At 36.6% G+C, this 243,793-nt stretch overlaps 12 protein-coding genes across 17 annotated transcripts; 6 read left to right on the top strand and 6 right to left on the bottom strand.

Moving 5' to 3' along the window:
* Window positions 1–22,486: 22,486 nt before the first annotated feature.
* On the bottom strand, window positions 22,487–60,810 carry LOC306883648 (polycomb group RING finger protein 3-like). Its single transcript, XM_079439010.1, has 10 exons — window positions 60,714–60,810; window positions 48,541–48,644; window positions 43,981–44,098; window positions 41,804–41,900; window positions 34,580–34,635; window positions 34,277–34,387; window positions 30,881–30,969; window positions 26,135–26,272; window positions 23,853–23,933; window positions 22,487–23,421 (listed from the first exon to the last, which is right to left on the bottom strand). The coding sequence occupies exons 2-10, from the start codon at window positions 48,553–48,555 to the stop codon at window positions 23,374–23,376; spliced, it is 753 nt and encodes a 250-aa protein (XP_079295136.1). The 5' UTR covers window positions 48,556–48,644; window positions 60,714–60,810; the 3' UTR covers window positions 22,487–23,373.
* Window positions 60,811–61,717: 907 nt separating this feature from the next.
* Window positions 61,718–73,145, top strand: LOC306883062 (solute carrier family 49 member A3-like). Its single transcript, XM_079438134.1, has 10 exons — window positions 61,718–62,129; window positions 66,280–66,438; window positions 67,348–67,564; window positions 69,261–69,337; window positions 69,421–69,558; window positions 69,717–69,833; window positions 70,145–70,297; window positions 70,370–70,527; window positions 71,318–71,421; window positions 71,809–73,145. The coding sequence occupies exons 1-10, from the start codon at window positions 61,998–62,000 to the stop codon at window positions 71,973–71,975; spliced, it is 1,422 nt and encodes a 473-aa protein (XP_079294260.1). The 5' UTR covers window positions 61,718–61,997; the 3' UTR covers window positions 71,976–73,145.
* LOC306883061 (nuclear cap-binding protein subunit 1) lies at window positions 72,156–91,494 on the bottom strand. Of its 3 annotated transcripts, XR_013785334.1 has the most exons (24): window positions 91,251–91,494; window positions 90,638–90,729; window positions 90,453–90,553; window positions 90,197–90,353; window positions 89,998–90,105; window positions 89,801–89,922; window positions 88,821–88,890; window positions 88,072–88,287; window positions 86,516–86,613; window positions 86,341–86,404; window positions 85,546–85,656; window positions 85,333–85,397; window positions 84,718–84,780; window positions 84,538–84,612; window positions 84,350–84,453; window positions 84,128–84,250; window positions 82,164–82,266; window positions 81,885–81,978; window positions 81,680–81,783; window positions 81,482–81,599; window positions 77,886–77,938; window positions 74,380–74,523; window positions 73,977–74,090; window positions 72,525–73,880 (listed from the first exon to the last, which is right to left on the bottom strand). XR_013785334.1 is itself a non-coding variant. In XM_079438132.1 (23 exons), exons 1-23 carry the CDS (start codon window positions 91,282–91,284, stop codon window positions 73,767–73,769), a joined length of 2,394 nt encoding a protein of 797 aa, XP_079294258.1. In that variant the 5' UTR covers window positions 91,285–91,467; the 3' UTR covers window positions 72,156–73,766. The 3 variants fall into 3 exon arrangements, 2 of the variants coding, with proteins under 2 accessions (XP_079294258.1, XP_079294259.1); XM_079438132.1 differs by lacking the exon at window positions 77,886–77,938 and having other exon boundaries at window positions 72,156–73,880; window positions 91,251–91,467; XM_079438133.1 differs by lacking the exon at window positions 77,886–77,938 and having other exon boundaries at window positions 72,526–73,880; window positions 91,247–91,356.
* A 411-nt stretch (window positions 91,495–91,905) lies between these two features.
* On the top strand, window positions 91,906–95,256 carry tstd2 (thiosulfate sulfurtransferase like domain containing 2). Its single transcript, XM_079438361.1, has 9 exons — window positions 91,906–92,280; window positions 92,364–92,644; window positions 92,730–92,838; window positions 92,925–93,047; window positions 93,364–93,469; window positions 94,220–94,335; window positions 94,407–94,565; window positions 94,636–94,774; window positions 94,849–95,256. Exons 1-9 carry the CDS (start codon window positions 92,167–92,169, stop codon window positions 95,079–95,081), a joined length of 1,380 nt encoding a protein of 459 aa, XP_079294487.1. The 5' UTR covers window positions 91,906–92,166; the 3' UTR covers window positions 95,082–95,256.
* Window positions 95,224–97,155, bottom strand: LOC306883238 (V-type proton ATPase subunit e 1-like). Its single transcript, XM_079438362.1, has 4 exons — window positions 96,936–97,155; window positions 96,457–96,504; window positions 95,912–96,031; window positions 95,224–95,527 (listed from the first exon to the last, which is right to left on the bottom strand). The coding sequence occupies exons 1-3, from the start codon at window positions 97,037–97,039 to the stop codon at window positions 95,938–95,940; spliced, it is 246 nt and encodes an 81-aa protein (XP_079294488.1). The 5' UTR covers window positions 97,040–97,155; the 3' UTR covers window positions 95,224–95,527; window positions 95,912–95,937.
* Window positions 97,156–98,168: 1,013 nt separating this feature from the next.
* Window positions 98,169–101,437, bottom strand: LOC306883531 (large ribosomal subunit protein uL24). Its single transcript, XM_079438845.1, has 4 exons — window positions 101,387–101,437; window positions 100,571–100,743; window positions 100,313–100,453; window positions 98,169–98,338 (listed from the first exon to the last, which is right to left on the bottom strand). Exons 2-4 carry the CDS (start codon window positions 100,736–100,738, stop codon window positions 98,210–98,212), a joined length of 438 nt encoding a protein of 145 aa, XP_079294971.1. The 5' UTR covers window positions 100,739–100,743; window positions 101,387–101,437; the 3' UTR covers window positions 98,169–98,209.
* Window positions 101,438–105,307: 3,870 nt separating this feature from the next.
* On the top strand, window positions 105,308–106,706 carry LOC306883274 (interleukin-17B-like). Its single transcript, XM_079438417.1, has 3 exons — window positions 105,308–105,438; window positions 105,529–105,848; window positions 106,252–106,706. Exons 1-3 carry the CDS (start codon window positions 105,415–105,417, stop codon window positions 106,502–106,504), a joined length of 597 nt encoding a protein of 198 aa, XP_079294543.1. The 5' UTR covers window positions 105,308–105,414; the 3' UTR covers window positions 106,505–106,706.
* Window positions 106,707–110,813: 4,107 nt separating this feature from the next.
* Window positions 110,814–168,875, top strand: LOC306883647 (serine/threonine-protein phosphatase 2A 55 kDa regulatory subunit B beta isoform-like). Of its 2 annotated transcripts, none has more exons than XM_079439008.1 (9): window positions 110,814–111,184; window positions 155,869–155,966; window positions 159,130–159,295; window positions 159,783–159,895; window positions 163,455–163,632; window positions 163,753–163,917; window positions 166,367–166,536; window positions 167,023–167,114; window positions 167,221–168,875. In XM_079439008.1, the coding sequence occupies exons 1-9, from the start codon at window positions 111,106–111,108 to the stop codon at window positions 167,498–167,500; spliced, it is 1,341 nt and encodes a 446-aa protein (XP_079295134.1). In that variant the 5' UTR covers window positions 110,814–111,105; the 3' UTR covers window positions 167,501–168,875. The 2 variants fall into 2 exon arrangements, with proteins under 2 accessions (XP_079295134.1, XP_079295135.1); XM_079439009.1 differs by lacking the exon at window positions 110,814–111,184 and adding an exon at window positions 138,869–139,359.
* Window positions 168,876–170,428: 1,553 nt separating this feature from the next.
* Window positions 170,429–171,712, top strand: LOC306883649 (G-protein coupled receptor 151-like; the record flags this gene model as incomplete). The annotated part of the gene is made up of 1 exon (XM_079439011.1): window positions 170,429–171,712. The coding sequence occupies one exon, from the start codon at window positions 170,429–170,431 to the stop codon at window positions 171,710–171,712; it is 1,284 nt and encodes a 427-aa protein (XP_079295137.1).
* Window positions 171,713–172,105: 393 nt separating this feature from the next.
* LOC306883650 (transcription elongation regulator 1-like) lies at window positions 172,106–190,545 on the bottom strand. Of its 2 annotated transcripts, XM_079439012.1 has the most exons (21): window positions 190,478–190,537; window positions 189,880–190,081; window positions 189,592–189,753; window positions 188,901–189,174; window positions 188,018–188,254; window positions 187,423–187,485; window positions 186,616–186,813; window positions 186,214–186,323; window positions 186,049–186,137; window positions 185,718–185,878; window positions 182,141–182,219; window positions 181,624–181,759; window positions 177,848–177,937; window positions 177,616–177,734; window positions 176,569–176,719; window positions 174,659–174,823; window positions 174,280–174,462; window positions 173,978–174,157; window positions 173,805–173,888; window positions 173,571–173,671; window positions 172,106–173,407 (listed from the first exon to the last, which is right to left on the bottom strand). In XM_079439012.1, exons 1-21 carry the CDS (start codon window positions 190,522–190,524, stop codon window positions 173,206–173,208), a joined length of 3,033 nt encoding a protein of 1,010 aa, XP_079295138.1. In that variant the 5' UTR covers window positions 190,525–190,537; the 3' UTR covers window positions 172,106–173,205. The 2 variants fall into 2 exon arrangements, with proteins under 2 accessions (XP_079295138.1, XP_079295139.1); XM_079439013.1 differs by lacking the exon at window positions 187,423–187,485 and having other exon boundaries at window positions 190,478–190,545.
* A 508-nt stretch (window positions 190,546–191,053) lies between these two features.
* LOC306883724 (exosome complex component RRP40-like) lies at window positions 191,054–193,629 on the top strand. Its single transcript, XM_079439145.1, has 4 exons — window positions 191,054–191,322; window positions 191,660–191,809; window positions 191,915–192,066; window positions 192,675–193,629. The coding sequence occupies exons 1-4, from the start codon at window positions 191,095–191,097 to the stop codon at window positions 192,880–192,882; spliced, it is 738 nt and encodes a 245-aa protein (XP_079295271.1). The 5' UTR covers window positions 191,054–191,094; the 3' UTR covers window positions 192,883–193,629.
* A 5,709-nt stretch (window positions 193,630–199,338) lies between these two features.
* LOC306883520 (beta-1,4-galactosyltransferase 1-like) lies at window positions 199,339–242,708 on the bottom strand. Of its 2 annotated transcripts, XM_079438823.1 has the most exons (6): window positions 241,672–242,708; window positions 239,831–240,066; window positions 235,637–235,824; window positions 226,663–226,785; window positions 202,506–202,610; window positions 199,339–202,235 (listed from the first exon to the last, which is right to left on the bottom strand). In XM_079438823.1, the coding sequence occupies exons 1-6, from the start codon at window positions 241,949–241,951 to the stop codon at window positions 202,106–202,108; spliced, it is 1,062 nt and encodes a 353-aa protein (XP_079294949.1). In that variant the 5' UTR covers window positions 241,952–242,708; the 3' UTR covers window positions 199,339–202,105. The 2 variants fall into 2 exon arrangements, with proteins under 2 accessions (XP_079294949.1, XP_079294950.1); XM_079438824.1 differs by lacking the exons at window positions 199,339–202,235; window positions 202,506–202,610 and adding an exon at window positions 208,375–208,494 and having other exon boundaries at window positions 241,672–242,577.
* Between the last annotated feature and the right edge of the window lie 1,085 nt (window positions 242,709–243,793).

Here is a 243,793-nt window from a genome sequence, read left to right on the forward strand (position 1 = left end):
TTGAAGAATACTGACAAACATCTTGACATCTTGTTCTGTTTACCTGGGTGTTCATTTCAAACAGGTTTCATGTTTTATTTCAGGAAGCCGATACGGTGTGCATGGTTGCAATCTGACAGCGTGATTGCAAGAAATACATAATGTCATAAATAATGTTAGAAGATTGAGTTACGAATAAATAGTGTTGTTTACAAACATCACAAATACTATTACTTAAAGGAATAGTTCTCTCAGATTAAAAATATCTTCATTTGTGTTCCAAAAATGAACGGAAGTCTTATAGGTTTGGAAGGACATTAAGGTGACTAAATGAAGACAGAATTTCATTTTTGGGTGGACTGTCCCTTTAAAGTTACAGTTTAAACTTACCACCAAGCTACCACTCAAAAGGCTGCATAGGAATATGCTTAAAAAGCACCAAGGATGCAGCAGCAACTGCATAGCAACATGTATTAAAAGCACCCAGAACATGTTACTACTGGTTAACTCTTTGAAAACCGTTTTTATGATATTCAGACAAATTTGAGGATTGTAAGACTCATACGCACAGCTTAAACATGAATGACAATGAAACAATTTCATAAAAATATATAGGAGTCGGATTGTGAAAAGCTTCAGAAAAACCTGCGCTATGGTGGAAATTCACCTTCAAAGCGGTTTAAAATGATCCTTTGGTTGAAGGGAAAAAATAAAAATAAATAGTTCTCCAAGTACACTTGGAGATTGACACCAACACAGCTTAGGGGGAGACAGAAGAGAAAGCAATAAGAAAGAAATCAAATAAAAAGAAAAACCTAATATTGCCTTGTACTTGCTTGGCTGACATAAATGCCCCTTATTTCCCTGTGTGAAATCAAAACGTTACCTTTAAATAACATGCAATAGTGATTCAGAGGTTGTGCTTTAAAAAAAATGATCAGCAGAATTAAAATGTTGCCTTAAACCAAACAGTTGAACTTGCTAAGCTTTGCCACAGCACAAAAAAATGCATTTCATAAAAAAATTCATTCGTTTTTCCCACATTTATAAGTAATAACTCTCTCCCAATCTCTTAGGATTTTGTGTTTGTGCTGCGAGAAGAGCGAAGAAAAAGAGAGGTGGGAAGCAAAGGCAGATTGAGCTAAAGGTGTGTGGGTGGTTTCTGGAGGTGGAGTAATTCTGGGCCGTGGGATCCAAACATCCCACATGAAAAGAAAGTTTAATTACAAAGCTTCAATACCAAATCAATTGGACAGAGATGCCAATAATTGGGCATGTGTTTCTCTGTTCTCCGAGCTTAGATGCATGTAGGTGTACAACTGGGAACTAGGCTTCCCAAATACCAGGCTAGACACCACAGGTATTTAGCTAGACTCATACACAATTTAAGTTGGCCAAAGTTAAAGCCTAAAGTTGCAAGTATTTCATTATAGTATAGCCATCTATATAATATACTTGCACAGATAAACTGTAAACTATTTTCTATAGTATGTGAACATTGAGGAAGGTCCTATGTGACCGAAACGTCTGCCGATTTTAATTTGCACTGAGCACTTTTTTGTACTTTATAAGAATAAAAGAAGATACATAGCAAACAAATTTCAAGAATTTTGATTTTTTTTTGCTCTTTGATGGATTCTATTATTGAATTGAAATCATATATGAATGGACCCAAGCGCAAGATCCTCCTCTTTTCATTACAGATAAAATGTAAGCATTAAATATTTTTGAATTGCCTGCAGCCTTGGATGTCATAATTTGCTGTCTGAAGACGAACAAAGGTCTTACAGGTTTGGAACGACATGAGGGTGAGTAATTAATGGCATAATTTTCATTTTTGGGTGAACTATCGCTTATGTACTACCATTCAAAGGGATCCGGGGGGTTTTTTGTTGTTGTTTTTTTTTTTTTTTTTAAATAATATTTTTATTTAACAAGAACGCATTAAATTGATGAAAAGTGACAGCATTAGCATTTATAATGTTACAAATTGATATTGCTGTTATTTTGAACTTTCTCTTCATAAAAGAATCCTGAGAAAAACTATCACTGCTTCCACAAAACATTAAGCAGTACAACTGTTTACAACATTGATATAAATAAATAAAAAATGTTTACATGCTTCCTGAGCACCAAATCAGCATATATGATTTCTGAGACACCTGATGAAAAGTCAGGAATAAATTAAATTTAAAAACATTAAAAAAGAAAACAGCTGTTATAAATTGTAATAATATTTCACAATATTGCTGTTTTTGTTGTATTTTTGATCAAATAAATGCAGCCTCGGTGAGCGACTTTTAAAATAAAAAATATTTTGAATGGTAATATATTATGCAAGAAACTTTAAAAAGGTTGTCAAAAAACAATTGAAAAGAGAAAATCTGAAAAATATACAGTAGTCTAGTGAACAGACTGATCAACTTTGTCAAACCCTCTGTAGACTGCTGGACACTGACCAAGAGATGTAGCAATTTCCGTTCCAACAAAGAGCTTTTCTGAATTATATCTCCTCACGTCACATAACTCACGGCCCCCTGAGAGAGATTCAGGCAATACGGCCTATTGCTGCTAGTTTTAGTACCTATTTTCAGTGTCATTTATATCCACATGGTGCCACTTCTGAATGAGAGGCTTCTCTACCAGATCTTGTCTTTGAATGGGCATCCAGCCAGAGCCATCAAATTTAATACAAAAAGCTATCTATAGCTTCAGCAGACGTATATGTATATAGCACATACACATTTGAAACAGAAATTCATTTTCCACAAATTAAATGCATGGCATCCATCATCAAAGAATTATTTTAAAAATTCTATTGTATATGCTGAAACTCTCCTGTCTCTAAAAGCCATGAAATCTCCAGAATATTACCCTGTACTTTCATGCCATAAGGTTTGAGTTGTTTGTTCGGAGGTCATAACAAAATGGGAAATGTTCTGAGCTGTTGATCATGGGAATGCTGGCAGAATGCTGTATTTCAAAAGCATACGCCTTTCTTTCTCAGGTTAGTCCAAGAGATCAAAGGCGTTCAGCATCAGCATGACGCTAAAATCCCACAGCCTGTATACATTACGACCTCAAAGAACAGGTGAACGAGTCAGTGGGAAACTGAGATGCAGAGAAAGGGGAAGTGCGACATGGCAGGAGCCCTTGTAAATGGATAGAGAAAATTTCATAATGCACTGATTCTCTGCCCACCCAAGGTGAAACTGCACACACATTAAAACTACCAGAGCAAACCGCTAAGAAAGAGTCCAGAAAAATAAACAGACCTTACATCTGAGTAATAATACAGCTTGCTATGGAAAATCCTTCATCAGCCAGTGCTGTGAATGACGCAATCACACTGTTATAGCAACCCTACACTTATTACCATTTCCCCCGATGCATGATGTAAGAAGAGCCCTATATAGAAAGCCAAGTACTTCCACCATCAGCAAGATTGGCTGTTGCAATCAACAGCCAGTCACCTCTGACAGGCCAGGCATGCTAGATGCCATGCATTGCATATGTTCTGAGAGATTTTGATTTTCTTCACAGATGTTTTACAAAAGAGTGATACTGTATTTTCCGGAAAACAAGTTATACCGGATCAAAATTGCATTTTTGAGAGAAAAAAACAAAACACATTTTGCATCAATGCACAAGTCACATTTGAATAAAAAAGAAAATACTGGCAAATAAAACAAAAACATATGGAACAAACATTATAAACGCATATTTTAGTTTCCAACACTCACTCCAACAAAACAGCAGAATGTGATTTTATATGGAAATTGTGTTAAAAATAAAAAGTTAATTTGCATAATATTTAAAGGGATAGCTCACCCAATAATGAAAAGTCTGTAATCACTAACTCACCCTCACCCATGTGAGTGATACCCTTTTGTGGAACACAATTTCGAATTGCACTGGTTGTACTCATAAAAAGCTTTATAATGATGGTAATTATGACTCGTTATGTTCCAAACATTCTGAATTCAAAAGAACAGTTTGTTAATAAATCAGACACCTCTATTCATCTTGTAAAACACACAACAGAGGATTGGGCTGAGCACAAAAATCTCTCAAAAAGCCTCTTCCTCATACAAATCGTGATTTATGATACTTTTATAATACTTTTTTTTATCATTTTGGTGTTAACTACACTCTTAAGTGCTGAGCTTTGTGTACAGACAAAATCAACCTTTCTACACATCATCTCAGGAACAATATAAGCAGGAAGAAACTGACCATTTGTGGAAAATGAATAGGAGGAATCACAGTGTTCAATATGGCAATTATAGTAATGGAAAACTCAACATTCAGTTGAAATGGCCAATTACCTTATTGACAAAGGCACTGTATGTGCATTAGCTCGACTGACCAGTAAAATACATCTTGATTTGAGCTGAGATGAGGAAAATCTGTAATCATTTTGTCAGATTTTATTAGTGATTTGGCATTTTTGGACATTTTGGTGCTTCCACATTCAAGAAATTACCATGATGGCCGCCAAGGGAACTGACTTGCTTCATTTTGTCTGAGCGTGGAAGTAGTTCATCTTTGTGGATTAATCAAAAAGTCCATGAGGTCTTTCCTAGAAAATAACCTGATGGTAAATCAAGACCCAGCTGCAGCCTGCCTCGATTTATTTTGCTGTAAAGCCTCTGTGCCTCAGCGTATGGCTTTAATAAACATGAACTCATGAAAAAGAACTGAGCACTCGGGCTCTTAATGAAATGTGTGCAAGTAACACATCAAACGGAGGAGGAAAGCCCTTCCAACTCGAGGCGAGGGAGCAAACAACAGCCGCTGTCGGTTATTTTACTATGCTTCAGTAATGTGCAGGCACAATGGAAAGCATTCAATGAAGACAAAGACATTTATCAAATTCAGACCGCTGGACGGTCAGTATGTGGTGCAGTTGATGTCTGCTGTGTTTGCAGCTTCCTCCTGTTCTATTATTGAGACGGTGACATTTTGCTCATTGATAATTCACAAAGTGGATTTTCAAAACACTAATCCTATAATGAGGTAAAACACCATTTTAATCCATTTTAAACCCTTTTGGTTTTAATTACTGGATTTGAGCAAACTCTTAACCTTGAGCATTAAACTTTGGTGCACAACTTGTCATGCATCGTTTGTTCTATTGACATGAATTATACCTCAAATCATGCAGATTTTTTCAGCTGTACTGTTCTTTTTCTAAGCAATCTGACTGACGAGTTATGTGAGACAGATGATTAAACAAGCCACAAAAGACTTAGATTTACATTGACGGATGGATCTCAGGAACAGAATATCAGATTTCACATTGGACTGCCTGAATGAACCACCTGTATGGAGTAAAGTGTACACCAATTACATACTGCATATAAACATGATTAAAAATGAAGGGCTTACTGTTGTTTCGTATAAATAAACTATAATAATCTTACACTAATTGCGATCTTGAATCAATTCATTTGCAGAAGTTATTACTTCAGTGATATATTATTGAAACAATGTGGTTCAAACAACAGAGGTGCAATCACGTTACGGTTTTAGGAAACAGTCGCAACTAGCTTAATTTCAACAAAGCATTGTACTATGGTAGTTGAGCTGTGTGCTATGTCATTGTAAGGGAAACGTCTTAGCAACCACATAGCATCAGTCTGGCATCCACACAGAACACCCCAGGGCTTTGAGAAATGGAGGCCAGATTCTCTGGATTCTAAAACTATTTAAACAGTTGAAATTTGGAAGATGCACTACAAAGATCAATCTGCTGTTCTGTGAGTGTAAAGAGCACTGTGTGTCCTCCATCTGTCAGTGATGCTGCACTCAGCATTTTATCAGACCACTCGAGTTTGGAAATAGAAATGAGTGCAGTAAACAATGAAATGTGCATATGCCACTTAGTATGTCTGGATGACAAATTTCTCAAAATATGCAGTATTCAGAAATAGCTAAACAGCTGGGCTAACATTATCCACAGTGCGATCCATATGCATGCATACTTCAGGTTCTGCATTTTAATCGTAGTTGATATCTAGAAATTTGTTAGACTAAGGCAGGGGACAATAAACGTGACTTTGAAATTGACCAAATAGCATCATGTATCTTTGTATATTAAGTAGTATCCACTATACTAATAGTTGGCAATTCAGAATGCTAATTCTGCAAGTGTTTGTCTAATAAGCTTCGTTAAGCAGTGTCAAAGTGATTTATAATCTCTTTAAAACATCTGATATCATAATTACAGTGCCATGTTCCAGCCAGTTGAGTATGACTTATGTAAATTGGGAGCCTCACATCTGGACCAGGAGCAACTGCGCAACCTAATTATTCTAAGAAAGAGATGTTTCTGAAAGATCTCTCATGAGCACCACTGACTCAGGGGTGTATCACGGAAAACAGGATTTTCCTTTCCTAAAATACATCAATACTCTTTTTCAGCGAAGATGCATTAAATTGATCATAAAAGACAGCAAAGACATTTAGAATATTAACGTTCTATTCATCACAGAATCCTGGGAAAATGTATCACTGTTTGCTCCAAAAAATAAATAATAATAAAAATAAATAAGCAGTTGTCAAATAACAACTGTCTATCAACTATCAACTTTGATAATAAGAAATTTTACTTGAGCAGCAAATCAGCATATTAGAATGATTTCTAAAAGATTGTGTGACATTTAAAACTGGTATAATGCTGAAAATTTAGCTTTACCATCATAAGAATACATTTTTTTTAAAAATGATGTAATCCAAATTTCAAGTGTATTAATGTATTAAATAAGGTTTTACATTTCAGTATTTTTTCAAAATATTGTTTTTACATTTTGATCAAATAAATGCAACTTTGGTGAGCATAAGAGACTATTAGAGTTCGTACTTGACTAACCGGGACCCAGGTCAGGAAGCAGACAGACTGGCTAAACCGACCGTCTGCTAGCCGCCTCACGTCACAGAAGTCAGTTAATTCTCAGCACGTAGAGACTCTTTCACCTAGATATCACACTATAGAGACTGTGTCTGTTACCCGAACTAGAAAATACAGAAAACATCCAAATCAAAGTAAGAGTAACAATTTAATTGATGTTCAACAAATAAAAAAACAGATATAATACAGATAAACAAATGATAAAGCTTGGCTTATTGAATATTAGATCCCTTTCTACAAAAACACTTTTTGTAAATTATATGATCACTGACCATAAACTAGATGTGCTTTGTTTGACAGAAACCTGGCTAAAACCAGATGACTACATTACTTTAAAAGAGTCTACCCCCCAAGATTAAAGTTACAAACATGAACCTTGTCCAAAAGGTAAAGGGGGAGGTGTTGCCACAATTTATAGCATAGACTGTAAAAAAAGATGGACGACACGTCTCCGCCTCCTTCCACTATAGAAAAGTGAAGCCAAAACATCTCAGTATGGCCGCTGCCATCATGAGTAAATGATGTCATTTGGAGCCCGAGTCTGCACAGTAGAGATTTGTTTGGAGCCAGAGTCTGCGCAGAGTCGTGAGGTGGAGCCACGGAATCAAACTCTCGCCCAAACTCCCGCAGACCCAATCAACCATAACGACATGCCCCGTTTTTATAGCATCAAATTGCTAGCTAAAATCAAACTTACCACAAAAACGTACAATTGAACATATATCAGCGTGATAACAACTACCTTAAATGACCAAAATCATATTTTGGAAAATTGTATTGGAAGTGTAAATAATTTTTTTGTTATGACTCAAGTCCCATTCGTTTACATGGAGAGGGCAGGGTTTATGACCTGTACTGCAGCCAGCCACCAGGGGGTGATCAAAGAGCCCGCAGCTTCACTTTCCAGTACGAGTGAGACACACCCGATTTATAGCAATATTTTCAGTATTTCTCAGAGGTCGGGTTTCAAGTTTAATTTATTCGAAGAAATGGTGCTTCATATAATGTTATCCAAAGAAACAAGTGTTAATGATATATTCCCTGCGATGTTTGTACGGGCCACAACATTCTTTTAAATAGACTAGAAAATTATGTTGGCATTAGAGGAAGTGCATTGGCATGGTTCAAATCGTACTTATCTGACCCCCATCAATTTGTGACAGTAAATAAAGAGGTATCATACCAATCACAAGTGCAGTATGGGGTACCTCAAGGCTCAGTACTTGGCCCCTTACTTTTCACGCTTTACATGTTACCCTTGGGAGATATCATTAGGAAACATGGTGTTAGCTTGCACTGTTATGCTGATGATACCTACCTCTATTTTTCTTCGCGACCTGATGAAACTTACCAATTTGCAAAACTAATGGAATGTATAGTTGATATCAAAAACTGAATGACTAGCGATTTCTTACTGCTCAATTCTGAAAAAACAGAGGTGTTAATTATTGGACCAAAAACTTTTGCATGTAACAAGCTAGATCACGGTCTAATACTTCATGGCTGCTTTGTAAATTCTTCATCAGTTAGGAACCTAGGCATACTTTTTGATAGCGAGCTTTCCTTCGAAAAACATGTTTCTAGAATTTGTAAAACTGCATTTTTCCATCTTAAAAATATATCTAAATTACGACCTATGCTCTCAATGTCAAATGCAGAAACATTAATTCATGCATTCATGACCTCGAGGCTAGATTATTGTAATGCTTTATTGGGTGGTTGCTCTGCATGTTTAATAAACAAACTCCAGCTGGTTAAAAATGCACCTAGATGAGCCCCAGAGACTGATCCCCAGTGAAGACCATGTCTCCAAGACGGCCATTGGGACAAGACCACAGGAACCAGATGAGTCCTTTGCAAAATCTGATTCTGCTTTAGCCTAGATTTAAACTGCTGATTTTGTCTGGCCAGAGGAGAATGACACTATTTCAACAAACAATTTCCCCGTTTAAATACTGTAAAGCTGATATAAAGCCATCCGGCATTATATAGCCGATGTAAAGCTGCTTTGACACAATTTGCATTGTTAAAAGCACTATACAAATAATATTGACTTGACCATTTCAAAAATATTTTTAAAAAATCTTACCAACTCCAAACTTTTAAACGGTACATATTCAGTACTCAACTCATAAAGAGGCAAAACATAGTCATCATAAGTCGTCATAAGTCTTACACGAGTAAAAACCAGCCAATTAGATAATATTTAATGTTTTTTAATGCTCCCTCCCATAGCAGGTTGTGAAACATCTATTTCAGATAAACCCATCCTTAAAAAAAAGGAACATAAAAGTCAAGAAAAATCTGGTCAGCTGTCAGATGGTTCCATCTAACCCCAACAACGATGTACTAAAAATGAAAAAGCTTTTCCTTTGCGTTTTTGAAAAGTTTTGCGTACAGACAACATTGTCAAAATGAACTCTGTCCAAATAAATCCATGAAAACAACTAAAACGCTGTATTATGCATGCCAGGCCAGACTGAATACATAACACACATGCACAACATCACCGTTTTCACAAATTCACATTTTGTAGTTTACACGTAGACGATAATGGTAAATGGTTTTCAAAAATTTACATTTTAACACCCCTCCAAAACACCGTTGTTGTGTAAACAGTGGCCAAAATGCATAAAACGTTTTCTGTTTTAGATTAAAATTGTGTTGTGTAAACACCTCGTAAGCTGCAATGTGCACCAGACTTTTTAATGAAACTTGAGGGAGGGTAGAAAATAATCATGCAAAATTAAAATCAAAACTATTTTTGGAGCAAGAAACCTAAACTAACATTATAAACAGACCTCAGGGGAAAAAAATACTACAAAAGACACTGTAAGAGTTCTACATATCCAGAAGAATATGTTCAGTAGTGGCAAAACAGATAACGGCAGACACAAAGACTTCTTCTAATCATACAGGTACAACATCTTGCATTATTATTAGAGATTCCTGTGCTCATCAAAGATAAGGGCTACCTGTCTGAAGCTCAGAATGAGAGAGAAGACGACAGACAAAGAGAGACAGAGACAAGAGAAGGGCAACTGCAGAGTCAGCATAATGCATTCATGCCCGAGCGGCCGCTTTCAACCTGTCATTATAATTCACTCTCTCCACAGAAGCGGCCCAACATCAGTGAACTGGACGAAGTGCTGGCGTCTCTCTGACATCTCCACCATCAATCAGATGATGGTGAACGTGCTGTAAATAGCAAGTCCTCTGCTGTTCCCTCCTGGAGAATGGAGGATGTCTGCTACGCTGTTCTTTCTATTTACGCCCTGGTTTCTTAGCATGTTGTGAGAAGCAGAGCTGCAGGATCAGAGCAGAGAATCAAAGAGAAAATCCCAAAGGACGGAGAGGGTTTGGAGGGTGTTGATGAGTATTGAAAAAGGAAAGTGAGTTAACCCTCCATTGCATTGTGTTGCCTCAGGGTAACAAATCTGTTTTCCCACATGATGTATATAGAATGACAACATAATGGTTAATAATACAGAGATGACTGAATAAACCATTAAAAAAAAGCTTTTTCTTGGTTACAGTACATCCTGAAAGTCATTATAAAATGTTTTTTTTTTCTCTGGAGAACTGCCCTCATAAAGAATATTTTTTATTTAGTTTTCATGCATCAAAAAATATTTTACCTGTAAGCATCAACAGTGGAATTGATATGGATGCAGCAATACCATATTGAAATTTTTAAATGAATAAACATCTGTCTAAGTTCATTCATTTCCATTGGAGCAACAATTTCTTTTCATTTGTATAGAGTTATTGTTTGGTATTAGAAATAAGCACTATTTATGCAATCAATATAACAGAGTTTCTCAAACTTAACCAATTTTGAAGGATCCAAAATTATTGCACCCCCTACAGTGTACAATACTACAGTGGCCAAGAAAGCTCGATGCTCTGCAAATAGAAAAAAACATTAGCAAATTAAGAAAAAGCCGTTTGACAACACGTGCTGCAAAGATTCACAATGCAACCATATACAGAAATGTGTTGCAAATACTCACAACAAAAGTACAGAAAAGCGCTACAAACACCCTCAACACAACCAAATAAAGAAACGCACAGAAAATACAGAACTGTGCTGCTAATACTCACAACACAACCAAATACAGAAACGTGCGGCAAATACAGAAATGTGCTGCAAATACTCACAATACAAATACAGAAACGCTCTGCAACTACAAATGTGCTGCAAATACTCACAACACAATCAAACACAGAAACACGCTGCAAATACTCACAAAACAATCAAACACAGAAACACGCTGCAAACACTCACAACACAACCAAATACAGAAACACGCTGCAAACTGGAGCTTTTTCTATTTGCGTGTGTTTTCTCTCAGCCACCGTACAATATTTTAAATTTAGTCAATTTAATTATGCAGTGTTTTGAAGGTAAGAGCACGTCCTGTGCGCGGCCCCTTATAGTTGGAAGCATGCATCTCATCTACACTGTTATTCCCAACTTGGATCATTATTTGGTCTTAATGCAAATTGTTATATTAAGTTCACCTTTGCATGTAGGTCATATTGCAGTCAACACCTGACGATATTTTATGAGAAGCTATATAAAATATATACAGGTCTAGGTAACACTTTATTTTAAGGTGTCATAATACAGATTAATTACCTAATGAAGTACTTAGTAGTAGCCGTTGTACTTACGTGAAACAAAATGTACTTAACATGTAACTAAGTTATGGAACAACCTGTAATTACAGTTTGTAATTATGTAGATGTAATAGGCAGCTACTGTTACACATATGTAACAGACCGAGTTTGTTACACAGCTACTTGTACACTTAAGTACAATCTTGATAAACTTTATCTTAAGTAGCTTATGCCTGTGTAATATTCTGTAATTTTAATGTAATTAGAAAGATATTACATGTATTTAAGCTGTGTACTGGTGGGTTAAATCAAACTAAGGTGCAGCTGGATAAGGTGTACAGTATAGATAGACATGAAGTACACTTAAGTACAATCTTGATACACTTTATTTTCAGTAGCTTATGTACAACGGCTACTACTAAGTACTTAACTAGGTAATTACTCTATTATGGACACCTTAAAATAAAGTGTTACCCAGGTCTAATCTAAAACTATATTATGCTTTTATATGTATATAATTAAAAAATAAATGTTATGCTCAAAATTATATAAAAAAAGAGCAGTTAGAAATACAAAAATCTTTCAGGCTGATGATGGCAAAACCACAAAAGTAGGAAAAGAGTGAAAAAAGGTTCAGGAAAATATATTACGATGTGCATAGAATGTGTTTTATCAAGATATTTCCTGCACCAAATTTGCTTACCAAAGGCAGATGACATGCAGCAAAGAAGTTGTTTTGCATGAATCCTTTTACTGTCGCAGCTTTAGGGTTCACACTCAAAGGCAACAGGAAAGGAACATCTAAAGGAGACATTTTTCCTGTCAAGGCTTCTTTCATAGAGAGGAGAAAGCCCTTATTTTGAATCAGCACTCTATTGACTGCCATTTTTGTAGGCACACAGTGGCAAAAAAACGACCTGAATGATCTAATCTGCAAAGGCCCTAAATTTAAAATAAGAAATGAAAGAAATCCCACATCCAGTTGCAAATATATGAATGAATGCACGATGGATAAATGCTGTCAGCACAGGCTGTGTCAGTTTCATCACAAAATCATAATACCAGATTGTGATGTTGCAAATGCTATTTGTCTTTGCTGCTGGCTCTACCCGTGATTTACTACAGAGAAAATAGGTCAGTTGCTTTTTGGAGCAATAATTTGATCAGAATCTTATATACGCCACAGGGTAAAAAATAAATAAATAGATATCCTAAATACTTTGATGCTGTGGAAAATATTGAAGGCTCAGGAAAATATCCTAAAGGAAGATCAGATGATCTGAATATATAAATTGCTATATACTTTGCACGGAGCAATTGTGAAAAATATCTTGATTTTTCATATGCATAAACACATATGATGATTTATATAAATACTAAAAAATAAATTAATCTTAAGGAAATTGCTGTATATTAGTATATTTTTACTATTATGTAAAATGTTATTGTTTTTTTATTTTTATATTATTAAATCTGTGAAATATGAAACAAATCTAAATTTTTACAGAAAAAAAACAGAAATCATCATTATGTTGGTCAGTTGTTGCTAGGGTATTCTGGATGGTTACAGACTCTATTCTAAAGAGTTCTGTCAATGTTTTTTTTCACAAAAGTTTCTCTGGGTTCCTGACATTGACATGACATGAAATAAAGGTCCTGGTTGACAGAAAAACAGCCCGAAAACAGCAGTCTTCATCATCTCCGACAGAAATGAGGAAGGCGTTTTAGCAGAGTACCACCATGGCAAATTGCTTTAAAACTAAAGGCGGGTCAACAGATGGGGTCACAAATGGAGAGATCAATAAAGAGTTGTTGAGATTCGAGAAATCAATAGCAGCAAACACAGGAACAGAATCTTAGCGCTGATGTCTTCTCTCACCGAGTTCCTTCTTAAAAGACTGGTCTGGAGAAGATTACAAACTTGAAAGTAAATGGATTGGTATACTTTAATATGAAACAGAATGAGTTTTGGGTCCCAAAAGGATTGACTCGAAAGAACAAAAGATTCAAGCTACTATTGGTCGATTGAGTAGTCAATGTTCAGTTGAGTCAATGATATAGCAGATGGGGCAGAAATAAATAGCATTGATTCTAAATCATGTCAATAAATGAAAGAGCTAATACCTAAAGCATAATCAGAGACTTTTAAACTAAGCTTCAGGCCCTTTTCGTAAGTTTTATATGGCACACATTTTCAAGAAATTCACCTGAAGGACAAGCATATGACTAATCACAAGCGGCTATGATGTGCGCTGAGGTGGAGATCGCATCGGCAATCTATCAGCAGTGAGGAACTGTTCAATGCTTGTCCGAGGCAGTCCAGAAAAAGTTTCCCGAGGGGCTTATATAGCCCGTGGCCACATGTGCTGCCGCAGAGGGAGCTTTATACAGCCAAACAATGACTGCCCACTTTTTCAGCAGCCTATGAAGTATTTTTCCCTTTTATTGTCTTCACACATTCGTAAAAAAATAAGCACAGTGCAAAAATAAATAAATAATGCATTGTGAATGACGGTGTCAAACATATATATTTCTAAAAGTATAAAATACAATAACTAGAAGTTAAAAGAATATTACAATAAAATGTATTGTTACATAAAATTACAGTATAAAATACTAATAAGAGAAATAATAATTAGAAGCAGTTTGGGAAATGAATGTGTGGAGAATAGAATAAAATAAATATATGGACAGGTGGCTTAGAAAATGGATAAATGTATAATATGTTATAATATAAAGGGTTATGGTATAATGTAATATGATATTATACAATATTATACAATTTGCGATAAGCCAATGACAACGCGGCATGGATAATTTACAGATAAAAAGGAATTTTAAAAATACTGATATAAGGTTACAGCATAGGTTATAATATAACAATTATAATATAATATCATTTAATGATAAAAAGGGTTACAGTAATAGGTTGTTTGTGATCCAAATGGAACTATTTTTTTAAACATTTTTATTAATAATAATAATAGACATATAATATTAACCTTCCTCATTCTTATTGCATGCTGATGATTGCACCTTCCGTATGCAATGGTGGCCAATCCAACCACTGGTCAACAGTGCAATGGTTTATGGGAGTTGGTGGTCAGTGTTCAGTCAGAATGATGTGTTTAATGCTTCAACTGTAATAGTAAACTAATGTAAATTTCCCCAGGATTTATATAATTAAACAATATTTAAAAAAGATTTGTTCTTCATAAAGAAAGTTAACGTCATGGAGAAAATTGTAAATTGTTAAATGACTATTTCACTAAGATCAGCAGAACTTACAGTAGGCTGGCCATACATTTCAAACAACATTTGGCACATCTGCTAAAACACATTATGATAAACTAGCACTAGCAAGTCATTTCTGATGACACAGTTGCAATCTTAAGGCCCATCAGAATGCATACATTACTAGCAGAGAAGAGAACATCTGACTGAACAAGTTGCTCATGGCAACCAGCAGAAGCAGATGCCTAAATAAACCAACTGAACGGGTGAAACAAAACACACCACATACTGCGCAAGAGATGCAACAGTCCATTGCTTTTAGTAAACATGTCTCGTTTATGCATTATATGGAATATACTGCACAATTACTCATGCAATCAACTGTTCAGCATCACGGCAAGGCTTAAAAAAAAATCACTTTAGCATCGCGGAAGGTTTTGTTCGAATAAAACAATAGGGAATGCAAGGTTATCCTATTATAATCAGTGGCTAAAGAGCCTTAAAGGTCCTTTTTTTCTACATTTAAAAATTACAAATATAGCACAATCTTTAAGTGCTTTTAAGTGCCTTTTTGCTTTCATCAAGTGGTTAGTACATAATAAAAATATACACATTTTCATTAAACATTTAAAATGTGATTATGCAAAATCCTGTCAGAATGTGAGCTTGTGAAATAAAACGCTATATTGAACAATCACAGCTACCCATATCATAATGAGTTTGTCATAGCTAAAATTCCTGTACTTACAATAAAAATGCAAAAGCGACATTTCCCTTCAAGGTACTCAAAACTCTTAGCTAATTTCACAATCAAACCCTGAAACAGAATTTAAACAAGGCAATATTTTACCCAAGCAATTTGGTTCACTTATTAGGCTATTTCTCATGCGGCCGATTACCCTTCGGCTTTGTCAATGTTTCATTTTTAATGCAATCATGAGGAACTAAAATTCTCAACAAGGGGAACCCGAAATGACTCATGCAAGCTTTAGCCATTTATTGCTTCCACAGCCAAATTTCATTTATCCTGGGCACAAAATTTCATGCCAGGAATTTTAAAACTAATTGAGACTCATTCTTATCCTAATTTGTTATTGAATATTCTGTTCAAGAATTTGAATTACTTCCAATTTCTCTGAACTCCAGCAAACAATGCACAGGCTTCAGCAGACTGAAATGTCTTCATGAATACATAATCACTCTTCAACAGGTGGCCAATGAACAAAAAAGTATATTTTATATATATATATACACTGTATGTATTTGACAGCACTAGTTTAATGCACTTCATGTTGTTAATTATAACAAATATAATATTTCTTACTCTTAAATAAGTCAAAATTAATCTAAAAGTAGTCTGTGACTTAAAATATATAATTTAATGGATTACGTTACTAATTATTGTCATGTAAATTGGAATCAGTAGCGGACTACAATTTGTACGTAATCTACCCCGTTCTGTCAACAACAATTTCAACCATTTTCTATGGACTTCCTCTGAAGATAACTGGCTTTGTTTAATTTCTTAAGCTTGCAGCCTCAAACCAGAAAGCTCAGCTCTGGCACTGTGATGACTGACTGTTTAAACTAAAGTAAACATGACAACCTTCACAACCCATTCTACTTCTGCAAACTGATGCATTTCTAAGTGAAAATAAAACAGGTTACTGACATCCAAAGAGGTTTATAATGCCTAGAGAAAGCTATAATCTTAATGAAGTTTTAGCTATTTACAAAATATATATATATACACACTATCATTCTTATTTTCTTTGGAATAATGTGGACTGACTGACTATAAGACTAGGAACATCTTACGGAGTTGTATTATGTTGCATTTCAAATACTGAAATCTATTGATCTATACAACTGACATTGATTTTAATGTTTACATATTAAGAACAGATGAATGTTCAGCAACGCTGCTGGAAAGCTCAGATGAAACCGTGGGTCACTTTGCTTTGAATACAAATAAAGCAGGAGAAATGAACAGCACCCTCCGTTCCTGATACTTCATCAGACTGCAGTTTTTCAAACGGTCAGAAGTGGAATGAGAATATTACAGGCTCATTACCTCTGTGTTTGAAACTCTGACCGCTACCTTACCAAATCCGTGGTGCTCTATTCTGTTTGTGCATCTTGAGACAGTAGGGTCGCCTCGTCTTTTCTTTAACGTTTCTTTAACAAAAAGGCCTCATTTCAATGAGCGTTCACTTGGGAATTTACAAACAAAGAGAAAGGTGAAGCCATTATATTTGGTCACACCTCTGGGATTTCTAAACCGGTAGCTTTGTTGTTTATATCCTTTGTTGCTTTCCTTCATTCATTCAGAACAGCTTTATGGCATAAAATGGCTGAATAGAACTAAAGCCAAACCCACAGGATGTTGAATTGGACTGGATTGCAATAACAGGAATAGAAATTTACTTCATTTCAAAATACTTCATCTTTAGATTTGTGCAAAAACAAATAGTTACTATACAAGTTATATAGGCTGTATAAGTGTATATTATACACTTGCAATAAAATTTAAAAATTCATAGGTAAATTGGAATTCTGCATTCTGTTCACTGCAATTCAGGAACTGAACTGAAATTTCAAAGGCATCCTCAAAAGTTAACTGAAATAAAATTAAATTAGTAAAAACTTGAAATCTTGATGAAAAAACTAAAAGCTAAAATAACAATTAATGAAAAAACAAAAGTCAAAATATTAATAACAATTAGATCTATATCTATGTGCGCACAACCCTGACATTGATAAACATAACAGGGATATTACAAGACAGTTCACTCATGTAAAAATGAATATCAGATCCAGTAACATTCTGTAATTTAAATGTAATATTAACAAAAAGGTTCATGTTGCCATTCACAGTACATAGAATGTATACTTGCCTGGGAAATTTTAACTCCTTAAAAGGGACTTTATGTGATCAAATTCTAATTTAATGTACTCCAATCGTTTCCTAATGTTGCAAGCAGAAGACAAAAAGACACACTACTTTTTAAGGCATTTATTCATGAAATACACACTTTCAAAATTTCAACAAAAGCTTCCATAAAATTGTAAGAAACTCCAGCCCAGTTTAAACAAAACTCCTTTGTGTGACTATGGAAACCATGTGCAATAAATAATCATTATGCCAGAAAAAAAGAGACAAGGAAAAGGACAATATTTTACCACTAAAAGAAACTTAATAGCTGTTACAAAAAGAAAAGAAAAAAAAAATGTGAGGAAAACGATGAGCTATGTATGGAATATTAGTGTAAATTGAGCCAAGCAGGCACCCGTAGAACCAGAGGGATGAGAACTGTATGGACTCTATCTGTGACCTGAGCACCTAACGAACAGATATAAATCGAATGAAGCTTCCAGAGCTGAAACCAATAACCATCTGAGAGACATATATTGCACATTTTTTTTCCTTGGATACATAACGATCGTTCCACACGACCCAATCTGAATGCTTTTTCCCAGTCCCACCACAACCTTAAAATTAATTTACAGCTTCTTTTATACACAAAGCGCATACATGTATAAGACTATAGGCTGAATGATAGAGAAGGAAAAGGGATATAATGCTTAAGTGACAGTATTTCATCATGTTCAAATCCTGTATATATCATTCAAAGCATGTACAGATAAAGATATCGATGAGAGACGGCAAATCTCGACACGCTTTATATTTCAGATCACTTCAGTCTTTACAGTATAAATAACATTTAATGGGGGGGGTGTGATAAATATATATGGCTCATTTGAGGGTGCCACCTTGAAGATTGGTTTCTTCAAATCAACAATAATCCAAATACAATACACAGACTGCCAATAATTGCGAAGACCAGTTGCCAAAACAAGCTCCTGCTGTCAATTAAGACAAATTTCTTACAGGATGTTGCTATGCTTTTAACTGACTGCAAACAGCAGTCAATAGCCATAGTGACATACCTGGCAACCACTAGCCAATCAGGCTCATAATCAATGGATCCCAAAAACTGACCAATCATAGTAGCTCAATCAACGCAACCTTAGAAAAGTCGCCCGCTGAAACCCTATTAGGCAGGATTGCGGTTTCTGTGTGTCGGCCTCATAGTCTGATTTTACAGACTCTCAGACCTTAACGCAGAGTGCTCTTTAAACAAACTGGTCTAGTGAGAATACAATCACGTCAGATGACTCAGAGGACAGACAATCCTGACTCGAGAGAGTGACTGGAGAGAGATGATATAGAGAATGAGAAATAAACCGAAATGGTGCCCTTTTAGGGCTGTTGCAAGCGTTTCAAAAGACAATAAATAAGAAGCGTTTTCCAGCGCAGCTGAAATCTTGCACGATGGAGAAATGGGTAGTATTTATTTTATTGAAATGTTTTCTGTTGTCACAAAGAGGTGAATCGTGAAAACATGTCTAGGTCAAATTTCACTCCGAAAAAAAAAAAAAATTATATTTTACATATAGAAAATTAACCCTATTCTTAGACCATTAAAGGCATAGTCCACCCAAAAATAAAAAATATACCATAATTTACTCACATTTTAGTTGTTCCAAACCTGTATGAGTTTCTTTCCTCTGTTGAATATAACAGAAGATATTTTGAAGAACGTTGGTAACCAAACAGTTTCTGGTAGCCATTGAATTACACTATATGGGGGAAAAAAATACTTTGAAAGTCAATGGAAGTCAATCAGCAATTGAAAAAGAAATGCGTACAAGTTGAGAAAAACATGAGTAAATGACAAAAATTTTAACATGACAATTAATCAAAACTTGCCCCCAAATTATCATTACCATAACACATCTGGCCATGCAGTTTTTCCCCCCATGATTTCCTTGTATAATAATAATACATTATATTTATAAATAATAAATAATTAAATATAATCTTTTTACATTACAGTAATGAGATATTTTTTGCATTACATTAATGACAATTGGAGGAAAATGTATTTCAAAACATCACACTGGTCATTACACAATACCAAATGTAATCATTTTTTTTGTTTTTTTCATTTGGAGTGAAATACGACAGATGCGTTACAGATAATTTCCTGAGATTCACCTATGGATCATCCTCTGATATCATCTCTACATCTCCAGATTTGTAGCTCAGTTTCGAATTTCAAAGTCAGTCACGGAGCACCATTGTCGCAGGGCCACACACTGCCAAAAAAAACCTAGCAAACGGAAATGATAAGACGACCAGCCTCCAGTCTTGGCAACTTCAATCTGGACACAGTCCACAGCTTCTAAAGCAGTAAAGCAGGTCTCTAGTAAGCTTCTTACAGCCTGCCTGTCAAGTGAAGTAGCGCTGATGTCTCAATGCAAGCCTGATAACATGGCCCGAGCATCGATCCATCCCAATACTGCGCAGTATAGCGAATCTACCTCAGAGCACTAACACACCTCTCATGCACAATGAGGCCCTAGGAGACTGGAACTGTGTGGTGATTTAAAGAATACTAAAGCAAAAAACCCTGTCTTCCGACTTGCCTTCATTGCCAAAAAATGGAACAACCGCATAGAGATTTGTGATAGAGGTTTAACAATACAGAACAGCACCAGAACAAGTTGTCATGTTCAAATCCTGGGATGATCGAGCAAAGCTGTGGAAATGATGTACGACACGTCTTTACTCTAAATGCATGCGTTCTTTATGACAACGATGGTGTTATTTTGCCATTTGAGACTTATTCCGAGTGTCCTAGGACAGCAGTAAAACAAAATCCAGGAATCCATAAACAACTTTCCTCAAAGACAGGCTGTAAAAAGAAGTTTTACAAGACCTGAGAGCACCAAACATTTCAAAAAGCTATACAGGTATTTTAAGACTCAGCCCTGGTCTGCACCATGTTTAGTTCGGTTTATTTTTAAAAGGTACAAAACATTAGCACCAGTTATTGGCTCAAATGGGGGAAACACCAGCGAACATCAGCCTTCACCATGGCTGTTTCAGAAACGCATTAAATAATAACAGTAAAATCATGCATTTGTTGCATTTTCATCACCAGGAATAAATCTGCAGTCATTTAAATGTTTGCATGAAATGGCTGATACATACAAGAACGCAATATTTAAACCACCATGACATCATTCTCTTTACAAGAGCGTATTGGTGATGCAATAAAGCCAAACAATATGCAGTGAAGTTGAAAACAGAACGCATACTGAGATAATTCACATTATAAGACAGTGAAAAAAGACTCATGGGCAAGACTCCAGTATTTGATATACAAAAAAAAAAAAAATCTGTATTTGTGGAATAACTTCAGAGAGATTTGGTCAAGCTGGTTTGGCATTTACCCGTGTAAAAGTTGACTGCTATAGTGGATTGTTTTAAAGTAAAAACAGACTTTAAGTAAATGTTTGGATATAAAAAGTCAATTAGCTCTTTAAGAAAGATTTCAAATACATTTATGTTAGAAATCTGATAAGAGCCCTTTAATGTTCGATCAACTAGAATTGTCTGCCACAATGGAAATAAAAACGACTTCAATTCATTAGGGCTCACAAAACAAAAATAAATAAATAAATCCATCGATTTCAAAAACTAGCCAATTTTCACTAACCTAACCCGAAAAATCATACTCTGGTCTCAATTTGCCATATTCCTCTATATTAAATCAGTCATGCAGCTTGCCATCCGGAATAGAGTGAAGTCAGGAAGAAGTATGAAGCCTTTGGCACTAAAGACAGTGATAAAACAAATAACTGTATAATACATATGGACGGTTACTTGTGGGTTACATTCGTACTGCGGAGGAGCAGAGAACTGACATCACGAAATTGTAAGGACTGAATGTTCTTCAATTAAATGGTAATGCATTGCATATATGACATTGAGGCTGTGGGATTATATGACAGGACGTTCGTGTATATGAGGGGTTGGCTGTTTATGAAAGTAAGTTAAAGATATTAACATACTAAGGATTCATCCTCACACATCCTTAATGATTCTAGAGCTGCAAATTAAAATTTGGGAGTATCAAATGATTAAAAGCACCTTTCTTGTTAAAAAAAAATTGATTTTAAATCACTGATGTTTAATTAGACACTTAAAAATCATCCTTAAAGAGAACCAAAATATAAGCTTTTTGCATCATAAAACGTCTGCGCCACTAAAAAGAGATGTACTGAATTTCATAACCCTTGTCAAATTGCTTGGGTCATATTTTACCCCAAAATCTAACGGGGGGCACTAAAATAATTTGTATATCTTTTGTAAAATAATTTATAAAATAATAATTATAATAATAATAATTATTATTATTATTTTATTAAATTATATTTAGATTGTAGATTGTTTTTATGACCATTAAGACTTTTTTGCATTGTGACATTATTTCTTAATAAATAACATTCTACAAAACTGCTCATTACCACAATGCAAATACAAAAAAATATGATTAATAATATAATAAAAGAATATCTTATTAAAATGTGATTTTAAAATTGTAGTTATACATCACAGATGTATACACTGTACTGACTTTAAGGTGTGCTGTAAATAATGCTAAAAATATTTTTTTTTACTGTATTACACTTTTTACTGTATTATAGAATGAAAAATCACAAAAACATATACAGATGGATTATGATAATGTCTGAATTCTGGCAGGGGATTTGAGTAATGGTCCTGAAAATAATGGTAAAAACAAATCTTAATGGTCCCAAACCAAGCTTCATTTCCTTTAGGCAAAATACAATTTCTTTTTTTTTTTTTTTCCTTTTGATTTTGGGGTGAAAATATTTAGTGAGATTCACCCAATTTGGAATCTGCCTTGAATTTAGCTAAATATTTATGTTTTCCATGTAGCCACATAAACGCAGGCCAAAATATAGCACTTTCGGAAAACCACTCTAATTGGTCTCTATTTTTCTAGCCTTTTAGTCTTTCACACACTTTCATTACATATTTCATCCCTTCTCTCCACCAACAACTTTTATATACAATATTGGTAAATAGAACATAAATACTACACATAAATTTGCCTATTCACAATTTCACTCATAGCGACGTCGAAAAGTAAAGAAAGAAACCGCTCTGAAATAATACACTCATATAAACTGCTTTATATAAGCTTAGAAAGGCTCTGCGCTCCCGAGAAGTGTTGGGTAAGACCTGAGAGAGAGCAGTCAGTTTGAAACGCCTCCTCTCTTCTGGTTAGCAGTGTAAAAGTGGACACTTCCAAGGAGGACGGCAGACACCGAGCACCATCTTTTTGCCCATAATTGAAGTGGGAACAAAGTCCAATGGTACAAAAAATGTTTAAACCTTTTCTCATGACCTTTTTTTTTTTTTTTTTGTCTTTTTTTGTTTTAATAGTGTAAACAGCGCACCAATAGGGTCTTGGTTCCACTTCTCTCATCTATACAAAAGTATAAATATATGCTTTCTCTCAATTTTTCACATATCTAGGACATATAGCGGACGAACAAACAGAGAAAAGCAGTTGTTCCCAAAAGTCGCCAGTGTTGCAGTGGCTGTGCTGGTTTTGTTGTTTGCTGGCTCGTATCTGTGTTGACGGGTGTTTGTTTGGTGTGGGCGTTGATGGTCTCTGCATATATAGCACGTAGCACAGTCCTCAGCCACTGGGCCAAAACAACCAAGCATTTTTGTCCAACTACAGCAGATCCATTTTGGGTCTGTAATGAAGGAGGAGGGGGGATTTCTGGAACGCACACAAAACACACAAGCATTCGTGTGACAAAGTCATTGATCCACTAGAATGGAAACAAAGGCACAGAAAGTCAAGTGCATCTATTGTTTTTGCAATGGCATTTCAGGGAAGCAGAATTAGATATGCAACCTTTAAAAAAAAAAAAAAAAAGATTCTCTGCATCAAAATGTCAATTTCAAAATGACTTGCTGTTGAATGAACATTACTTATGATGGTAGAGATGAATATATAATACTGGTGAAGACAACACAAGGACAATTTCATATCTTCACATACTGTGTTTGATTATGCATGCATGCAAATTATGTAAATTATCCATGAATGTATAGAACGTGACATGCACATCAGGATGGCAATCAGGAATAATAATCCCAAACTAATCTATGACAAACATGCATTGACACAAATGTATCTTTAATTACCTTAAATCTCCATCTTGTTACCACAACAAATTTCAAAGTATGGTCCTTGCCCAAGATTTCTTCATTGCATAAGATGTCCAGCTGAAAATAAGCACACAATTATAGCAAACAAGCCCCAAAAACACAGTATACGAGAAAAGACTAAACAAAACTATTCTTTCAGTAGTCTTGCAGTACCATTAAAGGTGCAGTATGTAATAATGACAGCTAGCAGTTGAAATGGGTACTGCGATCCAAATTCAAAATATCGGAGAGTGTTGTTTCTCCCACACACTCTTCCTCAGACTCTACGCTCACACAGGTTGCAAGATGCAACAAGGAACAAGTCAACGTTAGTCAACGAGCCTTACAGTTTAAGGTGATGAGTTGTTTTATCAGTTGTTTTACCCAGTTCGTTTGCTGGCTTTAATGGCTGCTACTATTGGTTACACTCACAGTGGACGGAGTCACACAGACCAAAATGAAACATTCCAACAAGCAGCACATATTTCAAAGCAGAATAACTGGCTCTAATGTTGTTTAAATGGAGAAAAAAAGTGAACTTAGCATGTTTATTAAATATCTGCAAACACGTTATGCTATTTTTATGCTTTAGTACAGTCAAAAGATTACATTCAGCACCTTTAAATAAGTCAGCTGCTCATTATTGCACAATAAACTGAATGGGACCCTTATTAGGGATGGGTCAGGATGGTCAAATAGTCTGCTGCTCGATGACCAGTTAGCCATCTTGAATGATTCCTAATGAGTTTTACATTTTTAGCAACCTCAGACTTCATGGAGAAGGTTTCAGCATTCTTACAACATTAGCACAACATTACAGCAATCAAACTGAATTCTCTGCCTCAAGTTAACATTTAGGCAATTACTGTCGGACTCAAATGGACATTTTCATGACATAAATGTTAAGTTTTTCCGATGATGTGTCAAGTTAAAACATTAAAAATGCATCTCGAGATCTTACACCCCACAGTATAGCTGAGTTTTAAAACATCTAGTTTTGCAGAGATAATCCAACATATTACACGGCCAATCACCAAATAAACAAATAATCTCTTTCTCTCTCTATACGCATTATTTATTACTTATAGGAGTGATTTTTTTAAATCAAAGCTACTACAACAAAAATATTTTATTAATAGCTACTGTATGTAGATCATAAGTAGAACATTGCTCAAATGTACAGTTTATCAGCCATTATACAAAATATGTCCAGAGAACGCTACAACTGACCAATCAGAATAAAGTTTTCCAGAGAACCGCATAATCAATTGTGTACGAATGTCTCTGGGGACAGGTGGGATTTTACGGAGCTTTACAAAAAAGTGACAGTCCTTTGTACACTCGCAACATTCAGTTCCACCTATTATTCAAGCCAAAACAAAAGACGCAAAACCTTTAATGTACAACAGCAGCCATAACCGCCCAAAGGATTGTGTGTATCACAGTATAAGGGATGCCGCTCTCTCTGGAATAGTGCGCAGTGAAACACCAGTGCCATATCTGTGTGTTTTGGCTCGCTGTGAGTGAAATAAGAGCAGCACGACCACAGCAACACCTGCTGGAGGCCATGAGCTCTCGGCACTATTCAGTGTTTAAAGTCATCTAGGATGCGAGCCAGGGATGTTCAGATACAGAAACGTCTGACAGTGAAACAATGAAACTTTTGATGCTTATTAGGATTTAGTTCTTCAAAGATTTAGCTTTTCTCCTACACTTCAAAGCAGAGCCACTACACAAACCGCTGCCATTTCGGAGTCGTATTTTTTTTTTTATCTGGCTCGGAGCAGTATTGTGCTGTTGGCAGCTATAACTCTCGATACTCGCCGAGAACAACAGGCATCTGACAGTATTATTGCGGGGGAAAGTTTTTGACGGATGTGTGCGGTGGAATAGCCCACACATTTCTAACACAAAGGAGGGAAAAAAGGGTGATGGAGCAGCAATACTTAGTCAAGTTTTGTGTTAAATTGTACTATGAGATGTTGGCAGGCTGCGAGATACATGACAGAGAGCAAATGATATTACAGGCTATTATTTGTCTCTGAAAATATGAGGCACGCTGAAAGCTTTATGGGAATCGTGACAGCGCGGAGGAGCTTTGAAATGCGCATTGTGACTCAAGCAAGGGCCATTGTCATGAAGGGAACGCCGATGCCGGCCGGCATGGTGGCAAAGGTCTCTAACGAGTTAAATTCAACCGAGGGAAAAGGAAGATAATGGGTTTCGTTTTGAACTTCACTCTTAGCATGAGGGAGCTTCAGGTCTGGCGGTTCACATACCTCATTGAAAGATGTCAGGTTTAGCTTCTTCGCGATGAACTTCTTGAGGTGGAGAACGGTCGCCTGAGCCGAACAACGAATCCACTTCCGCTTGAGTCCTCTGAGCTTACTGCTGTTACATTCCAGACAGATACTCACCTGAACAGACAAAAGCAAGAGAGACTGACTAACATAACTACATTGTGTGAACAAAAAAAATTCAACAATTACCTTTTAGGCTCAGACTAAACATCAGATACCATGTAGAGCCTCACAAAATATTTACACATGTAAAAACATGATATTTCAGGTACTAAACCCTGGTAGAAGGATCTTTCAATCTCTATTCAAGGCTCTCACAATCTTCTTGTTGCTTTGTTAGACCTGTATAAAACTTTCACCAATGATCGCTGTCACTCACATCCCCTAGAAACTCTCACTGAAAATGATTTGTTGTCATTTTATAGGTTTAAACAGACAGCAATTTGCAGTGAGAAGCAACTGGAGGTAAATAATTTTCAATACAAGTGAAAAGATTGGTATTTAAATGTATAGTATATTTATGTACACAAATATGTGTTGTCATCATATACAAGTGTTTGATGACATGGCAGGGTTTTCCAAATGAGCTAATCTTATAAAATGAACTGAATCGCTTGAACCTCGTAGGAACCCTGTACATTTGAACACAGCTTAAATTTTGCGTTATTCAAAAAAAAATATTTTATCCCTATCACTTTCCTAGCATATTTGTGAGAACACAACTTCATTGCAAGATGAGTCATTCTCAGTCTCTGATGGCGCCTGTCGCAACAACGTGAAGACATGTTTTAGTGGGTTATTGTGAGGAATCTTCTACCCATGGAATTCAAAAGAGAGAAAACTAAGCATTCGTGAAGAATGCGGCATCCCAGATAAATGATGCTGAGAGAAGAAAATGTGAGCAACAGATGTTTTTAGCAGACATTTTGTACATCTTTGATTTGAATCACTTAACAGACCATTCAAAAGTTTGGGGTTAGTGTGAGATGTGGATGCTTTTTTTCAGCAAGGAAACTGAACAAAATTGTCAGTAAAGACATTAAGGTAACAAAAAAAAAAAATCAACTTTAAATAAATGCTGTTCTTTTGAATTTTATACTCAAAGATTCTTGAGGGGAAAAAAGTATCACTTTTTTTGTTACGAAATATTAAGCAGCACAACAGTTTTTAACATTGATAACATTAAGAAATATTTCTTAATCAGCAAATCAGTATATTAGAATGATTCTGAAAGAACATGTGACCCTGAAAACTGGAGTAATAATGCTGAAAATTCAGCTTTGCCATCATAAATAGAAAATCATTACTGTACATTATTAGTATTTCACAATATTACTGTATTTCTGATCAAATAAATGCAGCCTTGTTAAGCTTAAGAAATGTCTTTCAAAAACTATACCAAATCCCAAACTTTTAAATGCTGTATATCATTACTATAATTTGATTTAAACTGTTAATTGTGTTTGCAATAGAGCTTCTAAAAAGTAACAAGTCAAAAAAATTATTAAATATGAGTTTTGTGATTTACAAGTGTTAAATTTAGGTCCTGGGTGTCAAGAAAGCACATTATACTTTTTCCTTAAGATGTATCACTCGATAAATTAACAAGCTAAATTAATGTCATCACAAACGTAAGCATAAACCCAGACAGGTCATCAAGCCAAGATTCAAAGTTAAGCAACATAATTCTAATTCAAAAAATGCATAGCCTCACACACAAATACCGACACCACCAACACAATTTCCACAACAAAGCAGGAGATGCCAGTGAGAGCTCTGCCATCTTTCAAAACTGAGCTGAGGGTTGAGTCGCCAGTCGACTGCGGTCGCCTCGGGCTGCCCGGCAGGTGCAGTGGCAGAGTGAGGGCTTCAGAGAGTCAAGACACATTAAGGATTTCATACCTCTCTCTCTCCCAGTACCTCTGTCCTTCTGTCGATAAGTGACTGAGCAGTGCAGAGTGGCACAGCGGCCCATTTGGACCAGGCCTCACCAAGAACAGACAGTAATGGAGAAGGATGAGGAGGGGCAGCTGCGCCTGGCGGCTAAATGCCGGCCCATTTCAAGGGCAAACGGTGCCGGGAGAAAACTGAGGATTTCTGAGGGCCATGTACAACCACATTCTTTACAAGAACAGTGTGCTGTAAATCGGAGATTTGCTCGGTTATAGGCAGGTGGTGGTGAGATGTAATACAAACATGGGCGTACTATTAAACACAAGGAAGGAACTTCGCCATTAGCTGCGCGCGCGTGTGTGATTACTCTGGTCATTACTGCACGGCCAGGGCTGCTATACTCACCGCAAACAGTCACACAGATGACTAATGGTGAACTCACTCAACCAATTAAACCTCCAGACATCAGAACAACCACATAAGAGGCCTTTTATTTGCCGCAGCCACCACTGAATATCCTTCCTTCCTCAAGATGCCATGAGCTATTGATTATTGTGATTTAAAATCTAATTCTACAAGGGTATTTTGGTTTGTGTAGGGAATCACCAGAGGTTGGTATCCATCACACACTCGCCATGCTATTATAAGCACGTATTCATAAGTAATTTTAAAAAGGCTGTATTCTACACTTCCAGTATTTAATTTTTCCGTCAGAACTAAATTAAAGTTTCTTGCACCAAAATCAGCCCATTTAATTTTTAAATGTCTATTCTCTACACTCTCTCTAACCCTTGGCTCTTTCTAATCTGTTTTACAGGCAACTGGTGATCTTCAATGAATGAATCATTCTTATGAGTCATATCTTTTCAGTGATTCCCGTGTTCTGAATTACACAAACTGGACTGATTTGGTCCTAGTGGTCCTTCAAAGACTCACCGAACTCGTTTGGATACGTCAGACTCACAGTGATTTCGATTAACAACATGCAACATGTGGTGACGATTATGTGAGGACCAAAAATAATCACTGAAAATCAAACTATTGATTTTGATTTTCTTTAAAACAAACAGCTTGACCCAGTTTACAGAAACAAATAGATTTCTGATAAATGTAACGCAAGATAAATATGCAAAAATAATGTAGAAAAATTAACAATACTTTAAATAAATCTTTACTGTGTATCGTTTGGTCTGAATGATTCTTTCACAGATTGGACTGAATTGGTCCCAGTGCTTCTTTAGTAAACAACTCAGAGACCCACTAAACGGACTCTTTTGGACAAGTCAGAATTAACAACATCCATCATGTGAAGATGACTGTCTGTAGACCAAGCCATAACCTCTGAACCACCATTTTATGATTGTAAAAAACAAACTGCTCAAAAGATTCAGTTTGCAGAATTCCCATTATTAAAGGCAATCCTATAATGTGCTTAAATTCAAAATGGTGGACGAAGCAAGATAAATATATGCTGGACGGGTCTGACCAACAGACACAGAAGTGTTTCACAGCCATCCGCGTATAGCTGAATGAGCACTGATGAAATTTTCATTCACCTTTTACATTATATATGAGGCCAAAGTGCCTGTCTCAGCTTTACTACAGCAGGCCATAAGAACAGACAATCCGTCCTCGCACTTTTGCAAGACAACTCATGACCACAGGACATCAGTAACTCTGAAATCTTCATCGATCTCTTCCTCCAACAAACAAGAACACACACTCATACTTAAGCCATTTACACCATACCATCTCCTTGCCTTGTTCTTCTTTGTGCTTTCTGCTCTATAAATCTCGCTCACACATGCACACACTCCACTAGGAAATCTTATATCACAGCATGAGTTATTTTATTTGAGTTGCTTTTGCTGGAAATGCAATCATTGCAAAAAAATTGTATATATTTTAATATTGCCAACCACGCAAATGTATCCAAGATGGTATATGCAGCATAACAGACAGAAAACCCTACACTCCACTTGGTATCACAATCTATATAAGGAAGATAATCTGTATTCCTAACGCAGAAGCAGTGAGTAGACAGCAGCCGCACAACCTTCTGTTATTACATTATTAAGAAGAGGAGAGCAGGAATACAAAATCTACTAATATATATACATATATATATACATATATATACACATATATACATATATATATATATAAAAAGTCTTTAATGAAACTACCAACCCTCTAAAACACTGAAATGGCTCTGCATTAGAGTTTTTTTTTATATATAAAGGTAAACGCATTATGCAAAGATAATAGTAAACAGTATTATGCGACACTTGACCTCATTATGTGCATGTTTAATTTAATAATTCAAAATTGATGTCAAAAATATAAATATTAAATAAATACAACATTATAATATTTTTTTTAAATAATTATATTTTAAAATATATTAAAGAAGACATCTTTAGCTTGTAATAATATTTCACAATATTACTGCTTTTTATGGCTTTGTCAGGCTTGGTGGACTTTCAAAAATTATTTTTTAATGAAATTTTGTGCAAAAAAAAAGTCTTAAATGAAAATAAAGTTAAAAGTTGATATAATTGGTTCATTCATTACTCTAAAAATGGAAACTGGTCATGCTCAGCACACTGCATTATGGGATTTGCTATTCTATGCTGGGTCTGGTCTTGTAGATTGGGAAATATGTGTCACCCATGCATTCCAAAGTACTGTACACTGCAGAAATAGACTAGTACAGTGGTATGATATTTCAAACATAGCCCTTACGCGTTCTAACTAACTAGGACACGCTAACAGAACGTGAGGCTCCCTTGTGGGACATTAGTGAGGTCAGATGGGTACAGGGAAACCTACCTGCTCATCACTGCGATGGTAGTCATTGTCCTCCTCTGCTTTCTCGTCTCCTGCTTCCTTATTGGCTGGATCTTCTGATTTCAGGTCACCTGGTGGGGTAAAATGTAAAAAACAAAAAACTTAGCAAGACAGTCCCCAGACAACCATAAGAACCACCTTTTTGTGCACATCCATCTCTCCACAATTCTGCTTTTAAAATACTGTGGCACATGCATTTTTCTTTCCAAACATCATCTTCGCATTATAAAACAATCAATGTTTAATCATAATTCGTATTAAGATTCCAAGAACTTGTAATTCATTGCTTCTCAGGGCTGGAATTATATTGAGCACAAGTTTGTGACTCTGGGAAGTGTTTCTTCATTACACAGTGAAGAAACATTCATCAAACACAAAAAAGCAATTATCTCAACCTGCTCCCCCACACATTTGCCAGTCTCCAAAACAAGTCTGCACTTCATCAATGGAAATAGATTAATTTGTGATTCAACCTGCCCAAAAGAACACTTCACACCTCAGACAGGCAGACAGCTGCCCACTGAACAGGTCAGAAACTAGGGCTGCATCTCATTACAGTGTTATGGAAGCCTAAAAATACTCTCCTTTATTAATATTGATGAGAGGGATCCAATGTAACCTAATCTACCACTCAAAAGTTTGGGTTAAATAAGATTTCTTTAATATTTTTTAAATAAAAATCAATACTTTTATTAAGCAAATAATAAATAAATCATATTTAAAGCAAATGCTTTTCTTTTGAACTTTCCATTCATCAAAAGAATCCTAAAATGTTTTATTAAGGTTTTCACACATGTATTACGCAGCACTAGTTTTCATCATTGATTATAATAAAAATGTTTCTTGAGCACCAAATCAGCATATCAGAATGATTTCTGAAGGATCATGTGACGAAGACCATTAATGATGCAGACAATTCAGTTTTGCATCACAGGAATAAATTACATTTTAAAATGTATTAAAACTAATTAGTTATTTTAACTTAGAATATATTTCACAATATTACTGTTTTTTTCTATAATTTTTAACAAAAAAATGCAGCCTTGTTGAGCATGAGACATTAAGGTCTTATTGACGTTTTTTTTTTCCTGCGGCTATTGACAACAGGTTGCAGATGCTGTCAACATAGTTTAAGCTACATTTAACTACGAATATCCTCCATTTAAATCCTTAAAACAAAATTTTCATTAAATATCACCAAAACTGGTCAACGCAGGAGGGAATTTGATTCAAGTGGCCAGTCCAGTTGAGTGTGGTTGACTTATTTTATTGCATTTCAAATCAACGACTGTCCACACACCCTCATGATTTTGTATGAGAGGCTGTCAAACATTACTGTGACATTGTCATTGCATCACCAGAAATCTCAACCGCAGTAATGGGAACGGGAAAGAGGTTTCGTGCATCTGGACGAAATGCAGTCTGGGTTCAGTCGTTCTTAAGCCTTGACTGCTACAGCGATGGCTTCTTTCCGGGACACTCAGAATATTCTTTCCGATAGTTAAAATGTTCCCTGACTAAGAAGTCTGAGCTAATCAGCAGCCAGCAGACTGTGAAGCAGAGAAAAAGCAGGACTTCCAGCAAAATAAGTTTCATTAGGGTGTTTAATATACGGGGTGCCTCTAGAAAGCTGTCCGTGGATGAGGTGCACAAGCTCAGGTAGCATGCTTTCCCATGCTTTCCAGAAGGGTGACTTCTTTTTCAAGCTCGGCAACAGTCTGGTTAATATCCACTGTGATGGGATTTGAGAAGCACCGTCAGGTACCCTACCACGGCAGATTCAGAGCAGCCCTCTCTAAAATCACCCTTATAAAAGCACACCTGTAACACCAGGCCAGAAAAGCATTTTTAAATGCTCATAACACTCATAAATAAAGGCTGTCATGCTTTATGCTTATTTGTGGGCAGGTAATGCAGTCAGTTACGTCATCATTTCACCACGTGCTTCTCCTTTTCACGTGCTTCTTCAGTTTGGTGTGCTTGAGGACTGAAGACTTCAAATGAAGTACTATTCAGAAACAAAAGACAGGTCTGCTAAACTGACTGAGACAATGTGGAACAAGAGACCACTTACGTCTGAGCCTTATTTACTACAATGCATGAATCCAGCCATTACAACTGCTGACTCAGCCTGCCTGAGGACCAGTATTTGCACAGACTTTATCACTGAACACGGTACTGAAAGATGAAAAGAGCAAGATACTGCCTGGGTTTAGATTACTGTTTCCTCAAACAAAAGGTAAGGGCCTGTTTACCACTGAAAAAAAACAAAATAATGTGCTTGTTTAGAGTCTAGAGGCTTTCAAACATGCTTTCCTCATTCTTCAGCTCCTTTAGACTAATATAATAAAAAAACAATACTGGGCAACATAAGAAATTATGCTTTGTAATGTGAAAATTAAAGTATGTGTGTTACAGTAAAGTTGATGTTACATCAATTTTCTTCACTGTAAAAAAACAAAACAAAAAGGTTTGGGTCAGTAAGACTTAAATATTTTTTTAAAAATCTTTTACACTTCCCAATTATTTGATATAAATATTATCATTTAAAATAACTTTTCTGTTTTAATACATTTTAAAATAATAATTTATTCCTGTGATCCAAAGTGGAATTTTCAGTATCATTACTTCAGACTTCAGTGTCACATTATTTTTCAGAAATCACTATAATATGCTGATTTTCCGCTCATTCAAAACATTTCTTTTTATAATCAATGTTAAGAAATAGTTGTACTAAAAGTTTTTGTGGAAACCATTATACATTTCTTAAAGATTTGTTGAAGAAAGTTCAAAAGAACAGCATTTATTTGAAATAGAAATCTATTTTAACATTATAAAAGTTTTTGCTGTCACTTCTGGTCAATTTAATACATCATTTAATGCATAAATAAAAGTATTCATTTGTTTTTTTTAAAAATATATATATTCTTAAAAAAAACTGACCCCCAAACTCTTGAATGGTAGTGCATTATTTATATTGCCTTGTATATTAAGGTTATAATAACTGTCTATAAATTTATTCGGGTAAAAATACTTCCTTTCAGTAATGAGAAAAACCACTGAGATTACAAAAAGTATTCAAAAGTAAATCTGTACGCATCACAGTAATGAAGAATCAAGAGAAAATATGCTTAACTACCATGAAAAAAAGTCATGCTGCAAAAATTTTAATGGCCCTTCAAAATGCTTTATTGTCTTTATGCAAAACAATAAAATAAATAAATAAATCTTTCATATATTTTGGGGAAGGAGTGGTGACATGTGACACAGACATGTTTTTGAAAGATTTAAAGACCTTTAAAGGCACACTGTACCACTGCCTCTGTGATCGTAGATGGACTGTACCACCTACAGCAGTTAAAGAGAGCTGGGACGTACCATTGTGCTGTGACTCCAGGTGGGTTTTCATGTTACACAGCTCTCCTTTGATGTCTCCAGGCACCTCCATGCCTAACTTCTGATAAAATTCTCTCTGTTTTTTCATCTCCGCTGCACACAAGAAAGCAAAGAGGAAAAATTAAAGCCTTACTGTTAAAATCTTACACATCATTAGCTGCTTCATAAAATATGCTTTACATAAGAAATATATAATCAGATAATGAGGGTATTTTCATTACCATTTCGCATGGATCGTATTTCTTAAACATCCAAAAAAAAAAACAAAAAAAAAAACAGACAAACCTTCTTGCAGTCCTGGCACTAACTTATAGACGATATCTTGCATTGTTCGGTCATGGCTGAGGGAAAAGGGAGAAATGGAAATGAATATAATTTATTCAAAGAATATGCATTATTACACCAAGAAACACAGCTGAAGGACAAGAAAGAAATGCACAAAAATGAACACCAAGAAAATTGCAATTTGCATTTGCATTCAGCAGGCACGTTCCCTCATAACTATGATTGTTAATTAGCATATAGTGTAGTTCTTCCTCGTGTCTCTAATTCTCCTGTGACTGGAGGTTCCCAGGGCTTGGAGGTAAAACCTATTAAGCGTGTGTTTACATGTTCATCTCTGTGGCGCCTCTGGTACGGCTGCCCGCCTCCGAGAACATGTTACCATGCCACAAAACCCACGAGTGCTGGTTCCAAGCAGCCAACAACCAAAACAAGCACCCACTTTGAGATTCACAGCTCTTGTTGTGTAGCTTATACTTTCTGGAACACTGTAAATGAACTCTGAAAAAATTTGAAACTTTACAGGCATTTAACTCATTTAAACCTGATGAAACATGTGAAGAAGATTTACATAAAACCTTTAAGTGATAGTTCACCCTAAAGTGAAAATTCTGTCATTAATTACTCACCCTTGTGTCGTTCCAAACCCGTAAGACCTTCTTTCATCTTAAGAACACACATTAAGATATTGTTGATGAAATCCGAGAGCTTTCTGACCCTGCAAAGGGAACTGATACATTCAAGGCCCAGAAACATAGTAAGGACATCGGTAAAATTGTCCATGTGACAGTGGTTCAACCTTAATTTTATGAAGCTACGAGAATACTTTTTGTGCACAAAAAAACAAAAATGACTTTATTCAACAATTATTCTGGGTCATTCTCTGCGTGCGTCAATGACCGACATGGAAGAAATGTATAAAGTTGTTATTTTTGTTTTCTTTGCACACAAAAAGTACTCTCGTAGCTTCATAAAATTACGGTTGAACCACTGATGTCACATGGACAATTTTAGAATCAGAATCAGAATCAGAATGAGCTTTATTGCCAGGCATGTTTACACATACGAGGAATTTGTTTTCATGACAGAAGCTACCGCAGCGCAACAAAATGACAGTGACAGAACAAAAAACAGATAATAAAAAGAAGAATTAAAAAGAACAAGTAAATAAGGAATAACAATATACAAATTGACAAATGTATGTACAGGTATATAACAGTAGACAGTTTTGTATGTACTGGTATATTGTGTGCAATTGAAATGTAGACGTATGCGTGTTAGATAAATAAGTGTATAAATAGTGTGTGTACCATAATTATTGTCAAGTGTTCATGAGATGGATTGCCTGAGGGAAGAAACTGTTTCTGTGTCTGGATGGTCTGGTGCACAGAGCTCTGTAGCGTCGACCAGACGGTAACAGTTCAAAGAGGGAGTGTGCTGGATGTGAGGGGTCCAAAGTGATTTTGCTCACTCTGGATAAGTACAGTTCTTGGAGAGTGGGGAGGGTAGTACCAATGATTCGCTCAGCAGTCCGGATTACCTTCTGTAGTCTTCTGAGGTCAGATTTGGTAGCTAAGCTGAACCAGACAGTTATTGAAGTGCAGAGGATGGATTCAATGATGGCAGAGAAGAACTGTTTCAGGAGCTCCTGTGGCAGGTTGAACTTCCTCAGCTGGCGAAGAAAATACAACCTCTGCCGGGCCTTTTTTACAATGGAGTTACATAATGCAGTCCCATGTTGACTGCATCGTCCACAGACCTGTTTGCTCTGTAGGCAAACTGAAGAGGATCCAGCAAGGGTCCAGTGATGTCCTTCAGGTGGGCCAGCACCAGTTTTTCAAATGACTTCATGACCACAGATGTTAGAGCCACAGGCCTGTAGTCATTTAGTCCTGTAATTTTGGATTTCTTTGGGATGGGGATGATGGTGGAGAGTTTGAAGCATGAAGGGACTTCGCACAGTTCCAGTGATCTGTTGAAGATCTTTGTGAAGATGGGGGCCAGCTGGTCAGCACAGGATTTCAGACAGGCTGGTGTGACACCATCTGGGCCTGGTGCTTTTTTCCCTTTTCTGTTTCCGGAAGACCTGGCGCACCTCATCTTTGCTGGTCTGAATTGCAGGTGTGGGGGAGAGGGGGGTTGCTGGAGATGTTAATGGTTGTTTGGAGAGGTGTCCAGAGCGGGTGTGGGGTGTTTTTTCAAATCTGCAATAGAACTCATTCAGATTGTCTGCCTGTTTGATTCTCCACAGTGCTGGGGGATGGTGTCTTGTAGTTGGTTATCTCTTTCAGACCTTTCCACACTGATGCTGGGTCACTGGAAGAGAATTGGATCCTTAGCTTATCGGAATAATTCCTCTTTGCTACTCTGATCTCCTTTTCCAGTGTGTATTTGGCCTGTTTATACAAGACCTGTAAGCATCTTCTTTGGCCTGAGAGAGCTGTCTGAGTTTTGCAGTGAACCATGCAGCCTCAAAAACACTCCAATCAGTGAGGTCGAGACAGGCTTGTAAAACCTGCTGTCTCGTTGGTCCATCTCTTTACGGTCTTTACCACAGGTTTAGCAGATTTCAGTTTCTGACTGTAGGTCGGTATAAAATGAACCAGGCAGTGATCAGAGAGCCCAAAGCTGCCCGTGAAACAGAGTGATATGCATTCTTTATTGTTGTGTAACAGTGATCCAATATATTACGGTCTCTGGTGGGACATGTAACATGCTGTCTGTATTTTGGCACTTCACGGGAGAGATTTGCTTTATTAAAGTCCCCAAGAATGATTAAAACAGAGTCTGGGTGTTGTTGTTCCGTGTAAAGCTGAGCTCACGTGCGCTTGCGGAGGAATGTAGACACTCACGAGAATGAACGAACAGAACTCCCGCGGCGAGTAGAACGGCTTGCAGTTAATGAAGAGCGTTTCTAGATCAGAACAACACATATTTAACACTGTTACATCTGTACACCACCTCTCACTGATGTAAAAGCCGGTGAAATATCAGGTGTTGTATACTTCCGAATGTCCAGCTGTTTGTCTCTGGTGAAACTGATTGCAGGGATATGACTAAAGACAGGACAAACTAACAAAAACAAAAACAACTGTGGACGACGCCACAAAGGCTGCCATCAGTGGTGCCATCTTGACTTATTACTGACGTCCTTAATACGTTTCTGGGCTTTGAACATTGCAGTTCTGATGCAGGATCAGAAAGCTCTCGGATTTCATCAAAAATATCTTAATTTCTGTTCCGAAGATGAACGAAGGTCTTACTGGTTTGGAACGACGAGATGAGAGTGAGTAATTAAATGACAGAATTTTCATTTTTGGGTGAACTATCCCTTTAAAGAAATTTGCCTGCAGTGTGACATTTTCATGAAAATTAAGAACATTTACTCCTGTTTTGTCAAATCCTAAATCTCAGCCGTCATTACTCCAGTCTCGAGGGTCACATGAACCTTCAGAAATCATTCTAATATGCTGATTTGATGCTCAAGAAACATTTCTTATTATTATCATCAATGTTAAAAACAATTATGCTGCTCCAACTAATATTTTTGTTTTTCAGGATTCATTGATGAGAAGCAAGTATAATTAAAACAGTAAAATTAATTAATGATGTGATGAAAATAATGTCACAACGCAACAAAAAATATGCAAAAAAAATGTCCTCAAGTTTTTTGGGTCTAGTTTAGTGAATGAGCCCTTGTGGCAGGTCGGTTCCTCTTAATAGCACATAATGACTCAGACCAGTTGGAAACTGATCTTAGATATGCCCTCGTGCCACTTTGAGAATACAGGCCACATTCTGTGTCAGAGTCCAGCTCACTGTTAGCTGATCTGCTCCCTGAGGGCACGATGAGAGAGAAAGAGAGACAGAGAGAGATCAGGATTATGAGGCAGTGGAACACCTGTGTCCCTGGTGCACAGCCAGAGCCACCACCTGTTCCTAAATCCCAGCAGCCTGGCGGGGAAGGTAGAGGTCCAATTAGCCGCCACCAAGCTTCCACAGAGGGGGCCGGAAGGGCTGGTGGTGAGGGGGTGACTGGCATTTAGCTAGCTGATCAACAAACCTCCGTTTTGTGTGTGTGTGGGTGTATGTTTGCGCAAGTGCGAGAGAGAGCTGGGGATCAATGAGCTGCCACTGTTAATACAGACAAATCCAGTTTTCATTCATGATCAAACAGTGTGGCTCGTAAACACCAGGGTGTTAAACTAAGGTCAGATTAATCATGCGGAGAGGGAGGCGAGCTGGTTTGATGGCGTACGACGTAATGTAACTGACCCCGAACTCTTATATTGTCTCTTCCTCATATCCCACATGGCTTTCATCTACCAGCAAGGCTGGGGCAACTCTTTTCCGCCCCATTCAGAAGGAAGCACTGGGACCGTGGTGAATATTTAATGTGTTTGGAAATTGTTTCTCATCAGCGAGCAACTGCAAGCTTCTATGCAGCTAAATGACAATTATGAAAGAGCTGGCATCCAGCCCAGCGCACCAGCGGATGTATCAGACACAGAGGCACCGATGCTCAGGGGGCAGATGGACGCCACACCCCGACAGTTTACACACACCTACACACTGAGCACATCTGTGCGTGTCTCTCAGCAGCAGTTTCTGCTTACGGCATAAAAAGGTGAAGGCCTTTTCCTGTTGAAACAGGCTTGTTTGGTCAACTCTTAAGGGTACACATGCATACAGATGACCTCAAAGCTTGCATGGGCTAAACAGACATGGGCTACAAGTCACATGAGACTTAAGGGATTAGTTTACTTCCAGAATAAAAATATAAATTAAATCCTGAGAATTAATTAAGATTGAGGAAAACATTCCAGGATTTTTCTCCATATAGTGGACGGGCTGAAGGTCCAAATTGCTGTTTCAATGCAGCTTCAAAGGGCTCTACATGATCCCAGCTGAGGAATAAGTATCTTATCTTGAGAAAAAACAATCTGTCCTTTTAGTAAAAAAAGAAAAATGTATAACTTTTTGGCCACAAATGCTCGTCTTGCACTACCTCGACTTTACGCATTACGTAGTCACGTTGGAAAGGTCAAGCGTGACGTAGGCGGACGTACCGACTCAGAGTTTACTAAGCAAAAATGCAAAGAAAGTAAAACGGCCTTTACAAAAAAAGGTAAATCATCAATAGCGGATGATTTTGAAGTTGGATGAGAAACTGAGATGGAGTTTTTCACCCAACCCTACTTTTTTGAACCAAAGTACACAGACGAAGAACTAACCACACGTGACCTTTCCAACGAGATAACGTAATACTAGCTAGTGCAAGTTGAGCATTTGTGATTAAACAGTATTTAAAAATGTCATTTTTTTTATTTGATTGATCGTTTCGCTAGATAAGGCGCTTAGTTCTCAGCTGGGAGCGTGTATAGCCCTTTGAAGCTGCATTGAAACTGCAGTTTGGACCTTCAACCCGTTGGGTTCTTTGAAGTCCACTATATGGAGAATAATCATGTAACGAGACTTTTGCAAAATGGGACGTGCTTGATTTATAGAAGTATATTAGCATTATTCCTGTTTTTAAAATCGTGAAAGAGAACTTGCGCTGCTCCTCAGGAAGATATATATGCTCAGAGACGGAACAGAACAAGGCCATATCATCTTTTAGCTCAAGGTGCGCGCCTAAATGGTCAAATACACGCAAAAATGCGGCGCTTAGTGATCATTCATGTAAACCTTTGTCGCTCGTGTAATAAATGAACGTAAAGAGTTGAGAATGAAAATACGCGTGTAACAATAAATTGGATCTGTGCGGCTCTTAAAGTGACAGCGGGCTATATTCCTGTGTGCTTAATATTAATCAAACAACAACAACAAAAAAAAAAAAAACACACTGCTCTCGAGTGAAGGACTTTTGTAGCTTTAATAAGAAACAAATAAAGTTTATTCTTATAGTGAAGACTATGCGGTTTTATTTTACATTTGATTGTTCATTTCTGTAGTAGGCTGTTAACTGCTTGAGACTTGCATAAAAAAACAGTTTGTTTCATTTGTATCTTTTTATTCTATTGTATTTGTCCTGTGCTTTTTATTACTGACAGTTTAATTATTTTCAATAATTGAGGACTTTTTGTTTGTTTGTTTGGTCATATGGCCCCCTCATAATCGTGTTAAATAATCGCGATTACAATATTGACCAAAATAATCATGATTATGATTTTTGCCAAAATCGAGCAGCCCTAGTTAGGGCTGAATGATATATTGCATGCAACTGTCATGCTCATCTCGCCAGTAAAGCCGGTTCTGTGATTAGTAATAAATCTCCGTCACCTGTATTCAAATGGAGCGGCATTTAATACACAGAGCCGTAGTTTACCGACAAGCTACGCAATTCACGCTCAGAATCGCAGATGAATCGCCTGCGATATTGAACGTGATATTGCGTAGCTTGTCAGTGAACTACGGCTGTGTGTATTAAATGCCGCTCCATTTGAAAACAGGTGATGGAGATTTATTACTAATCACAGAACCGGCTTTACTGACGAGATGCACATGACAATCGCATGCAATATATATCGTAAAGCCTTAGGGTCAGTGAGAGTTTTACAAGTTTTTACTGCATTTTTAGCCAAATAAATGCAGCCTTGGTGTTTTTTTTTTCAACATTAAAAAATAATGTTGTGAATGTGTCCACAAAGTGCCTTTTCTGTGATGTGCCCTCTTTAAAATTACATCACATGCTTCAATTGCTTATGCATATCGCTCCCAGAGGTCTCTTCCTTTCACAGCCACTTCATCTCAAACCAGAAGAAATGGTGCAAAATTCTGCACTGTTGTGATAAATAAACACCCTGCGGTTGTAATCATGACTTTCCATGTGACAGCTCTACCCTGATTCATGGTGTGGATTTGTAGTAAACCTGCAGCCGATGGTTTAGCACAGCTGCTGCCCTTAAAATGACATCATGCTGAGCGATTCAGTTCCAGAAGTGTGTAAAACCTTCAGGTCACATCAACAGATGTTATCTCTGGGATGTGTGTGCTGGAGAGGAACGCTTCACCCTGGACATCAATAATTTCACCCTCCGACAAAGACTGCTGGAGGTAGCCACGTCACCTTCAAATACACGTGGCTACATGACACGCAACTAACATGCACAGAAGCCAGCAGTCAAAGACTACGCTATTCACCGGTGTGCCTTGATGGACCCCTAATGGGCAGCTCTGGGGTTTACACTGATTGAGACATGTTTGTCTACTGCGGTAAACTCTTACCCGATGTACTGCAGTGGATGGCTCTGGTGAATGACAATCCGACATGTGGGACATGTGTTGTTCTCTTCTAGGTACTTCACCAAACAGCTCCTGCAGACTATATATTCACACAAACACACACAATTTATAGGCTACACCTTTAAAAAGTTGATTCATTCTGTGCGCATTACATTATATGTCACAATGATAATTCTATTGATTTCCAAAAGTCAAGAATGTCACATTGATGTGAATTTGTTAAAATGACTCCGCATAAACCCAGAGGCAAAAAAATTAAACTAATAGCCCTTCTAGTTTTATGACTCAAACTACTAAAGCATAATCTCAAAGGCTCTTGATCTGCGGCACAATGACTCCCTCTAGTGTTCAATTCAAACACTAGCTAAACATTCTATACTTAATCTGAAAATCTTTAAATCTTTTTAAATCTGAAAAAAATTAATCTAAATCTTTTTAGCTGCTTAAAACACATGACTTTTACAAAAGGAGATTCTGAGTCAGATCCTTTTAATAAATCAGTCAATCTGGTTCACAAAAACTGTCCTAATTGATAATCTTCCCATTCATAGTTCTGTTAATCACTGCAACAGCATCATCGAGCCAGTGAGTTGAACTTGAAACAGTCTGATTCAACAACGAATCATTGGGACCTGGTTTTGTAAACCAGATTATTCTCTGGAAAAGATCTGACTCCAACAAACTATTTGTTAACATCTCTACTTCTCACCTGAACACGCCACTGAGAGCCAGGTTAAAACAAGGCTTCATTAAATGTAAATTTGGGTCCGTATGTCATAAATTCATCATTTGGTTTCAAAAGACTTTTCAAAAGACCACTTTTATGATACTTTTAAGGTTTTTTGTAATTTTATGTTACTTTGTGTTCTTTATAATGACAAGAGTGGCCAGGATATTCTTTAAAATTCACCATTTATGGTCCTAAAAAATAAACCCCCGGTTTCACAGACAAGGCTTAAACCTAGTCCCAGACTAAAATGTAAGTCTGAGCTGCTTCAGCTGAAAGAAACTTGCACCTACTGATCTTAAAATACATCAATGCCAATGTTTTTTTCTAAGGCACGTTTATAAAAAAAAAATTCTTAAAATGTCCTAATTGAACGATGCAGGCTAAAGCCCGATTTGGATGGTAATTGTTTCTCAGGGGGACGTAAGTGATATTCACCATATACAGGGGGTAGATGGTGATTTAATTGCGGTCCGAATCCAGGACATCTGTGTTTTTCTCTCACCACCCCCGTGAAAATCTCCGGCCAAATTACCTACTGTTTTTTGACAAACACCAAGGTTGTGTGGTAATTTAATTGCCGTCCGAATCCACATCTCTGAGTTTACCAGAAGAAATCGATTCAAAATTCAGCGTTTAAACCCTTTTTGAGCACTCCCGAACACAGTACGGTAACTGTTGTACTTCGGTGTAATTTTAATAAATATTTATTTCTGAAATGCTGGAAAGTATTTAAAAGAACAATACTTCATAACTTCTCCACCACAGCGAGTGAGAGCAGAAAGAGAAGAAAAGCACGTAAACATTCGAAATGGGTCTTTATTATGGCAGCAGCAGGTATGCAATACAATTTTAAAATGTGTATTATAAACGGATATATATCGCGTATAATTATATACAACTATAGTGTGTATTTTCCTATTTTTAAACAGGAGATTTAAATAATAAATAGGATTATACATTATAAAATATGCTTGGAATAATAAGAATATATTTTACATAAGTATTTTTAAATACATTTTCCACAATAAGAAGAATAAATTTGTATTTTTGAATAAAATTTATTTTATTTACAGCACACAATCATGTGACTGGCCACGTGAGCAGCGTGTTCGCAGGATCACAGAACTCACTTCTCCACTGCGAATAAATCGCCATCCGAATCCATGAGTTTTATCACTGAGGTGATACGCAAATTAATTTTTACAGACGTCCATATGAGAAACAATTACCGTCCGAATAGGGCTTTAGTCTAAGCTCTGTCTGTAAAACCAGGCCAAAGAGTCTTAAAAGTAAATGAACGATGAAGTAAACATTAATTTTTGGGTAAAGCAACACTTCTGCACACAATAATATCTGTAGACAATACAGATTCAAAATGTCATTCGTAACTGAAATAAAGACTAGATACTGGTTTAGCAATGACACTTACAGGTGTGTAAGCATTCAGTGACCGTGGTGGCGTCGATCAGGTACCCCTCGCACAGACGACAGGTTATGTGGGCGTTGATGTCCCACAGTTTAATCTTCCTGGTTAACATCTCGGGGTTCTGGATGAGAAAGAAAGGGAGGAAAAAGAGGTTAAAGTATTTCACAACACACAAAACCACAATCCAAACCTTAAGCTGAAGGAACGGGGGTCAGAAGGGTGATCTCACAGGTCACTAAGGTCAACCCTATTAACTATTTGTTTAGGGACGTCCCATGTGAAGCAGCCAGACAACTGTATTGACCAGACATGTTATCCACTGAAGTACAATCCGTGTCAGGACACATGCTGCTCAAATTCAATACAGATTAAACAGATTATTCACCACTCCAGCGGCCCACTGAAAAGAAAATAATTAGATCCGTCACTTCAATATTTGTGATTCATCTTTTAAGAAAAGTTTGTGTTCAAACCAAGTGGTAATTTGCACAATAATATCATCCATTAAAATGTAATGTAGTGAATGGTCAGAGATTGTATGAAACCTCTGTTTTAATATGAATCAATTTTGATATTCTTATTAAGATGAAATGCCTAGATATTACACAAACGTCAACATTAAAGTCAGCATTCCCTATTTACCCAACATACCCCGTCTCATTGTACATTGTTTCTCAGTGTATGTTATTCCAGGTTTAAAGGATTTCTTAAAAATAATATTATTAACAAAAAAAAAAGGCATTTGATAAAATATCATATACATGTTTTTATTTAAAATTATAATTATGTCTAAGTAGCATTTTAAAAATGATGAAGACTTTTTTCTGTGGAATAAAGTGCACTTATAACAAAAACTGAATTGTATCTGCACGTTGGTGCTGATTGGAACTGAAGTAATTGCAGTAAAGCGTGTAGAAGGTGAAAGACAAGCACTGCCTGCACCACAAGCTATGTTTACATCCACCTATTATGCACATTTTGGAATATCGCAGAATATATGCGCATTAAGAAAGTCATGTGACGGGAATAACTTGACTAACCAGCAGACCAATCTCGTTGTACAGCATCTGAAATGTTGTTTTGGTTGTTCTGAAATGCCTGAGCAAAGTCCATCAAAGTATTTCTGTATAATTGTCTTACACGACTGTGTTCCCAAACAGCAGGCATCCACCTCCGAAAGCAATGACAGCATTTATTGTGTCTGCTCACTCTGAGGCACAAGTAATTCATCATATACAGTGCCCTCCAAAAGTATTGGAACAGTAAGGCCGATTCCTTTATTTTTGCTGTAGACTGAAAACATTTGGGTTTGACATCAAAAGATGAATATGAGATGAGAGATTAACATTTCAGCTTTTATTTACAGGTATTTTCATCTGGATCTGATACATAACTTAGAAGATAGCACCTTTTGTTTGAACCCACCCATTTTTCATGTTGAAATGCTGTATGAAAATATTTGTATTAAGTGGTTTCTCCTACTTTTGTTAGTGATATTTCGTGCCAGTTTATCAGGAAGTGACAATTTTGTTGTCTTTGAATCGTTGGATAGAAACAGATGCTTTATTCGCAAATGTTTTATGCGATATTCTAATTTTGTGCATAAGTTAAATTTGAATCTTTGGATGGAAACATAGATAATGAGGCTAAATGTGTTCAGTAAGGCATAACCACAGGTGTTTTATGTTATGACACTTCCTCATAAAAGATTTTCAAACATCAGTCATGAATTCATCCACCAGCCAAGTTGCAATAATCATTATAGTGCAGTGTTAAATGAGGACAGAGAACTGCTACGGGCTGCAGTGAATATTACACTCTCACATTAGAGGGCTTCAATAAAAGTTGGAGCTTCAAAGCCATTAATTTACCCATGAGCCTAAATGCATTATTCGGGGGGGTGGGAGTTCAATCCAAGTATTAAGAAAACATTACACAAGGATCATGCATATCACAATAGATGACACAATAGAATTTGTAGTTAATAACTTGCTTATTATAGACAAACTGTTACATGGTTTGACCGTTTGAAGTTTGGCAGTGAATAAAAACATATATAAAAGAATATGATCTTTGAATACACCACATAATGAATCATGTGGATTACTATTACTGGAACTTTTGAAGTAGAATAAATCACCATTTACTTTTGTTGTAAATAAAAAGAAGCTTAGACATTCTGCACAACATCTCTATTCAAGATGACATAAAATATGGGAAACAGCACAAAATAATGGAAATTTTGGGGTGAAACATTTATGATTGTTAAAGGAATATTCACTCAAAAATGACAATCTGTTGAAAATGTATCCTCTTTAGTGAATGGGTACCGTCAGAAAGAGAAAAAAAAACTAATCTACACGACTCCAGTCCATCAACTGCCATCTTGTGAAGCGGAAACCTGCATCCATTTACTAAACAAATCCCTCAAGATGTTTTTAACTTCAAACAATTGCTTCTGGCTAAAATAAAAATATATCCATAACATTACTTCTATCCATAACTTTTTCTAATGAAAGTATCAAATAAGGAGTGAAACAGATCAAGTACAGTTTAGTGCACCCCTCTCCTCTCTTCTGTGGGGTGAGGAGCCGTTCTCATGGGACCAGTGTTAATTTAGTCAACGAAGACAATGACAAAATATATTAGTCAACAAACTTTTTTTCTGTGACTAAGACGAGACGTTGACGAGCTAAAACTAATATCTGATGATAAAAACTATGACAAAATGTATGCCGCGTCTTCGTGAACAAGATGAGACAGGAATAAAATGTTATTTGAGGACTACCGGATATTCAAAATACATCCTATAGGCTAAATTAACTGTCTTTCAAAATGTGTGTCTCTGTCATTGTTTAAAGGCGTTTGCATATCTAGTCTCAGTATGGCAGCAGCAGTGGACGGATAGGCTACCAAAATGCGAACTAGTGATCTGAAACAATAGCCTCAGCACCCGAAGAGTTAGGGACTGGGAGACAAGAGTCCTGTTTCTCCCGGGAGTCACAATTTGTTGTCGATTAACTTAAAGTTAGTGAAGGCAGGATAGGTGTAATCGCGCTGATAGAAGAGCTCTCTCTCGCGCACGCTCCACTTCTTCAGTTCTCATACAGCGCGCGATCAGTTCTCAGTGCTCAAATACACACAGCAGTCCAAATGTATCGTGTAGAGTCAGACTATCTCACGTAAATACAATCGGTTATGGCTTAAAAGCGTAACAAGTGGGTGAAAACTGAATGCGTGTCAGTATTACATGCATACCTTCTGTCTTAAATGGACAGCATTCCTAATTATGTGTCATCAATGTTAACCAACAAAAGATGTTAAATAAATGTATACTTAAGTAAACCTACTGTATCTGAAATAGGAGTTTAATTTGTATCTCTACCAAAAAATGAAAATTTATTCCAGTTTTTCCAAATTCAATACTTGATTCAAATTTCTCATAACTAAGCTTAACTGATTTGGTCTAAAGAGAGAAGAATTAATGACTATTTTTGTTTGAATACTACATATAAAATAGCTACCAAAATAAATGTTGGTAACTGCAGTTTGACGAAAAGTAATGACTAAAAGTAGCCAAAAATGCAATGACTTTTCATCGACTAAAACTATGAAAGACTCAAATGACTAAAATGTGACTAAGACCATTAAGCATTTTCGTCTCAAGATAAAGACTAAGACTAAATCAAAAATAACGGCCAAAATTAACACTGCATGGGACTGTTTACTTTAGCCGCAGAACTTGCTAACTATAGCCCATTATTAGGAAAGACTATTTGTAAAGATTTATAAAAAAAATTATACTCACTTCTGTAGGTGAGGCTGGATCACAAACGATGTGGGCGAACAAACGCTTTTGAGTTAGATCGGGGCGCGTTCCCTTCAAAAACAAAGGTAATCCACTGCGTCTTCAGCCGCTCAGATGTCAAGAGTAAATGACGACTGCTATGTTCATTATTACATCCAACAACAAAACACTTAAATCGCTTAAGAGCCATTCTTGTCTACATCTGCTCCAGTGTCGAAACAATGGCAGACTGATGAAAGCTCACTCACGGCGGGTCTAAGGTAAGACGGCCTTATCAATCAACAATCGTGGGAGAGGACAGGCATCTGAGAATGACTTGATATGAGAAACTCTTTATCATTATAGAGTGGTTGTGTACACACACTGCCAACTCACATTTCAGTTCAAACAACTTGTAAAAGTGCATGTCGCATCCAATGACCCCTTTAATAATGGATGTTTATTACAAACACACAGCTTTTCACTTCACAAGACTTTAATTGATGGACTGGAGTCATGTGATGTACTTGTGGATTACTTTGATCTTTATCAGCTGTTTGAACTCTCATTCTGATGGCACCCATTCACTGCAGAGGATCCATTGATCAGCAAGTGATGTAATGGTACATTTCTTCAAATCTGCTCAATCAGTTCAACTCATCTACATTTTGGATGGCCTGAAGGTAAGTCAATTTTCAGCAAATTTTCTTTTTTAAACTATTCCTTCTAAGTCAGATTAAACATTGTGCAGCACCAAAAGGAAGTGATTCACTTACCCCTACTGCCGCCATGTGTCTACTGCTGAGGGTCTGGCAGCCGGGCTTCTTCTGCGAGACACAGGGTGGTGTTAAATCTGCATCATGTGCTCCACTTCACACAGCTGCAAGAAACACACACAGGAATTTATTTATTTACACATATTTATACACAAAATGATTGCAAGGAAATAGACTATTTTCCCCTTTGCCTTTTCAGAATGTTTTCAGTAAATAATATTTTCCTTTTTCAAGATTAAGCCAAATTGCAAATAGCATGGAGCTTTTATGATATACATAAAATATCACTGATATGAATTAGGATTTGCTGACACTTCTCTAAGATGCCCACACATAAGTTTCTTGCTGGCCTGCTTGAGTCCAGACAGAGAGACTCCCAGTCTGGGAGTTTCTGTCTGTTCGCTAGCCTGTGAAATTAGTGCACTTAAACCAAAGACATGAATGTAGGTCATCTAAAGATATGATTAAGTGTGTATTATCAGAATCACAGCAGAACCAACAGTTGAACATGTTAGAGTTTAAATAACATTGTCAATATTCAAACCATTCCCAATGCACCAAGGCTTGGCCCAAATATTTTCAATGAATATCCTGTTTCACACAGAAATACATCACATTATGGCATAAAAATGGCTGTGAATAACATTTTATATTGACTTCAGTATTTCTCTTTGTAAACTTAGTTTATGAACTAAACTTCCTGAACAAATCAACTGCAATTTAATCTACCATTGCTGAGGGCGCCACTTTACTTTGTTGTGGTACTATAGTGACAAAAGAAAACAGATCTCTTTACAATACAGGAAACGGTGCCTATGACAGCCTGCAGACTGCAGCCATGCGAATCTCATTGGGTTTTAAAATAACATGACCAATAGTTAGATCATTGCCACAGTGTCCAACATTTGCTTCCAACTTTTGAAGGATCAAACTGACATTGTTAGTTTGCGTTTGGAGCAAAACCATCATGCTAGGGGTTGTACAGGAACCGAGCCTTGACTGGAAACCATCGTATCACAGAAGTACCAATTAGAGCAAAATCAAACTGAACATACACATCTTTACAATGTGAAAACACTTTTGAGACTTTGACCAAGGATAGTAGGTTTTGTCATGCTCTTATCATTAAACCGACTTTCATCATCACTGTACACAGACAACAAAAAGATTAAAAAACAAAAAAATGTGTTATGACAAACAAGAATTCCAGATAAGAAATTTCAGTGAATTTGCAATCAAGATGCAAATATTTCACAGAAAAAAATTAGCCTATTCCCAAGCTATTCATTCAATACACTCATAACCAGAGGACTTAAAACAAACTCAGCCAAACAGCAATCTGTTCACCATCAATATGAATTTAAACCTAAATTTAGCATAAATGAAACTAAATTACTAACTTTTTTGCAGGGAATTTTACACTATTTTTATATTTTTGTGTGTAGAATTTGAAGAAAATATTGTAAATTGTGTCAAATTCCCTGTAAAATAAAATATGGTGACAATACTACAGGTAACAATAACACAACATTTGTGCAATAAACTTCAAAATAGAATATATTATGAAGCACCTTAGCTTCCATTACTGAAAACAAAAAATAAAACAATCATATTTGATGTGTTCTAGAAACATCTTTTTCTTTTCTTTTTTTAAATCATAGGCTAATTTATGTGTTAATCCATTGTTTTTTACTCACAAAATCCATACAGTAACAATAAAATTACATATGCATAATTTACAGTTATTCTTACTTGACTTACAGTTGAGCAATTAACAGCTTTTTATGGCCTTTTTGCTATTGTAAAAATTATTTAAAAGGGTAGTTCACCTAAAACGTTTTTTATTTTTTTACACTCATTGTGTTTCAAATGGATATTCTTGAATATTTTGAAAGGGCACATTTCACACTTCTCTTTTTTTCCTGTACAATGACACTAACTTTGGCCAAGGTCAGCATGTTTTGTGTTGTAATGTGTTCTTATGATGAAAAACATTACGGAGCACAAGTTGCGTTTTAGAGTAGTGTGATTTTTTTAATTTATTTTTTTATTTCCTTTTTATGCTAGACAAAACTTACTCAGGTTTACGCCAAAGAAATTTGTAATATACCTCATGAAACTAAACTTTTGATTTGATATAGATATATATATATATATATATATATATATATATATATATATATATATATATATATATAAAAAGCCAAATAAACCAGTCATTTTAAACACAGCGCAGCAGAATAAACCTATGGACAGTTTAAACCTCTCCTACTCCAGACACAGCTCTCCATTACATATGCAGTCAAAGATTATCACAAATTCAATCGCAGCTCGAGCTTTCGACAAAAGAAACCTAAATCCATGTTCGGCCAGGACACACAGTGGGGTTTACGAACAGAAACTGCCTTGACGAACGGGCAGCACTCAAGCTACTGGTCATAGGCAATGCCCTTACCTGACCCTAAAGAAAGGGCGTCTCATATGTCACAGATGAATATGGTTTTCATAACAGGGTGTGTCAAATGTTTTCATAGAAAGCGTCCAGCAGTAACACCTTTCGCCCAGTTTCTCACACATTTGCAGCTACAAAGGATCCGCTGTTATCGTCAGCGGCTATTGAAGTGCTCTGGGAGACGGCCGGGCACACAGACGCTGCCAGCTGTATGAAGCACTCTGTGAGGAGCTAATGAGGCGCCACAGTATGACAGACTTACTAAGCAGAGCAGTTTTGTCTCTGGAAAAATGGGATTGTGTGCGACCCCAACGCTTAAATGAACACGGCCCGGCAATCAGACAAAAATAGTGGTTCACGCTTGTTACAAACAGTCTTTTATGGCCTGGTGCTAAAAAAAAAAAAAAAAACCATCAATTGAGGAGTGTCGGGTCTGTTTAAGGAGCTGAGAGCGACTCTACGCCTACAGAGCCGGACTATAAGATTGCTGAACAATTGAGATTTACTGATGTCATTCAGCAACCTGATAATACCGCTTTTCAGAGTGCAAGAGCACCTGGCCTAATGAATTATTAAATGATAAATTCAATAAACCCTATATAAAAAAAAAAAAGTATAGTGGCGGTACCATGGAACAGCAATATCAGATTGTAAAAACATGGTACTTTGATATGGTGACTGATGCAATACTTAAACTTGCATGGCAGTCCAAGGTACCGCCAAGAAAACCATGGTACCATATCCAAAAAGTATAATGTACATTTGTTGGTAAAGTACAAACATTACATTATCTAGTTTAAGTGGTGTTAACTAGCACACCTAAACTGCACTTAACTCATAATAAAGTCACATTACAGACTTTGGTGCATCTTGTTTTACAAACACACACTCACACACGTTGGTTTTTGTGGTTTATGGGGACTCTCCATAGGCGTAATGGTTTTTATACTGAACAAACTGTGTGTGCTATTGCTCTACACCAACCCTACACCTAAACTTAGCCCTCACAGGAGACTTTGTGCATTTTTAGATTTTCAAAAAAACACCATTTAGTATGTTTTTTAAGCCTTTTGAATTACGGGGACATAGGCAGTGTCCTCATAAACCACCTTCATATTGTAATACCTCTGTCATACCCATGTCATTATACAAATTTGTGTCCTCATAAACCACATAAACACACACACACACACAACACTAAACAAACCCCAATTACTTTCTTAATATACTTTCCTGGTATTATTTGTGACCTGGAATGACATCAACGTACATCAAGTCACATTACAGTATAAATCAATTTCCAAAGTCTTTACAAAATTCATACCATAACAAAAGAACCAGAAAAGGACAAAAGACAATGGTCTAGGGAGTGACTGACTGACAGAAAATTACAAACAATTTTAAATATCTCTAGAATCCTACAGTATTTTTAAGCACCTCGATTAAAGTCCAGCCGAATATACTGTTAAAAAAAAAAAAGTCTGTCTTACACAAACAAACTAGACAGGAAGCAGCCCAAGCCACAATTACTAGTTTAAATACTTGATCAGAATTAAGTCAATGGTGTGGAAAGCATTTCAACACACAAGGCCATTTAGCCAAAAAAATTCTTGAAATAAGCCAATGGAGATGTTGTAACCATTTCATAAAAGCAATAATTGATGTGGCCCCATAACCACACATCAAGATGTGCATTAAATTTAAATAATTCTTTCTTAGGAGACACTTTCTTGTCAGACTTATCTGGCTGCACATCTACTAAAGAAGCGTGACCTTTGTAATACTGACCCAGATCTGAAAGCATCACCACTGAAAAATTAATACATTCATCAGACAAGGCGGCACAATTTTATTAATAAAATCCCATATCTCTTAAATTCCAGTATTTAACCTCATTAAAAACATCAAAATCACACTTAATCTGGGTTCATCGGCTTATTGCATGAAATCCTTTAACAAGGAATGCATTGTTGAGCTCTCTAAAAACCTTCTCCAGTTTTACAGGCTATAGGAGGAACTTTTACATTGAATAGAATCTTGTTTGTTCCAGAATGTGTAATCACACAGAGAGATTCTGAGTTTGAAGGTTGTCTCCTTGAGATAAAATACACACAAAGCACCCAAGTAGCATGTTGACTCTTGTGCAACTCAGAGACTGCATCCTGAAAGACTGACAACATCATACAGAGAACTTTGAGCCAATACTGAGATTCACTTCCCCTCACAGAATTTGAAAACCCAGGGGTTGTCATTTAAGGTTCATTCTTGTGCTGTGGCAGTACCACAACATTTACATACCACTTTTTTATCAGCTCTTGATTAAATAAAACACTCTGGTTAACACCCAAATCTGTTATCATTTACTATCATTTCTTTCTTTAATAAAACACAACATGTGAATATTTCAGCATATTATTTATACAACACTTGTTTTCAGGACAATTAAAGTGAACAGGGATGGGCACTGTGACATAAAAGTACCAAAAAAGTAGTCCGTATAGCTTACATTTTAGTCCGTTTCTCAAACAAAGCTAGCATGTGACTTCTGAAGATTACAGCACACTTTTATGGTGCGTTTGTCATTTTTGAAACTTGACAGCATCCATCCATGCCCACTTTCACATGTAGCCGCACAAACGTTATGTCTATGATCTCACACAGAAAAAAAAGCAAGTCATACGTTTGCAGCAATGTGAGGGTGAGTAAACAATGACAATTTTTATTTTTGAGTGGACTAAAAATTTCTCTTTTTTTTTTTTTTTTTAAATCATATAAATAAAATCTGTTAAAAGTCCAACTCTATAAGCTGTATACAGGAAACATGACAAGTTCTGACACGACCCACATTTAACGGAAGTGGGAATAAAGTTTATCAGCAGAATTCATCCACTACAACCCTGGATGCTTACGAAAGAGTAGAAGAAATTGCAGTTTACTTAGGCCAAAACAAAGAATCTTAATACAACCTGATAACTTTAACAGTTAGATGACTTTAACAGAGTTATCGTCTACAATTGCCATTAAACATAAAACCTGAAATGAACAACCCTAAAAAACTAGCGTAGGCCTCGCAAAATCGCTAGCCCGACGTCCCGGGGCTATTGTGTTTTCCAGTCGGGCTACCAAAATGTATCACTGCCCTGCCCGACGGGCTACCTTAAATACAGGGCTCCCACGCAAGCACGCGCGCACGACCGCGCTCTTCTTCCACCGCGGCCTCGCAGAAGAAATAATGTGCCTGGCGCACACAAAAATTAGTTGGGAAGCCATTTGATTAAATGCCGCCAGTAAAAAGGAAAGAGTAGCAATGCTCGGGCAAACCGCTGTAGAGCTGATATCACGACAGAGTTAGAGCCGGTGAATGCGGTTTACTGGTTTCATAGAAAGAGAACGATATGCACCAAACGAGTCGCTAGAAACTGAATACTTCAATGGTTGCGGTGCGCTCAACACGAGAAACAACGCAAACGCAAAGACATGTGAAATAAAATGTCCTCATGTATTAAAGAAGAGTGGCTTGATTAAGTGCTGGAAATAACGGAGGATGGGCAAAGAACGGTAACAAAACTCTGAAACATGTACAGTCAACACACGAGTATTGTACAAACTGTACTTCATAAAGATGTTTAGACAGCTATAGAAGAATTCATATGTTCACTTTTTTTTATATTTAAATTACAGATCTCAGCTTAAGTTTTGTTTCAGTTTGTATTCTATTCTATTCTATCAGTTAAAATAGTTTGTTTTGATAATATAGTATGTTAGGGCTATATTATAAACCTGATAAATAATTGACCTTGTTTTTGAGTCTTTGACTTTGAGTCTCTTGCTCATCAAAGCTGTATTCATTTCAAAAATACAGAAAAAACAGTGATATAGTGAAATATTATTGCAATTTCTAATATTGGTTTCCTATTTTAATACCTATACTTTAAAATAGCATTTATTCCAGTGATAAAAGCTGTATTGTCAAAATCATTATGCCAGCAGTGTCCCATGATCCTTCAGAAATCATTCTAATATTCTGATTTATTATCAGTGTTGAAACTGTTGTGCTGCTTAATATTTTTTTGGAACCTGTGTTTCTTTTTTCTTTGATTAATAAAAAGTTTAAAAGAATAGCATTTATTCAAAATAGAAATATTTTCTAACAATAGAAGTCTTTACTATCAATTGTATCCATTTAACACATCCTTGCTGAATAAAGTTTATTTGACTTTCTTTAAACTTTTTTAAAGTATCTTTAAAAAAGAAAAAAAAAAATTCTGACCCCAAACTTTTGAATAGTTTATATTGTAACAAAATCTCTATTTTGACTAAACACTGCTCTTTTTAACTTTTTATTTTAAAAATAATTTTTTTTAAATATCACAGGTCCCAAAAAATACAGTATAAAATTTTTTAAAAAAAGCAGTACAACTGTTTCCAACATTGATTAAAAATCAGCATATTAGAATGATTTCTAAAGGATCATGTGACACTGAAAATACTGCTTTGCTTCACATGAATTAATTACATTTTAAAGTATATTAAAATAGAAAACATTTATTTTAAATTGCAATAATATTTCACAATATTATTTTGTGAAATAATATTCAGTATTTTTTATCAAATAGATACAGCCTTGATGAGCATAAGAAACTTCTTTAAAAAACTTTATTAATCCAAACTTTTGAACTGCAGTGTATTGTACAGTAAAAATGTTTTCTCAGGTAACCTAAAATTAACATCATTTAGTTACATCAAATATAAATAGCACATTAAAGTTAAAAGTTACACACTTTTTTGTGTGCATGCTGTACAGGTCTGGTATAAAGAATGCTTTTGCTCAGGTGCCCGAAATGTCCGCCCAATAGAGAAAAGTTTTGCTCAGCAAGAAAAACAATTAGAGGGAACATCGCTCACACGGGTCCTTAAATTTGATACAACTAAATTGAAGAGTTTTTAAGGCCTTATGCCATTTAACTTATTTAAAACTGTCTAGGAAATAATTTTTCAAATTGCCTTAAATAGATTAAGAATTCTGCAGATACCTTGTAAATAGTCAAATAAAACTCTTTCCTTGATATTCGTTGATATTTGTGTATTGAAAATGTTTTTGATTGACATTTATGGTCTTTATTTTATTTGGGCTAGTTAAATTAATATTCGGGCTACCAAAATCTGAAGACTACCTGCCCGAAGGGCTACCAGGGATTTAGAAATTTTGCGAGCCTTGTAGTGATAATGGCAAGGCCAATTAATCGGCCAATATTTGTAAAATTTGATATTATAAGCATTGGATGACAACACTTGGCATTTTCAAAATCTTCTGCCGTTAAATATTATTCAAAATAAGTGTTCCTTTAACTTCTCATGTGCCTTTATTAAATTATTTACAGCCTTCTTATACCATAAGGCACTGGAAAAAAACAATCCTAGCGACATTTCTGCAAAATATTACATTGCCTCTTGCATGTTTTGGAACACTTTCAAAGTGTAATGTCCTATGAGTGGACCTAAAAGCATGTTTTAGCTGATACAGATGAACTTGAAATTTGCTATATTTTATTACGTTGGCTGTTATTCGCAGCAGTTCAGAAATTAAATGTCCAGTGAGTGGAGCTAAAAGGTCAACACTTATCGCGTTTACAAGTCAAAGTATACTTCATTTTTGTACGCGTATGAATACAGTCAAACACGTAGCCTTTCAAAGTATGCTCCATTTGAAGTTGTGCGCGAACGCAGGCGGTCGACACATGCGCTCTAGAAAGCTTCACCCATGTTCAGTATCTGCTCTATTTTTCCAAATTAAGTCTGTTAACTGAAAACGAATACTTTTAAACCAAAGATGAGCTGTCTCATACCCTCTCGCTCACAAGCGCTTGTCAATGTGAGAGTCTGTTGTTACAGTCTCCACTATTTTTGTTGTCGTTGTCCGTCTCTTTAGTTTCGCTTTCTACTGTGAAACAACGGCCCGGGTCAGTGTAGCCTAGCCACCATGTGGAAAAACTGATTACTGAAAAATAACTTCAGTGCGCATGTGCAATCTGAGCATACAAAGTACGTGTGGTTACAAAAATCGGCTTAATCAGCACAATCACCTACACTAAACTCCACCCTACATGTTTAATTATACCGGAGCACTCAGCATCGCAAGTGTAATGCTGTACCAGGTGAGCTACCGAGCAAGTTTACTACATCAGAAAACCCATACATATGGAGCTGGTTATTTGATGCAAACTTTAAAAAGTATTCGTTTCACAGTGTGACAATAAATCTTCATTAATCGATAATATGCCCCAATAATCACAATTTGTGTGAAAAGGAATAAAAGATCTTGGGTGTTTCCCTTTCAGATGGAAGCTGAAGGGATATGTATAGGTACATTATCCGAGTTTTGCAAAAACGCAGGTAGAGCACATTTTTTTTCAATGAGCCTATGTGGGGGGGTGGGAGTTTTGGACAAATTGATCGACGCCAATTAAAATCAATATTTTTAGCCAAAAAAAATAAAAAAAACTATACCAAATTTTTAAAAAAAAGCATTACATCAGCCTTGATACATCATATCTCTTAAAAAAATCTCTTAAGATCTCTTTAAAAGTATGAAGATGAACAGATGATTAAAGGCTGGGTATGTAATTGTTCTAAAACACTTTAGAAAACTGAGTCGGGGCCGAGTACCAAAACAAACTTGTAGCCAATCTGCAGTAAGAGGCGTGTCTACTCGTGATGTGGAGGATAGAGCGTTCAGTGAACAGCCGAGCCAAATGACAGAGATGGCGGATAAAAATCTAAGAGGAAAAGGACTGCGGAATGATAAGGCAAGAAGTAAGACCCGTGTAAATATCGGATCAGCTTTCCAGCGCTGGAGAGAACTCAAGGAGCAGAAGGCCTGCGATCGGCGTCGAGGTTGCTTTGTTTCTTCTCGATAGGTGAGTAACACCGTATCGACACCGGACGTGCCGCAACACAACAGCTAAAGTCTGCCTACACTGGACGTGTGTATTTAAGGCGAGAATGTAGTTGTTTAAAACTCAAATCTGCGGTTTATTTATAAAAACAGCGCCTATTTGAAAATGTGCTTCGCCAATTTCGGAGCCGTGAGGTCCACGCGATCAATGGGCGCTCAGTGCTCATGTATCCCGAAGAGAGGAGCATAACCTCGGCTAGTCCTTCTGACATGTGCCGCTGGTTCTGATGTCTCTGTAATGGATAAACATACAATATAATTCATTTTGGGTAAATCTAACAGGTAATCTTTGGTCTTTATTCTATTGTTCTATTAATATGTTAAAATGAAAATGAAAACAGGCAATGCTTGATATAATATTGTTTCATTGCAATGTATGTACATTCCCTGAACTACATTTCTGAGGCTATTAATATGTTTAAATGAAAACGAAAAGAGGCAGTTGTTTATATCTTTGATATAGTTCGTCTGTAAATACAGTGAGGAAGTTTGCAGCAGCCAAGGCAAGCTGACTGACGCTATCAAGTCGTTCCGTCCGCGGGAGATCACACTTCCGAGTCTAACTCGTGAAGTCCGAACTACCGAGGATGCAAGTCCGAAATTTGCGTACTTGGTATTGAGAAACGCATGCAGACCTAACGTTACGCCACCAGACTATTTGCCTAATATTTTCGGTACTTTAGACCGTGATGGAAACGCAGACAGCAGGTCTGGGGGGAAAAAAGTTCCTGTGACATATTGTTCCAGGTAATTTCGGTGGAAAAGCGGTTTATGTTTCACAGAACTAATCGTTGCCTGGGATGCGTAGGCTATATATATGTGGGGCAGATCTATCAAAATAGGGGCGCGTGTTTGTTTTGGTGATTTCAAATATCAACATTGGCTTCCAGACATCGCTTACCCTGCCTTTAAAGCAAAACTGAAGTATGACATATTTTAACAGTTTATGAAGAGCTGAATCAACCTCAGAAAAAAACCTTCAGAGAATTCACACGAGTCACATGTTACCTAGAACTGAAAGATGCTTTTTGATATAATCCACTTGATCTAATCTACATAATTGTAAATGTAAACCTACACCTCAGCAAAACCAGGGTCACGTTTCACCGGCTCAATATTAAACTCATTTAGTTTAACGTGAGATAACTTCACCTCAGCGTGAGTAACTGCCTTAATGCCAGACGGCAGGCTTGTCAGGTTTTAGAACTCGCTTTTCTGGGTATGCACTAAAAACATGGACAAACTGAAAGCCATTGTTTTCACTGAAAACCACTTAACAGTTGCTGGCACATTAGAGACGACTGCACAATGGCCATAGGCCACATGATTTAGCTAGTATTACAAAAGATATAAAAGTGTTTTAAACTTATTAACATAAGCAACACATGTCTCATGATGACATGTATAGACTTCCACAGCCTATCAAATTGTTTTAACACTCACAAGAAAGCATCAGACAACAGGCATGATATTGACTAAGCGATTAATCATGCATTAATGAAACATCATATTTGTTTGACTCACTAGTTATGTCAGTGACTATGGTTAGTGCGTCAAGAACATGTCCAAGACATACCTAAAAATATTTTAAAAAAAGTGTTTTAATAGCATTAATATTTTTTATAAAATTATGTAAACTGTCATGATAAAAAAAATCTTAAATGGTCCTCAAAATAGACTTTATAAAATTATAATTTCTTACCTTTTAATTTGTATTAAAATGCAACCTGGACTCATTCTTGAAAGCCTTTATGAAATAGCAAAAAATGCTGAATTGTAAAAGGCCTCACAGTGCAATTTTGTAAACAGTATCACATGAAGGTGGTGTCTTTAGATCAAAAACACTGTGATACATTTTATATTTACACTCTAAATCAACATACTGTACATCTGGGCATAGAACAAATCAATTTTCAGTGGTCAACGTGGTTATTAGAAACCCAGAACACAAATTTCACCGCTGATCCTCAGCAGAAACCAGATCAATGTGGACGTCAACCAAAGTCCAGACCTGACAACTCAATACGTCCATCATGTAGGGGTGTAGCATGAAATCCCATGGGACATAAGGGGGACATAACCCCCCACAACTTTGGGACAACAGAAAATCATCTATAATGCAATCAATACTGTAACAACAAAATCCTGTTCGCCGTCCCCCCAACTACAATGTAAAGCATTCACAAAAGTGAATGTGTCAAAACACATGAAGGAGGACTTGTTGGTTGTTCCTGCTCCAGGAGTCTGGGGTGCAGGTTTGCACATGCTTCCCCAATAAACCCTCTGGGCTTTAACTTTTTCTCTGGCCCAGATTTCATTTTAGCTTGCATGCAAACCTGCCAGAGCATCAAACCCCAACTTTCAACAGAGATGGGCAGCTGATGATTATGATGGTCAGGAAGCTCTTAAGAACATTCCAGGCAAGAGGAAGAGGAGGAGAACTGACCAGCACAAGAACTGTAATCAGACACAGGAGTGCATGCTTATGAAACTCCAGCTACACTAAATTACACTTTTTCCCTTCTTACAAAAGATGACCCCGGTTAGGAGCTGCAGGGCCCGGCGTCGCCGTACACACACATTTACACACGTATAAACACATACTGCACGACCGCACATTTAACAGCACGTATAGCCATGCAGAGCTGCCATCAAGCGGAAAAAAACAAGAATAAATGAAAACTCCCCGTTCGCCGTCCGAAAGAAGCTCGGGAGACGCATATGTGCAATGATCTGGGGGAAACGTTCAAGTTTAAAGGAACAAACCTGTTTATGGCCAGAGCGGTCCGCTGGATATTGGGTTGAATCCGAGTTAAATCCACTATCAGTAAAACAAAGAGGCGAAAATGTCCGGCCAGTGCCGAAACAGGCCGAAACAGCGCACTGAAGAGCCCCGCTGCGCATGCGCAGACTTTGTCGAAGGGAGGAGGGGTGGATGAGAGATTAAAGACATTGGATTACACTTCATTTAATGGGTTTCATTCATTTGATAAAAAGTTACATGGATCTTGGCGAGTTACATTTAGTGATTATGCTTAATAACGACGTATAAAATTATATTAGATATAATTACATTTATTTATGTATCTTAATAGATATTACCTATACGATTTAAAATACAATAAAAACAATCTAAGTGTATGGTAGCCTACTTTTTAAATTATTTTTACGCTTTTGAGACACAAATCTCTTTTACTAAATAATAAATATGCCTAAACACATTTAATAAAGTTAAAAGATTTTGGCCTCTCCTCGGGTCCTTGGGACTAACTGAGCTAGCATACCACACATGTCATTATTTCGACATGAACTGTCCGGTTTATATTTATTTCGTTGTAGGGAAAAACATATTTGACTTATGATGTTATTTTAATTACAAATAACATTGTTTTTTAAAAGTGTATTTACCGCAATTTTAAGAAAGTCCAAAAAGCATTTTCTTGAATTAAAATTTGGTTGCAAACTAGCTGATCATTTTGATGATAATTATGATGATGGTGATGATAATTATGACGGTGGTGATGATGATGATGATGATGCACCCTGAAATTGTTCCTAGATCAATAGTTTGACCTTTGCATTGCATGAGATGCAAAATGATATATTCACGTAATGTTGACATTTTTTGTAATTAGATTGTTTTGAAATCTAACTTCACCTGCTGCTTGCCTGACTTCAGACGGATGACGCGTGGAGTTTCCGGAAACCGGCCGGCGCTAGGACAGCGACTCACGGGTTGAAGGGAGTGGTGATCTGATTGTGGATTGGATGAGTGTTGCAAGGTTGAAGCGCCTAACAACTCCCATTCACCGGCATATATGTGAAATCAAAACCAAAATAATGGTCTTTCTAGACAAAGCAAATAACCATGCTCGTGATTTTTAATAGTTCACTGTTTGGAAACGTTTTTCTGGAAACTGGTTAAGTTATTTGTGCCTACAGACAGAATTGTTTTGGACCCAAATGGATACACCGCTGACGACGGGTTGTGTTTTCAAGAGTTTTTAAAACTTAGCCTATTTGATCTGGTTGTGGCTCTGGATTGTCATTATGGATGATGGGAGCTCGAGTGAAGATGTTCGGTCTCACCTGGACTCAAGAAACACGACAAAGTTCAAAGTTTACAAAAGGAGATGGTTCATGCTATTTGTACTCTGCCTGCTAAACTGTTCTAACGCAATGGTAGGATGTTATACTCATTCTTTTACAGAGAAATCATTACCTACGTCAATTATTATTATTTTTTATATCAAGTACAAATATGCCAGGGGATTATCTATCCGAATAGCACCGAAGGTACTTTTGAATTACTCCACCTCTACAACAACTTTTGTTTTTAATGACGTCATGAATCCCAAGCGCTCCAGCCTGTGTTATGTTTACTTTAAACATCCAGTGATTAAAATTTACGTTTTATCGACTTAAAGGGATAGTTCACCTTCAGTTCCTAACCCTGTTGACTTGCATAGCAATTTTAATTTTTCTCCATAATATGGAAGTCAATGGGGACCAGCAACTGACGGTGAACTATCCCTTTAAGAGTAGCCTATGTCTGCTTTCAACTAATTTGTCATAAATTGACACAATTATGTTTCAATAAATAGGCTAGGCGATAGACTGCGCAATTTACAGTCCTCTTCTTCCAAAACGACTAAAAACTGACTCATCTTGCATATTCATATTTTGTCCAATATAATGTTTCCACTGAAATTATAACCACTTTAGACTTTTAATAGCAAGTAGCAAATCATGTTTCACAGCTATGATGTACACCAAAGAAAATTGGCATTTTACTAAAAGAAACAAGCTTTTTTTTAGGCCTGGGACAAGCTCATGAATATGGATACATCAAAAACGATATATGCGATTAATTGTGATCAGTGCTGTCAAACTATTAATCACGTCCAAAATAAAAGTTTTTGTTTACATTATATGTGTGTATACTGTGTATATTTATTAAGTATATATATAAAGACAAACACATGCATGTATATATTTATGAAAAAATATGTTGATATGTTAAATATATTTATATATAATATAAAATATAAGAATATAAATATATACATGTAAATATTTTCAAAATATTTACTGTGTGTGTGTTTATATATACATAATAAATATACAAAGTGCACATATATTATGTAAACAAAAACTTTTATTTTGGTTGCAATTAATCACGATTAATCATTTGACACCACTAATTGTGACCGATTTATTATGTCTGTTGCTGCTCAAGTCTCCCAATTTATCCAGTGTTGAACTGATTTTAGTAAATGTGACCCTAGCTGTGAAAACCCAGCTTTTTTATTGTTGTTATTATTATTGTATGTGTGTGGTTGTGTGTGTGTGTATGTTTGTGTGTGATTTACTGTTTTCTACTTAAAATCATCCTTCATAAGGTAAAGAACATTCTGTGAAAATGTAACCTTGATATCTTTAATATTGACTGAGTAAGGCTATGTCCAAAACTTAAATCATAGTCAAATAAATGGCTGAAATCAAACTTTGATGCTTGTTATTAGATTTTGAGACTTTAGCCTGGATTTCACAGAGAGGGTCAATAATGTTCACACTTTCCATAGTGATCAGTCCAGGGGCTTCAGTCTACAGGGTCATAACAGGGTCTTCCTAATAGCCCAGCTGTAGTAGGACATGGATATGTCCCCCCGAGGCTATTATATCTGAAGAGGACGTGTGCCAGAAAGGGGCTTGTCAATCTTAATTACGTACCCGTGGCTCCCGTGGGACCTGTCATTTGCACTGACACCATTGTATATGTGATACAAGGCCAAGACGTCCAAAGCTGTTCATCTGAAATACGAGAAATCTACACTGTGCCTTGGCACACTGTATTAAAGCTTAGCAGATGGTGTAATTCAGGGTTTATTTAAAGATTACAATCTTGAGGAAATCTGATGATGGCCTAAATCTGTATATGTGATTCTGGATTGTAGTCGCAGGCATGTGTTAAGAATTTGTAAGTACTAAAATAATTTTAAAGTACAATCAGCAATGTAATCCATTTTAGGAAAGCATCTTATGTTACACAAAGTGCACAAAAGATTTCCACACTGACTGCAAAACAACATCTATGAATTTGAATTAATGTGAAACAGCATCCCAGTAAGTTGTGCAGTGGTGCATAAGATGACTGTATTGTGTTTTGGGATCAGCTGACTGCCATCTGTCACGCTGCTGCATACATATAATATTCTTGATAGCTAACAAGTAAATGCTATTGTGTACAACACTGCAAATGGCCACTGCACTGTGAATAATTCTCAGAAGGGGTATAGCTGTTCTTCATCTCTAAGTGTTTACTTTAGTACCACTAACATAAAATACTTGTATTTTTACTCAATTACATTCCCGGAGGAAAATATAATCATATATTTATTCCTTAAAATTGTATTTACAATGTGGCTTGACTTGTATAATTGTACCCATAGTTTAAATTCAAGTATAATTTCTCAGTACAAACTTGTTGCTTATACACTTGCACGTCACTCTGTGTTTGTCATATTTAGCTCATGTGAGGGGCCCTTCTGACCTGTGGTTTCTGTTTTTTGCAGCTTCAGCAGTTAAATGATGAACTGAGACTTTGTGTCAACTTCATGCACTTCATATATTTAATAAATGGCATATACAGTGCCCTCCAAAAGTATTGGAACAGTAAGGCCAATTCCTTTATTTCTGAAAACATTTGGGTTTGACATCAAAAGATGAATATGAGATGAGAGATTAACATTTCAGCTTTTATTTACAGGTATTTTCATCTGGATCTGATAGACAACTTAGAAAATAGCACCTTTTGTTTGAACTCACCCATTTTTCATGTTACCAAAAGTATTGGAACATGTGACTGACAGGTGTGTTTTGTTGCCCTGGTGTGTCCTATTAATTGATTATTCAAACAATAAATAGCACTGAATGTCTGCGCTCAGTTTCAGATCCGTGCAAACTGCATTTATAGTTAGTTAGACGTGTAACCAACATGAAAACCAGAGAGGTGTCTATGGGTGAAAAACAAGCAATTGTGAAGCTGAGAGAAGATGAAAAATCAATCAAACCATTGCACAAACACTGGCAATAGCAAGTACAACCATTTGGAATCTCCTGAGGAAGAAAGAAACCACTGGTGGACTAAGTAACACACCTCAAACGGGTAGATCAAGGAAAACATCTGCAGTTAATGACAGAAACATTGTGACAGCTGTAAAGAAAGACCCTAAAACAACTGTTAGTGACATCAGCAACAACCTCCAGAGGGCAGGAGTGAAGGAATCACAATCTACTGTTTGACTTCATGAACAAAAGTACAGAGGCTACACCAGAAGATGCAAACCACTCATTAGCAAGAAGAATAGGAGACGACACTCAAAAATTCTGGGACAAGGTTTTATGGACTGATTTTATGGACCAAAGTGATGGAAAGGCTAAAGTTTGGAGAAAGAAAGGATCTGCTCATGATCCCAAACATACAAGCTCATCTGAAACACAGTGTACACAGGTGTACATTATAGTACATATTACACAAGTAATGTAATGGCTTGGGCTTTCATCGCTTCTTCTGGGACGGGTTCATTAATCTTCATTAATGATGTAACACATGATGGCAGCAGCAAAATTAACTGACAATTTACAGAAAGATGCAACCAAACTGATTGGGAGATCCTTCATCATGCAGCAAGATAATGACCCAAAACATAGTGCCAAAACAACAAAGGAGTTCATCAGGGGCAAGAAGTAGAAGGTTTTAGACTGGCCAAGCCAATCTCCAAACTTAAACCCTGTAGAGTATGCATTTTACCTGCTAAAGAAGAGACTGAAGGGAGTAACCCCCCAAAACTGAAAGAGGCTGCGGTGAAAGTCTGGAAAAGCATCACAAAAGAAGAATGCAAAAGTTTGGTGATGTCAATGGGTCACAGGCTTGATGCAGTTATTGAAAGCAAAGGATTTGCAACTAAATATGAAGTCTTTTTCACTTTAATCTATGTTAATTCTATCTGTTCCAATACTTTTGGTAACATTAAAAATGGGTGGGTTCAAACAAAAGGTGCTATCTTCTAAGTTGTGTATCAGATCCAGATGAAAATACCTGTAAATAAAAGCTGAAATGTTAATCTCTCATCTCATATTCATCTTTTGATGTCAAACCCAAATGTTTTCAGTCTACAGCAAAAATAAAGGAATTGGCCTTACTGTTCCAATACTTTTGGAGGGCACTGTATATATATATATATATATGTATTGTATTTTTGACTAGATATCACAATGACATACACATTGAAGCTACATCTTCATTTTCATGTGTTCAATTTCTCCACAGTCATGGCTGACTTTTGCTCCTGTGGCCGACCAGTCAGCACAATATCTGCGAATCTCTCTAAATCTGGTCAATTGGCTGTCCCTTGTCTATGTAGTGGTTGCTATCTTCTTCAGTCTGATCACAACATGGGTGCTGGACACACTGGGACTGCGCTTCTCGGTATAAACAAACATACTCTAAAATCTAGTTGAATATTTACACTAACTCCACCCACCAACGTGTGATTGGGTTAGTCAAAACAAAAAAAAAACCCTCAAAATTTCAGCATCTATTTCAGTGGCGTAGATGGTAAGGCTCATGATTTTTACGCCTTTTACCAAACTTTTTTTTCTCCCTTTTCAAATTTCATATTGCATCGGAAAGGCATTTATTTTCAATAAAAATGAAGAAAATAATCAAAAAATTGAAAATAAAAGTATCGGGTAGGGTTAGGGTAGGTGTAGGGAGGGCTTTATTGTCCCAATAAGGTGGCATCCATTTAATAATTTGAATTAAAACTATAATTTACACGTAATAGGTTATTATTGCATACTGTTTTATAATGTACTACAATACTGAGGTGCAGATAAGTGGTATTTTCCTGTGCAATAATCATGCTGTCTAATCAGCATCTTGATATGCCACACCTGTGAGGTGGATGGATTATCTCGGCAAAGGAGAAGTGCTCACTAACACAGATTTAGACAGATTTGTGAACAATATTTGAGAGAAATAGGCCTTTTGTGTACATAGAAAAAGTCTTAGATCTTTGAGTTCAGCTCAAAAATGGGGGAAAAAACAAAAGTGTTGCGTTTATAATTTTGTTCAGTGTATATTATTTAATTGTGTTATTTAAAATGCTTGCTTTCAACTTTATCCTCTTCGTTTATTTACTTAACACATTTATTATTATTAAATGTATAAAATGTCACTTTCACCACAGAAAGTTATCAAACACAATACATAATTTGGGATGTATTAAAAAAAGCCACTGGTGAATATGTTCATGACATTTACGAAAAATGACAGTCCACAGGGTCAAAAGAAACACACTTACATAATTTTCTTTCTTGCTATCTTCTGAAACAGCTAATCATGGGCTCATGGCTCAACATGTTGGGCACTGTCCTGCGTGTCATTGGCATGCTGAACTGCATCCCAGAGTGGGCCATGTTCCCTGTGGTCATGGGGGGCCAGACTCTCTGCGCCTTTGCCCAGCCTTTGGTCATCTTTGCCCCCACCAAGCTGGCAGCTCTCTGGTTCCCTGATCACCAGAGGGCCACGGCTAACATGATGGCTTCCATGGGTAACCTTTTTTACAGCTCATATCTTACAGTTGTGGTCAGAATTATTGGAACCCTTGGTAAATATGATCAAAGAAGACTGTGAAAATTAACCTGCTTTGTTAATCCTTTTGATCTTTTATTTAAAAAATTCACAAAAAGCTAACCTTTCATTGGATAATAAGAATTTAAAATGGGGGGAAATATCATTATGAAATAAATGTTTTTCTCAAACACACGTTGGACACAATTATTGGCACCCCTAGAAATTCTTAAGAGTAAAATATCTCTGAAGTATACTCCCATTCATATTCACAATTTTGAGCACTCCAGAGTGATTATGAACATGAAATTATCCAGCCATGGCTTCCTGTTTCACAGAAATATAAATAGGAGGGAAAACAAAGCCCAAATTCCCGTAATCATCCATCACAATGAGAAAAAACAAAGAATATATTTCTGATGTGCAGCAAAAGATAATTGAGCTTCACAAATTAGTGAAGTGGCTTTAAGAAAAGAGCTAGAGCAGTGAAAATCCCCATTTCCACCATCAGGGCAATAATTAAGAATTTCCAATCAACAGAAAATGTAATGAAACTGCCTGGAAGAGGACGTGTGTCTATATCGTCCTAATGCACGGTGAGAAGGAGAGTTTGAGTGGCTAAAGACTCTTCAAGGATCACAGCTGGAGAATTGCAGAAAATAGTTGAGTCTCGGGGTCAGAAAACCTTAAAAAAAAATTGTCAAACAGCCCCTACATCCCCACATGTTGTTTGGGAGGATTTCAAGAAAAATTAGCTCATCCAAAAACAAACTCCAGCATATTCAGTTATCAGACAGGACTGGCACTTCAAATGGGACTGGCTTCTATGGTCAGATGAAACTAAAAAATGAGTTTTTTAGCAGCAAACACTCAAGATGGGTTTGGTGAACACAGGGATAAAAAGTACCCCATGTGTACAATGAAATATACTGCTGTATTTGTGATGTTGTGGGCCTATATTTCTGCTGGAGGTCCTGGACATCTTGTTCAGACACATGGCATCATGGATTCTATCAAATACCAACAGATAAAAAATCGATAAGTGACTGATTCTATTAGAAATCTTATAATGGGCCATGTTTGGATCTTCCAACCGTACAATAATCCAAACACAAACCTCAAAAACAACACAAAAATGGGTCACTGAGCACAAAACCAAGCTTCTGCTGGCCATTCCAGTCCTGTGACCTGAACTCTGTAGAAAATGAGTGAGGTGAACTGAAGAGAAGAAGCACCGTCATGGAGCTGTGAATCTAAAGGATCTGGAGTGATTCTGGATGAAGGAATGGTCTCTGATCTCTTGTCAGGTGTTCTCTAACCTCATCAGGCATTATAGGAAAAGATTTAGAGCTGTTAAACTGACAAATGGAGGTTTCAAAAAGTATTGAATAAAAACGTGCCAATAATTGTGTCCAACGTGTGTTTGAGAAAAACATTTATTTCATAATGATATTTCCCCCCATTTTAAATTCTTATTATCCAATGAAAGGTTAGCTTTTTGTGATTTTTTTAAATAAAAGATCAAAAGGATTAACAAAGCAGGTTAATTTTCACAGTCTTCTTTGATCATATTTACCAAGGGTTCCAATAATTCTGACCACAACTGTATATGGTATTTCAATGCCTTTAGCCTAACTTACTGTAGAATGGTAATATTCTTCTCTTTTGTTTTCCAGCAAATACTGTTGGGCTGCTCTTAGCGAATATCTTCTCTCCGATGATAATTAGTTACACCATTAGTCTTTTCATGCTGGTAAGAACTTGGTGACAAAAGAATTGTATTTCTTGTATTATGTACATGCCTATAGTCCCGTCGTCTCTCTGTCTGACTTGTAGCTCTTGATATATGCTATACCTGCCATCGTAGCCTGTTTCCTAGCAACAGTGGGGATCCGTGAACGCGTCCCCCCGACACCCCCCTCTGCCAGCATGGTGACCTCCAGCTCTGAACCTTTTCTACAGGGGGTGAAACTGGTACTACACAATTTTAAACAAACTGACATGACAACTTATTGCATGAGTAGCCTATAATGTGCAATTTATAAAATACAGCGTCTGACTACAGGTGGCTCTTATGTCATTTTGTACTGCTGTCTGAGATTCACTGCATTTTGTCGCTCTTTTATTTACAGCTACTGACAAACAAAGCATACATGGTCCTGCTGGTGTGTTTTGGTTCAGGAATAGGGGTGTTCACTTGCTTTTCCACCTTGCTGGAGCAGATACTTTGTGTTAAGGGCTACCCAAATGTAAGATCCCAAAAATAATTATTCCCACATTTACCTCGTACTGTTAAACCAACCTGTGCCATGTTAAATAACTAGAAAAAAGTTAAAACTCAACTAACTTGAAAAACAGAAATGCTGGATTGACAAAGCCTTGACAAAGTTAAAAAATTATTTAAAAACATAGCATTAAATACTGCACTACCTAAGAAATCTAGATAGCTAGATAGATAAGGTTTATATAAACATCACTTTCAATCACCTGCCAAGTCTGTACAGTTTAAGTGTTAGCATTAAGTCAAGATAACTTTGTCTCTACATGTTTAATGTGGCAGGACTTTGCAGGACTGTGCGGTGCAGTTGCTATTGTATTCGGTGTTCTAGGTGCTTTTCTCCTCGGCCTGTATGTGGATAAGACCAAGAAGTTTACAGAAGTCACTAAGATAAACATGTGTCTGACATCCCTGGGCTGCTCTGTTTTTGCTGTGGTGAGTAGAGTAATGGTTTCAGTGTTGTTAATGAGTGTTGGACCTGAGATTTTGTCATCCTGCTCTCCTCAGGTTTCTCAGTTAAGCGAGCAGAAGTTCATCATTGGTGCAGTATGTGCTTGGTTTGGATTTTTTGGGTACTCTGTATATCCCGTCGCAATGGAGCTCGGAGTTGAATGCTCGTACCCTGTGGGTGAAGCAACATCCTCTGGATTGATCTTCGTGTCTGGGTAAGTTTCGTTTCAAAAGTTGCTAAAATTCTTCTCTTAAAGGAATTGTTCACCAAAAATTTAAAATTGCTCAAAATGTACTCACCCTCAGGCCATCCTTGATCAGTTTGTTTCTTCATCAGAACACATTTGGAGAAATTTAGCATTTGAATGGATCCTCTGCAGTGAATGGGTGCCATCAGAATGAGAGTCCAAACTGCTGATAATAACATCACAACATGTAATCCACACCACTCCAGTCCATCAATTATTTGTCTTGTGAAGCAAAAAGATGTGTTTGTAAGAAACAAAATAGACCATTGAGATGTTTTTTTTTACTTAAAACCGTGGCTTCCAACTAAATTACGAGTCCTCTATCCATAACATTGCTTTCTCCTGTGAAAAAGTCATCTTGTCTGAATCAGGAGAGAAATATGTAAAAACAGATCAAAATAGTTCAAAGCAAATATGTTGGTGGATTTAAATGTGAGAGGACAACAGGAGATCGACTTTAAAATTAAAATCGTCTTAAAGATAGATTTGTTTCTTACAAACACAGCTTTTCACTTCACAAGACATTAAATTATGGACTGTAGTCATGTGGATTATTGTGATGTTTTTTATCAGCTGTTTGAACTCTCATTCTGACGGCACCCATTCACTGTAGAGGATCCATTGATAAGCAAGTGATGTAATGCTTAATTTTTCCGATTCGTTCTGATGAAGAAAAACTGAAAAAAATCATCTTGGATGGTCTGAGGGTGTGTACATTCCTAGCAAATATTCATTTTTCATGTGATGTTTAATCAAGACAAATTCAGGCCGCCATTTATCTGCTCCTGCTACAAGCTCTGGCCAAACCAATGGCAGATTCTCCATTATCTGTGTGTGCAGATGCCAATGTGAGTTGGAGAGGTGAGTGTTGCACTTATTTGTAATATTTCACATACTAGGTATTTACTGAAAGATAGTATGCAGTGCACTGTGCAGTACGCAGTAAAAAGTATGGCTTTATTCTAGTGGCGTTTAGTTTCCTCCCTTCACTGTCACGACCCCCACCATGCTTTGCAAGTTTAGTGTTGCTGGTTAGTGCACTATTTTCACATCCTCTTTCCACATAAACTGATTCCAGTGTGGGTAGTGAAAATGTTTAAAATGGGAACACGTCCAAATGAATCCAGCCTTCCGGCTTTTCCTGGTCGCTTGATGCTTTGATGAGTTAATGATAGAGTTGGGCTGAGCTCCAGGCATTCATCTGTTTCTCTCAAACTTGCTCTTTATCCTAAATGCACACACACACAGTGCCAGTGCTGGTGATGGCAGGCCTGTGTACTCTGGGCACCTGCTGCTTTGTTGGCTTTTTCCACACGGATTACCGGAGAATCCGTGCGGAAGCCACAGCCTCACCAAATACGGTGACAGACCAGTCAACAGGAGGAGACACCTGGGCAAACAGCACTGATGCATAAAGGGACAGACTTATCTATCAGCAAGAGAAACCACTGATGACAGTGTTTACGCACACTTTAAGAAGTATTTTACCTCATTAACATTGGAAATATGTGCCTTAAATGCTCAGAAGTGGTACCAGCTTAACCACAATTAATCTTACAAAGCCAAACCAAGACCAAATGTTTCATGCAATTGTAATCTCAAATTTTTAATGTTTTTATTGCAATACAGGGTTACAGGGATTTTCTTACTGTTGTACTTAATGCATTAATTATTTTACAATGTAGTTATTTAATGAGGTGCATATATTTAAAGTTGGAAACTAAGGCTGTTATAGTTATATTATGAAAGTAGAGATATATTTGAGTGCAATAAAATGTCCATAGGACAAACTTTCTACCTTGAGTAGGTGCATAAATAAAGAGTTGCTGGGTTAGAATAACTGCCGTGGTAAAAACGAAAGAAAGAAAGAAGGTAATTGCAACTTTTTCTTGCAAATCTTTTTTTTTTGAAGATCTTAAAATTGCTAGTTATAAACAATTCTGAGAAAAAGAATTGAGAGGTATAAAGTCAGAACCGTTTTATTTCTAACGGAGTAAAACAAATTCAAGTAATTACACATTTTTCTCACAATTGACTTTCTTGCAATTACAAGATTACATCTCACAATTGACAATTTTCTTCTCAGAATTGCAAGTTTATATGTATTTTTTTCAGAGAATTGTGAGAAAGAAAAATGACCAATTACCATTTGTTTTATCATTGTGGGAAAAAGCTTCCATACTGTACATAGCTATACTAGGATTTAAACTGTGGTATCGATGCAAAATATTGCACAGCTTTATGCAATACTCCATTCTGATCTGTCATTGTGTGGTCAAAATGTTTTGAATGACCGCTAAACTGTACATTTGACCCTTAACTCCTTCGCTGCTACTTTTATCTCTCAGAACTCTTATGGTCTCTTTCCTTTCACTTAAGTATTTTCAGTTCTGATCAGTATTTCATTTCCAATTATTTATTTAGCAAAGTAGCCAAGCAATAAGCCTGACAGGGTACAGTAAGATGGGCATTTACACTAACCCCAGAGAAGTGCTCAGGAACCATTTAAATCATTACCTATTACCAACTCCTGCTAACTTGACCAAAACATTTGTTTGCATGTTAATAAAATTAATTTTACAATCAAAAACACTGTTTTTGGAAAGTCATTTTTTCTCTCATCTGCACATCTCATACATTTTCTCTTAATTGTATGAACAGTTCACAAAACAGACTTAAATTGTCAGTTATACCCAAAAATGATCATATGTCAGTCCACATCCTCTTAAATGCATGCAAGAACAAGACATAAGCAGGGTTATTGTGTTTTTGATTTTGTATTTTTAACAAAACAAAAAAAGAGAGGAAGACATCTTATCCAAAACATGGCATTACAGTGGCAAAAAAGCTCAGTCTGCTTTACAGAGGCACGCCATTGATAATGCAGAATTACTTGTCGACTAAATCGCTTTTCAATCAAAATGACAACGCATAAAAACGGTTTCATATCATGGTTGCTTGAGTAAAACAAAGCTCTTTATCATGGTTTGCTAAACACCAAGCATTTTAAAAGACCTACACTTACCACAGAGCTGATGACAAAGGGTTAAAAACAAATGAAAAGAAAAACAAACACCACAAACATATCAAGGGCCCAAAATGGTTACAAAACAACCATCTCCAATGATCCTGATGGATGTCACTTAACCTTGAAATGCCACATAAACAGGCAGGTGTGACAGTCTGAAGTGATGCATTGTGGGATTTCAGAGCTGAAGGGCACAGAACTTCTGGTAAACAGCCAGGATATGATGGTCGAGCTCCGCAGTAAACAGCAGGTTCTCAAGGGTGCCCATATACTGCTGGATGATCACATGATGCTGTGGACAACAATGAAGATTGAAGGTAATAAATAAGAGATGTTAAATGACCAACAATACACAGTATAGCCCAGCAAACATGTGGATCAGGACTACCATGAGGAAGATCTGCTGTAGCCTCTCGATGCAGTTCTTGTACCAGGTGGTATTGATGTCTATGCCGCTAGTTTCACAGCGAACCAGGTGCTCTGTCAGTAACATAATGAAGCGCTGAAAGAAAAAGAGAGATAACAGTTGTTTTGGCATCTCTTAGCTTCAGGCACTGTCTTCAAATATCATAATGAAACAAAAGACACAGAGAGAGAACAAGACATGAAAAGAATGTTTATTCTTTCCTGACAAATAGGAACAAGGTGTAAAAGGAGTTGTGACATTAACAGGGACACATCTTTTGCAGCTTTTTTTAATGTAGTTATGAAGCCTGTATAAAAAACAAAATCTATTAACAAAAAAGCTTTTTGCATCAGGATAAAATGGATCTGCATTGTCATAGACGCACCTGGAATATAACAAGGAAAAGGTTCTTCTGTTCGCTCTGGGCCGACTCTACTTTCTCCTGCAGCCTCTCGATCTGTTCCTCCAACTGACCCTCCTCATCCTCACTGTTCTTCTCCATGTCCTCTTCATCGCCGCTGTCCCGCTCCTACAGGAAGAGAGAAACATTAGTTGTTTAAAGCAAAGTTTTTAAAAGAACGCACACATACTCAGTACAGAGTCATCACAACCAAATATTCTTAAACCAAAATATTTTAGCAGTTATTGGCGCAAAATGATTTTGTAATCATTTTCCTTAAAGCTACACTATATTGTTTTTCAATTATTAAAGTCGGCATGAAATCAAAATGGAAAATTCTTATTTTCTTAATGGAATACTGTAGTGTTTATTATAAATACCTTATTCGTGCACTGCAATATATATATTTTTTTCATGTGCCTTTGTAATCTTTAATCAAAAATGTTAACCTCCCCTCCCCCTCAAAACGACTCCTCTACTCTTCCGGTCACGAGCTATGGCGCAAGGGCGGAGCTAGTGATGTAAGGGGTAAACGACAAGCTGCTGCTGATGCTTCACTTTATAGAAATAATGCATTGACCAGTGCTGACGTGAGCCATAGGGGAGGACACTACCCTTAAAAATTGAAAGGATATTACCACAACATTACTCTTAGGATGTCGCAAACTATATATTTATTTAATTTTTTTTATAATAAGACTTATTCAGGCAGTCTCTCTCTCTCTGTTAGGCATGTTTTGTGCCGTTGATCGCTGTCATCCTCAAATAAAAAAAATTCTTCATGCTAGGGTGTCGGCGGTGAATCCAGTGGAGAGAAATCCCCCCACAACTAACTGCAAACTGGCATTCAGATCTGCCTCCATTTTGTTAGCAACGCCCCAACTTCCAATCAATTCTCGAAGGACGAAGTCAAGTCCCGCCCTCTCATTTCAGATGCCGTTTCACTCGGATAGACGTCACAGTAGAGAAAAAAAGACAATCGCTACTTCTGTTTCATGTCGACTTTAAAAATGATCATTAAATTATTTTAATCATTTCATTAAATTTGAGTGTAGTGCCCAAAGGCTTAGGCCGTTTCTCTATACGCGTTCTTCAGCAATCTTGCTTTCATGTGTTCTAATGCCGCGCCTGTAAGCTTTAACTTGAAACTTCCTGCTGCAAGCTCAAAATACTTGACAGCTTGTGAAAGTAAATATTTGGCATTTTATTTTGAATCATATAAAAAAACCTGATGAAGACCTGGAGAAAGCCAGTGTTTTCATTGGAACATTAAAATAATTTTAATATTGACAAAGCATAAGTAACATTAAATATACATAATTTTTACAAATATAAATGGTAAAATAAAAGGTATAGAATATGAAAGTAATGTCGAAAATATCAAACAAATGTTTAATAGGTTATGTTGTTTGTAATGTTGTAACTAGTGGTGTCAAAATTAGCGTGTTAACGCAGGCAATTAATTTTTCCAGTTAAACGTATTAATTTTACGCAATTAACGCAGGGGCTGAGCTAGGGTTAGCCATCCCACGCACAACTGCTGCTTCGGTCTCTTTTTTCTTGACAAGAATTGAGTTAATTTAGACACAGCGGCCACACCAAAATAGGAGACTTTTCAGACATGCATTCTACTTCATCTCAGCGCCAGGCAAATGAGTGCAGAAAAGGTACCGGTGATGAGGGAGCTTCAGTAGAACAACAGTGAACTGCGGTCAGATGAGATGTCAGTAAAAATTAATCTTCCATCCTGTCAGCAGTTATACTGTGCTGGAAGCACGTGTTCTTCAATTGCACACAAAAATAGCATTGTGGCCTGAAACATTTCATATTAAAATGTGAATGAAACGACAAGCATGTGTGTCAGATCCGCAGCACGTTCAACAGCGGCAGGAAGTCAATAACTTTTGTAGCTTTAGGATTCATCTATATTTAAATGATAACTTTATTCAATTTCTGTATATTTTCTACTTGCTGCAGGGCACAGGAAAATATGACATTTATTATAGTGGATTTATGTGAAGATTGTTTTAAGTTCACAAATTAGAAGTTATTTTTAATGCCTAATAAAAGTTCACATTGATAGCTCTCAATTATACTGTAATGTTAGTGTAGTCAACATTACATATAGTCATTGGTAAAATATTAGGAAAAAATTATTTCCTAGAGACATCACTAGTAGGTATCAGTGATACTCGCCTTCACTTATAAAAAAGATGCCATTAAACATATTACAATTATACTGTCTTTATGGTGTTACTACATTAATTTGAAGACTGAATGTGAAATTGCAATATAAAAATTATATTTAAAAACTTTAATATTAGGTGGAATTAATCCTGATTAATTTCAGATTTTTTTTTATTAATTTAATTAATTAATTTAATTAATTTAATGAAATGAAATAGATGATAGTAATAATAAACAAAAAAAATAAAAGAATATATTTAAGATACATATATTTTGTAAATTGAATTTTTTTATATAACAAAAGATAAGTTTAAGAAAAATTATAATAAATCTAAAATAATGGGTGGGGGGGGGGGGCTTTCCTCACGCTGACAATGCAAAACTAACTTGGATGTTTTTTTATTAATCTGAAACACAATAAATAAAAATAAATTAAGATTACAAGCACCATAATGTGCGGTTTGCAATACAATTACTATGTATAAAAAAAAAAATCTGTTTTTGTCTGAATGAGAGCAGTTTTTCTAGTGTCTGAGACTCTAGGATGGATGTAAAAAAAAAACAATAAAAAAAAAAAAAATGCAGTTATCCCTCCTCAACAGCATATGTTGTCTCAGGCCCCAATTCAATGCTGTGGCTAGACATTATGACCAACCAGAAGCCAAATTTCCAGTTGTCCGTCTGGTCCATCCTCACTAGTTGCTAGATGAGAAAGTTTGTTGGCTTAGGGCCGACACCAACATTATTACTACAGCAACCAATGTTGACATTCCAGATTCTAACTGTCTGCATTGCACAAACAAATGATGCAATGTAAGCCCTTACTAAAGTAACAGTGAAGAACAGGCAATCCCAAAGATCAGAATAGAAATAAATGAGAAAAAAACTAATCAGAGTGCTGTGTGTAGGGATGGGCACCGAGAACCGGTATTTTTTTGTATCCGGTACGTAATTGGGTCAATACCAGACTAGATAAACTTCAGGACAAACGATACGGTTATCGATACTTGGGTTGTTTTATCTCCATATACCTCAATGTTAATGACGAATTAGCAGTTGCTGCTTGTCGTTTTCCTTCACTGAATGATGTGGCCAATGTTTGCTCGGTGCGTGTGATATCCACTGTGTGTTTGAGTAATATCAGCCATCGCTGAAAGAGTGAAACGTTCTAAAGTGTGGGCTCACGTTACAAAACTAAACGACACGTGTCAGATGCAATATATGCAGTAGTGTAATAGTGAACAAAGGAGGCAACACTAGTAGCTATTATAATGAAACATTTACTAACAAAACACAACATCTACCTCAAGCAATGCGCTGTATTTATTATATCTCCAGGCTCCAGCTCCAACTGTAACTTGCGAGACACATTCACACCAAATGTTGATTCAGCAGAAGAGTTACACTCACGAGACACTGCACTTATTCGCAATCACAAAAGTACATTATTTGCATGTGCTTTAAAGCCTTGCCGGTTAAACATTTCATTCGCTTGTTCAGAGCGCGTACACCTGAAGCGTGCTTACACTAAAAACGCAGGTTAAACAGCACCTGATTACTTAGTTATCATCTGATTGTGCTAATACTGTCAAAAACACACAAGGTTTACATATAAACAGTTAGTTATGTCTAAAGTTAAAGTGAACAGTTGAGAGAGAAGAGGATGCGTGCATTACCCAAAAATGAAAATTGTGTTAATGACCCTGATGTCATTCCAAACCCGTAAGACCTCCGTTCATCGACGGAAGAAAAATTCCCAAGTATTGAAAAAGGTCAATATTTTTTGTCACTCATTGCAGAAAGTGAAACCCATATATTATATAGATACATTACACACAGAGTGAAATATTTCAAGCCTTTATTTCTTGAAATTGATGATTGTAGCTTACAGATAACGAAAACCCAAAATTCAGTGTCTCAGAAAATTTGAATATTACATAGGGGTGGGAATCTTTAGTCACCTTACGATCCTATTCCGATTCTGGGAGTCACGATCCGATTCCAGAACAATTCTTGATTACTTTATTTTACAGAAGGTTCGAGTGGTGTATGTGTGTGAGGAATTGGAAGCAAGCAGAATACGGGTGTTTCTAATGCAAACTCTGCGTCATCGCACATCTGGTTAAAAACTAAGCCCAGAATCGATCTAGAATCGTTGGAGAGAGAATCGCGATGCATCGATGGATACATTTTTTCTCCCACCCCTAATATTGCATAAGATCAATTAAAAAAAAAAAAAGGATATTTTAAACAGAAATGTCAGGCTTCTGAAAAGTATGTTCATTTCTATGCACTCAATACTTGGTTGGGCCTCCTTTTGCATGAATTACTGCATCAATGCGGCGTGGCATGGAGGCAATCAGTCTGTGGCACTGCTCAGGTGTAATGGAAGCCCAGGTTGCTTTGATAGCAGCCTTCAGGTCATCTGCATTGTTGGGTCTGGTGTCTCTCATCTTCCTCTTGACAATACCCCATAGATTCTCTATGAGGTTCAGGTCAGGCGAATTTGCTGGCCAATCAAGCACAGTAACACCATGGTCATTGAACCAGCTTTTGGTACCTTTGGCAGTGTGGGCAGGTGCCAAGTCCTGCTGGAAAATGAAATCAGCATCTCCATAAAGCTTGTCAGCAGAAGGAAGCATGAAGTGCTCTAATATTTCCTGGTAGATGGCTGCGTTGACTGTGGACTTCAGAAACACCACAGTGGACCAACACCAGCAGATGACATGGCAGCCCAAATCATCACTGACTGTGGAAACTTCACACTGGACTTCAAGCAACATGGATTCTGTGCCTCTCCACTCTTCCTCCAGACTCCAGACATTGATTTCCAAATGAAATACAAGATTTACTTTCTTCTGAAAAGAGGATTTTGGACCACTGAGAAACAGTCCAGTTCCTTTCTCCACAGCCAAGGTAAGACGCTTCTGATGTTGTTTCTGGTTCAGAAGTGGCTTGGTAGCCCTTTTCCTGAAGACGTCTGAGCGTGGTGACTCTTGATGCTCTGACTCAAGCTTCAGTCCACTCCTTGTCAAGCTCTCACAAGTTTTTGAATCAGCTTTGCTTAATAGTATTCTCAAGCTTGCGGTCATCCCTGTAGCTTGTGCACCTTTTCTTACCCAAATTCTTCCTTCCAGTCAACTTTGCATTTAATATGCTTTGATACAGCACTCTGTAAACAGCCACGCCTTTCAGTAATGACCCTCTGTGACTTATCCTCTTTGTGGAGGGCGTCAATGTTCGTCTTCTGGATCATTGCCATATTGTGGTTTCAAAGAACAAGAGATACCCGGAATTTATACTGTAGAGATGGTCATTAATTGAAACTCAAATGTAAATATTCTAATATTTTGAGATACTGATTTTTGATTTTCATTAGCTGTAAGCTCCAATCTAAATAATAAAAAAACTTGAAACGTTTTACTTTACATGTAATGAATCTAAAATATATGAAAGTTTCACTTTTTGAAATAAGTTACAAGAAATAATAAACTTTTTCATGATATTCATTTTTTTTTAGATGTACCTGTACATGACACAAGCGCTGATCCAGATCCAGTGATCCAGAGCGATACATGTGTTCAACGTCATCACACTGGATCTGGATCAGTGCTTGCGCCACCACGCGCTTGCATCATGTACTGTCTTGAACGCACATCCACAAGAGAAACAGCAGAGACGAAAATGTGGAATAAAATCGTTGTTTTTGTTTTCTTTGCACAAAAAGTATTCTCGTGGCTTCGTAAAATTACGGTTGAACCCCTGATGTTACATGGATTATTTTACCAATCTCCTTGCTACGTTTCTGGACATGGGAACATTTCAGTTGTATTATGGAGCGATTTTTGTGCCAATATTTATCAAACAAATCCGGTGTTTTGCAAATAAACACAATCTGCTTTGCAAAGAAAAACTGTTGAACAATTGTATCAATATATATGTATATTCTATATCCCGCGATCCAACAGAGGATAAGAGGTACGGAGAATGGATCAGATTTTATAGGGAAAGACAGCCTAGTTAAATGTTTAGCCAGGTCACCTCTGACTTTACAGCACTTCTTGTGAATTTCACTGACACTGTAGTAGGGTCACTTTGTGAAAACATCTAAATGGTTAATTATAGATCTAGTTAGACAGAAACTCACCTGTTCCTCACTCATATTGGTCTGAAAAGGTAAAGAGGCGTTTCAGGTCTCGGGAGACTAGCGTAAATTGGCCAACAGCGTCATCTGCTGTTTTGGAAAAGAAAGTTGCTCAATTGCACGTGTGAGAAAATCTGCCCGCACTCGTGTGAGAAAATCAAGCCAAGTTTCCTCATAAAAAGGCAAATGAGTCTCACAGTTGTAACACACAATATATTTGTCCATACCTCTGCATTTTCTCTCAAAGAGTTTTGTATTTGAAAATCACTTTGCGTTTGTTTGAAAGTCCAGTTTTTCTTTGCAAAGCAGATTGTGTTTATTTGCAAAACACTGGATTTGTTTAATAAATATTGGCACAAAAATCGCTCCATATTGTATTGCTGTCTATGGAGGGTCTGAGAGCTCTCAGATTCAAACAGAAATCTTAATTTGTGTTCCGACGTCTTACGGGTTTGGAACGACATCAGGGTGAGTAATTAATGAAAATTTTTGGTTGAACTAACCCTTTAATGAAATAAAACAGAGAAATATAACTCGCTCTTGACTGAAGAACTTCAACAGTAATAACATTTTTGCAGTAATAAAATAATTTGACATTTTCAACAAGTTAACATATCTTTTTGAACCAAATAATATCGATAACTATATCGATAAGCAGTATCGATAAAATGTAAACAATACCCATCCCTAGCAGTGTGGTTTGAACAAAAGCCCACATGTACAAGTGTCTTAGCAGTCAAAAATATTTTTCTCTACCTTTTTGTTGTGTTGCTTCTCCAGCTTTTCTTTTGCCTCATCCAACTCTTTCTGAATCTTCTGCACGTGTTTGTTCATCTTCCGGATGGTGGAATGTAGGATCTCCCACACATAAAACCTGCATAGACCCAATGAACGTAAATCAGTTACAGCTGCTGTGACCTCACCTGCACAAGTAAGTGTGTTTTGCAGGTTTACCTGGTGAAATCATGAGCCATTTCAGGTGAAAATATCCAGTTGGCCACAGCTGCACAGTCCACAATCTGGGTCCGTATCAGCTTGTCAACCAACACGGAGATCATCTAAAAGAGTACACTGACAGCATAAGCTCTCATAAATGAGAAAATCGGTTGGCATGCAATCAGACAATACAACATAAAATACGACGTCTGAATGATCCCACCTGAGGATGGTTCGTCCAGAACTCATACAAAACCCTGAGGATATGTAGTTTCCCCTCATCGCTGTCTGTAAGGGTCTTCAGAACCTCATGGAACCTGAGAGAGAAAAGGAACGCATCCACTGCCGTTTACCAGAAAAACGGCACCTGAGCATTTTTAAGCTTTGATACGTTCTCAATGATCTGTGCTTTTAGCAATTACAGGCAGCGTTTGTGAGCAGGGGAGGGAGCACGGAGCCAGCCACTGGCAGGCCTGTGTGGGCTTTGGCAGGAAATACTCACTTGGCCAGGGCACTGAAGGAATGACTGAAAGACTTCGCAGCCAAATGGAGCAGCGTCTGCAGGAACACTTCAATCTTTAGAGGGTTGAAGCCATCGCCCTCGTCTGGATAGAAAGGAGAAGTGTGGTTACATACATTCATTCACTTAGGAAATGCTTTTATCCAAAGCAATATACAAATGAAGAACATCAAGCAATCTGTAATAAGAGCCAAATATACTCATAATACACAATGCCAAGTTCAAAATATGAAATTCTTTGCTTTTGTGTGTAAAAGTAAACTGTAACTAATGGTAACATGCAACTGTTACCATAAGCCTGATTCGGACGGTAATTGTTTCTCAGGGGGGACGTAAGGGATCTTCACCATTTACAGGGGGTAGTTGGTGATTTTAATGCCATCCGAATCCTGATGTCTGTGTTTTTCTCACCACCGGCGTAAAAATCTCCGGCTGAATTACCTACTTTTTTTTTTTACAGACACCAAGGCTGTGTGCCATTCAAATCCACATCTCTGAGTTTCCAAGAAGAAATAGATTAAAAATTCATTGTTTAAACACTTTTTGAGCACTCCCGAACACACGTAAGGGAACTGTTGCATTTCCGTGTAATTTGCATGCATATTTATGAAATGCTGGAAAGTATTTAGAAGAGCAATATTTTATAAATGCTCCACCACAGCGAGTGAGAGCAGAAAGAGAAGAAAAGGACAAAAACATTCGAAATGGGTATTTATTTTGGCAGCAGCTGGTATGCAGTACAATTTTAAAGTGTGTATTATATACATAACTATATCGCGTATAATTATATACAACTATAGCGCATCTATTTTCCTATTTTTAAACAGGAGATTTAAATAATATATAGGATTATACATTATAAAGTATGCTTGGAATAATAATAATACATTTTACATATGTACAGTGGGGAAATGTACGGCTGCCCACTGACAAAGAAATTATCAATTTATAATTTTAATGGTAGGTTTTTTTTTTTTTAACAGTGAGACAGAATAACAACAAAAACGCATTTCAAAAAAGTTAGTGGGCAAACGCACAAAATCAGCAGGGAATCAAATATATTTTTTTCCCCACTGTATTTTTTAGACAATAAGAATAAATTAGTAAATAAAATTTATTTGATTTACAGCAGACGATCATGTGACTGGCCACGTGAGCAGCGCGTTCCCAGGTTCGCAGGATCACAGAATTTGTTTCTCCACTGTGAATAAATCGCCATCCAAATCCACGAGTTATTACTGAGGTGTTATGTAAATGTATTTTCACAGACGTCCATATGAGAAACAATTACCGTCCTAATAGGGCTTTAAAGAGCTACTTCTACCTGATTTAACCAACATAAATCAGTTTTGCTGGTATAAATTAGTGCATAGGTTGGTTCAGTGATGTTAAACAATTTTTTACTCGAATCCAACCAGTTAATAACCTTTTTTAAAGTTAATAAGTCTTTTAAGAAGGCCAGAATAAATAATTAAAATGAATAACATTAATACAATTAAAAATAACAAATCAATGAAAGAAATGCAAATGCTTTTGAAAAGAAAAGTTTCATGCTCATCAAGGCTGCATTTAATTGCTCAAGAGATGAAATATAAATCCAATTTAAAAGATTTTGAAAACTACAATTTGAAAGATTTTTAATCCGTCACGGCAAAACTGAATTTTCAGCAACTATTACTCCAGTCTTCAGTGTCACATGATCCTTCAGAAATGATTCTATGCCGATTTGCTCGAGAAACAGCGACGTAATATTTGTGTGTAAACTGAGATACATATTTCAGGATTATTTAATGAAATATATATACATGCATTATGAATTATGTAAATATAAATTAAATATTTTAACAATATTTCTAACAATTATATATTTAAAATCATTTAAAGATGTTGGACTATGATTGGCAAGTGACTTTAAAATGTCATATGAGACCAAAAGGCAGACCCACCATCATCATCATCCTGGTTTGGATTAGGTACATCTTTCAGAACAATAAGAATCTCCTCATTAGACGCCCGGTTTTTGATAGCGTTACCCACTGTAGTTGTCATAGCTAATCCTGGTAATGAACCTGAAACAAATTTAGACAAAAACCAGGCACATTACACATTTACACAAAAATACAAACGTACACATTGAGTCACAGATGTGTTCTTGAGCCAGAACATACTGTCAGCCTCCTCTCCATATTTATAGCTGCACACAGGGTTAGCCGGGATCAGGGCAGAGAAACTCGGAGGAACAATGTCCACTATCCGCTGATGGTACGACAACCTGCACGTTCATAATCAAGGTTCAGTGTAAATAAACATAACAGCATGCATTAACTGGGTCAATTAGCAATTATAAAAAGATCACCTCATACACTTTTCCAAAACCTCTTTAACGAACTTGGGTTTGGGATTTTCAATGTCTTGAGTCAAGCAGTCAGCCCTGAAGAGATCAAAATTCAATACTTGAATATAATAAACAACTATTTATACACAGACTATACATAGCCTATACAAATGATTCCCAGAGGAAACAGCTCATCCTCACCAGTCATCCCAGCTCCATCTGAATTGGAAGTTACTCAAATGATGCGAGAACCAGTTGATGAGCCTGAAACACAGAATAATCCACCATATTAAAGAAACATTAAAGGCACAAAAGCTTTGAAGATTCTCAAGCATCTTTGAAGTCAATGTTGCTAACATTTATTTTTTACTGTAGTAAGAAAAGTTTGAATGAGGATAAGATTCAAAGTCTGTTATCAGAATTCAACTAGGGTAACTTTACTTTCTCAGGATGAGATATATTATTTCAACCAATATAGTTAAAGGAAGAGTTCACCCATAACCTGTATAAGTTTCTTTCTTATGTTGAACACAAAAGATATTTTGAAGAGTTCTGAAGAACCAAACAGTTGTTGGTCCCCATCGACTTCTATAGTAGGGAAAATAATACTGTTGAAGTCAATGGGGACCATCCACTGTTGATTACCAGCATTCTTCAAAATATCTTCTATGTTCAACATAAGAAAAACTCATACAGGTAATACAGGAACAACATGAGGGTGAGTAAATGTCAACAATTTTCATTTTTGGGTGATCTATCCCTTTAAAAAAAAGGGAATTGCTTAGCCTACTATTCAACTCCAAATTGAAGACTCACCGGTCTATACAGGTTGTGTTCATTGTGTCCAGCCTCATATACATCATTTCTGTGGCTTGAGCAAGCTGAATAACGGAAGGTTAAAGAAAACTACAACAGTAGAGGATGCTTATGTTAACACAAGTTTAAATTTGAGACAGCTGTGGCACAATGTGTAGGAGGAATCAGTTAAAAACACAAATTCGCATGGCTTTCAGTCAGTATGAAGGATACAACTTGTGGTAAAGAGCCCGGTTGCAGTTTGCAGAGCTCAATGAGTAACGCAGTGTACATGACATCAATGTGAGGAGGACTCGGCAGCTGGAATAACTCACCAAATATCACCTACAGAGATACAGATATAGCATTACACTGAAATAACATATCTAAAGCCCTATTCGGACGGGACTAGTTTTCTAAACTACGTTTGAGTTTCGATTCTTGTCACCCGACATCTGTGATTTTCATGTTTCGATTCAGACGGGATTAACATCTCTGTGTTTATTAGAGGTGGGAGGGTCTGTTTTGTACATCTGGGCATTGCAGCGATCATACACTCTGTATGCGTAGAGTTTACATGATTTGGTCCTTGATTTTATTATTATTTTGTCAATTCTTTGCCAGGAGGCAAACATATCAAAAATGCACGCAGTAGTAAGAGCGTCTACGGTAGTTCACATTGGCCAAAACACACATTGAAACGAGTTGTGAAAAAAATATTGTCTGCATTGACAGACAGTCGCATTCGGACAGGATTAGTTTACTCAGAGGATCACTGAGTTCGCTGAAAAACAGTAGGCAATTTGCTCTGGAATTTTTACACCGGTTGTGTGAGAAAAACACAGACGTGGCAGATTCGGACGTGATTAAAACCGCAAAGTACGTCTGTTAAACACAAATTTCTCTAATGACCCCCTGTAAAACTAGTCCTGTCCAAATATGGCTCAAGTGCCCATTTACTGCACTAACAGTAGCTAATATATTTGGCCAAATTATCAAAAAAGTGACCAGCATCACATTCTTATTTACCTCCACAATATGATAGTTAAGGGGAATCTTGTTTTTTCCAGGGTAGCTGAGCAATTGGGCAGCACTGTGAAAAAAAAACAAAAAAACAACACAGTTAAAGGCCAAGAATGCAAGCTAAGTTTCAAATAACACTAAAAGCAAAAAGTAATGTTATTAGCATATGCAAAGGACTGACCAGGTCTTCCTCTCCCTCCAGTGAGACTTGATTATGCAGTGCAGGTTCTCCTCAATCACGAACCGCTCAGCTGAATGACTTCCAGGCATCACTGGCCCCTGACAACAGACAGACAAAAACACTTACATACACAAACAGCATCCACAAGAACATGGAACACAACTAGGGATGTAACGGTATAAAATTCTCTTATGATTATAGTGACCAAAATAATCACGATATTGTTAAAATGTGCTGGAGATGTTTTATATTTAAAAATCAACAAATAAAATAAAATGACTTTTTGTTTGCATGATCACTAAAACAATAACATTACCAATGATGTTCGGACTTTAAATGACAACTTGACTGACAACAGTTTAATAGCATGTTCAAATGTCTAATGTAAATGTTCAAAGGCTTTGAAAAAGTTTCATACGCATTTTATCTGCTCTATAAATATAACTTATCTGAATTGTTTAAATGTGTAGAATCCACATAAGCTTGTTTTTCAACAACCGGTCAAAATTTACAGCAGGGCATGCAAATTTGGTCCGTTTTTGGCCAGACAGAAACTGCACATAGGCTGAATATAAATATAAGTCTCTGTAAATCCACTCTCTGACACTAGGTGGCGCTTATGAAAAAGCTGAATAACAGCTGTTTCCCGTAAACTATGTGGACAAAGCAGCATTGCGATTAAGAACACTTCTTTTGGGTATTACATGGAGCGAAGATGAAAACAAAATGCCATTGAATTGTTTCTGAAGGCAGTCAGAACCTTCAGAGGTACATTCATATAATTCATTCATATATTCATTTGTATCATTCCCTTAGCACTCTTAAAACCTCCCAGCGTTTCTGCCCCATTTTCACTCAAAACGAAACTACTCTGCTGCTGTGCGCACGTGAGACTGTTACTGAAAACTGTGCTTTATGCTGGACAGTATTTATTTATCGTGAGTTGTTCAGATCACGGTAATCGAATACGGTTTTATTGATCATTAAAATATGAAACCGTAATACTAACCGTGGGGAATTTTATCATGATTTATTGTCAAACCGGTAATCGTTACATCCCTAAACGCAACAAATTATAAGTAAATTAAAAATTAATAAAACTGAATATACATTACAGTTCAAAAGTTTGGGGTCAGTGGGATTTGTTTTTTTACAGAAAGGATGGGTTAACTTGATCAAAAGAGACTGGAAAGGCATTTATAATGTTACAAAAGATTTCTATAAATGCTTTTGAGCTTTTTATTCAACAAAGAATTCTGAAAAATATGTAGCATTATTTCCACAAAAATAATAAGCAGCACAACTATTTTCAACATTGATGCTAAAGAATTTAATTAATGGCAATTAAAAGCCATGTCTAATAAATGCATTTGAACTTTCTATTCATCAGAAATTCTGAAAATTATGTAGTATTGTTTACAACTATTTACAACACTGATGCTAAAGAATTTAATTAATGGCAGTTTCATGTTTTTAAAGGATGATGCATTTTTCCTCTGATGTCCCATTATAGATGCAGTTAAAAAATTAGGACTAGATTAGAAACTTTACTGCACCTCTGGGGCATCAGTGTAGTCGAACATGCGGAAGACGACGCGGGGCATGGGGTAGACAGCGTCATCAGAGTGGGCTGGAGGTGTGAAAGGGGGCAGGTTGTGCTGCAGGGCTTCACACAGCACGCTGTCAAATGCAATATAAGGCCGCAGGATGTGACGCTCCTGCCAGCGGTCCTTCTTCAGCTTCTGCACCTGAGCCCAGAGACAGTCCAGATACTACACAGAGAGAGACACACAGAGGACATTAATTACAGTGAAATAACAGAGCAGCTCTCAACTGGTGGGTTGTAGGTCTGTTCCGATATGGTCACTGACAAGAAAAAGGGGGAAATATTTATATTTATGTATAAACACACATGCATAAAATGTGATATTGTGACACATACAAATTAAATGTGATAAAGAGAAAGCACCTTCCATATAATTTGTTAATGTTAAAAGTTGTGCATCTAATCAAACTCTACAGAAGTTGTGCAAATTCATCTGTCACTTGGTTGAAGCAGCTAGTCAAATTAGTGGGAATCCAAAATGGGCTGGTTGCAAGACAAACCCATCCTCAAAATACATTAATAAATACATGAAAAATACAAGCCAAACTGCATTAACTACAGGTTATGGGTTTCTATTTGTTGTGTTGCCACTTGTTGTCTGATATTCTAAAGCAAAACCAGTTGAGAACAACTGTGATTGATATTAGTGCTTATAGATTAAGTGAGGAGTCTGGATGAAGCCCGTTTTCTGGCTCTCACCTCTTCCTGTGGGTGGGGTTTTTCTGCGGTCCACACCTGCAGCATTGGAACATGAGTCTTCTGACGCCGCCTGTAACAAAACCCAAATCATGACATTTTACAGCAGACTCCTCTGTATTTTCTGTAATCTACTTGCATAACCACATTTGAGCTGTCAAACGTCATATCAACATGATAATGAAAATTAAGGTACAAGTTATTGTTTTAAAGACAAAACTAGCACATTTTTCTATCAGTGCACACCATTATTTTGTTGTTTTTTTATTTTTAACCCTATAAAGCCTACTGTATCAGATTCAATTCAACATACATATTTCTAAGGCTTCTAAATTATACTCAATCAAAACTTTGCTGAAAAACTGTACAAAATCCTACATTCTGTCATCTGATTGATAGTTGCTACATGCTTATACTTTTTATAAGTAAAGACCTTTTAGCATAATTCTAAACATCCAAATCAGGTTGTAGTTCACACGTCTTTTTGCTCTAAAATCTATGATGATTTTTATATACAAAAAAAATAAGAATAACTTTTATATTGTTAGTAACCATTCAAGACGAACACTTACTGAACTGGTGCAACCTAAGTTTACTTGATTATCAATATATATTTTTTTAGAAATCATGTTAAATAGAATATCAAATAAGATAGACTTATGTTTTACCATATGATCTTTAAAACTAAGCTTTAAAATATGATATTACGAAGACATTATTTGGAGAAATAGACTGACAACTGACATTTTTATATGCATTTTTTTATTTATGTAGTTTACTATTCTATTATATAGATTCGAACTGATTTACACTACAAGCCATCAAAATGACATCTTACCTTTTGGCCATATAAACATTAGAATACTTAGAACATCAGAATAAAATTGTTTTTCTTATCCTTAAGTATGAGCTTATTTTTATTTTAGATCTTTTACAAACTCAAACATATTGACAGTAATCTCACAGCTGAAAGAGGAACCTACTTTAAATATCCCTCAATTTGGTTGAGCAAGCGATCCATTTCCACATCCTTCTTCTCATACAGTTCCTTGCCAACCCAAGGCAGGCTGGACAGCACAGCATACACATACCAGTCAGACCGCACCTGTACGAACACATCTGTAAGCCTCACGATTATCTATGAAAATGATCTGCTAGGGATGCTTAGGTTCATGTTCACCTGTGGTATGTCTTCTTCCTGCGTGACACTGACAAAGTTCTCAAACATAGCAACCATGGATGGAGCCGCGATGACATGACAGTTCACCAGGTCACAGAGAAAGCGCACCTGCAGTGCACAATATGAATTAAACACCATCAAAACTTACAATAAAGTTGTGATGCATTTTTTTTTTTAACAAATGCTAAACAACACAAACCAAGTAAACGGCCTCAGAGTAAAGGTTTGATTTTAGTGTCTCCTTAAGTTGTCGGATCATGGCCTCCACAAACTCTCCTCCAAAGTTGTAGTTGCGAGCGTTGAGAAGTCCCACTAGTGTGGTGTACACCGTTAACTTCTCCGGCAAAAGCCTTGCACTGAAAATGTTATATACAACATCCGTTGCATAGTGAGATCCACTTTTGAAGCAAAAGGAAACATTGCACATTTGCTTATTTAAAGTGCAGGTCGCTTACACAGCACATAAGATGCGCAGGATTTTGTTTTTATAATTAGGAAGATCCGCCTCCAGGACACCAGCAAGACCCTCCAAATTGCTCTCTAAGGAGGACGTACTCTGGAGGAATATACATTAATCAGTTATGTCTAAAATAATAAATAAAAAACCTCTGCATGAGCAGTAAGATGTGCGAGACTATACCTTCTCTCCAACTCGACATATCAAAGACTCCAAGCGATCTTCAATCTCAATGGGTTCAGACGTCCTCCTCCGTTTGTGAGGCTGGGAGCCGGCTGGAATGAAAAAAAAGAAAATAAATCAAGAATATGAGTCTTCTAGGTGAACTTTTAACTAACTTTGAAATTGACTATGTATATTATCCTCTAACAAGGCCGCATGTAGATTTTGAAACAAATGAGAACATTTCTTTTAATCAATGTTGACAGTACAAAAACTGCCAAATAAGTAAAATGACTAAAAAACAAGCATAAAATTGGTCACTTCAAACATGTATGACAACACAATTAGCTGGATTCTGTAGTGTAAAAGACTAGCATTCTGTCCTAAATTATCATAATCAAATTCAAAGCGCTTTGTTTATCTGAAAGCTTCCTATCTATTCGAAAAGTAACATTTAATTGGTTACTTGGGGCTTTCTTAAATGCAAATGCACTTGATGCAAATAAACAGACTACATATGCCAATACCAAATATGCCAATGTATTTGCAATCATAAGAGTAAACAAACACACAATATGAAAATTACATAAACACATCTCTGTCAACGTGCATGCTAACATGCTAACTCACACACCATCACTCTCATCGCTGTGCCTTCGCCTCGACATTTCTCAAATTAAATATTCAGACCGTTGAAATAGTATGGAAAAACCGCTACGCATACACTTTTTGGATCTGTTTTATATTCACTGAATTGCGCTCAGTAAAGCTTGCAGCTTTGAATGGTAGCAGCCGTTAGCCACACTAGAAAATTAAAGCGGTTGATTTAAGGAGAGCACATCCGGGCTAACAGCTGCGTCAACGGAAATACGTGTATTGTTGCGACTCGTGGTAAGAAGTCCGATTCATCACCGAGAATCGGTTCTTTCGAGAAGTTCGTTTTCAAACAATTCAGTGGTTCTTTTACGCCACTAATGTAGGCTATCCTTTGGTATGCTGTAAAACTTGTATTCCTCAGGAACCTTTTGTTTATTTTATATTGTAGTTATTTTTTTCTTTTTACTGTATTACAAGTAGTGCTTATTTGTACGTTTAATGTTTGCATTTGAACGGAGTGTATCCTATTAATTGCTCTTGCAGCGAAAATAAAACAAACAAAAAAAAACTTTTTGTTCTAATAAGTGTGTTTAATGCTCGTCTCAGTTCAGTTTGTTGCAGCTATAATTTACCCGATAAATAGTCATTTAGAATATGATTCAATGAAAAGATCCGAGTCAAAAGAATGATTCGTTCGCGAATCGAACACTGATAGATGCGATTCATTTTATCTTTACAGCCATGAATGCACGTTTGGTTTTCTTCTATGTTCAGTTTTATTAACCTATCAGTTGTGTTAATAAACCGGCCAAGGGTTAACGACATAAATTGCATTAAAAGCGGTTACATTTCTTTATATGCGGGTTTTTAGGACGGTGTTTTGTTTTTAAAGTATTAGATTGGGAACTGTGCTAGGTATTAGTTGGTTATTGGAGATCAGTATCACAATTATAATGGCAAGTATGCTTGTTGATTTGGACGTTGAGAGTCTTGGTCCAGAGGTCCATAAATCAGACAAACCAGACTTTTCAGCAACAAGGAAACTGTACTCTCATGTCAAGAAAATGGTGAGTACAGTGATATTTTAAGTCACACTTATTGATATGATGATTGTAGTGTTTAATACCAGCACTTTCCCCATGGTGTTTAGGCATTTGCCAAATTTGTGGCATCCAAGAAAGTTCCTCCAAACTGTGAAAACAGCTCCCCAGCTCTTTGGCACTGCTGTGGACAGTCATTCAAAGAATCATCATCAATCCACAAACATATTGCCAACAGCCATGCCAGTGAGATTCACCAGCTGACCACTGAGACACTGGACGTGATGCTCCACCAGGCTCACAGCGAGGAAGAGTCCAATCATGAAGAATCAACAGATATATCATCCTGGATCCCTGATACTAGCCATATCCCAGAGGATGACCTCATCAAGTACGTAGGTGCATTGCATGTTTCTGAAATCATCTGCTCTGCTTATATGAATACTTATGGCTTTCATGGAGTTCCTCTGTTTTAGGGGTCCAGGTGAAGTTCTGCTATATTACTGCTACTGTCAGTTAAAGGATCCTCAAATCATTTGTCAGTGGCAGAAAGAGCTTTGTTTAAAACTTAAACTTACAGGCAAGGTAAATAAAAGCAACTACAAGTCATTAAAAAAATTGGTTCCAGACTTTTATTGTCATTTTACTGGATTGAGGTTGTTCTTCTCCAGGTACGATTGGCTACTGAAGGTATCAATGGAACGGTTGGTGGCACCAAAACAGCCACTAATCTTTACGTCAAGGCAATGCTGTTACATCCAACCTTCAAAATAATGCAAGTACAGGATTTCAAGGTAAAGTATCTGTGCCACTGTCCAGAATAGCACTGATAGATGCACAAAATGAATTCAAACAATGCTCATAATAACCAGAGATGTCATCTTAGTGGTGCTTAGAGATTATGAGGCTGACTGACAATTAAAGTGGCATATGTTTGTCAGGAAAGAGAAATAATAATAATACTTCATTTAACCAACTTTAAAGTTTTGGCACTTCAGGTAAAGGGAGATGTTAAAGATTTTTAGGGGGGGCTAAGATTAAAGATGGGGTCTGAATTCCCCATAAATAGTATCTAAAATCGCCTATGCTCTTCACTGACTTTTCCCTCAGAAAAGTGAAGGAGGTGCAGCATGCTTTTCTGATTTGAAGGTTGGTGTTTACAAAGAAATTGTCCCTATGGGTGTAGATCCAGATATCATCTCCTACAGATTGGCTGGTAAGAGAAACACTTAAAACTCGATTGATGCATTGCATTGTTTATTCAGTGTGCCTATTGAAATATAGTATTTAAATTTAAAAAGCTGGTGGGGGGGTAGTTGTTTTTTTGAAGAAATTAATACTCGTATTCAGTAAAGATGCATGAAATGATCAAAAGTGACCTTTAGTGATAATGTTCATTTGAACTTACTATTCATCAAAAAATCCTGAATTTTTTTTTTAAAAATCACATTTTCCACAAAAATATCAGCACAACTGTTTTAAACACTGATGATAATAAGAAATGTTTATATGAGCGCCAAATCAGCATATCGAGGGGTGAGAACCAGAAGAGCGTAAGTGACATTTTTGGTGAAATATATGCATCAAATGAAAGCTCTTTCTAGGCAAATCATCCATGAGTGTACATATTTTTATTATAAACAATTGAAATTGAAGTCAGATCAAACTATGGTAAAATTTTTGTTTTGGCTGTCCTGTAAAGTTTTACGCCCTTCTGGTTCTCACCCCTCAATATTAGAATGATTTCTGAAGGATCGTGTAACACTGAAGACTGGAGTAATAATGCTGAAAATTCAGTTTTGCCATCACAATAACAAATTATTAAAATAGAAAAGTTATTTTAAATTGTAATATTTCACAATATTACAGTTTTACAGTATTTTTGATCTAATAAATGCACTGAGCCCAAACTTTTGAATGGTTATGTAAATCTATTGTATTCATGCAAATGTCGTACTTCAAAAAGGAATACACTTGGAACCAGAGGAATTTCACAAAGAAGTGAAGGCGTTTGTGGAGAATCAGTTCTCGGGCAATGATACAATACTTCTGGACTGCAGAAACTTTTATGAGAGCAAAATTGTAAGTCGTTTGAAAATCATTGATCCCAGAACTGTATGTGCATTACAGCTGACAGTTCAGTATGTTCTCAGGGTCAGTTCAATCAGTGTTTGGCCCCCGACATCCGGAAATTCAGCTACTTCCCAGACTACGTGGATAAAAATTTGGATATCTTCCAGGACAAAAAGGTTCTGATGTACTGTACAGGAGGCATCCGCTGTGAGCGAGGCTCGGCTTATCTAAAATCAAAAGTAAGTATGAATGGGGAAAAAATGATATCTCTTTGTAATGCCATTCTCAAACATAAATAATATTCTTCAGAATGTATGCAAGGAGGTGTATCAGCTAAAAGGAGGCATTCACAAATACTTAGAGCAGTTCCCCGATGGCTTCTACCGTGGTAAACTCTTTGTGTTTGATGAACGTTATGCCATCGCATTTAATAAGGACGTCATTTCAGGTGTGTACTCAAGTTTTTCAAAAATGATTGTATGGAGCGACTTTAACTTTAACATTTACTTCTCCTTTCCCCAGAGTGCAGATACTGTAGTTGCCTGTGGGATCAATATCAGCTGTGCTCCACAGACTTCTGCTGCCAGCTGGTTCTGTCGTGCACCACCTGCAGAGAGCGCGGCCTGACGGCCTGCTGTCCTGTGTGCCAAGCCAAAGAGCAAAACCACAGTGACGTCTCCTCCGATGGGCTTTTTCACCGAGAGGAATGCGAATGCACAATGTCACGTCCCAGAATCCCCAAAGATACACTATGATAAACTCAATGAGTTGAAAATCATCTCAGATGGCCTGCAACTTTGTGTGCTTTTAAGAAGTCTGCAAAAATGGTTTTTAAAAAAACTGTTGTACCAATTCAGTCAAGATTTTAAAAACTGGACACAATGCAAATCTTCAATAAATTACAAATCATTCTCATTCTTAATTTTATTTGACATTTGAAATCATACATATATGAATGGGACTTGTTAATTTGTCCAACAATTCTCAGGTCATTCAACTCAAAACTATACACAGACAAAGGTGATGTACATATACACACACAAAGACAAAACCACAAGATTTAATTGCATATTATTTCCTGGAACATGAGATCAAATTAATAAAAACACAAACTGTCATGGTGGTCAGAGAAGAGAACAGCATGTAAAGCTTCAATTAAATAGTTTACAGACGTTTTTGGCAATTTACAAGTTTCCAGCATCTGCAAATAAGTGAAGAGAAAAACATTTAAATCACTTACAAAATTAAAGATGTTAGAGGACTTTCCTTATCCACCTTATTTTTCAACACTGAAGTAAGCCTATGGGTGAGACTTCCGGTTCAAAAAATAACGAGAAGAATAACAACATGCTGTTAAAGGTAAAACTGCACTACAAACCAGTGTGTTCATAATTAAGATAATACATTAAAATAATATGGTAAGACACTAATTTGCGAAATCAAGCAGCAAAACAACCTGTTTTGTAAGCTAAAAATAGCTGGACATGGATGAGACCGGAAGCCAGACCCATAAAATTTACAAATGGCTGCGCCTGCTCTTACGGGAATAATAAGGTGGATAATGTAAAAAGGATGATCTTCTAACCTGCTTTGTAATGAAACAATTGGACCCTACTGCCAGTGTTGGTTGAGGTACCAGATGGTATCGTTGGACAGTACTGGCCCAAACAATGGATTCAGCTGTGACAGAATAGCAATCAGCCAACTGAAAAATAACCAAAAGTACAGAGTGAAGAGCATTACAGTCAAAATTAAATCTTGCCAAGAGACTGAATTCAGGAACAAATGTGGCAGCAAAAAAATGGTCTGCACTGCCTCCTAGTGGCTGTTAGAGAACAAACACTATCATATTTCTTCAAAATAATAAATAATTCACATCAAAGTGGGACAGTTCAGACCTATTATGAGCTTATTTAACACATTTGTAAAATATTATTTGTAAGTTTATTATCTGAAACTGTAGTAAACTGCACATGGCCTAGATGTGCTGTATTTCTTTTTCTGTGTTTGACTTTCAGCTGATACAGAATAGAACAATCTCTCTATTTTACCATATTAAAAATCAGCCTTTACTATTGAGTCTCTTTACAAATGTGTAACAAAAAGATCATTTAAAGACAATGTACTTACAAAAGGTAGCAACAGACTGCAGTCAATACCAGCATCGTCACAATGACTCTAAAATGGCAACAACAACAAAAAATAACACGTATTATGAATAAAAAACACATTTTATAGATATAAATAACACGTATTATGAATAAAACATTTTAAATATGCATAAATGTGTGTTTCTTTAAATCACCCTAGTGCACAGTCACATGATCCAGACATTCATAATTCATTTTACAACTAAAATTGAACATATTTGCTTTGAATTGAATGCATTTTCTATTGTCACATAAGTCAAATCACAAACTTTATTTTATTGTGACGCTCACTTGTTGGATTTCGAACGAAAAAAACCGACAAACTGTATCGTTTAGGAACATATTTTTGTTAATTAAGTCTTTAGCTTTATAAAATTTCATTTACATCGATAACTAGAGGTTCGTACGGTTGGTTTAATACAGTAAACTTTCGTTTAAGGAAATGCTAACGTTGCTTACCCTCGATTCGGTCCTTTCGGAATAAACCAGGGAATAACTCCACCAACAAGACCCCAAAACAAAGTCATAACTGACACAGCTATCACAAATGATGTGGGCGCCATGATATTTCTTTGTAGGTCGAGGTTTAATAACTTATTTTCGATCAAATAAACTTCGTAGACTCCACAGCGCTCGCGCCCCACACTGCTGTGGACGGTGATGGTCACGTGACTCCTCGAGTCCTGAGCAGAGCAGACATGTGACTGATGTCTCACCTCTTCCTCTGCACTCACATAAAACTATACTAGTCAACATTTGAAGTGGATCAAAACCTTTCATCAAAGTTGTCCTAAACCCTAAAACCAAAATGCGTTCTTGTCTTAGGACAACTTTGATGAAAGGTTTTGATCCACTTCAAATGTTGATTACTATAAATATACAGCCTTCTTTTGATATTGTAAAACTTTTGGTTTGCTACACAAAGTGCATTTTGAAGGGTATGTGCACTGCATGTATTTAATCTAGAGTCACATGAAACCTTTTCACCAGCATGAATTATTTAAAACGTCATCTGCTGACTTCTTGCATTGTTAAAACCAATTAGTGCTGCAATGCAAAGCAGGGTTATTACAGTTTAATAAAACCATAAAACATTATCCTTGCTTGAAATAAAATAAACATCAACTGAAATAAAATGGAGAAATAAAAACTGACACTGCAGCTTTAATTTAGTTTATACGTTTAAATATTATAAAAGGTAAATATGTTCAAATGTAAATAACTAAACAGACATTTAAAAAATATGACAAACTTAAAATATATAAATAAAACTGCTTTAAAAAAAATAAAACTACCGGTATATATATATATAAATATCCACTACAAAGATATGCATGACTATTTAGTGCCTGTAAGTCACAATTTTAAAATTTCCATATATTTTCGTAACACTGCTTTTGCTTCCTATGACAAAAAGACAACTGACAACACCCATCAGTTAAACAAGTGGCCATATAGGAAGTAGTTTTTTCTTATATCTGTGAAGCATAATAACTTCCCCAGATCTCATTTTCCTGTTTAGAAACCAGCTATTGCTCAATCTGTGATTATCAGATGTTAAATAATTAAACATTGATACCAATAAAGCTGACTTTAAATCCAAATGCTCTCATTTCAAGTTCAATTTGGTAACAACACTACCATTTCAAACCAAAGCATCACTTTTATATAAAAGACAAAAGCACAAAAATGTCAGGTTTTTACAGTCTTTTATTTTTAGCAAAAGAATCATTTCACTCCTGCATTTTCTCAATGGTCTCCTCCTTGTATTTGCCCTTCTCCTTTCCGTCCTGTCTGGACTTGGCCTTGCGCTCAAGGATCTTCTTGCGATCCTTGTCAAGCTTTAGCCTGGTGATCACCACCTGAACAACAAAAAGATCAATTTCATTAACATTTCATTAACATAACATGAAATGGCACAAAAAAATGGAATTGATCAAAAGCTATAAAACAGTTAAGAGGTCTAAAGCAATTAATTGTTCATTGCATTTGCATTTCAATAATATAGTTAGACAACTTGCTGTATGAGAGAGGACTGATTTATGGATTATGCAATTATGGACAGTGATTTCTAGGTAATTTACTGATGAGATTGTTTATTTTTAAATTAGTGTTACATGACTAAAGAAAACAGATAAAGGGCTGTGGCATTCTCTTTTCGATAAAGCACTTTTGATTTTGGCAGGGATACAAATGCAGATGTTCAATATGCAGTCCTGACAAATGCGTCACAGGCAGACTTTTGCTGACAAACACACAGGGATATCTGCGTGCAGTGACGAAAGAGGCCACACTGTTCATTTACATATACTACTGACACTGTAACAGTACAAAGTTGGTTGAAGAGCCTCTACTAGAAGTAACAAATGCGATCCTGTAATTTGCAAATGGGTGACATTGGCAACTCAAGAACAACAATCAGACACTATGTTCCAAACAAAGTAATCCATGATAACTGTAAATATGCATATTTGGACATTTAAGTGTCATATAGAGCACTTGTTAATCATCAATCAGTGATGTGGAAATGAAGAAACTTATGACAGTTACCATTAAAATCAGACAAATGTCAGAAATGTGTAGTCAATCCAAGAGAGGCATGGCAATTCAGCAGCACAGAGTTTATTTTGATGCAATAAAACTAGTCCTACCCTGCGTCCCAATGTTCATACTATCCATCCTAAATAGTATGCGAGATTACAATAAGTGTGTCTGAAAGAATAGTATGTCAAAAGTCCCTGGATGGTCTACTATTTCAGGTCGATTTCTTAAGTGTGGATCCGTGCACACTCTAATGGCTAAAATTGCCCACAATCCATTGCACTTTGGCAAAGGATTCGCCCAGAACTACAAACACGAATAAAACATGTTAGAAAAACTACAAACATGGCAGATGCCTGCGATCGATGGTTCGGTAGGGGTTTACAAAAAGGGGTTTGAGTAACTAATACATTAAACCTGGTAAAAAATATTTATCGTTATCCGTGTTATATTTCATCTGCAACAGCAATGTGAACTTTAATAAACATCCATTTGGTCGTTAACTTTTAAATGCATCATTATGTAGAAAATATGAGCAGAGTAATCCGCATGAAAGACCCGCGACTGGCAGATCAACAAGCTACTTTTCACTCCAATACAGTAGGAAGTTAAATGAAATGTGGAGGATGTTAACCGTGACTAGATGATTGACAAGCCAGTTTACAGTGACAGGGTGCGTGCAACAGGTGCGACAAAGCGGTCTGTTAAAGACGCAGTTGTGCGACGTGATAGCATGTCTCAAAGCTTGCCTACTCTTCTACTATACACTCAAAAGTGTGTACTTTTTCTTCAAAAAATAGGCCCATTGGGATGCAGCACTAGACTTCATGGTCTACCTTAAAATTGGATTAACCTGAAGCTTCAGTGCTACCAATGTAAAGGTCAAGAGTTTGTTTCCAAGGCAATACAAGAATTGGTCAAATGTGTATCATATGCAGTGTATCATAAATTGCTTTGGATAAAAGCATCACTATTGGCAATGGACCATTTTTTTTACGTTCCAAACTCTGAAAATATGACATTAAAGTAATTATGCATATTTAAGTAAAATTGTATGCATTACATATTGCCCTTTAGGTCAAATCAGAATGTGTTAGACATGCATTTACTAGCTGGTGTAAAGTCTTAGCAAACAAAATCAATTAAACCGCATATCCACTAAAACCTATTAAACGGCATCAAAACTTAGATCAGCCATTCTGCTTTCTAGATGTAGGACAACCACTAGTTATTTTTTCAGTGACACTAATATCTCGTGTTTTGCATGCAAACAAACATCTGGATATAAAACATACCTTGCTGGGGTGGATGCCAACATGGACTGTGGTGCCGTTGGCCTTTTCACGCTGAACGCGCTCGATGTAAATAACATACTTCTTCCTGTAGACCTGGACAACTTTGCCGATCTGCTGGCCTTTGTAGTGTCCCCGGACAACCTGGTGATGAGAGAGAAAATAAAGCAAGGAATGTTACACGGAGTAAGGTGAACAGTATTATCCTAAACAACATTTATTTACATCAGACCAGGTAGGTAAAACTGGTAATGTCCTCACCTGGACCTCATCGTCCTTACGGATGGGCATGGATCTCACGTTGTACTTCTGGCGGAGCTCTTTGGACAGAGGGGAGGACATGATCTTCCTGCGGATGTGTGAAGGGGCATTGAAGTGCCTCTTGCGGTTCTTGCGACGGGAGGAAGTCACAAATTTATTGAGCTTCATGATGGCTGTTAAAGAAAGAGGACAATTAAAATTATTGTTTTCATTAAAAAAGAAACATATCTGCTGAATTAATAAAATGTAAATTGCAAAAAAGCCACATTCAACAAGACAAACAAGGTTTGTAGAAGAATGAACCCGTCTCAAGCTTTACTGACACCAACTTGGGTTTGTTATTACATAAAACAATAATACGCTCAAAGCTTGCCATTTATGACTGTCTAACACACGGTGTATGTTATTTGAAAAGCATATTCAACAGCTCGTGGTACTGCTGTAGCTAGTTATTTCAACATGACATGAAAATACACGCATGCACAGCTCAAGTTTTCATATTTACGGCGTTTGAAGAGCGTTTATACGCAACACGTTTAAAACAACACATAACACGCACAAACGGAAAGCATGGCCTTGTGTTTTGGGCAAATTTACAGTCATCCACACGGGAGGGAGCACAGCTCCTATAGTAGCCACTGGCTGAGCTTTGGCGACTAAATCCACCGAGATGTCGCGCCGTTAGTATAAAATAATACATCTAAATTGAAAATAGGGATATTATGTAGCGATAATGTGTGTTTTAAACTTTGAGGACATAAAATCCACGAAGATGGCAAAGGATGTTTAAGAAATGCTTTAGCAATCTTGGCTTACCCTGCCGACTCGTCGCTATGGCCGCCGGAAAAGAGACTCTAGAACTACTTCCGCCAGAATTAGTTGTAGCGCAAATCTCGCGAGATCATGGATAGAACGGGATTTCAAAGTAGCAGTCAGTTTTATGGCAGTCCAGACAAATGAACACTCAATTCACTGAATGGAGTAGTTACTGCAGTTATCATTAAGTAAATCAAATTGATCTCAAAATAAATGTTTTGAAACTTTACTTCCTATGTTACACCAAAAGCTGTGATTTCTGAACAGAGACAGAATTTTTACAGAAATATCTCTTCTCCTCCATCTAAATTTGTTTGGGGTAATGTGTTTCCTTCATTTGAGTGGGAACATTTTTGGGGTGTTCTTAGTCAGTATTGTGTTAGAAATAAAACAACAGAAGTGTCCTTTAAAATTGCTCACAGAATATATCATGTTAAAGAAACATTAGAGTGTTTTCATCAGGATATAGGTTAGATTACAACTCTTCTTTCTGTAATTGTAAAAAAAAGAGTCTATTGTGCATTTATTTTTGAATGTCCCTGTTCATCATGTCACAATTTCTAAGTGTTAAAAAGAACTGCATCCTAGTCTTAAATTTATCATTTGTTTTATATCATTGACTTTTTTTTTTCTTTCTTTCTAAAAGGAAAATATTTATTATTGATCTGATTTTGCTATTAGGAAAATTTTATATTCATCAAACTAAATGAAGTAACTTAAAACCCAATTTTGTTGATTTTCAAACAAACTTTAAAGCTCATTTAGAATCTATAAAGTCTTTAAAAAATCATAAAGCTCAAAGGACTGTGTCTTTGCTAGATGAATTTAATGCTTGTGATACCCGTTTATTCATTTATTTTTTCTATTTTTTTATTTTGTATATATTTTTTTTATTTTAATGTTTTTTTTATTTTATTAAAATTGTCTCAATTTGTATTTACAAAATGTGTAAATATAGAAATATGTGAAGTGAAGTGAAGTGACATTCAGCCAAGTATGGTGCCCCGTACTCAGAATTCGTGCTCTGCATTTAACCCATCCAACGTGCACACACACAGCAGTGAACACACACACACCGTGAACACACACACACACACACACACACACAGCAGTGATCACACACACAGCAGTGAACACACACACACAGCAGTGAACACACACACACCGTGAACACACACCCGGAGCAGTGGGCAGCCATTTATGCTGCGGCGCCCGGGTAGCAGTTGGGGGTTCGGTGCCTTGCTCAAGGGCACCTCAGTCGTGGTATTGAGGGTGGAGAGAGCACTGGAAATTCATGTGAAGAACTTGCTGTTGAATTTTGTCATTTTGAAAGTTTGATAAAAAACAAAAATCATTGAAGTAGTCTATATTAGAAAGAAATTTCATTGAATATATAAAGGTAAAAAATTATGTTGCACTTTTAATAATAAGTGGATGCGTTGATCTTTTACTCCAGGTTTTGAGTATTAATTGCCCTGAAAAAAATGTATCTTTTAAATGCAAAAATAATAATAGACTAAAATAAAACGTGAAATTGATACCTTTAAAATTGGGGGAATTACTAGCAGTTTAAGCTGCTAGTTGTGTTTTGGAAGGTGGTAGCTGGTTTATCGCTGGTCCAAGGTGATTAGCTGGTGGACCACCATGCAAAAACCATTCAAGATAGTGAAGTGACATACTGCCAAGTATGGTGACCCCTACTCGGAATTCGAATTTAACCCATCCAACGTGCACACACACAGCAGTGAACACACACACATCGTGAACACACACACACCGTGAACACACACACGGAGCAGTGGGCAGCCATTTATGCTGCGGCGCCCAGGGAGCAGTTGGGGGTTCGGTGCCTTGCTCAAGGGCACCTCAGTCGTGGTATTGAGGGTGGAGAGAGCGCTGGACATTCACTCCCCCCGCCGGCCCGAGACTCGAACCCGCAACCTTTGGATTACGAGTCCGACTCTCTAACCATTAGGCCATGACTTCCCACGGATGGTCTACCAGCTAGAAACCATGTACCATATTCCACAGCTTGAATTCGAATTTGCAGCACTTAACAATCTTAGAATTTCAGCAAGCAAAAACATAAAACATGTCAGGAATTGCCATGCACCAATAATATTGCAAATAAACATTAATATTTGCCTCCTGACATCATTTACTCTCACCCTCATATCATTTCAAACCTGTATGCATTTCATTCTTCTGTGAAACACAAAAGAATATATTGAAGAATGTTGGTTACCAAACTGTTTCGGTTCCCATTGACTTCCATTGTATTTTTTATCCATGCAATGAAATTCAGTGAGGACCAAAACTGTTTAATTACATTCCTCAAAATATCTTAGTTTTCTATGTTCCAGAGAAAAAGAAAGTCGTATGAGTTTGAAATGACATGAAGTTGAGTAGCCTAAATAATGACAGAATTTTCGTTTTTTTTTTTTGTTTGGACAATCCGTTTAACAGAGTAATAATCTTACTGGCTTTTATTCACTCCAAAACAACATAATTTCTTGTGAAGTTTCACAGGTGCTTTAGTTAAAAGAAAAATCCTAGGGACTTCCTTTGTCAAAAGATTACACAGAAGAAGACAGAAGGCACATCTGAGTCACTAATCATTTTATTACAATGATATAATTGACAATGAATTTGAAAACAGTTTTTATTCAACACAATATTATGTGTCTGTTTTTTTGGCTTTTATCCAACCAACCTTCAAAAACAGCAAAACACAGTTTGCCACAACTGTTCTCTTTGAAACTGCAGGTCTAATACACTGCCCTGACATGTCATGCGAGCAGGTGTTCATTTACACAACTCAATGGTGTCCATTGTGAAAATGAATATAGCATTGAATGAGCCAGATCAGGGGAAAACATGGATTGACCAAATCTGTAGCTGTAGACAGTGTTCTTTAGCCTGTCGTTTGGTTCACAGAATGGGTCTAAGGCGCATAAAGCTCTGTCTGGTGATTTGTTCTTTCTGGGCTTTGGGACTTAAGAATAAAAAGGTCTTTTGAGTGCATACGATTGAATAGACACAGATTAAAAACAACAAAGGAACAAAGGTTAGTGTTCTGTGAAACTGGACAAAATTCTATTGAAAACCTCTCATGCACCTGTAAATTTGTAAAAATACACTATCTTTTAAATAATGATTAACTTACTACCATTCTATCTATCTATCTATCTATCTATCTTTCTATCTATCTATCTATCTATCTATCTATCTATCTATCTATCTATCTATCTATCTATCTATCTATCTATCTATCTATCTATCTATCTATCTATCTATCTATCTATATATATATGTCTGTCTGTCAACCTGTTGATCTATCTATCTATCTATCTATCTATCTATCTATCTATCTATCTATCTATCTATCTATCTATCTATCTATCTATCTATCTATCATCTATCTGTCCGTCCGTCCATCCGTCCATCCATCCATCCATCCATCCATCCATCCATCCATCCATCCATCCATCCATCCATCTATCTATCTATCTATCTATCTATCTATCTATCTATCTATCTATCTATCTATCTATCTATCTATCTATCTATCTATCTATCTATCATCTATCTGTCCGTCCGTCCATCCATCCATCCATCCATCCATCCATCCATCCATCCAGATCTATCTATCTATCTATCTATCTATCTATCTATCTATCATCTATCTATCTATCTATCTATCTATCTATCTATCTATCTATCTATCTATCTATCTATCTATCTATCTATCTATCTATCTATCTATCTATCTATCTATCTATCTGTTTAACTGTCTGTCTGTCTATCTAATGTGTGGGAGAGGGTAACAGAATAGGATTAATTTTGTATATAGCTATATATCTTGATGTGGCCCCACCTTGAACTGTTTGGTTCAGGTGTGTCCCTGAAGGCTACTGTGTCAGTGTGAGGCGTGACACTTCAGTATGAGTAATCCCACGCGCCTTCCATTCAATACATACACAGCGAGGAGACAAATGTGACAACTTATTGCAGTCTGACTGAAAACAATGTGGAAAAATATATGGAAGAAGGTGAGTCTCAGAAAATTTTAATATTTGCTTACTTGAAAAATCACTATGAGAATATAAATTAAAAGCTGAATTTAATGCTTCATATTGCAGGTGTTCATGGTTGTGATGGTGGGGAACCTGTTTATGCCCACTGACACAAAGTACAACAATAGAGAAGGAAAGTCTCGGAGACGGAAACTGGAGTCTCATCCTCGCCAGAATGGCTCGTCTATCAGAATCTCCCCAGATCCGATGATGACAGGTCCAGAATCAGGAGTGATGCCTGGTGCTGTTGAAATTGACTTTGACAAGAGTATTGAGGACATGGTGTCTCAGGTCCGAAATAATCCCAATTTATCCATAAGCAAATGTGTGGTGGATCGCAAACTTTGGATGTCAAACAGTCGCAGCCTTTCTCCCTGGTCCTACAGGTAAGTGTATTATGGAGTTCATTGTTAGTTTCATCTTTGAAATTCAAACATTATAAATATGATTATATTTTTTAACCTCTATGTTCTATATAAAACATGCTTGATGGTAGAGTCTTCAGTGTCAGGCATGTTTTAGGATTATTTGATGAATAGAAGTTTAAAGAACAGAATTTATTTTAAACAAAAAATATTTTTAACATTAAAAATGATTTTTTTTTGTATGCATCCTTGCTAAATAAAAGTAGCCTATTAAATAGTTCAGTAGTACAGTTTTTACTTTGATCAAATAAATGAAACTTTGGTGAGCAAATGAGAAAAAAGCTAATGTTACCAAGACCAAACTTTTGAACGGTATACATAGACCTGTATTTACCCATGTCATGTATTGAATGCCTTTGGGCAGAATCAACCACGATGAGACCCGTAAACCCGTGGACATCCCGGAGGCCGTGTGTTCGTGTGTGGGCTGCATCAATCCTTTCACCATGCAGGAGGATCGCACCATGACCAGCGCCCTCATCTACGCCAAGATCCCCGTGCGCAGACTGCTGTGCCATCGGCCAACCAGGAAACCAACGAAGCAGAAGAAATGCGTTCCTCGTTACAGATCTCTGGTGGAGAGCATCGCTGTGGGGTGCACGTGCATCGTGGGGTAGCTGCGTGGGACCAACACATTTCAGCCTGTTTTACTGCAAATAAATCCGGATCCTAATTGTGAATATTATAATTTTCTTTAGGGTGAGCTCAATAAAACACAATCGTGGCTGTGCAGGCGCCTTTTCTATTTTGAAAAGGGGATTTTATTTAGGATTTTGAACATTTAATGTCGTTAAGTATTAATAACTTGCATTGTAACACAAAAAAAGAAAAAAAGAAAAAAATACATGTATAATATTAGGCTAGTTATAAGCCTAAAATGGGGTTAACGCTGTGCCTTTAAAAAGTATCAAAGTTGACAGTTCGGGCAGGTCATTTTTAGTTGCTATAGGTTATGTTATTGAATTGTAAAGTGTTTTAAAGAAAGAAACAGAATTTAATGCAGATATGTCTACAAATAGCCAATTTTCAATAATATTCTGTGGTTTGTTACAAATTCGTGGTGCTATCAGGGTTGACTGTTTAAGATCGCCCTCTACTGACCAAAATATAAGATATAGACGCATATACGTTTATGATGTCATAATGTTTTTTTTTTATATATATATATATATATTTTTATGGTTTTCTCTTATTTTAATGTGGGGACGGCAACTGGGTTAACACATAACCCGAGGACTCAACTTTAAAGTATTTTTAATAAATATTATATTTACTATTTTTCTCATTATTTTCCCAAAATATATAGCTTAGTTATTTTCAGGTTTTTAATGTAGCCTACATATTTGCAATTTGAGAACTGACAAAATCATCGTGTCTTTACCGTAAATAAAATATACAAAACATAAATAAAGAAACAAATTTACTGGATTTTTTTTTTCTCTCTCTTGTTAAAAAAAAAAAACATTTATACAATGATTTCATGATTCAGATGATTGTAAGTTCTTGACATTATAATGAGGAAAGTAGCTACATCTTGTGTTTATGTTTAAAATATTATAATATAATTAAAATATTTTCTTCATGTCTTAAAAACGACTCAAAGTGATACCTTGCTACTTGGGATGTTCTTTCAAACAATTGGCTATCACACACGCTCTACCAGAACGACAGCCTACATTCAAATGACAGTAAAACAAGACATATCAGCTTCTGGTCTCATGTGCGCCATCAGCATCGAAGAGTCGAGTCCTGCATCATCTCAATCACTGCTGATCAGCGAGGATCGGTAATAGAGAAAAATACAGGAGAAGGACGCATCATGCACGGTATGTGTTTGGCTGATGAGAGATCAGACGGATCATCTTCAGCTGAAAAACATGACTTTAAGTCTGACTATTACTGTTGTTTGATTACTTGCGAGAAGGACGCGATCCAGGTGAGCGAATCTGGTGCTTGGTGCAGGTGAAGGGTCCATCGGAGGGGACGGCAGCAGAAGGTAGGAACCGACAGACATCTGGACAGTGGTTACTTTCAACGCGCTCAGTGAGATATTTTTAATGTTACAAACTCATAATGTAACCTACTCTCAGTTAGCCTATGTGGTATTTTAAATAAGGGTTTGCGCAGTCTTTAACGCGAAGGACTACAATTTTATGACCCCTTCAAAATATTAGCAGCCATAGGCCTGTATTTTCAAAAAGAAAAAAAGGTGAGGGGGAAAAAAAATTAAATATACTATTCTGAAGTGATGTTATATTAAAAATATCCTAAATTTATATAAATGGATTTTATATTGTTATTAATAAAGACAAAACAAATGATTAAAACATTTACTTTTATTAAAAAGTGCATTTTTCTACCCATTTAAGTACAATATTGATGTATGCCTATATAGATGTATATTCACATAATTTCATAATTGCACATTTAGTTTTTATTCCTTACTGTTATAAACTTTATTACATATTTTATGCAGCCCCCCAGACTCTGTCACAATACAATATATACAGTATATATACACTTTAAGCATTTTAATATAATCACTCAATATAATTGTTCCACTTTTTGCAGTGAAATGTATGAGTAAACAGTAAATTTGAAGAATTTCCCCTGTCTTCTGACAAACAACCTGTTGTGTTCCCATAATTGTATTTTTGTCAAGAGTGTGGATGTGACAACATTATACTGAAGCAGAAATAGCCTGCTTGCCAGATATTGCCATTCTGAGAATGAAATATCGTTTTGAGCCAGAATATAAAACTGAAATTAGGCCTAATCATTCAAACAGCTACACTCATAATTTGAAGAATGTCTGTGAATTCGACAAGACTAATTGAGCGGCAAGCAGAATAATCCATTTACCTATTCACTGAAACATTGCACAGGATTGCATATTGCAGCTGGACTATATGGCATGTCCTTTTTATAGCTATGTACTATATACTAACACAAATCTGTAGGCGACCACTATTTCAGCTTTTCAGTTTCAATATCCAGGACTGTCAATCTATATTTAGAAGCTCTTGCGGCTCATAAATATTCATTGAGGTTTTAGTGCTTTCTTAAAAAAAGATGCCAGCGTGAGTTCCCAACAGTGAGTCAGGCAGCGTGTGTCAGAGAGTAGGAGGAGAGAGAGAGAGAGAGAGAGAGAGAGAGAGAGAGATGGTTGGTGAGAGTGAACTCTTTGATTTTTTTGATATGCTGATACCCGGGGGAGCAGCACAGATGGCACCTGTTCTCAGAGGCACTGGCCACTCTCGCTGACTACTCAGTGTGTGATTTCCGTCACCAAATATCATACACGAGTCTTCACATTTGCACTGGGGGGTTCGGGTGCCATTTGTCTAAATAAATAAATTAATTAACAATTAGCTAAGTGTTTGTTCAGGATCAGAATTACGACATATGCTTCTGTTTAAGGTGTTAACACGAGAATTGCATGCTCATACTTTTAGATTGAGTTTGATTAAGCAGATGGTCCCTGCGTCTAAGTGCGACCTCTGTGCATATTAAACTAAATAGAAACAAATATGATGCAATTAACTCATAAACATTGCACATACACTGCAAAGCAAAACAATGGCAATATATAATTTAAAACAAAATGTAATGCTAAACTGAAATTGTGGGCACTGGCCACTCAAATTGAATATATTTGAATATATTAATATATTTTATATTTAACAAGACAATACATGTACTTTTACAGTGAAATATTGTAAAAGCCTTTTAAGTTGTAAGTACACTCTCAGAAAAAAGGTACAAAAGCTGTCACTGGGGCAGTACCTTTTCAAAGGGTAGCCTATGTCAATTTTAGACAATAATATGTTTACTTTTAAGGTACAAATTTAGGGGTGCAAAATTGTATCTTTTGAACAGGTACTGCCCCAGTGACAACTTTTGTACTTTTTTTTTCTGAGAGTGTAAATACAAGTCACATTTTAATTTATGATGAAAAAACATATGATGTTCCCAAAACGTGACAAGTCACAACTGATTCAATATTTATAGTTCTATTTTTATTATTATTTTGTTGTCAGTACATTCTGGTATATTTGGTACAATTTTAGACTTTTTAGTTTTTTGCTATTAGCCTAAGGCCTATTAGTTTTACTCTGGTGGTGTTTTATGTTTACATGCTAGGCTATAAAACCTTAGTCAGATAAGAAGACATCCCAGCTAACAGGGGACATTCTCATAACTGTCACAAACATTTTTTTAAAGTTATGTAAATGTTAGGACAAAACGTTTGTAGCCTATAACTTTAGGCTATAGGCTATTCGATATAGCCTACATTCTCATAATGTTCAGAGAAAACGTTCAGAACATTCTCGGGATGTCCTTACGATGTTATTTGCAATTGATTACCATAATACTGAGAGGAAATGTTGTTTTTTGTAACCTTTAAATAACGTTACAAGCACGACACGATAACTAAACATGTCAACGAGTTAAAAACATTTCAGAACAATGTTCCCACAACGTTTTTGTAACCTAAATTTATGGCATAGACCTACAAAACAGCCTAAAGCGAAAACGAAGCAATCATTTTCATAACTCACACCTTTAAAAAATGTTTTATGCATTTTTTTTCCCTCTCTGAAAAATGTGCAGCTGAACAGTCGGTATGTTGTTAAAAAACAGTACAATCCATTGAACGCACTGCACTTCCATTCTTATAGACTCCTTTCATTCCTGTCAAAAAAATAAATAAAAATTATCAACATATTGAATATTAATAGAAATTATATTTATATTAGTGGCGGTATACATGAGAACCATTAGACGGCGCTACTGAACAGCTTTAAATTGAACAGCAAAAAGTTTACAGTCTTTCTCATAAACATGTGGATGATATCATGTCCTGCTTCGCGCATCTAAATAAAGCTCAGTGATCAGTCGGCTGTGCGCAGTACATTCCTGCTCAGAGGGTAAATGTCCATGTAACAACAGTGTAACTGCCCTCATCACCGCCCCTCCCAACCGAAGCTCGGGAACACAGCTCAGCCCTCCGTCCTTCTGGGAGGAAAACACGATGAACTGCGAGGATGCACAGCACGTCTTCGTGACACACGCGTGAGAAGTGTTTAGGATGCTGCTGTAACTCCGCGCGCATCCAGCGAGCAGCAGCAGCATCCCTCCTCCGGTCCGGATCTGCTGTCATCGCAGCGCGGATGGTGGGAAAAGACCCTCCCAAAGGAAAACAGACGAAAGAAAGATGAAATGTTTCTCCCGGTACCTGCCTTACCTCTTCCGACCTCCGAGCACCCTGCTCTCCTCGAGCTGTCACACGGAAGGTAAGAGCCGATCCGATCTGATCCAGACAGCTGGACATTGATTCTGCTGGGTCACGGCGTGCTGAAGGGATGCTGCGTAATCACAACTTTCTGTCTGGAAGTGCTAGGGATGTTTGCCATAAGCAAGGCTTATTTTTACAACTCTAGAGGGTAGTAGGCTATTTGATCAAGAATGAGTGGGAATTGTTTTTTTTTTTTAAATAGTTTTATTCATTGAAAATAATATATACTACTAGTAATAATTTATATATATATATGTGTGTGTGTGTGTGTGTGACCCTGAACCACAAAACCAGTCATAAGGGTCATTTTTATTGTACATTGATGTATGGTTTGTTAGGATCGGACAATATTTGGCCGAGATACAACTATTTGAAAATCTGGAATCTGAGTGTGCAAAAAAATCTAAATATTGAGAAAATCGCCTTTAAAGTTGTCCACATTAAGGCCTTAGCAATTCATATTACTAATCAAAAATTACGTTTTGATATATTTAAGGTAGGAAATTTACAAAATATCTTAATGGAACATGATCTTTACTTAATATCCTAATGATTTTTGGCATAAAAGAAAAATCCATAATTTTGACCCATATAATGTATTGTTGGCTATTGCTACAAATATACCCGTGCGACTTAAGAGTGGTTTTGTGGTCCAGGGTCACATTTATATATATAAATACACTCTCACACACACACACACACACACACACACGCACACACACACACACGCACGCACACACGCACGCACGCACACGCACGCACACACACACACACACCTGCTCCAACCTCCATGTTTAAACAGAAAATTCCCAGTTTTTCAATATAGTCTCAGACTTGCAGGTATACATTTGGATATAGAAAATAATTACAGCTGACAAACAAAATAAACATTTTTACATTTGTTATTTTATTTTGAAGTTTTTCAGTATAGTCTCCGACTCTTGGACTATAGGCTAGTAGATTTGGATATATCAAGATAATTTGAGTGATTGGGACTGTGTGTTTTTGTACTAAGAATTTGGATGTACAGTTAAGATGTAGATTAAAGATGATGCTATATAATGATCATTGTTGGATACGAGATTCACATTGTTGAATGTATAACATATATTATTTCAGAGAGCAAAGGAACACATTTTAAGATGAATACAATTACTAATTATATGAATTAATAATAAGTATGAGTATAAGTACTGTATTATTTCATAAGTCCCCAATATCTGAGCAAATGAATGACCTTATACGTTATGAATCCATGCTGTTCTTCTTCTTAAGCCTTCTTCTATGCTTTTGTTCAGTCATAAAAGCAGATGTTATATTGTCTGATTATGCAACTCTATGTCAAACTGGCAAATGTGGTAAAATAAAACAGCCTGAGTTCATTTGTATAGAGGAGGCCTTTTTATCTGGTCCAAGAAACATCCTTGTGAACACTTGTGTGTGTGTGAATTGAATGTGCTGGTCAGGGTGCCCTATATCATGTTTACAACACTGTCGAATAGCAGAGCTCATCACCCATAAAAGTCTGATTTACTTTTGCCCTCTGTTGCTTTTTACTGTTAAACAGGAAAATATGACCTTACTCTTGGCTATTCAAATACTGTATTAATCTACATGTTGTTATTGATCTGCACTGTGTAAGAATGAAAACAGGCTGCACTTTCTCAGCCTGATACTGTAAATCATTGTTAGATTATTTCTTTGGACACTGTGGTCAGATTTAGTCCAACAGAGGACAAGAAAAACAAAACTGATTCTATTATTAAAGTGATCACCTTCATTGCCCTTATCTAAAGAGAAACCTAGTTTCCTGTGAGCAAAAAGCCATGTGATGACTTCTCATCCTGATGTGAATATAAAGATTAAAACTGGTCTCTGACGTCAGAAATGTGGCATGTGGCCTGTGAGCATAAAGAGTCATTGTGTATCTTAAAATCTAGCCTGCATCATGTCAAGATCCTATTCCCCTTACTTTCCTGTTTGTTCTTCATTTTTAATACAATAAAAGGCAAAATGCCAAAATTTGGACTATAGCAAAGTACATTCATCAAAACACCTGCTGTGTCAAAGTGCACCTCTAACGTTAGCATGTTCCTTGTAGTAGATGAAGCATAAAACCAAGGGGTCAAGCTTTGGCCGGTTATTTATTTATTTTAAGCATATACTTTATATATTATATTATATTATTGATTATAATATTACTTTAAATATAATTGAGTGCTGTTCCAATCATTTTGTATATAAATAAATATATATATTGTGTTCATGAACAAGCTGAGGTTGAATGTGGGAAATTTTAGCTTGGATATTCCCACCTTTGACTTCTGGATCATGGCATTAGTCACATGACATTTACGTCTCAAGTGATTCGCTCAAAAAGCTCAGTGAGCAAAGATGGCAGATTTTAAATCCGAGGGGTCCTGTGTCAGTTTACCAAATGCTATTGAAATTAATGAATGCTAACAAAATTATAGACATCCTTACATAAAACCAGTTATTTCTACTTTTTTATTAAAGTGTGGAGCTTTAAGTATGGCACACTATCATCTCAAATACGTGATGAAATAAACAAGCCACATTAAAGTGAGTCTTTACAGGGATTGTTTAACCTCTGTTTAGAGCAATGATAGTCACAAATTTATTGGACAGTTTTAATGATACAACAGTAGATTAATTATTCATCCCTGGCTGCCTTTGTTGGCAGCCGTGCTAGCGAGCGAGTCTGTTTTAGAGAAGCCTTGAGCTCCTGGTCATTTCGAAACAATTGTAACCTGTAATCCAGCATTTCATAACAACGAATAGGGTCACGTTGACTTCCCCACCCTAGATGACAAAATAATACAGCTGACACACAGTTTGAAAGACGCTGTATGCTGACCAGCATCAAAAACTCAGCTGTAGCCACCAGCTAACGTGCAGAAAATCTGATGAGTAAATGAGTGAGAGAGCTTGCGGTTGTGTAACAGAGGTCAGTGGCGACGACTCTGAGGACATGAGCGTGAAACAGGGGTGTTATGGATCTCAAAAATGCTTCATCAGGCTAATGAAGTGCCCTTTGGCCCTTCCGAGCAAATAAATTGGGAAGGTTGCGAGCCGAACTGAGGACGGTTGGACCGGCATGGTCTGTCAATTCCCAGGGGTCTGGCTGAGCTTTCAGCGTTCAATATCCGGTCGTTCATTAGTGAAATGACCCAGAGGCCCCAAAGTGAATTTTCTCAGTGATCCATCCAGCGTCACTGCGTGAACTTGTTTTGAGGATACTTGTTTGTGTTTTTCAGGATGAATGGCTAATGCAATATCAGGGTGTTGTCCTAGAGGCCGGGCAGCAGATTGTTTATTTCAGCATGAAATGGGTATTGAACCAGAACCACTGTTATAGGACCTACCAGCAAACCTGAGTGTGTGGCGACTGATAAATTGTTTTTTCCGAACCCCTGTTGGCTTGAGGAGGAAGCATGCTTAGTCATTGCATGCTTTCCGATGGGTTATTCATGTGTGATGTCTGGACGATCGATAAAGATGGATTAACTTTTAAACACTGATGAATTCCATGTATTTTGCTTGCGTCAGGGAAAAACTAGCAGCTTGTCATATACACACATGTTTGTGCACACACACTCTTCAGTGAAGCCTCACTGTTAATGGGAATTATACAACATGAGAGCATGTGCGTGTGTGTGTGTGGCCTGAGCTATAAAGTAGATATCATGATATGAGATGAAGAGTTGTGAGAGGTTAAGTAGGGGAGGAGAGACACCAGAATGAAATAACAGACTGTAGACACATTACACAGAGAGAACCGGTCGATCTTTCAAAGTGCTCGCATAACCTCTTAAATAAACAGATTGTAAGACTGTAAGATTATAAGAGAGGCAGAGTGTGTCTAATGTTATTGCTCAGAGGATGCTTTTTCATCACTGAAGAGACTGAAGTTATGCTTCAACTTAATCTCTGGTGTTTTTCCTTAAAATTATTTAGGATAAGCATAAATGAGACGATAACTAAGATTGGAAAATGAATTAGGATAGCATGAGATATTTTGGTTTTGTAAGAATTTCATGAGTAATGTGTGAATGCATATTGAGACTTTTGGGCACTTCAGTATCTTGGCAAATCTGAGCACATTTGAGACATGAACTTTAAAGAAAAAAACTAAATTGGTAACGCTTTACACTTTACAATAAGGTTCCATTTGTTATGGCTTATTAATGCATTAATAATGTGGAATTCGTTTGTTACTGTATTTATTAATCTAAACTATTCATGGTTGGTTTATCAGCTCGGATCCATGAAATAACATTTACAACAACTTTTACTAATGTATTAGAATTGAAATTGTTGAATTTAACATGAACTAAGATTAACAAATGTTTTAAAATCTTTTCCTTGTCAGTTACATCATACATCATTAAGGAGAGGAAAGGGGGAGGTGGTGTGTTGCCAAGTAAGGTGACCCATACTCGGAATTTGTGCTCTGCATTTAACATATCCAACACACAGTAGTGAACATACACCTGGAGCAGTGGGCAGCCAATGCTGCAGCGCCCGGGGAGCAGTTGGGGGTTTGGTGCCTTGCTCAAGGGTCTCACCTCAGTCGTGGTATTGAGGGTGGAGAGAGTGTTGGTTATTCACTCCCCCACCTACAATCCCTGCCGGACCTGAGACTCGAACCCATGACCTTCAGGGTACAAGTCCAACTCTCTATCCATTAGGCCACGACTGTCCCGTAAGACATGCCATGAAGTTTTTAATGGACATTAAAAAAATGTAACATTAGTTAATGTAGTTAACTAATGTTTACAAATGGAACTTTATTATAATTTAATATACTATTATAGTATTTATTAATATTTTAAATTAGATTTTATTTTATATTTTCATTTTTCATCTTAATTTTAGTTTAAGTTTTAGTCATTTTATGTGCTTTTGACATTTTTATTAGTTTGTTTTATATTTCTACTATATTTACATAATTCTTTTATTTTTAAAGTAATTTTAGTACTTCAATTTAAATATATTTTATTCCGGTTAGATGCAAAGGCAGCATATTTCATCTAATATTTATATTTTGTTATATTTAAGATTCATTTCAATGAATGAAATTGGATTTTACCAATCTCATTGATGAACTTTCTTTTCTAAGGGTGTGTGCATGACCTTGACAGATATGAGACATGTACCAGGCGCCCCAGACAGACCCTGACTCACCCATGGCCTCATGGGAAATGTAGTAAAGTTGAGCTATGAGTCCCCTGAGAGGACAGGGTGATCTGTCCAGCAGCTGGGGTCCTGTCTGCTTTGTTCATTCTGGCTAGCTTTTGTTCTTCCAAAAAAAAAAAAAACGTTTTTTTAAATTCACGAATGCCTTGTTATATTGTTATATTGTTATATCAATATCAAAGAAAGTCACATTTATAATAAAGAAAGCTAGCACAAGCACAATATTCCTCACAAAGATTTTTAATTGGTTTTAACCCTGTAAAGTAAACTGTATATTTGATACACAAATTTACAACATGATTAAAACGTAATTACCTTCTGTCATTTGATTAATAGTTTATTTTTTAGCATATACAAGGCTTTAGTATAATTGTAAAACTGTCCACCTTCAGGTCATGTTTCACATGTCTTGCTGTGAAATCTTTACTGATTTTAAACTTAAACTTAAGAATTTTATATTGTTAGTAATATTTCAAGATGAACAGTTACTGGGCTGAAGCAACTCATATTTACTTGATTATCCATATAATTAAAAAAAATTATATTGTTAAATTTGAATATCATATATGATCCATCAGGCTTTTGAAGAAAGTTTATTTGTTCTTCTCTCAATTATCATTGTATTGCATTGTATCATACATTTTGCCGACACAATAAAAACTACAAAGCTTTGATCATAAAACTAAGCATTTAATATAATCTTACTAAGACATATTTTTAGTAGATACAGATTGACAAGTGATACTTATATGCATTTTATGTAGGTCATCTGCTATACTGTTATAAAGATCTCTTTGATTTACATTACAAGTTATCAGAATTTTATCTCTCTTTTTTTTGGCCATATAAACATAAGCAACACTGAATTGCTCCATATTTTCCTATTTTATATTATACGAGCAATAAAAGCCTAATCAAATATGATACTCAATAAAAAAAAATTTTTTTCTGGTTCAATAAAATGTTCCCTTTAAAAAAAATTAGATTAAAATGTGAAATTTTTGTAGTTTATTTTATATGTCAGGCTTTACAGGGTTAAATGATAAAACAATATGCAATTAAAAAAAAAAGACAAAACAACACTTTTTGATTGTCAAATGTTAGAGAACTCATTTTTGTGTGTTCACTAAAAATCAGACCAGTTGGTTAAAAGTAACTGGAAAATGACTAATGAAATGATATTCCGACATTTTTAAGTGTGGCCTACATGTTCAAATATGTTTGGCACCACTGTAAACGAAACTCTCTCAGAGTAGGCCGAGATTCATCAGCTCAAAGCTTCAAATTCTCAGAGCCACACACATACTCACACATACACATACACACACACTCACACACACACACACACACACACACACACACACACGCACACGCACACGCACACGCACACGCACACGCACACGCACACGCACACACACACACACACACACACACACACACACACACACTTGTTTTCGCTATCCTTGTGGGGACTTCCATAGGCGTAATGGTTTTTATACTGAACAAACTGTGTGTGCTATTGCCCTACACCAACCCTACACCTAAACTTAGCCCTCACAGGAGACTTTGTGCATTTTTAGATTTTCAAAAAACTTCATTCTGTATGATTTATAAGCTTGTTTACCCGTGGGGACCTCAATTTAGGTCCCCACCGTGACACAAGTCCCCATGAGTCTGTGTGTATTCAGGTTTAAGTCCCCACCGGAATATAAAAACAAAAACACACACACACACACACACTTTGCCTTTGTCTAAATCCTGCATCAGTTTCCTTTCTAAACCGGTGGATGCATTAGTCTTCCGTCCACTCTTTCAGCGAGAGAGACGAGAAACCACAGCAGCACAAATCCTGCTTTGTGTTCTCTAGACTGAGGGCAGGTCAGCTGATTCAGATCTGTGAAGAGACTCCAGGAAGAAAGAAAGAGACGGAGAGAGGGGAGTGAGAGAAAGAGAGACTCCTCAATGCATGTTACCTATATTTATGCTCGTTTTTGGGGCTGTAGCTTTGCAGTGTTCTCAGATAAGGAGCTCTATTGTCTTGGCTATATTCTGCACGTCCAGGAAACACTGAGCAGAAGGGAAGTGCAGCTTTAAAAACAAACCTACTGGATCAAATACCTTTTTTCCTTCTGGCACATGACTAAGCAAGGAGACACAGACATGGGCCAAATTAATCAGCACTGTTTCTATATATTTCCTCCTCACATGTTCTGCTATGTTGTGTTGTCGTGCAACTTCACACATGCACATTTTTGCCTGCTCTTGCTTTCAAAGGGAAGGCAATGGCATAGACGCCAGCATTTGTGTTAATTATTGATGAAACATACTGTAGGTGAGCGTACGTGCAAGTTGTGTTATTGCATAATGCTGTGTCTGTTCATGTGCGCATACTTGACTAAGTGGGCCAGGAAGATCCATTAGTATGCTATGCAAATAAATATACTTCCTCACTTCCCTCCCTCCCTGCTTAAAATTATTTATATCCAGGATAGCCATACCGGAGTATGCTTTTCTTCACGTTTAATGAAAGTTCTCGGAGAGATGCCAGGCCTGCTGCAGATGATGAATCACGAGCGGCGTGTAGTTCGGAGAGAACAGCGATACTAAACTCCCACACCATTGGAAGTGACAGATTTTAAGGTCATCTCGCTGTACCACCGATCAAACACAGGAAATCTGTCATACAAGCCCCTTCAAAAAGGGGCAATACTCTTGCAGATTTTGTTTTAACTGAAGTCCACTAAGAAGTATAGTCAAGCCTGTAGTTTACTTTTCTTGGAGTTTATATTTTTATAGTGATTTTCAGAATTAAACAGCCTGTTTTTGTTGCATATATATATATATATATATATATATAGATAGATAGATTCAATGGGAAGCCCTTAAAAAGTAGATGGCATATCTGAAATATATATTAATATTTTAAATATTAAATAATTTTCTGTTCACTGCCATTCAAAAATTAATGTTTAACGTTTTTTTTAAGATTATGCTCACCAAGGCTGCATTTATTTGATAAAAATGCAGTAAAACAGTAATATTGTAAAATATTATTACAATTAAAAAAATTGATTTGAATATTTATATTCATATTTAATTAGTGCTGTCAAACGTTTAATCGCGATTAATCGCATCCAATATAAAAGTTTTTGTTCACATAATATATATGTGTGTACTGTGTATATTTATTATGTATATATAAATACAAACACATGCCTGTATATATTTAAGAAAAATATGTTCTTTATATAATAAATATATTTATATATAATATAAATTATATGAATATAAATATATACATGTAAATACATGTTAAAAAAAACGTTTATTTTGGATGCGATTGATCACGATTAATCCTTTGACAGCACTATATTTAATATGAATAAAACTAATTTATTTCTGTGATGGCAAAGCTGAATTTTCAGTCTTCCAGTCTTCAGTGTTACATGATCCTTCAGAAATCATTCTAATATGCCGATTTGGTGTTCAAGAACCATTTCTTATGTTGAAATCAGTTGTGTTACGTTATTTTTTTAAACACTTTTTTCAGGATTCTTTGATGAATAGAGCGTTCAAAAGAACAGCATTCATTTGAAATAGAAATGTCTTAACTGTCACTTTTGATCAGTTTAGTGTGTTCTTGCTAATTAAAAGTATTAATATTAAAAAAAAAAAATATTATACTGACTCCAAATTTTGAACATAATATAAATGATAAATATTTACATAATTATATAAATAATTTAAAATCAAAACAGTGTCAAATCAATCATATTTCATGTTGTTTGCCCCTCGTCACCCTGTAAAGGTTTATCAATTCACTGACTGTATGTTATCTCTAACATATACCTGGCTAACAATCTTTCACACAGGGCATATGTTAATCTAAATCACAACCATGGTTATTTTTGAATTACCTGATTTTTGAAGCTTAGTTTCCAAATGTTCTGTGTGGCCTAGGGATGAGATTTACATTAGTATATCAAATGGGTTGATAAAAAAAAAATGCTTTCCATTAAAAGTCAACAGTGTCTGATCAATCAGAACTAAGGACTACATTTATAGCTCAAGCTTGTTCAAACCAGATGCAGAAAGGTGACATATGTCAGTACATGTTGCACATTTGAGGTATTGTACATTAGGAGAGCTGATCAGACACCTGCTTTTTCATGCCCAATTAATTTGACTAATTGAGAAATGCGATGCAAAAACCTCCATCGGCTCTTTTTATCTAACACGTTTTATGCTAATGACCTTTGGACTGGAGGGCTCAGATTAGATCTAACAGGGCCATGATAAGAGACCCTCCTCCTCTCTCTCTATCTGTGTGTTAGTGCTGTGTCATAGTGCTAGTCATAGCTGGGCTGTCGGGGCTAACACACACAAGGGACGCAAACACAGCCATGCAGGAGCACATGCAGACAGTCCTCAGAGGAGGTTTGCTTTCGCTTTTGGCTTTCTCTTGCTGAACAGAAAAAAAAAACACAGTAAATCAACAATTTAAACTGGACATGGCATGGATTTGTAGACATACTGTAATGTTCACAAAGTTCACCCAGAAGATTTATAGAAATTTATTTGCAAAAAGGAGTCATTTGGTAATCATCCGAGTGATTAACATACAGCCACCCATATTTACACACCAACATCTATCCATTATTCGGCAAATTGGCCCACCTTGATGAACAACAGTATGCAGATAATTTTGTGTTTATCATATACACAACCATTCAAAAGTTTTGGGCCAGTAAGATTTTTTCTTATGTTTTTCAGAAAGGACGTATTAAGTTTAAATATGTTTTCTTACTCTGCATATGACTATTTGTGTGGTTTACATGAAAGTCTTAAAGAACCACCCCCCCCCCCCCCCCACACACACACACACACAAATTGCTCAAATAAATGATCCAAGATGAATCAGATGGATCATCTGCAGTGAATGGGTGCCATTAGAATCCACCCATTCAGTGTCCAAACAGTAAAGACATTTCTAATGTTACAAATAATTTATATTTCAAATAAATGCTGTTTATCTAAATCAACCTGTGGACCAAAGTTGGCTGGTGATGACTTTGATTTGGCACACCATGCTATAACAAAAGGAGGGAAAAATGCCATTGAAGCATATCTTCATTTCTAAATTATACATATTTTTATATAACTTTTTTACATTTTATTTTTGTATTGAAATGTGAATTTGAGGTGATTTATGGTGAATATTATTTAAAAAACAAATAAAGAGACTTCTTTCAAAAACATGAAAAAAAATCATCTTCATCTACAAACTGAACAGTACTATATATTTCTAATCAGAGACAATATCAAACTGGATTGCATAAAAAATCATGTCACATCATATCATGCATTGTAGCATATCATGTATTATATAAAGTAGCACATATCATATTTTATCACAGATTATATCAAATCTTGTATCATATGTAGATCATCACGTATCATATAATAAATGAATGGCTAAAATAAGGTTATTTTGTAAGTAACAGCCATATGCGTGACCACACAACTGCTGATTTCTAACCCATTTTTTCTTTGCTCATTTCCACTGGGTCAGGAAGTGCCGTTTGTCTATTAATCGATTTCATTGCGTGTCAACACAAATATAAATGTCTGTGTACTGAGGTCAGTTCTTTCTTTCAGAGATTACATTTGCTCAGAAAAAGTCAATGTTTGTGTTTTATAGGGAAATCATGGTTTTGGGAAGTGTTTTACATGCGTCTGATAATCCCCCTTTGACTCACCACTTTGCGTGATTTCCCTTCGGCTAGTGGGATTAGGGACTTGAGGATTGTCCTTGCATGATTGAATGGAATCTCTGGGATGAGGAAGAAATGCACATCTGGGTCATGCACTTCCAGGTCAAAGAGCCTAAATTGTTTACACACATGTACAGAGATAAACAGAGACGTGATGAATCGAGGCAATGTTAGCAACGTTCTGAGTCTTATATGATATTCATCTCTGCAAACATTGCTTTGTCTCCTTCAGGGTGCTTGCCAAGTTAATATTTTGGTGCGGTTATGTTGTACAGAAGCAGAAATGCAAAAGAAAAAAGGCAAAGAAAGCCGGGTAGAGCTTTAAAAAGAGGACTAAGCTGGGACTTTTTATAAAGAAAAGGGGAAATGGGTATCAAAGTAAAAAAAGAATACATTTCTGAGTTCTCCAAAAGACTTCTTAAAATTATTTTTCAAAATGTCTCAAACAAATAAATTTGCATGAGTAATAGTTTATTAGCTTGTCCAGTCAAAATGTCATCGACTTACAAAGACACATTTATCATATGTGCACTTGTCACAATTTTACTTCCATAAGTGATGTATTTCATAATGCAGAATGAGAATTGATTTTATCAGGAATCGACTGATGCAAGAAAAGTGGGTGTTTCATATCAGAATGAATCCAGACCTGAATGCGAGTTTGCAGAGGATGAAAATGTTGTCCCAGGAATCAGGCCATGTTTATTTGAGCCTCTACCTGCTGGGAACAGAGATAGAGACCAGGACATAGAAATTTTAAGTCAAGTTTACTCTCTAGAGCAGTGATGGGCAAACTTGGCCCTTCCAGGCTACTTTCCTGCAGAGATTTGATCCAACCCTGATAAAACTCACCTGCCTGTAGCCTTCTAGTAGTCTTGAAGACAATGATTAACTGGTTCAGGTGTGTTTGATTAGGGTTGGAGCTGAACTCTGAAGGAAAGTGGCCTGGAAGGGCCGAGTTTGCCCACCCCCGCTCCAGAGCATCCTCAAGTAATAACACTTCATTTTCTAATCGATGTTTATTATTGCTGTAATTTTCATTACAGTAACCAGCATTACTGTAACGAGGTGACTGAGACAAGAGACATGCGGATCCATACGCATAGCTTTATTGAAAGTCATGGTCAAAACACAGGCAGGGTCAAACACCAGCAAACAGGTATGGCACAGATGAGACACAGGCGAGGTCCAGGCGAGGTGCAAACACAGTCCGAAACAGCAAAGCAAAGAGTAAATCCAAGACAGGCTATAAGATACAGGGCAGGCAGAGATCAGACAGGACGAGGTAAATAGGCTAGAATCAAGACACAGGTAAAACAGGACAGACTAGACTTGAACTCAGGAAACACAGAATGGCTCCATAAAGTTGCTATCGCTAGGAGAGTGATAAACACAGAAAATACTTGGCAATCCGAAAGAGGAAGTCCAAGGCTTATAAAGTGTGTCTGATTTGTTGCAGCTGTGTGTGTGTAATCAGTGCAATGGATGATGGGAACTGTAGTCTGGGTGATTCGTGACGATTACATTACTGTTAATTGATATGATTACTTGGCTCTCTTGTATGCTTGATTGGTCAGTCACAGCATTCAGTGATCAGATACTTGCAGAGATGGGTAGTAATTGATTATATGTAATCTGGGTTACATAATCAGATCCCAAAAAGTTATTTTAATTCTATTAAATTACATTTTAAAATACTTGTAATCAGAATAACGTTACTAATTTATTGAATACATGATTAGATTTGATAAACTTTATTAATTTGACCACTGGATTGCATCAACTTCTGATGCACAAATTAATTTTTATTTGAATTATCACTTTAACCATGTATTACTATGTCTTTGGAAGGATTTCAAACACATTAAAAATGCACAAATTTAGGTTATTTCTTATTTACATGTACTGAATGCATTCCTAAACGTTTTTGTCATCTGTACCTCTTTCATCTAATATATTTACTTGAAGTACCCCTGAGATTTTAAAATAAATATTTTAATAGTTAGTTAATAGTGTCACATTAGCATGTTCACGGTTCTCTGATGTTAGTTAATGGTCACATGGCATGCAGGTAAACAAATATAATACTTCATTTTGTAGTGTTTTATTTTGATTGATGTTATTGTAAAATAATTTTTTTTTATGATTCAATTAATTATTAGCTTTTCATTAAACTCATGAACTCCAGTTTGGGAAACCTTGACCAAAAGTAACCAAAAAGTAGTCTAATTATATTACCTAAAATGTGTAATGTAATTAATTACTTTTTTAACTACAATTTTTGTCATGTAATTTGGAAACAGTAATGGACTACAAGTTTGTAAGTAATCTACACAGCGCTGGATACCTGGCTATTTTGGGTAACCAAAACAGACGCTGAGTAAAAAGGACCTCAAAACCATCAAAATAATCCAGCGTTATTATGGTTTATGGACTCTTATTTTGTCCAGAAGCTGCAGTTTAAAGTTAAAATGCCTTGATGAATTAGTTTCTTATGCTTCATAAGACATTAACTGATGGACTGGAATAATTTGTGTGAATAATTTGTGCATTATAGTTTCTATTAGCTGTTTAGACTCATTCTGATGGCACCCATTCACTGCAGAGGATCAATTTGGTGATTTAATACCAAATTATTCCAAATCTGGGTGAACTATTCTTTTAAGAAAGTAACCAGTGTCAGTTTAATTTCATATTGACTTTAAGAGACGTGTTTCTCTCTGAAGTAGCACAGGTTGTCATAGAGACACCGTGATTCTGCTGGTATTGATGAAAGCAAAACAAAATGCCCTTGCCCCATTAGTGCTTATTTACACAGCTAATGAGCACTTTTCCTCTTTTAACCTCAATAACTCACCATATCTGCTCCAGTCTGGGCTTTTGTTCTCAGATTAATGCACCCGATATATCTCTTCAACAGCACGAGAGTTATGGACCACTTCTCGTGTCATGAACTCTGTGAGAGGGCTCTAATTTTAAGGTAATTACCTCTCACATTTGGTTTTGGTTCAGGCAGATAATTGGACTGAGGTATCTGAGCTCGAGTCCTGCTGTTCTGGTTTATAAAAAAAAAATCTTTTTAGATAGAGTTCTCTCTTTCAGCTCTCCATCAAAGGCTGAACATCAAAACTCTCAAGGCTGGAGGAGGTTGGTTTTGAAATATGTGTAGTTCTTTCTTGTATAGCTGATGTATGGAAAAGAGTTATTCAAACAGCAAATGTTATATGAAAAGTAAGCTTCATTAAAGTTATACTTTAAACCTTTATTCAAAGACTTTCAAGCATATCCACAAGAGGAATTAAAGAACTATGTGTAAGGGGGAAAGGGAAGTGGTGTGTGGCCAAGTATGGTGACCCATACTCGGAATTTGTGCTCTGCATTTAACCCATCCAAGTGCACGCACACATTAGTGAACACACACCCGGAGCAGTGGGCAGCCAATGCTGCGGCGCCCGGGGAGCAGTTGGGGGTTCGGTGCCTTGCTCAAGGGTCTCACCTCAGTCGTGGTATTGAGGGTGGAGAGAGCGCTGTACATTCACTCCCCCCACCTACAATCCCTGCCGGACCTGAGATTCGAACCCACAACCTTCGGGTTACAAGTCCGACTCTCTATCCATTAGGCCACGACTGCCTAAGGAACAGAAGTCCAGAATCAATACATGCAGCTTTTTAAAGAACATCACAACTACTTGATTTGTTCCCTTAAAGGAGTCACTTAAGTTCAGTGTATAACACTTACAGAGCTCAACACTTCCTCCACAGTCCAAAAAGACCATCTATTGAAAATAAGCTGCAAAAATGTCTCGCCAACTTCCTGACAATACACAGCTGAATTCATTAACACTAACACATGACCGCCCGTATTTACATGTCAATGATGCCTGTTCGCTAATGCACGGTTGAAAACATGGCAGAACAGAAAAAGCCATATTATTGCAGATTTATGCTTATAGGTGAAGCACTGATAAAATGAAGGCTGTTTCTAGAACCAGCAACAGTTAACAAAGGTGTATATGGATGGATTTGCTGGTGGAAAATCTGTTGGGTATATTTTTGTTGAAAGGAAACATAAACTAAAAGGGGAAATGTTTATATAGATGGTAATCTACCATCTATAACAAAACTAAACCTTAATATAGAACCATCTGTGTTGGACTTGCACACTGTTCCTCCACATGCCAACTGGCTTTTATCAGCAAAACAAAAGGGATTCATTGTCATCTCTTGACTTTTCTGGGTATCTCCGGTACAGACAGTTTTTGATGTAGCTCTGATGCGGTTTAGTGTGGAACAGTTGGAGCCTCAGGACTGCAAACAGTCCTACAGCAGAGCATTGATCCAGCTCTGTTTCCTCTCAAAAGCTCACGCTCCAGGCACTCATGGATACACTGGAAAGTGGGAACACAGTCTTGTCATTTAGTATAATATGACAAAAAATGACTGAATTGTAGTTCAGCATGCTATAGTGTGCATGTATATGTGAGAGTTTGTGTCTCAAAGAAAGAAAGATCATTGGTTTGTTTGGGCTTGGGTTTTTCTGGACAGTGAAACACAACATTTGCACAAGCGTGAATGAGGATAAAAATGTTGGTGGGCATGTGAGTGGAATGGGCTCTTAACATCTTAATTGTTTCACCTAGACAGACTCCATGAAAATCAAATAGAGGCTTTCTACTGAGAACAAGATCTCTCACATGTGTCCGCTTTAGTTTTGAAAGAGATCTCAATGGTGTCGTATGTGCTTGAAATTGCCAAAATACAAATATTATTCATCAAAATCTCAACTATGATATTCACATTCATTTAATAGCTCTGTATTCTTACTCTGTCAGGAACTGTCTAATCTGTATCTATTTTTATTTCTTATTAAAAATGTTATGAGGAATAATTGAGACCTCAATTAAGTGCCTTGAGATGAGAAAGAGAAAGATTTGATTAATACAATTATCCTCTGGCTTTTATATGTTTGTGTCTTATATGGCAGAGTAAATGTGTTTTGTTTTGTACTGACATGTAGGCTGGTGATTTGACCTTTGACTCAAACTTTGAGTGAGTATAACAGGTCATGGAGATGGAGTAAATATAGCAAAACTCTTTAAACTCTATTTCTGTGTGCTCTTAAAATGAAGTGACTGTGGAGTGGACTGTAGTCTATTTTTTGTGTTATAGCACTCTCTGCTGCTCCGTCTGGAGAATTACTTCATTCTTTATTTCCAGGGCAAGAGAAAGGGAGCTGCTCCACTAGAAAAGGATACTATGCTTTTGTTTTGTTTTTGTTTGTTGTTTTGCAGATGGTAACGCAATGGGTTTTTAAAATTGGTACCGTGGCAATACCATTGTTTTCTACATGGACGGTTAGTACTATAGTATTCTTTTAAGTGCCTCACCTCACTATTTAAATACCATACCATGTAACATGAATATAGTATTTAAAAAAATCAGTACCATGGTAATACAATCCACTGCCAACACTGTACCCTGGTGTCTCCACAGTATTGTTGTGTGGAGATCTAACCAGCAGATGGTGCTGTGACATTATATCATCAACCATGATACATTATCTTGCTGCAAAAATTCACAAATTAGCAAATAAAATGTCATTAAATTTTGCTAAAGCATGGATAAATGTCAAATACGAAATTTTACATATTTTGCCTCTCTCTACATATTTCTATGTAATTGCATTTATTTTTTATTTTCTTGCAGTCTTTCTTGACATCACATAAACCATTTTAATAAACCACATGACCATTTTATTATCTGCCAGGAAACAAATCAGTCATATTGCTTAAAAAAATAATAGTGCAGAGTTATAATTCACAACTGTTCACGCCAGAGCAAGTTACACACTGAAGTTTACTTAGCATGGGTTTATTGAAATGTCTATATGGTGAAAATAAAGGAGATCATACAATGGGAATTTATTTAAATGCAATATATGGTTTTGAAATAGGTTTAAATCTCTCTCACACTCAGGTCTGTCTCAGTATAAATGACAGGATTGTGTCTCTGACTGCCACATGGCCATCACCATATGTTACCGGCCCATCCTATCAGCCAGACTCACTGTAGCATGCAAAGCCTGCTTTCCCTGGAGCACCTGTATCCTCCTCATGTTCTACTGTCACAAGCAGCTCAATGTCTCTCACAACTGATAAATTACACACAGTCTGTGTGTGATCAAAACCATGCAGCATACACTGAGCAGATTACTGGGCCACTGTATTGATGTGACCTTCACAGTAATCAATAATAGCTTGGTTGAATTACTTCAAATGTGCTCAACAAAGGCATTATTATTATTATTATTATTGTTCTTGTTATCACACACATGCACATAAAATCAATTAAAATTCTATATATTAAAAAAATTAAAGCATGTGACAGCCTTCTCCTACATATGGTTAAATTTAGGTAAAATGTACACTGTAAAAAAATATATGTTTGTCAATGTTGCAAGTAAAACCCACATTGCTGGAGTAAGTTTGACAAAAAAATTAAAATAAATAATAATAATAATATATATATATATATATATATATATATATATATATGTGTGTGTGTGTGTGTGTGTGTGTGTGTATATACAGTATATATATATATATATATATATATATATATATATATATATATATATATATATATATTTATATATATTTACACACACACAAACACGCACACACAAAAACAATGTATTAAAATATATATATATAAAAAAATTAAACCTACCCAAATTATTTTATTATAATATATATTTATTTAATATTTAATATATAAAATATTTTATATATATATTATATATATTTTTTTTTCAATGTTACAATTAAAACCAATATAGTATGCCACCATTATACACACACACACTACTTCATATAGTTGATTCTTGTACGACCAAAATTTTTCTCAGCATTTTATAAATATAGACTTTTTGTCAAACCACAAGTCCACTGAGTTCCATTTCTCATGTGATTCACTTCAGTCAGTGTTCTCCGCTTATAATAGTTCTGTCATCACGCTATCAGATGCTAACCCTAGATCTGTGCCAGAGCGCAGGGAAGGTAAGCAAGCCTACAGTCCTAAAGCGCCCCTGGGCACAGAAGCATGAAAGGGGGGAAGGGGGCGTGAATACGTGTGAGTGAGAGATTTGAAAACCGAGAGAGAGGACAGAGTGATTGAAGAAGACAGGAAGAGAAAGAGTGGGAAAACAGAGCGGGTGGCCCGTATCGGTCTCTCCGTGGACAGCTTGGCATCCCCACAGGGGAAGACTGCTGCAGCCTGTCTGTGATCAGTCCTGGCAGCTGCTCGGCCAAATGGGATTGTCCTGCAGATTAAGGGTCTGTGTTGGGGCAAAGAAGAGGGGAGGGGCCCGGAAGGGAGGGGAAGGACTCTGGGCTAGGCAGGGCTGTGTAAAAACCCGCCGGTAACTCTAGTGGGGCTTGTTAGGGCTCTGGCAGAGCAGGCTTGTTGAGACAGACTCAAGAGATCTAAACCCCAGTTCTCTCCCAGTCTCTATTAAAATATTCATCACTGGAGTAGAGTTATTCCAGTCATGCCAGACAGAGAACCCTGGAGACTGACTGCCAACATGAAGAGCTATGCTTTTTATACCATAATTGGCTGACCGAAAATAGATCTTGTTGGTATTGAGCAGAGAAACGTCAGGTGATGGTGCAGCCATTGTAGATAATTACTACAGGCCACAATTAAATGATTACACATAATTACTATAATGGTGCAAATTTGCACATCATTCAGACATGTTCTGACCTATAAGCCTAGTTTAATCTCTTATCTCAGCTCAAGGCTATATTTTTATATTATTTTTTATTTCTTTTTTTTCCAGTGGCACAGATTTGTAATGTCACTGTGGACCAATTACATGACAATATAAGAGACAGCAATTTCTAGGTCTGCACAAGGATGCTTGTATCTCCCTGTAGCTTAAAAAAAACAGATTCAATTTCTGTGCATGGAAATAATCTACAGACTAATCCTTAATGTGATTAGCAAAATCATATTAAAATACCATTACTCTACATATACTGTAGTAAATCAGTTCTTCACCTAAAACAGGTAATTTCAGTGCTTATTCTTGTTTGGGCGATTAACCTTCATGTTAGGCGTGCTTGAAATGTATTAGAGCAGCTATGGTTTAAATTATGACATTTAGGATTTTTAATGATCCAATTATACAGACAGCTGTTGTGCTGCATAGCAATGTTTTGTTCCATAAGCAGTTTCCTAGCAACCGGTATGATAGTAAAGGATTGAACAGCTATGCTTTTCTTCCTTTCAATCGCAACAACTGGGAATGGCTGTGAAATGCTGTGTTTTCTGTATTCATATACTGGGATTTAAAGTAATGCATTCCCTTGGAAACGAGTGGAAATGTCTGCTTGGGTTACTGGGGCACAAACACACAATATTTGCACATGTCTTTTGAGCTCATAACACATACTTGTTAAGTTGGCTTGAGAAAGCCAACTTACTGAAATCCTAATAAACTTCTTATTATTATTCTTCTGAGACTAAATTTACAACTCTATCTCCTCCTAGAGCTTTAACTCTACAGACTCCAAACTCAGCCCAGATCTTCAGACTGATCTCGCCGGGTGTGCTATATCTTTTCTAACTGATCAGACTTATGGTTTTCATAAAAATGAAGATTAAAAATCATAAAAATCCCATAGACTTACATTGACGGAATGTTCAGATGAGCCAAGACTATTCAAACTCCAACTGTCAAAATTCAAATCTAAACTCCCAGAATCCTTTGAGGCTCAATCAGACTTCCGTTCTATGTACTATTTCTAACCTATCTATCTATCTATCTATCTATCTATCTATCTATCTATCTATCTATCTATCTATCTATCTATCTATCTATCTATCTATCTATCTATCTATCTATCTATCTATCTATCTATCTATCTATCTATCTATCATTAACTTTAAGCTTTTCAAACTATGTTAATCTTCAAACTATTTCAGACTGAAAAGCATCAAACTAAAAACTTTTAAAACTTAAACTTTTTAAACTTCTTTAACTTTTTTTAAACTTTTCAAACTCTTTTAAACTTTCTGGTCCGGCTTTCTCAAGTCAACTTAAAGTTTGTCTCGACAAACTTTTTTATCTAGTTTGTATTTGCTCTCTTCCTTCCTCTTTTACTTTCGTTCTTGTTCTTCCATGTATATTCCAAATTATATAAATGACATTAAATATAAATATTAAGTAGCACAAATATTTTCAACATTGTTAATAATAAGATATGTTTCTTGAGCAGCAAATCAGCATATTAGAATGATTTCTGAAGGATTATATTACACAAAAGACTGCATGCAAGAATTGCCATGTTTGAATGAATCAGTTGAGTAAATGAGTCACTGATTCATTCACTTGTTGCCACCTAATGGAAAGAGAAAACAAATCACTAAACAGTCTTTGTCTTATCTATTTAACCAAACATTTGTGTATACGTAAATATTGTTGAGTAGTTATTGACCTGCCTGTCTTCTAAATGCTCCATCCAGCATGCAAGTATTTTGGTCAGTGTATTACACGCAGTGATGGAGTGAGCTACTCAATCTTTTAATTGGAATGACTTCACATGTAAACTGGCCCGACAAAGGCACTTGCCTCTGGGCTGTGTTTAAAACGTTCAGCCCGAACTATGCATCCATCTGGTTGTCTCTCCCAACCCCCCTCTATTTCTCTCGCTCTGTCTCTTTCACTCTCTTTTCATTCACTTCCAATGAGGATCTTATTTTCTTTGTTTATAACATTTGTCACCTCTGCTTATGTTGATAAATGTTACAGATGGTTTATACTTATTATACTGTATGCTCATAAATACAGGGAGCACATATTAGATATAAAGGTCTTGTTTAGTCAGTTACTCTTATATGGATCTCAGTCAGTATTGGTTAGTCCTACAAGCACCTTTAACAGATGGATCCATTAAAGGGATAGTTCACCTAGAAATAAAAATTCAGTCACCCTAATTACTCACCCTCATGTCGTTCCAAACCCATAAGATCTTCATTCATCTTCGGAACATAAATTATTTCTGATGAAATCCGAGAGCTTTCTGACCCTGCATAGACAGCAACACAACTACCACGTTTAAGGCCCAGAAAGGTAGTAAGGACATCATTAAAATATGCCATGTGACATCAGAGGTTCAACCTTAATTTTATGAAGCTACGAGAATACATTTTTTGTGCAAAGAAAACTAAAAAATTACTTTATTCATCAATTTCTTCTCTTCCATGTCAGTCTTCGACACTCGTTCACAAGAGTATCACGACACATGCGTAGTACTGTCGTGAACGTGTATTGAAGACTTTTTGAATAAAGTTGTTATTTTTGTTTTCTTTGCGCACAAAAAGTAATCTCATAGATTCATAAAATTAAGGTTGAACCACTGATCTTACATGGACTATTTTATCAATGTCCTTACTATCTTTCTGACACTACTGCATCTTGTTTCATAATGAACGCCATAATTATTGAACTGAACTGAATAAACACTGAACTGACTTGAGCTGAATAATGGCATTATGGTGTTTTTAGAGCTGCTTTATAGCTCTTTTGTATCATTGATTTTGTTACTTTCCTGTTTAAAGGGGACCTATTTTACAAGATGTAAAATAAGTCTCTGATATCCCCAGAGTGTGTATGGGAAGTTTTAGCATGCTGCTTTAATGCAAATGAGCTGGTGCTCCCGGAGAAGAGGGCGGACTCGTCATTATAACAAACTCAAGCGATCGACTCACATTGCTTTCATATGCAACTTTTAACCACCACATTCCTATTCACGATCATTCATGAAGGCAGCACCATTGAAAACAGACAGAGACAATGGTAGCTTTAGCATCATTAGCCTTACAGAGTGCCAATAAGCTCTTTCAGAAGGGCGCACATGAAGCGTTGGTATTGATCCCTACACGTATTGTGGACTTTACCGATTTTTTACGGGACATTTCCTTAGACAATGAAACTTAACAACAGTGTCCTCTGCGGCTCAGATGGAGGGAGTCTATGGAGACTCCTATGTTCGTTAGTGCATCCCAAAACACAACACTTGAAATGCCTCTTTGGCGCTGACATTGTTTATCTCCTGCAGCTACAGCAAGTAATCAGTAATTGCGGAGGCGGACCACTGATTCTCACTCAGGGCTGTGTCACTATAGGGCAGCGTCACAGATGGGCGGGACTTTTCCCCTCGGTGATGTGAACAGAGGGACAATCTGAAACAGCTCATTCTGAGAGCCTGTTTATGATTTTTGCAGATTATAAAAAAATGAGTGGGTGGACATTTACCATTACAGGCTGGATGTTTTTCACACACTGCGGCCACACAACTGTGTTCAAACACCTTATAAAAGAGATTTTTGCATAATAGGTCCCCTTTAATATGGTGAAGTCACTTCAAAACCATCTGTATTGTATAAAGTGGTATAAAAATAAATGTTACTTGATGTCTGTTTCTTTTGTCTTTCTTTCTTTTTTCTTTTTTTTTTACCGAAAAAGCCATTTGATTTAGTGCTACTTATTGATTTTGATAGACTAATCAGAGCCCACAAATAATCTTAAATAATTTCTGCAGGATGCAGAATTGAGTATTAAGGATCAATAGCGATGTATTGATTAACCACTGTGCAATTACTATGACTGTTCTCCGTTACGAATTCAGTGATTGGTCTGTAGCCCTGCAGGCATTCAAGGGCCCGCATCCTCAGGCCAACACAATTACTGCACATCAGTGCGAGTAATTGGCCATGAAGATATCACAGCATTGTTATTATCTTCATGTTTTGTGTTGTAACCTTGATGCACACCATTTCATGGGCTAAGCTGCAAGAGAAAGCCCCAGGCCTTGAGTGCTTTAAATAGCTGTTCATACATCTCTGTGAGACCAAAGGTTTTCCACAAGCACAGAAAGTTCATTTCTGAGAGAACAATATTGATCTTATCATATCTGATACTACTGTTTTAACTGTGACATGCAATTCAGGAAGCAAAGACCAAAACTGACATTATTTATACATGCGGGGTGAAAGAGAGTCTCAGGTGGCCTTGAAGAGACATGCACAGACAGGCAATACTACAGCTTTTCTTAAAGGCATATTTACCCCAAGAAATGCTGATTTTGTTATCATTTATTCACTGTCATGTTATTTTGAAGCTAACCATCAATTTAACGTAAGAGCAGGCACTGCCATTTGTAACTTGAATGTCATGTTACATGACATTCCTATCTCACCGGTAGATCTTTCAGGGTGGCCTGGGGAGGGGAGGTATCCAAACCACATCAACTGGTCACTGGAGTTCCTCAGGGATCGATTCTTGGACCCTTCCTCTTCTCCACATACACTACATCGCTGGGTCCCATCATACATGCACATGGCTTCTCCTATCACTGCTACGCCGATGACACACAGCTCTATCTCTCTTTTCAACCAGATGACCCAACGGTAGCTGCACGGATCTCAGGCTGCCTGGCTGACATCTCGGCATGGATGAAAGAACATCACCTACAGCTCAACCTGGCAAAGACGGAACTTCTTGTCTTCCCTGCCACTCCAACTCTACAGCATGACTTCACGATTCAGTTAGGCTCATCAATGATTACCCCATCAACTTTGTTCAGAAATCTTGGTGTAATCTTTGATGACCAGCTGACCTTCAAAGAGCACATTGCAAAGACTGCTCGATCCTGCAGGTTTGCACTACACAACATCAGAAAGATCAGGCCCTTTCTGACAAAGCATGCTGCACAACTTCTTGTCCAGGCCCTTGTCGTTTCTAGACTGGATACTGCAATGTTCTTCTGGCTGGTCTGCCATCAAACACAATCAAACCTCTACAAATTATTCAGAATGCAGTGGCACGACTGATCTTCAACGAGCCCAAAAGAACGCATGTTAGACCTCTCTTCATCTCCTTGCATTGGCTACCAGTGGCAGCTCGCATCAAGTTCAAGACACTGATGCTTGCATACAGAACTACCACAGGCTCAGCACCCTCCTACTTCCACTCACTATTACAAACCTACATCCCCTCCAGAAGTCTGAGATCTGCTAGTGAGCGACGCCTTGTGGTACCATCACAGAGAGGCTCAAAATCACTCTCCAGAACATTCTCGTTCACCATTCCTGGCTGGTGGAATAATCTTCCCACCCCTATCCGGAATGCCGGATCCCTGTCAATCTTCAAGCAACAACTGAAAACTCATCTCTTTCTGCAGTACTTGACTACATCCTAAACTCAAAAAAAAATAAAATAAAAAAAAAACCTCACTCTTTCCCTCTATCTTTCTCTCCCTCCCTTACTAGCTTGTACTTATTTGAACAATGACTGAGACTTGGTGTTACGAGCACTTCCTCTGTCTGATTGCCTCTTCAAGATGAATCGCTTTTTGTATTCCCCAATTGTAAGTCGCTTTGGATAAAAGCGTCTGCCAAATGACTAAATGTAAATGTAACTTGAATGTGCAAGGCTTCTGATGTGTTCCGCATCCAGTTATTTTACCTGTACAAAAACAAAATGTTATGCTGCATGATATTGCAAACTTGTATTTCTTATTATATTACTTTAATGTATTGTCATAATTACAAACATACTGATACATAGAACAAATGGCTCTAGTTCTACCATAGCAACTAATGAATTGGAAGTCTCTCACATTAACTGAAAAAAGAAACTCACTTCCACATTGCAAAACACAGTGGGTATATTTTTTTTAAAGTAATTATTACACTTTTCCATACAATAACAGTTAGTGGCCACGTCTGTCAGGATCCAAAACGGATAAACATACAGTAAAATTATTTTATTGAAAAGTTACAAATACAAATGTGCATTATATTGCAAGTCTTTTGAAAAGTATGATAGTCACTTATATTATAGGTTAATATAGTTAACTAAAAGTTAAATTTAAACCATTAAAAAGTCATTACTTGAAATAAAATAAAAATGAACTGAAATATGCAATAAAATAAAATATAAACACCGTTTTTAGATTGTTTTTCATTTCAGTTGATGTAATAAAATTAATACAAACGGTCCCTGTTTATATATAAAACCAAAAACAACACAATTACTGCAACTAACTACATTTAAGATTCTTCAATTAAAACAGAAATTTTAAAATAAAAAGTGATTCAAAATGTAAATAAAAACTATAACAGTATCTCGATACTAAAACAATACTGATATATACTACATATATTTAGTATTTTGTCCTTTTTATAGCTTAACAGACATGGTCACTATATACCTTTGAATAGGAAACAGCTTTATGAAGAAGTGTAAAAATCTGCCACATAAAAAAACCATACAGGTTTGCAACAAAGAGGGTGGGTAAAAAAGAATTTTTAGCAGCACTGTTTCTTTAAGTCAGTGCTATACAGAGGACTTTAATTTAAGCACCACCATTGATCTTAAAGCAGACTACTGATGCTGTTGGCAATGTGCAGCTCTCACTCTAATTATACTGTAAAAGAGTCTGTCCCACTCGACTGTCTCCCTCTTTTTTTGTTAATGGATCTCCGCATCTCTGTCTTTCCTTTTCCTCCATATCTCTCTCCCCCTCGCTCCCTCTGACTGACAGATAGCTGCTCTCCCTGTTGATCTTTAAAAGATGCCAACTGGAATTTGTCATTGTCCTGGTCCACCCTCTCCCCTGACAGAAAATCATTGATTTTGTCACCCTGTTGGAATAATAAGGATTGTTGTCAGGGGAGAGAGGAGCGGCATGCAGGTTTTGGGCTTAGATGCTTCAGATATGTTCAGTGAGGTGGAAAGGTTTGAAAATCACATGAAAACAGGTGCAATGCAATATGCCTGATTACAGCTCGTCCAGACATGCTGCACACATGCATTCTATTGGAAACTAATGGGTCATTAAGTGGAAAATGGCATGTGATGATGGACTATATTTATGAAATTGTCTGAAATGACCAATAGACCAATTTTATCCGCAAATTGGCTTTTGGAATTAAATGCCTGATGCATTTAGGATCCTTGGCACATTTATCATGCCTATGTTTTGGTTTTGAATTTCAAAGCAGATTTGTTTTAGACTGGCATCAGGTAGATTACAGTGGAAAATATGCTTAAAGACAGAATGAGAGGAGCAGGGGAAAGTCCCTGCAGAGTTTTATATTAAAATCAGCATGTGAATCAAATCTATCCAAAATGAACGAGCCAGCGGCTAGACTCTAATCGAATTCATCATCGTCTGGACTGCACACTTAAGGAGTATGAGACCCTAAAGGTATCTGACTGGAATCCAGTGTGACAGATTTGCAAATCCTCTGTGCAAGTATCACTTATCCAAATCAAGAGGCTTGTTTTCACATTTCAAAACGAACTAGATTTGCATTTACTCAAGGAAATATCAGTGACTGAAAAATAGTGTTACAAGTAACTGTTCAAAGAAAGAAAGCAAGGCAGAGAGCGAGAATAATAGTAAAATGCATGTATGTGCTGTCAATATCTATGGATTATATTTTCTTTAACATCAAAATTTTAACTTCAAATGCAGTGTATAGGCCTGTTTTAGATTCTGTAACTGCTCACCTTTACTTTTACATTCTGTTCTGTTTTTAACATCCTTTCCCCATCACTGGCTCATTTGAATTTTTCCTGCTGTGTGACACATATTTCATTAAACTACAAATATTCCATGTAGTTTCTCGATTAAATGAGGCATTAAACTTGCATGCATAATAACTGTAAAAGAATCAGCAAAACGCTGTTTAAAACAGTTTTAGATGGAGTATAGCTTGCCACACCACAGAATATATCAAACCTGTGTGCGAATCGTTATCCAAGACTCTCAGGGGGTCGATTCGATGTTTGAGGAAATTTGTTGTTTAATAAAATGTTGTAGTCATTTTAAAGAGGGACAGAAACTGCTCTGGTTCATCTCGCATTGCGCGACGTAAAGATTTATATAGACGTTTTAAACAAACTAATTTATATATTTAAGTTGTTTTAAAAAAAAATTAATTGTGCACGTAAATCTATAATAAAATGATAAATATTGATACAACTTACGTTTGTCAATGTTCTGCCCGATAGAGTTCCAACGAAAACACTTATGTGCTTCGGTACCTTGGTGGACAGCGCGTCGATTTGCAGCGCCTTGTGCTTCGGTCGTCCCGAGTTCGAGTCCAGCTCGCAGATCTTTCCCGATCCCCCCCCCCCTCCCTCCCTCCCTCCCTCCCAATTAATTTCCTGTCAACTTTGAACTGTCCTATTATAATTTTAAAATGTTGTTTGTTAAAACGTACATGTTTTTGTGTAAAATAATATATATTAATATCCCCTACCCTTATTTAGATTTTTCCTCACCCACCCCCAAAATCCGCGCTCTGCAATCAATCAACGAATATTTCTAGGCTCGAGCTGAATTACGTGAATAAAACACACAAAGGGAACTTAACTCATGGTACATTTCCATTTCAGTGGCTGTAAAAATGCAACCATATTTGACATGACATTTGCGTAAAATAGCAGTTATGTTTACATCATTTGTTCGCTGTCATTGGTATTGGCACGTGCTGTGATTTCAGCACTGGACAGCGTCTGTGTGAATGGGAGGAGCTCAGGCAGAACTTCTAGAACCCTATGAAACTACGAAACAGATTATATGTGTCCTCAGCAGCAAACCAAGATTGAAAGAGAGAGAGAGAGAGACGTGGACGGATCTAGCGCTTGACGCATAACCCCGCCTCCTCGGCTCAGAAGGTGGAAATCCTGCCCTAGTTTACCACATTCAGCGCACTTCGTTTAACAGGGTACTAGGGTTCCTTACACCTCTACGCATTCGCTCTCCATTCAGCCTTTCAAGACAGGAGATCTTCTAAAGGGATTCGCTAGTGCACCTGTTTAAGAAGTGCTTCTCAAGTATGAATTGCTGAGGGATTTTTCTTGCCAGTCGAGCTCCAGCTGTATCACCCCGGGCGCCAGATCATCCGTCACGTTCATGAGAGAGGCGACAGACACCGCGATGGATCCGCAAACCGCCTGCTGATGTTCAGGGTCCACGATGGATTCCTGCGTGTCTACTTCAACAATCCCATATAACGGAATCATAAATGGAGGAGGAGAGTGACAGCCGCAAAATTAACAACAGCTTCCTTCGGGACCACAACTATGCAACCGAAGGTATTTGGAAAATCGAATTGAATTCGATTCTCACTTATATTAATGACGGTGGGGGGCTGCTCTTCAGGACCCCTCCTGTTTGTGAATGTGCATTGGGCGTTAGTGCTTGTTGGTGCATTGAGGATTCTCAGACTTGGTGATCTGAAGTATCACATTCATGCAGTGTGCATTGGGTCATTGGCATTATGTGAGGTGCATTGTACTTTGGATCACATGATTTTGCAAGACGCCTTGATAAAAGATGATTGTCTGTTTTATAGGCTTAGGACTATATATAGATCTTGCATTACCCTGAGCTCAGATTTTAGGTGTTACTATGGAGCAGTGGCCATTGAGGTATGACGTGTCCAATGAGTCAGGTATTACTGGCATAACAGAACCACAGACATTTTTTGAATGATTATTAAAAGGAAATTCAAAACACTACAGTTCAACAATGCCAGCATTAATATAATAATTAAAAAACATTTAATATAAGATATATTATATAAAATAATCCTAAATCATAAATAATATGCCTAAAAATTCCATACACTAGAAAATATGATCAATAAGTCATGTTAACATTGTTTTTCCATTAATTTAACTCAAAATAATGAATAACCAATAAAAAAAAAAAACCAATTTCAATCAATTTAATTTATTCAGTTATACAAGATTCAACCCAGTTTTAAAAATCAATTTCATATAATTTGTTGAAATTACTTTAATTTGATTATATTCAAGACAGTCACTGTACTGAAGGTTTTAAGCTGAAGTAGGTGATTTGTTTTTAACAGTGTATAACTAGGTTTACATTTGATGTTGCTTTTAAGCAAGTAAATATAATACTGCATTCATAATTCTAATCTTGGCGCTGTTTAGATTCTGTCAGTTCACATTTTTGAAGAAGGTACTAATCAATTATTGTTAGGTTCCCAACTAATAATGCAAACCTGTAATATATTAGCAATGATTCAGCGAGGTTATGGTTTGAAAAGTGAGGGTGTGTCTGAGAAGAGCTTTATTATATATAATATAATATGCAGTAACACTGTAAAATCAATGAAAGCAGCAACAGAGGGAGTTCAGCTAACCAACACTTAAAGAAGGCAGCTTTCACAATCACAGCACACTGAGTTTGTACATGCAATGCCTCCATTTTCCAAGCACATGTTTAAAATGCTGGTGCAGTTACCCATGATAAAGCCTGGTGCATTTTATGAAAATACACTCCAGCGCAGGTTTCAGGTGAACAATCTCCTGTCATGTTTGGAGAGTAGATCAGTGGAAAAGCACGTTCTGGGTGTGGCAGCGGTGGGCATCTTTCTGGGCGGTGATTAATGGCTGTGGGAGGATTTGCAAAACAGATCTAATGAGAAGAATCAATCTGTAGCCGTTGGACTCAAATGCCCCTGGTCTCCTTGGTTTATGACCTGTCTCGTGCCCACCCCGTCTTCTCTGTAAATCACACAGTAGCAGTGAAGCATTTGCTCTCTCTCTCACACACACACACACACACACACATACACACCATAAGCTGTAGAGCATCTTTCACTGGCAAATTTGGCCCTCGATGTCTCTCTGCTAAGCATATTTATGATGCACATATAGTGTGGCTGACTGCATTCCACTTGCATTCAGATTGGTACCTCCAATCATAAGCAGTTTAGGTTAATCAGAAGCAATTTGGCATTTGTCTCACGCAATATGTATGAATTAGGTTTTAAAATGCTGTCTCAAAGCATGCATTGCAGACATTACCAGGCATTGAGGATATGCTCTCTTTGCAGTATAGTGACGTGGCTTCAGTGTTTTCAGTCCTGTTTTCAGATGTGTTGCTGCTGTTTGAGGAAAGAGCTATTTGATGAATTTGATATCTGTTCCAATTATGCAAACTCACAGTTGTTGCTTTAGACCTGCATGACTATTGGTACGAGCCAGGATATAACCAAATATTCAAGAGTGGGAGGGGCTAAAGGTTCTTGCCATTGAAAAACTCATATAGATCAAGCATTATTCTGAGTAAACGAAAGGACTCTTCCTCCATCATATTCTGTCATATTCCTCCATATTGGTCATATTCCAATTATGTGAGTGTTATTTAAACACCTATTAATTTATATAAAATTCGGGGAGATTTAGATTCTGACACAAATGTCAAGCATATTTTTGGACTCTTAGTCATTGCATTCTTTTTGCAAATTGTTCTTGTGCTTTTCTATTAAGAACATAAATGAGAAGTTAGCTGATCAAGTTACTGACCACAATTTAAAAAATGCATGAGCGAACATCTCCAGTATTTTCAGAATAGAACGTGCATATGCTTATGACATATATAGATAAGCAGAATTTTAAATGTAAAATAAGTCCATGTAATGGCTGTTGAGATTTTTACACTTCTGGGTTAAAGTATTCCTCCTTTTATCACTGCACAGCCCTTAATATCATCTTTATATCTGTCCGTCTTTAAAACAGCATTCGTTCAAAATATATTTAGCCACACAGATAACCTATGGTTTTAAATTGCCAAAATGATGCACAAATTTAAGTGTTACAGTCTAGGTTGCTCTAGTCTAGACTGAATGAATGTGTGTCGTTCACCCCGCCCCCTCTCCGCATACCCATACTGCCTTGCTCACGTGATGCAGTAGATGATGGTGGTATTTCCCCACTGCAGACATCCTCAGAGGCGTAATTGAGGTCCAGGGTTACTTTCGCTCTGTGTTTCTCTCCCGCAGGCTGTGGAGGCTGATAGACAGAGTTTAATAACTCAGCACTATAACCCTTGTGTGTTTGGTCTATAGACACACATAGAAAATAGGCATTGGAGTTTAGAGTAGTTGGAATTCTCCATTGGGAGCAATTACACCAGAGACTAATGTGTGTTGATTCACGTTCCAGGCATGGTTTGATTTTGATTATCGAGTGCACTCTTTTCTGAAACAGCCAATGCTATCTGCCCTATAACCCGTGACCTACCAAAGGACCTCTTATTTTTCCCAGTTTGTCTAATTTACTAAAGTGCCTTGGCCGTCGTAATTGGATTTTGCAGGGGTAACTTTGTAGTCCCAGTAGTGGTTTGTTGGGTCCCAGACCTAATAAAGCCCTGACAGATAGGTGATAGAGGGGTGTTTCAGAAACACCCAATATTGGCATCCCTTTTCTTAAGCTAAAGAGAAATATCTAATTATGCCATGAGGGTTCATAAAGACCTTTTAGGTATGGAGTTAATATTTCAGAAATGCAATAAAAACGCTGTTGATTCATGCATAGCAGACCTGGATATTAGTTTTTTAATAGCTCCTTGTATATTGCGTCTTTTCAAATTATATCCAAATTATATCCACACTTGGGGAACATTCACGCAATTCTCCCGCATTTCATTTGCAAAGGGAATCCCGCCATTTCACGCCTTTCCCGAGCTGAAACACAAGTTATGCGGTGATAGACGTCTTCTCGTGGAATAAAACTCAGTGAAATAAATGAAATTTAGTTTCATTAGCATAACACAGATGCTTTCGGGTTGACAGCACTAATAGCTGGAGGATGGATGCGACCATGCTGAGAAAGAGATTCGGTTTTTGTTGCATGGGTGTAATTGACCAGAACGCTCCCCCTGCATGCTTACACATCAGTCCATTCCACCACCCACGCTACACAACACACTAATGAATGAGAAAACGCCCTGAAACACTGACAAGATCATCAATCGCTGCAAGCTAGTAAAGTAGCTGAGCTCTAAAACTCATAGGGAGAGAGAAAGATAAAATATTGCCTGGCAGAGAAAAAGCTTTGCGGTACTCCAATCTGCACTGCAGGGCCCGAAGCCAGCAGAACTTAGCCTGGATAGACAGTAATGGCCTCACGGTATTGCGCAGGCAGCTGGCCCGGGCTCAGGTACATTACTGCTTATGCAGGCACTAGTGCACTAAAAGGAGGAGATTGCAGCATCAAGATTTAAGGTTACCTCATTCTAGGCCAATCTTATCTTAGTCTAATATAGTCTAACCTCACCACAGTCTTACCTCATTCTTACCTCACCGCCAGAAGACCTTGCCGCATTTTAATACAAGATTACCCCAGTGTTCAGGGTACATCAAATAACATGTGCATTGTTCACAGCAGACACTTTGAAGTCGCACACTAATTGTTTTGAAAAATATTGTTTAAGGGATTGGATTTGTTGGAGAAGCATCGCTTTGAAGACTGTAGTGGTGATGCTTGACCAGGGGTACATGTACTTTAAAGAAATAGTTCACCCGAAAATGAAAATTCTGTCATTAATTACTCACCCTCATATCGTTCCAACCTCTTAAGACCTTTGTTCATCTTCGGAACACAAATTAAGATATTTGGGATGAAATCCGAGAGCTCTCTTCTCAGACCCTGCATAGACCGCTACAACTGAAATGTTCCCAGGTCCAGAAACGTAGCAAGGAAATTGGCAAAATAGTCTGTGAAAACATTGGTGAAATACTCTCCACAATGGTGCCGCCCCGCTGAAGACAAGATGAGGAGGAGAAGAATTGTTGAATAAAGTCATTAATTTTGTTTTCTTTGTGCACAAAAAAGTATTTTCGTAGCTTCGTAAAATTACGGTTGAACCCCTGATGTCACATGGACTATTTTACCAATGTCCTTGCTACGTTTCTGGACCTGGGAACATTTCAGTTGCATTGCTGTCTATGCAGGGTCTGAGAGCTCTAAGATTTTATCCAAAAATATCTTAATCTGTGTTTCGAAGATGAACAAAGGTCTTACAGGTTTGGAACGACATGAGGGTGAGTAATTAATGACAGAATTTTCATTTTTAGGTGAACTATCCCTTTAAGGGGTACTTGGATGAACATAAGGAAGGTTCTTTACTGGTTCCATGAAGAACCTTTAAAACATCCATGGAACCTTTCCATTGAACAAAAGGCTCTTTATAGTGGAAAAAGGTTCTTTAGATTATTAAAACTGTTCTTTATGCTAAGAAAAAAATATTCTTTTAAGAATTGATAACTGAAAGGCTCTTTATTAAACCTAAAAATGGATCCTCTATGGCATCACTGTAAAAACACTTTTGGAATATTTATTTTACAAAATTAAAATAATGACTTAATAAAGATTCAGGGCTCTCAATAAATTAAATTAATCTCAATCTCTCACGCTTCTCTCTTCACAACAAACAATGTCAGAAACAATTGCCCTCAGACCCGTCAAAGCAGGACAAACAAGCTCAATTGTCTGATTAAAGAGAGAGGATACTACTTAGTGAGACTCTTTCTCCAACAGCCCTGTTTTATTTTAGAAAGAGAGTCATTGTAATTTTGGCATTTTAATAATATTTGTAAATTAAATCCAGTATAACACATTAGAGGATAGCGCTAGCAACACCAAGGTCATGGGTTCGATTCCCAGGTAATGCACAAACCGATGAAATCCCTTTGGATAAAAGTGTTACGTGCATCAATGTAAATGTATAATACCAGTAAAGGATCACAGTTGCTGTTGAAGGAGATTTTTGAACCTTATGAGGCAGATAAGACAAAACAATGTTGAGAAACACTGTGCACTATTTATGTATTTGGTTTTACCACGCTGACAGTTTAACGGTTAGAAACACACTGTCAGCACACCAAAACCATTTCTGAAAACAGTTTCTTCAGTCTGTAACCTCTTCTGCTTTAAAGTACCACAGCTGAAAACCTAAAAAAAAAAACACACTACCATATAGTTAATGAAATTGTTGTGTGTTGAAATTGGTGGTGTGAACAGTATATATTTGCCATGCCTCAGCGAGGGAATGAAATGGTCAAAAAAAAAAAAAAAACTATAAACTTCTGCCTTGAGGGCATCTAATCCCATTTCCTTTTCTATGTGTTTTCAAATCTTTGTTTCTACATTGTACCACGTGTTATTTTTTCCACAAACGGCTCATAGACCTCTCTGCTGTTGCCTTGTAATGTACTTGTTTAAAATAGCTGTGCAGTTCATCAGTAGGGAGGACGCAGCATAGAGCAGCCCAGCGGGGGTGACCCTGCCACTCTAACCCCTACAACACAATTTACACCCCCATGCTCTCACATCAGGGATAATGACATGCACCACCCCACATGGGCCTGCTGCTATTATTCAAGAGACCGAGAGAGTGACAGACAGGCAGACAGACAGACAGACAGACAGACTGCATCAGTAGTGGTTGCCAACACAAACGGCCCCAGGCTACACTTTAAGACTTTAATCATAAAGAGAAATATGTCTCCAGCCCAAAGGGTCCCATTTATAATTCAGAGAGAAACAGTGAGGCACTAATGTTGTTCCCCGGCATCAGGCTGAGTGCATGATGAGGACAAACAGTGAGGGGCCGGTCGCATTAAACATTAAACTGCTGTCAAACTCGGATTGAGGTTTTTATTGAGGGATGTAGTCAATGAAACATGAGGAGAAATTTAAACTAATCAACTAAAGAATGACTTAGGCTTTATCTGAAGAAAGGTATCAATCAGGATCTTAACAGTAGGATCAACATTCACAGTCAAGCAAACACAATGGCTCTGTTTTAAACCTAGTTGGCTAACTTATTGTCTACTGCCTACTTAGGCAGCTGCCTTCTAACTGAAATGGAACTTCTTAAATGACTGATTTGGAACACCCTACATAGGCAGCAATTATAACACATACAAACGTGAGACTCGACTCATGTTGTATTACATTAGCAGGTTGCTAAGCTAACAGCACAATATTTGAATGTGCCTAAAATATACAGCACACACAAATATTGGGTAAAATAATCATCTTTTCCTAGAATTTATTTAGATTTAACTTCTTATCAGTACTTTTCAGTATAAAGCATATAAGCATTAATATAGTCAACATTTCTCCTGCTTTCTCCACCATTTTGACTAACTATGCTAAGTTCATTGCAAAACATTGCAAGTGATATAATGCAATTTACAGCTTGGCCAAAAAAAAAAAAAAAAAATGCAGCTTGGCCAAAATGATTAAATATCCTAAAAGCAAAATATGTTTGCTTCCTACCTTTTAGAATAGGCTTGCATCTAGGTACACTACCATTTTATATTGATCAAAAATATCAAATAATGTTACAAAAAGATTTCTATTTCAAACAAATGCAGTTTGAATTTTCTATTCATCAAAAATCCTGTAAAAACACAAAAATACTAAGCAGTAAATGCTAAATACAACTGTTTCTCTACATTAATAATAAGAAGAAATGTTTTTGAGCAGCATATCAGCATATTAGAATGATTTCTGAAGGATCATGTGGCACTGAAGACTGGAGTTATGATGCTGAAAATTCAGATTTGCCATCACAGGAATAAATTACATTTTAAAATGTATTAACATAGAAAATAGTTGTTTTAAATTTAAAAAATATTTCATAATACGAGTCTTTTTATTGTATTTTTGATCAAATAAATGCAGCCTTGGTGAGACTTCTACCTTTATATTTTACTATCCAAATGTACTTCTTTTTAGTATCCAGGCAATAGGATGCACTAAATGTAAATGAGGTACTCTAAACACACACACAGCCTGTCTCTTCTCTTATGTTCTCTGTGGTGTCCTACAGCGTCAGTTCTCCACATCTGTAGTTAAATTATGTATTTGTTAATGATGTGTGAAATTCAAACCAGTTTCCCCCGCTCGAAGTTCAGCCCCCTACATGCGGCCTTTCTCTCAGCTCTTTCTCTCAGACACATGCACAACACATATTCACCCTCCCCTCCCGTTCCCTGGAGGCCTGCACCACCTCTCTCTCCCATTTCCACAGGGCATTTTTCCAAGAAATAAGGTTAATTAGCTTTTTTTTGGTCTCAGTCTGTCTCTCTATGCTGTGGTTGGATGCAGGCAGCGCCATGACAGTGTGAATCAGAGAGTCACTGACATTGTTGTCGATCAGCAGGTGGTCAAGCTTATTATAACCAGCTCAAATCACACCCATGTCTGGTGAAATTGGTCCAGACCTGCATCATTCAGCAGCAGGCCAAAGGCAAGTCTTTATTCCACTGTCTTTAAAACCATCAGGCTTTGACTTAAAGCAAGTCGATGGAGTCATCCATCGATACAATCCAGAGATGTTAACAAAACAGCAGGCACTGTCTACCTCATGTTGTTTTGTTTGCTGTTCTGGCTGTAAAGTATAGATTCATTGATCAATATGATTCGAATTTCATGCTGAAAAATCAGAAGAAAAAGAACACCAAAAGCTGCCTGTGTTTGCTCTCTGATATTAATTTAACAGTAAACGTAAGCTATTATAACTGTGCTGTATATGATTAGTTTTCACAACAGCACCCTGTTGGAATCATTCACCATGGCTTTTGGCCAGTAGTTTTAATCTACAGTCGAAATAAGGCAGCAATGCCTTGAGAGTGAATATGGGGAATTTTCTGACACAGATCCATGAAAATTTAATTATAAAGACAGATCCGGGCACACTTGACTGGTCTCGCATGCAGTCTTTAATTTGCGGGGGAAGTTCAGTGTGTATGTTGTACAGTGTAGAAGAAATTTAAAGGAACAGTGCATCCAAATATGAAAATTCGGTCATTGCTTTCTTGCTCAACCTCACTGAAGAGCAATCTTACATGGCTTTTCTCCTTACATAAAGCAAAAAAGAAAGTGAATGATAATCTTCAGATTCAAAAATTACATAAAAGCATCATAAATAAACACCACATGTAAATAAAAAACGAGTGATTATATGAATGATCATTCACAAATTGTTTTCATAAATATTACTTGTACTATATAAAACATACTTTGCTTTTATCCACAATACCATTTAAAAGTTTGGGATATGTAAAATTTTTTATTGTTTTGAAAGAAAACAGTGAGTAGAACGCGACGGCAGCGTAAGCAAACGAATTGGCACCAAAAAAGCATGGAATACAACCATGCAAAAGTGTTTTGCATTAGACGTAAATAAATTAAAACAGCAGCCAGTAACACAGCTGCTCTTTGTGAGTCCATCATTTGTGCTGTGCAGTGGGGTATGTGAATAATGGCAGTAAAAAAAATTACCACAATTCTTAGCGAATAATAAGAGTAATGGAAATGGCATGTAAACGGGAGTAAGAGATTTGCTCTTGACATGTAAACATCATAATGCGATTAAGTCCTTACTCTGATTATTGGAAATAATTGCATTATTCTTGTGCATGTAAATGTAGTCATTGCGAAATATTATAATTCACATGAACTGGTTTTGAATATATTTTAAAATTAATAACTCCTTTTTCAGCCGTTACTACAGTCTAAAGTATCACATGATCCTTCAAAAATCCTTGGATTGTTGTCCAATACAGGAGAAATAATAATATGCTGCTCAAGAAACATTTCCTATTGTTTAATCTTGTGAACAGTTGCTTAGTATTTTTCTAGAAATTGTGATAGAATGCTTAAACAGCATTTATTTGGAAAAAAGTTTGATACATTTTTTTACTTATCAATTTAAGGAAACCTTCCTGAAAAAAGTATATTAACTGAAGAAATATGTATGTGTGTGTGCGTATATATATATATATATATATATATATATATATATATATATATATATATATATATATATACACACACATAAATTACAATTTGTGTAAGAAACCATATATTTGGCCTTTCCATCGTTGACATCAAACCTAGTGTAACCTGGTGTCTACACATGATTTTGTTTTTGAATATATGTAGTTTATTAATATGTTTTTCAGTCTCTGTTTCTCTAAAATTTGTTGTGTGTGTGAAATACATTATGGTGGTTTTTGAGTCTGATGTCAACCGTCCCCATTTTTATTTAATAAAAAAAGAACAGCATGACAATCTCATATAAAGAAAGTCATATACATGGGTGATTAAATGGGATTTTCATTTTTTGGGTGATCTAACCCTTTTATCTGTCCCATACAATGTTGTTGCACACTATTTGCTCACCAAAGCAATCTAGCATTCCGAATAGATGTAAAACATTTCTGAGAACAGATACGTTAAGGCAGCTGTAATCTTCTTTTACGGGTTGATCCTTTAAGGTGCTGAACTCAGCAAAAGGGCTCTAATCTCACAGACAGTGTAACTGTGCATTACAACACAGTGCTCTATCAGGTCCTGTGATAACTGCAGATTCCATGCAGACATGCTTCCACACAGGATTTATACACAATAATTTCATTTCGGCTTAACTTCAAAACAAGCATTGATTTTGTGTTTTGGAAATGATTGGATGTTCTTTAGCCCGAGACTGGCTCAGCAGACTCTGACTGACCTACTTTTTGCCAAAAAGCCTCTCTCTTATGTTTCAGACAGCTGCGCTACGCTGAAACCTCAATGAGATCTTGAATGTTTGTGAGGGCTACATTTTAAAACGCATTCCACTTGTTTTTCCTCCCAATCTTTGCTGACCTGCTGTCCCCTTTCACTGCATAGTGCTATTTAACGTCTTGATACGGTGTATCATCTTGATCCCATTCGCATTTTGCCTTTCTGAAGGCAAAGAAAATCAATGTGTAAATCAATATAAGCTAAGTGTGGCTATATTAGACTTTGTTCTGGTGATGTTGTTAGTATGCTCTGACAGTGGGATTTTACACACCATCTGTGTTCAGAATGGAATAGTAGCATACTGCAGAGATCTTACTTTTTTGTTGAAAATTGCATGTGAAACAAGTATGTACTGAATTATGCTAAACATTTCAATATGCTACACTGTTAAAAAAAATATATATATATAATAATTATATATATATATATATATATATATATGGAAGTTTACAAGATTTCACATTTAATTCAATTCTTTTTTGCTACTCTTTGTCAAATGTAACAATTTTTGAGTGAAAAATCTTTCCAAACCAATTTTCAACGCACATTATTGTCACATTTTTAATTCAGCAAGTGACCTGCATTTGCCATCTTTGATTATTTTTTCTTCTATAATCCAAATTTGTGTAAAAAATATATATTTAAATTTGTTGCAGTTAAATTAGTCAAAACAACATTAAAAACATTGTGGTTGACATAATTTTTTTTTACATACTGTGTACATTACACATACTGCTGAATTGGTAAGGGTAGTATGCTAATATGCCATTCCGAACATTATATTTTTGGTATTTCACATGATGCCTTTGTTATGGGGAAACCATGCTCATACATGCTCAAGAGCTGCCGGGGCTGCTGGGATTAGACAGGTTGGCACGGTAACCTACTTTATGGTGTGTGTGAGTAATGAGAGCGGCGGCAAATTACAGCACGAGAGAGATCGGTTCTTTCCCAGAAGCACTCTGGGTATAAGAGACCCTGACCTTTGACCCTGCTGTTACAGACATGGGTGCCCGCAGGATTTATTGACTGCACTCTGTAATGCATTGCCCACTTTATTTGTCATAGGCAGCTAAGCATAAAGACATTCAAAATAGATGACTAACCTGTAGGACGTCAGACATGAAATCTGATTCCCTCTGAATCTCACAAAACCAACAACATGTTTGCATCATGTTTCACCCCTAATGAAAGACATAAGAAAATATATTTTGTTTAAAGCAGTGAAGTCTGCTTTAGGAGAATTCATTTGTTTTATTTTATAAAATTAATTTCTCTTTATGAATGCATCCAGACATTTTTGTGGTTGATTCCTATTAGATTTTAAGTTGAAAAAAAAAACTAATATAAATGATTTTTTAAATTAAATCATATGAACATAAATTAATTTAAATTGAATTAACAAATTAAGTATGAATAAACAAATTAAATGCTGTAAAACCATTATTCGCTTCACAGTGATGAGAATTAGTTATGGTGTTTTTACAGAATCATGTTTTTACAGAATCATGGTATTAAGAATTTGTCATGAAAAAAAAAATCTCTATGTATTCCTACATGCTGCCCTAAAATAGGCTTATTTTTTTCCTTTTTTTTTTGGAAGTGAAATGTGATGTGAACATTTTTTTGAGAGATTCACCCACACCCCTGTTCTTCTGAGTCACTGAAGTCAGTTAAATAGGGATATCGAATTGTGAACTACCCTTTTCCTGGATATTTCTTTGTCAAACAGTAACATGCAAAGGAACACTGGACTACAGGGCCTTGAAATTGCTTTTATGAAATCACTCTCTCTGTCTGAGTCAACAGATGCTTTGATTATAGGACACCCCCCACTCTTGCTCTATGTTTTCTTCCTCTATTTCCCTTTCCTTCTCTGCTGCCCCATTTATCCTTGAGTGTAAGATGAGGAATAACATGTCTGTAATTGAGCAAACTCATTAAAACATTGTCATCAGTTTTCTCCCTGTCTCAGACTGCAGTGTGCTAATGTGTTTATAATGAGAAAAGGCCTGTGTTATTGCCAAGTAGAGGGTCTACAGTCAGGTGCACCTCAACGATTTATGAAACATTGCTGCATCCAAGAGCTGCTTCTGTATCATCGCCTTATGTGACATCCAACTCTTTTCAGGAAGCTTTCCTGAATCTTTTCAAAAGCCGTCACTGTTGAGAAACAAAGGACAGAAAGATGATCAGTTAATGAATGTGCTGTGTGGTCATGACTGTAATGACTTGAAGAAGCAGGGGGTTTCATAGTCTTGTTCTGTGCACTCAAAGATAAGAAACAGTGTCCAGATCAATGGGCTTAGACATTGAAAATCTTCTTTATTCTGGCAAGGGAATGACAGATCTTTATGCCGACTATTGGACAATGCAGCAATCATTTAGTAACATGCCTGGAAAATAACAGGACCCCCCATGTCCAAATCATCCCAATTATTGTCCTTCAGGACAACAAGATTCTCCTGTCTCATTCTTCGATGCCTCCTTTCATCATACTGAACTTTAAAGGGGTAATTCACCCAAAAATGATAACTCATTAAGTCATTAATTACTCACCCTCATGTCGTTTCTAACCCGTAAGACCTTCGTTCATCTTCGGAACACAAATTAAGATATTTTTTGTTGAAATCCAAGAGCTTTCTGACCCTGCATAGACACCAACACAACCGACACATTCAAGGCCCAGAAAGGTAGTAAGGACATCAGTCAAATAGTCCATGTGACATCAGTGGTTCAACCGTAATGTTATGAAACTACGAGAATACTTCTTCTCTCCTGTGTCAGTCTTCAATGCAAGTTCGAAGCTCTCGGATTCATCAAAAATATCTTCATTTGTGTACCGAAAATGAACGAAGGTCTTACAGGTTTGGAACAGCATGAGGGTTCATTTTTGGGTTAACTATGCCTTTAAGAGAAAACACGTTTATGCAGTTAATACAATAATAAGGCAACATTAAACTATCCAATACAGCAGAAATAAATTGAAATTTATAAAATTTTATAATAGTCTATCACAAAGAAAAGAAGTATATTTAATTGTATAGTAAATAATAATGTTGATATAATGTCTCGATATTCTTATACTGTATGTTTATAATTTATTTATAATAATATTATAAAATAATATTAAAATTTTATTTTATAATAATATATTTATAAATGTATTATGTATGTTTAAATGTACATATTGTGTATAATGTATTAAAATATTTTACAAATATATACACATTTTTTTATAATCATTACCTATAATACAATATAATTCAAATGAAATTTCAAAAATGTAATTTAATTTTAGAAATACACAGAATTAAACATTGAATTTACATTAAAATCTAAAAATTACACTAAAATTACATTCTCTCATAGTATGGGAAAACAAGCATCTCAATATACAGTAGGAAAGAATGTAAAGAATGAGTAAACTAAGGCTCCTCAGCAATTTGTGACCATATTACAGGACTGTGTATTTCAGCATTCAGTAGCCATGTTCAAAAATAGCCTACATTTTCTCTGTCTCTCCCCCACTGTGCCATTGACCGGCATCAGATGCTGTAAACCACGCGTTCAGGCTGTTTAACATAGGCAGCAAAAGTCTTCCAGTCAAATGTAGCACTAGAGTAATGGAAGGGGTCTCCATGGTAACCACTTCCTCCTGTTTTCAATTAAGCAAGCAATAAATCCATTGAGGGTGTGTGGGTTCTCAAAAAAAATGTAATAATTGAAGCAGGCTTTCCTACTTGTTACATCTCAACCCCTTCGTCTTTCATAAGCGGATTTCACAAAAGATGCAACATCTACGAAAGCAAGTCTGTAGATTTCTACTGTAAGCAGAACAATACAGAATAATCAAGCAATGTGATCTGCTGTTTTGAGCTTCAAACAAATGCATCTTTTTGAGGAATATAAAAGAAGATTTCTTAAAGGTAGGAAACCCTCCTACAGATGCAATTAGTCTAGAATCTAGAGGTTCAGAAACATTTGGATGAATAGAATCAATCACAACATTTGTGGTGGTTTGATCCCTATTGCTCATTTTGTATCGTATGCCTGGATAAGATGAAATACTGTTTTTTTTTTTGATAGATGAATTTGCATCTCTCTGTGTACCAGCGTTATAATCAGTCTTTCTAGACTGATTTATTAGATGTCTTGTGCTAATCCTGTCGTATGTAAATTGTGTGGCATGTTTCTGTCCTCAGTGGCGAATCCCGTGGATTTAGTGTTGAACGTGAAGGATGTTGTGTATTTCTGTGTCAGATGATAATGAATGGAAGGAAAATCATAGTCGGAGGAGGGGAGCGTCGGCTCTCTCTGAAGGGGCGGAGAATTCGGAGCTGTTCATGCTGAGGGAATGGCAGCTCTTGCTCTCTTTATCTGTTTTAAGTGCACTGAATATTTTTTTTTCAGCCTTCTGGTTTGATCCAGGGATGCCATGAAAAGATTTTGAGGGATTAGTTTATGTGTTTGTATGCACAAAAACTTCAGTTATTTTCCTAAGTCTCTTTTAACCTATTTTCTCACAAATGTGGGGCACTGGAACACCTTTCTTCCGATCGGTATTGACAGCTAAGAGAGGCAGATTTTAAGCATGCGCATGCTTTTAACATATGCACGCAGATGGAGGACTAATTGCTATTTTCCTGCAAATCACATGTTGTTTGACAAACAATAATTCTACTGTGATTACTAGATTAAACAAAGTTTATTGTTTATTGCATTCTGGTATTGCAGAACACAATAGCCCTGTCTGAATATTTCATAACACATTCCCAACACTATCTTGTTACAAGAATAGTCTGGAGCAGACTTGAGAATAACTGTCCTATGAGTTAATATTCTTCTGGCAATATGCATTATTCCAATGTAAAATTAAATATTTCACTGAAAAATCAATTACTCACCTTAACACCTTTCCAATCCTATATGACTTTCTTTCTTCTACGTATGAGGTTTAGCGGGATGTTCAAGCTACTGTATAGCTTTGTGAAGAAGAAAAAAAGATGTTATAGAAACTGATCATCTTTTTTTTCATTGCAACTTTCAGATGTCATTGGCATTCATGTCAAGTAAAGCCATTTTTTTTTATTCACATATGGCATATCAAAACGTGCACATAAGGTCTGATGTCAGTGATGGCAGACATTGTTTTTGAATTTTTAATGTCTTGTAACCAATTGCAACAGACCAAATGTGAACACATGCATATTATGAGAGTTGGGTAACACTAGAATAGGGTACACTTATTAACTATTAACTATGACTTTTCCCTCAATAAATTCATAATTTGCGGCTTATTAATAGTTAGTAAGGTAGTTGTTAATTTAGGTATTGGGTAGGATTAGGGATGTAGAATAAGGCAATAATATGTGCTTAATTACTACTAATAAATGGCTAATATTGTAGTAATATGCATGCTAATAAGCAACTAGTTAAGAGACTCTAAAATAAAGTGTTACCGAGTGTTGTTCTCTGAATGTAGGCACACAACATGCAATATCCTACCAGACTTAAAATTACCAGCCACTGGAGTGTGGGTTTGGTTGTATACATAAAGATATTACACCGCTGTCTTGCCTAATTCTGATTGAGCAAGCATTCTGTGGTTAAATATTTGGTTACACTATATTTTAAGGTCCAATTCTCGCTATTAACAAACCATTAACTACGACTTTTGCCTCAATACACTCCTAAATGGCTGCTTATTAAATTAGTGAAGTAGTTGTTAAATTTAGGTATTGGGTAGGATTAGAGATGTAGAATATGGAAATGCAGAATATGTGCTTTATAAGTACTAATGAACAGCCAATATATTAATAACAGGCATACTAATAAGCAACTAGTTAGTAGCGAGAATTGGTCCCACACTAAAGTGTTAGCCAATATTTTTTATGATGCTAAACAGTATAATTGACCAATTACCTACCTAGTTTAATCTTTTCTATTACTCCACAGTCTCTTTCTTGATATATAATAAAATAATTTACACTCAAATCAACATTTCATCTCTATTTATGTGTTTAGTAAGTAGCCGTGTATTAAGTGGCATAATGTACAGTCATTAACCTCCAAATAAACCTCTTCAGAGAGATACAAGATCAACATGTTGTGGTTTATTTTACGATAATGACCAGCTGGTACATTATCCTTTAAAAAGAGTGGTAAGTCTTGTATACATAAAGGCTCTCTTGTATTCTGTTACAGCTGACATCATCTCTACTGTGGAGTTCAACTCTACTGGAGAGCTCTTGGCCACAGGAGACAAGGGAGGAAGAGTTGTGGTTTTCCAAAGGGAGCAAGAGGTAAGATAAAACCATGAAAACTTTCATATGCATTCATTCCTGTAAACAAGAGTGCCACACAGCTGTCACATTTTTGAGTTCCTGTTTGTCCATATTTGGTTTAGTTCCTGTTCTAATTATTAGTTTCCATGGTTTTTGATTAATTACTCTGCACCTGTTTCAGTTCTTCATGATTACGTTCCCTGTTTATGAGTCCTGTGTTCTCCCCTGGTTCTTTGTCCGCCGTTATATGTCTATGTCTTCCCGTGTTCCTGAGTTGAATTACTAGTCATTAAAAGACTGTTTATTCTGACCTACTCTTCGTATCCTCGCTCCTACGAATAGTGACCAAACAGAAAGTGAGTGGCGACTTTTTCGATATGGTCCTCACTGCAGAACACAAGATCCAGGGGGTGTGGTTGGATCTAGATCCAACTCCTCCCACCTTACATAGACCTAAACCTACCCGTCTCCACCCCCTGATCCATAAACCCACCCATCTCCACCCCCTAGATGTGGATCCAACCCCGCCCCCTGGATCTTTGTACTGCAGTGAGGGGCTACTGACTTGTTCCCTGCGTTTTTTTTTTTCTTTCCGTATTTGAAAGTTTTTTTGTTGCCTGTTTGTTTCTCCCCGTGGCTATGGAAACCGCCGCACGGTTTTTTGCTCTGGCCCGCCGAGATCTCCCGCTTATGGAGTATGCACGGGAGTTCTGCGGGATCGCCGCGAGTACGGCGTTGGATGACGCCACTATGAACTCTTTGTTCTGGATCGGGGCCAATTACCATTGCCCCGTGGACCTCCCAGACACTACTGGACTGAGCTGGAGGGAGGGATCCTCCGGTGTTTGGAGAGTGTCCAGCCCCGATCCAGAACCAGCCCGCCATCCAGTCCGTCTGCCATTCCCCAGTCAAGCCTATCAGCCGCCGCTCACTCAAGCCCTCCAGTATTGGCTCCAGCATGCAACTCCGAGCTTATGGATATGGCGCTCCCCCCGGAGTTCTCGGCTCCTGTCCTCTCCCCAGAGTCCTCTCCAGGATGCTCTCCTGAGTCTCCTGAGTCTCCTTCGCCTCCTGTGGCCGTCAGCTCCACTCCTGCAGAGCGCCCTCCGGTGCCCGCTCCTCCAGAGTGTTCTCCTGCGCCCACTCCTCCAGAGTTCCCCCAGAATTCCTAAATCTCCCTAAGAATTTTTTTTTGGGGGGGGCCATATGCCCGTAGCCCTGGTGGCCGAGCCGGCTAAGGCCACGGAGTATCTGCCATGGCCTCCTGAGTCCCCTGATCCGCCATAGCCTCCTGAGCTGCCAGCTCTGCCATGTCTCCCCGAACTCCCTGAATCCACCATGGCTTCCCGAACTATCTGCTCAGCCTTGGCTCCCTGATCCGCCCTGGAGGCTCTCTGATGGTACTGTTACAGGAGGGGGGTGATCTGTAACATGTTTGAGTTCCTGTTTGTCCATATTTGTTTTAGTTCCTGTTCTAATTATTAGTTTCCATAGTTTTTGATTAATTACTCCGCACCTGTTTCAGTTCTTCCTGATTACGTTCCCTGTTTATAAGTCCTGTGTTCTCCCCTGGTTCCTTTATCTGCTGTTATGTCTATATGTCTTCCCGTGTTCCTGAGTTGAATTGCGTCATTAAAAGACTGTTTATTCTGACCTACTCCTCGTATCCTTGCTCCTACGAATCGTGACAACAGCAAGACAGCAGGTCAATAAAATCAGTGCTTTTCTTACTGTGTGAGCAAAAACCACAGAGCCGCACACTGTAACACAACTTCCTGTGGCCTTTAACAGGGTTTCAATAGACACACAATAGTAACACAGGTGAGGTCTCTATAAACCTCAGGTGCACATGCTCAGACGTGAAGCTTTTTTTGTCAGGTGCAAACAGGGAACAGCGAGCACAGTTTTGGGGAAGTTTAGAAGTTAGCTACACTACAAGCTAGTAACATTAAGTAACTAAAGTAAATTAAAGAGATAGTTCACCAATTTTTTTTTTACCTCAGTTAAGGTGATAGCATCTTAAACGGCAAACCTTAACAGAAAACTAAATGTTCAAGTTTAAAACTAATTACACTAACTACAACTAGATACACAATTAGACAAATATGAAATTAGACCACACCTACAGTAATAGATTTAAAAGCATACAGTACTAATAAACAACAGCATTTAAATTCATCCTAAATTAATATGGTTACTGATGTAGCTATTTGAATCACATTTAGAAAACAGTGCCAGTGACAGATGATCAGAAAGTGTCCTGTACGCACCAGAAATATTCAGCTTTAAGAGGCCTAAAATGGTATTTAGAGTCAGTAAATCCTTTTTTGAATCCATTCATTTACATACACAGCCCAAAAGGAACCAGATTCACTAAAATTAACTGGACTTTCCAACATACTATATGAGACAAAGAACCATTTAGTAAAGCTGTGAGCAATACAATGTTTTGGAGTTTGGTCACGCTACACTGCTACTCATTGGAAAAAGTAGCTTGTAATTGGAAAACTGTCACTGCTGAACTACTGTAACAATACAAATTTTAGGTAGTTACACCACTCATTCAGGATTTTTCTGTTCAATTCATTTTATTCTTCCACTAAAATAGATGCTATGCTGTCAGCCAATACAGTGACATATGACTATGCCGCCTTCTGCGCAATACCCTAAGCGCTACTACTTCACACACACGGGTAGATTCTTACAGCCCCCTCTAGAGAGGGACTCCTTCTCTGTTTACTTTAATTCAACTGCATGAGTGGTTTACACAATTATTGATTTTGATGGTTCCCAACGTGAAAACTTCCTTATTTCCAGTCTACCATTGATTGCGAATGCATTAATGTAATAGTCCAACTGTGACCAGGAAACCTACAATTAGCTGTTAACAGAATCAGCAGCACATTATGGGATATTCACAGGCAGAAAGCTCTGCAGATTTGCATTGATCTCAGTGCTCATTATTTGCCAAGTTCTACACATCCTTTATCCCTTGCGTGTTCATTTATTATATATTTTTGACTAATTTGATTATGCTTTCCATTACCAATAAGAATGTAGTTATTTTACCACAGATCTCCCCCCACATATAGTAGCTACATACAAGCAAAACACAACACATGCTAGTAATGAGCTACACAGCTCAACGTAGATGATTGCATTTCTCTCCTTTCGCCCACAGAGCAAGAACCAGCCTCACAGACGTGGGGAGTATAATGTTTACAGCACGTTTCAGAGTCACGAGCCGGAGTTTGACTACCTGAAGAGTTTAGAGATTGAGGAGAAGATCAATAAGATACGCTGGCTGCCTCAGCAGAATGCTGCCTACTTCCTGCTCTCCACCAATGGTGAGTCCACGTTTGAGATCTCTGTTGCAGTCAGTTTCCTCATCATCACATTTCTCCAAATGTGTATGACTGACTTTCTTCTGTGGAGCACAAAATAATATATTTTGAAAGCCTGTGAGGTCCAAGCAGAATCAGAATAACAGATGTGTTGGACTGCAAACTAGGATCTCATTCTTAATGTGAGCTATTATTTATATGTGATAGCTGCTGTCATTTTAACAAAAGATTGTTGGAACAGTAGGGAACAGTCAAGCCTTCCAATGACATCATACATCTCCCCGCGTTCAGATGGTATGGCTATGGTTTACATTCTCTGTTGGTGCTGGATCTTTTCCAGCCGTGTGCCAGATTGTGTCCCACAGACTGCAAAATTTCCCACTGCCCACCTTCTTATTTGCTTCTTTCTCTCAATTTTTCTTCTTATCATGCTATGCTTCCTTCCAAATGGTATTCTGAAGCTGCTCTGTGTGTAATGGTTTATTTTCAGATAAAACTGTGAAACTGTGGAAGATCAGCGAGAGGGATAAGAGACCAGAGGGATATAACCTAAAGGATGAAGATGGAAGATTCAGAGACCCAGCCACCATCACCACGTTACGGGTTAGCATGCTAGTCTTAACACCACCTGCAAATACACAAAGATGAGCAAAATGTTTAATATGGATACTCAATATTTATTATATCTGTTCACTAAATATTTCAGAACATGATTCTGACAGTGAACAAAAGAAAATAAAGACATTATATTTTGCATAAAGTGAAGCCTATATCTAAGAGCATTAATAACATTTGCTTTGTGATATTATTTTCATTATAATTAATTACCATAATTCTCATTATCATTAAATTCTCATTGGGGTAGTATAATGAGTTTTTTTTTTAAATCAGCATAAATGAAACTTTGTACAACAAAAACTACATTGATTATAAATACATTACTATTCAACTAATTTATTCATTTATTAAAGTACTTGCATTACAGTAATAAGAATGATATATGTTTTTCCATTACAGTAATGAGAAAAAAAAAAGAGAATGTCCTTAATTGTCATGAAAATTGTCACAATAGAGGAAATATGAATAGCCTTTAAAACAGGCTTCATTTTCTTTAAACAATCTAATTTCTTCTGATTTTACATGTTCTTCCAAGGTTGTGTCTACATTTTCAGTGGTTTAGCTGACAGTAATGCGTGCTGAAATATGTAGTTAGCGTTTGGAGAATCTGGTTTTTGAAGAAGCTGAAAACAGTTGAATAGTTACATTTCATCCTCCACTGAAATACATTTATTTCAATCTCGTACCTGGAAGTCAAGAGGTTTATTATAAATCTGCTGGTGCGTGTTCTCATTAATGCTCTGAGAAGTTGCTGCTGTTCGCTCACATTCTCACATGAAAATCTCATTCTCTGTGTTCAGCACCAATGCTGACAAATGATGAGCTGTCAGCCACCAAAAGGCATTCATTCATAATCAAACAGCAAGGACAAAGACAGACGATAATGTGCAGTGAAGGGGCTCACAATCATTCCTCCCTCTGCTCTCCTTCTCACTCGTTCTCCACTCATCTCTCCAAATTGAATACAGATACAAAGAGGGCACGACTCCGAGTACCCATTAATGTTTGGTGCGGTGTCTGCTTTCTGCTCCACGGCCTAATGGATTAAAGCACTCCACTCCTCCACCATTGTCTGTCCGGGCAGAAGATTAGCCTGACACCGGGGTGATGGCACGGAGCAGGCGGCAATCCCATTTGGACCGTGAAATGTATGTGTGGTGGAGATGCAGAGATGGGTTTATCGTGGAGCTCCGGTAGTGAGGGAGGAGGGAAGAGATGAGACACATGTCATGTGTTCTGGCAGTCTCTAGTGCCAGCACTGTGATCTTACTCTTGTCTCAGTGTGCAATTTTACCCCTAAGGTTTGCAATGGTCTAGTTTCTGCAGTCCGTGAGCTGACGTGATACAAGATGTGACCAGTGTGCCATTTAAAGCCAGCGGATACCTGACCTTTTATAACAATACAGCAAATCAAAATGGATTCTTGTGATATTTGACCTACTAATGCTGTCTGTGCCATAAAAACTGAAAGCAAGGTGTTGGCCAATCCCCCATCCCCCTGCTCGTCTCAGTGGTAGATAATAAATGTGTTTTCTTATCTATTCCATGGTCTTTTGCTCTCTGCTTTCCTCCTGTGTGATCTGTTGGCTCTTTGAACTAATGTGGGACTGCTGAGTTTGGCACAGGAGGTTATTTTGCCTCAAGAGACATTAGAAACAGAGGGACCTCCTTAGATTCCACAGTTATTTTATATGTAAAGAGAAGCACAGATTCCTGTAGCCGGACATCTGAGTATAAATAATAAATAATAGTGAAAATAAAGGACCTTTATTGGCACTGATGGGTCCATGAAGAATCTTTAACATTAATGGAAACGTTCCAGTGCATATTCTTTATAATGCTATATAAGGGATTGTTTATATTATTAAAAATATTTTGAGAATTGTTAACTAGAAGGTCCTTAGGGAACCCAAAAATTTTTATTTTATAGAGTCACAGTGAAAACTAACTTTATTTTTAAAAGTCTATCAACAAAGTTTCCATCTTATTCTAGCTAAAAAAAAATAACTGAAAAATAACTGACAGTTAATGCTGTTTTAAAGCAATGGTTTTCAACCAGGGGGCAAGGGTCCAGTATTTGGCCGCAGCAAACTTCAAATTATTGAAATTCTTATTATTAATATAATTCATATTATGATAAAAAATATATATAACAATCAAACTGCTGAAAAACATAACTAATACAAAAATGAATTTATTATGCTATCATGATTATGTTTTTGTTTTATTGTGTTAGCTAGCATTTTTTTTTTTTTGCACCTAATCAAAATAACCCAACTGCAGTTTGATTGAAATTAATTGGAACGCACAATGAAAAAATTAGATTTTTGAAAATTGTTAAAAATGGATTTAATTGTTTTTGCAAATGAACTCTTAGTACACAAAGTGTTATAGATTAACTTGCTACTAGATGCCTTATCTTTTAAACTGTTGATGACAACATGTCAAATCCATTGACTAGTTCTTCCTAAAAGCCATAAATTGTACCCTTGAAAATATCAGATGCTTATGAAAGCATCAGATGGTCAGTGAATAAACTGTGGGTGGTCCATGGGTGTGCCATCTTATGCCGAGACTAATAAAAGGATGACATAAATCTGTCAGCATGATAAACAAACAGCACATGAAATTCTAATGTGTGCACTTGAGCGTGCACAGCTAAACCAAAACAACCTAATATACATATTCAACTTTAAAAGCTCACTGCAGGCATCCTCATTTCAGCTCAGTATCTGAAAGCAGCTGAAACATCACAGTAGTGGTTTAAAAGCCTAAAGGGAAATTTTAGAGCTAAGGACTGATTTGAATGCCTCTCACATAAGGCAGAGGTGCTTCTGTGATGTGGTAATGAGTGACTCTCTTTTTGGAACGACATGTGCTGCCTCTAAACATCAGCGTCAGTTAAACAGGCCACATCTGCATACTGCAATTAAGACCAGCGTGTGGTGCATTGGTGCTGTTCTGGACACCAGCTCACAGCAGGAAGTGTAGTTCAGTGGACTTTTATAAAATGTGTCCCGCTGGATGGTCCCAGCCCACAAAATTCCAAACGCACATCGAGCGCCATCATAATGGTCATTAGCCCCAATTAGATGTGAGGTGCCAAATATAGAACTCTAAAAAAAAAAAAAAAGGTTAATCTTGCATTTTTAATCAGTTCTACCAATTATTAAAGACCCCATGATATGGTTTGAGGAGTTCAGTTTTCCTCCCTGCGTTAATTAATGTATGCAGTCAATTGCCTTTAGTTTGCATTACAGTCCAGAATATCATACTTGATGGCTGAAAAGTGATAATACTTTTAAAATGAATAAAAAATTTAATATAAAAATAAGCAAAACTGTCTCTCTGTTCTGACCTGCTGCTTAATTCAGCATTCTTTAAATAGAAATGTGGTTTATTATGCATGTCCCAGTTCTTTCTGATGAACGACAAGAGGGTCCCTAGTGGTGATATGACCAACAATCTTTGGATAAAGGACGACTGTGACTGTTGTAATTGTTACAGCAGATTCTGACCTTTATTTCCTCTTGTCTTCTCTCAGGTGCCAGTGCTGCAGCCCATGGACCTCATGGTTGAGGCCACATCTCGGAGAGTGTTTTCCAATGCACACACATACCACATCAATTCCATCTCTGTCAACAGCGACTTTGAGACCTTTATGTCCACCGATGACTTGAGGATCAACCTGTGGAACCTGGAGATCACAAACAGAAGCTTCAGTATCCTTTCATGTCATTAAATTTGACAAGTTGTTTTTGTAATAGAAAGTTTACCTTCAGTAGTGGGCCCATTAATTGTGCTACTACAAGTTGATGAGTTTTCCTGAGCTGCTTTTTCAGACATTGTAGACATTAAGCCAGCGAACATGGAGGAGCTGACGGAGGTGATAACGGCAGCAGAGTTTCACCCTCACCAGTGCAACACCTTCGTCTACAGTAGCAGTAAAGGGTCCATACGGCTGTGTGACATGAGGGCATCAGCGCTCTGTGACAACCACTCAAAATGTAAGTCAATGTCAACAAAGTCACACAACATACTGACTATGAGAAAATTTGCAAGTATATGTCAACTTATTCTACTAACCCTAAACCTACCCTAACAGTCTGCTCTGAGAGTTAGTAGACATGTAGTTGCAAATTAATGAGAATTAGTTGACACGTAGTTGACATGTAGTTACAAAGTTACTTATAGTTAGTAGAATATCTAAAGTGGACTATCGAAATAAAGTGTAACCAAAAAGTCATACATGAGACTACCACACACTATCATTCAAAAGTTTGGGATCATATATTTAAGAGAATCCTAAAAAAATATTTTCACAAAAATACTGAGAAGCATATCAAGTGTTTTCTAGAACACCAGATCTGCATATTAGAAAGATTTCTGAAGAAAACTGAATACTAGAGTAATGGCTGCTGAAAATGCGGCCTTGTCATCACAGGAATAAATTATCTTTTTATATTAAAAAATATATTTTATAATAGAAAAGTGTTTGTTTAAATTGTAATATTTCACAGTATTACTGTTTTTACTGTATATTTGATCTAATAAATGAAGCCTTGGTGAGACTTCTTTTAAAAACATTTGCAAAAAAATTTTACAAACCCCAAACTTTTGAAAACCAGCGTACTACTGAACATATGCATGCATGTACACTATGAATGTGAATATCTTAGAAAAGGTATCTTTTTTTTTGGTTGTTTAGTCTGACTGTGATAATCTGCTGAAATGCAGCAGAAAGAAACTTTTGAAAAGAAAAATTGCTTAGAAAAGTAATAGCACAGCATCTCCTCACCGAACTGTAGGATTTGACTTATTATTCATGTCTCTAACACAAATAGTGCAGGATGAGTTATTATGCATCAACGTTTAATATTTAGGATTAGGGATTTGAACAAAGCCTCAATAGGTAATAGTAATGCTTGCCTTATCAAGCACCACTAATAACGTTTCTATAAAATTGTTAACATATTGTAAACCTTTTTTTAAATAAGTCCTTCCTGCATTCTTCCAATCTTCATTATAACATTACAAATGCAAGGGCCAGTACAGCTCCAGAAACACTGTTGTCTCTAGAGAGCACAACCACTACAAACGCCATGACAGGGATTAGCCTCTCTTCCACCTAAGGCGAGGGCGTTGGAGGTGAGGATTATGCTAATTTTTAATATGATTGCATCTCCTTGAGTTTAACTGGCTAATTTTATTTGGGGATTGGACACAATGCAGACTGATGGACTTGTACTGGTGGTATACAGTGGTATCTCCTTTGGCTGCACATGGCTGAATTGATAACTACAAATTGACACATTTCCATTTCTTAAGGCATAGGCTCTCTGGTCTCCAGTTTATGGCGGGAGGCTTCCATGTGCATTTGATGATCAGATTGAATGCATTGACATTTAAGCTTGGCATAAAAATCAATGCTCAAGGGCAGATAGCTGTGCCTATAAGCTTTCACACCGCTGAAAGAATTTGGTCATTTCCTTCATTTTATCGACGTGCTCACTGGTCCATGTTTTCACATACTGTTGAATAGATATTTGCATACTGCTGATGAATTTTAAAAGGCCAGATTTGCTGGAGGGGGTAACAACTGTGAGGGCTTCGGTTTTAGCTGCCTTGGTTTGTATCTCCAGCACCACACTGACCTAAATTATACACACATCTGTCAATTTTTTCCTTGGTACATGATCTCACAGCAGGCGGATGTGCCAGTCTGCCTCAGGAAAGACCTCCTCAATGTCTTCTCCATTGCATAGTGTGTGCGGGTGTGTTGCTCCTTCCATCCACACTAATAAATCTTCCAGGCATCCTAGAGAATATTCTTAAAAATCAATCTGCGGTGTCAGACGGGGGAGGCTAACCAAGCCCAGCAGGGCTCCAAGCAGCAGCGGAGTGCAGACAGAGGGCCGTAGCCCCTCATATCTCTCCCCAGAGGACTCATTAGCCCCATCTGAATGACACCCAGCAAGACTGCAGTTGGACAAGCTCACAATGTGACATGGCACACTCATGACAAACACCTGCAGTCCACCAGTGCTCAAATTTCCCTGCAAGCATTGATCTGTTTCGTCCCCCTCTGCCCGTGTTTATTCATCCGCTGTGTAGACGCCTGCAGACACATCACAGGATAATCTGCAACTGAGTCAACAAAACAGTGAGAGGATAATCGATAGTAGATGATAAATATCCGTTTCTCTGCTCTGACAGGTGTATTATTTCCCTGGTGAGCCAAGCAGATTTATGACGTGTTGGGAAGCAAACAGTGAAAGTGATTCAGGAAAACTTTCTTTGGAAAGTTGCTTGTTTTTAAAGCTAACGTAAAACAGCACTCGCAATCCATTTTACTTCTGTGATAATATATGCGTGAGATGCTATATTCAATGAGGACGAGATGTTTTATTGTCATTTTAACATTTCTGTATTTGATTTCTTATTATTCTCTTCTAGTTTTCGAGGAGCCAGAAGACCCAAGCAATCGCTCCTTTTTCTCTGAAATCATCTCTTCCATCTCTGATGTAAAGTTCAGCCACAGTGGACGGTACCTGATGACACGTGACTACCTGACAGTGAAGGTCTGGGATCTCAACATGGAGAGCAAACCACTGGAAACCTATCAGGTATGACATTGGGTAATTTAATTGCAAACTATATGCATTTAACAATGTATTAAAGACTAATCCCTGGATTTTAAGGGCTTCGTTAAATTATATTTGGATCTTTTGGAAGACAAAGAAAGACTTGTAGCACACATACACATTTATAAATTCATATTTGTCTTTCAGAAATCAGACCAAAAATATTGCACTACACAAATGTAATAAAATGCTCTCTAGAATGAGAACATCCTGTCCCTTGAATCATAATCATTACCTTCCTCCAATCATGGTTCGCTGATACCTTTAGTTTCTCAAACCTCATCAGACTGTTCAATCAGGCCATCTTCCACCAATGGGCTAGAAAATGACAACACAGGAAATGTTCGTCAATTTATGTGATGGGGTATTTAAAAGTCACATCAGTCTAAAAAGAGAATTTTTTTTTTTAGATGTCGAAACCAGTGTTTACTAAATTAACATCAAAATTGTCACCATTTCATCCACCAGGTCCATGATTACCTAAGAAGTAAGCTGTGCTCGCTGTATGAGAATGATTGCATCTTCGACAAATTTGAATGTGTTTGGAATGGATCAGACAGGTCAGTGTTTTACAATTGAGAATAATAAATCAATGCACAATTATTCAAAATCAAAATAATGATTTAATAATGAATATTGCTGATTTTTGCTTTGTTCTGTTCTCAGTGTGATCATGACTGGTTCTTACAACAACTTCTTCCGAATGTTCGACCGTAATACGAAGCGTGACGTGACTCTGGAGGCGTCCCGGGAGAACAGCAAGCCTCGGGCGATCCTGAAACCACGGAAGGTGTGTGTGGGCGGAAAGCGTCGCAAAGATGAAATCAGTGTGGACAGCCTGGACTTTAGCAAGAAAATTCTCCACACTGCCTGGCATCCTTCTGAGAACATCATCGCTGTGGCAGCCACCAATAACCTTTACATATTCCAAGATAAGGTCAACTAGCACAACTGTACCACCTCCTCAAGTACCTGAAAAGAGAGAGAAAGAAGAACAAAATGCTGCAGCTCAGCAGGAGATTGCAAGGTGTCTTTTGTGATGAGAAACAGGAAGTTACCTATGATGTAGGGAGAAGTATGGACAGATGCTGGCCATGTGCAAGGATGCTGCCAGACTTTCACAAACAAGTAGCATCCTGCCCTGCACAATCATTCTTCCTCTATTAAGTATCTGCATTTCCCCTTCTGTGAACTTGTTTATTTATCGTATTTATTCATTTCTCTGCTGGAAGGAAATGCCTGACTCTTTAAATCTGGACAAATGTGCATTTTCACTGCAATGATATGAAGAATCTTTAATAAGGCAAAAAGACAGGCCTTCGCTGACATCCTGGCATCGGAAACAAAGGGGTGCCTTTACAAAAAAATAAAACTTTTGAATCTTAATGCCCTTCAACTTCCTCTGAAATGTCTGACTGATTCGTAATAGACTAAGAATGTGATCTGCGCTGATTGTAGTGTCGAAACAAACAATCTGTGGACGGAATCACAGTCCCTTGCGACCTGATTATTCCTCTTGAAAGGAGCTCTGAAGTAAAAGTCAATCCCACTGGTCATGTTTTGTCATTTCATGTTGTCCTCTTATTTTGATGTAACCATTAATTAAGCTGTGGTGCCTTCTTTTCGTACAGTATGTGGGTACTTGGGTGGCAGACGGGGTGGAGGGTGGGAGGTTTCTCGGAAGGGTGGTATTTGGGTTGTGAAGTGTGAATGTTTTTACAAGAAATGCGAAAAATAGCTTTGTGTAAGAAGGGAAAAGAATTGCAGCGACATGGATTTTCAGTACACAGAATTGAAGTACTTGAATTTTGCATTATACTCTCCACTTTATCTCAGTATGCTCATAACTTTACAGTATACCCTGATTTTTTTTTTTCTTCAGTGCCGTGCTGGGTAAAAAGTATTATTGCATGTAACATGTCATCTATAATAAGCCAATGAAGAAAATATCTGTTCTGTACCATCAAATTAACCTGTAACAATCAGACGTCATCTTTTTCCATTGTTTCCGCTGCATTTGTCTGAGACTGTTAAAACGTCATCGTTCAGTTACGTCACTTTGGCCTGAGGATGACAGAAATACCGGTATCATGATGTAGCCTATACATGAAGGTTAAATGATATCAGGGAATTTTATTATGTTATTATGTACAAATGAACCAGTAATGTTCTCTTCTGAAGAAAAAAACAAAAAACACTTCAGATGTAAACTTCTTAATGAAACAAAGTTTTATAGCTCAGAATGTATCTACATGCAATTATTTGCCATGCAGTCTTTATGCTTAATGGAATTCGTTGAAAATAAAAAGTTGAAATCAAATTGATCCGTTTCTTGCTCTACTTTCACTACATGTAAATTAAACAATGGCGCCCTCGTGTGACAATTCAAGAAACAGACATACTGTTTAAATTACACTTCATGCAAATTCAAATTAAAATGCTTTAATTTCCTCACCCACATGTTGTTCCAAACTTATGATTTTCTTTCCTCTGCACAGCACAAAAGGAGATATTTGACAGAATATTAGGAACTGACAACTTCAATCCACTTCAGTTCACTGAAATGTTCGAAATAAGGGTAAAATACCTGTAAAAAATACAAATAAAATAAGGAAAATCCTTCAAATTAATACAGTGCATTGTGAATGAATGAATGAATGAATGAGGCATTTATATAGTACTTTATTGTGTATTGTTGTACACCCAAAGCGCTTTACAATCATATAGGGGGTCTCTCTTCGACCACCACCAGTGTGCCCTATTTTTATGGATTTTTTTAAAGAGTGTAGCATAGTATTTTGGCTGGTAAATATTGAAAGAATAGTGATAAATTTCATTAATAATGACATTAACAAATATAAATTATTATATTCATAATATATTCGTCAATTTGCATATGAATAATTAAAACTGTAATTACACTTCTTTGCAAGGGATTACAGCTAGCCATAAAAGTTTCAATATAATTTAAGTCAAAAGCCTAATTACACTAATTCTTGTTTTAAATTATTAGAATTCTTTGAATTCTAATTAAAATTTCAGTATAACGAAATTTTTGTTATAGCTGTAAATTTAGAGTAAATTTAGTTCAAGAGGAAAATAGCCTAACTTACAGGCCTACATTCACATACAATCATAGTGTGACAACATGCCCCATTAATGCGACAAAAACCTGTGTTTTTCCTGGCTGGCCATGTTCATTTTTGTGGCTTGCTTAAATTCAAATGTAGCCTACAATAAACAAACCTACCATGAGGAACAACTCAATTAAAACCATCCCGTTCCTCTTATTTTGATATAAATACACGATATCGGGTTTAAATATGGCAAACATTATAAAAGGTGCAAATAACTCCATATAAAGTGTTACCATAACATTAAATGTGACAAAGTAAGCAACATAGCTACATTATTTCAGCTCAACGTCTTTGCTGAGGTAAAAATTAATTCACTTTCCTACTCCATATTTCCATTTGCAATCATCAAGCCTTTGTCTTCGGCAGGAAATAGTAGAAATCCATCATTTCCAGTGACAATAGAAGCAATAAGTTTAACTCAGTGAGTAGCAGTCACTGCTTCTTACCCGAAATCATTTTAATTGGCCTCGGTTGGATCGCTGCAGGCGAAATTAAACGCTGTCACGGCACCTGTCAATCAAAACATCCGTTATAAAGTCGCTCCGCTTTCGCGCCATCTAGTCAAAAGCGCGAAGAGAGCGCGGAGACTGATCAATTCCACAAGCGCGCGGAGACTGATCAATTCCACAAGCGCGCGGAGTTTATTCGCGTATAGACGCAGTTTTGAGAGAGAGAATTTCGTTCTCTCTGCACATACTGCCAAATTGATCTCCATTTACCAATCTCTCACAGCGAAAATGGATAAATTACCTGCTATGAACATCAGCGCCGGGAACAGTTCCGTGGATAGAAGCTCATTTCTGGAGAGAAGTGGATATCAGCACCTGGATCACGGAGATCTGAGGGTTTTGATTCCAGTGGTGCTGGGAATCATCTGCGTCCTGGGTTTCACCGGGAATGTAACGGCTATAGGTGTCCTGATCACCAATGCGCGTAAAAGCAAGCTGTCCTTGATCAACGCTCTCATCCTCAACCTCATGCTAGCTGATGGTCTGGTTCTGGCATTTGCTGTACCCTTCAAAGCCACTGCTTATTCCCGTGCCAGCTGGACCCTGGGATTGTTTGTCTGTAAGACCTGTGACTGGTTCTTGCACTCATGTATGGCTGCAAAGAGCTTTACCGTGGCCATCATGGCCAAAGCTTGCTACAGGTACGTCAATAACCCCACCAAGCAGGTAAGCATCCGTTTGAAGGCTATGCTGGTAGTCCTACTCTTTACTTGGCTCTTGGCGTGTGTGCTCCCCATTCCCCAGTGGCTTTTTTCCACCCTGCAAAGAGAAGCAAGTGGAATGATTTGTATTCAAGCAGTGCCAGCCGATGCCCACGATTTCATGTCTGTGTACGTCAAGGCGTACCCTCTTCTGGCCTACTGCATGCCTTTGAGTTTCGCCCTACTTTATTTTTGGAGGGCATATGGACGATGCCAGCACAGGTCCAGCAAGACCCAGAACCTACGGACGCAGATCCGATCCCGCAAACTCACCCTGATGCTGTTCAGCCTGATGGTGGCCATGGCCACAATGTGGCTCCCACAATGGGTGTCCTGGGTTTGGATGCGGCACGCCCTAGAGACCGATGGTGCCTTCCCTCCGGTCCTCTTCACTCTCTCCGCCCAGCTCCTCATGTTCTCCATTTCTCTAGTCAACCCTCTCATCATTCTCGCCCTCTCCGAGGAGTTCAGGGAAGGCTACATTGGCTTGTGGCGAAGGCTCACCCTCCGCAAACAACCACCGAAACAACACAAGCCAGGACCACACACCCCGACTGCCCCAAAGTCACCCACCCCAAGACCCGAAAGGTCCGCCCACCTTCCTCCACACCAACCTGTGCGAACAGAGGAGCAAAAGCCTGAGAAGCAACCGGAGCAGAGTGGAGGATTGCAGGAGAGCCCAACCAACAATGATGGAATAGTACTGCAAGATGTAGAGCAGTTCTGGCAGGAGAGGGAGATTGGCTCTCAGTTACATGAAAATGATCCTGTGCCCTGGGAACATCAGGATCCCAAAGAAGAAAAACAGTAAGAAAGCGAGAATCCCTGTTCTTTTACATTTTGTCAACACAAAAGAATGAAAAAACACACAACAGATCAGACCTCACCTGAACTTGGCTCCCTCATTGTGACCATTCATATCTTATTTGTTTTTGTGTTTAACTCTTCTGAACAAGATAAAAGTGGCTTGATATGATCTCTTGAGTATTTTGAAATGACTGTATAATTTGTATTGTATTATGTTGTTACAAAATGATGTATTATATATTAAAATGGGTAGCAATATCACTAAAGAAACCAGTGTGTGGTGATGTCTTGTGCGCACAGGTTAATTAAAAAAGACAATACAAATGCCGAAAAAGCTGTGGATAGCTCTCTCCTGCCTGTGGTATTGTTAAAAATAGATGTTGAAACCTTTCTTTTACTGATAACTGCAATTTGCCCCTTTTTATTATGAGTGTGTTTACACATTAAGATGGAAAGATGGAAATGTCTACAGAATGAGTATGCTATAAAGAAAGTATTTAGGGAATGAAATTGTGAAAAATAAATTTATATATATTACCTACTAAGGAGTTGTGTTGTTTTTGTGGTCTGCTTTGAGCTGTTCTACACATACTGCACACACACCTGCAAAATGTAAAATCCAGTAACAGAAGTAAAATAAAAAAAGGTTGCTTTTATTCAACTTCAACTGTACATAAAGCAAAAAACAAGATCTTTTTTTAAGAAACATCTGGACAATTAAATTAAACCGTACGACCAGTTGACATGGCAAACTGCCAGTCCTCATACGGTCAGCCGTAACACATTGTAAACAAACTAATGAATACATATCTATATATATTCATCATCTAGAAACATCTTACATGTTAACCCAACAGTCAGTTAAAATTTCATATACACAGAGAGGCTTTCATAATTCTTGAATATCCCTGGGGGTGACTAAAGTCACCAAAAAAATGTTCACAAAACTGGGAGGTTCTCCCAATTTCAGCAAATCACAGTTTGGAGCAAAAGATGGGATGCGTGAAACGGAATTGATATTCGCAATTTGAGATTGCAGAGGCTGGAGCGGGGAAAAAAAAGGTCGGCAGGCACCAGGTGGTCATACCTCCAGATGATGTTCAGGACAATTACCCAAACACATGACAGGCTCTCTACAATCACCAATGAGCATCTAATGTGGCTTCAACCCTTGAATGGACGGATAAAGAGTGTGTAAGAACATGAAAACACTGGCTCCTTATGGAGATGACCTAAAAAATGCATCATAAAAAAAAAACCTTCCAGTTGGTCCAAATACTTATTCTGTGTCTTATGCTTAGCTGAATTGATTGGTCAATAACCCATGATGTTCTCTGTGTCATGAGCTTAGTGGGCAAGTGGGTATGTACCGTTCACTTCGAAAGGTTTGTCAAGTAGAACCTTTGAGCTGGAGTGATTTACCATTTCTGCAAGTCTATAGTGTGTACGGTGGTAGTGTGGGCTCAAGAAGTGGAAAAAATATCTGGGAGGTGTGTGTTATTTAGTGGAGCGTCGAGCAGGTTCAAAGGCAGTGGGAGGTGGAGGTGGTCCCCTGCGGTCCAGCTCCTCCACATATGCCATGAGGAGTTTGTGCCTCTCTTCTGACATACAGTCCAGAACCAGGTACCTTTTATCCTTTTGCAAGATCTTCTCTATGTCCGACAAGTGCTGCTCTGACTCCTGCATCAACTTGCGTGATCTGGAGACACAAAAAAGGACAGAAGGAGTCAGAAGAACTATATATTAACAAGACAGCTGTTACAGTTTTTACTGTTGCTGTTTTCTATCACTAGATAATTGTTTTAATATAAGGTAGAATTAGAATCAAGAATTGTATAAATCACAGATTTGAAACTACTCACTTGTAGGTGATGAACTTGTTCTCTTTCAGAAGAGTTCGGAAGTCTGCTTTAGCTGTGATGTACTTGTCTTTGATGTAATCACCAAACTCCCTCTGTCTTTTCTACAGTGAAAAGATGAACAGCAGGAACAAAGACTTACTCTATAACTTTAACCAAGACATAGCTTTTTGACAAAAGGAGTACAACACATTCCTGTTTTTTTTTTTAAATTGGTCAAGAGGCAAAGGGCCTTACTCTGTCACTGCTGGAAAACTTGATGCATCTTGGATCTTCTTTAATGAGTTTCTTCACTTCCTTCCAAGATGTCATCAAGTTGATCTGATGTAGAGGAAGGAATTTGAGATTAACAAAAGACTTATGAGTTAAGAGACATATGACCCAGGTAATGGCATCAGGGCACTACGTACCGAGGTCGTCTCATCCAGAAGTTGGCGAAATTGCTCCTTTTTCTTCTTTGCGAGGGCCTCAATGTGCTCGTTAAAGAGCCTCTCTTTCTCATCCCTCTCCAGCAGTGAGGATGACCCCCAGCGGTGATCCTTCCTCAGGGCCCGACGTGTCTCTGACCAGTTTGCATCAGATGACTTTACCTGTCACATGTAGAAAACTATTTTTAATTACAATTGCACATTGTTATATTTACGATTAAGGTTCCAGACTGAGATATTCAATCTGGCATGACATAAAGTCATAATGAAACACTGTCCATTACCATATCAGACATGAGCGCTTTAAAATTCTGGACTGCCTCCTCCCTCTTGTGCTGTTCTCTCTCACGGTCAATCTCTTTGGTCTGCTCCGAGCGAAATCTCTGCACCATGCGCTCTCTTTCCCTTAGACTGGCCTCTATGCGGGCCTGTTTCTCTAGCTCCTTCTCTTTCTCAGAGTTTGGATTCTGGAGGAGCATTAAGATCATATAACAGAAAAAGCTAACTTGTCAATACATGATTCTCTTTACATTGGTCTCTTAGCCATTGTGTAAATGTATTTATTATTTCTCTAGCCCTATATTTACATGCATTTCTAAAATTGTATTTCTCATTTGTTGGGTTGGCCCCATGTAAAGTGTAAAGTGAAGCAGCTTCACTAACCTTGGCAAGACGCTCCACGTAGTTCTTAAATAGTTCTTCTCGAGCTGCAGAGGTTTCCACAGCCTTGTAGCGAGGGTCAGTCTCCATCTTTTCCTTCACTTTGCTCCAGCGCTGCTGACCATCAACATGATAATCTGACAGGAGCTCAAAAAAGTCTTGCTTGACCTTAAAAAAAAAAAAAAAAAAACAATAGCAACATAAATCTATAGGGTATTGGGGCTTAAGGTCCTTGCACCAAGTACAATTTTTTTCGTATTTGGCATCCTTTCCTATTAAAATGCTTGCTACAATTGCGAAAACACAGAAAATTCGAACCTGATCTGATTTTTTTTTAATACGGACGAAAGTTTCGGAGGCAGTGTGTAAATGTGATTGACACAACTTGAGGTCGTATGTGCAAAAATTTCAGACGAGAATTTCTGACTCCGTGTGTAAAGACCTTTAAAGGGATAGTTCATCCAAAAATGAAAATTCTGTCATTAATTACTCACCCTCATGTCGTTCCAAAACCGTAAGACCTTTGTTTATCTTCAGAACACAAAATATTTTTGATGAAACCCAAGAGCTTTCTGACCCTGCATAGACAGCAACGCAACAGACCCAGAAAGGTAGTAAGGACATCATTAAAATAACCCATGTGACATCAGTGGTTCAACTGTAATGTTATGAAGCTACAAGAATACTTTTTGTGCCCACAGAACACAAAAATAATGACTTTATTCAACTTTCTTCTCTTCTGTGTCAGTCACATTACGATTGAACCACTGATGTCACATGGACTATTTTGACAATGTCTTTACTACCTTTCTGGGCCTTGAACGTAGAATTTTAATTTTTGGGTGAACTATCCCTTTAATGGTTAAAGATAAAATTTCAAGAGATAAAAAGTTGGTAGGGTTGCAGTTTTAAACCCCAAAAGAGAGAATATCCATGAAGTATCACCATTTTGCTATTGTCACCAAATAATATAAAATTGCTCCAATAAAGAGCTAATTTCTTCAAAATGACTCCAAGCAAATGTCTGCAGACAAAAGTGTATTGTGGTGGAGTGATAAAGGGGTCAGAGACATGACATGTTTACAGCACATACTATTGCAGGGACAAGCTCAAATATAAACTGTATAGAACTAGGCAATTAGACAAAAGGATGGTGGTTCAAATCCCACATGAGATGACAACTCATTGCCCACCACTACTGCACCTTTGAGCAAGGCAAGTTAAATTAGTTACTTATATTGTTGGATTCAGTGACACTATTGTCTACAGTTCTTCACTATTGAACTATACATTTGCAATAACGTATCCAAATCCAATGAGTCACAACTGCCACCGGCCATTGCAACAGTTTAAAAATGTGACTAAAACAACTGATCGCTGTTAATACGTTTTGATTATCACGGAATTAGAGGGGCATCCTCTGGTGAACCCCACCTGGTGAACACTCCCTCCTAACTTATGGCCCCCCACACAGGTGACATTTCACTGGCATTAATGTTTGATTGCTGACCTTTAGCTGCCAAAGGCAATCAGCCCAGACACTCTGCACTTAACCCTAGCCACAAAGACAGCAAGTGTGTGGACCAAACACCAGGGCAGATTACAGCTCATGAACAACTAACAGACAGTCACAGTCTCTGGGTCTCAGTCTGCGAGTGTATTCGTCTTTGATTGTGAACATGCAGTGTATTTCATGACAATGAATGTGAATTGAATATGTATTTTAAAAAGTTATATCCAATGTATAATAATGTCTGGGTAGGGGGTCCTGGTTCTTCACCCATTGAGCACTTGCTTCTATTGTATTAAATGTCAGTTAAATAACAAGCACCACTTCCGAAAGTTTAATAGGATTGACATCTCAGCTTGTGGTAAAATAAGGTAACAGTTCTGTATAAACTTAATTTCCTCACCTTTTCTCCACGATTCTTTGAGTTCTCTTTCTCCTTCTTTCTGAAGGATGTCATGTATTCATTAAAAATGGCTTCTCTGTCTTTCATTTTTTCAACAGCCTTAAAGCGTGAATCCTTGGCGTGTTTGGCAGCGAACTCACTGAATGTTGTTCTGTGAAGACAGCAAAGTCCCTGTTGTTAGATTATGCATTTAACATATTTACATTCATAGCAATGCAAAAGCAGCATGGGTTTCTCTCAAGGTTTTTTTTTTCCCTCTCCACTACCTAAACATCTTATAGTTTTTTCTTGCCACAGTCGCCTTTACTCACCAAGGACTTTAGGATATGTTGCTTTGACATATCATAGCTTGTGAAAAGAACTACAGAAATAAAAATGACTTGATTTGAATGTTGTGGTAACTGAGACAGGTTACCAGGTTATAGCAAGTTGCCACTGAATTAGGGATGTCAATCAATAAAATATTTGAATACAATTAATTACACTACTGTTCAAAACTTTGGGATCAGCAAGATTTCTTTGAAAGAAATTAATACTTTTTCTATCAGCAATGGTGCATTAAATTAATCAATACTGACATCTGAAGATTTCTACATCAATAAAAAGCTGTTCCTTTGATCTTTATATTCAAAGAATCATGTAAAACAGTTTCCACTAAAATATTTTCTGCAATATTTTACAGTTATTTTGATTAATTAGTCAGACATTTCAATATCTGTTGTTGACAGAGCCCAAATGAAGTTAATTCAAAAACATTATACTGTTATGGCAGACAAAAACATCAAATAAACAAAGACACTTAGAGGTTGTTCACACAGGATGTGTTATTGCTATTTTTTAATTTGTCTATGCCAGCATGCAGATGGACAACCACTGAACTGCACATTTTTCAAAGCCCAACATTTTAAAATGGATTGTTTCATAACCTACTTGGCTTATTTCTGATAAACACCTTTAAGTACGTGAACACCAGTATTAACACTAACAGCATTGATGAATTAGGTTTATCCAGATGGTCCTTAGTGACTTAAAGGTCTAAGTGTTTACCTAACACCCAGTTTAGCTTCCTCCATCATTTTCCTGAAGTCATCTTTGACCTGCATGATTTTATTCTTCTTCTCTTTCCTCTCCTCCTCAGCACGCGTCTTCACATACTGATCGAACACCTGCAGAGTGGACAGTGGCGTGAGATAAGTGAGCACATGTACACTATATTTGGAGACTGATATCAATCTGTTTTCACTTTGTGGACATGATAGCGGCATGGTACAGTGTGTACCTGTTTTCTCTCTTTGGGATTGAGCAGCAGATAACGTGGATCAAATACAATCTTATGAAGCTCCTTCTCCCAGGTAGAAAACGCAGAGACCTGATAAAAAAAATAAGAAAGATGTTTAGAGATGGAGAAAAAAGTCAGAGCCATTTCAACCCCCCTTCCTCTTAATTAGGGCCATTATAACGAGAAGAGAGCGTTTAGTAGGTGAGCCCCTCTGAGCGTGTCCCCCTCCTGTGGCGCTAGAGTCAGGGTGTCTGAGCCCACTGCTTTTCATCCTCCATCCCACCAACCCTAATGAATGACACACACCGACAGGTGGTCCTCAGCTTCTATCTCTCTGCCTCCAACAATTTATTTTCCCACCATGCTAATTGGCGCAATAAGAGAGGTGTAATTAGATGGGGGGTGAACGGGCAGCTCGTCTACTCGAGTGATTACTGTATATGTTGCTGTACGGCATCTCTCAGACACGTGGGGGTCCGAGGATGAGGAGAGGGGGAAGGGGTCTTGCCTTGATGATGAGACCCTTTGACTGCAAATGTGCCTTTCATCTTTGGCATTGGATGGCGTGGCAAAGGGCAGATAACTCTCTACTACAGACTTGAAGGGATCTCCATCACAAGCGATATATGCGTTTATCCATATTTCAGAGTAGAAACATCAAATCTGCTGCCAAGAGGGGGGAGATGTAGAACCGTAGCTTATGATGCGTTTAACCTTTCAGACCAGAAAATAAATAAACAAACCGCACTGCAAGATCATGCCCAGCCAAATTTCTCTGCCATTTTGTTATGAAATAAATAAGCAGTGATTTTGTGTTGACTTTGTAATTACATAAGTACATTAGTCTACACTGGATTTAAAACTGGGCCCAACTAACAAGAACTCCGGAGGAATAAATATAGTGTTGCCTTGTCATCATCATTCAAATCAGATTACTCGATCTCTCACATGATTTACGGGTTACAAATGAATCCACAAAAAAAAGACATACAGTCTCTCTCAAAATTTGGGGACAATACGATCTTTTTTGTCTTTGAACAAAGTCTCTTAAGCTCACCAAAGCAGCAATTATTTGATCAAAAATACAGAAGAAATTTTTTTTTAATAAAGTGAATTATTTTCTGTTTGAATATTTTTTTAATATTTTATTCTTGTGATGGTAAATCTGAAATTTCAGCAGCCATTACTTCAGTTTTTAGTGCCACTCTTCAGAACTCCTTCATCTGATATGGAACTGAAGGAACATTTATTATCATTATTAAAAGGAGTCATGACATGAACTGAGAAATCTAAATTCCCTTGATCTTTTGACATAAATGAGGTCATAGTACTATAAAAACATCCTAAGTTTCAGAACTCAAAACTTTCTCAGTCTAAAAACAGCTTATATTGAAACCAGTCTGCCAAAACGACAGCTTGTGGAATGTAACACTCTATGATGTAATAGTGTGGCTAAACACCGCCTCCGCAGAAGATGATCAACACCGCCTTCTACATTGCTGCCTGTTTAGCCCCACCCACCGATTTACGCATGTAGTGTAAATAATGAGAAACAAACGCAGGTCTACGCAGAATAAAGATGCTCCAAAGACAACAAGATGCTGTGCAGTGCCAAGCTGTGGAAAAACACAGTCTTTGCTTTGCATTGCCTTCCTTCTGATCCCAATGTTAGGTAAGAGTAGATTATGTTAGTACCAGACCGTGTCAGTAAGAACTTGGCCCTTTATTCACTTCATTTTACCGCAGATTTGTTTACAAACAAAGCACAAAGATTGAAACGAAGACGGCGCTGTGCCAAATATATTAGATCCAACAGTAATGTCACAGTATTAATGCGTTTTTAACCTAAATCACTGCAGCGTCCAACTGTAAAGGACACAGACTGTCAAACATACACAACTGTTAGCCAAATCACAGCAGTGAGTAAATTCTGAGTCTACAATCCGCCACGCCTATTTAAATTAAGGGAAGTCGTGGCCTAATGGTTAGAGAGTCGGACTCGTAATCCAAAGGTTGCGGGTTCGAGTCTCAGTCCGGCAGGGATTGTAGGTGGGGGAAGTGAATGTCCAGCGCTCTCTCCACCCTCAATACCACGACTGAGGTGCCCTTGAGCAAGGCACCGAACCCCCAACTGCTACCCGGGCGCCGCAGCATAAATGGCTGCCCACTGCTCCGGGTGTGTGTTCACGGTGTGTGTGTGTGCACTTTGGATGGGTTAAATGCAGAGCACGACTTCCGAGTATGGGTCACCATACTTGGCCGTATGTCACTTCACTTCATTTCATGAAGTGTTCCAATGAGTGGGGGTCAAAACAGGACAGAAAATACCCTATTACTTATAAATTATGGTGTTTTTGGATATTAAAATATTGATAACATTATAAATGGACCTTAGAGAACAGTACAAAATAATAAAAAAGGCAGTTCATGACCCCTTTAATGTTGAAAACGGTTGCTTAGTATTTTTAAGGAAACGTAATACATTTTTTCAAGACTTCAGATGAATAGAATGTTCAAAAGAACAGCATTTATTTAAAGTGCCCCTATTATGGGTTATGTAAGGCTCATATTTTGGTTTTGAGAGTCCCCAACAACAGGTTGACATGCATGTAAGGTCAAAAAAAACACTTTCATTTTCTTATAATATGCATTTCTTTTTACCTTATTTGCTCAACGACTACCAAACGATTCGCTCAACTATTAATTTTTCCAAACCCCTCCTTTGCGTGAAGCTAATCTGCAGTGATTGGTCGATTTCATTTAAAGCAGTGTTTGTGAGCTTTTAACGCTCCAAAAGCGGCACCTAGTGGCAAAGAATGAATTTGCATTTTCATTCAGACCAAAGCGAAAATCAAGTTTTCCCAGGTCTGCGTGCGCAACAAGAGGGCGGGCAATATGCTAATGTTTCATGTTGATGTCAACATGAAATGACTTTGGATTCGTTTTAAAAACGACTCGTTTCAGTGATTGAGAGTCGACTTATACACGGTGCACTTTCAGCTTTAAAACTTTGCAGGATGTTTTCATTCACTTAGAGCTGTCTTACACACTGCATGAAAGGTCATTTTCAAAAATCCATAATAGGGGCACTTTAAAACAGAAATATTCTGTAACATTATAAAAATCGTTACTGTCATTTTTGATCAATTTAAGGCATCCTTGCTGAATAAGTGCTCATTAAAAAAATATCTTAGACTACAGACTCTTGCAAGGACGTTTGTGTAAGTATGCATGTATTTACACAAGCGATATATGCATTTATCCATATTTCAGAGTAGAAACATCAAATCTGCTGCCAAGAGGGGGGAGATGTAGAACCGTAGCTTAAACAAATGATGCGTTTAACCTTTCAGACCAGAAAATAAATAAACAAACCGCACTGCAAGATCATGCCCAGCCAAATTTCTCTGCCATTTTGTTATGAAATAAATAAGCAGTGATTTTGTGTTGACTTTGTAATTACATAAGTACATTAGTCTACACTGGATTTAAAACTGGGCCCAACTAACAAGAACTCCGGAGGAATAAATATAGTGTTGCCTTGTCATCATCATTCAAATCAGATTACTCGATCTCTCACATGATTTACGGGTTACAAATGAATCCACAAAAAAAAGACATACAGTCTCTCTCAAAATTTGGGGACAATACGATCTTTTTTGTCTTTGAACAAAGTCTCTTAAGCTCACCAAAGCAGCAATTATTTGATCAAAAATACAGAAGAAATTTTTTTGCATGTATTTACTTGTTAAATAAATAAAATGTATGTGTCTTACCCCTCGCTCAAGCAGCATGTCTTTAAACTGACTCATCCGAGCTTCCTGAGGTACCACGGCTCTCTCACGTGCTGCCTTCAGCTCTGCCTCCATAGCTGCCTCCTTCTCGGAGTCGGCCTCCTTCTTCTCCTCTATCCTAAAGCACAAAACACCAAATCAGTCAGAAGACATGAAAATGCACAAGATAAAACAAACTTCTTTGACTTCCTTCACAGTACATAATATCATAATAATTTGCAGTCTTATTATTTAGACCAGACACATTTTTAATGGTTCAGTTGCGGTTTACTTTTAGTATCCAATTTATTTATCCAAATTGGTCTTTTTTAGAGAATGAAGAAATTCTGGCATCTGACTAAGCGTGAACAGTTAAAAAATGCTCGTGAATATTTTATATTTTAATTTCATTTGCATTTTACTTTGTGTGAACTGCCTTCAAGTGCTGGGAGACATTAAGTATTTTTATGCAACTGACTTTTTACTTTCTTAATACAAGTTTTTGTAAAAAAAGTCTCACTTTCGTCTCTTGGCCTTGCTCGGTTCATCTTCAGGCATGTCTTCTGCTAGAGCAAACTCCTGCTCCTCTTTGGCTAGCACTGTGTCCCAGGAAACACACAACAGAAGGTTTGAACAGTTATTAACAAGCTGTTGAAAGTCTGACATGGATAGAGAATGCTTCATGCTCACAGCTGACATGCAGACAGGAGTTTTCCCCACTTTTGTCTTTGGAGGTGTAGAAAAATCTAAAAACATTACATGTCAAATTTGTTCTTATTGCAGGGCTCCAGGCTGCACCTAAAATGGCTGCATTTCTGACCTTTTAAAATTAATTTAAAAAATTACATTTTTAATGAGATCGCCAATGGTTTCAACATAAATTTACACATTGATTTTTTTTTTAAATTGCAGAGCAACTACTAAAGGCATGAAAATGGAGATGCTATAAAAAGTGAGCAGACAAACAATATACACGTGGCAGGATGACTAAAAGTACACTACCAGTCAAAAGTTTTTGAACCGTAAGATTTTTAATGTTTTTTGAAGAAGTCTCTTCTGCTCACCAAGACAGCATTTATTTGATCCAAAGTACAGCAAAAACTAGGGATGCAACGATACCATTTTTCATAACTAATCCAATCCCGAAAATTCTGAGTATCTGCCGATACCGATCCAATCCGATACCAGCGCAGTTGTTTTTTAAATAGATGAAGAATTTCTATACATCTCTGTGACCTGATAGTCACTCTTATGTGTGTTAAACACAATCTACTACATATAGACAACTTCATTTTTATGAAAAATAACAAATGACAAAATATATAATCAATCTATGATTAAAAAAAAAAAACCTATTATAAACTAGGTCAGTGGATAATTCAGCAGCAAAACACTCTAGAAAAATCATGTGTGCACAATAATTTCATAAAACCTAGTGAAATTTTATTTTATTTACAAATAAAAGTGAATTAATGTAGGACTAAATCTGGGAAAATGGTACACATTGCTCTTTGTATTGTTGTAAAATACATTCATGAAAAAACAAGTAATTTATATATAAATATACACTATAAAATTAAAAGACATTTCTTTTAAATCTATAGCACAGTAATGAAGGCAGCAACATATGATAGATAGGACAGAACAAGAAAGACTATTAATAATCTTTCATTGCGCAAAAGTATTATAAAACAAAAGTTTAGTTTAGTTAGTTTATTTATCCTTTTCTTGTAACAGCTTTGAACCTCAGTTACTGTGCGCTCTTGAAGAGAGTTTGACTGTAGCAACCGAACGTGACACGCAGTTTGAATGCTGAATGGATGACAGACAGCTGTAGCAGAGAGTAGAGTTTACATGAAGTTGAATTTAACGACTTAAATATTCATCTGTACCTCACTCAGTTTAAACTATGGAACAGCTTCAGAACACTTGAAATATAGGGCATGAAAACGTTATGGTGCTTTATACAGTGTGTGCAGAATTATTAGGCAACTTGATATTCTGGTCATATTTTTTTTTCCAAGAACATTTGACCAATTCCAAACCACATCAATCTTAATAACTACTATTATGTATTTAATCATTTATAAGTGATATATAATTGTCCATGAAGGCTGAAAGTCAAAAATTTCAGGTGTGCAGAATTATTAGGCAGGCTTTCTTTTACAGATAAAATGAGCCAAAAAAGAGATTGAACTCAAGAAAAAAAAGTAAAAATATTATAAAATGCCCATGAGTAGGATGCAATACTAATGCAATAATAGAATTAGCAAAGTTCAGGCATGCCATTGGGCAGTGAAATGCTCATTGGGTCAGCACGGTCAGAAAAAAACAGGTGGAGAAGAAAAAGACACGTTAACTGCAAAATAATTAATAATTAATGTGAAGAATTAGGTGAGAAACCATCAAGAACCATTTAGTCTCCAGCACCATCATTTTCCAGAACTGCAACCTTCCTGGAGTCTCCACAAGTGCAATGTGTCAGGTTCTCAGAGACTTTGCTTGTGTAAAAAAATTCTTTAAAATGACCCTCACTTAAGAATTACATGCTGAAGTGTTGTGAAATATATGAAGATTGATTTTTTTTATAGGCTTTATGGACAGATAAGTTGCGAGTGACTCTTGACGGCCCAGCATCACATCCATTGTGCCACTGTTTGAAGAATTTATCTTCCAGAATCTGCCAGTAAGTTTTAGGAGCTCATATTTAATCAATCCTGCAATACAGACTTTTCAGGATAGGAGATGACTAAAATGAGCCCCCAAAACATACTGCCAGATACTGGAAGATAAATTCTTCAAAAAAATTCTACTCAGCTGTTTTCAACATAATAATAATAATGTTTTTGAGCAGTAAATCAGAATATTCTAATGTCATTAACTTGCCAAATAATTCTTCATACACTAATGTTTCAATAACACAATAGTATACGCACAATATCGGATTTGGATTGGTCTCTTCTGACCGATACCCGATCCGTAGAAAATGACCGTATCAGAGCTCATCCGGAGTATCGGATCGATGCATCCTAGCAAAAACAGTACATTTAAAAAAATTTTTTTTTTAAATAAATCTTGTAAAAAAAAAATATTTTTGAATGCATTTTAAAATGTCATTTATTCCTGTGATTTCAAAGCAGAATGTTTTGCATCATTACCCCAGTCAAATGATCCTTCAGAAATCATTCTAATATTCTGATTTACTGCTCAAAAACATTTATTATTATTATTATTATTATTGTTGAAAACAGCCGAGTAGAATTTTTTTCAGGTTTCTTTGATGAATAGAAAGTTCAGAAGAACAGCACTTATCTGAAATTGAAATCTTTTGTAACATTATAAGTGTCTTTATCATCACTTTTGATCAATTTTAAGCATCCTTGCTAAATAAAGTATTAATTTCGATCATTTCTTTCCCCCAAAAAATGGTATAGTGTATAATGTTACAAAAGCTTTTTTATTTCAGATAAATTATGATCTTTGGATCTTTCTATTCATCAAAGAATCCTGAAAAAAAAGCGTTTCAAATATTGAGTAAAATAATAAAAAAAAGTTTCTTGAACAGCAAATCAGTATATGATATGATCATGCGACACTGAAGACTGGAGTAATGGTGCTGAAAATTTTGCTTTGATCACAGGAATAAATTACAATTTAAAATATATTCAAATAGAACGCATTTATTTTAAAAAATAAAAATATTTCACAATATTACTGCTTTTGCTGTATTTTGAATAAAATACAATTCTTACTGTTCAAAAATTGTGCTTAAAATTCAAGTGCAAATTAATTTCTATGCTGGCACTTCAAAAAAAAATAAAAATGTGGTGCCTGTTTTTTGTTTTGTTTTGCTTCTTTATTGATATTTTTATCTGGAGCTCTGCTTACTGGCTGTTTTATCAATTACCTGATTATGGAAAATTAGTATATTGCACATGGTTTGGATACAGCATTATTTAGATCCTTTCTAAATATTTGTGGAAAAATACATAATCTGTCATTTCTATCAAAAAGTGCAAATACTTCATGCGAGAGATATGAAGTATTAAATGTGACATTAAATGCAACAGATGCATTTCTATGGAGATGACCTTTACCCAGTTTGTTGCTGTTGTCCAGGCCTCTTTTGTGGGGAGGTTCCTGGATCGCTTTATCAACATCAGCCCGTCCCACCAGCTCCTCCGGCCGCTCCCACATGGACAGACGCGTGGTTGGGTTATAAAAGAACACTCGCTCGTCACCCGTCCACACCACACACCTGACACATATGCATAAGCATTAGGCACAAGTAAATCCAATACAGTGAGCCAACATCCAATAGCTCGAAATACTTTTTTCACTTTATTTACAAATCAAAACTTGTCAATTAAATGTAGTTGATCTGATTTGTGTAGATCTAATAAATCTGTGTAAACAGCAGCTGCCCACCATGGTGTGCCAGGAATAGGTGTGGTTGCAACAGGCTTTGCCTTTTTCGCTGCCTTCTGTTCCTCTGACATTTCTTCCTCTTTCAGCTCCTAGGAATAACACACAGATGATGCCAGAAACGCTAGTTTACACACAACAATTTAAAAAACTAGATACACTGCCCACCTCTTTCTTCTCTTTTGGTGGATCAATTTTTGGGCTTCCATCTTCCATTTCCATGATTTCAGCATCAATCATGTCAAGAGCTGCATCCTTGATCTTCTCACTCTCTTTTTCTGTTATGGAAACATGGAGATAAGCAACTGTCAAATCAGGAAATATTGAAGACAGCATATTATATATAATATATATATATAAAACCAACTGGAATATTTCCTAGCTAAGGGTGTTATGCAACATTACATCTTAAACAGCAACATTAAAAAACTACAAATAATAAACAATTTAACAAAATTAGCACAACACCAGTCACCAAATGTCATTGGTAATTAATATTTAATTAACTTTTTTTTACAAGTCACGCCAAGGGTAATTGAGCTAGTGGTAGTCTTTGTCCCAGTTTCTAACCTGTCTCTTTGAGTTCTTCAGGTTTGTCCCAGGTGGTCTCCTGTGTGTGTTTATTGTAGTAGTAGGACTTTCCCTCTGGGGTTCTAAATTCAGTCCAGTCAGATGTACTCAGAGCTCCAGGCAGTCCTGAAGGCCCAGCCATTGCCATTTGAGGAGGCATCATGGGTACCAAAGGTGGCGCCATGCCATGGAGCATACCTTGATATAACACACACAAAATCAGAATCGGTTCAAGACAGGTAGCTCCTCTCTTTCATAACAAAAATGATGGAATAATGATTTTGCATAGTTATATTAGTTACACATAGTTTTACAACATAATTTGACCAAAAAAAGTCAGAATTTCTACTAGTATAAAAAAAGATTTAGCCATTATAAAATCTTTGTTGGATGATTTAACTACAGCACAAAATATCATAAAAATCTAAACATTCAATTAAACATGGGACAAACGCATGCAAAGACAATACCACCACAATATCACATTAAAAACATGAAAGAAAAAGGGACACAGGGTAGGAACACAGTTACGACAAATCAAAACACGGTGTTATTTGAATTTCTATTGCAGTTTATTATCTAGGTTACTGCCTACAACTCGACTGTTACAAGTTTTCAGAGGGGAAAAAAACAGATCTACTCCAACTAAGCAATATGTTAAGTCAAAAACAACTGAAAAAGTGAAGTGAGTCAGCCTGTGTCTCATTTGTAAGAAACAGAGGGGCCTCTAATTGGAAATGATGACATTGAAAAAAGCATAAAGATGCACAACAGTTACTAACATGCCATAATGGGGAAGGGAATTACCGTTTTTGGTAGGAGAGATAGTCTTTACATAGGGACAGCTGACTATCTGCATCATTGCTACACCTGAAAGAGCGTATAAGCAAGCAAAGAGTGTTGGAAAAGACACAAACATACGTCAACTACTGCTTGCAAGGAGAGTAAACACTAGATCATTTATGATGAAAACACTACAGTATTCTCCTACAGTGCTAGCTGATCTATATTCAACTGAAATTAGGCAATAATGTTGCTTGACAACAAGTGCACATGAAAATGGCAGATTACTGCCATCTATAGAACACTGAATGTCACTTCTGCAACACCACAACATTAATGCAGTAGTTAACACTTATTTAATATATTACAATAGAGCTTGCTTTGCTTTCTAGAATCTTTTTCTGTCAAACAATTTCATGAAAGATGTTTGGTAACTGTATGCAGTGAACAAAAACAAGGGCATCTTTTAGAGCCTACAGGTTCCAGTCAAACTACAGACATGCACTGGATAGTGTGAAAAAGACAGATAGACAAGGAACAGAGGAGAGAAAGGCAGTCGTAAACTAGAGCAGAACAATTCTAAACAGGGTGATTCAACAAGTTCAAAGGTCAAACCTACCGGGCAGTGGAATGGGCATGCCAGGCAGGGGCACTCTGAAGGGTGGCACCATGACAGGAGGGAATCCTGGCATCGGAGCAGAGGGCTGTGGCACAGAATGGGACAATGCCACAGGCAGAGGTGGCGGTCCTGTAGTCATGGCCACTGTAACCGTTGGAGGATTGATAGCTGCTATTGGGGTTGCCATCGCACTGGGGGTTGTGGTTACAACTGACGGCATCTCCACGACATCGTGGGCTTCGGGTCAAACAATTGGGTACAGAATGATCATATATTAACTTCTGACACGCAGACAAAATAAACAAACAAATGGGTAACAAAAAATTAAACAAATCTGATTCAAAACAATTTCTGACACCCATAAAAAAAACAAATAAACGGGGAACAAAAACTTCTGCTGAATGTGTTTCTAATATATAACTTTTGACACCCAAACAAAATAAATCAAATATAGGGAACAAAATATTTTTTCCCGAATGAGTTTCTCACCCAAAACAACATCTGACACCCAGACAAAATAAACAAATAAACAAACAAGTGGATAACAAAAATTAAGCCCAAATCCTTAGACTTAGAAAAATGAAAAAATAAACAAATAAATGAATGGGGAACAACAACTTCTCCAGAATGTGTTTCTAATGTCAACTTCTGACACACAGACAAAATAAAGCAAATACGGGGAACAAAACAATTTTTTCTCAAATGAGTTTCTGACCCAACACAACTTCTGACACCAAGACAAAATGAACAAACAAACAAACAGGAGAATGAAACAAGCTTCTCCAGAATGCTGTTTCTGACCCAAAAAGCTTATAAATTATTGGTCAGAAAAAGAAATCTCATAAAAGCTGTTGCTTAGAGGTCTCATTGGAATGACATTTACCTGACACAGGTGTTGGGAGGAGAGGTGAGGCTGCGGTGATGCTGGGAGAGGAGGTGGAGCTCATGACTGTGGAGGGGCTCTGGGAGGTGTGTGTGGTTGTAGTGCTGTTGGCTGCAGCTGGGATGTTGACAGATGGACCAGGCCCACTGGATCCTCCGCTGGCTGCTGCCACCTGACTCAGCATCATTGGACCCAGCTCAGCCTGCTGGATCACCTTCACTCCTTCAGGCTTTGTCCAGGATGACTCCCTTGTACGTGCATTGTAATAATACACCTAAATAATAAGGAAAAGAAAACAGATGAGGACAGGAGATCAAGCTATTTGCACTGTAAAAAAAAAAAAAAAAAAAAAGCCAAAAAATAGTACCTATTTATGTTATCATCTAATTGTATCAAGCAAGAAGTGTAACAATGCAACAGTGCAGTGTGTACAATGCACAGTGAACTTCAAACATACACATTATGCAAGATCCGAAAGATTATGTATTTATTTCTTCGGCAAAATAGAATTTATAAGATTACAAATGTTTTCCAATTCAAATAAAAGCGATTCTTTTGAACTTTGTACTCAGAGAATTCTAAAAAAACACGAATACAAGTCTCCATGTCAAGTGACTGGAATACAACCCAAAACACCTTGCCATAGGGAACCAACAATGTCTTTGAATCCACGAAGAATTAGTAGTCATACCTTTCCTTCAGGACTCTTATTCTCCACCCAGATCTCTTCTGCAGAGGGCAGTGAAGGAGGAGCAGGAGCAGGAGGAGAGGCTGTAGGTGGTATTCCTGGAGGGAAAATCATGCCAGGTGGAGGCGGCATGGATCCTCCAGGTGGAGGCATAAACGGGGGTCTCTTAAAGTGAAAACGAAGTCATAGGTGTCAATGAAACCTTCTCAATTCCCAACCTCTTCTTTCCATTCCAATTAAAACAAAGTTGAGGAATTACATAATAAATGGCATCTGAAGTAACATTCATACCTGTAAAGGTGGGGCACCCATGGGAGGGGGCACACTGGGGTCAAAGGGAATGCGTCCGAAGGGCGGCCGGGCAGGAGGTGGAGGACCCCTCATCATAGGAAAGGGAGGCACAGGGGTGCTCAGTAAAGGCTGCCTGCGGGTGGAGGGGTTGGCGAGTGGAGGGGCAGCGGCAGGAAAACGGAGTGCTGGCTGCTGAGCCATGCTGATGGAGCGAAAACAAACTTAATAACAAACAGCATCCGTACAGACACACACTAAATAGCAAAACAACACAGAATAACTCATTCTTACGAACCATAACGCCCACTAAATCTTCCTGATGTGCCATAATAGATTGTATATGACGCAATTTTCTAAAAACACGATTTGTAACTTGAAGTGCGCTAAAAGGCAAGACATAACGATGTAAAAACATTCAGCCGTGTGCTGTTATGGTGCTTTCATTGTCCACGACCCAACAGGCCACACGAGGCTTAAAAGAGATTCAAGTTAGCCTGCTGCGCAACGTTATTAAGTGTACTGTTCATGAAGAACTGAAGCTAACTATAATTGATCGTTTGTGTTAGTCGGTGTATGAAAAATAATGCAAAATCCACACCTGTTAGCGGCCAGGCCAATGCCTTCTGCCTCCGTGTGCTCCGCCATAACGGGAATAAGATACAACAAAAGTCCCCTCGACGCATTTCCGGTGGGTGTACGGCCGTCAAATGGATTTAAAAAAATTATTTAAACGTAAAATAATACCTTTTCATTTCACATAGTTTTGAATAATCAATATTTCTGAATTGACCCTAAACATATTTTCCGCCAAACTGGTTTCATCAAGGCAATTTGCGAAGAGAAGACAAGAGAACTGCTCTCATAAAAGTTTGATTACAAAACAAAATAGTGTAAAATAGGTTAGGACTGCCTAAAAATTATAAAACGTATCATATCCGATTTGCTTCTGTTGGTTGTTGCGTTAATACTTTCTTAATATCTAAAAACCTTAATATTTTTTAGATAGCTTTTTATATGACTTTATCGTTTTGTTTTTGAAAGTATTTGTTTGTTTGTTTACACTTTTTAAATGGTTGGATCGATTACCTAATCGCTAACTGATTTAAAACAACATACTTTTAAAATTGTATTTCTAAACCTTTATTTTGAAAAAACAAGAGCTTTTCTCGGTTCCGGAAGTACACAAACACAGGGCACTCACGTTGCTCTTTAGCAATGGACACCTTACATGCTTGTTTCAAAGAGAAAATCGGTGAAGTGCTTTTACCCGGAGATGTGTTTTCATGCAGGTTGCCTGTATCTGGAGATGAAAGTATCAAACCCGAAAAGATAATATGCGGTCCAGGGCTCCGCAGAAACGCAGAGGAAGTTCAAGTGTGTAAAAGTGGAATTTTGCGCCATAAACAGCCAAATATGTACTGGATAGACTCTCAGCAGAGACGGGTGAGGAACTGGACTCACACCGTTACACCCATAGTTTATATGCACTTATTATTTTAGCTCAGCTAATGTTTGTTCTGTTGGAAATTACATGTTGTAATTTTATTTATTTATTTTTAAATGTTTAATGCTCATTATCATTCTTTTTTCTAAATAAAATGCTCTTTTTTTCCTCAATAAAATATTCAGAACATGTATATACTTATTTTTGGTACTTTTCTGAATGCAGTTTAACAATAAATATAAAAATTCAAATAAATCAAAAAAATTAATACATTTTCCCAAAGCAAGCTGTCACTGATTAAAGCTAAATAGTTCTGTTAATCCTTATTTCTTCCAGTATGTGCCAGCCAAAGGTGAAAGTGTGATCGGCATTGTGACTGCAAAGTCTGGAGATGTCTTCAAAGTGGATGTGGGAGGAAGTGAACAGGCGTCTCTGTCATACCTGGCGTTTGAGGGAGCAACCAAGAGGAACCGACCTAATGTGCAGGTACTTTCTCATATATTTTTAACACCCTCAGACCCCACTTGCATTATTATTTTTTTAAGAGCAGTTTAAATGTACGCAATGATATTGTGTGGTTTTGTTCTGCAGGTTGGAGATCTGGTGTACGGTCAGTTCACAATTGCTAACAAAGATATGGAACCCGAGTTGGTTTGTATAGACAGCTGTGGCAGGGCCAACGGGATGGGGGTGTTTGGAGCTGATGGGCTGCTCTTTAAAGTTTCATTGGGACTTGTGCGAAGGTTTGTGATTTGTCCATGTAATACAGCTTAGAAATCTATATGCTTCCTAGCTTAACTTAAAAAGCAAGACACCCCAGGTGAATAGGGCAATAATAAAATGTAGCTAACCAACTAATACATTACAATATTATCGTAGTTGATTGATTACATTAGGATCACGATTGCAATCTTTTTTGTATTACAGGTTTCTGAAATGTTTAAATATGCACTAATTTTAAATCTGAACATTGAATAAAGCTAGGTTCAAAATGCTTAATTCCTTTATATTTACATATTAGAGTCAAAGGATTTTACAGAAAAGATATCTCTTTTTAAACCTCACCAATTCAGAAAATCAACAGTCTGAAAACAAAACATTTTCACCATGTTTGTAGGAAAATAAATTTAATAATATAGAATTTTTTCTTTGTAAGTGCTACTGAAGTGAAAGTATTTTGACAAAACAACTATTGTCATTGAAATTACAGATGTAAACAGATACAATTCAATAAGAGAAGTGTTTTTTGCTCGTAAAAATCTCAAAATTGACCAGTGCATGAAATGTGTTTGCTTGGAGTGTTTTGCCTACAAAGCTAAAGTAAAGAATGTGGTGGTGTTCTTTCCATCAGACTTCTGGCTCCTCAGAGTGAAATAATAAAGGACCTGGAGAAGATTTATTCCTTTGAGCTGGTTGTTGGGATGAATGGCAGAGTGTGGGTGAAAGCAAAGACTGTTCAGCAGACGCTGATAGTGACCAATCTTCTGGAGACATGTGAGAATATGACCTCACAACAGAGACAGACACTGTTTAAGAAAGTGACAAGAGACTTCCTCTAGAGGACATCTGAAATACCACTTTTAAATACCCACAATGCACCTGGTGGCGGACATGCCAAAATTACACATCATCAGTTTTCAGATATTCATAGCCTCTGAAAAAGTTCAGAAATAACTGAGCCTACAGTGGGCATCCCTTCCTTTGTATTTCCAGTTTTGAAAACAGAATAAGGAAGAGAAGTCATCATTTCTCTTTAAAGAAATCAATATGTTTGCCTTTTTTCAAAAAATTCACTTTTGTATGAGTAAAAATGAATAAAATCCTGGTGAAACAGCAAATGCAGACTGATTATTTTTGTAGTGTGTGATTATCGTAATAACTACCTAGTGTTCGCTGTGTTGTTCGTGTCCAGAAGGGGGCACTTTTGCACCAGTTTCTTTAGCCCGTTTGTGGTTTTGGAAGTTGCTGCTATATTGGTAGTTGCAAGAAATGATTTAAGATGTTTGGATAAGAGAAATGCAAAAACCAGCGTCATTTTATATCCAGTTATTGAGAAATACTTTGTCCTTTTTTTTTGTACAGACGTGGAGCATTAATCATTGCACTTCAGCAAGCCTAAGTTGTTAATAATTCAGTAATAAATGTGTGTAGATAGTCGTAAAGTTGTTTATTGCTTCAAGACACAAATATATAAAAGTCTACAAAGCCTTGTACCCCCCCCCCCCCCCTGTTCTCTGCAACTTTTGTATAAATTAAGCCATTAAATGTTACGTAACGAATAAAACTGGAATTTTACACTACCTTTCAAAAGTTTAGGGTCAGTTATTTTATTTTTATTTTTTTAAATAAGTATCTTGTGGTCATGAAGGATGCATTTATTTGATCAAAAATATAGTTAAAAGCCATAACATTGTGAAATATTATAACTTTTCCATTTTAATAAAATGTTATTTGTTTCTGTGATGACAGCTAAATTTTCAGCAGCCATTACTCAAGTCTCAGAAATCATTCTCATATGATGATTTGGTGCTCACATTTTTTTTATCAATGTGAAAACGGTTGTGCTGCTTTTGTGGAAAATATTACAGCTATTATGTGATTGATTGAACATTCAGAATTTATCTGAAATACCAAATATATAAATAAAGGGACATGAAATATTGACATCAGATGAAATGATCAACTATCAGTAGATTAGTGGTTATTATACAAAAATATTTTACTGCTGAAAGCCATGATTGACCAATCAAATGAAGTGTGTCAATAATGTTGTTTATTTAGACTAAGCATTTATATTTGATTAGCTGATGAAGCTTCTTAGCCAGATGTAGTTTGATTCTAGCCAAGTTAATATTGAGTTCCCATGGGCTCAGACTTTCAGTTCTTGTAAATGAAAGTGGAATTTGCATGGATATGCTGATCAACATGGAAAGATGTGTCTGGGCACGTTTTCCTCATTGAATGACTGATGTATGCAGACGAGTGTCCAAGGCAGCACCAGGGGAATGGAAGATTTGAGTCACTGCAAGAACAATGTTCTACAAAATTCTACTCGAACACAAATCTGCCTCACATTAGATGTGCAAACCACAAAGCCTGTAGCTATTTTTCAATAGTAATTAAGGAGCTAAGCTATTAAAGTTGCAGAAGTATGATTTCTACATTTCCTGCAACTGCTTTGTAAAATCTGCAACTAAGTCACAACACAATAATGCATTTTCATGTCTTGATTGAAAGTATGTGAATGTCTCAGCTAATGATTTCTCCAAAGACTAACCATGGAGTCTAATGAGATGGGATTGAAGGTGTTGATCAGAGCCCTTGCCCTATAAAATGCTTACAAATGTTGAGTTTGTTATTCACAAGAAGCATGGCCTGATGTGAACCAAGCCTCAAACAAAAGAGATCTCATAACAGCTAAAAATCAAGAATTGTTGCATAAAGCTGGAAAGGATTGTAAAAGTATTTCTGAAAGCTTTCTGTTCATCAGTCCTCGATAAGATAAATATGTCTATAAATGGAGAAAGTTCAGCACAGTTTCTACTCCCTAAGTGGGCGTCCTGCATGAAGACTGAAAGAGCACGGCACGAAATGCTCAATGACGTTAGCTAAAGACAGAAATAATCTTTGAAAACACTCATACCTATCTGTTAGCTTTCCTGTAGCTCAAATAGTAGAGCATGGCTCTAGCAACGCCAAGGCCATGGGTTTGATTCCCAGGGAAAGCAAGAGCTGATAAAATGTAAAAACTTGAATGCAATGTAAGTCTGCTAAATGCATAAATGTAAATGTAATGTGTCTATGGTACATAAAGAGACAGTTCACCCTAGTTGTTCCAAACCTGTCTGAGTTTCTTTCTTCTGTTGAGCACATAAGAACATATTTTGAAGAACCAAACAGTTGACGGTAGTTATATATTCTATGCTACAGGTGTTTTGCACACAAGTTCTACGTGTTCCGTCCCATGCTGTAAAGTATAGTGTGTCTAAAAATTATCCTCTTCATTATTCAAACCTCTTTCATTTTTTCCTTTTCTGTATAAAGCAAAGGAAGGTGAATTTATTGACCAATAACCATCTACTACTCAACTGTCTTACAAATAAATACCCTTAAAATAATGTTTTGTTTCAATCAAACCATTTCAATAAAACAACAAATGTAGCAATTACATTCTAATTATTGAATGTAAGTGTAGCCATGTTTCCACAATGTTTTTTTTCTAATTGATCAAAAGAATGAAGGATTTTTAATCTTTTTTTTTTCTTGTTCAATAAAACGTATATAGTAAAAGTGTCACATGAAGACATCTCAAAACGATTAACAGAAATTAATCAAAATAACCAGCTCCAGAGTCCAGCTTTAGTATTTCTGCTAATTAAATGCAAAAAAATATATAATATTAAAACATCAATTTTACTTGAAACTCATGGAAGAGACCATTAATATAATGACAGTCTACTTAATAGCCAAATAAAAGGTGCATTAAAATCATTGCAGTGTTTTAACAATGTAAAATGTATAGGCGACAGAGTCATCATGAACATACTGTATTGTGAATACTTTGAATAGTCTTGAATTTGAATGTCGTATGTCTTTAGGTTTTGATTTTCTTCTAAATAACTTTCATAGTCCATGAAAAAGTAGCCTACAGTAGATGACAAAACTTTAATTTTTGGGTGCACTATCCCTTTAAAAATGATTCTCTGCTCTCATCTTGGATCACTGAATATCACAGAGATTATTCCAGGGTAAGAGCTAGATGTGCAGGACACATCAGTCTAGGTGAGAGACTGCAAACATTTCGCTCTTTCTCCATCTGCCACTGTCTTCTGCATCTGTATATTCCATGAATGTGTATTTAATGCTTCTCCCGGGGCCTGAGCCCATGAGCAGCACTGAATCATGGGCCGTGCATTCAGTGCCAACAAAAATAATCCCTGCCGAGAAAGGAGCATTAGCCAAACGCTCTCTCGCAAGAAGAGAAAACTCTGCTAAGTCTTAAATAACAAACACAAGCTTGACACTGACGACCCTGTTGTCTGAATGGACACTGGCTTTCGTGGCTCTCTGTGCAGAGTCAGATTCTGAATATTGACCTTTAGTACATCACAATCACAGTCCATCATCATTAGCTTGGCATGATTTAATGGCAGGAAACCTCCCTGTACCCTTAAAATTGCTTACATTCAGCGGATAGTGTTAAAATGGTCAATATATCCAATATACAGCCTACTGTAAGAGCCAGAGGAACACTATTACCTGCAGAACATCCCCCCTCTGCTCTGAAAAGCTGCCGTCATGCTTTAGCTGGACATTTGCCTGCACAAGCTGCAGCTGCACAGCCTCAGTTGTGGTCACTGGTCATATGCTTTCCAGAATCCTGTTCTTCCTCTTTCTCAAAGCGTTTTTTGTTCGTCGTCCTCTTCACCCTCCTCCTCCTCCCTTCCCTGCTTGACAGAGTCTTCTACATTCATGTGTAAAGTTACCGAAAAGCACAAACAGATGTCCCTCAACAAATTGGATACATCTCTGCTTCTCATTAGTTCTTACAAGGTTGGCTGGATCAAAGTCGGTTTGGCCTCTGCATTTACTGTGCTGCCAAATAATTCCTTATCCATCTATTCTGCTTGTAAAAAAGAAGATGATATGAAGGTTTTAGAGTAATCATTCAAATATTTAAAAGAATCAGTGATTTTTTGAATGAGTGAGTCATTTTTAATGGTTTGTTCATGAATCACACTGATCTAGTTTTCAAGTTCAACTCACTGATTCAACGATCCGGTTACATCCCGACGTGGAAAACAATCGATATGGTCCTCACTGCAGAACACAAGATCCAGGGGGTGTGGTTGGATCTAGATCCAACTCCTCCCACCTTACATATACCTGAACCTACCCGTCTCCACCCCCTGATCCCTAAACCCACCCATCACCACCCCTAAACCTACCAATCTCCACCCCATAGATGTGGATCCAACCCCGCCCCCTGGATCTTTGTTCTGCAGTGAGGGGCTACTGAAATAATCAGTGAATAATGACATAAATTTTGCAATGATCCTTACACAAACCTACATCGTACAACTGGGTGACTTAAGCACCTATCTAACCTTACAAATTCGACCCATACCTTCGTCCTCAAAGATGATATTTTTTTATTATAAAAATCCAAAGCTATTATCTGCTGAATATGTTGTTAATTTTCTTATATTAAATGCAAAATTCTTCATTCATAAGCAAAAATGGTTTAAATCTCCTTTGTCTTTCCCCCTTTTTCTCTCTGAATTTGATTTTATTGTTTCATCTTAGACCAAATTTTTTGATGCACTATGAGAACTTTTCTAGAATGATGTAATTTTATTTTCGCACTTTTCTATATAGATAATACCATAATTTGATGTACGCAAATCCAGAATATTCTTTTCTGTCCTTATTTTTATGATTGTATTTTTTTTTTTAATGAATATATTCATATCTCGTTTCCCTGTTCTTGTATGTTTCTACAAGTTTAGTAATGTGTAGTATGTTGATGCAAAAACAAACAAACAAACAAACAAAAACGTACAACTACAGAAGATGAAAAAGTTGTATGAGCCACTTTTGTGTACCATTTATGGTTCATATGCAAAACGGCTCCATTCATTGTCATCATATTTTTTTCTTGAATCAGGACTCAGCCTGCCTGGAATTCAGACAGGACATGTGGGTCTCAGAGGCCTTTGTATTTTAGGACATGACAGCCAGGTGGGTCTTTGTTTCCTGCAGCAGACGTTCAAGGTCACCTCACTTCCACACAGGAAAAATAAATACCTACTCATAGTCTGTTTATGCCAGCATTAATATAGCTGAATTCATTGTAAATTTCAGGGACACACCAACACTTTGTCAGATTTCTTGATCATCATATTTGATCCTCTGTCATGCAACCATAATTCATTTTCAGGTCGGCTGTTTGGAAAAATAAAAAAATGGAATCAATCATTAGACATTTATAATAATAATAAAAATGGACTTGTCTGATGCCAGAGTAATAGTCTTGTCTGTCATCTGGCCCAACCCATTTTTTATAGTCTTGACAAATTAAACAATTCTCACATATTTAATAAAGGCAATAATGTAAGAATGCCCAAGTTAGCGAGGCATCTGTGTTTTACTGGACACTGAGGAGAAGTGACTGCATCAAAACAGCTCTTAAGAGGAAATGATTCCCTTTGGACCTGACAAATATCCAAATTTAGTTGAAATGCCCTGGCTTATTTAAAATTATTTAAAGCACATTTGCTTATCACTTATTACAAAAGAAAATAAATTGAAATAAGTTGAAATAAATAATAAAATGTCCATTTGTGACATCTATTTGATATTGGAGCTGAATTTCCCATGGTTTTTGCATTTTATTTGACAAATATTCACAGCAATAACATCAGGCATTTAGGGTAACAAGCAAGAAACACCATAAATTATATTTTCTCTTCATACCAACATAGCTGCTTGTAAAACTCACCAGACCAGTCCAGAGTGAAAAACTTGTGCGTGTGAATGTGATTCTTGAGTGGTGTCTGTCAGGTTTTTAAGGCACCTTAACAGGATAATGATCTAAAACAAATTTGAATAGACTTAAGAGTTAAAAACAGAAATATTTAGCCATAAGTTTACACGTAGACGTGTCAACAGTGTCCTCCACACACACCTATATTTGAACTCTTGATGTATAATCATTATAAAACGACCTATTTGTTAATGTTACAAAGAAAATATTCCACCAATAGCGAGCTGTAATAGTTCCAATGTGACTGTAAAATATCATTCAAAATAATTTTTCTTGTAAATGTTTGCAATTAGATGTACTTATACTATTATGTATTATATTACAGTTATATATTACAATAATTAAGCAAATGTTCCACAAATGTTCATAATCAAAATGTGTCCTCAGCGTTATTATCATTAATGTAATACAATATATTTGAAATGAAATTAACCCAAATTTAAAGCAGTACAAAAACACACCATCATGTAAAAAGTACTTCCGTTTATTTATTTCTCAGCACAAAAGTAATGAGAATTCATATTATAGTAATAGAAATTTGGGGAAAATGTGCTTAATTGTCTTTTCGCAAAAGGCTTTAAAAAAAAAAAAAAATTCTTTAGATTTTAGGGTGAAATATGAGCCGCATGTGTTCTCGACAGGTCAGCTGCAGGCCATGCTGAGGCTGTTAAAAACATGGATCGTTAATCTTGTCTTGCTGGTTTCTGTGCGTCTCTGGCCACTTTGTTCACCAGGAAACTAGTTTGTCTCTCCAGGACAGGGCAGGGCAGGGCAGGGCAGGGCAGACCTTGCACAAACAGTGTTCTAATTCACACTTCATTCTCTCCGAGTCCTTAAGAATCCTCCAGTTAATTTGCCTTGAATAGTTAGCCAGATCAGCTGCGGATTTCATGTGGAATTGTACAGAAATGATCACACCTGTGATCGCCATTTAGAACAACCTGGAATTAAACACCCTAATGACAGGGGATGGCTTTTAACTTCAAATTCACTGTTATAATCGACTATTATTGTAACAAACACCTAAAGATGCTACATGCAAAAATGTGTGTATAGTGCCTGGTGTTGTACATCATGCAAACAGCAGTGGAATCCCACAGATCCACCCCAAAAAACATTGAACTGAACATTAACTACAGTGGAAGCTAATGACTTTCTCATTGGTAATAGCTCAACTTCACATACTACCGTGAGAAAACCAAAGCATGGCCTATTGTTTATCTTGACTTGATTATGTTTTTTTTCTGGCACTGCTTCAATGTCAGTTATAAACAATATGTCAATACACAGCAATTCGGTGGGTTATCTGATTCAGAGAGGAAAATCATAATTTTCATAAATCATAAGGAGTCTATCTCTCCTTCCATTCATCCTTTTATGTTATATACCTAGACACAAAAACATTAGCTCTGAGGAGGTTAGGCAAGATTTACTGGTTTGAGTTCGTGGAAAGTTATATTCTGCTGAAAGGAAATGGCTGCCTCTGGCCAAACATATCATGTTACTGTCTTTTATTTCAAGTCACAACCCGAAAGCAGAGTTAAATGAAACAATTTAATTATTTAATTTCCATAATTGTGTTCATTGTTCACTGCATTACACTTAAGTAAGAGGAACATCCGAAATTGAAAACAAATAAGTTGTGTTGAAAACAACAGAGAAATCAAACAAAGAATTAAAATAAGAAAACGAAAACTTAAAAATAAATTGAATTATGTGCTGGCTTTCAAACAAAGACCATTGTCTAAACAGATTTAAACCTCGCTTTAACTGACCTAAGAGGGGAAAAAAAAGGCTAAGATTATTTGCCAAAGCATTTGGTTTGAGAGACAGCATTAGCCGCTTATCCCTTCTGCTTGCGAGTGCTGTGCTGTGTGGAGAGGTAGTTTTCTTTCCTGGTGCAAAGGATTTTTTTATAAGGCATTGGAGAGTTTTTAAGCTGGAAAGAAAATCTATGGACCTTTTGGGGTGCTCAGCACAGAGGAAAAAATTTGTCTGTGCAACTTAAACATTCTGTACATTGTGTACAGGCTGTTAGTTGCCATCTTGAAAAGCACTTGAGCAAAACAGCTGACATACATTCATTTGCTTCATCTGCATTTCGTCCCCTGACAGAGTTGAAAGACATTTTTGGTTTTCTTTGTTCAAAAGAATTTAAGAGGAGACCAGCACAGAGAGAGAAAAAAAAACAAAAAAACAAGTATCGACAGGTCAATTCAGCAAAGTTCTCAATGGCTTCATGTTTTCAATACAGTAGAGAGCTTGAATATTCTTGTGCCCTTAATAACCAGCATAGATCTGAGAAATTCCAATGCAATAAAGGATCGAGCAAATCCGAAAACTTGACCTGATAATGCTGCATTTGACTGGAAAATTCAGCAATCAAAAAAACCAAATACAGCAAAGATAATGCACCAAACGAAAGGGAGGAAATTAATGTCTTTTAAGATGCAAGGCTACCCCTTTGGTGTTCCAGCAAACATAATAATGTTCCGATACACATCAAGCACTTAAGAATAAAAACATGCAGGCCAATACATTCAGACATCTCACCCCTAACAAAGAGGGATATCATTTAAAAGGCTCTGTAAAGTACAAATAACCTGGTACAGCAACAAGATAATGAGATGCGATTTATAATAAAAGTAAACGAAAATGTGACAGCCCAAAAATGCCAGTTTGCTGGTACATAATTATGGAGTATCCACAGCCCTTGATTAGTAAATCCCCTATTTTTTGCATTGCTTAGCTTGCCGATTAACAAAATCAATCCTTTAAATATTTGCTTTCAAACACGCAAACTAAATAATCCCAAACACAGCAACTCACATACTTTGTCCCACCACAAGGACATTTTCATCAGTAATTCAGATCACTTTAATATGCTGCTTCCATCGAATGGCTCAAAATATAGTATTTTTCTTCAGCAGAAGTGTCTGAGACAGAACAGGTTTGGCCCGTCACCTCGAGGACAACCTGAAACCCTGGTATGTCTCCTTTAGCAGCCGAACAGTTCTGATTCACTGGGCAAAAGGAGTCCAGACCCCCGTGTTCACCATCACATGTGCAAAGATGGCAAAACATTTCTAAGTACTTACAACTCTTTTTTTTTTAAATATAGAATCCACTTTGAAAATTATCCATTTGACTTGATACATCAAGGCACATTTGGTTTTTCCACAGCCATCGCTAAGGTTTCATTTAGTTTTTTTTTTTGGTTGGTCTCTATGCAGGAATCATGGTTTTCCTACATCCACTGTGATTTGGGTGAATAGCAGGTCTTTTTCAATTTTAACAACGTTATATGTTAATGAACTGATCCCATCGATTGCCATTGTTTCCCTTGTGTGAGCTATTCGGTCAAACCTGTGAAAGGAAATGACATAATTAACATTACTCAAAGCAGGACTGTTTATAATCTTGTACATATGGTAAACTTCAGTTTAATTTTTCTGTCAAATCTAGCATTAATCTGACACCAGTTGTTATCTATCACGTTCAATTCAATGTACTGTATGTAACAAGTGTACTTTTTCATCCACACACAATTTCATCTTTTAAATATGGCAACGAATTGAGATTATCAGAGTGGTTAAACTTTTAAAGCAGCCCTAGAGCTGTAATTTGTTGAAGTACCTCTGTGGATTGGGGTCGTTTTGTTTGTCTCGGTCGTGGCGGATCATCCTACATTTTCCAATGACCCCGTCAGGCCTTGATATAGACATTCCTTTGGCGGTAACCCTGTGAAAACATGCAGTTCGTATCAGTCTCTTTTCAGTCCATAATTAATACATATGACTCAATGTATATTGATAAATTCTAAGTCGAAGAGAACAACATTAGAAAAAAAACCAGACATTGAGACATTTCATTTTTGGAACTGTATAATAAACATGACAGATACTGATCTACGTATCTACGTATAATAAATTCACGCAGATACAAGCTGAACTTGTTTGATTGTAAATGCTCTTGCTTGACTTGCTAAGGTCTTCTAAGTATATAGAGTGTGACTGTCAGGTTCTGGAAATGAAAATGACATTTATTTATATTTTTTTTTCTCTTTTTAAAGAATAAACCCTTTAAAAGACAAAACAACTGCAAGTTCTAAGATGTTAGTTGATGGTATACACATTGTTTTAAATAACCATGTTTAACAGCAGAATCCCTGGTGAAAAACTACATTACCCCTAATGCTGTATAGAAAATTCCACCAATCAGTGAGTCGCAGCGAGCAAATCGTGCCAAACGAACCCAGAGCTCCGCCCTCTCCCATGAAGCACCACAAATGGCGTAATCAAGTCTCTCCATGCTCTTTTAAAACACTAGAATCAGAGGCGTCATGCCCATTCAAAGTGGGCATGTGCCCCCTCAGATTTTTGAGCCAAGTGGATTTTGAATGCAGCTTCCAAAAGACAAAAAATAGCCGAATAATATTTTCTATATTTGATACAAATCACACCAGCATGATTAGAACGTTCAACGCGTTATATCATCAGCTGCTAAATTCAAATTGTGTTAGCTGGCTGGTGCCGAGACAGATACAGACGCGTTTTTACAGCACAGTGAATTATAACCAAACACACACGATGCTGTTGAGCTTATGAACGCAATGACCAATCAGAGGCGTTCAGATGAGTTATAGCTGAAATGTCACTGTTTTCTTCACTGGCTCGCTGACTGAATACCTCTTTCTGGCAAATTCTCTCATTAGAAACAACAAAGTGCAATCGGGTGTACAAATTTTTAAGATATTAATTTCATAGTGTAAACAGCTTCAGTGATTTTAATGGGAGTTTTTGAGAGTGCTTGAACTCTAGACTGTCAGTGCAAATGTTCTTTGCTCTCTTTCTGTACAATGAAAGTGTTACGATAATTATGATAAGTAGACTAGCTTACAATGTTTGGTCCCACTTTATATTAAGTGGCCTTAACAACTATGTACTTACATAAAAAAAATAAGTACAATGTACTTACTGTGGTTATATTTTATTGCAAAACACTTTTGCTGCTATTGAGGTGGATATGGGTAAGGTTAGGGACAGGTTTGGTGGTAAGGGTAGGTTAAAGGGTGGGTTAAGGTGTAAGGGATCAGTCAACAGTGTAATTATAAATGTAATTACAGAAATTAATTACAGATGTAATTACATGCAGGTATTTTTCAAATATAAATACAATGTAAAAACATGTATGTACACAATAAGTGCATTGTACTAAATGATTAATTTAAATGTAAGTACATAGTCGTTAAGGCCACTTAATATAAAGTGGGACCCAATGTTTTTATTCACATTAACTTTCAATGTTAAGTTCACATTAAATATAAAGTCAGTCATATTAAAAATGTTATGGTATGACACCCATATCTGTTAAGTAAACAGACAGGCTTTTATCCATAGTTAATAGACTACATTATTAGGCTACTTTGACCAACTAACAGGGTGAGAATCGAGATATTTCACGATGTAGTTAATGCGTTTGAGAATGTTTCGAATAAAAAGGAAAAAATTTAAATAAAACATAAGTGCTATTGTGGTTGCTGTGTGTCATATTTGAGATTTAATCTGCATTGTTAATCCTTTTGATCTTTTATTTAAAAAAATCTTTTATTTAAAAAACTGCTTCTCTTCAGTTCACCCCACTAATTTTCTACAGGGTTCAGGTCAGAGGACTGGAATGAATTGGAGAGTCTTTAGCCACTCAAACTCTCCTTCTCACCATGCATTAAGACGATATAGACACACGTCCTCTTCCAGGCAGTTTCGTAACATTTTCTGTTGATTGGAAATTCTTAAATATTGCCCTGATGGTGGAAATGGGAATTTTCACTGCTCTAGCTCTTTTCTTAAAGCCATTTCACTAATTTGTGAAGCTCAATTATCTTTTGCTGCACATCAGAAATATATTATTTGTTTTTTCTCATTGTGATGGATGATTAAGGGAATTTGGGCTTTGTTTTCCCTCCTATTTATATTTCTGTGAAACAGGAAGCCATGGCTGTATAATTTCATGTTCATAATCACCCTGGAGTGCTCAGAATTGTGAATATGAATGGGAATATACTTCAGAGATATTTTACTCATAAGAATTTCTAGGGGTGCCAATAATTTTGCCCAACGTGTATTTGAGAAAAACATTTCATAATATTTCCCCCATTTTAAATTCTTATTATCCAATGAAAGGTTAGATTATTGTGAATCTAAATAAAAGAATTGCGAGTATGAGTAAGAATTGTATGTATATACACACAGTCATGGCAAAAAATATTGGCACCCTTGGTAAATATGATCAAAGAAGGCTGTGAAAATTAATCTGCATTGTTAATCCTTTTGATATTTTATTTAAATTTTTTTTTTTTAAGTGTTTTAAGAACAGAGAGTTTGTTATACACCTTATTGGCCTTGTTCATGGCTTATAGTGCTTTAACAAAAACTTTTTAAAAAATCCATTGGAAAAATTAATAGAAAAAATGCTTCCGGAACCAGAGTCGCTGAAAAAGGGGGACAGGCACCTGTTTCACTCTATTCAGTGCATTGTTCTGCAGTTGCTATGGTGTTGTGGGAGGTTGTGAATACATTCTTTTGCCTGTTGTTTTAACTGCCAGGCAAAATCTTAAAGCGACAGTTCACCCAAAAACAAATTTTGTCAATTTAAGGGATCTATTACGTCTGTAGCACAAACAGCGCAAAACACAGTTAGTCCCAAAGTTGAACTTTTAAGTGTAGGGGGTTTGTTGTACAGCATAACCATTATTTGGCATTTCGAATATGAAAAGCAGTTTCCTGCCCTGCAAGTATTTTCTGTTTCCTGAATGTTCCCATTGGAAAAACAATGCTGTAGCTGAGCAGCTGACAGATGCAGGTGTTCATGCAGATGATGCAACTCTCCACTATTCTTTAAATAACAGTCGTGAAAGTCCCACAAAAAACAAAACAAAAACACCATACGAGAATAAAGTTTTGGAAAAATACTCTGCGACATGCAAATAAGACATTTAACAGCTAGCGTCTTCCTGACAAGCTGATGATAAGAGGATTTATCTGCCATGTCTTGCTGTTGGCAGAATGTTCTTTATCTCCCTACTGTTATGAACATCGAACCAGGGTATTTCAGTAATATTGTACTATTAAATTCAACTACATTACAGTTCAAATATTTTTCTGCTCGTCAAGGCTGCATTTATTTCAGAATACATTAAAAACAGAATTTTAGTTTTATATATTAAAATGTAATTTATTCATATGAATTTTCATCATCATTACTCCAATCTTCAGAATCACATGACCCTTCAGAAATCATTCTAATAATGGTGCTCAAGAAAGTTCTCCTTAATATTGACATTGAAAACAGTTGGTTCTTAATATTTTTGTGGAAACCATGATTTTTTTCCAGGTTTCTTTGATCAATAGAGAGAAACTGCATTTATTTGAAATAGATTTTTTTAGCAATAATGTAAAATGTAGGGCTGTCAAACAATTAATCACAATTAACTGCATCTAAAATAAAAGTGTGTGTTTACATATACATACATACATATTTAATATTAATATTTTATATATAAATGTAACATTTTCCTTAAATATACAGTGACCTCCAAAAGTATAGGAACAGTAAAGACAAAATTGCTTTGTTGGCTGTGGAGTCAAGAAACTTACAAATATGATTAAAAGATGAATATGAGACAAAAATACAGAATGCCACATTTTATTATTGGGTGATTCAACACATAGATGTTTAACAGCTAAGAAGTTCAGCACTTTTAGAGTTTCATCCCCCTATCTGATGTGAGCATAAGTATAGGAACAGTTGCCTCACAGGTCTTTCTAAGTGATCAGCTGTGTCCTGTTGCATTAATTCTTCAGATATTAAAAGCAGGGAATGTGTCGTATCAGTTATATCCATTACTTCTGTATTCTGAATCTTGCATTCAATGATGACACACACAAACCAGGATGAAGACGAGGGAGCTGACTTTGAGAGAAAAGCAAGCACTTTGGATGCTAAAAGAAAAGAGGAAGTCAGTTAGAGCTCTAACAAAAACAAAGGGCATGGAGAAAATCAAGAGTTTGGAAACCACCAGCGACACCAGCAACCAACAACGACCTGATCGGCTGAGAAAACAACAGTAGTTGATGACAGACAAATCTGTAAAAAAAAAAAGCTGTAAAACCTCGGACCAGCACCAAAAATAGAAAGGCAATATGAGAATTTCCAAAAAAGCACAAAGGTGAGCCAGAAGAGTTTTGGAACTGTGTTTATGGCCCGATGAGACAAAGATGAACCTTTATTTAAGTGATGGGAAAGCAAAAATGTGGAGAAAACGAGGGAACTGCAACGATCCCAAGCATACAGCCTCATCTGTAAAGCATGGTGGAGGTGGTGTCATGGAATGGGCATGCATGACTGCCTCTGGATCAGGCCCTCTCAACTGATGACTTAAATGTATGATGACAGTAGCAGAATGAATTTGGAAGGGTACAAAACCATCTTGCCTACCAATATTCAAGAAAATGCCACCAGATTCATTGGGAAGTGCTTCATATTGCATCAGGACAATGACCCAAAACACCCTGCCAGTTCAGTCAAGGAATTTATAAGGGCAAAGAAATGGAAAGTCTTAGATTGCCCAAATCAATCTCCAGATTTAAATCCGATTGAACATGAATTTCTCCAGCTGAAGAGGAGAGTAAAGGCAGAAACTCCCCAAAACAAGCAACAATTGGAATTGGCTGCATTAAAGGCTGGGAAAAGTATTTCAAAGGATGAGACCAAGAGTCTGCTGATGTCTATGGGTCACAGACTCACTGCTGTTATTGTGCGCAAGGGATCTGCTCACATCAATGAGTGGGATGAACTCTAAAAGTGCTGTATTTGGTAAAACATGTGCAGTTGGGCAAAAAAGTATTTAGTCAGCCACCAATTGTGCAAGTTCTCCCACTTAAAAAGATGAGAGAGGCCAGTAATTTTAATCATAGGTACACTTCAACTATGAGAGACAGAATGAGGGGAAAGAATCCAGGAAATCACATTGTAGGATTTTTAATTAATTAATTGGTAAATTCCTCGGTAAAATAAGTGTTGAAGTGTTCAATATGTGTTGAAACGGCTAATAATAAAATGCGGCATTCTGTAGTTTTGTCTCATATTCATCTTTTAATAAAATACTAAATATTTGCAAATGTCTAATATATATATATATATATATATATATATATATATATATATATACACACACACACACATATACATATATATATATATATATATATATATATATATATATATATATATATATATATATATATATATATACACACAGTACACCCATATGATGTAAACACAAACTTTTATTTTGGATGCATTTAATTGTGATTAATCATTTGACAGCCCTACAATAAAAATCCTTGATAAATAAAAAGTATTAATTTCTTTCATAAAGAACAAAATCGTACAGACTCCAAACTTTTGAATGCATGTGTGCTCTATATCACATGCTTAAGCTTTCTGATTTTGCAGTGCCATGCTGACAGCACAGCAACAGGATGTGTGAGGCTTAAAATGGAACCCTCAGCTGAATTTACGTTTCCGGTTTTTGCTGGATCAGAGGTTTCTTCGGTTAACTGCACTAAAAGACAGACAAGAGCTGAGCTCTAGGATAAAAACACATTAAACTGTGTTTTTCACTGTTAAGGAGCATTCACACTAAACTTCACAAACGTATGTGGGTGTGCACAAATGTAAATACAAGGGAAGACATTTCACATTGTGATTTGCTGCCATTATTTTCTCACCCTCATGATGTTCCAAACTTGTTTGCCATTATTTTCAGAGAGTGAGAAAAAAAGCCTCTCTCTCACAATTTTGAAATTTTTTCAGTTCAGTTTATATAAGGGAAAAAAGTCTGAATTGCGAGAGAAAAAGTCACAAATATAGCTGCGAGCAGCGATGACGGGCCCAAGCCGTCAGCATACGCCACCCCGGTGGCATCGATAAAACGGTGCCCAGCGAGCACAAGCATTACAGTAACCCTCTGGCAGTTTGGTTTTAAGGGATACGGCAATTAAAGGGTTAATCCAAACCATCAACTCTGTGAAACACACACACACACAGAACAACATATAAAACTTTAAATTCTGTGAAAATATATTTTTCATTGGTAGTTGATGTTAGTTAATGCATTTACTAATGCTAACAAATGAGAAATTATTATAGTTACCAAAGGTTTTAATGATTTATTTTTCCATTAACTAACATGAATATTTTTTTCTAACACAAATGAATAAAGTAAAAAATATATTGTTAATATTTAATGTTATTTGTGAATTAACCAATGTTAAAAAACAACATTATTTAACTGTTGTTAATTTACATCATTAATAAATATATACCATTTAATGTTGATCAAAATCAATTCCAAAATGTATTAATATATTATTACATTTTAAAGTTTTATCTTTTGAACATGACTATTTTTCTAATATTAAAAATATTTTGTTCATTGTTAGTTCGTTGTAAGTTCATACTATCAATGAAGAATTAACATGCTGTAAAATATATATTTTTCATTGTTAGTTCATGTTAATTAATGCATTCCCTACTGTTAACAAATGAGACTTAATTATAAAGTGTTATCAAAACCTTTAATGCTTTATAAGCATTTTTTAAGGATTTTATTGAGAAGTTTAAACAGACCCTCTCTCTCTCTCTCTCTCCCCCTCCACACTCACTGAACTCACACAGTCAGTCACTCACCCAGTCACCCACCGCACACATTAGAAGCAGTGACAGGAGAACTCTGATAAGTTTTAAATTTTCTCCTCTCCATAGTGTATTGTAAATTCATGAAATTAATCACATATCCTCAGACTGTATTGTTCTGTGTATGTAATTTTTTATGAAGTGTTTGGAAGCTGCTCTTAAAAGATAAAAAAAAAAAAGTTCTCTTTTTTCTGTAACTTTAATAAATTGCCATTAAATCATCGTTCAAGATATCCTAAATCCGTCCACAATTTAGCATCTTCAGTATTTTGGCATCATGAGAAAAAATGTTTGGTGTGATTTCTGTGTTTCTGCTTGAAGGAGTATGAATTTGTTTACAGCCTGTTTAAAAAAAACCCACATTAAAATAAATATAGCCGACTTCCTGTTGGTCGTAGCTAATGACTGTAAATTAGAAAGTTGTCCGGATTAATAAGAACAATTTATGTACCGAGTTTGGTGTCTGTAGCTATCATTATATATATATATATATAAACATTAATAATTATATACCATTTAATGTTGTTCAATATTAATTCCAAAATGTGTTAATATATTATTAAATTTTAAAGTTTATCTTTTGAACATGACTATTTTTCTAACATTAAAAAGATTAATAAATGCTTTAAAAAAAAATTGTTCTTTGTTAGTTCATACTATCCTGGAAGAATTAACATGCTGTAAAAATATATTTTTCATTGTTAGTTCACGTTAATTAATGCATTTCCTAATGTTAAGAAATGAGACCTTATTATAAAGTGTTATCAAAACCTTTAATGCTTTATAAGCATTTTTTAAGGATTTTATTGAGAAGTTTAAACAGACCCTCTCTCTCTCTCCCTCTCTCTCTCCCCCTCCACACTCACTAAACTCACACAGTCAGTCACCCACCCAGTCACCCACCGCACACATTAGAAGCACAGAGACAGGAGAACTCTGATAAGTTTGAAAATTTTCTTTTCGCCATAGTGTATTGTAAATTCATGAAATAATCACATATCCTCAGACTGTCTTGTTCTGTGTATGTAATTTTTTATGAAGTGTTTGGAAGCTGCTCTTAAAAGATAAAAAAAAAAAAGTGTTCTTTTTTACTGTAACTTTAATAAATTGCCATTAAATCATCGTTCAAGATATCCTAAATCCGTCCGCAATTTAGCATCATCAGTATTTTGGCATCATGACAAAAAATGTTTGGTGTGATTTCCGTGTTTCTGATTGGAGGAGTATGAATTTGTTTACAGCCCGTTTAAAAAAAAAAAACACACATTAAAATAAATATAGCCGACTTCCTGTTGGTCGTAGCTAATGACTGTAAATTAGAAAGTTGTCCAGATTAATAAGAACAATTTATATACCGAGTTTGGTGTCTGTAGCTATCATATATATATATATATATATACAAATTAATAATTATATACCATTTAATGTTGATCAATATTAATTCCAAAATGTGTTAATATATTATTAAATTTTAAAGTTTATCTTTTGAACATGACTATTTTTCTAACATTAAAAAGATTAATAAATGCTTTAAAAAAAATTGCTCTTTGTTATTTCATACTATCATGGAAGAATTAACATGCTGTAAAAATATATTTTTCATTGTTAGTTCACGTTAATTAATGCATTTCCTAATGTTAAGAAATGAGACCTTATTATAAAGTGTTATCAAAATCTTTAATGATTTATAAGCATTTTTTAAAGATTTTAAAAAACAGACCCTCTCTCTCTTTCTCTCTCTCACCCACTGCCTCAATCCACACTCAATCCACACAGTCACTCACACAGTCACTCACAGCCCACCCCCACCCCTCACTCAGCAGCAGTGACAGGGAGCTCTCACTCAGAGGCAGGCTGGCAGGGAGCTCTCACTCAAAAGCAGCTCTGATAGTTTTTAAATTTTCTCCTCCGCATAGTGTATTGTAAATTCATGAAATTAATCCCATAACCTCAGACTGTATTGTTCTGTGTATGTAATTTTTTATGAAGTGTTTGGAAGCTGCTCTTAAAAGATAAAAAAAAAATGTTTTTTCTTGTTTACTGTAACTTTAATAAATTTCCATTAAATCATCGTTCAAGATATCCTAAATCCGTCCGCAATTTAGCATCATCAGTATTTTGGCATCATGAGAAAAAATGTTTGGTGTGATTTCCGTGTTTCTGTTTGGAGGAGTATGAATTTGTTTACAGCCCGTTTAAAAAAAAAACCCACATTAAAATAAATATAGCCGACTTCCTGTTGGTCGTAGCTAATGACTGTAAATTAGAAAGTTGTCCGGATTAATAAGAACAATTTATGTACCGAGTTTGGTGTCTGTAGCTATCATTATATATATATAAACATTAATAATTATATACCATTTAATGTTGATCAATATTAATTCCAAAATGTGTTAATATATTATTACATTTGAAAGTTTATCTTTTGAACATGACTATTTTTCTAACATTAAAAAGATTAATAAATGCTTTAAAAAAATTGTTCTTTGTTAGTTCATACTATCATGGAAGAATTAACATGATGTAAAAATATATTTTTCATTGTTAGTTCACGTTAATTAATGCATTTCCTAATGTTAAGAATTGAGACCTTATTTAATGATTTATAAGCATTTTTTAAAGATTTTAAAAAACAGACCCTCTCTCTCTTTCTCTCTCTCACCCAGCTCCTCAATCCACACAGTCACTCACACAGTCACTCACACCCCACCCCACCCCACCCCTCACTCAGCTGCAGGCTGACAGGGATCTCTCACTCAGAAGCAGTCTAAGAGCTCTCTGATAGTTTTTAAATTTTCTCCTAAGCATAGTGTATTGTAAATTCATGAAATTAATCACATATCCTCAGACTGTATTGTTCTGTGTATGTAATTTTTTATGAAGTGTTTGGAAGCTGCTCTTAAAAGATAAAAAAAAAAAAAAATTATCTTTTTTACTGTAACTTTAATAAATTGCCATTAAATCATCGTTCAAGATATCCTAAATCCGTCCGCAATTTAGCATCTTCAGTATTTTGGCATCATGATAAAAAATGTTTGGTGTGATTTCCGTGTTTCTGCTTGGAGGAGTATTAATTTGTTTACAGCCCGTTTTTAAAAAAAACCCACATTAAAATAAATATAGCCGACTTCCTGTTGGTCGTAGCTAATGACTGTAAATTAGAAAATTGTCCGGATTAATAAGAACAATTTATGTACCGAGTTTGGTGTCTGTAGCTAAAACTAACCCCCTCATTTTTGACAAAAGGTGGCGCTATAGAGTGTCTCTTCCACGCCCGTTTATGAGCTTTTTCCAGTGTCTAACTATCATTAATACTGATATGTGTGTTGAGTTTCATGACATTCTAAACATGTTATCTGCCTCAAAATCACCAGAAACGAATTTTCAACTTTGACACGTTGCCATGGCAACATAATTTTAGATATCAATATTCCCTTCACAGTTTTACATCGGCCGTGTTTTGACATTATTCTGGTGAAGTTTGAAGCAAATCGAGGTAAAAGAAGATGCTGAATTCAAAGCATTTTGAAAACGACACACTTCCTGCAGCCAGTTGGTGGCGCTATAACTTTCAGTCATAATAGTCACATCTATCCGATCGGCATCATACAACGAACAAATCACTGAAGTTTGATCTACATCATACAATGTATGTGGACGTTATTAGGCATTTCCTGGGTCTCATTTTTCGCCATAACTTCATCGCCTCGCCACGGGCAAACCGTTCGACATATCAAAAATATCTTCGCAATTTAGCGTCCCCAATGTCTTGAGATCATGTTCACCTAGTTTGGTGGCAATCGTATGGAAATCCTCAGAGGAGTATATCAAATTCCAGAGCATGCGCTTTTTAAACAGCCCTGAATAGCCGACTTCCTGTTGGGCGGAGCCTATGACATGCTGCGCGGAAGTTGTTCGGCTCAATGAGTTCTATATGTGTACCGAGTTTCATATGAATACGTGCAAGTATGTGTGAGCTATACATCAAGCTTTCTGACAATTTTCCAGGGGGCGCCGTAGAGCCCCTGTGCCACGCCCGGGTCCCAGCCTCAGCGGCGTCCTAATGGCCGCAGGTTCCAACGTGCGTGCCAATTTTCGAGAGTTTTCGGGCACGTTAAGGCCCCCAAAAGTGCCCGGATGATTGAAATAAAAAAAAAAAAAAAAAAAAAAAAAAAATAAAAAAATAAAAATAAATATAGCTGCGAGCAGCGATGACGGGCCCAAGCCGTCAGCATACGCCACCCCGGTGGCATCGATAAAACGGTGCCCAGCGAGCACAAGCATCACAGTAACCCTCTGGCAGTTTGGTTTTAAGGGATACGGCAATTAAAGGGTTAATCCAAACCATCAACTCTGTGAAACACACACACACAGAACAACATATAAAACTTTAAATTCTGTGAAAATATATTTTTCATTGGTAGTTGATGTTAGTTAATGCATTTACTAATGCTAACAAATGAGAAATTATTATAGTTACCAAAGGTTTTAATGATTTATAAGCATTTTTTAATGATTTATTTTTCCATTAACTAAAATGAATAATTTTTTCTAACACAAATGAATAAAGTAAAAAATATATTGTTAATATTTAATGTTATTTGTGAATTAACCAATGTTAAAAAACAACATTATTTAACTGTTGTTAATTTACATCATTAATAAATATATACCATTTAATGTTGAAATCAATGTTTTAATGTTTAAAATCAATTCCAAAATGTGTTAATATATTAAATTTTAAAGTTTTATCTTTTGAACATGACTATTTTTCTAATATTAAAAATATTTTGTTCATTGTTAGTTCATTGTAAGTTCATACTATCAATGAAGAATTAACATGCTTTAAAAAATATATTTTTCATTGTTAGTTCATGTTAATTAATGCATTCCCTACTGTTAACAAATGAGACTCAATTATAAAGTGTTATCAAAACCTTTAATGCTTTATAAGCATTTTTTAAGGATTTTATTGAGAAGTTTAAACAGACTCTCTCTCTCTCTCTCTCTCTCTCTCTCCCCCTCCACACTCACTGAACTCACACAGTCAGTCACTCACCCAGTCACCCACCGCACACATTAGAAGCACAGTGACAGGATATCTCTGATAAGTTTTAAAATTTTCTTCTCGCCATAGTGTACTGTAAATTCATGGAATTAATCACATATCCTCAGACTGTCTTGTTCTGTGTTTTGTGTGAATTTGTGGTTTCTGCTTGGAGGTGTATGAATTTGTTTACAGCCCGTTTTGAAAAAAAAAAACACATAAAAAAAAAAAGCCGGCTTCCTGTTGGTCGTAGCTAATGTCTGTAAATTAGAAAGTTGTCCGAAAGTTGTTGAACAATTTATGTACCAAGTTTGGTGTCTGTAGCTATCATTATATATATATAATCATTAATAATTATATTCCATTTAATGTTGATCAATATTAATTCCAAAATGTGTTAATATATTATTAAATTTTAAAGTTTCTCTTTTGAACATGACTATTTTTCTAACATTAAAAATATTTTGTTCATTGTTAGTTCATTGTAAGTTCATACTATCAATGAAGAATTAACATGCTGTAAAAAATTATATTTTTCATTGTTAGTTCATGTTAATTAATGCATTCCCTACTGTTAACAAATGAGACTTAATTATAAAGTGTTATGAAAACCTTTAATGCTTTATAAGCATTTTTTAAAGATTTAAAAAAAACAGACCCTCTCTCTCTTTCTCTCTCTCACCCAGCTCCTCAATCCACACAGTCACTCACACCCCACCCCACCCCACCCCCACCCCCTCACTCAGCTGCAGGCTGACAGTGAACTCTCACTCATAGAAGCATTGTAACAACTGCCTGATAGTTTTTAAATTTTCTCCTCTGCATAGTGTATTGTAAATTCATGAAATTAATCACATATCGTCAGACTGTATTGTTCTGTGTATGTAATTTTTTATGAAGTGTTTGGAAGCTGCTCTTAAAAGATAAAAAAAAAAAAAAAATCTATTTTTTACTGTAACTTTAATAAATTGCCATTAAATCATCGTTCAAGATATCCTAAATCCGTCCGCAATTTAGCATCTTCAGTATTTTGGCATCATGAGAAAAAATGTTTGGTGTGATTTACGTGTTTCTGCTTTGAGGAGTATGAATTTGTTTACAGCCCGTTTTAAAAAAAAACCCACATTAAAATAAATATAGCCGACGTCCTGTTGGTCGTAGCTAATGACTGTAAATTAGAAAGTTGTCCGGATTAATAAGAACAATTTATGTACCGAGTTTGGTGTCTGTAGCTAAAACTAACCCCCCCATTTTTGACAAAAGGTGGCGCTATAGAGTGCCTCTTCCACGCCCGTTTATGAGCTTTTTCCAGTGTCTAACTATCATTAAAATGGATATGTGTGTTGAGTTTCATGACATTCTAAACATGTTATCTGCCTCAAAATCACCAGAAACGAATTTTCAACTTTGACACGTTGCCATGGCAACATAATTTTAGATATCAATATTCCCTTCACAGTTTTACATCGGCCGTGTTTTGACATTATTCTGGTGAAGTTTGAAGCAAATCGAGTAAAAATAAGATGCTGAATTCAAATCATTTTGAAAACGACACACTTCCTGCAGCCAGTTGGTGGCGCTATAACTTTCAGTCATAATAGTCACATCTATCCGATCGGCATCATACAACGAACAAACCACTGGAGTTTGATCTACATCATACAATGTATGTGGACGTTATTAGGCATTTCCTGGGTCTCATTTTTCGCCATAACTTCATCGCCTCGCCACGGGCAAACCGTTCGACATATCAAAAATATCTTCGCAATTTAGCGTCCCCAATGTCTTGAGATCATGTTCACCGAGTTTGGTGGCAATCGTATGGAAATCCTCAGAGGAGTATATCAAATTCCAGAGCATGCGCTTTTTAAACAGCCCTGAATAGCCGACTTCCTGTTGGGCGGAGCCTATGACATGCTGCGCGGAAGTTGTTCAGCTCAATGAGTTCTATATGTGTACCAAGTTTCATATGAATACGTGCAAGTATGTGTGAGCTATACATCAAGCTTTCTGACAATTTTCCAGGGGGCGCCGTAGAGCCCCTGTGCCACGCCCGGGTCCCAGCCTCAGCGGCGTCCTAATGGCCGCAGGTTCCAATGTGCGTGCCAATTTTCGAGAGTTTTCGGGCACGTTAAGGCCCCCAAAAGTGCCCGGATGATTGAAATAAAAAATAAAAAAAAAAATAAAAAAAAAAAAAATAATAATCCTTAGAAGAACAATAGGGCCCTGCGCCTTACTGGCTTGGGCCCTAATAAATATAGCTGCGAGCAGCGATGACGGGCCCAAGCCGTCAGCATACGCCACCCCGGTGGCATCGATAAAACGGTGCCCAGCGAGCACAAGCATCACAGTAACCCTCTGGCAGTTTGGTTTTAAGGGATACGGCAATTAAAGGGTTAATCCAAACCATCAACTCTGTGAAACACACACACACAGAACAACATATAAAACTTTAAATTCTATGAAAATATATTTTTCATTGGTAGTTGATGTTAGTTAATGCATTTACTAATGCTAACAAATGAGAAATTATTATAGTTACCAAAGGTTTTAATGATTTATAAGCATTTTTTAATGATTTATTTTTCCATTAACTAAAATGAATAATTTTTTCTAACACAAATGAATAAAGTAAAAAATATATTGTTAATATTTAATGTTATTTGTGAATTAACCAATGTTAAAAAACAACATTATTTAACTGTTGTTAATTTACATCATTAATAAATATATACCATTTAATGTTGAAATCAATGTTTTAATGTTTAAAATCAATTCCAAAATGTGTTAATATATTAAATTTTAAAGTTTTATCTTTTGAACATGACTATTTTTCTAATATTAAAAATATTATGTTCATTGTTAGCTCATTGTAAGTTCATACTATCAATGAAGAATTAACATGCTTTAAAAAATATATTTTTCATTGTTAGTTCATGTTAATTAATGCATTCCCTACTGTTAACAAATGAGACTCAATTATAAAGTGTTATCAAAACCTTTAATGCTTTAAGCATTTTTTAAGGATTTTATTGAGAAGTTTAAACAGACTCTCTCTCTCTCTCTCTCTCTCTCTCTCTCTCTCTCTCTCTCTCTCTCTCCCCCTCCACACTCACTGAACTCACACAGTCAGTCACTCACCCAGTCACCTACCGCACACATTAGAAGCACAGTGACAGGATATCTCTGATAAGTTTTAAAATTTTCTTCTCGCCATAGTGTACTGTAAATTCATGGAATTAATCACATATCCTCAGACTGTCTTGTTCTGTGTTTGGTGTGAATTTGTGGTTTCTGCTTGGAGGTGTATGAATTTGTTTACAGCCCGTTTTGAAAAAAAAAAACACATAAAAAAAAAAAAGCCGACTTCCTGTTGGTCGTAGCTAATGTCTGTAAATTAGAAAGTTGTCCGGCTTAATGTGAACAATTTATGTACCAAGTTTGGTGTCTGTAGCTATCATTATATATATATATAATCATTAATAATTATATTCCATTTAATGTTGATCAATATTAATTCCAAAATGTGTTAATATATTATTAAATTTTAAAGTTTCTCTTTTGAACATGACTATTTTTCTAACATTAAAAATATTTTGTTCATTGTTAGTTCATTGTAAGTTCATACTATCAATGAAGAATTAACATGCTGTAAAAAATTATATTTTTCATTGTTAGTTCATGTTAATTAATGCATTCCCTACTGTTAACAATTGAGACTTAATTATAAAGTGTTATGAAAACCTTTAATGCTTTATAAGCATTTTTTAAAGATTTAAAAAAAACAGACCCTCTCTCTCTTTCTCTCTCTCACCCAGCTCCTCAATCCACACAGTCACTCACACAGTCACTCACACCCCACCCCCACCCCCTCACTCAGCTGCAGGCTGACAGGGAACTCTCACTCATAGAAGCATTGTAACAACTGTCTGATAGTTTTTAAATTTTCTCCTCTGCATAGTGTATTGTAAATTCATGAAATTAATCACATATCCTCAGACTGTATTGTTCTGTGTATGTAATTTTTTATGAAGTGTTTGGAAGCTGCTCTTAAAAGATAAAAAAAAAAAAAAAATCTCTTTTTTACTGTAACTTTAATAAATTGCCATTAAATCATCGTTCAAGATATCCTAAATCCGTCCGCAATTTAGCATCTTCAGTATTTTGGCATCATGAGAAAAAATGTTTGGTGTGATTTACGTGTTTCTGCTTTGAGGAGTATGAATTTGTTTACAGCCCGTTTTAAAAAAAAACCCACATTAAAATAAATATAGCCGACGTCCTGTTGGTCGTAGCTAATGACTGTAAATTAGAAAGTTGTCCGGATTAATAAGAACAATTTATGTACCGAGTTTGGTGTCTGTAGCTAAAAGTAACCCCCCCATTTTTGACAAAAGGTGGCGCTATAGAGTGCCTCTTCCACGCCCGTTTATGAGGTTTTTCCAGTGTCTAACTATCATTAAAATGGATATGTGTGTTGAGTTTCATGACATTCTAAACATGTTATCTGCCTCAAAATCACCAGAAACGAATTTTCAACTTTGACACGTTGCCATGGCAACATAATTTTAGATATCAATATTCCCTTCACAGTTTTACATCGGCCGTGTTTTGACATTATTCTGGTGAAGTTTGAAGCAAATCGAGTAAAAATAAGATGCTGAATTCAAATAATTTTGAAAACGACACACTTCCTGCAGCCAGTTGGTGGCGCTATAACTTTCAGTCATAATAGTCACATCTATCCGATCGGCATCATACAACGAACAAACCACTGGAGTTTGATCAACATCATACAATGTATGTGGACGTTATTAGGCATTTCCTGGGTCTCATTTTTCGCCATAACTTCATCGCCTCGCCACGGGCAAACCGTTCGACATATCAAAAATATCTTCGCAATTTAGCGTCCCCAATGTCTTGAGATCATGTTCACCGAGTTTGGTGGCAATCGTATGGAAATCCTCAGAGGAGTATATCAAATTCCAGAGCATGCGCTTTTTAAACAGCCCTGAATAGCCGACTTCCTGTTGGGCGGAGCCTATGACATGCTGCGCGGAAGTTGTTCGGCTCAATGAGTTCTATATGTGTACCGAGTTTCATATGAATACGTGCAAGTATGTGTGAGCTATACATCAAGCTTTCTGACAATTTTCCAGGGGGCGCCGTAGAGCCCCTGTGCCACGCCCGGGTCCCAGCCTCAGCGGCGTCCTAATGGCCGCAGGTTCCAACGTGCGTGCCAATTTTCGAGAGTTTTCGGGCACGTTAAGGCCCCCAAAAGTGCCCGGATGATTGAAATAAAAAAAAAAAAAAAAAAAAAAAAAAAAAAAAAAAAAAAATAAATATAGCTGCGAGCAGCGATGACGGGCCCAAGCCGTCAGCATATGCCACCCCGGTGGCATCGATAAAACGGTGCCCAGCGAGCACAAGCATCACAGTAACCCTCTGGCAGTTTGGTTTTAAGGGATACGGCAATTAAAGGGTTAATCCAAACCATCAACTCTGTGAAACACACACACACAGAACATATAAAACTTTAAGTTCTGTGAAAATATATTTTTCATTGGTAGTTGATGTTAGTTAATGCATTTACTAATGCTAACAAATGAGAAATTATTATAGTTACCAAAGCTTTTAATGATTTATAAGCATTTTTTAATGATTTATTTTTCCATTAACTAACATGAATAATTTTTTCTAACACAAATTAATAAAGTAAAAAATATATTGTTAATATTTAATGTTATTTGTGAATTAACCAATGTTAAAAAACAACATTATTTAACTGTTGTTAATTTACATCATTAATAAATATATACCATTTAATGTTGATCAAAATCAATTCCAAAATGTGTTAATATATTATTAAATTTTAAAGTTTTATCTTTTGAACATGACTATTTTTCTAATATAAAAAATATTTTGTTCATTGTTAGTTCATTGTAAGTTCATACTATCAATGAAGAATTAACATGCTGTAAAAAATATATTTCATTGTTAGTTCATGTTAATTAATGCATTCCCTACTGTTAACAAATGAGACTTAATTATAAAGTGTTATCAAAACCTTTAATGCTTTATAAGCATTTTTTAAGGATTTTATTAAGATGTTTAAACAGACCCTCTCTCTCTCTCCCTCTCTCTCTCCCCCTCCACACTCACTGAACTCACACAGTCAGTCACCCACCCAGTCACCTACCGCAAACATTAGAAGCACAGAGACAGGAGAACTCTGATAGTTTTTAAATTTTCTCCTCCGCATAGTGTATTGTAAATTCATGAAATTAATCACATATCCTCAGACTGTATTGTTCTGTGTATGTAATTTTTTATGAAGTGTTTGGAAGCTGCTCTTAAAAGAAAAAAAGAAAAGAAAAGTTTTCTCTTTTTTACTGTAACTTTAATAAATTGCCATTAAATCATCGTTCAAGATATCCTAAATCCGTCCGCAATTTAGCATCTTCAGTATTTTGGCATCATAAGAAAAAATGTTTGGTGTGATTTCCGTGTTTCTGTTTGGAGGAGCATGAATTTGTTTACAGCCTGTTTAAAAACAAAACCCACATTAAAATAAATATAGCCGACTTCCTGTTGGTCGTAGCTAATGACTGTAAATTAGAAAGTTGTCCGGATTAATAAGAACAATTTATGTACCGAGTTTGGTGTCTGTAGCTATCATTATATATATATAAACATTAATAATTATATACCATTTAATGTTGATCAATATTAATTCCAAAATGTGTTAATATATTATTACATTTGAAAGTTTATCTTTTGAACATGACTATTTTTCTAACATTAAAAAGATTAATAAATGCTTTAAAAAAATTGTTCTTTGTTAGTTCATACTATCATGGAAGAATTAACATGATGTAAAAATATATTTTTCATTGTTAGTTCACGTTAATTAATGCATTTCCTAATGTTAAGAATTGAGACCTTATTTAATGATTTATAAGCATTTTTTAAAGATTTTAAAAAACAGACCCTCTCTCTCTTTCTCTCTCTCACCCAGCTCCTCAATCCACACAGTCACTCACACAGTCACTCACACCCCACCCCACCCCACCCCTCACTCAGCTGCAGGCTGACAGGGATCTCTCACTCAGAAGCAGTCTAAGAGCTCTCTGATAGTTTTTAAATTTTCTCCTAAGCATAGTGTATTGTAAATTCATGAAATTAATCACATATCCTCAGACTGTATTGTTCTGTGTATGTAATTTTTTATGAAGTGTTTGGAAGCTGCTCTTAAAAGATAAAAAAAAAAAAAAATTATCTTTTTTACTGTAACTTTAATAAATTGCCATTAAATCATCGTTCAAGATATCCTAAATCCGTCCGCAATTTAGCATCTTCAGTATTTTGGCATCATGATAAAAAATGTTTGGTGTGATTTCCGTGTTTCTGCTTGGAGGAGTATTAATTTGTTTACAGCCCGTTTTTAAAAAAAACCCACATTAAAATAAATATAGCCGACTTCCTGTTGGTCGTAGCTAATGACTGTAAATTAGAAAATTGTCCGGATTAATAAGAACAATTTATGTACCGAGTTTGGTGTCTGTAGCTAAAACTAACCCCCTCATTTTTGACAAAAGGTGGCGCTATAGAGTGTCTCTTCCACGCCCGTTTATGAGCTTTTTCCAGTGTCTAACTATCATTAATACTGATATGTGTGTTGAGTTTCATGACATTCTAAACATGTTATCTGCCTCAAAATCACCAGAAACGAATTTTCAACTTTGACACGTTGCCATGGCAACATAATTTTAGATATCAATATTCCCTTCACAGTTTTACATCGGCCGTGTTTTGACATTATTCTGGTGAAGTTTGAAGCAAATCGAGGTAAAAGAAGATGCTGAATTCAAAGCATTTTGAAAACGACACACTTCCTGCAGCCAGTTGGTGGCGCTATAACTTTCAGTCATAATAGTCACATCTATCCGATCGGCATCATACAACGAACAAATCACTGAAGTTTGATATACATCATACAATGTATGTGGACGTTATTAGGCATTTCCTGGGTCTCATTTTTCGCCATAACTTCATCGCCTCGCCACGGGCAAACCGTTCGACATATCAAAAATATCTTCGCAATTTAGCGTCCCCAATGTCTTGAGATCATGTTCACCTAGTTTGGTGGCAATCGTATGGAAATCCTCAGAGGAGTATATCAAATTCCAGAGCATGCGCTTTTTAAACAGCCCTGAATAGCCGACTTCCTGTTGGGCGGAGCCTATGACATGCTGCGCGGAAGTTGTTCGGCTCAATGAGTTCTATATGTGTACCGAGTTTCATATGAATACGTGCAAGTATGTGTGAGCTATACATCAAGCTTTCTGACAATTTTCCAGGGGGCGCCGTAGAGCCCCTGTGCCACGCCCGGGTCCCAGCCTCAGCGGCGTCCTAATGGCCGCAGGTTCCAACGTGCGTGCCAATTTTCGAGAGTTTTCGGGCACGTTAAGGCCCCCAAAAGTGCCCGGATGATTGAAATAAAAAAAAAAAAAAAAAAAAAAAAAAAAAAAATATAGCTGCGAGCAGCGATGACGGGCCCAAGCCGTCAGCATACGCCACCCCGGTGGCATCGATAAAACGGTGCCCAGCGAGCACAAGCATCACAGTAACCCTCTGGCAGTTTGGTTTTAAGGGATACGGCAATTAAAGGGTTAATCCAAACCATCAACTCTGTGAAACACACACACACAGAACAACATATAAAACTTTAAATTCTGTGAAAATATATTTTTCATTGGTAGTTGATGTTAGTTAATGCATTTACTAATGCTAACAAATGAGAAATTATTATAGTTACCAAAGGTTTTAATGATTTATAAGCATTTTTTAATGATTTATTTTTCCATTAACTAAAATGAATAATTTTTTCTAACACAAATGAATAAAGTAAAAAATATATTGTTAATATTTAATGTTATTTGTGAATTAACCAATGTTAAAAAACAACATTATTTAACTGTTGTTAATTTACATCATTAATAAATATATACCATTTAATGTTGAAATCAATGTTTTAATGTTTAAAATCAATTCCAAAATGTGTTAATATATTAAATTTTAAAGTTTTATCTTTTGAACATGACTATTTTTCTAATATTAAAAATATTTTGTTCATTGTTAGTTCATTGTAAGTTCATACTATCAATGAAGAATTAACATGCTTTAAAAAATATATTTTTCATTGTTAGTTCATGTTAATTAATGCATTCCCTACTGTTAACAAATGAGACTCAATTATAAAGTGTTATCAAAACCTTTAATGCTTTAAGCATTTTTTAAGGATTTTATTGAGAAGTTTAAACAGACTCTCTCTCTCTCTCTCTCTCTCTCTCTCTCTCTCTCCCCCTCCACACTCACTGAACTCACACAGTCAGTCACTCACCCAGTCACCTACCGCACACATTAGAAGCACAGTGACAGGATATCTCTGATAAGTTTTAAAATTTTCTTCTCGCCATAGTGTACTGTAAATTCATGGAATTAATCACATATCCTCAGACTGTCTTGTTCTGTGTTTGGTGTGAATTTGTGGTTTCTGCTTGGAGGTGTATGAATTTGTTTACAGCCCGTTTTGAAAAAAAAAGCCGACTTCCTGTTGGTCGTAGCTAATGTCTGTAAATTAGAAAGTTGTCCGGCTTAATGTGAACAATTTATGTACCAAGTTTGGTGTCTGTAGCTATCATTATATATATATATATATATATATAATCATTAATAATTATATTCCATTTAATGTTGATCAATATTAATTCCAAAATGTGTTAATATATTATTAAATTTTAAAGTTTCTCTTTTGAACATGACTATTTTTCTAACATTAAAAATATTTTGTTCATTGTTAGTTCATTGTAAGTTCATACTATCAATGAAGAATTAACATGCTGTAAAAAATTATATTTTTCATTGTTAGTTCATGTTAATTAATGCATTCCCTACTGTTAACAAATGAGACTTAATTATAAAGTGTTATCAAAACCTTTAATGCTTTATAAGCATTTTTTAAAGATTTAAAAAAAACAGACCCTCTCTCTCTTTCTCTCTCTCACCCAGCTCCTCAATCCACACAGTCACTCACACCCCACCCCACCCCCACCCCCTCACTCAGCTGCAGGCTGACAGGGAACTCTCACTCATAGAAGCATTGTAACAACTGTCTGATAGTTTTTAAATTTTCTCCTCTGCATAGTGTATTGTAAATTCATGAAATTAATCACATATCGTCAGACTGTATTGTTCTGTGTATGTAATTTTTTATGAAGTGTTTGGAAGCTGCTCTTAAAAGATAAAAAAAAAAAAAAAAATCTCTTTTTTACTGTAACTTTAATAAATTGCCATTAAATCATCGTTCAAGATATCCTAAATCCGTCCGCAATTTAGCATCTTCAGTATTTTGGCATCATGATAAAAAATGTTTGGTGTGATTTCCGTGTTTCTGCTTGGAGGAGTATTAATTTGTTTACAGCCCGTTTTTTTAAAAAACCCACATTAAAATAAATATAGCCGACTTCCTGTTGGTCGTAGCTAATGACTGTAAATTAGAAAGTTGTCCGGATTAATAAGAACAATTTATGTACCGAGTTTGGTGTCTGTAGCTAAAACTAACCCCCCCATTTTTGACAAAAGGTGGCGCTATAGAGTGCCTCTTCCACGCCCGTTTATGAGCTTTTTCCAGTGTCTAACTATCATTAATACTGATATGTGTGTTGAGTTTCATGACATTCTAAACATGTTATCTGCCTCAAAATCACCAGAAACGAATTTTCAACTTTGACACGTTGCCATGGTAACATAATTTTAGATATCAATATTCCTTTCACAGTTTTACATCGGCCGTGTTTTGACATTATTCTGGTGAAGTTTGAAGCAAATCGAGTAAAAATAAGATGCTGAATTCAAAGCATTTTGAAAACGACACACTTCCTGCAGCCAGTTGGTGGCGCTATAACTTTCAGTCATAATAGTCACATCTATCCGATCGGCATCATACAACGAACAAATCACTGAAGTTTGATCTGCATCATACAATGTATGTGGACGTTATTACGCATTTCCTGGGTCTCATTTTTCGCCATAACTTCATCGCCTCGCCACGGGCAAACCGTTCGACATATCAAAAATATCTTCGCAATTTAGCGTCCCCAATGTCTTGAGATCATGTTCACCGAGTTTGGTGGCAATCGTATGGAAATCCTCAGAGGAGTATATCAAATTCCAGAGCATGCGCTTTTTAAACAGCCCTGAATAGCCGACTTCCTGTTGGGCGGAGCCTAAGACATGCTGCGTGAAAGTTGTTCAGCTCAATGAGTTCTATATGTGTACCGAGTTTCATATGAATACGTGCAAGTATGTGTGAGCTATACATCAAGCTTTCTGACAATTTTGCAGGGGGCGCCGTAGAGCCCCTGTGCCACGCCCGGGTCCCAGCCTCAGCGGCGTCCTAATGGCCGCAGGTTCCAATGTGTGTGCCAATTTTCAAGAGTTTTCGGGCACGTTAAGGCCCCCAAAAGTACCCGGATAGTCGAAATAAAAAATAATAAAAAAAAAAAAAAAAAAAAAAAAAAAAAAAAAAAAAATAATAATCCTTAGGGGAACAATAGGGCCCTGCGCCTTACTGGCTTGGGCCCTAAAAAAAAAAAAAATAATAATCCTTAGAAGAACAATAGGGCCCTGCGCCTTACTGGCTTGGGCCCTAATAATCCTTAGAAGAACAATAGGGCCCTGCGCCTTACTGGCTTGGGCCCTAATAATCCTTAGAAGAACAATAGGGCCCTGCGCCTTACTGGCTTGGGCCCTAATTACCTTTCTATTTTTTTAATCCATGGCAGAAATGGTTTATAAGAACTATAAACTGCTTTTGTATGCTATAAATCTGTGAGGATTTTCTAAAAACAAACACTAGAACAAAATGAGGGTGAGTAAATAATGACAGAATTTTTGGGCGAAGCATTCTTTTAAAAGTTCTCTGACCTGTTAAATATGTCATCGTCTTCTCCTCCCCAGCCCCAGTAGTTGTTTGGAAAGCCGTTGATCTTCAGATACTGTTCCTTGCTCAGGGATGACACGCCACCAAAGTATTGTGTGTATGGCAACCTGTTAGAAACGGACAGAGCGATAGAAACAGTGAGGAACAGTTGCGTGCTGGGTGGTAGTTGCTACGTCAGGTGCAGAAGAAGTGCAGCATATAGCTTGATTTTCTCTGCAGGGAAATGACTGTTTTAATGACGGTGCACTAATGAGAACTGGCAGGGGGCTGAACTTGAGCCCATAACATCTGCTGCCTCTGTGTTTTGCTGTAAGCCAGTTGGTCTTGTAAATTATCAGGTGGTGCCACTCCGACTTACCCAAACGTGTGATGGTTGACAGTGATAACCATAGCAATAGTTGGCCGTCAGAAAACATGGTGTTAACCCGTTTGGTGTGAGATACTTTTGACCAAACTAAGGGCATCAGAGATTGTTATCTATTATTATGTCCGATTCATTTAATTTATTAATAATTAAACAATTAGTAATAAATTACAGTGTCCTGTTACATAATAATAAAAAATAAAATAAAATCACCAAAATGTATCTAATATTTGTACTGCTAAAAATGTATTTGTTAAACAGCAGGACCATTTCAAATTAAATATGGAAGACTAAAATATTTTACAAATATTTCAGACTATATTTTCTATTGTTTTATAGAGAATCACAGAAGAGTTGTTTCTAGTCAAATACATACTTTAAATCTGAGCATACACTCTTATATATAAAGAGTGTATGCGCAGTAAATAAAGGTGCTTAAAAGGTTCTTCACAGCGATGCCACCGAAGAACCATTTTTGGTTCCACAAAGAACCAAAAGGTTCGTTAAAGAACCATCTCTTTCTTACCTTTTTATAATCTGAAGGACCTTCTTTCGCCACATTTTGTGAAACGGAAAGGTTCTTCAGATGTTAAAGGTTCTTTATGGAACCATTTAGACAAAAAGGTTCTTCTATGGCATCGGGAAATACCTTTATTTTTAAGTGTAACTAGAAAAATTATAATAACTATCGAAATGTTGACTTTTCAAAGCTTGGTTTTCCAGGACTGTGAGAAGCTACAATATTAATGCTGAAATGAAATTAACTTAGCTGTTAGTTAGTTACTAATTGTTACTAATCTACAAATCCATTTTGGTGCTGGTGTTGAAACTACTTTTGATTCTGATTTGAATTTGTCATCCAGTAGTTTCATACATTTTTACGTGACATGAACGCAGCATTAGACACACCTGCTTACTGCCTTCTAAAAATGCTGGCAAACTTGAACATCCGCATAATCACAAGATCACCACTCTCTACTCTGAGTTGCTATTATTTGTTTCTCTAGCCCTCTAATAATTAGAGATGCACCGACACCACTTTTTCAGAACCGATCAGATACCAAAGATTCTGAGTATCATTCTGAGTATCGGCCGATACGGATACCAATCCCCTGTGTGTTTGTGCCTTATCTTTTAACAGTTTTAAATCTCAGTTACTGTGCAAACTTGGAGAGAGTTTCATCGTCTTGACTGTCATAACCAAACATGACACGCAGTTTGAATGCTGAATGGAGAATGACAGACAGCTGCAGCATAGAGAAGAGTTTACCTGAACTTAAATTTGATGATTTGAATATTCATCTGTACCTCACATTAGACTATGGAACGTCTTCAGAACAGCTGGGAAATAGGGCACGAGAACTTTTATGGTGCTTTATAATGTTTTTGTGCCTTTCATGGAGCTTAACAATAACACAATAGTATACGCAGAATATCGGATTTGGATTGGACTCGTCTGACCGATACCCCATCCGGCAGAAAATGCCAGTATCGGAGCCGATACAGATACTAAATATCGGATCGGTGCATCCCTACTAATAACACTAATATGTAGTGGTGCAACGGATCACAAAACTCATGATTCGGATCATATTACGGATTTTGAGTCACGGATCAGATCATTTTTTTGGATCAGCAAAAAACAAAAAAAAGTTTAGTTATTATTAATTACTGAAAGCTTACTTTAAGTACTTCTATACCACAGCAAAAACTACTAGCTGAACTAATAAAGTCAGTAATAAAACAAGAACAATTACACAAATGACAAGCGTATAATAGAATACAACAAAGTTACTAATAAAGTCAGTAACACTAGTATTCAGATGCAGAAATGTAATAATTAATCATAAAATAACAATAGCAAGTAATCACTGCAAGTATTTATAAACTGCTGTCTCTTTAAGATCAAATGCACAAACCTAATACTGACACACATCCGGTTTCTTTCTCAGCTGTTTCGGTTCACTTAAGACATAACCAACTGTGTTTACCAGAATACTTGCCAAAACAGGTATTTAAACATAACTTTGTGTGTATTTTTCCGTTCAAAGAGAAGTGAAAGAGGAATCAATCTGTCTGTGTGAATCGCACCTCTCTATTTCTCGGCGTGTGCTCGCTTCGGGTGTGTGCGGCAGCGGTAAAAAAACAGCGCGCATGTTCTCTTTTGCATGAATGGTTTAAAATTGTTTGAATGGTACATTGGCAAGACAAAACATGTGTAAATGATAAACTTTCACTCTATGATGGTTAAACTTAAAGCGGTCATCGGATGCAAAATTCACTTTACAAGTTGTTTGAACACAAATGTGTGTTGGAAGTATGTGTACACATCCATTCTATAATGATAAAATTCCACCCAGTGTTTTTTTTTTTAAAATCCCTATTTTAAAATCCCCTTTCTCAAATCAGGCTGTTCTGAGAGTTGTGTCAGAATGACGTAGTTCTGTACAGACCCCTCCCACGATAGTTGATTGACAAGACCCGCCCTGAGTGAACTGAGATCTGTCCGCCTCAGGTGCAGGAAGACAAGATGCCTCCAATTAAGCGATTGAAGTGTTTAATTGTTGGATGTAATAATGAATATATCTGTCGTCATTTACTCCCGACATCTGAGCCACAGAGGATTAACGTTACTTTCATTTTGAAGGGAATGCGCCGATCCCCAATCTACATAAATACCCACTGCCTTCTGAAGAATGTTACCAAACCTGAACGTCACCATATAACAACAAGAGCACTTGAAGCTTCTACCACTTCAGTTGCTATTATTTGTTTCTCTAGCAAATCTTATAATACTAAAACAGATACGCAGATTTGCGATTCAAATCCTAATGTAAATCACTCATTTCAATGAAAGAGCTTCCGAGGGTTTATGAATTGATGAAAAGATAATATTTAATTAAATTATAAAAATGTCAAATTAAAATGACATTTTTACATTTTAAATATTTTATTTGTTAATCTGCATGTTAATGTGACCATTAACCGATTTCAGAGAGCTGTGAACATGCAAATGTGTCGTTAAATTAATTAAATGTGACCCTGGAGCACAAAACCAGTCTTAAGTCGCTGGGGTATATTTGTAGTAATAGCCAAAAACACATTGTATGGGTCAAAATTATAGATTTTTCTTTTATGCCAAAATTCATTAGGATATTAAGTAAAGATCATGTTCCATGAAGATATTTTGTAAAGTTCCTACTGTAAATATATCAAAACTTCATTTTTGATTAGTAATATGCATTGCTAAGAACTTCATTTGTACAACTTTAAAGGCGATTTTCACAATACTTAGATTTTTTTTTGCACCCTCAGATTCCAGATTTTCAAATAGTTGTATCTCGGCCAAATATTGTCCTATCCTAACAAACCATACATCAATGGAAAGTTTATTTATTCAGCTTTCAGATGATGTATAAATCTCAATTTCGAAAAATTGACCCTTAGACTGGTTTTGTGGTCCAAGGTCACAAATATTAACATTGTATAATTGACATGAGAGGTGCTTTTGTCCCCATGTTCTGAAGCATGGATCACAAATTAATTTACATGGCCATTCTATATTGTGAATATTGAAAGCTAAACGATATGACACACATTAGAATTTTTTTAGAAAGGAAAATCTTAAAACAGAAAAAAGGAAGAATCAAATTATGAATAGCTTACTGCCATTGTGTAAATAATTAGTAATCTATAAAAAGTAACTGTACTCTGATTATGAGCATTTTAAAATGTAATAACCTATTTACAAGTACTACATTTTTGTAATCTGATTACATAATCTAGATTACATGTAATCAGTAGTAGAAACTCAGCACTGGTAAATGGTAATATATAAATTAATTTTTGGGTGGACTGTCCCTTTAGAAACTGCAAAGTCACGGCCAGATAAAGTGAACGAGCATTCAAAGTAACACAAAAGTGCATAGAGAGGACAACAAGTGCATTTAAATACAATTCAAATTCAAACACAGGGCAATTACAGAGAAAGCATGCAAAAGCATACTTTTTTTTTTTTTTTTTTACCAAAGGTTTGTCCAATCCTCACAACATTCATTATCATTTTATTGCTATTTTTCTTACAACATACACTTCAGTTTCTACATAATTGTCTCTACACAAAGGTGTCTCTGTTTGAAAGTAATGAGCAAACACTATCCTACATCAGGTTCTGGCCCGCTCTCGTCTGACGTTCTTCCGCACTGTAACTCTTGAAAATTACAAACTACATCCAGATGCTTTTGAAGTTCTGTGGGAAAAAAGTTGCCCAGCTTCTGCGGCCCATGCTAACAGTGGTGAACGTCATAAAGACCTTATAAAAGACTTACAAAAGAGCAACACAACTGCTTCAGTGTGTAAGAGTTTAAAACCTAACCTTTATCTTTTCTTCATTGCACACTGTAAATACAAAAGGACACACGTGAATGCACCCACGCCTTCACATACATCATACTCATGTTACACGGAGCTAGTGCTGGAGGTCACTGGTACAAGCCGCTCCAACAAGCTATAGTTTCATTTCAGACAGACAGTTCAGCTCTTAATAGGCCCTAATGGGAATCATGTGTGACGTTGCTAGAATATTCCCATCCAAATGCTGCTACTTTTATGTCTGACGCTTTTATCTAAAGTGACTCACTTATTACAGGTCAAAGTCCTGCTGGAGTACCCTAAGGTTTAAGGATATTCTGGATTAAATATGACCGGGTTAAATCAACAGCATCCAGGCCTGTTGTGGATTACCAGTGAAAATAAAGTTGACTTGTTCCTCCATAAACATTAATGAAAAATTAAACACAATGCTCATAGACCAACCACTGAGGGTCTGATCCTACAACATTTGGATTTTTTTTTCCTTCACATTTTCACATCGAAGCTCAGGATTACAGATACCTTAGACTTAAAGCACTGTGGTGGTACCATGGAAGATATAGGTGTCATTTGATATGGAAATGAAAGATTACTATACAGTATTTAGAACAGAGAGTTGTATTATAGCTCGGTGACTGTATCCACTACCGTTAACAAGTTTGAAGTCAGTGATGTTTTTTAAAGAAGTCTCTTATGATCACAAAGGCTGCATTTATTTGATCAAAAATATGGTGAAAACAGTAACATTGCAAAATATCATTACAATTTAAAATAACCGTTTTCGGTATAATATATTTTTAAATGTAATTTATTCATACTTTTCAGCAGCCATTACTCAGTCTTTAAATCACATGATCCTTCAGAGATCATTCTAATATGCTGATTTGCTGCTCAAGAAACATTTATCATTATAATCATTGAAAACAGTTGTCCTGCATAACATTTTTGTGAAAAACGTGCTACACTTGTTTCAGTATTATGTGATGAATAGAAAGTTTAAGCCCAAACTTTTAAACCATAGTGTAAGACAAAATTATTTTTGCCAGAAAAAGAAAATGGTTATATATTAAAGTCTATGCCAATTTTAGAAAACTTCAGTGAATTAAAATAAAAATACTTCATCTAACTGGATTATTATCTTTTGATGTGAAACTGGATGCTTAGCATCAGTACAAACCCAAATGGCTTTACTAAGGGCCTGTATACACCTGGTCACTTCATGCAATTTCTCTGATCAGTTATTTATCGGATTTGTTAAAACGGTTCCATTTACACCTGGCCATATAAATGAGTCTCTGCAAAATGGATATAAATCCTATCTTCAATGCCCACATGTAAATTTAACAAGAGTTCACGTCAACAAAAGCAACGCTCTCACACATTAATTTTTTTAACACTTTGGGAGGAGTAAAATTTACATATGTGGTTTCAACAACCAGATGCATTTACACTTGTCCACTTTTGTCTGGAAGTCATCCCAGACCACCTCCTGAAGTGATTTGAGCGATCCGTCACGAAAGCGTTTTGGAGGATATTTACACCTGGTCTTTTCAGAGAAAACGCATAAGGTGACTAGGTGTAAGCTCTAAGAGCTTTCCTGTAGCTCAAATAGTAGAGCATGGCGCTAGCAACGCCAAGGTCATGGGTTCGATTCCCAGGGAAAGCAAGAGCTGATAAAATGTAAAAACTGTAACTTGAATGCAATGTAAGTCGCTTTGGATAAAAGCGTCTGCTAAATGCGTAAATGTAAATGTAAACAGATGAGCTACAGTCAGTCTCAAAAGGCCCTTTAATAACATGTAAATCTCATGTAAACACTAATGCAGTCATGCACACTGATATTCATGTAAATACATCTCAGAAAATTTGAATATGGTGAAAAAGTTGTATTTGAAAAAGTTCTTGTAACTTTTCAAAAAGTGAAACTTTCATATACACTGAACAAAATTATAAACGCAACACTTTTGCTTTTGCCCCCATTTTTCATGAGCTGAACTCTAAGACTTTTTCTAAGTATACAAGATCTAAGACTTTTTCTAAGTATACAAGATCTAAGACTTTTTCTATGTATACAAAAGGCCCATTTCTCTCAAATATTGTTCACAAATCTGTCTAAATCTGTGTTAGTGAGCACTTCTCCTTTGCCGAGATAATCCATCCACCTCACAGGTGTGGCATATCAAGATGCTGATTAGACAGCATGATTATTGCACAGGTGTGCCTTAGGCTGGCCACAATAAAAGGCCACTCTAAGGCCCCGTCCACACGAAGACGGGTTTCTCTGTATACGCATACATTTTTTACCGTATAGGCGTTTCGTCCACACGAAACCGTCGTTTTCGAAGAGTGAAACCGATCATTTTTGAAACCGGGTCCCAGGGTGGATAAATTTGAAAACGCCGGTTTCATGTTTTCGTGTGGACGGCGAATCCGTATATTTTCTGAAACGATGACGTCATCAGCCCACGTCTCGCCCCTAATCAGACACCGTTACGTCACATAACAGCGACACCAACAACAACAACAACGTCAGGCTACGTGCCTGTGTTCGTGCTGCAGAACCCACTGAGCTCATTAGTTTTATTAAAGCAAAATCTTTTAGCTTTGTGTGTTAGTTTATATTCGGCGCGCAAGGTTTACGCACATGGTCCAAGTCTTCTTCTCTGTTTTTTTGTGTATCTCTATGGCAGAATTACAGCGCCACATATTGGTCTGGCATGTGTACTACATCGTTTTCAGTCGGTTTCAGTGATTCCGTGTGGACGCAGATATTTCCTGAGACGACTCCGTGTTTACGAAATTTGAGGCAAAAAAAAAGATCGGATACGGAGAAACCCGTCTTCGTGTGGACGTAGCCTAAAATGTGCAGTTTTATCACACAGCACAATGCCACAGATGTCGCAAGTTTTGAGGGAGTGTGCAATTGGCTTGCTGACTGCAGGAATGTCCACCAGAGCTGTTGCCTGTGAATTGAATGTTCATTTCTCTACCATAAGCTGTCTCCAAAGGCGTTTCAGAGAATTTGGCAGTACATCCAACCGGCCTCACAACCACAGACCACGTGTAACCACACCAGCCCAGGACCTCCAAGATCGTCTGAGACCAGCCACTCGGACAGCTGCTGCAACAATCGGTTTGCATAACCAAAGAATTTCTGCACAAACTGTCAGAAACCGTCTCAGGGAAGCTCATCTGCATGTTCGTCGCCCCACATCATCACTGACTTCACACTGGACTTCAAGCAGCTTGGATTCTGTGCCTCTCCAATCTTCCTCCAGACCTTGATTTTCAAATAAAAACTAAATTTAAATTTATCTGAAAAGAGGACTTTGGACCACTGAGCAACAGTCCAGTTCTTTTTCTCCACGGCCCAGGTAAGATGCTTCTGACGTTGTCTCTGGTTCAGAAGTGGCTTGGTAGCCCTTTTCCTGAAGACGTCTGAGCGTGGTGACTCTTGATGCACTGACTCCAGCTTCAGTCCACTCCTTGTGAAACTCTCCCAAGTGTTTGAAACGGCTTTGCTTGACAGTATTCTCAAGCTTGCAGTCATCCCTGTAGCTTGTGCACCTTTTCCTACCCAATTTCTTCCTTCCAGTCAACTTTGCATTTAATATGCTTTGATACAGCACTCTGTAAACAGCCACGCCTTTCAGTAATAACCTTCTGTGACTTAACCTCTTTGTGGAGGGCGTCAATGATCGTTTTCTGGACCATTGCCAAGTCAGCAGTCTTCCCCATTATTGTGGTTTCAAAGAACATGAGATACCCAGAATTTATACTGTAGGGATGGTCATTTATTGAAACTCAAATGTAAATATTCTAATATTGTGAGTTACAGATTTTTGACTTTCATTAGCTGTAAGCTCTAATCATCAAAATTAAAACCAAAAATTTTTAAGTGTTTTACATGTAATGAATCTAAAATATATGAAAGTTTCACTTTTTAAATAAGTTACAAGAAAACATTTACTTTTTCACCATATTCTAATTTTCTGAGATGCACCTGTACATACACCGCAGTGTATAAATTTGCACATAAAGCCGACATAACACTCCAAGGCAATTCAGAAAAAACCTTGATACCATGTCCAAACAAACCATGTTTGTTCCATACTAGCCTATGTATTTGTTATCCATAGAAATATAAATATATTCTGGCTGGTGGCTGAAAATACAACATTAAGCCACGACATGAGACAACAGTCAACAAAGCCCAGAAATACCTGAATCCAAACTTGTCCATAGACACAGACAGATGCCTGGGCTGATTATAGCACTTGTAGAAGTTGCGGTCATCCATTGGAATGAGGTCCACATCGCTGAAGACAAAACAATCGTAGTCATACTCCTTCAGGGCCTCAGCGTAACCAATGTTGAGGAGTTTGGCACGGTTGAACGTATCCTCGCCATCCTGTCATTAAGAAGAGAGAGGATGATACAAAGCTGAAAAATGCACATTTTACACAAATTAAATGGAAATGTATGAAAGGATGGTGGAAGGCATGTTAAAATGTTTCTAAAGATGTGTAGCATGACATTTTGTGCCATAAAAATGAAACGAGTTTTTGCTAGAGTGGGTGTGTATGTTTAAACTGATAAAATCAAAGCACTTGTGCTTGCTTTATAGGAGCATGTGACGTCACTGCTATCCCTTCAATCTTTCACAGCATGGCTGGCAATTGGCAGGAGACATGAATGAGACAACAGACAAACACAGAACATCAGAAACACAGTTTCACAGAAAGCCTTTTCCTAGGACAAGAATATATGATCGGTAACATTCAGATTGGGCTGATATTGAAAGGAAACAATTTCAAAGAAAATTATTTATTACAATATACACTTCCTTATGGTTTTAAAAGTTAAATTAATTAAAAGTAGTAAAACAAGAAGCCATCCTTTCTACTGTAAATCAAATACTAATCAAATTGGAATTTTCATGCAAATGATGCTTGAAATAAAAAAAACAACAATACAGGTTTCAAAATTTGATTATTAAAGCTGCAGTCCACAACTTTTGGCGCTCTAGCGGTTAATAAACAGAACTGCGTGCATCTTGTGGAAGACCTACCCGAACCAGTCTAAAATAGTCAGAATATAAACACATATTATAGGTGTACCGTACTGATTCAGGACAAGCCAAAAACACGGTTTGGAAAATGGATTCATAGTGTAATCGCTTGTAATACAAATTTTTAACAAAAAATTAAAAATAAATGATGGAAAGCAGCTTTAAACAACAATTCCCCATTATTAGTATTTGGTCACAAAGTATTCTATTTGTCTATTATAATATTTATATTTGCCTCATATGTAACAAAAATCCTACTAGTTCAATAAGAACATTTTTTACTATATAAAAGCTACTTTTTTTAGTCTTTGTATGGAAGTTGACATGAATTTCACACAATTACTTGCACGACAGACAAGATTTCTGACTGACCGCCATGTCTGACTACAGTAACTAATGAATTTTAGCTGTTAACAAAAAGGGACCGTGGTAATCATAGTGTCTGGCAAAATATGCTAGTTATTGTTACTACGATAAAGCTAATGTGGTATTATATGTGGTATTTGCCACCACTGCCAAAAAGAAAGAAAGAAAGAAAGACAACTCTTTCAAAGACAACATCTTCGTCTGTGGCTGTAGAAGATCGAAGACGAATTATAAATATTCATTTTACAGCAGGGTTTCCTAAACTGGGGTTTGCAAATTGATGACAAAAATAATTTAATTATATTGTAAAATGTAGAATTAAAATAAAAGAACCATGAGAACTGTGACCATGCAAATGTTTCAAATTACTGAAATATTGCCTCAAGGGTACTTCATGTAAATATTTGTGGTCAAAAGGGTTTGGCTGAGAAAAAAAGTTTGGGAAGCCCTGTTTCACAGTAATAAAACATTTCTTTGTGTTTTCAATGGTGTAATCTATGGTTACCATGGTACATTTTTGCAAAGAAGATCCTGGAAAGCCCAAATTTGGCATTCCAAGGAGACTCATTTCCAACTGTCATTCAAATCTTTACGCTGGCTTTGGGCCTTTGGCTCATGATTAATGGATGCGCTCCCTTGTCTGGAGCCCACCTTTTCTCCCTCTGAAGAGCATCACGGCGGCACTTGAGCTTGCGTAATGAAATTTAACGACGGCGGACCCTCAGGTGCCCAGAGCTATCTGTTAACCCCCTTGCACCTGACTGAGAGTAGCAATCCTCTCTTTTATAACACACAGCAAACTCAAACGAGCTGCCCTGAAAGAACTGAGGTGCGCTTGTTCTAGTGGAGCAGACGACATCCATGATTGATAAGATGTGGCCTGCGCATTCAGAGCAAGACTTGGCTTTGAAGAGCCAGATCATCCTGTTCTACGGCCATCTTTTGAGTTGACATAAAGCAGAGTTCTCACATGTCAACAACCAGATCTGATTGTCGGCCTGCAATGTGTCACTGGAGGATTCATTCACATTTTAGGGTAAAAAAAAAAAAAGTAGACAAAAGGATTAAGACCCTTGAGGAATGAAAACACAAAGAACTGAAAGCGAAGAAGAGTTTCATTGTTCATATAGGACAGACGTAATAGCACAGATAAATGCAAACTTCTGAAAATAGGACAGTAGAGGAAATAAATAAAAGCTAATCAACTAAAAAAGAAAAACCTCACCCTCATTATATTTTATAAACATTAGCAGAATATGTTGTAAGGGTGAGTAAAGGGTGGATTACTTTTCACCAGTAAATAAAAAGATCACTTTTAAAAAGTCACAAGTCTTCCAAAAAATTAGATGAAGTGATCAAATTACACTTTTGCAAAACAAAACAGCTATTTTTGGCACAGAACTGCCATCCATGGGAAAATGAGGAGAGAGTGAGAGACAGAGGGCAGAGAAAGAGAAAGAGAGAAAACAAGGAAGGAAATAGAATCGGACAGAGAAAACAGATAATCAAGAAGCCAACATTACCATTCGTCAGACACAGCCAGTGAAGCGTAGTTTGATTGGCCAGAGAAAGAGCAAGCAGACGTCTCACCTTTTCCCAAGCGCAAGGGCCTCTGATGCGCATAAAAGGGGTTCGGTGGAAGATGGAAGGGTGAAAAAAATAAATGCAAGGTGCAGAGAAAAGAAGGGGGTGGCAAAAAGAGCAAGAGAATAATTAGTAAGAACGATCAAGTAACACTTTAGAGAAGACACAATCAGACAAGACTGCTGACAGTTCCAAGACCTTCTTGGCGAGAACATTAGGATGCTTTTAGTGCAAAGCCACACAGAATGATACACATTAGTCTTTTCGTTTACTTGGAAAATTCCCAAACCACTGATAACTGGCTGTTTGAAATGGATTCGTTGAAGACATCTGTTCTCTGAGAGTCACATATAAAGGAGAGACAAGAACTGCAGTGCTGAGTTTCACCTCGTTCCAGTCTGTAATGTCATGGGCATTTACTGAATGATGACAACAGGACGCCCAGCCTCAAACAGCAGCTGTCTCTACCACAGTCTGGGGAAACTACTGTGTAATGTGTTTCGGTTTAGCACTGATTAGCTGTACTTTTTTAGCATTTTAGTTGAAGCGTAAGACTATCAAATGACAAAAAAAAAACAAAAAGAAAACAGAAATAACACTATTCATTCATATTCACTGATCTGCATACTGGGACTTCTCAATCAGCTTTTGTTCTACTCTTGCCAATGAAGTTTGGTGCTGTGTACTGCATAATTTCCTCATTTGTAAGTTGCCTTTGGATAAAAGTGTCTGCAACAATAGTAAATGGAAAATTGGAAATGTTCATGACATGTCTTCCTCGATGTAGGGATGTCAAAAATACTGGCATTCAGTACAGTACGAGTTAACCAGTATCAATACAATTTAAATTACAAGCATGTTTGTAATTGTGAACAACAATGTTTGTGAGCTACATCACTCAAAATGGCCAATGAAAGAGAAAAGAGCTCACTTAGCAAAACACATGCCAAACTTCATGCCCCAGCATGCCCCCTGTAGCAGAGAGTTTACATTCCAGATAACAAAAGGGAGTAGACAATGTAGAAGGACATTACAAAACACAGCTTTTAAGAGGAACTAATCACTGAGAGCAAACACTGAGCTCAAATATTTCAAGATACAGTATAATTTAAAAACTGACAAGAGCATTTAAATGAAGTCAAGCAGCTGCTGGTGTTTGCCTTGCTTTATCGGAACCATCAAATTACATTTCTATACAAAGCTCTTCACATGGTTACGTTAATCCCATCTACTTCGGAGAGTTTTCAAGATAAATATTTCAACAAACAAGCACATATATTTAACCTCCAACTCAATGATAACATCAAACTGCACCACAGGCCTTTGAAACCTTCTGCAATTGCAGATTAAGAACTCGCAGGTCAAAGACTGCAAACGTTTTATTGCACTGACAAACCTGGTTGATGACATAGATGCCATAGTCCAGTTGCTGGCGCTGTAGGATGGGGTGTAGATAATACAGCCAGTACTTCAGGTGCTCTTCGCGATGTCTGAAGGGGATGATGAGGGCCACCTTCTGCTGGGCAAGGCATTCTGTGGGTTTAAACCGTCCACCAGGCTGCAACTCTGGGTTCTCTGACCTCACCAGATCTAAGGTGACCGGATCAGAAAACTCAACCCGAAGCGGACCCACTACAAGAACCAAAACATAGAGACATAAAACATATTTTTTAAAAAGCAAAATCGACATTAAATAATCCAGACTATTAAAAACCAACCAAGTGCTACTTTGTGTCTTAAAGCATCTCTCCTTTGAGAACTCATTATTATTCAACGCACTAAGGTGTATCCAATTACACTGTCATCCTACTGTTGCTACAAGCAGCAGTGTCAATGTTGTCTGAAAAAAGAGAAAGATAGCAGAGACAAAATAACCGTGTAACACAAAGCTTCTCTGACGATTTTTCCATTACAACACAGGGCTGCAGTGAAGTTAATGAATCAGCATCAATAAATAACGTGAAAACTACCATATAACTCTCATGCAAGAGAGATGAATTCGCTGTATTTTCAACAGAGAGTTACAGAGAGGGGTAAATGTTAACATCTAGAGTCATGGCAGCTGTAAAAACATGCTTTTGTTTTTGGAAGCTGGACAGAGGGAACACAAAGTGACAGGTCACATCATTTATAACCACCACGAATTTCTCAGAAATACTACACTGTGCTGAATCATAATACATTGGCAAATACAAAGACTTTTTATTTAAAAACAACCAATCTAGAACAGCCATGATGGACAAAAATGGGTGAATTTAATACGGTCCAAAACATGGCCAGGTATATTTAACCCTAAAATCAATTGGAAATATATATATATATTGAATAAAGATAGTGAAGCCTGCTTTTCTATTTGTAGTTGTCGTCTCACAATATAAAAACAACTAATGGTCCTTTACATAGTCTTCATTTTCTTTATGCAAAATGTATTTACTTTTGTGATACTTGCCAGCGAAATAGACAAGCACATAAAACGAGTCAAGTCAATATTATTTGTATAGCACCTTTAACAATGCGAATTGTGTAAAATGAGAAAAAATAATCAGTATGTTTAACTGATCATCAGTTAAAAGTACGTTTAAAAAGTTAGACACTAAACTTCGTGCATGCATACCAGTCAAAAGTTTGGAAGAGTCATTAAACTTTTCTCTTACGCTTTATGCTTTTTTCAGTGTTCTTTGATGTTCTTTGAAAGCGCAAAAGAACAGTTCGAAAGAACAACATTCATTTGAAATAGGAATGTATGTAATGTAACAAATGTCTGTCACTTTTGATCAATTTAATGCAAGCTTGTTGATTAAAAGTACCCCCCCCCCCCCATCTTAGTCCAAACTTTTGAATGGTAGTGTGTATCATGGTTTCCACAAAAATATTAAGCAACAAAAAATGTTTTCTACATTGACAATAATAAGAAATGTTTCCTGAGCACCAAATTAAATTCAAATCATTAAAAAAAAAAACATATATACATGTTTTTTTTTAATGATTTGAATTTAATTTGGTGCTCAGGAAACATTTCTCATTATTGTAAGAAATATATATATATATATATATATATATATATATATTCATATAATATATATACATATAGTTTTGTTACGGAGTGTATTCATTTACATATATACATACTTATTACATGTTACTATAAAATGACAATTATTAAATTATAGATTTATATATAATAATACTATCTCTTGCAAGTTCCCAGAGATCAACTCAAATAAAACAGCAGCTCACCCAATCGAGGTGGATTGTCAGGGCATGTTTCCAGCTTTCTCTCAGTTTCTGTGACATTAGACACAGATGGCAGTTTCTGCCTGGACTCCTCTGTTGTTAATCTCTGTTCGGCCAGTTTCCTGTGGATCTGAGGGCCTTGCTGATTTTGTGCGAAGGCTTGCCTTGAATCTGAATTTCTCATATAGTATACGACAGTGACAGAGATGTGAAGGAAACATAACAGCACCACTAGAGAGCAAGTCTTGTGTAGAAGATTGAAATTCCCAGGCGCATCCCACATTGTAGAAATCTTGGAGATGGCTATTTTTTTTTTTTTTTTAATTGGTTGTTATTTACAATCTAACCCAATCAATCACTCCCTATGTATTTTCTTATTACTGGGCTTTTGGGTAACATCTAATATTTATATATTAATTTACAGATTAAAAACCCGGCCAAATACTGTATTAATTATAAAAAATACATACACTTTTATATAAATATATGTCTTATATAAACGTCTCAGCCAATTCCACTAAATCAGAAATAATTTAACAGCTTCTCAGCTAATAACAGGCGATCAACTACATTTGGCTTATTTCCTTGAATTAAAACTACACTGTTATTACAAAGTGAAGCTATCGAAAAACAGAGAAAAACTTGACCGACGCAACAATTAAATCCGTTATAAAGTTTATAGGAGTAACGTAACTTGACGACACGAAATCAGAAGTAAAACTTTCTTTCAGATCCAAATCTCAGTCGAAAGAATCTTCTTAAAAACCCACCACATGTCCAAATCTCAGAGGTTTTATATGATAAATGTCCGCGACAGTCATATCGAAAGAGAGATGGCGATAAGTTTCCGGACAGACTTCAAACCAGTCTCTCCAGTCACGCATACAGCTCTCAGATCGGTTCATATGCGCTGGGGAGAGTTGAGCTCAGCTAGTCTGATCTATAAACACTCGACAGGCGGGTTTGCTGTCGAGTATTACTTGTAGATAGGCTGATGAGCTAGTTGCGTCATCTACATAGTTGCAGCCAGCTACAGTGAGAGGATATGAGGAATTCAGCTTCACAATAAAAGTTTCCCTCAGCGTTGCGTTTAGAAATGAGTGCTTGTGCCATGTCATTCCTACACGTTTTACTCTTCGGATAGTGAAACCAGCAGAAAACACAGACTTTTTCTGAAAAAGTCCCGATAAATTAATTAATAATTAATTATTAATAAATGTAAATGTTTTACTTTCATTTAGCATATACATTTTTATTTTTATTTAGCAATACTTGACTATTTTATAAGGTCACTGAATCAATTCCCACCGCTGTTATTTTAGTATTAGTTTTTATTTTTATATTTTCTGTTTTCATTTTATTTTTGGTTATATATATTTTTATTTTAATACATCGAATCAGAATCAGAATCAGAATGAGCTTTATTGGCCAAGTATGTTTACACATACAAGGAATTTGTTGTAGTGACAGAAGCTCCACAGTGCAACAGAAAGACAGTAACAGGACAGGACACAGGTAATAAAAACAAAATAACAAGAAATAGCCAATAACCAATGTACAAAGCAGCAAAAAAAAATAAAAAAATAAAAAATAAAATACATAATATATAATATAGGCGACTATGTATGTACAGGTCAAGTATGTGCAAAAACTGATCTTATTTGAAAAACGAAAAACAAACAAAAACAATACGAACACTGAAGAGCAACGCACCATCGCTGCCATCATCGGCGCCATCAGCGGCGAATTAAACAAAACTAGAAATGCTGCATTGCAGCTAGATGAAAAAAACATCTATTTAAGCTTTTTTTTTTTTTTTTCAGGGTTTCAAGTTTAGTTAGCCTAACCATAATCGCAGTGTCTTTACACTAAGTGCAAATAGCCCACCTTGTTGGCAAAGGCTATTTACACTAACTCCACCCACCAAATCGACCGAGTTCGAGTCCCCCTTTGCTGAACTTTTTTTCTTCCTTTTCAAATCTCATATCGCATCGGAAAGGCATTTATTTACAATAAAAATGAAGGAAATAATCAAAAAGTTGAAAATAAAAGTATCGGGTAGGGTTAGGGTAGGTGTAGGGAGGGCTTTATTGTCCCAATAAGGTGGCATTCATTTAATAATTTG

The sequence above is a fragment of the Barbus barbus genome (assembly GCF_936440315.1).
Source record: "Barbus barbus genome assembly, chromosome: 17".
Classification (NCBI taxonomy): domain Eukaryota; kingdom Metazoa; phylum Chordata; class Actinopteri; order Cypriniformes; family Cyprinidae; genus Barbus; species Barbus barbus.

Excerpts from the sequence above, each read along its gene's own strand:
- LOC306883650 (XM_079439012.1), bottom strand. The coding sequence starts at position 190,524 with ATGGCGGAGCACACGGAGGCAGAAGGCATTGGCCTGGCCGCTAACAG. Across the intron at positions 186,138-186,213 it reads CACCAAAAGAGAAGAAAGAG|GAGCTGAAAGAGGAAGAAAT; the intron begins GTGGGCAGTGTA and ends TGTTATTCCTAG. Across the intron at positions 182,220-185,717 it reads GGACAACAGCAACAAACTGG|TGCTAGCCAAAGAGGAGCAG; the intron begins GTAAAGGTCATC and ends CCTGGGACACAG.
- LOC306883531 (XM_079438845.1), bottom strand. The coding sequence starts at position 100,738 with ATGAAGCTCAATAAATTTGTGACTTCCTCCCGTCGCAAGAACCGCAAG. Across the intron at positions 100,454-100,570 it reads GTAAGGACGATGAGGTCCAG|GTTGTCCGGGGACACTACAA; the intron begins GTGAGGACATTA and ends TCTCATCACCAG. Across the intron at positions 98,339-100,312 it reads TTGGCATCCACCCCAGCAAG|GTGGTGATCACCAGGCTAAA; the intron begins GTATGTTTTATA and ends TTTGTTGTTCAG.
- tstd2 (XM_079438361.1), top strand. The coding sequence starts at position 92,167 with ATGGCAAGTATGCTTGTTGATTTGGACGTTGAGAGTCTTGGTCCAGAG. Across the intron at positions 93,048-93,363 it reads TGCAAGTACAGGATTTCAAG|AAAAGTGAAGGAGGTGCAGC; the intron begins GTAAAGTATCTG and ends CTTTTCCCTCAG. Across the intron at positions 94,775-94,848 it reads TAATAAGGACGTCATTTCAG|AGTGCAGATACTGTAGTTGC; the intron begins GTGTGTACTCAA and ends TCCTTTCCCCAG.
- LOC306883061 (XM_079438132.1), bottom strand. The coding sequence starts at position 91,284 with ATGTCGAGGCGAAGGCACAGCGATGAGAGTGATG. Across the intron at positions 90,354-90,452 it reads CTGCGCATCTTATGTGCTGT|TGCAAGGCTTTTGCCGGAGA; the intron begins GTAAGCGACCTG and ends TAACATTTTCAG. Across the intron at positions 82,267-84,127 it reads AAACCAGGATGATGATGATG|ACGAGGGCGATGGCTTCAAC; the intron begins GTGGGTCTGCCT and ends CTTTCTATCCAG.
- LOC306883648 (XM_079439010.1), bottom strand. Across the intron at positions 30,970-34,276 it reads CCTGGAGTCACAGCACAATG|GTGACCTGAAATCAGAAGAT; the intron begins GTACGTCCCAGC and ends TTACCCCACCAG. Across the intron at positions 23,422-23,852 it reads TAACAAGATGGAGATTTAAG|AAATCCCCCCTCCTCCTTCA; the intron begins GTAATTAAAGAT and ends TGTGCGTTCCAG.
- LOC306883520 (XM_079438823.1), bottom strand. The coding sequence starts at position 241,951 with ATGTGGGATGCGCCTGGGAATTTCAATCTTCTACACAAGACTTGCTCT. Across the intron at positions 240,067-241,671 it reads TGACAATCCACCTCGATTGG|TGGGTCCGCTTCGGGTTGAG; the intron begins GTGAGCTGCTGT and ends TGGTTCTTGTAG. Across the intron at positions 202,236-202,505 it reads AACGACCCCAATCCACAGAG|GTTTGACCGAATAGCTCACA; the intron begins GTACTTCAACAA and ends TTCCTTTCACAG.
- LOC306883724 (XM_079439145.1), top strand. The coding sequence starts at position 191,095 with ATGGACACCTTACATGCTTGTTTCAAAGAGAAAATCGGTGAAGTGCTT. Across the intron at positions 191,323-191,659 it reads TAGACTCTCAGCAGAGACGG|TATGTGCCAGCCAAAGGTGA; the intron begins GTGAGGAACTGG and ends TATTTCTTCCAG. Across the intron at positions 192,067-192,674 it reads TCATTGGGACTTGTGCGAAG|ACTTCTGGCTCCTCAGAGTG; the intron begins GTTTGTGATTTG and ends TCTTTCCATCAG.
- LOC306883238 (XM_079438362.1), bottom strand. The coding sequence starts at position 97,039 with ATGGCGCCCACATCATTTGTGATAGCTGTGTCAGTTATGACTTTGTTT. Across the intron at positions 96,505-96,935 it reads CCGAAAGGACCGAATCGAGG|AGTCATTGTGACGATGCTGG; the intron begins GTAAGCAACGTT and ends TTGCCATTTTAG. Across the intron at positions 96,032-96,456 it reads GCAGTCTGTTGCTACCTTTT|TTGGCTGATTGCTATTCTGT; the intron begins GTAAGTACATTG and ends GTTATTTTTCAG.
- LOC306883274 (XM_079438417.1), top strand. The coding sequence starts at position 105,415 with ATGTGGAAAAATATATGGAAGAAG. Across the intron at positions 105,439-105,528 it reads GGAAAAATATATGGAAGAAG|GTGTTCATGGTTGTGATGGT; the intron begins GTGAGTCTCAGA and ends TTCATATTGCAG. Across the intron at positions 105,849-106,251 it reads CTTTCTCCCTGGTCCTACAG|AATCAACCACGATGAGACCC; the intron begins GTAAGTGTATTA and ends GCCTTTGGGCAG.
- LOC306883647 (XM_079439008.1), top strand. The coding sequence starts at position 111,106 with ATGAAATGTTTCTCCCGGTACCTGCCTTACCTCTTCCGACCTCCGAGC. Across the intron at positions 159,296-159,782 it reads CTTCCTGCTCTCCACCAATG|ATAAAACTGTGAAACTGTGG; the intron begins GTGAGTCCACGT and ends GTTTATTTTCAG. Across the intron at positions 163,918-166,366 it reads CTGTGACAACCACTCAAAAT|TTTTCGAGGAGCCAGAAGAC; the intron begins GTAAGTCAATGT and ends ATTCTCTTCTAG.
- LOC306883062 (XM_079438134.1), top strand. The coding sequence starts at position 61,998 with ATGGATGATGGGAGCTCGAGTGAAGATGTTCGGTCTCACCTGGACTCA. Across the intron at positions 69,338-69,420 it reads CCATTAGTCTTTTCATGCTG|CTCTTGATATATGCTATACC; the intron begins GTAAGAACTTGG and ends TCTGACTTGTAG. Across the intron at positions 69,559-69,716 it reads TTCTACAGGGGGTGAAACTG|CTACTGACAAACAAAGCATA; the intron begins GTACTACACAAT and ends TTTTATTTACAG.